This window comes from Gorilla gorilla, chromosome 14 (genome assembly GCF_029281585.2).
Source record: "Gorilla gorilla gorilla isolate KB3781 chromosome 14, NHGRI_mGorGor1-v2.1_pri, whole genome shotgun sequence".
In the NCBI taxonomy this organism is placed as follows: domain Eukaryota; kingdom Metazoa; phylum Chordata; class Mammalia; order Primates; family Hominidae; genus Gorilla; species Gorilla gorilla.
Genome location: NC_073238.2, coordinates 111,939,506 through 112,227,863, shown reverse-complemented (window position 1 = coordinate 112,227,863; position 288,358 = coordinate 111,939,506). Strand labels below are relative to the sequence as shown.

General features: G+C 39.5%; 2 protein-coding genes and 1 pseudogene across 9 annotated transcripts; all 3 read right to left on the bottom strand.

Moving 5' to 3' along the window:
• Positions 1-26,543: 26,543 nt before the first annotated feature.
• Positions 26,544-28,526, bottom strand: LOC101144789 (proteasome subunit alpha type-6-like; annotated as a pseudogene).
• A 6,442-nt stretch (positions 28,527-34,968) lies between these two features.
• RAP2A (RAP2A, member of RAS oncogene family) lies at positions 34,969-68,418 on the bottom strand. The gene is made up of 2 exons (XM_004054669.5): positions 68,105-68,418; positions 34,969-38,742 (listed from the first exon to the last, which is right to left on the bottom strand). Exons 1-2 carry the CDS (start codon positions 68,416-68,418, stop codon positions 38,505-38,507), a joined length of 552 nt encoding a protein of 183 aa, XP_004054717.2. The 3' UTR covers positions 34,969-38,504.
• Positions 68,419-108,429: 40,011 nt separating this feature from the next.
• Positions 108,430-282,180, bottom strand: MBNL2 (muscleblind like splicing regulator 2). Of its 8 annotated transcripts, XM_031001266.3 has the most exons (10): positions 281,699-282,176; positions 228,167-228,944; positions 169,918-170,082; positions 159,273-159,473; positions 155,458-155,721; positions 145,732-145,785; positions 144,946-145,099; positions 137,436-137,471; positions 136,055-136,149; positions 108,430-111,223 (listed from the first exon to the last, which is right to left on the bottom strand). In XM_031001266.3, exons 2-10 carry the CDS (start codon positions 228,338-228,340, stop codon positions 111,209-111,211), a joined length of 1,158 nt encoding a protein of 385 aa, XP_030857126.1. In that variant the 5' UTR covers positions 228,341-228,944; positions 281,699-282,176; the 3' UTR covers positions 108,430-111,208. The 8 variants fall into 8 exon arrangements, with proteins under 8 accessions (XP_030857126.1, XP_030857125.1, XP_030857129.1 ...); XM_031001265.3 differs by lacking the exon at positions 136,055-136,149; XM_031001269.3 differs by lacking the exon at positions 137,436-137,471.
• Positions 282,181-288,358: the final 6,178 nt, after the last annotated feature.

Below are 288,358 nucleotides of genomic sequence, written 5' to 3'. Positions count from 1 at the left end.
TAAAACTGGGAAACAAAATCTGTCAAGCAGTTGTTGGATTTGAGAGCGTGGTGGGGCTTGCATCACATGGCTAGCCCCACAGAGGGCCCATTGAGTTGTCATCAAGAGGAAAAGATGAGCCTGAACTTAGGAGAGATTAAAAAATAATGGAGTCCGATTAGCTTTTGGAGATGCTTCCTATGTGTGAAGAAGAGTCCTAAGCAAGGCAATAGCTAAGATTTACTGAGCAAATGAGAAAACTAACTGCCATTGATCAAATCATACAATGCAAAGGAGAATGTCTCCCATTGCTATGAGCAGTCAAACTAAGAGAATCGTCCACAGTGAGCTGCCCAAGGATTTGCTGGAGAGGGAAGTACTGGGGGGAGTGGGCAGAGAAGGGGAGGAAACCAACAAGGATTGATTTAGGAATGCACATTTAACTGTAAAGTTTCCTGTGGGAAAAAATAAGCAAATATTTAAAACATTAGAAAGAAAATGCCATGAGGAATTTCAGTGCTGCTTAAATGCATCATGTCTTGGCATAAGTACAAGAAGAGGGCTGGAGTTATTACTGCTGTCAAACAGGGCAAATATTGCCCAAATGATAAACTCAGGCAGAAGGTCACATCCAAACTGTTTAATTGGGAGACTGACAGAGTGATTCTGTTGATACATACCTTTAAAAATCTTAAGAACAATTTTAGGTATCTTGTATTCAAATTTGGAGGGAGAATGAAGAGAAATGAGGAAGGAGAGAAGCTAAGGATACAGATTTTTTTTTCTTCTCTGCTTCTAGTGTGGGAAAGGGCAACAAATCCATAGGAAAACAGGAGGGACATGATGCATATTTGAATGGCTCTGAAGGCTGCTCTGTGGGACCAGCTGAGCTGGAAGAACACCGAGTGCAGAGGCTCGGGAAATTCTGAACTTACTCTTCTTGATTTCTGGACTGCGTCCCAGGCCGGGGAAATCCTAGCTCCATTCCACACTATGGAAACTCGTTGGCTCCCAGGCGAAAATGAGGGAAGTGGAGAAGAGGCCAATCCACTCCAGGGAAGAGGCTGTAGGAATCAAATCTGCAACCAGCTCCCTAGAGAGCTGTGGAAGCCAGATATCCTCAATTTCACTGAAATTGTCCCCAGGAGCGTCCATGGAAGTTTTCCTAGCTCTTCCACAATTTCCCCTCCATTCCCGTTCAGCATATCACCTGAGGTTCTGGAGTACAGTGTAGGTCATGTGGCTCCCTTCCCACCTTCTGAGAGACGGAATTTGGTTTTGTTTCATCAGACACTGAAGACTCATGTCACTACTTAGGAGAAGACTGGGGGGTGTTTAGATCTTTATGCTGTATCCTCAGTCTCTGGACAGTGCTTCATAAAAGTGGTTTTGCAAATGATTCAATCTCATTGGCCAAGCCAATTAAGTTGAGAAGATTTTTTTCATGGTTTTCAATGCATTCGCAGTATGTTTCAAACTCAAGCCCTCTCCCCAAGCCCCTGCTTTCTTGCAAGGTTTGGCACTGCTGAGTGGGCATTGGCAGGCACGAAGGAACACTTTCATATGTGACCACCCAAATATTCCGATCAGAATTTCTGAAACATGGGTCCTTCCTTCTGTTTGGAAAATGCCTAATGAAGTAAAGGGAGCATGAAGGATAGTTCCCTGGCTTGCAGAGATTTCTGACCCTGATAAGAAAACTACTATATGAGTTTGGCTAGTCCATATTCAAATGGCCGACTTTAGCCAACTTCTGTGTTCTTGTTTTCTTGGTGGACCAAGTTATGACTTTCTACTTGGGCAAGTGTGTTATGTCAAAAATACACACAAGAGGTTCAGGGTAGGGGAATGAATTGTTACTGTAACCGCGCTAACAATTTCAAACTCCCAGAAAGCTGAGATTTCAATACTTTCCTCCCTAAAGTGAAGATCAAATAGCCAAATACTTTTCTAGTGCAATGATGATATTTCTTCTTGTAATGCCAAATGCTAAAGTAGGAATGAGCTCATTTACCCACCACCATGAGAGTTAACGGAAATGTCCCATATTCCCAATCTGGCACCCTCTAGGGTCCTTCCTTGCTTTATTTTTCTCCATAGAACTTACACCCTCTAATGTACTACATTTTACTTATTTTAAGGAAAAATTTTGCCTCTATTCCTCTCTCTATTACACATACGTGAGAATATAAGTTCATGAGGGCAGGAATTTTATTTTTGTCTTTTTGTTTACTATTGTATCTCCTACACCTAAAAGATTCCTTGACACAGAATAAGCACCTAATAAATATTTTTTGAATGAATGAATGCCTCAGAAGATGGTGTTTTCTCAGGTGAATATTTGACTTTCTCTCCCAATCCACCCACCTAGAAGCTAGATCTCTTGAATGGCTTTGAGGTCTCACTCCTTTTATAGCAAAGGCTGAGAAAGACTTGACAAATAGTATGGTCACTTCTGAGGGTTTAGAACCACTGTGAAATAGAAATAGAGTCTTAAAACCCCCAGGGCAGAATGAAACAGAGTCTTTGTGGCACAAAGAAATCCCAGAAAACTTTAAACCAGATTCTCTGGCTTGGGCAAGGCAGGAGGTCAGTCAGAAGTCAATATTCTCCTACCTTGCTAACCGCTAGAAGACTTGCTTTCCTATGATTAAACAGAAACCAGTTCCTGAAAAACAATGTCTGGAAGATTTCTCCACAAATCTTAACAGACCACCTTAATGTTGTGGCCAAAAACTCCCTTGCCCCCATTATGGTTTTGCTGGGACAGCTAACCAGTCTTTGAAAACATTGCTTCTTAATGAGTGACTGCCCACCACAGACTGGTGCTGGCCAGTCCACTCAGACTGCACGCAAGATGGGTTTGTGCCCTGTGTTTCACCTTTTGACATAAAGAGACAAATTTCACTGCATTTTAATGTTAAACTTCCACTCCGAAGTGAACATGGGATGTATGTAACATATATGTTTATTCACATGTGTTTGGTTTCTCTCATAAATATTTATGGATTCTCCTATAACCCACTGAATATGTAGCTGTAGCTAACCTGTCAGGCATAAATGCTAGCCTCCCCTTGTTTTTCTCTGAAGTGAGTGCTTTTGGTTTAGGCCAGAGGCTTCATTTCCCAACCTGTAATCCTTTATAGGAAATAAAGCTGTCCTTTTCTTCCTCCGCAGATCACATGGTCTTTTGTTAACACTACTGAGAAACCTTCTGGGCAATGCTAGGCTCAGTCCTCGTTTACCAAATCAGCGGTCCAGACACAACATTGGAAACATAATCAGAGAACAGAGACAGATGAAAAATCTCATTTACTCCATGTACTATTGACAATTGCCACTTTCCTTCTCTTCCTCAAACAGCTCACATTAAATTTTCAAGTAAACTAAAGGAGGAAGATAAAGATAAAAGCCCAAACAAAGCCAGTTATGGAAAAATGCTATAAAGTTCTGTGGTTTATTTCACATCTCTTTAAAGGGAAGTTCCTCTCTAAATGCCTATATCCTCCGCACTCAGGAACATTCAAGCCTTTACAGAACATACATTCACTCTGCTCCCATTCTGTGCCAAGCCTGTGCTATGCACCAGGGATTGAGCTATGAATAAGACAGACATAGTTGTTGCCTTTTCCAAGTTTGGACCTAGCGGTAGATATTGACTCACAGTCATCTGAAACCCACTCATGATGTTACTGTAGGTCATATTGCATCTATAAAAACTGACCCGAATTCAAGAGCTGGTAAACTCTATTCGTAAAGTGCCAGATAGTAAACAAATCTTCTGGGTTCTGCGGACCACTCAGTCTCTGTCTACTGAACTCTGCCACTGTAGCAGGAAAGCTGCCATAGACCATATTAGTGAATGACCATGGTGCTGTTCCAATAAAACTTTACTTACACAAACAGACGCAAGATGAATTGGCACTTAGATGCTATTTGCTGACTGTTATTTTAACCGCTTTGTTGTTTAATATTCAGATGCTAGAGGTGTGGCTCAGATACAATTTTTCTTTAGGTCTCAAATTTTCCTATAGTTGGTATATAATGATGTATGAAAGTGCACGTTGTTCATCTACCAGTCTTCAGCAAGCACTTCTGCCAGGTTGAAGGATACAGGTTATACTGACATTACCTCTGGGATCATAACTGCCAAGTCTGCATGGTTGTTCCTTTGTCCCAACACAGATTTTTTTTTCTACCTCCAGATATTTTCTACACATCCTTTAGTGCAATACCCAGAGAACAAAATGGCCCACTGACCCCAGCTGTAGGCTAGCTTAGTACTCTCAGCTTGCAGTTCTTACAGAGTGGAGACAAGGCTGCCATTCTGTCATGATGTTTGTTCTGTTGCCTTGGACCTCTTTATTACCTTCTCTTGTTGGCATAGGCCTCAGCCTGTTAACAGTCTGGCTGATCCTGCTTCCAGATACTGTTCATTTCTCTTTCCAGATCCACGTTTTCCCTTTTCCTTATTGCTCTCTGCCCCTGAAGCTGACTTGTATGAACTATAACAAAGGAATCTCAATCTCCCTTGCTTCCTTTTGGGTCCAGCCAGGGAGGACTCCTGTCAAGAGATCTGAAATAGAAAGGAGAAGGAGGATGGATACTTACTCCCCTGATTTTCCTGGGGCTGGCTGCATCCCTGATTGAAGGCCAGTGCTCCTCTCAAAGCAACCAACAGGCCTGAGCTGCCTTCTAGATGCCACGGCCACTTGTTCTCTTTGTTCCCTCAGCTCTGGGAATGGGGATAGCAGAAGAGTTTCTGTACTGTCCCCGTGCTTCCCCTACACCTCACCAGTATTATTGTAACTTAGTCACCTTATAAATTAGCCCTTCCTGGATTCTACTTGGATTGTGCCATCTATTCCTATGAGGACCCTGACAGATTTGGGCCCTTGGCTACACCATTACTGTGCCCTCTGGCAGAGGACAGAAAGGCAGTGGAGAGACTTCTAGAAGGTTCTTCCAAAAACTCCCTCCAATACAGCATCTGTAGTTGTTAAGCCACCCAAACATTGAATCCCTCTGAATGCAGTGCTCTACCAGCAAGAGAAGTTAAGCATGAGCCTCAAAACTGGATGTCAGGTAGGTTTGGAGGGTTTGGCTCACAGTAGCAGTCTATAGGGTATGTGTGACCGAACCAAACAGGCCCAGTGCTCTTACTCATGAGGTGGAATTCCTGAGCTTCAGCAACTCAATGCTGCTGAATCTTAGAGCCAAGTGCAATTCTTAGCTCTTTGTGGACCCCAGTCAAAGGAGAAATAAACTCTAGGACAGTTCCTGGAAACAACTTGCAGAATGTAGTTTAGCTGGAAGATCTTAGTATTAAGCACACTTTTAAGAGGAGGTTTGCGCAGCGATGGACAGATTCTGGAGCCAGCTGTGCATTCCATCCCAGCTGTGTGTGATGTGACCGGGAGTAAAGTGACTTAGTCATTGTGGGTCTTGGTTTCCTCATTTCTTAAATAGGGATGAGATAATAGGGGCAGCTATGAGAACTAAATTGGTAAATATTTGTAAAATATTTAGAACAGTGCCTTGTATACCATAAGTACTGTAAGCATTAGCTATTACTGCTATTATTGATGGAGACACTCTTTTGACCATCTTTTGTGTTGAAATCTGCTTGCTGATGCTTAGACGACTCTCCCATCCCAAGATACACCTACCTTCCTTTGTTTCTTTCTATCTTTCTCTGTCTCTCTTTCTCTCTTTCACCAAGTTTGGCTCTGTTGCCCAGGCTGGAGTGCAGTGGCATGATCTCGGCTCGCTGCAACCTCCGCCTCCTGGGTTCAAGCGATTCTCATGCCCCAGCCTTCCAGGTAGCTGGATTGCAGGTGTGCACCACCACATCTAACTAATTTTTTTTTTTAAGTGGAGACAAGGTTTTGCCATGTTGGCCAGGCTGGCCTTGAACTCGTGGCCTCAAGTGATTCATCCATCTTGTCCTCCCAGAGTTCTGGGATTATAGGCATGAGCCACTGGGCCCAGCTCCAGACATACTTTTCTTACCCCCAAATAAAAGAACCCATTACAAAGCACAATGACTTGGTGTGATCTGCAGAGATTTTTATACTGGGCTATAATTTCCAAGGAGAGTTTAATTCAACTCTTAGTAAGTGTAGAATGCACCCATCTTCACTGCATCTTCCATCATGCTAGGTGCAGAGGATGCAGCAGTAAATGAGAAAGCCCAATCCTCACCTCCATGGAAGTGCTACAGAAAGATACTGCTCAGGCTGGGAGTCAGATGTCTTCACAACCCCGTTTAATTTAAAGTCAAGCCATTTGAGAAAAATCAGCTGTGAGCTTGGCCTCCTTGCATCTCCCTGAGCACAGGGCAGCTAGCTGCAATCAAGCTGTGACTCACTCAGACTTTTCCCATCAAGACCCTTATGTTCTTTCTGTAGATTCCCTTGATGTGAGGGTAAATAGAATATCAAAGGTCATTAGCACCTCTGCTCTGAAAGAATCTTGTAGCAGCACAAATGGATTTTGAATTTAAAGGACTTGAAATAAAGAGAAAGTCTTCTGACTACTTTTTCTACAATGAACATGCACTGCTTTTGTGGTGAGAATGAAAAGATTTTTCGATTAAGAAAAGTTTACAGTTAAAGAAAGTATCTTTATTAAAGTCTCGGCACTGCTTTTGTGGTGAGAATGAAAAGATTTTTCTATTAAGAAAAGTTTACAGTTAAAGAAAGTATTAAAGTCTCATCAGGCACATAAATAAGACACATCATAAGTTAACACTAACCATGTTCAAGAATGTGTTAAAAACCATTTGAAAATTCTCAAGCATTCATGTTTCTTTTTTGACTTTGAGAATTGGAGTCCCAGGATGAAGGACGGGACCATCAAAGGCCTGGCAAGTGCACGGGAAGCAACCCAGAGTAATAATATTTCCAAGAAAGCCAAAGGTTGCAGCATGCTTTTGTTCTTAAACAGTAAACATTGCAGAAAATGCAGTTAACATCGCATGACACTATTCCTTCTCGCTTGTAGAAAGCTGAAGTCGACACTTGTAATCTAACTACGTTTGGTCCATGTAAGGTACATGGATGTGCTTTGGTCAAGAATTTTAGGCTGAGGCAGACATCCAGGCTTGCATGACTCAGCGAGTTTAGGGTGCAGGTACATACTCCACTTGCTACATAACCTGTTTTTGTAAGCTCATACTGGGCTCAGAGCCACTATTGTTTAAAGAAGGTATAACTGCCCTGCAGATGCTATATAGGCGCTCCTGTGCTGGCTTGCTCACGCTCAGAGAAAGAGAGAAAATCAAAGCTGTCTTGCAGATGGATGGTCGGGGGGAGCCAGAAACTGGCTTATGCTCAGGGAGAGAAAGAGTTAAGCTGCTGACCCTAAAGGGAGAGCCGGCCACGCAGCTGTGCCTGGGAACGTCTGAAGAAAGCAGCCGGAACAGCGCAGACAGTGTAAGAGAGCTGCTGAATAAAACCATATTCACCTGCCTACGCACCCCGCCACCCCAAGTGTTCTTTCAGCTATCTGCCCATCCACCCACTCCCCTTGGACCTCAGCCAGGGCTCGAACCTGATCCCGGGCATGACATTTGGCATAGTCATGGACTTGACAGTCCATTCCCCTTCCACTCTGGTTTTCTAGCAGAAGAGGAAGTTTGGTAGAAGCAGGCTCATACTTCATTTACCTGGATCTCCTAGACCATCTTTTTCCCTCTTGTCCAAAGTTCCTAAAGACCCTGCTGCATCAGTTAGGAATGGGTTTAGTTGTAAAAACAAAACAAAATGAAAACCAGGAAACCTGAAGTCATTTTAACAATTAGAGGTTTAATTTTGTTGTAAGAAACCCAGAAAGGCCTAAAGTTGCTGTCGCTGCCCGACAAAGTCATCAAGGACCCAGCTTCTTCATATCTTTGGGTTTCTTCTTTCTTTTCTTTCCTTAGTAGGAGACCTTTTGTCTTCATGCTGTGGTCTTAGGGTTGCAATATGGTTGCTGTATCTCCACAGCTTAAATCTGAACCGTAGACAAAGACAGATGGAGGGAGAGGAGGCTTCTGCCAAATCTCTCTTTTCATCAGGGAAGCATAATTCCCACTCATAAGACTTTAACTTATATCTGGTTGGCCATAATTATCTAACATGTTCACCCCTAGCCACAGGGGAGGCTGGGAAAAAGAAAGTTGATGATATTTGAGTCAGCTTGGCAATCATGTTTGTCAAGGAACTCCCGTAGGATTTTCTTGTGGGCAGATTCTAAAGCAGGACTTACTCATTCTAGAAATAGTAGTCAGAAGCCCTTTCCTCCCTACTTCAAGTACTTTAAATTGAAAATCCATTTGTGCTGCCAGAATACTTGGAGAAGAGGTGATTAGGACTGTTGATGTTCTATTTACTCTGTCATCGAAAGGCACAATTTTAGATTTTCAATGCTATGGATAAAATGGATTTAAGGAATAGTCATCTTTCAATGGCTTCCCATTGATCTTTGGATAGAGAATAAAATCCTTAACTTTGCCTCTATGATTCTACATGATCCAACTCCCATCTGCCTCTCCACATATATACCTTTCTACCCCTAGCTTCCTGATATCCAGCCACATTGGCCTCCTGTCATTCCTAAGATATCTTATTATTGTTCCCATCTCAAGGCCTTTGCACTTGCTATTCTCTCTCTCTGGAATTCCCTGCCCTCATTGTATCTATTTGTTCCTACTTATCTCACTTCAGACTTCTCCTCGGGGAAGATTTCCTCACCTTCCAGACCAGATAGGGTCACTCTGATTTTATAACATCCTGTGCTTTTCTTTTTTTGCACTTCTAACAATTTTGGGATGTGTAATTGTGCAACTGTGTTAGTTCCTGTCTATCACCTCTATGATAGGAGGTCTGAGAGTGAGGGCATTACCTGATTAGTGTGAATGCAACCCCAGATCTGAGGATGGTACTAGGCACATTAGAAGAATTAATGAATATTAGAATGTAGAGTAAACAATATATATAAATGGCTATTTTATAATTTGCCCATACTTATCATAGAACATTTGAGCTGTTTGTAGCTTCTTCAGTGCTACTAGCTGTGATTGTATGTATGTGTGGTGTGTGTGTGTGTGTGTGTGTGTATTTAATATGCAATGGATAAAGTTATTGGCAATTAGAAAGGTGTCCCCCTTTTTTAACAGTAACTAGACAATCCAAGAAATTATGGATAATGCAATATAAATTATAGATAGTTCCACAATTGAGCAATTAATTTAGTTTCAGTAGAATTTATGAGGTAAGGAGAGAAATAATATGTTGTGTTAGAAAGAATCCTAGAACTGGGCTTAAATCCAAGTGTGGCAAACAGTTTGTTTATTCATTCAACAAGCAATGTTGTTCATTCATTATGTGCCAGCAGCTGTGTTTTGTACTGGCACAAAAAATTTAGCAAGACCTATTTCGTGTAGAAGAGATGGCAATTGCCGTGGAGGAAAGTGAGGATACTGTGAGGACACAGAGGAAAGTGTGAGCTCCTTTCCTTGTGAAGACTTCACAGAAGAAATCATCTTTGAGCTGAATCTTGAAAGATGTGAAAAAGCTGCAAGAGAGACAAGAGGAGAGGGAGATGGACAAGCACATGCAGAGGTAGGTAGACAGAAAAAAAGATTCTACATTTCCTGAAGCCTTGTATTCAGGTATGACTAGAGACCAGGTACACAGGAAAAATGGTAGGATATAAGGCCAAAAAAAAAGGAACTAAGAAATTTCTTCCCAATGCTGGAACATTTGTTGATGATAGAGCAGCACTGAAGACCACTGAGCAATGAAGCAACACCATTTGGTCTGAATCATAGAGCTTCTAGCAATGGTACGAAGGGCACAGAGGAAGCAAGGAATAGGGCGGAGGAGAAAGGAGATGATTTATCGAGTTGGTCAAGAGTTTCAGGGTGAGATGGGGCAGTCTCAATCCTTGGCAATACAGGAAATGCAGATTTGAGAAATACCAGGTGAGTAAAATTGACTAGGCTTGATTGTCTGTAGCTGACCTCCCTGCCTCTCTGGTGGCCCTCTTTAAGCCAGAGTTCTGTTTCTGTAACATAATTCTGATCATGCCCCATCTCATTTTAAGTCCTCTGAGACTTTACTCATGCAGGAAGCCTGCTTTTCAGGTGTAGTGAGTAGTAACCAATCTAGTTCCTCAGGTAACTAAAAGCTTACAAAATAATAAAGTATGTACTTGAGGCTGAGCTTCTAGGAATGACACCCAAAACATAGCAAAACTGGCTCACCAAAGGTGCTGCTATTTTTGCAATAGTCAGGAAACTGGGGAATCAGGACATCACAGCCACAGCAGCAACTAGGAACTGAAGTTCAGGAAGCCACCACCATGACTGAGCTCCATGCCCCCATGTAATGCCAACAAATGGATAATCCACACAAACCACTCAATAGCCACAAAGCCAGGATTAGACAATGGAACTCCCGATGATGCTACTACAGGAAATAGGCCTTCAGAAACAAAAGCACAGGTTATGCCTCACTTCCCTTTCCAAATATTGTATGGGTGTGGTTATTTGGTTAAGTACTAACCCCAAGATGTGAAGGGAGTTGGGGAAATATAATCTTTAGTTTTCTATCTTTTTGCATGCAATAAGGTAGACCACAAGGATGTTTGAAGAAGCCGACTGAGTCATTCAATGACATCTGTTTCAGCATATTAACCAGGATCTCAATTATCTGTAGCTCTTCTTAAAACTGCATATGCACAGGCTTCACCTGTGAGGTCAAGGGCAGATCACTCCAGAGAAGGCCAGTAGTTTGCCCTTCAAATTAATATTTTAAAATGTTTATTTAGTAAAGAAGTAGAGATAAAGTCTAATTTTCAATGAATAAAAAGCGTTTTTATACTTTTGGTTGAATAGAAACAATTTATGTTATCAAAGCGTATTATAATTTTTATAGTTTTTGTTTCCCCAAAATATTTCTTTGGCAATTTTTAAACCAGACAGTAGATTAGGAAAAATCATGAGTTTGAAATGTTGATAATATTCTTACAAATCAAATGAAAAATGCGTATGATTTTTAAAGAAAAAATGCTTAACCTCATTCGTGAGAAAAAAAGGAAATTAAATTTTTTAAAATTACCTAAATTCAGACCAATTATTTTACTGAAGACAATTAGAAAGTCAGCAAGGGGTGAAGTGGGCTGTATTCTTGAAGGCACTGGTGGATTTATAAGTTAGAGCAGATTTATTGGGGCACAATCCAAGGGAAGATAAAAATTCAGAGGGAAAATGTCATTTGATACTTCTTTTTCCCCTGAGGGTGTTTGCTAATGTCAGTGAGACTGCTGACATTCTGGCTGGTACCAGACAGCCTTGAACTGTTGGGAAGTAAACACTGCAGTTCAGAGCCTGTCAAAGGTAGAGGTCATAGTAAGTGCTTTACTTTGCATTGTGACCTTAAAGAAAAAATAAACCAGAAGTAAATAATCTCCCACAAGGGCAGTAATCCATTTTCAAGTGGTCTGGCTGATTTAAAAAAAAAAACTCAATTCTGAAATTGAATAATAAAATTATGGATTGCTAGTATATCAGTTGCCTGACTAATTATTTTTCAAATACAATAACTGGCACACAATGAAAGATAACCAGTCACATGAAGGGACAATAAAATTTGAAGAAAGACAAATAGAAACAAGCAACAACAGAAACAGACCCTCAAGAGCTCCCAATATTGGAATTATCAGGCACAGATGTTTAAAAACTATGCTTTTGATGTTCAAGGAAATTAAAGAGTGAAAATGTTGACAGATAACTTAAAACCATTAAAGCAATAGGCAGCAGATTAGAAAAAGAACCAAACAGAAGTTTAGAATTAAGGCATACAATAACTGAAATTAACAACTCAGTTGACATGGTTAGTAACAGATTAGACACATCTGAAAAGAGAATTTGTGAACTGGAAGATAGATGAAAGCAAAATACTCAGAAGGAAGCAAGAGGGACAAGATTAAAAAAAATGCGAAATTAAAAAAAAGGGGTAATGATGAGAATAACCAAACATGTTTTTGCAAATTTAAAATAAGAAAGGGGAGAAAATAAGAATGAAACCAAAGCAATATTTGAAGCGATAAAGGCTGAAATTTTCTTAAGTTAATTAAAGACATGCATCTACATATTCAAAAATTCAAACTGGATAAATAAAAAGAAATGCACAACCCAAATCCATCATACTGGAATTGCAGAAAACCAAAGAACAGAGAAAAAATTTGAAATCTTCCAGAAAAAAAGAGATTGCTTTTAAAGGAGCAATAACTAGATTTCAGCTGACTTCTGAAAAACAATAATGAGTATTAGAAGACATAAAATACTATCTCCTGTCTGCTGAAAGAAAATAAATGCTATTGTATAACTCATGCCCAGTGAAAATATACAGAGTAAAGATAATATAAGAAACATTTTAATGCAGAAATAAAACATCATGAGAATTTTCCACCTGCAGACCTAAATTACTCTTCAAGGAGAAGGAAAATGATACCAGTAGAAAGTCAAATATTCATGAAGAAATTAAGAAGCAATAAAAATGTCAAGTATGTGGATGTACTTAAATGAGGAATATCAAAAGTAATATCTTGGGAGTCAATAAATATATAGAATTAAAATAAAGGAAAATAAGGGTATGTAAGTTGAGAAGAGCTTAAATAATGATAAAGTATGCTTGATTTATTGCATTGCTAAGGAAAAGCATAACCATTTCACATAAAAATAGTATTTAAAACCATGGCTGCTTGGATAGTTGCTGAGGTAACCACTAAAATAATAGTAAAGGAAGGCAGAACTTTCAAACTAGTAGAAGGAAAAAATAGAGTAGTCAAAAATAATCAAAATGAAAGCAAGATGTTCTCTCCTTGCTTTGAGAGACAAAAAAGAAACTAAAAAAAAAAAAGAACAAGTAAAAAGCAAATGATAAGATGGTAGGCTTGTCTAAATGTATTAGGAGTTATACCAAGGATAAATGACCCAAAAAGTTTTGTTTCTAGCAAAGATGGAATAACAGGAACCAGATTTATTCTCCCATCTTAATCCCAAAATGGGCAAAAATCATGAAGGTGACTATAACAAGGTCCATAATAAAAATATTGCTTTAAATCAGTAATAAGAATAAAAATCTTTAATAAAGTCACAGTAAAAAAGGATATTAGGTATAGTAGAACAAATACAAGGTTTATAGCACATTTCTCATCAGAAATAAAGTAAGTGAGAAGACAGCGGGACATCTTTAAAGTACCGAGTGGGGGAAAAAATCCTGTCAATCCATAATTCTATATGCAGAAAAAATATCATTATTTATAAAGATTTATTTTTAACACATAAAAGCTGCAAAAATTTATACTTTGCAGTCCTGCACTACAAGAATGTTAAAGGGCGAACTTTAGGCAAAAGAAAAATGATAAGAGAGGGAAATATGTTTCTATAGAAAGGAATCTGTAGCACCAGTGGTAACTATAGAGGTAAATATATAAATCTCCTTAAAAGACAATTGCCAGTATAAATAAAAATAATGATAGCATAGTATGAATTTATAATTATGTAAAAAATAACTAAATAAATAAAATGAATGACAACATTACCACAAAGGCTGGGAGTGGAGAAGTGGAAATGTACTACTGTAAATTCTTACGCTACACTTGAATAGGACCAGGGCTAGGGTAAGGCAAGGGAGGCACTTGCTTCAGCACAAAATTTAAGGGTACTTCAAAACTTCATTGCTCAAGATAAATATTAATTTAATGTAATATTTTAAAATATAAAATTTAATGCAAAATCCATAATTAACAAAATATCAAAATTTAAAGAAATGTTATACCAAGTCATGTTGGAACTTAATGGGAAATATCAGTAACTACAATTCTGTCTTTATTAAAAATTTGGTATTTTGTTTATTATGGAATTTTTTGCATTAATTTTGATTTTTTTAAATGTTGCTTCCAAACATTTATCTTGATTGCTGAGTTTTGGGGAGTATCCTTAAATTTTTTGCCTCAGGCCTAGTCCTGTATCTGGGGATGGGACCCAGATGTTTACATTTTTCCTTTCTTTTCTTTTTTTTTTTTTTTTTTTTGAGACAGAGTCTCACTCTGTCGCCCAGGCTGGAGTGCAGTGGTGCGATCTCAGCTCACTGCAACCTCCGCCTCCCGGGTTCAAGCAATTCTCCTGCCTCAGCCTCCTGAGTAGCTGGGACTACAGGTGCGTGTCACCACACCCAGCTAATTTTTTTTTTTTTTTTTGTATTTTTAGTAGAGACAAGGTTTCACCATGTTGGCCAGGATGGTCTCTATCCCCTGACCTTGTGATCCACCCACCTTGGCCTCCCAAAGTGCTGGGATTACAGGTGTGAGCCACCGCGCCTGGCCTTACATTTTTCTTAAGGACCAAAGGTCTTCCTCCTGATTGAGAACCGCTAGCAGAGAAATAATTTCAATCTTTACCTTGGCATACAAAGTTCTGTATGAATTCAAATGAACTAGCTCTTTTTTTTTGTTTGTTTCTTTGTTTCTTTTTTTTTTTTTTCAAAAAATACACAGAGGCATCATATCTAACCCAGACTTATGATTCCAGAGAAAGTTTTTTGGAAGAAGTGACAATTGAGCTGAGATCAAAGGATAGAAGGGCGGACAAAAGAGTTTGAGTCAGAGGTAACAAACAGTATTCTCAAGAGTTTGGAGGTTCCAAAGAGAGTGGGGTATTCAAGGAGCTAAAAGAAGTTTTGGGCCAGGCAGGGTGGTTTACACCTGTAATCCCAGTACTTTGGGAGGCCGAGGTGGGTGGATCACTTGAGGTCAGGGGTTTGAGACCAGCCTGGCCAATATGACAAAACCCCGTCTTTACTAAAAATACAAAAATTAGCTGTGCGTTGTGGCAGGCACCTGTAATCCCAGCTAGTCGGGAGGCTGAGGCACGAGGATCGCTTGAACCCAGGAGGCAGAGGTTACAGTGACCCGAGATTGCACCACTACACTCCAGCCTGGGTGACAGACTGAGACTCCATCTCAAAAAAAAAAAAGTTTGGAGCAGAGAGAGTAAGGTGGAAAGTAATTGGGAGTAGAATGACATGGAGCAGAGAGGAAGAACAGAACACATTCTGCAGTAACATATGTCAGCAGTTCCAAACTGCTGACTTGATCTGGCCTGCAAATATATTACATTTGACCTGCATGGTGTTTTAACATTACTTAGAGTTAGTTGATAATATTTAAAAAATTAGAAGATTTTGGCATAAATATCTGTGTTTCCAGGGCACCCTTTAAAATAAAAGTACAAGACTCAGCTCTGCTGGACATAAATTTTTCAGGTCAATTGGAGATAAGCAGGAGAAGGTTCTTCAAGATAGGGCAATGGTTCCCAATTTTGTCACAGTCCCCAACACTCCATATTGTCTCGATCATATTTTCTTTTGCATAGGATTTTTATAGACATATGAATTTGCAAACCCTATGATAAGCTATATGTATATGGGCTATTTTAGTGACAATATTTTAGTGAAACAAGCCAACTTTAAAAGATGGAATTGGCTGGGCACAGTGACTCACACTTGTAATCCTAGCACTTTGGGAGGCTGAGGTTGGTGGACTCCCTGAGCTCAGGAGTTTGAGACCAGCCTGGGCAACACGGTGAAACTCTGGGCATGGCAGCGTGCGCCTGTAATCCCAGCTACTCTGGAGGCGGAGACAGGAGAATTGCTTGAACCTGGGAGGTGGAGGTTGCAGTGAGCCGAGATCACGCCATTGCAGTTCCATCCTGGGCGACAGAACAAGACTCCGTCTAAAAAAAAAAAAAAAAAAAAAGAGATGGAATCCATTGTCTTACATAACTAGACAGCCTACAGCCAGACAAGGCCTCAGACTTAGCTGGATATAGATAAAAGCTCAGGCAGTAGTATCAGCACTTTCTCTCTCTCTCTCCCTCTCTCTCTGTGCGTATGTCTTTCTATGCATTTCTTTTATTTACATTATAGCCTCTTCCCACATGGTGAAAAAATGGCTACAACAGGTAAAATATACAGTTTCCCAGGTTAATATCCCCAGGGGGGAAGGTCTTCTTTGTCCTCACATCTATTTATCAGTCTTGAAAAACTCTGACGCTGCTTGGTCGCCTACCTACTCCTGAGTTGATCACTGTACCTAGAACGAATCAGTCTCTGCTTGCAGTCCAGATCATTTGTCCACGGTTTGTGCACTGCACAAAGGCATCTGGTCACGGGGAGTGAATGGGGGCCAAAAGCCAGGCCCATTTGCTCACCAGGCTATGTATCCTGGCATGGAGCTGCATTTTCTTGGAGGGAAAGGCAGCTTTTCATTTGCACAAGATGGTGTCTGCTTGCCTGCCTGTGTATGCATAGGGCTGTTTCCCCATGGACGGGGTGACTTTTATAATTTATCTGTGTAGGGATGGCGTCTTATTCTGGTTTAAAAACAGGAGTTGCATTGGGTAGTGGTGGCCCTGTATGTGTTGCCTATGCCTGACCAACTCATGACTTTTACAATTTATCTGTGTAGGGATGGTCTTATTCTGGTTCAAAAATAGGAGTTGCATTGGGAAGTGGTGGCCCTGTATGTGTTGCCTATGCCTGGCCAACTCCTCATTAGTTGAGGGCATGCAGTTTCCCCAAAGGAATTTGAGCAGTCAATAGGTACTTACCATCTGTGTTAAGAATTTGGCTTTTAGGCCAGGTGCAGTGGCTCACGTCTGTAATACCAGCACTATGGCAAGCCAAGGCAGGAAGATTGCTTGAGCTCAGAAGTTCAAGATCAGCCTCGGCAACATAGTGAGTCCCTATCTCTACAAAAAATGTTTAAAAATTTTAGCCGGGTGTCGTGGCATACACTTGTAGTCCCATCTACTAGAGAGGTTGAGGTGGGAATGAGGGGATCACTTCAGCCCAGGAGGTCAAGGCTGCAGTAAGCTGTGAATGTGCCACTGCACTCCAGCCTGGCAACAGAGTAAGACCCTATCTCAAAGAAAAAAATAGAATTTATTCTATGTAAGATAAGAGAACCATGGAAGAGTTGTAAGCATTACTTAATTTGCATTTTTGAATGAACAACCTGCTTTCTTATTCTGTCTACATGCATTTTTTAAGAGTCAAACATTTCATTCTTCTATTTTCACTCTAACAAAAGTATTAACTATGGTTATGTTTTGATTAACAAAAAACAAAGTGACAAGAGCAGAAAGAATTAAGGAAGGGAGAGGAAAAGGGAAGTAGAGTTAGAAAGTCTGCCCAGGCAATCTGGCTATAGTAGGGAGAATAGGTTTAAGGGGAACAAGACTGAAGGTGTGATAGGAGGTTGCTGGCATAACCCAGGTGGAATGATGTCTGCCTTTCCTCCTCCTCCGATCTACCTGGGGACATCCTATGGAACTTTCAAAGCTTAATGGAAAAGGCACTTTTTTAAAGTATTCTTGACTCTACCCCAAGCTGAATTCAGATCTTTATTCTCTGTTATACCACAGCATTCCTTTAGAGCACTTCACTCACTGTTTATTTGCATACACTTTCTCCATCCAGACACTGAAACTCTGGACAGCAGAAACTGTATTCTACTTAATTACTAAGTATGAAGAGTCCAGCAGAGTGTCTTTATGGAGTCAATGACAAGTCAATGCTTGATGGATAAATGGATGGATAAATAGATGAACAAATGAATAAATAGAAATGATATAATTTGGGATTAAGAAAAGAGTTTAAAACTTTCCTAAATTTTTAGGTAATTGGAATATACTTCCACTATTATCTGACATAAACGTTGTAAGAAAAGGAACAAATTTGGTGCATCACAATGAGCTCAGTTTGGGACTGAAGCATTTGTGGCTCTGTGGAACACCTGTGAGTCCTGGGCAGTTGTAAACTTCTGGGCTTTGGGGATAAAACTGAGGGCTTGAATAAGCTGATCCCCGGGTTACCTTCAAGTTCTATGATGCTAAGTATAGTACTTAAGGATAAATAAGAGTAGAATTTATGAAGATTTCACATTAGTTTTTAAATGTGGAAATGCTCTGTGGTCAGCAAAAAGGCAAAATTGGGTGTTTGCTTTTTAAAATATTTGCTTTGCTGATACCTTCTTCCACTCTTCAAATTGATACATACAATTCATATTTAAATGAAAGTGAATTCAAATGGCTTTATCTTTGGTAGATATCTCTTGAGATACTTGTCCAACATGTTGCAAAATCCGGGCTGGAAGTTATTCTTTTAATCCTTGTAGCTGGATTCTAAGAGGGATTGGGAATGGCTTCCGAGAGGTCCTGAGACCAGGACAGGCCACAGAGGCCACAGGCCACAGAGTTGATTAATTGGCATCCATTTACTAACAAGGATACACAAGATGGTCTCTTTAACCTCCTTTAATCCTTAGATTCCTTAGTGTTGGTTTCCACCTTCTTCCACGGAGCCAATATTTTTATTGTCCAGACCTATCATTTAGCTAACTCTATAACTCTTACTGCCAAAACCCAATGCTATCATTTTCCCCTTTGGTGATTAACTCACACAGCCTTGGACCAAAATGTACATATGCATGCCAGCAGTCAATGTTTTAGCTTCTCTTCTATCAAGACTGTCCCTCTGCCCAGGGCTAAAAAAGTCAAAAAGACGAGAGCCAAACAGTACTGTGCTTTTCATATTGATTCTCCTTCTTACAGTAATCACCTTACAGACTTCTGAATATTTTATTTATAGTATTTCTTTTTTTCCACCTCTTAGGTCCCCACTTAAGCTACTTTTCATCTTTTTAAATACTGTAAAGAAAATGGGTGTATATATAAAGTATGTTCTGTTATGTTCTACTTATTTGCCCAGGCCCTAGAGATTTCTGATTTTCAAACAGTTGATGTGTACATTTACAAACACAAATACCCACAAATAAAAATGCCACAGTCCCTGATTTGTATTCACGTTTCAAGGCAACTGTTTAAAGCCAAGTCGTTTTAAATCTTTAAGTCATCTGTGTATATCCACACAATCACTGGGCTCTGCAACATCTGACTCCATTTGTTTCTGATCCAATACAGGAGATTCCCAGTGTATTGTAATTCACCTTTCTTTTTTCCAATAGCTATGATTATCACATTGTTGTCACAAACTCCTATTTTAAAAGTACAAAGAAAGCCATAAAGTTAAAATTAAAACACAAGGATTTTATGTATCACGTTATACAAATAATGCTTAAATTGACAATCCTGCAAAATCTTGAGTTAATGTTTTAATCTACAGAGATTCAGATACAATCTGTGGTTCACAGTTTGTGAATGTATTCAGAGTAGTTTCAGATGAAGTTCATTTTATTAGGTTTTAGTTATTTGGGAGTGTGTAGGCTGTTTCAGCATTTATGGTAATACCAGTGAATCAGAATTTTTTTTTTTTTGTAATGGAGCAACACATTCTATTAGTCAGCTTGGGCTTCTATAACAAAATACTACAGGCTGGATAGCTTAAACAACATCAATTTATTTTCTCACAGTTCTGAAGGCTGGAAGTTCAAGATCAAGGTGCTGGCAGAGTTGATTTCTGCTGAGGCCTTGCAGATAGCTGCTTTCTCACTGTGTCTTCATATAGCCTTTTTCGCTGTGTGTGAGCGGAGAGAGAAAGAGGTCTGGCATCTCCTCCTCCTCTTATAAGGACACCAGTCCTATTAGATTAGAGCTCCATCCTCATGAGTCATTTGTGCCTATTTACCTTTCTACTGGCCCTATTTCCAAATGTAATCACATTGTGGGTTAGAGCTTCAACCTATGAATTGAGGACATAATTCATTTTATAACACATATCTAGTAAACAAAAAGAAGAAAAATGTTTCTAAAATTAGGGAAGTTGAAGGGTGGACCATTCCCACCAAGAATTAGCTAGTTATTGGGAGAAAGAAACCTTCTGCTCTTCAGGTGGTCACTGGATACTGCGCACGTTTTTTTACCCACCTTCCCTCCTGCTGTCTGCTTCCCACCAACCACGTAGAATGTCCTTGTCTTTACCAGATTATACGTCAACATTGGCCTCTTGAATCAGAGTATTTAATAAACCAGATAACTCAATTTATAAGATCCTGGAAGGAAGAAAGGGGCGGACCAAGACGGGGGTGAGGGCTGGGGAATGTATTAAGCATTTCTACTACAAACGCAAGGAGGCCAAATAGTAAATACAGCTCCAAACACACCCTCTGGTCTGTAATTCCAATTTTAACAATTTGTTTTTGCTAACCCTGTTCTAAAATCAGTGTTTTTCTGTACTGCTGAAAGAATATGTTGATTTGCTCTCGTCTTCTAAATACAACACGTTTTAAAATTACACATTGTTTTCTATTTAAAATGTCCCCTAAATTTAGTTGCCTGGGGAAAAGCCTGGGTTTTCCAATCCTAGCCACAGGTGCATCAGGAATAACTTCAAAACAACTCAGGATTGTCCCCATGTTTTAGTTGAGGTAACCAAGGTTGGTAGAGGTGAAGTTTTTGGTCAAAGTCATGTAGTTAGTGAGTAAATTGGAATTCCCACCAAATTTTCACACATCCCAAGGGCTATGCTCATTTCTTTAATGAGAAAGGGAATTATTACATATAGGTACTCTGTAATTTTCATTAAAGAGGAGAATCTCCATTAACAAGAATCCAAATACCTGTGACCCTCAATTTCTTTTCATTAACTTTCTTTTTTAAGAGAAAAAGAAAAATTATAACAGTAATGCTGTTAATAGCAATTAAGATATAAGTATTTATATATATGATTCCAGTGACTATTCTGTCATTCCCCTAAACACACATTAGGCCTAATAGTCCAATTTTGTAAATGCTATAGAAAGATTAGTATTTTCAGAGATAATCCCAAGCCTTTTAAAATAACCCAAATCAATGCCAAAAATATCCATTAAGCTAATTGAACCAAGCTAATAGTAAGGCAGGAAGTAGACATATTTTATTTCATTTAAAGAATACTTAGATCTTATACTTTTTTTCTTTTTTCTTGGTCTACAGTGGCTTGTCTATTCTGACATTAAGTAACATATTTTCTACTATAAGTAATTGCTTATTGTGGCAATTGGAAAATATAGAAAAGCATAAAGAAATTTAATAATTCAGAGATAACATATGTTATATTTTATTTTTGCCATACATAGATATCTGTATGGCTTTAACTTGCAAATTTGGCATTATACAGTATATCATTCTTTATTCTGCTCTAACATTTTACGATGTCATTTATAATTCTTTATTTGCATAAATATACATAGCCTAAAATATTCTCCTGTGGCTATATCATGTTTTACTTAATAGTTTCACTGGTGAATATTTAAATACTTACATATAATATAGCAACTAATATATAGGTCCTTATATCACTTGTTATTAGGTTAGATTTTTAAAATTAAATTACTTCATTAAAGGGTAGAAACATGTTTGAAGCTCTTGGTAAGTATTACTAAGCTACTCTCCAGGACTTTTGCAACACTCTTGGGTCTACCTTACCATACCACTCCCAGCAATAGGTATTATTGCAGCATGAATAGATTCATAATATTATGTCATTGTAAATTATTTCCTTTATCAGGTTTAAAAAGTGACCTTTTGGTTCATAGGACATATTTTCCTAAATATTTTGTTATCACATAAAACAACAGTAGAATTGTAGTGGGAATTGTGCTAAGTGATTATCTCTTTTGGTTCAAATCACAATCTTATAATACATGTAATATACTCATTTTCTTAGAAAGGTTCAACCACTTGCTCAAGATAACCTAGCTAGGAGTTGGCACAGAACCAACCAGGTCTGACTCCAAAACATATGTAAAATTCTATTTATTTTTCATTTTAACTAATGTAGTTTTATCAAACACATTAGGCTCAGACACCCAAGATTCCCTCACATTTTTATACATTATTGAAATGTTCCAATCTCTTTCAACTTATTTTCTGAATGAATTATATACAATAATCATTTTATCAATTTCTTCAAAATTGGCATTTTAATTGATGTTGCATTAAGGGCATACATTAAATCCTTGAAAAGTAACATCTTAACAGCATCAGGTCTTCCAGCAACATGATGTCAAGATGCTCTTAGAAACCTTATTTAGTTTTGTGGTTTCTTCACCATACCTTGTTCACCTTTCTTAGTGAGGTGTTTTCTGTTTCTTTTTTTCTAACATTAATGAGTGGGATTTTTAAAAATTATCTTGTAGCTGACTATGGTTAGCCTTGATTTGAAATCAGGCCTTAGTATCTATGGGGAATTGGTTCCAGTACCCCTCTCAGATACCAAAATTTGAGGGCACTCAAGTCTCTGATATAGAATATGTTAAATATTGATCATGGCAATCATATGGGAAATTCTTTTTTGTCCTTTGCCATACTAGGATTATCTCTAGAATTTTACCTTCGTGTGTGTGTGTGTGTGTGTGTGTGTGTGTGTGTTTATTTACTGTGGACCCGGGGATAATGCAGTCAGTGGAAATTCCACCTTGACTTTGGTGCTTTTTCAGTCTTTAGTTTTCAGTATTGTCACCCAATTTAATGGGGAATTGGGAACTGGTATATGACCCCAAAACTTGCTGCTATTGTGACTCTGAAATGAACATATAAATTTTAGAAAGATTTTCAACAAATGGTGTAATATATTATTGCCTAATTAACTTTAAAATTTAATCCATTTCCCTAAGCATCTCAGTCTTCTGAGGTAAGATTATAATTGGCTTTTCCTAATTAGATTTATCCCACACTCCATTATTCCCCATTACACATGCTATTTCCACCGCCCTCCAGAATTTATAGTTTTCCAGAGCAGGACTAGAGAAAGTAAAGCTTGGAGTTCATAAAAAAACAAACTCCTGAGCTGAAAGTCTACCACTCACTCCACTCTCTTGGCCTAGACCTGTTGATTTCTACCACGGACCAGGAACATTTCCACCGCATGGTTCTGCTGTTCTCATATCCTGCACTCTTGTTCCCGCAACTCAAAATTCATGGTAAAAAACACCTGTTACTAACAGAACCTAAACTTTTTCTTAACCTCATGCTTATGTCTAGCCTCAGGACTACAAGCAACTGGAATTTCTTGAGGATAAACATATATGGGCCTATAATGGTGAAGATATGTCATTACGCATTGTCAAAATCCATAGAATGTACACCACCAAGAGTGAACACTAATCTAAACTATGGACTTCGGGCGAACATGATGTGCCAGTGCAGGTTTAGTGACCGTAACACATGCACCACTCTGGTGCAGGATGTTGATAGTGGGTTAGGCTGTGGGTGTGGGGGAAGGGAGTGTATGAGAACTCTCTGTACTTCTGCTCAGTTTTTCTGTGAACCTAAAACTGTTCTAAAAAATAAAGTGTATTTAAAAATATATATGTTTAAATAGCCCTCAAATACTATCTGGATGTCATGCCCAGAGACTCTCTGGACTCCATCTCTGCCTCTGTTAAATGCCTCGCATCTTCCCACGGGACATTCTTAGGTCATTGCTTAGGAATCTAAATCCAACAGGGCTAATTTCTCAGGACTGCTCTCTGCTCCCTAATCAGTCTTCCTGCCCACCTCTCCTTTTGTTTCTTCTTTTATTCCTGTGTTCTTCCTGGAATGCTATAAATAAATATTTTAAAATCTATCCCTTTATGGAAAAGCCACAAAATTATTCTATAAACATTAAGCATTGACAAGAATAAATGTTAACGAATAAACAAATGATAGAGGTCACAAGACTTAAATAGTCCCCACCTTGTGGCTGATGGCGTCATTTACTACAATCATACAGTGTGCTCTTTTGGGGATCCACGGAAACATTGGTGTCGATCTCTAGAGTTGGTTGTTTTTATCTCAAGAACACTTAGGCCAGGTGCAGTGGCTCACGCCTGTAATCCCAGCACTTTGGGAGGCCAAGGGGGATGGATGACTTGAGGTTAGGAGTTCAAGACCAGCCTGGCCAACATCATGAACTCCGTCTCTACTAAAAATACAAAAATTAGCCAGGCGTTGTGGTGGGTGCCTGTGATCCCAGTTACTCAGGAGGCTGAGTAAGGAGAATCACTTGAACAAGGAAGGCAGAGGTTGCAGTGAGCCAAGATTGCACCACTGCACTCCAGCCTGGGCAACAGAGCAAGACTCTGTCTCAAAAAAAAAAAAAAAAAAAAAGGAAAAATAAAACACTGTAAAAAAAAAAAGCACTATAAATAGTGTAATTTTGTTTTCCTCTTGGTTTTGACTACCAGGGAACTCAGAATTAAGTATGAAGAACTCAGCTTTCAAAAGTACAGGCCAGCCTGGGCAACAAGCAATATTCCATTCCTTTTTTTTTTTTTTTTAAATACAGGACCATTTGTCATGCGCTGTGAAAAATAACTTTACCTGTGACGGGGGTTTTTTTTTCCTTATTTTTCTACTATATTCTCTTTGCCCTTATTTCCTATTCAGTTTATGTAGTATGCATTTCTAAAAGCCTCCCAAGATACTGAAAGGCGAGAAGAAGTGTTTTTATATGACATTGCAATTCTCAGCATGAGTGTCTCTGGCTTTGCAAATTTTCATTGGCCTGTGTAGTCACATGCTGTCTTTCCTTTGACATTCGATACGTACCTGAACCATATGAGCCCAGGAAGGCAGCACCAATGCAAATGTTAGTTTAATTCAAACATAATTGGGAATCAGATTTTTCAGAAAGGTACATCATGCAATGAGTTCCTAATACAAGTGAAAGTGACTTTAGTATTAATTGCAAAATTATCACTAGTATTATTATTATCTGTGCTATTTTTTCTTCATCTGGTTGGTATATTAAAAAAAAAACTAACAAAAATTTGGTTGGGAAATTTTCCTCTTTATAACATAGTACATGAATCAGTAGGAATTGTTCATTCTTTCTGTTTTGTTGTTTTAATGTGACCATGGAAACATGGAGAGTAGCTAATAAATCCTTGATGATACTCAGGCTGCCTTTGATTTTACTGTCCTCCTGTTTTTGTTATTAATGTTGGGTTAATTGCAGCACATAATTTACCAGATAGCAACAGTAGGTATGTGCCACATAATTTTTTATTCAGACCTGTAACAGTGTCTCATACATAACAGATGCTTCATATTTGTTGAATGAAGGATTATAAGAATAAAGGAATGAGTGGATGAAGAATAAAACAAGTCAGGCTAAATCTTAAAAATGAGCTCTGGCAGGCCAGGCACGGTGGCTCATGCCTGTAATCCCAGCACTTTGGGAGGCCGAGGCAGTCGGATTACAAGGTCAGGAGATCGAGACCATCCTGGCCAACGTGGTGAAACCCCATCTCTACTAAAATACAAAAAATTAGCCAGGTGTGGTGGTGCGCGCCTGTAGTCCCAGCTACTCGGAGGCTGAGGCAGGGGAATTGCTTGAACCCGGGAGGCGGAGATTGCAGTGAGTCGAGATTGTGCCACTGCACTCCAGTCTGGCGACAGAGCGAGACTCTGTCTGAAAGAAAAAAAAAAAAAAAACTCTGGCAAGGCTGTATAAGAGAAAGGGATTCCATTGTGGGCAACTCAGATTTCATGGTAGAAAACACCTGTTACTAAGAGAAGCTAAACTTTTTCTTAGTATTGGAATTGCCAAAACATTGTTTTAGGCTTTTATCATTCCTAAGAGGTGTTATTTAAAGCTGGATCCCTGATAAGACTGTTGAGGTGGTCTAAAGGATTCCAGGCACCTGAATTTTATCTCGTGTGTCAACTGTTCTTCCTTGCTCTAAAAAAAAAAGGCAGCTGGAAAAGAACCAATTGCAGGGGAAGTGAAAACTAAGAATTCAACAGCCAAGCTTCATCTTATATTGTGCAAGACTGGCTGCTTAATTTGAAGAGCCTTGTGCATGAACTCAGAGCCTTGTTCAAAATTACTAAAAATTTCAGGACTACAACAGAGCACTGAACCGAGCTTTGATTTCTTCTAAGTGTAGGGTTGTTTACACATAAAGCTAGCTCTGCATATGTGTTTCTAGTCCCTTATTGTTTTTGAACAAATAAAATTGAGTAGTTCTGATACAAGCAAACTTTTATTTGTAATATTGTTTAATAGAATGTTCTGCAATGATGGAAATGCTGTATATCACACTAATGTGTAGCCACTACCTACCTATGGCTATTGAACTCTTAGAATGTGGCTAATGTGACTTGAAATGTGGCTAGTGCTACTTGAATAACTGTATTTTAATTTTATTTAAGTTTAATAATATACATTTAAATAGCCATACATGGATGTGGCCAATGGCTACCATATTGAAAAGAGCCATTTAATGAATCAACTGAACCAAAGACAATAAAGGAAGTAGTTTCATATAGAAAGAATCTGTAACAATAGAAAGCAAACGATCGTTTTTTAGTTTTTACATTTTTCCCAAAAAGCATTGTTTTTACTAATACAGAGTCCTAACCTCTTCAGTGGTAGGAGGAGCAGGAGAGCCTCCTTTTTCAATCCAGAGACCTCCATAAAGTTGGTTTGTTGTTACCAAACACAGAGGAATTGACATCACGGATTTGGTAAACTAAGGACAATGTTTAGTCTCTGCTGGAACAACAAGGTGCAGTCAGTCTCTGCTCATGTAAGAATCCTGAATTCAGGAATTTCAACTGTAACTACTCGAATTTCTGTCTCTGAAGATTTTAGATCATTGATAGCACAGTAGAAAGGCATGTAATTGCGGTTGCCACTGTGTTCAAATGTCCAGGCAAATTTCTTCTTCACTTCAAGGAAGCTGGTTGACTTGGCTTGTTTAACTCCTGCTGCAGTGGCTTTAAACCCACAGTAGTAACCCGCATCATCACACTTGTACACCCGAGGGCCTAGTTCTTCAAATATACTAATTAAAATCATACAACAACCAAGAGGCCTCATTTCAGCATTCTGTGTATAGACCCGAGTAATATCAGCAATTCCTTTTACACAGCATGTCCACAGGAATCTAATAGCCATACTTGTATTTGCAATTAGCTGCCTTATATTGTGCCCTCTGTTCCCGGGATTTGCTGTCAGCTGTCACTCCTGTGATCACACGGCCAGTGTTTTTGGTCATCTTGAATAAGTGAGTCCTGGAATCCAATAATTTGTCAGGTACTATCTTCTGTGTGACAATTACTGCACAGTCTTTCTTTCTGACAGCTACTGATGTAAGGCCACCCTGGTTAATAGCCTTAAAAGCATATTGTACTTGGTAGAGCTGGACCTTGGGTGAAAAAATTATAAGGTGGCGGTCAAAACCAGTGCTGGAATCATGGAATGTGTTGGTACACCCACTACTTCACTCACAATCTCTGGTGCAATATCTTTTATATTAACTGTCTTGAGCAACTGACAGCAGCTACAGTTGCATGCTATCCCAATGGGAAATTGCCGCATAGCTTCTAAACTCATAAATAGAACAAGAAATGTCTTTAAGACACAGAACTGTGAAACTTGGAGGAGATCCTTGCCTAAAAATTTTGGTAAGGGTAGAGAGTTTCCATGGCAACGAATAATCCATCCAAATGTAATTAAAAGTGAGTGACTAGGGGATCTGTATTGTTCAGCTCTAGTACATTTTACCTTTATATTTTTCTAAGCCACTGGTATGCTAATATATCAGACAATATTTGTTCAGGACTGACGTGACAAGTCATTGTAAGAAGAAAAAGAGGACACAGTCGTCTTAAAGAAACATTAGCAACTCTTCAGATAAGATGAAAAGGAAAGATGTATTCTGTTGCTACTATTTGGAATTCCTTTGAGTCGTGAGCAGAGGAGTCATTATTTATGGTTTTCCATTTAGGATCACATTTCCTCCCTGAGGACGCTGTCAGGTTACCCTTTAAGGACTCTCCCTTGGTCCTTCCCAAGAAGTACCTGCCCTGGTTCTCCAGCCGGGTTCCAGTCTGCAGCCATTTCTGCCAGCTCTTCTCCACTCCAACCCCAGGCCCAAGGCTATGGCCATGGGCAGCTTTGAGAGGCTCCACAAAGGAGTTGACAGATCTAATGGCAAACAGTGACAACCACTGTCCTCGCAGTTTTAATGCTGACCAGTTTTGTTGTGTATATTTGGAAAGAAGTCGGTCATTTGAAAAAATTACACAGCGAATACTATTGGTATGAGTGAATGAGAAGAGTCTGTGCATTTTTATTTTGTTTTAGTTACAAATCACATGTCCCTGGGTGCTGAAGGAAAATGCAGGGAGTTGTTGAAACCAGCTGCTCAAGTGAGCTAATTCCTCTTCCAGAAAGATGTTTATTGCTAGAAAAACAATCAACAGGCCAAAATCATTCTCAAAAGGAAATAATGTGAATGACTTAATTAGCAATTGTCTATGTTTAGGATGTGGAGAAAATCCATTGACACGGGGCTACGGAAAGGTCCTCGTGGCACATGAGGCAAAAGAAGGAATGAAAAGAGGGAAGGAGCAGGGAAGGAAGAGTAGACACAGCTGAATTGGTTTAAGGGGCCCATACATGTCTAGCCCACCTCTTCCATTCAGCTTTCATGGCATAAACTCTGCAATTACTGGTTTGCTCTTGCTGTTGCCCCAGGACAGCAGTGCCTTGGTCAACCATAAAGGCAGCAAAAGATCAGAAGTCGGGCTCTCTGGGCAGTGAGTATTGAGAGTCTCACTTATGTTACAAGGAACACCTAGCTTAATCCAGAGATTCTCAGTGGGAAAGGAGTAGAGCTCAATCTGCAATGGAAGGAGGTTCCCAGATTTCCAGGGCAGGGGAAAGGCTGGCTTTTTCTACAGTGAGCCACATGTGTTTTTTGTTTGTTTGTTTTTTTGAGACGGAGTCTCACTCTGTCACCCGTACTGGAGTGTAGTGGTGCGATCTTGGCTCACTGCAGGCTCCGCCTTCTGGGTTCACGCCATTCTCCTGCCTCAGCCTCCTGAGTAGCTGAGACTATAGGCGCCCACCACCACACCCGGCTAATTTTTAGTATTTTTAGTAGAGACAGGATTTCACCATGTTGTTAGCCAGGATGGCCTCGATCTCCTGACCTCGTGATCCACCCGCCTCAGCCTCCCAAAGTGCTGGGATTTACAGGCGTGAGCCACGACGCCTGGCCGCCACATGGATTCTGATGCATCCTGTTAAGGGGAGGGCCACATTTTCCTTCTTTTGAGAGTCTCTATACACAGTAAAATTTGATGGAACTATGTTGCACATTTGAAAGATGGAGGTTGGAAAAATGTTAGGATGCATTATTTTCTTTAAAAAAAATCTCTTTAGTCTCCTTATATCTAGCACAGCCCCTTAACCCCCCATCCCATTATTTTTGTCTTTCAAGACATTGACAGTTTGGAAGCATCCAAACCTATTTTTGTGGCGTGTCTCATGATGTGGATTTGTCTGATTGTTTCTCCATGATTCGATCCAGGTGAAGATACCACATAGGTGACACTGGGTGCTTCCTTTTGTGTCACAGAGGGGCCCATGATAGACTTTTGTCCCTTTGTTGGTAGTGTTTGGTTTGATCACCTGGTTCATATGGTGTCCGCCAGTTCTTATCACTGAAAGGCTACCTCTTTCCCTTGGCAAGTAAGAAGTAATTTGTGAATATATGTTTCCCTCTAACCCTTCCACCCAATGGCCTCAGCATTGCTGATTGCTGATCCTTCCCTGAATCTACTTTGATGTGGAGGATTGGAAGGGATGACTTCTTGGTTCTGTTTTCCATATCTATTAGCTAGTATCCTATAAATAGCTCATCCTTATTATTATTTTTTAATTTCACTATGAACTCTCAGATTCAGTTTTTTATTAAGCTGTTTTTTGTTGGACATCATACCCTTTGCCTTGCGAAGTATTTACCAAACTATGAAATACTAGTCCTGTGAAATGTTCTAAGAAAAGCTAGCATCCTATGGTTAAATAGTTTGCAGAACATAATGTATTTATATCTCACAATGTTACATAATCCACATTAGGATATTGAAAACCACAAGAGCCTATTTAACTTTGTTTAAGCAGGTGTTTCTCAAACTTATTCGACCATGGAAATCTTTTTCCTATTCAACATTAGTACTTGATGGAACACATTTGCAGAAACACTGGCCAAGAGCCAACTCTATTAATGTTTAAATATTTCATCAATAATATGAAACAGAGACTGATGATGATGGTTGGTGCATCACTGTTCAGTAAACTCTGTATGATTACAATGGTTATTTTCCTATTATCATATTCATAAGGTCAACTCAGCATACCCCTGAGGGGCTGGAGGTCAAGAACAACCCAAAAGTAGGCAAAGATTTCTTTAAAAGAACACAAAAACAGTTAACCATCAAATAAAAGATTGGTGCATTGACTTCATTAAAAGTGAGGACTTCTGTTTATCAGGAGATATCAACAAGAGTGTGAAAAGGCAAGCTTCAGACTGGGATAGTACACTGTACTTATAAACACGTGTCCAGAAAATGTAAAGAACTCCTACAAATATGTAAGTAAAAGATTAAATAAATCTTTTTTGAGTCACTTGATAAAACAGTAAACAAAACATTTACTCAATGGGCAAAAAACATAAATAGCCATTTCACAAAAGAGGGTAACCAATGACCAATAAGCATATAAATATACTGGCCTTAGAGAAACATGAAGTGAAATCCACAATGACATACCACCACGCTCCCACCAGAATAGTGAAATGAAAAATGACAAAGCCTGACAGTGCCAGGTATGTGTGTGGAAGGTGGAGTTGGTAGATGCCGTGAGGCACCACCTGGACCTCCTTTCAGTCAAGTAACTGCTGCCCTGCTGCTGAGAATGCTGACAACCTTCACTCTCTGATCCTTCAGGGATTGCCTCTGCATCTTGTTCAAGGTCACAATGACTGACAGGCAGAGGGTACAGAGGACTAAACCATCTGAGCCCAACTCAGGACAATTCTAAGGGCCCCATTCTAACTCCCCCTGTCTGGGGGTTGTTGGCCCTGCATCACACAACTTCTCCCTCTGGCCAATCTTACTTCCTCTACTCCCTTCCACAGGAGTTAATCCCAAGGACATTTGGTAATAAGCATCCTGCACACTAAGCTCTGTATCACAGCCCTCTTCCCAGGCAATCCATCCTGTGACATGGTGCAACTGGAGTACTCACACGTTGCTTGTTTATGTAAACTGGTACAACCACTTGATAAAACTATCAATGTTTACCAAAGTTGACAATCAAATCTTGTAGTTCAGCAATTCCCCTCCTAGATAGTGACCTAGGAGTGAGTATTGTGTCTATCCACCAAAAGTCATGTACACAAATGTTCATAGCAGCTTTATTCATAATAGACTCAAACTGGGAATGACTCCAATGTCCATCAACTGTAGATTGCCTCCTCTCCTCTTCTCCCTCTCTCTTTTCTTTTCTTTTTTTTTTTTAGGATGGGGTCTCCCTCTGCCACCCAGGCTGGAAGGCAGTGGCCTGATCTCGGCTCACTACAACCTCTGCCTCCCAGGTTCAAGCAATTCTTCTGCCTCACCCTCTAGAGTAGCTGGGACTACAGGCATGTACCACCACGCTTGGCTAATTTTTGTACTTTAAGTAGAGACAGGGTTTCACCATGTTGGCCAGGCTGGTCTTGAACTCCTGACCTCAAATGATCCACTCACCTTGGCCTCCCACAGTGCTGGGATTACAGGCATGAGCTATTGCACCCAACCCTCTCCCTTTCTCTGCCATCCCTCTAGAGACTACAGGGGTCAGAGGAATTCTCACGCTCACAACCGATCCAGGTCCCCTCACCTGGACAGAGTTCCCACATCAGCATTTGGAGGCCAAATATCTAATAGCAGCATTTTCCAAATTGCGCTCCAGAGAGTGCTACTATGTATAATCGAAAGAAAGTGTCCTGGGGTCTGGTTATTTTTGAGACGTGAGTGGAATTTGAGTTTTTTTCCAAGATGTGAGATGTGTTATGTGGGGTTTCCCAAACGCTTGACTCTATCATCGTTTTCAGCAAACCCTCTCATGGTATAAGACCTCTTCAGAACACACTACAGAGCTGTGCTGTGAACAAACCAACATTTTAAACTAAAAAAACTCACTAAAACCTAAAAACACCTGGTATTTAACTATAGCCATGGACCCAGCATTTATTCTTCAGTGTAGTATCTGATACATGGAACCCTTTGCCCTGCTGTCCCCAACCTGCCTCTGTATCCCCACTGCCCCTCACGAATCCTATTTTTACTCTGAATTCTTCCTTAGAAGTAGACCCAGCCTGTAACAGCAGAGCCTTGAAGCCCTGCTGTATTGCCATCCCCGTCTACTGTGTCCCACAGACACCTCAAGTTCCCAGGAGGGACTAGCTCAGGCTGATGCACAGATCTTGAAAAGTGAACAGAGCCAGCAGCAGTCTCTGGGGCTGTGTCTGGAATTTCGGCTCAGCCTGGGTTTACTGGGATGCTGACATGTGAAAGTAGGGAAGGTACAAATTATTTCTTGCTAGTAAACTAAACTGTATCTGCCTTAAGAGAAAAGGGAATGGCAAGAAGACAGGACTAGGATGTCTTTGACATCAGGGTTTATGTGTAGATGACCATCTCTGTATTGTGGCAGTGCCAGATGCAGGTGTAACCTCTCAATAAATAATAGCTGAATGAGCATGGAATGAGTGGACTCAATTTAAGTGAAAGGATTAACAGTGGGGAAAAGGTCATTTAGAGTTAGAAGCTTGTTAGAAGAATTAGAAATTAAGTGGCAGAGTTAGAAATTCAACTCTGCCACTTTATTAGCTGTGCGACTTTCAGTGATTCATTTTTAGTACTTAGAGCCAGTTTCTCAAAAGTAACATCGAGTTATTTATCCTTCTACCTATGTTCACGTACTTGCATATGTATATGTGCATAGGAAGATGCTGGGAATGATTTACATCCATTGTTAACATGGCTATTTTGGGGAACTGAAAGTTGGGGTGCCTTTTTTTGTTTTTTTTTTTAAGAAGGAGTCTCCCTCTGTCACCCACGCTGGAGTGCAGTGGTGCGATCTCGGCTCATGGCAACCTCTGCCTCCCAGGTTCAGGTGATTCTCCTCCCTCAGCCTCCCGAGTAGCTGGGATTACAGGTATGTGCCACCACGCCTGGCTAATTTTTTGTATTTTTAGTAGAGACAGGGTTTCACCGTGTTAGCCAGGATGGTCTCAATCTCCTGACCTCGTGATCCTCTTGGGGTGACCTTTTCTTCCCTTCACTAATCCTGATGTTTTTAAAGGTATAAAAGCACATCACACTCAAAATAGTGTAAAACTGTAAATATGAATCATTGATACTGAAGTTTTTAAAATGGGAGGATCTTATACTAAAAAATCCCCATAAGCTAAACCAAGAATCTTTCCTTCAGTTTCTTTATTCCCAACTCATACATACTAAATAGGTCTTCGTATTTACTCTTTCAAGCAGCTAGTCCTCTACCTTTTTCTCTGCTGAGAAAGCTTGGAGGAATCCTTAGAGGCTAACATGAAGACTACTAAGAAAATATAGAAAGAAATAACACAGCGTCTTACCTAGAATAGCAGCAAATCTTTTAAAACTCAATACTTCGATGTTGGGGATGTTGAATATTATCTAAAAACTATTTATAGGCTGGGCATGGTGGCTCACGCCTGTGATCCCAGCACTTTGGGAGGCCAAGGTGGGAGGATCACAGGGTCAGGAGATCGAGACCATCCTGGCTAACATGGTGAAACCCCGTCTCTACTAAAAAATACAAAAAATTAGCCAGGCGTGGTGATGGGCACCTGTGGTCCCAGCTACTTGGGAGGCTGAGGCAGGAGAGTGGTGTGAACCCGGGAGGGAGCTTGCAGTGAGCAAAGATCGCACCACTGCCCTCCAGCCTGGGTGACAGAGCGGGACTCTGTCTCAAAAACAAACAAAAAACCCACAAAAACTATTTATGAAAATATTTATTAAAAATACTAGATAATATTCAACGATGTAAAACCAGTTGGAATGATCCATTTAACAGATGAAGAGCCACTGTGTTTTATTAGTATTTATGTGGCAACATATTTTAAATTAAGAAACAAGAGGTCAACAGCTTCTTTCGGAAGTTTGTGATAATATTCTCTGCTTCATAGATCCTAGAGGTCAGTTGGGTTCCAAATTGGACAGCACCTTACTCCTTTAGCTACATATATTTTCATTCGTGGACCTCTAACAAATAATATAACTTGAGGGAATTTCAGAGTACTACTTTTTAGCCTCAAAGACATTCTTCCAACTATCAACTATTGATACATTCAAATAATTTATTAAAAACTTTACAAACACTTCAAATAAAATTATGAAGTTCTTCAGAAGATATTCCTAAAATATAGGCATGTTTTCCTTTAAATATCTGGGATTCTATCTACAGTGCCTCTGTTATATTCATGCAAATTATTCTTATAATCTAAAACAATGAAGCTTCTCAACTGGTGGAATGCTGCCAGAGGATTTCAACAGAGTTTGAAGGCAACATAACCAAAAGGCATAGTTTAAATTGGCTTAGGAAATGAATGGGCTCCTTATCAGAGCAGCTGAAGGCTGTATACAATTAACAGCATCTGTCAACATTCACAGGGCCCCATATAGAACAAGCAGGCCCTACAGCCTGGCGGCAACCTTCAGCTTCTGGCACCTTCGGATCCACATGACCTGAAAACAGAAAGATGGCTTCAAGCCATCACTAGAAGGCCTCTGAATCATTTTAGTGATATTGCTAATTAATGTTAATTATTTGAACAATTCTGTTAACCTTAGCATCAGGCTTTAAATTAACCAGCTATCATTCAAAATATAAAATCATTTGTAGAGATAAGTTTATATTTATAATAACTGATTTTACAGTCTCTTACATGTTATTTTTATTTTTAAAGACTATGAAAATTACCTACCTGCCTTTTTATATGATGAACTCTCAAATCAGCTAAAATATTTTTGTATGAAGAGTACTAAATTCATTATATGGCAATTTTTAATTGTTTTTGTATATAATACATTTCTCTTATGAGCATGTACAAAACAAAGCAAATCCAGAGTTTCATTAAATAAATTTATTTGTTAAAATAATTTAACTCCAAATACAACTGTTGAATTTGCATTGAGTTATAACTACAATTCATGTTGTAATTGAAATGTCAAGGTTTAACAACTGACATTGTTACAAAACAATAAACTGTTGTTCAATTTTAAATGGTCAGTTGTATTAGAGCGCAACAATTAACTGTGAACTATATCTCTGGGAAACCTCAAATCAATAATGATAAGTCTGTTTCCAAAACCCACTGCAGTCATTCTTGAAACCCTGATCAAGATTTAATAGATGCACAATGACATGTTAAATAAAAAAAAAAAGACCCCCATAGTCCTTAACGTTTGATTGGCTAAGGGACAATTAAAGCTTACCCAGTGCTAACACAAGACTGCTGATAAGAACAAAAAATTAAAAACACACACAGAAACAAAAAACAGCAACAAACAAAACAAAGCACTTTCATATTCATACACTGACAACATTAATATTCATACTGGAAAACCCTTGAAAACAAATACCAGACAGCCTTAGGCAACATTTCTTTATATAGAAAAGCAAATATCAGTAGTATTACCACAGAAAGGTGATGGCAACTGTAGCAATTTGAGTCAAAAGTTCAGTCCTAATTCTACAAACCAAAGGAGAAAATCATCAAAGCACCTTTCAATAGTTTAAGAAAATATTTTATGTAATACTTTTGATCAGATGCTGGCTTGTTTTGTATAAGTTGAACAAAATGAAAGGCATCAGTTACCATCACTATCACAGTTTAAAAGAACCCAAAAGTTGCAACATCAAAAGAAAAAAAAATTCAAAGATGCTGCCTTTGTATAAAAGTAAAAAAAAGAAAATCTTATCACAAGAGCTAAAGAAAAACTGGGTCTTTGGATCAAACCATAATATTTTTAAGGCATGTTAGAAAAACTTTCACTTATCTAAGTTGCTAGTCTGATCAGGGCATAAAATAAATAGTGACACAAGGTCAACTTTCTTCTGCAGCCACTAAGGTTTCGTATGCCAACAAATGTAATCTTCCTGTTCTTAAGTGTTTTATTACTGTAATATCTCAACAAACACATTCATTTGCCAGCTGAGTTATATATTCACACCAGATGGATACGAATTTCCAGTTTCGGGATGTCCTTGATGCCTTGGTCGCTAAATATGCAGGGCTGCGTGGAAACACTCATCAGGCAGCCAGATCAGTTGTTATTCATGTCTTGACAGTAAAAGCCCACCCTGTCATCTGACACAAATGTTTTTAACTATTAATACAACTCAAAATTTTAGGTCATCTTTTCCACTTTACATTCTGCCATATCTTTCATATTATTTAACCTATTTTCACATCTGCATAGCAAGCCATAATGTCAAACTGGAATCTTTATAGATATTTCTATTTTGCAATCTTACTTGTCAAAAATTGCTTGAATTATAGAATTCTAAAGAATCATTCTGAGAAGTTAGAGGAATCAAAACTCAACCAATTCACTAACAAGTATTTTTATTTCCGTAGAGAAATCATATATCTTGAATCTACAACTTCTCTACATGTTTGAATCAAACCAACTTTTACACAGTGAAATTCGTTTCAATAAAACTGGTTAAATTTTTTTGTCCTATAAACAAGGTGCTTCATAATTGAGGATTATAAAAAATTATACTGAAGAATGTAAATATTCAAAAGTCAAAGATTTTTGACAGCTATGGCCTGGTTTCATTCACGTATCTCTTCAGTTTTTTCATTATGAAAAATACTATCAATCTTTTTTTTTTCATCCTCTAAGCTTAATGCCAGTTATTAAACACTTGGGGGCTACCAATGATTTCATAAAAGTATAAAAGACACTTTAAAATTGAAAAGAAAAAGGTTTTTGATACACTATATTCTGCAGTATAGATTCTTAGTATAGGCAATTCTCTCTGACTTGTGCCAAATTCTTAGGAACAATAAACACACATGCACACACAAACACACACTCTTCTCTCAGTTACACACGTAAGACCAGAGGTTACTTGCACAAGACTGTGAAACCAACAAAATGTGGGGTGGTGTACAGATCGCAGGCTCAGTGATATTGCAGTTCTGAAGGCCAAATTCTTCTCCCAAGGCCCAGCTCAAGATAATCTTTTCAGCATTTACGTATAACTAAGTTAGCTGAAGACCCCTCTATACTTGATTGTAAAACTGATGAATAGGTTTTTCCTGTGCCATTAGTCATGCAAATGATAAATACTTCACGACTATGAAAACCAAAAATGTCAGAGCTTGAGCACCTTTTCAAAACAAAATTTTCACTCCAGCTTTATTTGACGCTTCAGTAATCAGGGCAAAATTGTTCTAAGAAAACCTTTGTATAATTCTCCAGGAAAATTAAAGGTAAAAGGCTTTTGTCCCTTACCTTCCACTCTATAATTTATGTTCACTTTTAAGCCCAAATTATTTCACATGGTTATTCAATTTTTAAAATGCCTGCAATAAAGCTCTGCTACAGCAAATACTTGATTTTGAAAGCAGGTTAGCCACGGGTCACACTACAACCATAGCCCTTAAAGGCGAGAAGGAATTTGTTGCTTTAATGAACTTAAAAATGCCAGATATTCGTACTGTCCTGTGAGGTTTCTGCAAACGGGAACATGTGGATGCAACATGGCTTCATTTTCCTTACATGATGGTACTAGTTTATCTATTAGAATGCTTCTTGTTAGTAAGGCTAGGTAATCTCTTCCCATCACAGTTGCTTCCCTCTTGTTCAGTAAAGTTATAAAGACCACCCCTAACAGAGGGCGGGTTTGGGGTTTTCATTCTGATCAAACCCTTGTGAAAGCCTCCATTTTCTGTGGCAAAGCAGGTGAATTAACAAATTCTAAAGCCAGACTATATTTTTACATAACCTGTTCTGAGTTTTGCTCTATCAAGGATTGAAGCATGAGTTAGTTCCAGGTCACAAATTAGAACAACAGCTACAATTAAGCATCAATTTTGAAAAACAGAAATGTGTTAGCTGAGCAAAGAATCTCCCTGTAATGCTGTTGGCAGGTCAGCTGTTATTATCTTACTTGACGGAATACATTGGTTAGAAGCTCTATCCCATTTCCTGAAATTCAGTACTCTTGTAGGAAAATATTTCTCCTTTACTTATTTTTTTAAAGAAGACAAAATATTTTAATTGTAAGTGGTCAGAGGAATTCTTCTGGTTTCTCCCTTATGGTTATTTTTAATTTATACAATAGTTGCTTCTGTCAACTCAGCGACAATGCCATCATAGCTTTCAAATGAGATCACCCTGTAGATCGATGGACTATGCCTTAAAGTTGCAGATGCATAAAGGAGACTGAGGACAAATGGTGAAAACTGTAGTTACTGAACCCAAATGTTACTCAGAGATATCAACTGACAATCACTGCTCAATTCTGAATAAGGGCTGCAGTTCTCTGTAGATTAACACCACGCATCCTGCAAGTTCTGCAGTGGAGTAGGCGAGTTTTCTATCACCTACGTCATTGGGCAAATCCCATCCAGGACAGCCAATTTGGATGCTATTGTATGTTACATGCAGAACAGCATGGGTCATCTTTGTCAGGCTGAGCAGCATAGTTCATCTGCCTCACAATTTCTGCAAAGAGTTCGTCCACCATTGTTTTACTCTTAGCGGAAGTTTCCATAAAAGGGCAGCCCCACTCTTCAGCAAGGGCTCTGCCTTCGTTGGACGATACTTCTCTCTCACTTTCCAGGTCCACTTTGTTCCCAACCAAGATGACTGGCACTTTCTCATACCTATGAGAGAATAAACAAAACACACATACATTGTAACAGTTAGCACAAAGTTAAACAGGTCACGTGTATTTTCGTTTTTGGGGGCTATTCCAACATAAATGGTATCTTCAGTTGCATGAAAATGATTTGTACCACTTGGCTTGATACTTATCTGAGGGCATTTGAAGCTGCTCTCACAGTGGATCATAAAATGAGTTTTATGAAATGATGTTTTAATTAATCAATTATATATCCTTTAAAATCAATTTACCTTTCCAGATATACTTGGAAAATTATTCTCAGAAACTCAGACTAAATCCTCTTAATTTTTTTTCCATTCTGAGAGAGGGTTGCACAAAATTTCACAGTTGATCACACAGTAAATAGCTACAATGAGTAAATAAACAGCTTATAATTATCAGCATTTTACTATGTTCTATGTGTATAAAATTGATCATGTTCATACAAAAATCAGCTGGGTGTGGTGGCAGGTGCCTGTAGTTCCAGCTACTCGGAGGCTGAGACAGGAGAATCACTTGAACCTGGGAGGCAGAGGTTGCAGTGAGCTGAGATCGTGCCACTGCACTCCAGCCTGAAAAAATGATCATGTTCGTTCTAATAGTTCTCAAACAAGAAAAAAGGTAGTAGAAATCATCCAAATGGAAGCCATCAAATACAACCACACCCCATCCCTTCAGAAAACTTTTATGGATTAGTCAGTTCAAAGAGAAACAATTAGGATTCTTTTAAGACTGACAAGAATTCAGCCTCAATTAGCTTTAATTGGTGTTATTTCTCTTTTTCTTCCTAACTAAAATAGGTATCTCTGAGTAAACATGTTTGGAAAAAGCTAAACTAATAAAAATAGTAAGTGATAAGAAAGAACAAAGAAAAAAGCTCCTAAGTCATTTTGGTGCCTAAGATGATTGTCTCTACAATGGTTACTCCACGTAGCACATTTCACAACAGATGTAAACACTGGTGCTGGACTGCACATTTATTTACTATTCTTCTTTATGTTTGTTCTAAGAAAGATAGCTAATATATTTTCACAAGACATTTTAAAAGGTTTTTGTGATTTTAGTATAAATCTGTGTGTGTGTGTGTGTGTCCTCCCATAAGCAGAATGTATTTCTGATTTAAAGGAGGTAAACAGCAAGATCGCACAAAAGTGATAACAAATGTGACTGGAAACAGCTAATCTGTCAGAAGAGAAAACCACCGCATGGTCAAGCCTTTGAGGCAGGATGCATAGACAATTTTTATCATTCAGGAAACTGGATAATAGGCAGGTGGTTATTGTTTGCTATGATACTTCCACAAATTTCTTCATCCTGTCAAGAGGGTTCTCTCCACTCACCCTAACTTGTAAAGCAAACCAAATTCCCAACAGTCTCACTTTTTTTCTTTGACACTATATCAAACTAAGAATGGTCTCAACAAGAGGGCATACTCCAGGTAGTGTGCCATTTGGCAATGTGAAACATGAAAACAACTTAAAAATGAGTGGAAGTAACAACATCAAAGGCAAACCTAGAATTTGGATATTATCATTTTATAGGAAATGAATTTGGACAACTTCAATTTATATCAAAGGACTTTATATAAATTTACTGTACACTACTGTACCTTACGATTTCGGGCCTTAGATCATGCTGACAGCTCTGAACATAAGACACAAGGGTTTTTAACATCTTCTAGGACTCTTACATACAAACAATTTGTGCATCCCATGGCCTCTAGGAGGGCAAGTGGCAGTGAGAATAAAGCTGCATTACAAAACACCATGTATTTGCTACTTTGCATATAAACTCTCTTGATTGGCTATACAGAGAAGCTTGGCAGGGAGCAGACACTGCCAGCCATGTCAGGACAATGTCAGCTTCCAATTTGTGTTACTTGCAAAATGTAATTACATTTCGTTTTTCTTATGAAAGTATATACATCACAGTGTGCTTTAAAATGCTTTGCTTGGCAGTGCAGTAACTTAAAAACGTTAATAAAATTAAGTAAAACTTATTGGTTGAATTTAAGTTAAAACAAATTTCAGTCTGTCTATGAATAATAAAAAGTGATAAGATCACTTTCTATTAGTTGAGATAAATGATAAATATTTTAAAGAATGTTTAAATACAATATATATAATATACAAATATATAAATATATATATATATATATATTTTTTGAGATGGAGTCTCGCTCTGTCACCCAGGCTGGAGTGCAGTGGCGTGATCTTTGCTCACTGCAAGCTCCGCCTCCCGGGTTCATGCCATTCTCCTGCCTCAGTCTCCTGAGTACCTGGGACTACAGGCACCCACCACCACGCCCGACTGATTTTTTGTATATTTAGTAGAGACAGGGTTTCACCGTGTTAGCTAGGATGGTCTCGATCTCCTGACCTCGTGATCCGCCCGCCTCAGCCTCCCAAAGTGCTGGGATTACAGGCGTGAGCCACCGCACCCAGCCTATATCATGTTTTATATGTGAAATATTTCTTACACTTTTAGTTAAGTTCAGGATCTACTAGAATATGTGGACTTTCAAAACTTGCAAAGAAATCAAATTATTAAGTTGTATTGATACACTATTAAAATCAAGAATTTGAATAAATCTTACCATCAACCTAATTCTCAAAACAGTAAATAAAATATTGCAAACACAGTTCCACATATAACAGCATTTAATAACTGGTAAATGTAGATGAAAATGCAGTCAGTATCAGAGGACCTGTTTATTATATCACTAACTTAATTGTCAGTGGCCTTTTCTAAAATCAAGTTTCTAAAGACACTAGAGAAATCCACATTAATATCCTCAGAAGATTTTTAAACTGAGTACGATGTTGAGAAAAAAAAATTATGTACATTTCAGAATACCAGACGGTGATAAATTTTGTCTCTCTTTCTGTTAAAATTTGGGACAGTAGAAAAGATTCTACACTCAGATTTGGAGGCTCTGCTTCCAGTTCTGCCAATGAGATCATTTCCTTTACATATCTGTATTTCATTTCTTTGATAGTAAAAAGGGAGTAAGAATATCTGTTCCCACTTAACACAGGGTTGCTGTAAAGGGCAAATGAGATAATGCTGAAAAAAATGAAGTACTAGATAAAAGGAGGGTGCTTGCTTCTTTCCCCTCCTAACTCTACTGATGTGGCCTTGAGAAGCCACAAAGGGTGAAGAAGGAGCCGGAGATACTGATCAAAGGAGGTAAAGAACTCCTGAGGGCAAACCGAGTTGAGGGTGAAGCTGGAGGAAGAGACAGGCAAAAAACAGATGGGAGTCAAAAACAACAAAGCAGCCACCAGACACTAACCAGGTGCTTCTCCGGAGTCCCTGTGCTGAACATCATGGTGATGGGGGCCTAGGAAAGCAGAAAAGCAAGCATTCCCGAACAGCGGGCACTCGAGAGAATATACTGGCCCCTGTGGGAAAGGCATTCTAAGAAGGCTCTGGATTGGGGTGACAGAATAGGGTCCCATATGAAGGTAACATTTGGAGAAATCTGGATCCTCCTTAAGAAAGACGGGTGAGACGCTGAAGGGAAAGAAGCCAAGACCCGTGTTGACAGTAGATGACTGCACTGCACGAGGAAGCTGGTGTTGCTATCTGTTTTAGCAATATGGTGGGTTTAAAAAAAAAAAAAGAAACCAAACAGACTAGGACTCCTGTCCCAGAAGGGGCTGCCTCTAGCTAGTACTGTGAATTTAGAAGATTAACCTAATCTTGGTTTCCTGAGTTTCTTGAAGTATAAAATGAGCTGGACTGGATAATTCCTAAGATACTCTGAAGTTAAAAATCACAACAGACATGGTGGGTCACACCCACAATCAACACATATCATTGACTAGGTTAATTGCTGAGTGCTTAGCACTGTTCTAAGAATAACGTCCAACAGGCTGATCTTTAAGAGAGATGAAAGTGTGCATCACGAGTAAAGCCAAAAATGTTGGGGGAAATCTTACGAGATCTCATGGGGCCAAAACATAAGCAGGAGGTTTCACTTCTACAAGTGGAGCCACTACTGCCAGCATGCTCTGACTCAACAGCAGAACTCCAAAATGCACTCATGACCTAGGCAGTTCCATTTCACAGACAACATTGTTCAAACACAAATATTTGGGATGGTTTTAACTACGTGAATACTGAAGGCTATACTGAAAACTGCCTGATGTGGCATAAATAGCTAGTAATGAACAATCGAACAATCAATACATCATGTACTTATCCATCCACTCAACACATATTTATATACTAAGTGCTAGCCACTATTCTAGACACTTACATCAATGGACAAAGCAAATAAAGCTCTGTAATTAGCAGAGGGCGCAGACATCAACAATAAACATAATAAGTCAATTCTGGGTTTACAACAAAAGTGTTAAGTGCAATGGAAAAAAAGAAGATGTGGATCAGGTGGTGGGTGGGGAGCACAGGTGCCACAATTTTAAATAAGATGATCCCAGGCCTTGTTGGGAAAGTGGCTGTGAACAAAGATGGGAAGGGTTTCTGGGAATCTGCTCCCTACTACCGTGCAGGTTCTAGGGGAAGAACATTCTAAGCAGGACATGCCCTAGACAATGCCTGAGCCGGCGAGAGCATGCCTGTCAGTGCAGGGACCAGCTGTGGGATCCATCTCTACAGCCTCCTGCAGGACTCTGGCAGTGGAGGAAATGCTCATTTGAAGCTAGACCTCAGGAATTTGGGTGCCAAAAGTGGCCTCAGAAGACAAATCTGGCACTTATGACAGACTGACTTAGAGGGCTGACTCTGTTATTTAGGAAGATGAGGCGCTTTGTTAGTGGGTGATGACAGTTACTTTCATGTTCTATTTTCATTATCAGTTTTGCAGGTTGCCTTCATTTTCCCCCTTTTCATCATTTCCCCCTTTTCATCATTTCTTCCTTACCCCCTTTTCATCATTTGGACATAAAGCTAAAGATGCAAAATTCTCAAACTGTTCAATGTATGTGTTATTGTTAACCTGATCATGAGTAAGATATCACCTTGCTTACATCTTAAACATCAGCAGATATCTCACCAACTTCAGCCCATCTTCCTTGAAATTCCCTTTAAGGGCATGACCAGCTCAGACGGTGACTGATGCAGGTCTAATAATTTTATTTCTGTGTGTAGTCTGTGGACAAACACTTTTTTATTGACAAGAATTTCCATATTGTTGACTGTATTCATGAACATGATTATAAATGTATAAATAAATAAAACTAGTTCTTTTAAGCAGCTCTGCTTAATGGACTGAATGAAACATCAGAAATACTGGCTGTAGCATCACTTAGCTGTAGAATGTTAATGAGCTTCTCACCGAGACAGCTTTTTAAAATATCAGTAACTCTAAAGAACTTGATGTGTTTATCAAAATACTTTATTTTGCTTTCTCCTTTCTTGTAACTGTCCTGATATGTAGGTATGTATACATATATATATTTTATTCTGGTTGTGTCTGAACTTGGCTGATCATCAACACAACTTGAGAATTGTTTTAAAGATAGTGATTTCTGGGCCCTATTCCAGAGGTAGTTAATCTAAATCTGTGGGATCAGGACCCAAGAGTCTATTAAAATATGTAATATGGCTATATCTATAAGCTCTGAAGATGGATTCTGAAGTTCAGCAGGGTTTAGGAATCACTGGCCTAATCTACTATTTTGTGACCCCAAACAATATTCTATGTGTATAGTTCACGGTTCCATATGTGGCAAGTCCAGACTCAATTCCTTCTTCCCTTCATTTATTCACCAATGATAAACTGTAGACAGATACCACTACTGTCAGTTTCTGTACTTTACTTTTGAGGGTGCTGCACCGTAGCGTATTAAAAGAAGGTCATACTTCATGTGAATTTTAACATGCTGTTATCTTCTTAGTGATAAGCAGGTTGAAATATAATTCTCTTTGAATTTGGAAATGAGAATCAGAAAGGCTTTTCTAAGTCCCCTCATTCATCTTTTCACACAGTTAAAATCATCTACCAAGAGAGTCCCAAGGCAAAACGTCAAAAAAACTGATGCTTCAATTACTTCCATGATAAACTTACCAAATGGCTTTGGAGCTTACGTCTGAACATTTTTAGTGACGTGGAACTCATACCTACAGGCAACCCATTTTGTACTGTCTGTCAGGTCTGTTAAATGTTAGTGTTAAAAAGTCAGAGTTCAAAAGTTTACTTGTATATAAGGGACTGTGATCTGTAATACCCTGCCCCTTCTTCTCATAGATTCTAGTTCTTTTACCCTTTAGAATGTAGAAATCTTTTCTCCAACATGAATATAGGTCCCTCCTACTCTTGCTCAAATTAAATAAGTCATGATTTTAAAAAAATACCTGGCAATACTTAATAGGAAACAAAAAAACATTTTTTTAATTCTTAATCTTGGCTCTGTGAGAATGATCACTATAACTATTTTGATATCTATCCTTCCAAATTATTTTCCTCTATATATCAATATAAGTATACCTATAGCTTTTATAAAAAGAGATTATACCAATTATATTTGGTAGCTTCAATTTCCACTATTACAGAGCTTTCCATTTTAATAAATAATATGTATCATATTAATGGCTAGGTAGTATTCCACTTTATAGAATCTGTAACTGTGCCATAATTTAATTATCTGTCCTCCATTAGCGTATATGAAGATTTATTATATTTAGTAGCCTCAATTTCCAATTAATATTATAGAGCTTTCCATTTTAATAATATGTATCATATTAATGGCTAGGTAGCATTCCATTTTATAGAATCTATAACTGTACCATAATTTAATTATCTGTACTCCATTAATGCATATGAAGGCCCCCACCCCCATTTTTTGGCTAAAATAAGCAGCCAATCTGATGAACTACACCTAGAAGTGTGATTTCTGCCTCAAAGGGTATGCATTTTATATATATATATATCTCACATGTGTTTATACCTATAATCTTTTGCATACCTTTTGAGCCAGAAAAATCATATTCCTAGGTTAGTTCATCAAATTGCCATGTAAACACAGACACACACAAAGTTTCAGTGAACATCTAGAAATTTATACTAAAACCAATAGTGCTTAAGAGTGCTTGTTTCCCTATCCTTGGGATTTACATTTTTAATCTTTTAATAAAGTGTTATGGGAGTTTTGATAAAGTGTTATGGGAGTTTTGAAGAAAGAATTGTTTTTGGTTAGGACTCGAAGGCTTCTACCACAGTTTGCTAGCATGAAACATCAATACTGCTTGTAAGGATGAAAAACATGAGCTAAGTAAACCTGCCCTCTTCCTCCAACCTGACTTGTTTTGAAGCGACTAAATATTTCATCTTAAAAGGGCATTTCTGGTAATTTAGCTTGAATAATTAAAGAAAACCACAGTCCAGCTCTGATGTCCTGTTGGTTTCAGAATGCATACTGAAGATGAACAGAGAGAAATGTGTAAATGTAATGTAAAAAGTAAGGAGAGTAATGATACCCAGAAGATATTCAAAGCTATTAGGAATATCTCAACCAATAAAATAATCTGCTTTCATAGAAACTGAGTGTTGACATTATATCAGAACAGATTTCTAATGCTTTGATTGTGATGGACCAACTGATGATGGAAATGCAACTCACAGCCATTTTAAATGTTTTATTTAAAAACCACTTGAGAACTTCTATTGTGGCCAGGATAGCATAAGCCCATTAAAGTGCCTATCTCCTGCTGATTACAAATAAAAACTCAGGACAAAACACAAAAAACAATTACCAAAGAACTCTGAAAAGTAAAGAGAAAAAAGCAGTTTGGGGAAGAGAACCAACGCCTGAAGAAGAAAGAGACCTACATGCAAGTCAGTTTCCTGGTTTTCCCGTTTTTTTTTTTTCTTGTGGCCTTGAGCTGAGGGTGGGCACTTCCTGGTTCACACAGACAATTAGAACTCTGGGAGACTGTCTTTAACCAGAAGATCAGGGTAAAGGGGGCCCTTTGAGCGTGAGTATGTGTGTGGGCTGAAAACCCTCACTTTTTTCCTTCTGATTTCACAGTTCACCTAGAGTGAGTGATAGCAGAGCTGGGGCAGTAGACAGTGCCAGTAGCTAAAACTTCATTAGAAATCTGTCTTTCTGGCTAGAGAACTGGGAAATGGGCCCTCAGTCCCGAAGAGGGTGGGAGAAATCCCCAGTATACTTCCTTCTCTTTTTCTCTTCCCATTTTACCAGAAGGATGACCCCAATTGCAAGAACTGTGTGGCAGTGCAGAAAGCTAAAACTCTGAAACACCATGTTTCTGGCCAGAAATGGGCTCTTGTGGTCTAAAGAGAACAGGAGGAATCCCAGAGATCCCTCCAGAGAGGAGAATAGTAGAGAAAAAGATTCCCTAATTCTGTGTATGAATGAACATAAGCTAATATGAGCTGTGTATGAGTGGGAAGACTCAAAGCAGTATAACAAAGGTTAAAGAACTGAACTACAATTTAAACCACTACCTACGTCTCAGACTAGCCACTGAGTGGTGTATACACAAGACAGCATAGTAAAGGCTTTGAAAATTGAACTGACATCGGAATCATCTTCCAAACAAGGAGAAAGTTTGCAGTTTGAACCTCAGTGGGTTGGTTATTGGCTAAAAGGAAAAAAGAAATCTACATTCTACAGAGGACTGTAACAGGGCCCCAGAGACTAAGCAACATAATACTAAAAGTGTCCAACACAATCTAAAATAACCAAACATGCAAAGAACCAGAAAAACTAATTCTCAAGGGTAAAAACTATCAATAGATGTCATATGACCTAGATGCTGAAATTATCAGACTTTAAAGAAGCAATTATAACCATGCTCTATGAGGTAAACACTCTAGAAATAAACAGAAAAATAAAATGCTCTCATAAAATACAATAAACCACATGAAAAGTTTAGAACTGAAAATTATAATATCCAAGATAAAACATTCACGGATGAGAAGACTGTACATGACAAAAGATTCAGTAAACTTAACAGATCAACAAAAATGATTTAATTTGAAGAAAAGAGAGAAAAAAGATTGAAAAAATAAATGAGCAGAACTATGTCAAAGCACAGTATAATCAAATCATTTGAAACTACAGACAAAGATAAAATCTTGAAAGCAGCCAAAGAAACAAATGCATTACATATAGGAGAACAAACAAAAGGACTGAAAATTTCTCATCAGAAACCACAGATGCCAGAAGACAGTAGAACAATCTTTACAATACTAAATGAAAAAACAAAAAACCCTGTCAACCCAGAATACTGTATCAGCAAAAATATCCTTCAGAACTAAAGGAAAATAATATTCTCAAGTGAAGGAAATCTAAGAAAATTTATCACTAGCAAATCTGTTGTAAAAGAAATACTAAAGAAAATTCCTCGGGCTGAAGGAAAATAGTACCAAAGCAATCTTGCAATTTTAAAAATGAGGAAAGAAAAATAGTAAATACTATGTAAATATAACATTATTTTTTCCTCAAGTTCTTTACAATATGTATAAACGTACAAAAAATTATAACATAGTCCTTTTTGAGGATTTTGATATAGGTGGATGTAACACATACAAAAACTCTGGAAAGCAGAGACCTACATGGTTGTAAGCTCTTTACATTTTACTCTAAGTGGTACAATACAAACTCTAAGTAGACTGTGAAAGGTTAGGTATTTATAATGTAATACCTACAACAACCATTTAAAAAATATAAAAGACAACAGATAAAATACAAAAAATTATACATAATCAGAAAGAAGGCAGAAGAGGGAGAAGAAAAAAATAAGCAGGTGAAAAAATAGAAAACAAGCAGTAAAATGGTGGGCCTAATTGAAGCATATTAGCAATTACATTAAACGCAGGTTTAAACACATGAATAAAAAGATTTCCAGACTTAATTTTTTTTAAAAAGACCTACATCCATGCTATCAAGAAGAAATCCACTTTAAATATAATAGATAAGTTAAAGATAAAAGGATAGAAAAAGATACATCATGTAAACACTAACCAAATTAGAATTCATCAAAATTAAAATTTTTGCTCTGTGAAGACCTGAGAGGTTAAAAGGACAAACCACAGACTTGGAGAAACTTTTCAAAACATCGATCCGACAAGACTAATATCTAGAACATAGAAAGATCTCTCAAAACTCAATAGTAAAAACAAATTATCCAATTAGAAAATGGGCAAAAGCCATGAATAGACATTTCACTGAAGAGGATGTAGATGGCAAATAAGCACTTGAAAAGATGTGTAACATCATTTGCCATTTATCATAATGGCTAAAATAAAAAATAGTGACAACACTAAAATGCTGGCAAGGACGCAAACTAGATACACATTGCTGATGGAATGTAAAATTAGACAACTACTTTAGAGAAGAGTATGGCAGCATAAAATTAACCATGATAATCATCACGAGTGAAAAATTGCACCCTTGGGCATTTAACCCAGAAAAATAAAGACTTATGATCACATAAAAACCTGTACACAAATGTTTATAGGTAAAAATCAGAAACAACCAAGATGTCCTTCTTCAAGTGAATGGGTAAACAAACGGCAGTAAATCTATATCAGATACACTACTCAGCAATAATAAGGAATGACCTATGGATACACACAACACCTTGGATGAATCTCCAGGGAATTTAGCTGAGTAAAAAGGGCCAATCCGAACAGGTTACATTCTGTATGACTTCACTTACATAACTTTCTTGAAATGGCAAAATTATAGAAAAGGAGAACAGACCAATGGTTGGCAGAGACTAAGGATGGGGAAGGGGAATGGAAGGAAAGAGGGGAGTAAGTGTGACTATAAGGGCAACCTGAGAGATCCTGTGGTGATGGAAATGTTCTGTATCAAGGCCAATATTCTGTTTGTGATATTGTACTACAGTTTTGCAAGATGTTACCTCACTGGGAAAAACTGGGTAAAGAGTACATGGAATTGATTATTTCATAAAACTGCATGTGAATCTGTAATTATAAACACTTAATTTAAAAAGGTAATTACATATGTAATTTATGCTTTATAATCAAAATGATTAAAAGAATATTTAAGTATAAAAAAGGAAATGTTATGTACAATTAAGTTCCCAGACAGTGCAAAAAGGCAAAGAAAAAAAAGACACAAACAAAAACTATAAACATAACTTATAAAGTGTTTTAAAAAGTAAGGATTGTGGATACCAGGTTAATCTACACTTAGAATTCAAACATATTAGAATTAGAAAACAATTAGAAAATCCATTTAAAATGAACCATTTACAGTAGCACCAAAGAACAGCAAATACTGAAAATAATCTAGTTAAAGATGTAAAAGACCTTCACAACAAGAATTACAAACCAATGCTTACAGAAATGTAAAAATATCGAAATAAAATGAAAGATATATGACATTTACTTACTGGAAGATGCAATATTATTAACACATAATTTCTCTACTAATTGACTTATGGATTCTATGCAATCCCAATCAAAATGCCAGAAGGTTCGGTTGGTTGTGTGTGTGTGTGTGTGTGTGTGTGTGTGTGTGTGTGTGTGTGTTGGATTCTTGAAAATGCAAAGGATTCTACAGAAATGCAAAATACCTAGAAGAGCCAAAGCAAATCTGAAAAACAAAGCTGGAGGATTAGACACCAGATATCAACACTTACTATAAAGTTACAAAAATTAAGATTGTGGTTTAGGCATAAGAAGGGAGAAATGCAAAAGAGAAAATAGCCTAGAAACAGACTCACACAGATATATTTGCCGGATTTATGACAAAGGTACGGCTACAATTTACTGGGGAGATGGTCCTTTATATAAATGATGTTGGGTCAACTGAATAGCCATATGCAAAACAAAACAAACAAATCCCCTGACCCCCTATCTCACACCACCCGTACAAATTAGAGATGGATCGCAGAAACTAAAGTTAGGTTATAATACTTCTAGAAGTAAATATGCAGAATGGATCCTCAGAACCTTGAGGTAGAAAAAGATACATTAAACAGGACACGAAAGGGAACTAACCATAAAAAGAATTTAAAATTTAACTTCATTAAAATTAAGAATTTATGCTCACTCAAACTATTAAGTGAGTGAAAAGGTAAGCCAAAGACTGGGGAAAGGTATGTGCAATACATACATCTAATAAAGAACTTGTGTCCAGAATGTATAAAGAATTTCTACAAATTATAAAAAAAGATAATCCAATTTTTAAAATGGACAAAAGACCTGAATGGGTATTTCTCCAAAGAAAATACCCAAATGGTCATAAAGCATATGAAAAGGTACTCCACATCATTATACACCAAGAAAACAAAGACAAAAATCACACTGAGATTCCTAGAATCCTATTGGATTGATTAAAATTAAAAAGACTGACTTGATCAAATGTTGGTTAGGATGTGGAATAATTGTTACTCTTGCTGTTTACAACTACTTTGAAAAATCACTTGGCAGTATACATTAGTACTGAACACATGTACTTATGATCCAATAATGCTACACCAAGAGAAAGTATACACATATTCATTCACCAAAAGATATGTACTAGAATGTTCTTAGTAGCATCATTCATAACCCCCACCTAGAAACTATCCAGATGCCCCATTGACAGAACAATTAATGAAATCCTGGTATATTCATGCAAGGGGCATCCTGCACCTCCATTAAAAAGAATTAACTACTGGTCCATGCAACAACACGGATGAATCCCATAGAGGCTGCTGAATGATGGAAGCCAGAAGTTCATTACTAGGCATGACTCATTTATGGTGGTCTCTGAGTATGGAAGTGGCTGAAATGGAACATGAGGCAGCCTGCTTTGTTGCCTGAAATGTCTGTCCATCTTCATTTGGGATTTGGTTACATGGTGTACACATCCCAGCTGTAAACCTACAATTTGTGCACTTTACTGCATAAAATTTCTACCTCAATAAAAAAAAAAACAAAAAAAATCAGTAAGATAATAAACAATTTCTTCATTAAAACAGGAAAAGTAATATAACCTTCAAGACAAATTGCATGCACATGCCTGTTGGCTGTGTTTACATCACGGAAGGCACATGATTAAGCTGATCACAGTCAGTTTCTTACTCAGCAGAATATCACTAACCAATTTTAAACTTCTGTACGATGCAATACTGTTTAATTTATATCCAAAACTGGCTAAAGACTGAAAGCATAATGAATATTAACACTGAAGTACAACATGTTATTGGAAATAAAAACAATAATTCTAAACATTTCCTTCACTATTAGATCTATATATTGCATCCAACTGACCACAGTGCTCTTCAGGCATATCAAGATGTCACAGTACCTCAAAAATCCATGTTAAGAAAAAGGAATATAATAAAACTACATTTAATCTGTTTTTTTTATTAGAAATGGAGATTTTCCATTGTAAAGTGCCAGTAACGTGTTATTCGTGAGGAAGTGTTTGCAAATAGAAGCCCCAAACCTTATCATTTAGAAACCAAATGTAAAAAACCTATCTGAATAAACTAATTGATTCTTTTTTTTTTTTTAAGCGTAATATCTAAGTCATTCAAAATAAGGTGGACGAAAGTAGTCGTTGATCTGTATTTGATACTTGAATGTGTAGCTAGAGTGTACATTTTAATAAAAAATGTCATTTAAAAATCTGTCAAAGCATGCTTTTTTACATAATTTAAATAGTAAGGAAAACTGAAGCTCGGGCACATATATGGAGAACACACAGCTTTCATCTCTCGAAGGGGAAGAGGTATTCGGACATACAACATCCATTTTATCTTTGTGAGAACTGAAATCTGAAACTGTGCATTAAAAAACAGGCCTGACTATTGTACTTGAAAAGATTAAATTGAGTCAGTTACTCAGGAATAGGCAAGTTATTTGAAACTGCTACCTAAATTTACATCTGGATTAAATTATAGTATATATCTTTTCAACACCTCTTCATTTTCAGCATCTTTGGCAAAATGTTTTGAATGAAAATTCAGTACACAAAGTTCAATTACAACTACTTTTTTAAAGCTACCTCTGAATGAAGAAGATTTAAATAAAGATGCTTCAAAGCTATGAAAAGCTAAGATTTTTAGGAACTTTTAAATTATGAACAGAAGAGTATTTATCCTGCAAGATTTTTCTATTGTTGTAGTAAGATCTTAGAATATTTACCATTTCTAAATCACTCAGTACACATAACACTAAATAAAACTTAAAAAAAAAAAAAACCTAAACACTGAATCTCTGTAATACAGCTTTCTAGAAAACTCAGGTTATGAGGCCAACAGAATTAGCATTTCTTCTGCCCAGCAATAAACAACTCAGAAGAGGAAGAGGAGTACCTTCATTATTCATGGCTTGTTGTAACTGGTTGGTTCAACTGGCATGAGATTTATTGGCGATGTCTATTAAAAAGGTCTTTTCACTTGAACCAGGAGAAGTAACAGATGACATGGAAAAAAACAAATAAAACAAATGCACAATGAAGAAAGGAGCTGAAAACTATCATTGTTGGCAGAGGTTATGGCCCTCAACAGCAGCCAATGGAGAATGAAGAGTTACATTTTGACAGGGTTCAAGCCAACACTGAAATGAAAAAAGTCAGAAAGATAGTTTTAAGAATTCACTGTGGGGCAAGGGAGAGTGGATGGTAAGCAACAGAGTGTCCAATAGTCTCTAAGCATGATCAGGTGTAATGAGAGGCTGCAACAACAGGTCTAGTCCAGTAGTGATTACAGGGATGGACAGAACAGGAATTACTGGATGTGAGGAAATCTGTCCCATCATTTTCACTCCCACTACAAAAACGCTTTCATTTCCAAAGTAACTCATACCTAAGACACTGCAACAGTCTCCTAACTGGTCTTGCCTCCAGTTTCTCACTCTTCTACTCTATCCTATGCTACTTCCATAATAATTACCTTAAAACATTGCTTTTTCAGTGATTCCCCCAACCAACTATCCCATAAAAATATGTAGCAGATCTACAATGACTAGCTAAAAGCCTATCTGTAAGCAGACAAGGAGGTTTCCAGGGTTTATAGGAATTTCATCAACTTGGGCAATCAGCCTGTTTTACAGCCTCCTGCCCTACAGCCTGTGTGGAATGCGGTCACTTTTTGGCTTAAACTAGCTCCTGACAGACCCCTGCAACTTACTATGCTAAAGTCTCCACCGTGGGAGAGGCAACAGCTTCATTACCATAACATGCGACCTATGTGCTGGCATGATGGCTCACTGCATCTGTGCACCTGGGATCCCTCCTCCATATTCAAGGCTGCACCCTTCTCTCCTCTCCATTGCCCCATAAAGCCCTCCTGTTGCTTTTCCTTAGGGAGGCAGTGCCTTGAAGAATCCTTACAGTGTCCTACTTCCTAGCACCAAGTAATAAAACTCCTATTGATCAAAACCCACATTCTCATGGGGAGTTCTTTGTTACTCATCAAGTGAGCGAACCTGAGTTTTTTTCTGGGTAAATTATTTCTAGATTAACAGTCCAGGCCAACCACAATTTGGTCACTGGGGAAAATTAAGATGAAGTGTACCACAAGAGAGAGAGAGCTGGATCTAGAGTTAGAGGACCTAGAAATAAGTCCCAGCTCTGCCTCCTTGGCTATGTCATGAGCTTTCTGAGCCTCAGGTTCCTTATTTGTGAAACAAATATTAACTGATACTTAGGTGTAATGTTAAGGAAGATGATGATGATGACTTTACTAACAGCTTAGTATGGTGTTACACACCACACTTGGACAATCAGCCTGTTTTACAGCCTCCCGCCCTACAGCCATACGTGAATTAATAAGTACTGTGGATACTGTAAAATACTACAGAAATGAGAATTATCCTTCTCTAAGTTCTCTCAAATCATCTGTTAGTAAGGCAGTTCTAGAATCTTAATGGTGATATAGCTGTAAAAATGTACCGAAACTGTTATTTATGTTTTATCTCCTATCTCTGGCTTCCATTCCTCTGGCCAAGGATGGCCAAAACTAACCATCTAGTCTGAAAACCATTATTCTTGTGGAAAAGATTTGAGAAAAACAGGATATATACCTTTCCCTCTAATATCTAATACCATCTTTTCCAAACAGAAGTAGCTTTCCTTATTCTGTTCATCTTCCTGCAGTAAATACTGCTAAGTCAAGTCACTAGCTGTGAACCATGGCTCTGAAGGCCTAGCTAAGACAAGGTGGGTTAATAAAAAAAGAAAAAAGAAAAAAAAAAAAAACCCAAGAACTCTGAGTAGTATAAGGAGTTTTGAGCTAAAGTCTTGTTTCTGCCTGAAGCCAGGTGTGCTACCTTTAAAGTTACATCTGGGACCTGAGGAAGGCAAGGGCAATGAATGTTTTATATGCAGCTGTATCCCCAGCGCTGGAATCAGTTCTTGACACTTACAGACACACAAAGTAGAATGAGATAATGAAGTGATGGTCTTCAAATCTGACACTTTTCTCAAGTAGTCCATGGTGTCTGGAGTAACAAAAATGTCACAAAATCAATGCAAACATGTCCATGGCCACCAGGCTAAAAACACATTTTTGGATGTACACTATCTAAAATGCTTTATTATTTTTCTTTATCATGCCTTGTGTTAGACACTGAAATGCTTAAATTGATTTGATGCATAAGGGGTCTCCAGAGATCTGGGATCTGGAGGGAAACTGTCAAAATACAGAATGCAGGGATCTTTACTTATAAATTCAACAAATATTTACTAGATATTTTCTATGTGTCAGGTGCTAGATATCAAAATGGAGGCAGAGCACCACCAAATAATAGACTCTTTCTTCATCAACAGAAATTAGATGATTTACATCAATTACTTTTATAAACAGTACACCCTGTGGGTAGAGTGAAGGGGGAGGCGGCAGTTCAGACTATGAGTATAAACAGTTGCATAGGGCACATACATACATTTGAATTTTCTGCTGAAATTAAGCCATAATACACTATATTCTTAATACGATTAAATGTGATCTTCAAAGTACAGTTAGTCATGCATGGGTTAGAGTGGTCAAATGACATCGGGTAGATCAATTGCAAGGGCAGTTGGTAGGTGCTCCATAAATTTGCTGTATTTTAAGAATTAAAATTTATTCAATCATCTTCAATAAATTTTTTTTAAAGATCTTCCCAAAGAAACCAAAAGGATCAATAGTACTCTTACCAAAATAATTTCTAAAATAACATGTTTATCTAAAAATGTGTTATTGTTCCAGATAACTACTGCTGCATAAAACTATCCCAAAACTTAGGGGCTTAAAATAGCCATTTTACTATATTGCATGATGCTGTGGGTCAACAATTTGGGCAGAACTCAGTTGGGCAGTTCTTCTGTTCTACATCATATTGACTGGGGTCACTCAGAGGTCTTTAGTTATAGTGAGCAGGGCTGGGCTGGCGAGTCAAAGATCGCCTCACTTGAGGCCTGGCACGTTGGTAGGAATGGCTGGAAGGGAGCTCCCTCCTCCTCTCTATCTAGCCTCCGGGCCTCTCCGTGAATTTTCCAGCAGCATAGCTGGACTTCCTATGTGGTAGCTCAGGGCTTCAAGAAAGTAAGGCGGAAGCTGTTAGTCTTCTCAGAGATTAGGCCCCAAACTGGCTTGGTATCACTTCCACCATACTCTATGGATCAACACAGTCTTAACAGGCAGCACAGACTCAAAGGGAGAGGAAACAGATCCTACTTCTCAATGGAAGTAGTGTCAAAGAATCTGCAGCCATCTTTAATCAAGAGCATTTAGTAAAAAAGATGTCATCTTTCAAAACTGAGCAACATTTCCAGTTCATGAGGATTTGTTTACCCAAATTAACAAAAGCTTTAAAAAAGGAAGCTGGCCAGGTCAAAGAAAGATACTGTTTATTTAAACAAGGTATCTCAAAAATATATGCACAAATGGGATTTGAATTGTCATGATTTTAAAAAAAAAAGAGAATTTGAGGTAACAGTCTATAGTGACCATAAAATTTATTGCCCACACTGAGATACTTTCAAGATGGAAAGGGGTACTGTAAATAAATGTAGAGAACAACAAGCATAGACCTGAACTGTCCCAGATAAAAGAGACATACAGTCACCTTTGGAGAAAAGGGAATAGATTGAAGCAATGGTACTTATTCAAAGGAAAATAGATATGTGATTGTTAAGAAGCCACTCACTGTGGCCTATAAAGAAAAGCTTCAGGACTCATTACTTAGTAGGATATGCTGATGCAAGCAATAAAATAAATTTCCTTCCCTCCATAAATGTACAAGTATTTCCTTCAATAAAACCAGATGATGTGCTCAGGGTGGCCTTAGGAATAAACATTTTCTGTCATCAAGAGTAGCCTTTTAAAATGTATATACCTCTGGGAGGCATCCTACCATAATTAAGATACTGATTTGTTCAGCAGGGATGGTAAACATACAACATCCTGGCTGCCTCTCTCAGGACAAATGCTGCTGGTGGATCACACTATTCCCATGACTGAGCTCACACACAGCTGGAGGACTCTCCCTGCACAGAGCTCCACACAGCAGCTGCACCTATTGAGATAATGCTCTGTTTACATCCTTCTTCAATAAAGGTAACAGCACTCCAAAACTAGTTGACCATCCAGCAAGAACAGACATAGGGTTTATGCAAACATTATAGTTCCTTAATGCTAGACCATTGTAAAAAAGTTTTATATCATTGGTATTATGCATAAACTGGATTAACCATTAGAAATTATTTTCTCATCATTTGCTCATAAAAAATAAACTAAAAATAATTAAGTTTAGTTCATTTTCTGGTTAGCTTTCATGTATGTATGTATGTATGTATGTATGTATGCATGTATGTATGTATGTGGCTACTTAACAATAGGATTTCAGTGCTTCACTTTACCAGTCAACATTACTGATTGTCAAAGTTTGTTGGGACTGTTGGTTCACGAAGTAGAAAAAGAAAGCAATGGAGTGTAAGTGGATCATTGAGGGAAGGAGAAATTATATTTTAGATAGGGAGGATAAAAATGTACTAAATACACTGCTGTGGTCTGAATGCTTGTCTCCCTAAAATTCATATGTTGAAATTTAATCCCCAATGTGATAGAATGAAGAGGTGGGGACTTTAGGAAGTGATTCGGTCATGATGGCTCCACCCTCATGAATGGGATTAGTGCCCTTATAAAGGAGGTTTGTGGGAGCCATTTTGCCCCTTACACCATATGAAGATGCAGCAAGAGGCACCATTTGTGACACGAATTTTGCTGGTGTCTTGACTTTGGATTTGCTGGCATCTAGAACTGTCAGCAATACATTTCTATTGTTTATAAATTACACAGTCGAAGGAATTTTGTTATAGCAGCCTGAAGAGACTAAGACATATACAAAAAGGCAATTATATATAAATATACAATTGTTGTCATTAGTCTTGTAGACAAAATTCTGAATTTCCATAAAATGAATAAAAAATTCCTTAGAAAAGGTGGCCTAATAAGAGCAATGTTTTTGGTGCAAAAATATTTTGAAACTTAGAAATGAAAGTGTCTTTAAAAATATATTTCTGTATAACTCAATACTGCAAAATATATACCCATTTATAGGACATTTTGGCACACCAGAAGGACAAAGATAGTATCTTGTTCTTATTCTGTATAATGCCCAAGGCAATGCTATGCAAATGAGGTGGCTTAAATGATATTACTTGATGTTGATAGTGATGACTTTTATACAAAGACAAAACTTTTCTCAATTTGATTTATTAAAAAGCTATGCCAGCATGTTACTATATATAACTAGCCATAAAGACTGTTAAAATTATCTTCACCCCATGCATATTTGGTATTCATAAAGAGGTCTACTATCATTATTAACTTTTTTAAAAAGAGAAGTGTTAACAAATACTAATATTATATGCTGATTGCTTTTTATGTCACATTTTAATATTTAAAATATGTGTACTAAAAATCATCACAATTCCTCATGAGTCAAAAAATTTACTGCCACCATTTATAGCCAATATATTTAGGTCTCTAGGGGAAGGCAAAAACACAAAGCACTCAAGGTCTATGCTATAAGTTCTATAACGTAGTGTTAGAGCACTTAAAACACAGAGGAGAAAGCAATGGGAAAAACAGAAATGTTATACTATACTAGGTATATAATTCATCTCAAAATAGTAAGACAATTGAGCCTAATTCCTAAGAAATCACGTGGCAGTATACAGATAAAAGGCTGGGTTTCATTCCTATTTCTGTGATTCTTGGTGAAACTTTATTATTGATATTTTAGGTTCACTATGTAAAGAAACACTTTACGTTCATCATCTCATGAGTTACTACATCATACTCATATTATAAATGAGGAAATTAAAATGCAAGGAATGTCAACTTGCTCCTAATTACATAACTAATAAGTGCTGGAGCTCAGCTTTAATGAGATTAACATTCGCTGTCTTCATGGATGAGAAGATAAGTATATACAATAAAATACTCCATTCGAGAATTATAATACATACAGCATTCATAATGTTCACTGGAAACCTAAAGATGAATTAATTTAGGACCGGGGCAGTGGCTCAGGCCTGTAATCCCAGTGCTTTGGGCAGTTGAGGTAGTCGGAACACTTGAGGCCAGGAGTTTGAGACCAGCCTGGGCAAAATAACAAGATCCCATCTCTAGAAAAAATTTTTAAAGAATTACTTGGATGCGGTGGTGCCTGCTCTGTAGTCCTAGCTATTCAGATGGCTGAGGCAGAAGGGTTGCTTGAGCCCAGGAGTTAGAGGCTGCAGTAAGCTCTGATGGTGCCGCTGCACTCCAGCCTGGGCAACAGAACAAGACCCTGTCTCTTAAAATACTCTAAGATTTCATTTACAGAGAGAGCTGTAAAGATACTTAGTAAAGAAAATACTAATATGCATTGAATTATTAATATAGTATTTCCACATTTGAATTATTAATTTCTAAAGGTCAGGAAAGCATGAGAACACTCCTAAATGTTTTAAATAAAGGTTTTTCAGTGTTTCTCTTGGGTAACTTTACTAAGTGATTTTAAGATATTTATAGTTTTACTGTCTTACAGGGAGAGGTGAATCAGTGTTATCCTGGATAGATGCAGCAGACCTCTATTTTGAGTTTTCTGAACCTCCTCAGCAACTGTTCTTGAAATGGATAATCCCGCACTCATGTATTCAAGTCTGAATACTACCACAACCTCCCTTTCTCTAAGTTTTCACAAGGCAAAAGTTATCTTGAATTACTAGAATGAACAAAATTACATGAGAAATACATTCTCATATTTCTAATATGCACAACAGAGATAAATGCTTTCTCAAAAGATATGCTATATCTTTTTGTTCAGTGACTAAATGCTATCTTTCTCTGAATTACAGCTAGTATTTACTAACTCACATTGGGAAGTACTTCATTTTCGTAATCTTACACAGCATTGTTGGGAACCAGAAAAGCAGGAGAGAGAAGATGAAATATTAAACAGATAGTTACATTTAGTTTTCTTAGAGTAAAAATGTCCTAGGATAGCAGTTTCCAAGCTATGTGTGATAAAATCAATTTGGTGGGTCATGAAAAGCACTTAAAAACAACGAAATAAAATAGAAAAAAATAAATAGAAAAAGGAATACAAGCAACATAGCAAGTTTACTGTCTCATGAAATGTTGATTTTTGGCTAGATGTATTTATTCCTATGTGTGCACTAAGTCACAATATAAAATGTACTTCTTACTGAGGGCCCTGGTTAAGAAAATGTGAAATCCCCTGCTGAGTGGATCTATAGAAATAGAGATAGTTATTAATTTTTTCCAATATTTGGCTTTTTGACAGATAACAATTTAAAAATAAAAATTATAAGTCACCTTATTTCTCCCTAAATATAAATTTTGGTATGTTTTAAAATCTTAAATGTATTAGAGAAATAAAAAACAAAAACAAATCCCCATCTATCCAATTATGCCAGAGAAAGAATTTAATACATACCATGACAAAATCTTAGCTAGATTATGTATTAGAATCTTCAAATATTGTTTTTAGTTATTTTGATTACTTTAAATTTTACTAATATATTTATGCTTTATTTAACATACTTGACTGAAATGCAGATGTCCACAATTACAGCATTACTATTATTGATATTACTCTACTAAAAGGCTGAGTTTGATCTGGTAAAGCAGAAAGGCATGTTTAAGAAATTAAACTTTTCTCTGTCAGGCTGAGAATAATTTTTAATGATATGAACCACAAGTGTCAAAGTAACAAATGAAATGGCAATATATAATATATGGCATATTTCTGCACACCATTAAAATTTCAAGATAAATTTCCTACATAAACACAATATCTATACATTTCCTTTAGTAACTATTCAGTCACCATCAGTTTTACCTTGTTTGAAAGTCTGCTCGTATTCAAACTCTTATTACTCCAAAAAAATTTAGAGTACTTAAAACACTTTTTACAACATAGGCCTGAAAAATATAAGTATGTAAAAAAAACAGTAGGTAAGAATAGATGGAGAGAAACAGAAAACAGGGAAAAATCAAAACAGACACAAAGAAAACCCCAGAGTAAGGCATACATGCTTCCCTAGGCGGTAAGGTTCTAAAGACAATGATAAAAGAGAACTGAAAAGAAAAAATACCCCTGAAAAAAAATTCCCTTAAGTACAGTGTACTTGGTTTTATGTAAAGATCCTTGCTTAAAAATATGTACATATACATGCATAATATATGCACCTTATTGTGCCATATGTAATTTCCCAGAACTTCACACACACAAATTAAATCACTCAAGTGTATTGCTACTCAAACTTTAGCAAATAGATTCCAACTTTGTTGGCTCTTCCTGTTGGTTGTGAAATCCAGTGATTTTTTACTTAGTTCCTCTACCTCTTCCTTAATGTTTAATAATTTAAATTATTTTTGCCCTCCATTAAAAAATAAGTATTAGTATAATTATTCCTTATTGTAGATTTTATTAATACAATTATCAAATCTTAACTAGACAGAATTGTGGGTCACAGGCTGCTGATTCTTTAAGGTTCATATTAAACTTGACCCCTTCCCTCATCACCCCGGCCAGACAAAAGTGCTGTCACAGAATGTTAGGAAGAGACATCATCTCCTCCAACTCCAAATTGAGCTTTAAAAATTACAATCCTGGAGTGGCAAAAAGAAAACTATATACTGTAACCTGTAATTTTACAATGCAGCCAAAACAAAAGTTTCCTTTTCAGGAAAAACTTCTGGGCCACATAAAGTGATTCACTGTATGAAGTTCAGTTATGCAAGATAAGTAAGTCCCAGACATCTGTACGGTAATAGTACTTCTAGTTAACAATACTGTATTGTATAAACATTTGCTAAGAAGATAGAACTTATGTTGTGTTCTTACTACAAAAAAATGAATGAATGAATGAATGAATGAGTGAATGGATAGATAAATAAAGCAGGGGGAAACTTTTGGAGGTGATGGATAGTTTTACAGCATTGACTGTGGTGATTTCACAAGTGTATGCTTATCTCTAAACTCACTGAGTTGTACACATTAAATATGTCTGGCTTTTTGTACATCAGTCATACCTCAATAAAGTGGTTTTTAAAGAAAAAAAGATCATGAAAAACATTGAGCTCTTCGAGTCATTTTCAAAACAAATTTCAATTTTTTGACCATTTAAATCCCTCTCATGAAAGATGAAGTGAGCACTCATAACTATTTCCCTCCTCTCATCCTGACTTACTAGTTATATTGTTTGTTTCATATTGTCAATGTTTTTAACTTTAATATTCTGTTTGGCAGCCATAATTCTCACAATTCTTTTATCTTAGTTTTGTATTTAAGTGGATACAGGTTTCACCATCAGTCCTTATCTTCATACCCAAATTCTTTGTTTGGATTTATGTCTGACTTTCAGGATTTAGTCATCAATTCTTCATGACATATATATTTATTATTAAAAATTTTTCCTAATTCACCAGTACCAAAACAAAACAAAAAAAAAGTGACCCATAGCTATTAGGCTCTGTATCTGGGAGGTCCAGCTTTGAATTAAGTTTTGGTACTGGGGAAGCAGGTATTTGTAGAGGGAAAAACGGTAGCAGAGCTCCAGAAGTTTCACTTACTTGGGACAGACATCTTTTGATGTATACTCTTGTTTCGACTCTCCAGCACCAAACTGTCATGGGCCAAAGATCTATGTGTAACAATTGGTAATATGCTTCTGTTTTAGAGTAGGCTTTAATAGCTACTTATGGTAAGGGGGAAAGTGTAAACAATCAGCCAGCTCACTTGAAAGTGACCACTTAAGTGATATAGAAAATTAATAATAATCTTAAAAAAACAACAACTTACTCACCTTGGGTAGTGCTAGTCAACTATCTTTTTCCCAATCTTAAAACACCCCACGCCTTCTCGCCTACTGCAATATAGGAAGTCTCCACTGTGTATCTTACAACTCTCGAGTTCTATCCTTGGCTATATTCATTCATTCCTCATTTCTATTGTTAGCCATATCCATTCATTTCTGTCTCTATACTCTACCCAGTAGGTTTCATCTACTCTCCCAATCTGAACTACGCAGATGATCCTGAGTCTTCATATTCATACATAACCTGACCTTTCAGGCTTTATTCTAATGTTCTAATTACTTATTAGGCTGGCTATCTGGATAATTACCATCTCCAAAACTGAAAATAATCTCCCCCAGCTATTCCTCCATAATCCTATTTGTTCATTTCAAAATGTCAAGGTTACTTCTGACCTTTTCCTCTTCCTCTACCACTGAGTTTGATTAATTCATTCTTTACAACATTCCTCGCATCCTTTCTCTCCTGTTACTACAGACACCATGCTAATTCAGGATCTTCACACGTCATGTAAAAACTGGATTATCACAACATTTATGACTATTCTTCCTGTTATGAAACAGAGTAGTCTATTACCACTAAGACATCTACCATATCACTACATATTGCTATACCTATGACAATTGTGATTATGGTCCTTGACTACACGATCAACTCCAAAGTCTTTAACCTTCAGTAATTTAGCTTTAAAAATTTTCACCTTACCTCCCCTCACATTTCTACGTACATTCCCCATTTGGCCAATCTGCTCTATTTAACATCCAAAAAACACATTCTATGCATTTCCTGTGCCATTTCCTCCATCTGGAATACATCATGTTTCTGATTCTTTGAGGTTCATATTAAACACTGCCCCAACTGGAAGTGTTCTGACAGAAAGTTCGAGCTGAAGGAAGATCATCTCCATCTGCAAAATGAACTTTAAAAGATCATCTCCTCCATCTATGAAATCAAAATGTTTAGGGAAACTGAGGCAAAACAACAATACAAATACTTTTCTTTCTGAACATTCATTTTTTCAACATTTTTTCTTGTTTCCTATGTGCTAGTAGGAGCTGTGTTACCTACATGGGCTTAGAGTTTTGTGAGAAAGGCTGGCTACCCATAAATTATCACACAAATAATTAAATTTGGATGAGTGCTTCAAAGAAAAGGGAAAGGACAGGGTATGTGTGATTGAGCGAAGAGGTGAGGCATAAAGTTTAGTAAGGGAAGACAGGAAAGGGGTTACTTTGGTTTGAGAGGACATCTTCCCTCAGTGGGGAAAAATCTTTTAACTCATCTATGCCTAGTGTTCCATTATTGGAACGCTAAGCTTGTGGGACTTATTTATATCCTACTGTTCAAGGTCATTGCTAAGGTCTGATATTTCACAAAAAACATTTGCAACCTCTGGTATAAATGGGTTAACCAGGGGTGAGGGTGAAAGACGGAGTAGGAATTAACTCTGCAAAAAGGTAGATTTCCACAGGCCAAAGGAGAGCCCAGAGAAAGGTACTTTCAAGGACTTAAGGTCTGGGTGTTAGAATAAAAGGATGGGGTGCAAGAGGTGAGGCTGCACAGGCAGGGAGGGATAAGAGCAAGCTGGACTGTGAAAGGTCATGTTGAAGATTTCTGGACTTTTTCCTAACAGCAAAGAGGCCTTGTATATCACGTTCCAAGAACTTCACGTCAGGACCATGGCTGATCCTGGCATGGGTAACAATGAGAAAAGCAATTACAAAATCAGAAAAAAATTCTAGTTTTATTTCAACTGAAAAACATTTCCTGTATCCCTGTTACTCTTCTTTGTGTGTGTCATCTCACCCAAAATCAAGTTAAGAAAAGAAAGCATATGAATTTACAAATATAGCCATTTTCAGTTGGTCCACTTGGCTTTGACAAGAGGTCATGTATGTATACGGAGGTATGTACACTTACAGACACTTAAGGGAGTATGGGTCAGTTTCACATTTCTTAAAAGTGAAACATTTCAAGTAATAGCAATCCTTGAAAATGACTGCTATTATTTGAAATGAAAATGAAAAATGAAAAGCTCCATTCGTTGTTTGGCTATGCATTAGTGCTATGCATTATTGCTATACTGTACTTGAAGTTAAATGTTCATTCTCATGCCCTTTTCCATCAGATCCTCCATAAGGGAAAATAATTTCACGAGAATACCAACACAATTCTTCCAAGGATTATTTTAACCTCATTGCTTTTTAGTCTCATCTTGAATATACTAAGTAATGAATTCCAAAATGCAATTACAAATTTATTTCTTCTAAAATTACATTTATATCAAGGGTAACATTTAAGGGAGATAAATGACAAAGTTATTAAAGTAAGAATGACAGCTAGAATTTTTTGAGCAATTTCTGTGTACTGGTATTGTTTTGGGAATGTTAAAATACATTATCTCATTTAATTCTAACAAGGACTCTGGAAGGTGCATGCTAATCTCTATTTCACAGATAAGGAAACTGAAGCTTAGAGAAATAAGCAAGCATTTCCCCAAATCATATACACTTTAGACCTCTGTTGTCCAATATGGCAGCCTGTGGCCACATACAGCTACTGAGCACTTGAAATGTGACTTGTTTGAATTGAGATGTGGTAGGTCAAACACATACCAAACTTCGAAGACACAGTATAAAGAAGTAAAGTACCTTATTAATAATTTTTGAATACTGACATGTCAAAATGATTCTATTTTAAATATGGTGGGTTAAATAAAATACATTAAAATTAATTCCATATATTTATGTTATTTTTAAAAAATCAGCTACTAGGAATGTTAAAATTACATATGTGGCTCACCTTATATCTCTATTGAAAAGTGCTGACCTAGACCTAAAGCTGAATACTGAATTTGACAGTAGATATCAAATACTGAAAGACTGGTAAAGAAGAGGCCACCTGCATTCACACGTCCTCTCCATCAATGATGGGAAGCCAGACGCTGGGGTTAGGATGAGGTGTAAAATACCTTACTACTACCATATTACAAAGACACACAAGTGAGGGTCCAAGAGGTTCTTATGTATACAACAGTTGAATTCTGGTGAAGAGAATTTATGAACTCTACTTCAGCTGATCAATGATCTTTTTATATCAAGAACTGAGACTAGTGAGTAAAATGATACTGGGCATGCAGAATTTTACTCTATGTTTTTCCTCTGGGTCATAGTGAAGATAAACAAATTGCTCCAATATACTGAGTTTAGACTAACCTATTATTATAACTGAGAAAAGTAATCTGCACTAAATTACAAGAAACTACAAAATTATGTGGACTATATTATCCAGTAATATTTTGCTGTATTTGTTCCCTAGGCTTGTGTCAAGAAGTTAGCCATGGGTATGTGGCTTTATCAGTGTATATCTGCATCTTCATATCTTTAAGCATATATATCTAAATGTGAAGGGTGAGGCAGTTGGGGCATTTACTTGGATTATTTTTTGATGTATGCATTTGGCCTAACATTGACATGTGGCAATGTATCAGACTACCCTGCAGTTGGTTTGGTTTGTTTCTTTTTAATTGAGTGGTTGGGGGAGGGGGTAATAAGAATTTAAGTAACTTAAATGTAGCCCCTTAAATGCCATCCTCATACTAAGTTTAACACCAGAATTGTTCATCTCTTAACCATAAACATTTAACTTTAGGAAAATGATACTGGAGAAGTACAAAGCTATCAAATTTACAAATCTTAGCAGCAGAGACCACGAAAATATCTGCTTTATTCTAGTTTGGAATTTAACACAAGGATGAATAACATGCACGATTTTAGTTCAGCGATTAAAGTGCATACTCAATTAGTTAAAGGGGGGTGAAGCAATAGAGAGAGAGCCTTCTCTTTGATCTCACAGGTTGCATTAAAAACTCACTACTCGTAATGAATTTTTGAGCATCCCCTGGGTACACATAACTTGGTCCTTGCTCTTTCAAAATGAGTGGACTCAAACTGACTTACAATGTGTCTGTGTCTACGGTGCACTTACAACCGTCTTTCAGAAAAGGTCTTCAGATTTAGGCTCTAGGTAGAATAAGGCAAGAAAAAAAGGACACCAAAATTATCAGCAGGCATTAACTAACAAGAACTAGATGAAACAGTAATGTGTAATTAAATGATAATTAGAAAAATTTGCCAAAACTTTGAACTAAGATATTATCACATTTCTAATGCTTAAAATTACACGGAAAAATATATTCAGTGAATTTAAGAGAAAACAAACATTTTAAATCATTTATCAGCCATATTTCCAAAATGTATACTTTAGAAAAGAATTTATATATATATAAAAAGGCTTATTAACTTTAAATTAGCTAATACTTGTGTCACACTTTTGAAGAAGCTTCTGTTTTGTTTCCAGGAACTGGTGGAGGTGGTGTGGTGATGTTTTTTTTTTTTTTTTTTGGAAGGGGTTAAGGCGGCTATATTAAAAACAAAAACAAAAACAAAAAACAGTTAAGCTGCATTCTTTTCCTGTGAATGGCTTATTTGTATTCCTCTATGTTAATATTCTCGAAACCCCATTTAGCTTATGATGTCTTCAAATAATTTGATAATCTGTCTTTAAAGTTTTGCACTAAATTGGAGACTTCATTTTTGTAAAACGCCTTGGAACCATAAACCTTTAACGAGATGAGAAAGGTCTCCTTCCTCTGGACTTGACTTTACTGTATAGGTGTGTGAGCGATTTTTGCTGTCAAACATTGCCAAGGCAGATTGTTGTTGTTGTTCAGTCTGCAAATGTCTCGACTATACCTGCACAGTTCCTCTCTTCCCAAGACAAACCTATCCACCCCTTTCCCCCCTGCAAGTTTTAAACTTTGTTTCCTTGGGGGCTCTGTAACAAGCAATGCTAACAACGTCCAAGAGACAAAGAGCTGTTCTGTGGGTTAACACGATGCCAAATTTTAGTTGTGAAACAAAGCACTCAAATTTGAGATTGAGGAGGAGGAGCAGAATGACAATAGTAAAGCCTCCAGCTTGGAGCCACCCCCCAGACAGCCCCTTCCCCGGAGCCCCGCGCGGGGAGTTCCGGCCCCGGGACGGTAACTCCGGGGTGCAGCCGCCAAGCCCCCGTGCGCCCTCGCTCACCGCTTCACGCGGATGATCTGGTCCCGCATGGGCTTGATGTCCTGGAAGCTCTGCTGGTTGACGAGGCTGTAGACAAGGATGAAGCCCTGGCCGTTCTTGATGTACAGGTCCCGCATGGACGCGAACTGCTCGGTGCCCGCCGTGTCCAGGATCTCCAGCACCGACGGCGACGAATCCACCTCGATCTCCTTGCGGTAGAAGTCCTCGATGGTGGGGTCGTATTTCTCGATGAAGGTGCCGGTCACGAACTGCACGGTCAGGGCGGATTTGCCTACCCCGCCCGAGCCCAGCACCACCACTTTGTACTCGCGCATCGTCCCTCCGCGGCCGCCGCCGCCGCCGCCGCCCGCGACATAGACCTACGCCGGCCGCGCTACGCCCCCAGCCCCGGCCCCGGCGGCCCGCCCCGCCGCCTCCCGCTGCCGCCCCCACCTCACAGCCGCGGCGGCCCCCTGGGCGCCGGCGGCGGCGGCGGCAACTGAGGGAGCAGCGGCCCTGGGCATGGGCCGAGCCGGGCAGCGATGCGGCCCCGTGGGCACCGGGTGGGACTCAGGGCGAGCAGAGAGAGAAAGCGGGAGCCGCTGGAGCCGCCCGAGCCGCGGGCCCGCAGTGCCGCCCGCCCCGCCCCTCGCGCCTCCACGCCCAGATCCCCGCCCGCCGCCGCCGCCACCGCTACCCCCAGCAATGGAGCGCGCGCCCGCGCCCCAGCCGCAGCGCGGCCAGGGGCCGGGCCCGGCGGCCGGGGCGGAGCCCGCGGCGCAGCCCCGCCCCCGCCCCGTCTCCTAGGCGACGGGCCGCGAGCGCTCCCGAGAGGCTTTGCGCGGCTCGGAAGCTTCTGCCGGCGCGGAGATAAACAACCACCGCGACCGCCCAGCAGCGCCGAACCCTGCGCGCCCAGTCAGACCCCAGGGCTTATGTACGGAGCATGCGCAGTTCCCGCCCAAGCCAGAAGCACCGTCAACCTGAGACCTGAGATGTTCAGAATTCGGAAGGGATGAGCTGGTAGAGGGGTAGAGCTACCTCCAAGCTTTACCCTGAGGCGGGGAGTGAAGGAGAGAGATGCCCAAGGCCCAAGAGGGGCCGTGAGGGCCTTTGTCCGATGCCACCCAGTCTGTCAGCACTCCTAGAGCTTTGGTTTTATCTGGTATTAGCATGTGAAGCTTTAAGGGGGGGGCACCTACAGGCTTCTGCCTGAAGTTGTGTAAACGCAACAAAATGAAGCTTTGGAGCGTTAGGACATTGATGGGAGGGTGACGCCCCCCTCCAGCAGCACGCCAGAGGGGCGAGTCAGAGGCGGCCACACACCACGGAAGTCGGGTCCAAGCCCGCTGACGTCGCCGGGGTCCCGCCCACCAACCCTCTGGACCCGCCCACATTTCTTCTAGACCCGCCCCTTTCAGTGCCGAACTGAAGTCGAGCTCTTCTCACGCCCTGTCAGCCACGGGTGAGTTGAAAACCTGGAGAGCGGAATCCCGAACGGCAGCCGGAAGGCCCAGGACACCTCATAGCAACAGCCAGCTAGGAGTATCTAGTGGGAAACTAGGATTCATTCTAGCCAACCACATCACGTCTCTGCACCACAAGGTACCATTCAAGACCAATAAGAGAGCGTCTCCATACCACGTGACTTTCCTCCTTCAACCAATCGAGAAAAACGCTAGTCGCAGGATCCGCAAGCCCACCTCCCAGTGCCTTGCCAGGCGGGGCGCTTCGCGCACGCTCTGCCAACCAATCGTAGGTGAGCTGGCGAGTGACGGAAGCTTCGGCCAAGCCAACCAGAGCTCGCGAGCCGCTTGCCACCGAGGCCGGCGGGATGGAGACAGGGACCGGCTGCTGGGGTTTGGGAGGGGCAGAGATTGAGGAGCCAGTTGCTGCGCCCTGTTCTGGCAAAAGAACAAGATGCGTTGCAAGCCAGAATGATGAATTCCACTTTTAACGTCGTCTCCGTGGCATTCTGCCTAAATGATGGGCATGGAAATGGTGCTGAGGGATGTGGGCTGAATCGAGAACACAGGGACTTTTGTCTTCAGGGTGAGAAATGTTCCGGTCCTTAAGGAAACATCGTGCAGCAGTTGCATGGGTCTTCCAGGCGTTCCTCCCAAAACATTATTTTTTTTCTTTCACTATTAAGTTTTAAAACTTAGCGTTCTGTCGCTAGCATTGCATCTTAGTTACACACCCTCTCCCACCCATAACGTCAAATTTAGGAGACGATACATCCCCAAGCATTCCTGCATTATTTTTTGCAGTAACTGGTTATTCGGTTTACTTTCTTTAAACTATGTCCTTCTCAAACTAGTCTCACCTGTTCGTTACTGTCGCACATTTCCTGCGAATAACACATTTCTGTAGTTCTATTGTTAGAGCCTGGCATACCTCTCCCCGTTCCTCTTTCCCACAAGGTCATCATGCAGAGGGGATTTTGGTCTGAGTTAAAAGCCAGGTATTCTTTCACCATCTTTTCTGTCGATAGTCAAACTACTACAAAGACTACTCAAATTTAATAGTTTCTTATTTCCCTATAGCTTAGTTATATTAGAATGGATAACTTACATTTGCATTACCTTGCTGTAATGAACACACACCAAGTTTTCATTTAAAATTGTCAAGGACAAATGTCCTCTGAATTTAAAAATGTGTATGTAGTAAAATATAACTCAGCATTTCTTGATTACATATCATTAAAATATGAATGGTACTATCTGAGCCACCAGAATCAGCAGTGAAGGTATTATATTAATAAAAAGGACTAAGAATCAGGACTGCTTTAAGGGAATTGGAACCGAAGAGGATCTACTATTTCATCCTAGGCTAGTAACATGAAATAGTGAATTAAAATTGAAAGAGCTTACATGGATGCTTCATATCTGAGCTACTTTGGCAGGGATGTTTCAAGAGGATGTAGGTAAGTATGGTGTTCACCTAGCTTTCCAGAAGTCTCATATTTTGTGTAAAACTGGTATGCTTATTCATGGTTATTTTGGGTTAGTAGAAGCTATACTTCTTTTCCAAGGAAAGACAGACTGTCTCTTTTAAGATTCTAACTGTGCATCTTGGTGATAAGAAGTTCTTAGGGTTGTTAAATAGAGCCAGGAAGCGTGAAGCTTTCTCTCTAGATCATGACAACTCATCTAGTACCTTGCATTACAGAGGAGCTCTAAGTCCATTTACTTTGCAAGGAATAAAGTTCCAGTGATTTATGTTTTTGAGAAATTTGCATTGGGATTGTGGGTCCAGAAGGTTACCTTAAGTAACTTTTTTCATGACTCTTAGGTCCCTAGATGTTGAGAGGCTCTGGATTGAAGCTGTCACAAAAATAGTGAGTGGGCTCCGTAGTCACTCCATTTAGCATAATACAGAGTAGGACAGCTTTGTGACATTTCTCAGGCTATTTCTCCTGACTTCTCATCAATGCTGACGTTTTTGATAAGAAGGGATATAGAGACTGCAGCCCTTGGGGTGGTTACAGCTCATTTATTTACAGGCCTTATATTGACAGGCCTCAGATTTCATGCTCAGTACCATAAAGGTTGATTTTTAACCACCAAGAGGCAAAAGAAACATGACAGGTCAGAGCATATTTTCTCACCTATTCTGGCTTAAATGATGGTACTTACCTGATTTGTGGCTGTATGTGAAATGTTGGGTGAAAGATTAGCTGCTATAAAAAGGATGTCAGGACGTGTAAAGAATTTAGAGGACTTGGGTGGGAGATGGATGTCTATTTTCTAACCCCTTAGTCATGTTCATTCCGATGCCAGCATAAACTCTATTCTGAGATGATTATAGAAATAACATATCTTCATTTGTTTGTGGGAAATAAAAAATAAAAATGATATAAAAGAAATTTGAATTATTCCCAAGAGCTGTAAATCTGTAAGATAGTGAAAACTTAACGCAGTAACTGACACTGCAGGATCCCTTTAGTTTCCGAAGTGCATTGCCAGGAGAATAAAAAGAAAGAAAATCTTCATTTCTCCTCTCTCCACTAAATCTGAAAGGGAGTTATCTCACCTATAGCCAGATACCTTCAATTATCGCACTTGTGTTACCATGGAAACCCAAGTCCATCCTTTTTTTCTGTGAAAGATGTTGGAAAAGGTGGTATGAAGTGGGAAATACACTGTATTCTGGGCCTGACACCAGCAAGAAGCAAATATGCAGATAATTTAATAGAAACAAATTAGTAGAGGATGTTTGTAATGCGAGGGGTACTTTTCGACTGTAAAACCCTGATTCCTAATGCTTCTTATTAAAGCCTGCATGCCTCTGATTAACCATAAAGGGGAAGGGCATGTCAAGTACATTTAGCACCTGTGAAACGCTGCTGGCAAGTATAAGGAGAGCAGATGATGGTTTCTTGACCCGTGAGGCTCCTAATACAGTTGAGAATCTGCAGTATATATGTGGAGTGGAAAGGAAGGGGCAAAATAAACTTTGTTATTCCTTTAAAAAATTTGATATGTCTCAGTGCTTTTGAAAAGAAAAGGAATTAGAATGCAGAAATTAAGAGTATGGAAACAACTCAATAAAAGGAACGTATGGGTGGAGAGAGTAGATGTTTCAAAAGGCCATTTTAATCAGAAAAAAATCTGAAAGAAAAGACGTAATGATTAAAATGTAGGCAGAGAAAAGAAAAAGCCTGAAGAATCTTAAGAGCTAGAGGATTCTGCGGAAAACAGAGCTTCAGTGTGGTTCATTTAACAAAGCAGAAGAGCAGGCACAGTGTTGCTTGCGCACCCAGCAGTTTCCCTTTATTTTTGCCAAAGAAGCTGGGATGAATCAGGATTGGACTTTAATAGCATTGCTCTCCCTCTGCCCACGGTTAGTCCAAAAGTAGGCACGTGACTCAGTTCTTGTCATTGGAATGGGGAGAAGGCTGCTAGGGCTGGAGGGATTTCTAGGATATTGACAAGAGTGAGGAAATATCCCCATTTTCTGATGTCACTCTCTTTGCTTCCTGCTTTACACATTGAAATATGAGAATGTGGCCACCATTTGGGGGCTATGATGCATTATGACATTATGGTGCAATACTGTAGAAAGCCAGCAACTTCGGATGGCCAAGGAGGAGGATGGGAAGAACCTAGGTCCTGCATGACAACATTGGACAGTCAAACCAACATTAGAACTGCCCACCTTTGGACTTATGGCTAGGTAAACAGCTGATGTCTTTCAATTTAAGTGTGTGTTGGTAAGGTTTTCTGCATCTTACAGCAAAATACATCCCACCTGTTAACAAAAAGTGTGAGGGATTCCAGCCAAAATCGGGCTTTAAAAAATCAGCAAGCATTTGTGAGCACTTTCATTTCACTAATATCCGAACGATAGTTCAAAGATACTATAATATTAATTGAGTAATTACTGTGTATATTTTGTAGGCTCTGGGGATAAAACAATAAGCAATTAGCCAAAAGAGCTTGTATTCTAGCAGGAGAGACAGATATTAAGCAACCAATTACATGTTTATATTATAAAATAATGGTTATGCTTAAAACTAATAAGGAAAAATCAGGAATTAGAAAGGGTATATAGTAATTATATAAATAATAAAATATTACAAAATATATAACTAAATAACTGAATGAAATTACAAAAACAAACACTTTCCAAGTAAATGAGAATGAAATGTATAGTTTTTACTGACATTCCCAGAGGTCGAGAGAAACAGTAAATTGGAGTAGGTTAGTCCAGGAGAGTTGTCTGCAGCAAATTAATATTGTATCAGGTTTTGAAGGAAGTGGCGAAAGGACAGGCTAGATGGGGCAGAAGAGAGCACTCTAGATGTAAGGAACCGGAAGAGCAAAGGAAGAAAGCAGGAATGAAGTAAGAGTGAATGAGGGAAATACCAGAATCACTTGATTTTTAAATTCCCTGTAGCAACAGCATTCTAGGGGCATCTCTCAGGGAAAAAGACAGAAAGATGCCAGAAATCTCAAAGCAAGATTATTTAAAGGTATAAAAATAATATAGGAGAAAAATACAGAAGACAAAGTAGGAGTACAAGAGTGCATTTGAAATTAAGGCGTCATTCAAAATAATGAATAATTTATAATGTGGGCGTCAAAAGAGTTGTCATAAGAAGTAATTATGGATTTAAGGGCATCAAGAAGGAGGGATTCAAACTTTCACAAATAGAAATAGAAGGAAACATGAGGAGTGGCAAAAAATGAAGACAGGTAGAAAAACAGTTTTTGCTTGTTATTTTTCCATGATAGCTGTTATTGACATGCATTATGTAGAAATGAATGGAATTTGTTTGAAAAGAAAAATTTCAATAGAACAGTAATACATAAAGGTAGGCTTTTTGGTAAATAGTGTAATTTAAAATGTTTTCACTAGAATGCCTTTTTGTACCTTGCTGTAGGAAAATCTTTTCAACAAAAAAAGCTGTAAGTCATAATAAGTTACAGATTAGCAAAGCATTTTGGAAATAAAAAAAAACCCATAGATGTGCCAAATGTAATAGTAGAGCAACAATAATAAATATTTGTGATAAAAATCAGAACTTGTTAGGCATTATGTGATTTCTGGTCAAATATGGTTGTACTGATTTTTCTAATGCTATTTTCTGTACAAATATAAGAATTTTTTAAATTAAGCTATGGTAGGTATATGAACACATCTTGATATTACTGGAGGTAGGATTTACCACTCACTTTTTGTGACCCCAAGTGTAACCCTGAACAGACTTCTGTCTTAACACCAATAACACATGATTGCACTGTCTTCTCCAGTGACTGGGGAAAGGGATAGTGCTTTGTTCATTTTTGTTTTACCAGCATTCAGCACATCGCCTAAAAACAATTGTGGGAATTCATAAAATGTTTGTAAATAAATGAGCAATTGAGTGGACTATAATGTTGCTTCTAAAAACCCTGGGTTTTGAACACAGAGAAGATGAGAATAAAAGGAAAGGAATAAGGATTTTCCCCAAATCAAGGTGAGGTTGATGTAAGTGTCTTCCAAAGTTGGTCTAATCTCCAAAGAAGCTTGTATCTCAAAAACAGTAAGTCTGCAACAGGCAAGGTCAATGGCAGTTTGTAGACCTGGAATTTAGGAGTGCCAGGAAAGATCTGAAAAAATCATGTCTTCTATCAACTGACTGTTGTCTGAAATTCTGCACTTAGGTTTTAGTTTTTTGATGTAAAAGTTATTTTTTTCCAATTAAAATGTAAGTAGGAGATATACAGTTAAATTGCACCATCAGTCTGTCAACTTTGGGGCATGCAACTATGCTTACCTGGATGAAAAAGAAAATGAAGAAAGTAAAATAGAAGAAAATAGTTTAAATTGGGGGATAAGTCATGGCATGAGTATGTGCCCAGAGCGAGTATAAGAAGGCCATGGAAATCCACTGTATTTTTGTCATACACTTATTAATTTGTTTCAATAAGGTTAATCACTCCACATGGTGTAACATGAAAAATAACAGCCTTTACAATTACTAGATTCTTAAACTTATTTCAAATACTTTTTAATTTTTATGAGATTATAAGAATTTTTTAAACTTTGAAGCTGCATCCCTTGTCTGATTCCCTACATTTCTCTTCTGCTTCTCACATTATTGTGTTCAGCAATGGTTTGGAGGAATCTTGGGGAAGACAGAGCAGAGTTATGATGTAAGGACCATCCAACTCTTCTCAGCAGCCATCCAGTTATCTTGTCAAGGGAAGTTACTCATCCTGCTCTCTAGAATTATCTCCTCAAAAATCGGTTTCCTGCTTTTCACAGAACAGTACACCATCTTTTACTATTATCCTAATTAATGCTTCTCACTCAGCCTTACAAAATATTAGTCACTTAATTATTAACCACATTCATTGGGCTGCACTAGTTGAAAAAGATGTCTTGTTTACTTAGTCAAAGCGCTGTCTCTGTGCAATGGCATTGATGGTGAAATTGATCAGAGTCTACATTTGAATGAGAGAAGCTGAGGGAGACATTTCAGAAATAGTAAGCCTTTTTATTTCCTTGGTGTACCAGGTAGTCAAGGAAAGTTAAAGTATTTTAGTATACATTGTCTTGATTACATTCTTTTGGGGACTGGTCTCTGGTGTTTATTAGGTTTTTAATAAAGATTTTGGCCATTTTCCATGCAAACTAATGTTTCCAATGAAAAGATACAACATTGCATGTAAATTACATAAGAAATATTAATCTGTCAATGTAATTAAATTATATAAGCAACAATTAGTTTCAAAGCTGGAATGGATTAAGTCAGTTCTATAGTGCACACTGACAAAGTGAAAGGAAATAAAATGGACAAATTGTGGTGCTGTAAGGTTATGATTCTTAAGATTTTTATATTAAAGTTGCAAAGTTTCAAAGTGCTCAGTGCTGCTCTTTGCATTAGGGCTGTAGACTCTCTTAAGCCTGAGGGTTCTATCTGGATATGTGATTGATAGGGTGGAGGCTGGGCTGCGGCTTAATAAGACATTTAACCATGCTTTGTATAATACTCCTTAAATGTTGGCTCTCACAAACATAGAAATAGTGAACATTAACTAGCTCTCTGTTTCAATATCTACCATCTACTTGTCAACTTAAAATCATGAAATCTATAAATTTGGAGAGGAGAGCTTTATTTCTTACCAAGAGTTGCAGCCAGCAGGGTGGCCATCCTAACTGGCTGGGAAGTGTAACCTCAGGCAGAGACCAAAAGCAAGTTATTCAAGGGAGGATGAGATAGGAATTTATGCTGAATGGATTGGCCAAGTATATTTATTTAACAGATTGTAGGAGGAGCTATACATATCCATGAAGAGGGGGCATGTGCATGAATAGTAAGCAAACATGGATGTTACATGCATCCCTTGTTCACTTTGGGGTGCAGACTTCACATTTAAATGCATTCCAATTAAGCCCTATATGTCAAAAGGTGAAGCAGGGACAGGAAGGCACTCAGTGCTCAGCCTCTGTAAACCAGACAGAACCAGAAGATGGTCAGTGGTCTCTTATCAGGAGAAAGTTACTGAAATCAGTCTTTTATCCAATCAAAGCTGTAGCTGTGGCTTGTGGAACAGAGGGGTCAGTTAGTCAGCATCTGGTGCTCAGTGAGCTACGATTGTTTCAATACTGCTTATCTTGAGGCCAGTGCTTGTTTAGCTGCTAGAGAATAAGAAAAACCTGTGGCAATTAGAGCATAGTTTATTCTATAAGGGTAGGGGTACGTGACTTTAGTTTTTTCTGGCATGGCGTTAGGTCTCATTTATTATTTGGTACTTTATTGCCACAAGGAGTCTGTTCCATTAGTCTTATGATCTCTATTTTAACATATCTATTTTGTTTTTTTCCTCCACTTGATTCCAGAAGGACTAAAGTACATTTCATAAATACATACAAGATAAACTTAAATAAAAATAAGAAAACCTTCAATAAAAATGATCTATATTAATACATTTCCAGTTTTAAGGGTCAAATAGATTGTTTCAAGAAACCTTAACATTATCTATTCAAAATAAGTTTTTTCAGAAACTGTGTTGCACATTGGTGTACATCTCTTTAAATAGATTTCACCATGGCATTCACACTTTGTCTGGCTCTATGTGTGTTAGGGTTGGGGTAGGGGGAGCATTGTTAATGCCCAAATCCTTCCCAAGTCTCATCAATGAATAGTCTGGGGGAAGGAGGGTTGGGAATGTATATATTGAACAAAATCCTCTAAATGATTCTGACTTGCCTCTGGGTTGAAAATCAATTTAACAATACTGTGTGTTTTCTGAAGCGAAAGTCACACTTAAAGTAACTGGTGATCTTGGAAATTTTTACCAAGGATACTGACTAATGAGATGGCCTACCCCAAATCCAGAATTTAACTTAAATGCCACCTCCCCTTGTTTTCCTTAAACTAATCTCTCACCGTATTTTCCAAAAACGTTATACTTTTCTTCTCATATGTACTGCAATTTGTCTTGCATTGTATTTATCTTTGTCATTTCAGCTAGTATATGGACTCATGGATGTCTGATGGGGAGGAGGGTGGAGAATCTATAAGTTTTTTCATCTTTCTAATATTTATTATGCTTTAGTCAATAGTATATATTCAATAAATGCTGAATGAATTGGATTAAATATAAAACATTAAATGTTATGAAAAGTATGCTTAATTTCAAATTATCAAATTATTCTCTCTATTGAAGGGAAATCAATGGTGTTTTTCAACTTTGAACTGAAACTCTAAACTATATGAAATCATAACAATGTGAAATTTTAAACAGTATTATTCTTCATAAAACAGTAATATAGGCTTTAATTCACAAGAACTGCAACGGGGTCTCATCCTTTAAGCAGTCATTTTTAATGTTCTAACCAAATCCTTATACTAAAACACAAACAACTGATGAATGTGATAAAGTAATGGAAAATATAGAAAAACTCCCATTTTCTCTATCTCATTGTGTGTGAAATCATTCTTAAAAAGAACCACTTCCACTTCTATTTGAATCAAAAATAGCCAATAAGGCAATTCTAACTGGTTTAAAAAAAAAAACCAACAAGAATAAAACAAATCACCAAGGCAAACGAGTTTTAAAAGATATGAGTCATCAAGGTTAAAAAAAATTAGAAAAATATATAAAAACTTACACATGTCCTTGATATAGTTTTGTCTTGTGTCCCCTTAAAATTTCAGTAGCTTTTCTTGTTGCTTAGAAATCAAGGACATCTGATTGGCAGGACTTTGACAAGCTGCCTAAGGAAACTATGATGTTTTCAGTCCCCATATTAAAGACCCCCTTTTACATTCCAGCTGAGGGCCGGTATAGGCAGGATAGGAAAGCTTACAGATGGTGGGAGGCACAGAACCTTCATAGGGGCTGAGGCAAGAATATCCAGATGACAGAAGACAGGAGAGAGAATAAAAGATGCCAGCCTCCTCGTTGTGAGTTCACAGTGGCTGCCTTGGTCGGGAGCTTTTGGCATGGTTCTCATGAATTACACAATCTAATCTACTTCTGTACAGAAGATTTTAGAGGCGCAGTTGAGTGTGCTAAAATGGCATTACTACCTACTCAGAACATGATGCTTCTGTGTGCCCATATGCCCAACTTATTTTCAAATGTATTTGAGAAAAATAGAAAATAGGCATTCTTAGTACTAGAGACATACAATAAAAATGCGCATGACTCTATCCATTTGTAGGTTTCTTGGGAGTTCTATCAGGCTCCAGGGGACCCATGTTTGTAGCACATGAGTTCTCTGGTCATAGATCGTTGATGTGGTCATTGGCACATGGTGCCTAGCTCATGAGCCAGTAAGATTTGTTTCCTCCTAGGAATTTAGAACTGGAGTCCAGAGGGTGGGGCTGGGCATTTGAACTAGGAAGTAAGGAAAGCCACACTGGGAAAGCCTTTGATGGGCTCTGTGTACAACTCAGCGGAAATGCCAATCTACAGAGAAATGTCAAAGAATAAAGTCGATTCTTAGAGAAGTAGTGATGGCTCACTTAGTTCCTGAGAGCTTTCCTACTCATGAGGAGATCCAATTGCATTTTCTACCATTGGCATTGAGATCCCCGCCTCTACCCCAACATTACACTAAATTTTCCTTTAAGTTAGTATCAGTGGTTTTCTGGTTTTCTATTACAACCAGAAGGTTCCTGAAAAAGACAAAATTATCCTGTTAGAACATGTTCTCTTATATCTCTGTTAGAAGTACATTGGAAATGAACAGCATTCTATTGTCAGTTTGTCAGCATTAATTATAAATTATGGCCCAATAATTTTTCAGAACCTAATTGCATATAGCTGATGACAGTGGCTTCTGGAGCTGCTTTATGACAGTGTTAGTTAGAAGGTCCTGCCAGATTCCCTGGAGGAGATAGTTTGTCCTTTCTGTAGTGTTGGAAATAATGTCTCTCGTGCAGATTTAATAACAAGATGCAGTGCAAAAGCTCCAGGCACTAGCCAGGTCATGTGACTTGAGGCCTGGGATCAGCTTATCTCACAAACCCAGACATAGAACCCCGTGCCAGCCCCACAACAAGTGGACAATCCAGGAGGATTCGAGTATTTCCTGCAGCTATTCAACAAATACAGAGAGGTGGTTTGCTTCAACTTAACTATTTATTGTTGTCCTTATGCAACAACAATTCTCCAGTTGTCATCTGGAGAAACTGAAAAGTAATATGAAATCATCTAATTCCTCTTTAAGACAGTACTTGGGATCCTGTGAATGCAAGGATTTCCTTATTGTCCTACCTGCAGGGAGGGGCATTCAGGGCTTCTGGATCATAGCCTCGGTCACATTTTAAAACTTGACATAATGTCTAAAATAGCTGTATTTATATTTTAAATTAACTTGAAAATGAAACTGCTAGACCATATAATTTACCTACTAAATTTGGACACTTTTGAGAGTAAAACGGGATGCTATTAATAATAAAATGAAAGCAGGCCTTGGAACTGACCCAGGCAAACTGGATGATAATATTACCCTATTCTTAGGTTTTGCATTCTTGGTTTGTGAGTAACTCACATATTGGGAAGCCCAACAATTTTTGACACGGTTTTTGACCAAATCAAATTTTAGCCGCCATTTTGGAGTATGGCCCACGATCCCACCACGAGTCACTAGCTATATAAATGAGCTTCTCTAGGGCTTCAGCTTCTTCACCTTTACAATTGAATGGGTAACTCCAAATCCCTTTCAGCACTGAATAGTCTGTAATCAATGACACATCTATGCAAGATTTTTACTTTTTGGAGAAATTTGTATTATTTTGATTCATATTCAATATAAGATAGAGAATATGAATATCCATAAAAGAATATTATGAATAAGGTTTGTACACATTATAAAATCATACTGGGCAGCATGGCGTAGCAACAAACACCTGGACTGGAATCTAGCCACTTATTTCCTCTGTGAATTTGCCGAGGTTTCCAAACCATCCTGGATGCCTAAACTGGAATACTTTCAACTGTAAAATGGGCGTAAGAATAACTACTTTTTAGTAATGTTATGAGAATTAAGTGATATGTAGTGTGTGAAGGTATCAAATATATACCACATAAATAGATGTATATGATCATTAAATACTAGTTCCTCTTCCTATTAGAAGGTTAGTGTCATTATTGAATATTTAGGTCATAAATGTGCACTGCACCTTCTTATAACTAAAGTAAGAATATTGCCAATGAGTTTCTCTATTCCCAATATTGGCTTTTATTGACACAGAGCAGTTACGTCAGATGGAAGCACACCCATGATTACAGGCATCATCAAAGTCAAACACCCTGGACCCAAAAGCCCTCTTTCTTCTTTTAGATATATGACATTGGGAGGTTACTTAGGCTTAGAGAGTCTCTCTTCCCTCATCTGCAACAATGAATGAGATAATGTGTATAGATCACGTGGCACAAGTCCTAGTGTATATTCAATAATATGCATTATTGTTACTCATTATTGTTAAGATAATATGGGAGAAGAGAAATTAAAAGTCTCCGTTTAACAGGAGATGAGAGAGGTGTTTCCATAAGAAGAGCTTATAGTGCATGTGGACTTCAGAAGTGACTGTAAGTGAAAAATAATAGTTGAGAAAACAAACCCATGAGCATGTTGTGGGTTTAGCATTATGCTAAACGGCAGCATTGTGCTATTCCCACTGAGAATAATGTCTTTCATGGACATTGTGGAACGATTATGGACTGGTCATGATACTATGACTCCTGAGAATTCTAACAGCTTCAGATTCACAGTAGGGCTGCAGTTGTGTTTTACCCATCCAGGGCTCCTGACAGTGAAATCAAAGGCTTGGATTGATAAACTCTGCAAACAATGTGTATTAGTCCGTTTTCACACTGGTGATAAAGACATACCTGAAACTGGGCAATTTACAAAGGAGAGAAGTTTAATGGACCCACTGTTCCACTTGGCTGGGGAGGCCTCACAATCATGGTGGAAGGTGAAAGGCACATCTCACAGGTGGCAGACGAGAAAAGTGACAGCCAAGTAAAAGGGGTTTCCCCTTATAAAACCATTAGGTCTCATGAGACTTATTCACTACCACGAGAACAGTATGGGGGAAACCACCCCCATGATTCAATTATCTCTCACTGTGTCCCTCCCACAACATGAGGGAATTATGGGAACTATAATTCGAGATGAGATTTGGGCGGGGACACAGCCAAATCATATCACAATGTTAAGTTGCTCTTAACCGTTTTATTGATGAAGTACAACAGGTTGATTAGTAATACAACAGTTTTATCTGAGCCTCACTTACCTGTTTTGTAAATGTTATTTTGGAGAAAGCCACTCCTACAATTTGTTTATAAGAAGTCTAGCATGGAGTATCGGTGATCACATTTAGAGAATTATAACTGTGATATTTTAATGAAGACTGACAATGTGGATGATGATGATCCAATTCATGTGCATCAGAAAAAAAATGACAACTTGATTTTTCTACCTGCTTTGTTTCAATTAATCCTAATTTTTAGAAAACAGACAAATGCAAGACCCAGAGAAGGGTCTTTGCTTAGTAAAGATTTGGAATTTTCTCAGGCCAAGAGATCCTTTTCTGAGGCCTTTTCCAATTGAATCCAAAGTTTGCCATCCAATTCTTCCAGAGGAGAGGGGTCTAGATTTAGTAGAGTATTATTATTATTATTATTATTTTGCCAACTTCTAGTTTCTCATTCATGTATTTGACAGCTCCTTAAAGTTTCTGGCTATAGCCCAGCCCTCCATCTCCGACTGAGATGGGACCTATCGGAAGCATGTGGGTGTTAAAATCCCAACTTGCTTCCATTCCTCAAGCCCTGGACTTAAATTGGGGTCCTCTGGCCCTGTGGATAGCCTTAACCTCACTACCTAATTTCCACTCCAGGTTTGAATTTCTTCTCTGTTTCTGTATCTAGTGATTTCCCATTCTATCTTCCAATCCCGGCTTTAATGTAATTATATTTGTTCAATAATTACAAGTGTTTGGAATGGGGCCAAGGGCCCTTTCTCAGCAGTTTAATCTCCAGATTTTGGTATAAATGAAGATTAGACTTCTTCTGATCTTCACATCTTTCAGAATGCCATTTCTAATTTTTTTCATGAACAGAATTAACACAGAAAACCAGAGCCAGTATCTAAAATCTCAAAGTCCATCACTATATAGCAGCGCCAGGATCTAAAAATCTCAGAGTCCATTATATATTGTGATATAGTCCATCACAATATTTTGGGAAAACAAAATAAAACAGTCTCCTACCCTAAAATACTTAGTATCTTGAATTAAAACCACCAACCTTAAACCCTGATGGCAGTGAAACTGCAAATTTTAAACTTTGCCAAGTAGCTGGGGTTATTTGTTTTACTGGGAACAATCACAACGGGTCAGGTAGTATTTGTGGAGGGTTCACTTTTGAGTAGGAGTACGGGGGTCACCACAAGAAGTTCTGTCCACATCAACTCAACCCTTGAAGGACATGGAGCATGCATCAGGATGCAGATGTATGCTTGCCTTTACAGTGTCCAAGTTCCTATCAATGAGCCACACTGTTCTCAGATCCTCAGTGTGCACAGTGTTTTAGCACATTTTTTATTTGGTACCCTGAACTATAAGACTGGGTACCTTCACGGTAGCTTCAGTCAAGATGTGATTGGTGTAGAGGCATTCACTGACGTGTGTAGGGTTTTCCTGGATTTGTTTTCCCTTGCAGTTTTGGATGGCTGGTTCTCTTGGGATCAGTGATGACACCAGGCAGTCAGAGTAAGGCTGTGCTCTGGCAGGGACTGATGAGGCCTGGAGGAGCAGGGATGTGCACAACTCACAATATCTTTTTTCTTTTTCCTTTTTGGCATTTAAAAAGCATCAGATTATATTGTGAATAAATCCATATTGGAAGGTTATTTAAGTCATTAAGCACCAGTCTGCCAACCACATAAGCTGTACAGTAGCCTCTATCAGGCTGATTAAAGGAAAGCGGCCTGAAGATTGATCCAGGATGCCAGGACTTGCATCCTAAAAGTCAGGCTCTTTGTGTTCTTCTGCCTTTACTACTGAGGGAAAGGAGTAGGGGAAACCAAGGTAAAGAGTTTCACGAACCTCCACTCTCCCCCTCACATCAGCTCTCAGCACCAAAGAGGCAAGTTAGGAAACAACACAAGTGTCCATCAACAGACTAAATGGATGAACAGAATGTACTATATCCACATAGCCGAGTATCAGCCCTAGAGAGGAAGGCAATTCTGACACATGCTACAACATGGATGAACCTTGAGGACATTATGCTATGGTGAAATAAACTCATCACAAACAAACAAATACTGTATGATTCCACTTATATAAAATATCTAGAACAGGCAAATTCATAAATACAGAAAGTAGAAGACACCAGGGGCTAGGGGGAGAAGGGAATGGGAATTGTTGTTGAATGGGTATAAGGATTCTGCTTGAGTTGATGAAAAAGATCAGGAGAGGGACGATGGTGATGGTTGCATAGCATTGTGAACGTATTTAATGCTGCTGAACTTAAAGCCACTTAAAGTGGCTTCTGTCTGTAAAACCACAGTTCTTAAAAAGGCAAATTGAGGGGATTACCACTTCTGGAAAGATGGAGTGGATTCACTTTTCTCTATTTCTCACTGAGCACAGCTAAAACCCCTGGACATGCATGATATGTAGAACAAACAGAAGAGTCTAAAAGGTGGGGAAAAGAAAGCAAAGCCTCCAGGGACCTTGAGACCCAATAAATGACACAAATGTGAGTTTCCTCGGTTTTCTTTTTGCTTCATGTAACCCATACTGGGTGTTGCAGAAGTCGCCCACTTGGAAACACACCAATAATTGCAGGCAAAAAAAAAAAAAAAAAAAAAAAAAGCCCTGAGTAAAGGGCTTGACATTGAAGGTGCTGGTTTCGTATTTGATGAGGGAGGGGAGGAGGTGGAGCTACAATAGGGTGACTCGATCTCTAGGCCTAGGGAGTAGCCCCCAGATCACTGTGGATGCAAGCTTGCTGGAAGGATCTCAAAGACACCCATTGACTCCCCTAAATTTTTCCTTTATTCAGATGATGTAAAACTTTTGTTTTACTCTATTTAGGTTAAATAGTACATTTGTACACAAAACGTTGCCTCATTTCCAATCTTCACAAAAAATTTCAAAGACTGGTTTGATACAGTATGTAGCGAGGGACTCCTTGGTTATTGCAGCTTAATACAGTGTCTGCAGAAACCGAGCCAGCTCAGGTGATTCTATCCCAAGTAAGTATGGTTACTCAGGAGAAATTATACCCAGAACTGACATTATTCCAGCACTTTTAAACAAATACCTGAGAATTTCTAAAATTCAAACCTGGTAAAGTTTAGCTAACCTTTAATCCTATGAGAAGAACAACATTTAGCCCCAAAGAAATCCTCAGCTTCAGGTCTCTTTACAGCTCTGTAAACAGCAGAGTGGAGAATGAGGTGAAGGCTGCACCTGACAAATCACCAAACTCTTGTTTCTGTTCCTTTGTTTTCTCATCTGTAAAATGAGGATGATAATAAAAATTCTTCTAAAGATTCAAAAACATCATGTTAGCTACTCACAGTTCTCATCACAAACTGTAAATCTTGGAAAGCAGGGACTCCTTTTGCCTTTAGAACATTTCAGAAAAACCTAGTCTGCTGCCTTGTAGACACTCAGGGAGGAAGTACTTAACTGACCAAAGAATCGTGTCCACAGCTGAGCACTTAGTACCAGTACTCTGAGCTACGGAAGACTTGGAAGTTCTCCTCTTTGTATCCCTGGGGCCAGAAGACTACGCCACCTGGTCACAGGTCCCATTCTTGATGGCTTAGAAATCTTACCACTCTCTGATCCCAGGCAGGAATATCCCAGTGGCAGAGGAGATGAGCACAGTTCTTCATTAAATGCTCTGAAAAACAACCATATCATTTCTTATACATCCTCCTTGGAGGATCTCAGGATTATCTTGGCTTCTTCAAATCTAATTAAACCATGAAGCCACCCTATGAATTAGTGGACCTTTTCATCCCTATCTTGCAAGTTGAAAAACTTGTTTGGTTAAATTATTATGTCAGGCATACTAATTTAGGCATATAAGAAGTGCAAGCAACATTCAACATTTACTCCATATTTTATCCACTGGGTTCTACTTGGCAGGTACCAAAGAAGAAAAATTTAGCACCTTATCATTTATGCCTCCTGTTTTTTGTTTTTGTTTTTTAACCTCCCCCAGTTATCTGAGGGACTTTAATTTTCTAAATCTCAAGGTGGTAGGCTGACTTTAGCGTAAGTAAGATGTAAATGTAGTGACCACTTTTTGAGGGGTCTAGATATTGAATTTAAAATGTCTCTAGTTAAGGGCAGATAACAGAATTTCTTTATACAGCAGTCTCAATTAGGCAGTGGTTAGTAAAAATGTATTTAAAAGGCCTAAGTCAAAAGGTGACGAAATTTGTTGTTTATTTCACCTGCTGTAAAAGAATAACCACAGACTTCATTCTTGGGTGTCCTCACTTGCTTATTTACATGAATTATTTATCTTATGTCTCAAAATGTAATACATGTCATAGAGCTGCAAATTACACAATTCATCTTGGGTTTTGTAGTTTGCTGTCTATATGGGTAATCAATCTCAGCTATTAGTTTTATTTATTAAACCCAGCTCAAGAAGTAGAGGTTTGACCCCATCTTATATTATGCTAAAAAAATAGATATGGTTAGTCCAAGATGTTGGATGGAGTGCAGCTAAAAAGAAAACCAATTTAAGTGAAAGGTGAATTAATAAATGCTGTGCCAATCCTGCATGTCAGGATTATGGGGGGAGATTAATGTTTTGTTACTGCCAAGACAGAAATTAGAACATGCTGGACAGCAGTTAAAAAAAATTAATTAAATAATGGTTTCAAAAGTCATTCTGAATCAGTGAAACAAACTTTGGAAATTTTAAGAAAGGAACACTCAGGTGTAAGAACCCACCAACCCACCAGCCTCTGCTTAGCTGATTTATTTATTTATTTTATTTATTTATTTTTGAGACAGAGTTTTGCTCTTGTCGCCCAGGCTGGAGTGCAGTGGCATGATCTCGGCTCACTGCAACCTCCACCTCTCAAGTCCAAGTGATTCTCCTGCCTCAGCCTCCCAAGTAGCTGGGATTACAGGGATGTGCCACCACACTCAGCTAATTTTTTGTATTTTTAGTAGAGATGGGGTTTTACCATATTAGCGAGGCTGGTCTCGAACTCCTGACCTCAGGTGATCCACCTGCCTCAGCCTCCCAAAGTGCTTGGGTTACAGGTGTGAGCCACCACGCCTGGCTTTAGCTGATCATTTAAAAAAATAATATTGGTTTCTATCCTAAGATCCCCAAGCAAAATGTTCAATAAGCTTAATCAGTAAGTCCAGTGACAAAATGCTCAGGAAACTGCTAATGAAATCCTTTTTGAGTGGTGTTTTGTCTGCTGCCTTCACTTGAAAGTGCATAGTAAAGGAAGGTTTAGGCCCTGTGACTATGCATCTGGACTTGGGGAGGACAAAGGAGGGAGAAAGATGGATTACAAATTAAGAACCTGAGCTCAAAAATTTCAGGCCACACTCAGCTATTCATATCATTTTTTTGCCTCGCCTCATATTAAGACTTATGTTTGTCACCCAATTTCATAAAACTGTCTTCATTTTTAAGCTTTCCAAACAGCTAAATATGAACTTTTATTAAATAGAATACTATTGTAGAATCCCAGGGACTTGGCCACAAAATAGCATTGCAGATAGAGAGCTCAGTATGCTGAGGTCATAATGATTGGTTTTTCCTCAGTGTTCATAAACATCTTTTCTCAGGCAGCAAAGTCTTTATGTGTGCTGTTTCCCTCCTGCCTGGAACATTCGCTTTCCTCATTCCCTATTTAACTCACACTCAACCTTCTAATCTCAGTATACAAGATTTTCTAGGGAAGCCTTCTAACGTTCCAGATGAACAAAGATCCCTTTGTTATAGATTCTCATATCCTTTCCACAAAACTTCTTTTGATTTCCGTAAAATTTTCACTTATCCATGGTATTATTTTATTGGTGTCTGTCTCTCCAAAGGGAAAGTAAGTTCTGTGAAGTCAGGTGTCTCATTATTTTACCTCTAGTTCTTAGTGCCGTGATTGCAGTGGAGTAAGAACTCCATTACCATTTGTTGAATCAGTGACTAAAAGGAAGAGCAATTATGCATTTGAGTTTGGTGGAAAAAGGCATGCAAAACACAACTTCTGTGCCTTTTATAACCATTATGGAATCAGTATCCTTGAGGCCAATAAGAAGGGACAAGTTTTCCTTAGTATTTTAAGCACAGGGATGACTATACAAATGAACAGCAACCTTCACATAGAGTGTCAGCTCATTAGGAAATAACTGTGAAAGATGTTTGAATGGATGATTCGTTATCGTGCCACAAATACATAAGTGGCTTTGGAATTGACATCAATTTTCTATCATTTGGTTGGAAGAATGAAAGAGGAGAAAATTGAGATGGACCCACTGAGTGCCTTGATCATTGATAATTATATCCTGCTTTTCCCACTGCTGTAATATCTGCTGACCTTCCAGGACATGTTTTATTGCTCTATTGCAGCAGGAGAGATCAGCAACGTGACCATCTTGTAGAGATTAGAAAATGGGATTTCCTTTTGTTCTATGACCTCAATGCCCCCTCCTCCCCACCCCTTGTGGCCTTTAGTTCCTCTTTCCTTTGTCAGGGAAGGTGTCACCTATGGATTTCCTCTTCAAAATTGCAAAGGAAATTCAAGGTTTCATTCCTTTTCAGCCTGCTGCTTGGCCTAGTGACAAAACCCAGCGTTTGTTTTAAATGTAAATATAAAATGAAACAGTAAAAATTGAGACCTGAGCAAGAAATTTTCTGTAGTTCATTTTCATCTCATCTCCAATTGATACAACACATGTCCATTGCATATCTTTGATACAGAAGGCACTATAGTATGTGTTAGCTAATAAAATGAAAACATTCACCGTCTAGTGGGAGGAGCAAAGTTGCAGTTATCAATCTAAGACAGAGAATGATAAGTATTAAAATAGAAGTACAAATAAAATGTTATAGAAGCACAGGGGAAGGGGAGACTAATTCCAATTTAGGGATTTTGGAAGATTTGAGGAAGGATTTGGACCTTGAAATGTGGATCCTTAATAATGGAGAAGCTGCACTTTGGGAGGCTGAGGTGGACAGATCACCTGAGGTCAGGAGTTCAAGACCAGCCTGGCCAACATGGGGAAACCCCATCTCTACTAAAAATACAAAAATTAGCTAGGTGTTCTGTCATGCACCTGTAATCCCAGCTACTCAGGAGGCTGAGGCAAGAGAATTACTTGAACCCAGGAGGCAGAGGTTACAGTGATCTGAGATCGTGCCACAGCATTTCAGCCTAGGCAACAGAGCGAGACTGCATCTCAAATAATAATAATAGAGAAGATTTCAGGGAGCTTAGAGAGGAAGAAGAGGGTCTTCTAGGCAGAAGGAACATGGGAAACCTAGACAAGAAGGTAGGAAAGCATGAAGGATGCTTTAAAAAACGTTGAATAATACTGTGTGGCTGGACTTTGCAATGTTTGGAGATAATGAGAAGTAGATGATAAAGGTAGTTGGAGCCTATGTATAGAGTAAGCCTCAAATGCTATATAAGGCAATTTGGGCTTTATTCTGTAATAGGATATATTAGGGAAGGTTACCTTGATCTGAGTTTTAGTAAGTTTTTGTTTAGTGTGGTTTAGTAAGACAGCTAGAATTCTTCTCTGATGAGGTGGTGAGAGATTAACAAGGAGGCCAGCTCAGTTCTTAGTGTTCTTTTTAGTCTGGTCCTCTTGTTCTCTAGAGGTTTTTGGCTTGGATCTATTTGAGGTGGGGACAAGGGTTTTGTTGGCTGGAAGCAGGGCAAATCCTGCTCAGGTTTTATTAAAACTTACTATCTGCAGAAGAGGCTGGTTACCTGGTGGCCTGGTTCATAATGACGCTGGGCCCTTGAGCCCCAAGGAAGGTGATGGAGGACAAACAATGCTTTTCTCTGCTACATTGCAGTCCTGCGTGTGCTCTTCTTCAGGACTCAAAGTGTGACTCAGTGTCATCATGGATTTCGATGTTCATTTCGGCTTCGTAAATTTCGTTTGTGAAATTTCCTCCCATAGCCTGGCGGTAGTAGGATGCCTGACAGTTCTGACAGTCTTTGTTTTCATTCTTTTTTTGTCATTTCATTCTTTTTTGTGTGTGTCATGTACTTTTCAGTGTAAAGTTGAGAAAGGCTGAATCTTGAACTGTTATCCAGATGTCATCTTGGACCACAAGTGAGCACATGATATTTTGAAGTTCCTTTTGGTGATTTCCTGTTACAATGGAAATAAGAAAATTGCACGATATATTTCTTGCCTGTGATTATTTACAAAAGTCAGGTGAGACTGAAGGGAAGTTGGAAGATCATCTGGGCCACTGTAACAGCAGCCCAAGAGAGAGGGACTCAGGACCAGGACTCAGGCCATCATGTGGAAATGGAGAAGAGAGGATAGACATGAGAGTTGCCAAGTGGGTAGAATATGTAGAAGTTTATTGTTGACTGGATATAGCTACTGAGAGGAAGGGTACATTTGCTGTATTACCCAGGTTTCTGGCTTTGGTGACTGAGCAGATAGATGAAAGTGTCACTCAAAGGGAAGGGAAATGTAAGAGTAAATATAGGCCAGGCACGGTGGCTCACGCCTATAATCCTAGCATTTTGGGAGGCCGAGGTGGGTGGATCACAATGTCAGGAGATCGAGACCATCCTGGCTAACATGGTGAAACCCCGTCTCTACTAAAAAAAAAAAAAAAGAGTAAATATAAAGATTTTCACAAGGCTAATCACGACTTTGTTTTGGGTATGTTGGGATGGGAGTGCCTGGGAGGTTTGCAGTGCCTATATATGCAGTAGGAAGTAAATGCATGGCATTAGAGCTCAGTGGGTCTATCTGTCCTGGATTTGTTGGTCATTAGGATGTTACTCTGCCAAAGAATTGAATGAATTTATGCCAAGGAACTGAACAAATTTCTCAAGAGTGTACCTGTAGAAAATGAAGATAAGAGGGCCAAGGTCAGAAGCTTAGAGACCATGTGTTGTGTTGTGAACAGAGAAAAAAGATAGCACCAAAAAAGGAGAAGGAAAGGCCATGAGAATGAGACAGAGATAGAAGATGGTGACTGGTGGAAGGAGGAAGGGAGGGAGGGAGGAAGTGGCGGGAAAGAAGGAAGGAAGGAGGGAGAGTTCCCATTTAGGAATGGTTGAATGAGCTGGATTGACAAATGTTCACTCTCCATGTAGACATATGGAAATCGTGGCTGAACTACAAATTTTACCAAATACTTAGCAGAATTCTAAGGTATTCTCTCTGGTTTCCAGAATTGAGGAAGGAATTCAGCTAAAGTAGTGAACAGAAGTTGACACAGTTGCATATTACTATTTATCCCAAAGAAGTGAATGGATTTTCCAAGAATGAGCATATCAGATGTGAATATAAGGGAGTCAAGAATGTATACTCAGCTTCCAGGACAGGAAACATATCTTAGTAAGTGGGATTATGAAACCCACTTAGGGCCAGAGTCAAGTCTATAATTTCCCTGTTTAGTGGGGAGCCAGGACCAACAAATGGGCTATCTAGTCAGTGGCCCAGAAAAACTTCACTGACTGGCCTGAAAAAGATGCGAGATTTGCTCCATCTGCCCTGGACGCTGGGCAGGAATCGAATCTCCTGAATGCAGAACCCAGAGATGCCACAGTAGACAGTGGTGCTGAGACAAGCTTAGAGGAAAAAACTCAAAGGACTGAGGAGACTTACTTGTATGGGAAAGACACTTTAAAACAGAATAGTGCAGTATCTCAGAGACTTTAAAATAAACATTTAAATTGTTCAAAGGGAGAAAATAAGGAGTAAGATTCCTAATTCAATAGTGGGACTTATTTTTGGGGAAAAGGAGCACACAGACTTATAAAAATGAAGCATACAGACATTTTAAACAATGAAAGACATAGTAATTAAAATAAAGATCAAGATAGATTAAACAAGAGTGGATGCAGATGAAGAGAAAATTAGTGAAATGTAAAGTATAGCTGATGAAACTATACAGAATGCATCACAGAGAGACAAAGAGGGGGAAAATATGAAAAGCAGAAAGAAGAGACATGGGAACTACTTGAGAAGAGTCAATATACAGCTAATAGAATGTTTGGAAGGAGAAAATAAAGAGCCTGGTGGGAAGCAATAATAAAAAGAAAGATTACAACTCTTTAAGAGTTCAAAAAAGAATCCTTAGTTGGAAAAGTCATGCAGAACCCCAAGCAAAAGAAATTTTAAAAATCTGATTTTAGAAACCTTATATTAAAATTGCAGAACACCTAAGATAAAGAGGAAAAAGAACAAAGCTAGAGGAGAGATCATGTATAAAGGAACAAGCCAAATCAAGGGTTGACTTCTCATGTACCATCTCTGTGATCATAGATATCAGAAGACAATGCAATATCATCAAGATGCTGGGGGAAACTAGATTGTATATCCACTTATATGTCATTTAAGAAAAGGCAAACATTTCCATACATTTCTAAGAAAGATTACTACCCACTGACCCTTCTAGCAACAACTGCTAAGGGATTCACTTCAATTAAAAAAAAAATGAGAAATTTCCTTCCAGAAGGAAGGAGTAGGAAGTCCACACATATATGGAAAACTGATTTATGTCTGAAAGGGTATTGCAGAGCAGTGGACAAAAGATACATTATTCAATAAATGGTGCTAGGGCATTTCACTGTCCTCCAGGGAAAAACAAAATGATATTGGATCCCTGCTGCACTTTATATACAAAAATCAATCCTTAGTGGAATAATTTGAAAGGCAAAATTGCTATAGAAGAAAAATATAAGAAGATATCTTTATGACCTTAGGATAAAGAAGAATTTATTAAACTATAAATAAAAGGCTTGATAAATTTGACAATGTTAAAAGTAAAAAACAAAACAAAACAGAAAACCTCTCCCCCAAAAAGACTGACATGTAGAACAATTTTCAGGAGAGAAAACTTAAATAACCAAAAACTTATTACAAAAAAAAGAGGCTTAATTATACCAGTAATCAGAGATATGTAAATTAAATGACCTGGCAAAAAGGTAAGTAGACTATATCAAACATTGGAGAGAATGTGGCATAAAAATCTGGAAATAGTAAGCGGGATTATGAAACCCACTTAGGGTTTCATAATCTGCAGATAACTAGTGTCCATTCACAGAAGTGAGTTAGTATTTACAGTAGTCACTAATCTAGACCATGTTATGGCATCTTCATGCAGTGGAATGCTATACAGCAGTGAAAATGAATGAACATTAACTCTCGGGATGTGCATGGATGATTCTCACACACATAATGCTGAGTGAGTCAAGTAAGTTGCAGAAGAATACATAATCTATGACATCATTCATATCAAATTTGAAATTCAAGCAGTATTTCATGTGGTTTAGGATACATAAGTAATAAGATTATGAAGAGAGGCTTGGGAATTGTATAGACCAAATTCAAGAGGGAGAGTTATCTGATCTGGAAGCATTCACAGAAAGTTTCAACTGTGTTGTAAATAGGTTGCTTATTAAGCTTGGAGGTAGGTAGATGGGCATTTGTTGCTGTATTCTCTATATCTTTTTATTTTTATTTTATATTTTTAGGTTTTTTTTTTTTTTTTGAGATGGAGTCTCATTCTCTCACCCAGGTTGCAGTGGCATGATCTCGGCTCACTGCAACCTCCACCTCCTGGGTTCAAGTGATTCTCCTGCCTCAGCCTCCCAAGTAGCTGGGATTACAGACTCCGCCACCGGTCCTGGCTAATTTTTGAAGTTTTAGTAGAGACAGGGTTTCACCATGTTGGCCAGGCTGTTCTCGAACTCCTGACCTCAAGTGATCCACCTGCCTCAGCCTCCCAAACTGCTGGGATTACAGGCGTGAGCTACCACACCTGGCCTTTATACCTTTTTAGATCTTAAGCATTGCATAATGCTTTTCCAAAATGAAAAGAGTAAACTAGAGATGAGGAAATGGAGAGGACTATTCTTTCCACCTTTTTTTCAGTGGAAGGGAAGAAAAGAAGAGAATGATTTTTAAAATATTTCTTGACACCAAATGATTTGGAAGAATTTAACAGTCTGTACAATTTTGTAGGGAAACCAACATTTGAAGCTGTAGAATTATGTGCTTAAACTCAATATATTCAACTTAGTGAAATAATGTTTATTATTTGGTCTGTACAAGCTGGAGGTGATTTTTTTCTTCATATTCCTTATTATTCTCTAACTAATCTAGCTTTGTGAGAAGGATCAATAGTATACATATAGAAAAAGTATCAATGTTAAAAATATTCAGTCATTGAACCTATTTATAAGGAGTATTTTTCTAAAGAATCTGAAATTTGATGATATGAAGGTCTCCTACAATTTGTAGTCCAAAGGTAGATTGTTTGGAAAATGATAAAGAAGTCAAATACTTCATTATTATTTTCAATTTCAGACACTAAGCTGGATATCTTCACATATTTTATTTCATGTCTTCGCCATAAAACTTACAAAAACAAAAGAGCTCACCAACATCTATGTCTCTCTGGTGATGTGGCACATATATTTTTAAATGTGTGTTAACAGTTATATGGTTTCATTGTCTCCCCTTTAAAATTAAATAAATCTTTTTCTGACTAGGGAACAGTGTGTTCTGTACTAAAGGAAAACCCCTGCTTGGAACAAAGGTGTTGCTGAGTAGTTCTGCCAGAGACTTTCATTTCATAAGGCAGAATTTTATTTCACAGGAAATGTGAATCTGAAAGTATTTTACTAGTAATTAGCTTTTAAAATAGCAAGTGACTTCATGTTCTTCATTTATGCTTGGAAGCTGGACATGGAATTTGTGGGGAATTTTTCTGACTTTTGTGAAATTGTTAGGGACACACCATATTCTAGCTAAGAAATAAAGATGTACCAAACTTGGCTTTCACCTGAGACATCACCCACTGCCTACAGAACAGTCCTGAGGCGATGGTGAGCCCAGATATTAAGGGATATCAACTAAGTGTCCTGAGTTGGTGATGTTCTAGCGGGGCCCCCAGCTCCTTATACTTTCATCCTCATCTCCAGTGAAATTTTCACAGGATTCATCATCATGATAGCACTCGCTAAGTGTTCAGTCTTCTTGTCCTCATTTATAGATGGTAAAACTGAGACACAGAGAGGTTAAAGGTCTGGCCAAAGGCTCACAGTTAGTAACTAGTGGGAGACAAGATTGGTGCCTAGGCAATCTGACCTCAAAGCCACTTCTCTTCCCATATTTGAAGACATTAAACTGGGACATTGGCGTGAGTGACTGATATAGACAGATTCTGTCACAGCCCTGGCTGCTGTTATCACTGGTAAGTTGGGGCTTAGATCTCTACCTCAGCCTTTCACTGATGCACATTCTCAGTTTTACTAGGTAACACATAATAGTTTTCTAAAGTGATACCAATTTAAACTCCAAACACTACATAAGAGTACCTTTTGTTCAATGTTTAAATTTTTTGCTGACCTGATATATATGAAATGGTACCTCGTTATGGTTTTAATTGCATTTCCCCGATTTTTAATGGAGAATTTTTCATGTTTTGGGGCCATTTATGTTTCCTCTTCTATGAAATGCCTGTTCATGTCTTTTGCTTATTTTTATATTGGGTTGTTTATCCCTTTTTGTATTGTTTTGTAGGAGTCCTTAACATATTCAAATACTAATTTTTATCTCCTGTGTGTGTATCAAGTATCTTCTTTTAGTTCATTTTCTTGTCTTCCTTTAGAACCCTTAGACAAGTAGAATTTCTTAATTTCAAAGAAGTTGAATTTATTAATTTTTCCCCGAAGATTCTAAACTTTATAAAAACATTTCATGTATCTTCCCCTCCCCCCAAGATGGGATATGCACTGTCTTCTCAAAAATGTATAATTTTTCCCTTCACAATGAAACCTTCTATCTAATTTGAATAGATGATTTTTATGAATGGTGGGAGGTAAGGGTTCAACCTAAATTTTTTTTTAATCCATTGCATAACCAAATTCCTTAGTAGCATTTATTGCATAATTCCCCTGTCCCTACTGATCTTCAATGCCTGTCACTCTGTCATGAGCCAAGGTTTTTTTTTTTTTTTTTTTTTTTTTAAATGTGGGCTGTTTCTGGCTTTTCTGTTTTGTTCCATTGGTCTTCCTTGTCTAACACTGTATCAGTTCCACACTGCCTTAGTTACTATAGTTTTTGAATTAGCCCTGGTAGGGGTTGGGAGAGCTGTTTACCTTATTCTCCTTCAAGAGTGTTTTGGCTGTTCCTAGTTCTTTGCTTTTCTGTATACATTTTAGAATCAGTTTTCCAGGTACCATAAATAATGCTGTTACTATTTTGATTCAATTGCATTAAAGCTATAGATTAATATGGGAAGATGTGATATCTTAATGATATTGTTTTATTTCCCATTTGTGCACATGGAATATCTCTCTGCTTATTAAGATCTTACAAAAAAGCTGAAAATTTTCTCAAAAAGCACTTGCACATATTTTGTCATATTAATTCCTAGGTATGTCATCTGGCTCATAAAAACCTCATTTACAGCTCCCCAGTCTTTCTTTCCCTGTATGTTGTTGGATGCTCACAATAACTTTGGAAGTCACAAGTTGAACAGGATGGCATCTCCATCAGTGGGCCCACAAGTGACTTGGTGGAGTAGAGCCCCATCTCTCACCTATTTCCCTTTAAATTAGCTTTACCTGCTAAGAAACAAATTCTTCTTTTGTTAAGCCACTGAGATGTATCTATTACAACAAATAAGATTGTCTTAATTAATACACATTAATTTTAATCTTGGAAATCTGATAAACATATTAATCTTAATATTTACCTGTTGATTCATTTTCTGCACACAAATGATATTATCTGGTAATAATGAGCTTTGCTTATATTCTTTTCTATATTTTACACATTTTATTTCTTTTCCTTATACTACAGTACTAGCTGATGTCTCCTGTGCAATGTTGAATAAAACCAGCTATGGTGTACCATTTGCCTTGGTCTTGATAAGGAAGGGAGTTATTTAACATTTTACCATTAGCTGCTGTTCTTGGTGTAGGTATTTTGTATATATTCTTTACAATATTATGAAAGTTCCCTTATTACTAGTTTGTAAAGAGATTTTATCATAAATGGATGTTATCTTATTTAATGATGTGTTTGCATCTTTGGAAAGATGTTTTTTCTCCATGAAATTGATAATGTGTGGATATATTTGTTTCATGAATTACATTGAATCATAACTTTACTGTCCTTGGCTGGGTTGCAAATCAAATAAACAGCAACAGTTTATCTTTGTTTACAGTTTTGCTATTTTGTTCATCATGGAATTTTTTTGTATTAGTTTTGATTTTTAAAAATATTACATTAAAATATTCTTTATCTCAAGTTCTGGGTTTGTTGGTGCTCCCTTAATTACTATACCTGAGACAGGTGAGTAAGTGCTGATCCAGCCCTGGAGACAGCTTGGTCCAGGCCAAGTCTTTTTCTTGGTCTCCTGTGCCTGTGGAGGCTCTGATGTACTGGAGCTGGGCAGATGCCACCAGGCAGAGGACAGATTTTGTCCTAGCTCCTGTTAAAGTGTTCTCGTTTTTTATTAAGCCTCTGAGCATTTCTTCCTTTCTTGATAGCTCCAAAGTGCTTTTAAAGAGACAGTTTTAATATTTTATCCAGCTGTCTTTGTTATTCTCCTCCAGAGGCTCATTCAATGTATTTATCCCATTGTGCCTCCAGAAATGATACTCTGGAATGTTTATTACTGTAAGATATAAAAACCTGAGTTGTCTGCTGAGCCAAGCCAGTGCCTGATGGCTGGCTCCTTGGGTTACTTGATTCCACTGTGAGGCAACCAGACTGTCCCAGTTAACTTTACCAGGAATAATGCTGAGAGGTCATCCTGCTTGGGAAATGACACAAACACAGAAATTCATTTCAAATGGCAAACTTTTAAAAATTGGATTTGTTTTTCAAGGACAGCTAATGCCTTTATAATCCAGGCACAGTTCCAAGAGTTTTTATATGGTAACTCATTAAATTCTCACAACCATCCTATGTGATAGATAGCATTATGATCGGCTCCCTTTTGCAGAGAAGGAAGACAGGACTGGAAGTTCACTCACTTGCCTGTGGTCACATGGGCAGAAAGTGGACAGCCAGGATTTGAGCTAGCTTTGCTTCCAGTTCTATGGTTGTAAACACTATACCTATTGCCTTTTAGGGTTGCAGAATGAAGTGTGGTTAGTGAGTGGTAGCACAGACCAATGATCAACAAAGGGTTCTCATATTAACCCAGTTTCCTGTCTCCTGCAGTGGCTCCTGTGAGTAGAACATGTAAAAGTTATAGTCCCTGTGTCCACAGCTAGCAATCAGCTCATGCCCTAAATATGTTAATTGACCTCTGTAAGGATTTTTACCGGAGTAAAACCGCCTCATATATCGTTTGCATTCAAAACATATTGATGACTCTTGAAGGAGTTGGGATTATCTGAACACTGATTATGTATATGTGTTTCTTTAATTACTCCTTGCTTTCTTAAGGGATGCTTTTATCAATAGTACCCATCAACTGTATTAATTCCCAAGTGTGCCCCACTTAAGCTTGCAGACAATATGTAACAACATAGACAAATCACTTCAGTTAGCTGTGAAATGGCTTTGATGGGTTGGGTAGACCAGATTCTAGAGTTTTATATCCCTTGTGTTCTACAATTGAATTTAGTTCCAGAATTGTATTGAACAAATACAAACTTTCATCTTATATGATGATACCTGGCTTACATAGAATTAATTTGGTTATTTTTTCTGGTTTCTTTTGAAAGAAGTATTGGCACAGGGCTCAGGAATGTAAAAGACTAAAAAAAAAAATTGGACCAAGTGAAACATGACTTTTACTAGTGCCTTTTTTTTTTTTAAAGGCTATGTTTCTCCTTAAAATGTGTGAAAATTTGCTACTTTTTGAAATCATAATAAAAAATATTTCAGCTTTGAGTTCTTTCTTCTCATCGTTCTCCTTTTTCTTCTTTGTGATTAATTTAGTACTATCTTAGGCAAGATACATTTACAGGCAAATTATTTTCTTTGTCGAAAAAGAATCGAATTATGAATTTAAAATCTATTTCTTGCATCAGTTGAAAGAAAATCAAGTGCTTCAATAATGGAATTGACAAATGATGGATCTACCTATTGATAGCAGTTTGGATTCCGTGGGAAGTTATCTCTGAGGTGGGGACCAGTGGGCATGAAGATTTTTAGGGAAGACACCTGGGACCAACCCATGTGGAAGGGAGCGCAGGAAGCACAGTGAGGCAGAAGGAGAAGCTGGGCTCTGTTGCAGTCTCAAAAAGGCCTCAGCTGGCCCCACGGACACCTGAGGATGACTCTTCAGAGTTACTCTGATTTGGGGCAAGGTTGTGGGCCTTCATCCTCTTCCTTCAACCAACTGGACAAGGGGCACGCGAGGAGAGGGAGTGAGGCTTTGGATCAGGCATTTCTCTTTAGTTAATGCAATTCCAGAAGAACCGACTGCTGCAGCACTCCTGGACCCTGCAGAGTAAGTACTTCAGTCTGCAGGAGGATCTGACAGCACACTGCAGCTCCACTCTGCTATTCACTTTTTCGGTTCTGGCTGTCTTGCAAAAGCCAATGTCCCCCCCCCCCCCCCGTTTTTTGTGTGCCACTCCCTCCTTTGAGCATAGAACCCCCATCCATTCTAATCACCCACCTGTGCATTTTTATTCCTATTGCTTCTCAGGCTTCTCGCTTTGCCAATTTCTGTATTTACCACTTCTCCAGGTCCATTTCAAGAGACTTCTCTAGGGAGACTTCCATCACATCTCCATCTCTCACCAATCGCCCATGACATTCACTATTTAATAATTTGGAACTCGTCATGAGATATCTCAATATATATCATGTATTTTGTTTCCATTTGTTTGTTTTTTTCTTTCTGTAAATTATAGAAAGACTATGATGGTTTCAGATTGTTTACAATCTAGTAAGGAAATAAGCCCTTTATTTTTCATGTTTTCTAGCATTTTGTAATACACGCATTAGAGGCTCAAAAATACTTGTTAAATAAATGGATCTCTGCTTAGCTTCTTAGCCAAGAATGTAGAGGGGGTGTAGCAAATGTATTGAATCACTATTTTAATTTCATAGTTTTAGATTTTTTATTTATGCCTATCTCTTCTGACATCCCAGATTTACTAATGATTCACTCAACAAATACGAATTGAAGTCTGCTGTGTTTTGACACCATTGTGAGCAAAGGGGATATGGTGGTGATGTAGCTTGACTGTGTCACCACCCAAATCTCATCTTGAATTGTAGCTCCCGTAATTTCCACATGTTATGGGAGGGAACCAGTAGGAGATAATTGAATCATGGAGGCAGTTTCCCCCATACTGTTCTCATGGTAGTGAATAAGTCTCACGAGATCTGATGATTTTATAATGGGTTTCCCCTTTCGCTTGGCTCTCATTCTTTCTTGCCTGCCACCATGTAAGATGTGCCTTTCACCTTCCACCACGATTGTAAGGCCTCTCCAGCCAAGTGGAACTGTGAGTCCATTAAACCTCTTCTTCTTTATAAATTACCTAGTCTCAGGTACATCTTTATCAGCAGCATGAAAACTGACTAATAAAGGTGGTGAACAAAGCAAGGGACCTGCCATCACAGAGATTAAGTTCCAATGAGAGGCAGATAATGCAACTGATACAGAGATGAGCAAGATGGTTACACAATGTGATAGCTGCTATGGCAGCAATAAACATAGTGCAGAGATGAAATATGCCACCTGAGGTCTGGGATGAGGTGATATCGCCTTCAGAAGAAAATGATTTTGCTATGACCCGAGAGAGAAGACAAGCATTTCAGGCAGAAGGAAGGGAATTCAGGAGGCAGAAAGAACTGTGTGTCCTTTGAGAAATAGAAGCATTCAGAGGGGTTAGATGGTAGTTTGCTCAGGGGAACATGGTAATGGATGAGGTTGGAGAAGGTGTCGGTCAGGACAAAGTGGTTGAATTTTATCCTAAGAGCAGTGGGAAGTCAGAGAAGAGTGAAAGTTTATTGTCATTGTTACTTGTTTGTTTAAAATAGAGGATAGAGGCAGATTTGCCATGAAACTAATGAAGCTTAAGCTTCAGGACCTACCACTTGTGTGAGTCCTTTTAAGAACCTGGGAGGTGGCTCACATCTGTAATCTCAGCACTTTGGGAGGCTGAGGTGGGCAGATCATGAGGTCAGGAGTTTGAGACCACCCTGATCAACATGGTAAAGTCCAGTCTGTATTACAAATACAAAAATTAGCCAGGTGTGGTGGCACGCTCTTGTAATCCCGGATACTCAGGAGGCTGAGGCAGGAGAATCGCTTGAACCCTGGAGGCGTAGGTTGCAGTAAGCTGAGATCATGCCACTGCACTCCAGCCTGGGCGGCAGAGCAAGACCGCGTCTCAAAAAAAAAAAAAAAAAAAAAAAGAAAGAAAGAAAAAGAAAAGAAAACCAAACTTGGGAGGAACTGTAGCTTTTGTAGCTTTGTATGTGTTCAAGGTCATGCAAGGTCATGGTTTTATAAAATTGGCAATTGTTTAGGACCACTCTCTTTTTCCATACTGACATCTGTTCCATCACATTCCCTTTTGTGGAGTGACATTGGGGTGGCCATGGCCATTTTTGATATTTGGCTCCAAAGAAATTGACTGGTATACATCTAGCTTGGGCTTGGTGAAATACAGTTACATGGCTCATAGCCATTTCTGTGTTTGGCTAATGTTGTTAGCCATCTCAGCATAGGTGCTGCTTACCCAGTATTATGACATGAAGTACAGTGTACGACCATTGGTTTTCATCGCAATGTGAGTGTGTCTTACAGCACTCAGCCCTGGGAGTAAGCAGGTAGTGGAAAGGAAACGATTTGAGGTATATGTGGTGAATGCTAGTCCATGGGACATTCTAGTCATCAGATGCCTACAATTCTAAGCAGAGGATTTATTCTTTATTTATACTTATCTTTTAGGATAACAAAGCACAATTATAAATGACAATTTTTTTTCCTTTTCAAATAAGAATTGTGTAAAATAGAACTTAGAATTCTTGTGTTTGTATGATAAGCAGTGAGGATATGTGTGCGTATGTATATGTGTGAAGTTGCATGTTAAATTATCAATACAAAAACATCTACATTAAAAAGCAAATTTCTTCCAACCACACTACAAGTAAGATTGAATTACCTTTTTGTTATCTGTATAGGAAATGATATTACAAAAAAGTGTTATATGAGGATGTAATCAAAGGCGATGCAGTGAGAAATTTAAACTAAATGTATCATAGTAGTGTGTCCAATGGATAATTTATAAAAATGGCTTTTCTATATACTTAGTTTTGTATTTAACTTTATATTTATTTTGGGGTTCTTTTTCTTTAAGAACTCCCTTCCCCAATTTTATAAGTTTCCAGCCTCACAAAGCCTGGATCCATCTCTGATGGGAATGATGCCATGATCTGATTTCTATTTTATGAAGGTGCTGGCTGCCATGTGGAGGGAGAGCAGATCAAGAAGGAACAAGAGTAAAATTAGAGACATATGATGTCTTTGGATGTCTTGGCATCCAATGACAATTCTTTTGAATTGTTACTAACAAGGAACATCAAAATGGTCCAGTGTTGTCATTGGTCTTCATTCATTGCTTTGCAGAGTCAACAGAGTATCTGAAGGGGGATTGGTCCTGAGTACCACAGCACCACTTCTCAGACTTTAATGTGCATATGTGTCCCTTGGGAGTAGGTCTGGGGTGCAGCCTGGGATTCTGCATTTCTAGCAAGTCTTCAGGTAGTCCTGTGGCTGGCTCAAGGATCACATTTGGAGTAATAAGGTAGCAAAACACTAGGGATCTAGAGGCAGACTGGCTGTGTTTGAATCTTCACTTCACTACAAACTTTGTGACTTGTTATCTAAAGTTTCTAGTCCTCAGTTTTCTCATCTATAAATAGGGATGCTCATAATAGAATCAATCATTCAATTTATTGTAAAGATTAAATGAGACACTTCATGTTAAGAGGTTATCACAATATAAGGGTACAAAAAAATGCTAGATATATTTGTTCTTGCTGCAGACAGCCCACTTGGCCTTTTGGGCCAAACTTGACTATGACGTCTTAGGAAGGGTTACTGAAGTTTCTTATGTGTATTGAAAGAAAGCAAGGGCCTACCCCTACAACACAGGCTAAGTAAAATTAGTCTGGTCAATGCAAACTTATAAACAATGAAATATATTTGCAAATCAAAATTACCAAGTACAATAAATGTTGAGTTCAGTCAGAAATGTGCTAGATGTTGATAAATCACAGATTGTTGTATCCAGAATGGAAGTTAAAAGATCTTGTATTCCAATTGCTTCATTCTGCAGACAAAACAGAAACAAACAAACAAACATAAGGCTCTCCCTGAGGCATTGTGGCTTTGGCCATCACATTCCCTGTGGGTCATGTCTCCTAACTGAAAAGCAACAGAAACCATGATCGAAGTATTTTATTAATTCTTTGCAATCTATAGAAAGCAATCTTTATTCAACCCCACTTATTATAGCTATGGGTTAAATTGTGTCCTCCCAAAAACATACGTTTTAAGTCCTAACTCCATACCTGTGAATGTGGTTTTTTTTGGAAATAGGGTCTTTGCAGATGTAATCGAGCTAAGATGAAGACATTAGGGTGGGCTCTAATCTAATATGACAAGTGTGTTCATAAGATGATGTGAAGGTAGAGACATGAAGGTAGAGACATACAAGGGGAAGGCCATGTAATGACAGAGACAGAGTGGAGCCATGCAGCTGCAAACCAAAAAATGCCAAGGACTGACAGCCACCAGCAGAAGCTAGAAGAGTCGAGAAAGGATTCTACTGGAATCTCAGGAGGAACACAGCCCTGCTGACACATTGATTTCCAACTTCCAGCCTCCAGAGTTGTAAGAGAATAAATTTCTATTGTTTTTGTTGTTGTTATTGTTCTTGTTGCCTAGGCTGGAGTGCAGTGGCTCGGTCTCAGCTCACTGCAACCTCCACCTCCTGGGTTCAAGTGATTCTCCTTCCTCAGCCTCCCAAGTAGTTGGGATTACAGATGCGCACCACCATGCCCAGCTAATTTTTGTATTTTTAGTAGAGACAGGGTTTCACCAAGCTGGTCTTGAACTCCTGACCTCAGGTGATATGCCCACTCAGTCCCCCAAAAGGCTGGGATTACAGGTGTGAGCCACTGCACATAGCCTAAAATTTCTATTGTTTTAAGTCACCCTTTTTGTGGTTTGTTATGGGAGCCCTAGGAAACTGATACAATCCTCTTCCTCCTTTCTCTATTTTTAACAGGTTCTGTTCTGCCACATGATAAGCCTCTTGAGGGCAGAGCATTGGACTTTGGCCATGTTCACATCCCTTTAATGGCTTAGCAGGGCTTAGACGGTGCTCAGTGAACAGTTGTTGAATTGAAGTAATTATAGGTTTCCACAAAAATAATCTGGCTCATTATTTGTTATTATGAATTTTCTATAATTTGCCCATCAGTTTTTGGCATTAATTGTCATTGAGGAAATAGAAGAGGCGCCTCTTAGTTGCCAAGAGATGTTTGGACAGAAAAAGGAAATAAATACTTACAGGGAAACACAAGAGCTCATTTTAATATTATTTTAAGAATAATAATTGATATTCACTGAAATCTTGCTAAGTGTCGGGTCCCGCTCTATCTGGTTAGCATATATTATCTCACTTAATCCTCATTATGTCCCAGCAAGGTACATTCGATTGTGAGACTCGGCTTATTGGCGAAAAAACCTCGATGCTTAGGAGCTGTTAAAAAGTACAGTTGAGAGTTAAACTTGGGCAGCATGACCAGAAACTTAGCTCTTAACCAGCTCTTAAACTACTGTGGAATGCAGACACTGATCTTTCCATTCTGTAGCTCTGAAAAACATTCGACTTTGTGTTTATGAATGCTAATGCGTTTAGATTGCTCTCTATATAAATATATGCGTGTGAGAGTGTTGAAAATATATTTATTCTGTAGTACGTTTGTTACTTCCGTATATATCTGATCAATTTGCTCAGACATATTTAGAGCTTAAGAGGCAGCTTTTCTAAGCTGTCACGCTACTTTGAATACATTTCTCTCCCTCTGTAAAGCCACACATTTTACATTAAATGCATGGGTTTCCATCTCTGGACTGCAGAGCTTATTCACGGATCTCAGGAAAGAGACCTCCTTGCAACAGGAGCACTTTGCTACGATTTGGCTTGTGGACTTTTGTAGGGTGACCTTTTGTTGGAAGGAAATGTTCTCTAGCAAAAGAAAAGTTAGACTGCTCTGATTTAGATCATTTTAGTTTACACACAAGGACAAATATAAATCTCTTCCTTCATTTATATAAAACAAAGAATTGGAAAAACCCACAGAAAAGTTATGAGAGAAAGGGATCAACAATAGTAACATTCAATTTCTCAGCCTCTCTGGATGCAATTGGATTTTAGGGGTACACATTCATGTGTGGCCTTTATGCAGAAATTTATTCTCTCTGGCTCTTTTCCCCAGACTTTCAAGTTCTATCTTTTCACGTGCTGCTTCCACGTGACTAACTGCATCATGACTTGATGCCACATTATTATTAGGAGAAATTCAATGACCATCATTATATATTTTATTTCAGGAGAACCACATAGAAGCTAGATAAACAAGCAAGCAAACAAACAAACAAAAAAACTGTGGATAACACTGGAGTAATGGTACAATGTAACATTTCTTCTATTGCCTCCGGTCCGAATAAAGAATTGGGCCATGTCCTAAATCTGGCAGAGTACTTTGTAGCCCATAGTTTCAAAATATTTCCTAAATCATATTCTTGGGATAGGGAAGAATATCTTTGTCTTAAGTAACCAAGTAAAGGATTCTTATAACTTCAACTTAAACCTGGATAAATGCTTCACTCTAAATTTTTTAGGGAAATTTTGACCGGAAGGCTACCACAAATAAAGCTCATTTCAACTTGGCTATAGAGTTGGGGCAAGCCAGGGTTTGCTCTATGTAATCTCGAGAGTTATTTAATTTTTATGAGTCTTGATTTTTTTCATCTACATTATAGGTATAATAGATTCTTTGTAACCCTAAGGATTATGTAAAATGTATGTGAACAAAACCAGTTACTCTCTATTTATGCCTTATTTCATGTGAACAACTATATGGGTTTTCACCAGATTTGATGGGATATCTGAAATTGTTTCATTATAATTTAGGCCAAGTAGCATTTATACAATTTACATGGTGGGTGCCACAGGGACACCTCAAATGGGTGGACATTTTTCAAAGTAGCTGACAGTGGAGGAAACTGAAGTCACAAGCCAGTTGGTGAAAGCTTTGACACGTACTGGACAGAGGGTTTCAGCTGAGCCGGGCAGCTAGTCACCCTAAGGGCAGACACTAGTAGTGTTGATCTAGAAGGAAGATGCTTCTCACAGCAGAATCTCTATGTACCTTGAAGAGGAATCTCTGTAGCAGTCAGAATTCACTTATCAGTTGTTAGTAATTCTCTCCAACACAGGGTGGGCTTGTTAGAAACATATATAGAATATTTAGCATAGAACTTGGCACATAAGTAGGTCCCTGGTGAACATTCTCAATTCCACCCATTCCCATCCTTGCCATCTATCTCCCCAACTAAGAACATAGAGGGAATCATTACTATGTTTCATTCTGTGTGAATCATACTTATTCACAGTGACTCAGTCATTTCTATGGAGATAAATCAGTCCAGCAACAATTGCCTAATATTTCAGAGACACCCTAGGATATTTTGGAGGTGGGGAGAGGGGGTGGGGATTGCCCCTGCAGAAATCATACTGCAGGGAACCACTACCGTCTTTTTGTAAATATCAGAACATTGAACTTTATTTTGGTTTTCCTAGCTGCCCGTAAAATCTGTGGCATTGCAACAGAACTTTAATCATAAAGAGTATATTTCTGATTTGAAACATCATTTTAAATTTGGAGAGCCCAAAACTGAAATGACACTTCTCTTTTGTCAGATAATTATAAGATAATTGATATTTTATACCCAAATATTTTCTATGCTGAAGAGATAGATAGTTTTTTTATCCTGAGAGGTTTAATTTTTGTTTTTGATTTTGATGTAGTAGCATAAATAGCCAGTCTACTGATAGAAATTATACTTCATGAATTACAGTTTTAGATTTTTCACTTAAAATAATAACTTGCTCTCTGAAGTTGACATCTTGAACTTACTATTAACAGAATGATTTTTGCAGGGAGTGACTGATGAGATAGGTTTTCTTTTGCATTACAGTACAAAAATCACTCATCCAAATATATAGCCATTTTTTCAAATATCCACAGAGGTGTTAAAAGTATTTTTACCCTTGGAAATCCTGATGGGATAGTTAAAAAATACAAGCAGCTTTATTTGTATCTGCTGAATATGGGTGTTTTCTATGCTATATCATAACCACTCAGGAGGCCTGAAGCTTTAAATCTGCCATGGAGAAAACTCATGTTTCTGCCTTGGCCCACAGAGAAGGCAATTTCTGCCAATCTCAGTGTGACAAGGAGTGTTCCCACCCAAAAGGCCAATAGCACCTTCCTTGACAAATATGGTGGGTCTCAAAAGGCTGAAGAAGGAGCTTCTGTTGCTCCTTCTGCCCACACACCACCTCTTAGGAGGAGACTGCTTACTGACAGAATAGCAGGGACCCTCATCACCCTCTCTTTGCTGAATTCCTGTTCTATTCTTGAGCCACCTAGCTAGGACCTCTGCATAGAATAGAACTCACCATTCTATCTCTTTCTGCAGCCTCAGGTCTGATTCATGTTATCCCATCAAGCTCTTACAGAAGCCTCTATTATACCTTAATGGGTCCTTTTTAAAATCTATTCATGAAACTGACATTTTGTTTCCCATTTAGTTACTGATGCCATTGATCCCATATCTTTTCATTATCAGTCTGAGATGTGAAGAAGAGGGTTGAGTGGTGGGCTTTATTTTCACTTCTAATTTTAAAGAATACTAAAAATACTTCTCAAATTACCATTTTTAATTGTTTTTCTTGCTACTAAAAAGCCAAAGCCAAAAGCAAAAACTATCAATTTTCCATTCAAAGACCCGAGTTTGGTCTTCTTTGAAGTTAACAAATACTGTGTGAAGGTGAAAACTATTTTGTTTGGTGAATTATCAATCTGTCTCAACACAAAAAGAAGGAAGACTATACAATCCTTTTAAATGCTTCTTTTATTTCATTGGTTGTACATTGGGTGAGTGAACTGAATATTACAACCAAAACATAGTATTGATACAAATTAGACTCCTGTTTACACTGTAAGGTAATGAATGAGGGAATTCTTTAAGTGTTACAGAAAGATTTAGTAGAAATGTTACCAGTGGTATGGCTGAAAGAATATTTCGGTGAAGTGCTGTTATATCCTGAAAACCAAGAGTGAAATGTAGTTCCCATACAAGTGGAGAGTTAGTCTCTTAACTACAGTATTTGTTGAACTGATATCTTCATGTCTTGGATATTGGTGATTTTTGTTTTTTAATTAAACAAAGCATTCAAGATTTATTCATCATAGTCAGACTTCTGAATATAAACAAACTTTTGGCAAATAATATTTATACAGAAAAATAGTTTTAGATCCTCTCAAATCCCAGAATTATTCTATAAAATTACATTATAAATAAATAAAAAGCAAAATCTGTTGTACATATATTTGTACATCTATGCATTTGCCTTGCCTCCTCCTTATTGTAAATGGCATATTTATGACTCTTTGCATATTGTAATCACAATTCTGGAAAATGGATATCATAGTAAAAAATACAGTCTTCTATATTTGCTTGGGGTTACAGGTGATGTTTTTGATGCTCCATTATTAAAGGGCTGAAAATAGTTGTGTGCTAATAATTTTAAAAATCAAAATCATGAAACAAAAGAAAAAAAAGACAATGTTACAACAATTAATCTACAAAAATATTTCAGTGATTCCCATAATTTACCTTTTAGTAATGTATACTATGTTTTCAATGAGTTTAAATGAATTAACAAAGAAAAAACAGAAAAAAAGAAAACAAGTTTGAATGTTTTAGGCAAGTTGTAGCGTAACTACATTGTTATAGTTGAGAAAATTACAAATATCAATAATACATAAAGATGAAACTACCAAAGTAATACAAGTTAGATACAATACTTTTCCACAAATTAAAACAAATGCAACGATACAAGCACTATGTAAGAATACACTTAGCGTGTGACTTTCTTTTAGATAGGGTTATCAGATCTACGATATAAGATAAATAGATAGTAATTCGACTTTGACCAACATGAATTAAAATGCAGATTTCTTTTTTTCCTCAAACAAATAATGATACGGTTGGTGCATCTAGTTTTCAGAACAGGCGATGATCCCAAATTTAAAATATTTTACATTCAATCTCAAAAGTCAAAATACTTCAATCACTATTATGTTCACAAAGAAAATGGATGTTTGAAACAATTACACATAATATTCATTTATAACAGCTGTTTTGTTTTTTAAACAATAATTTAAAAACTATGTAGGTACTGTATAGGCTATGTGCAACATATAAAATGTGAAATATGAAATATTTGGTACGATAGTGCTTAAAATAAACTTTAAAACAAACTTTCTGAACAAAATTTAATTGTATCGCTATTACCTTGAAGATCAACCAAGTATTTAAAAAAGTAAACAACATTAAAATATGTTTCATCCATATATAGTATATATATGTATGTGTATATATAATATGTATGTACTTGTATTAAAGTTTTTTATACTTTTGAGACATAAAATATGCTTTAAGGTGAAAGAATTAAAAGAACTATTTTTTTCCATGCTGTAGTCAGTTACAACCCTTTAATCCAACTTTTGAAATGCAAAACAGTAATGGATTTTTTAAAAAGTGAAACTATCTACTTTTTGTTTACATAGTAATTTAGATTAAAGTCACGGTCAAATTTGCAGTGACTAAACTCAAACTTACTTAAATTAGAATATTATACAGATCTCCTCACCTACAGCTTCCTTGTTTGACTAGGTTTTTAGTTAAGAAGAGTTATTCTGTAACAGGCAACCGGATGGTGAGTTTGAAAGACTAATCTCTTAGATTAGACTGTTGGCATGGGCCTCTCATTCTTGTCAAGCTGGATGAAGTCTGGCAAAATCTAGGCACTTCTACAAAGTCTCTCTTATAAAACAACTTTAAAAATATACTTGTAAAATAATACCTTCAAGACTTTGTTTGGTGGGGTATGAAGCTCATACCGTGCAAAGTTTCTTTTTCAATCTATTTAATGTTAATCTAGAATCACATGATTCAACGTGGCATCTCCAGGCAAACCAAACACCACACTTTGATGTGTCCCCAGTACTTGTGCTTGAATTTCCATTCAAATTTTAGACCTGCAGGACAGGTATCGGTTTTACTTCACCTCTCATCTTTGCTGCAGCATTTATATTGTCAAGAAGTGAAACATACCCTTTGATCCAGTGGGTAAATGACATGACAGTAATTAGAGCTAGAATCGAACCTGCCCTTGGAATATGTTTCTTTTTTAACTAATCTAATTGTTTATTGCTAAATTTGAAATATTCTGAATCGAAATGAGTAAACTGGCTGGACTTTCTGCATCAGCTATAGTTATGGAGATAAGACAATATTCCTAGGACAGAAACTATGTTTAGAAACCCTTTAAAAGTAAACTTTATCCTTTATGTCTTTAAACATCACAGCTGGTCTCAGGTAGTTAACTATCTTAGGTTGGAATATACTAAGCATACCATATTTAATACTCATATATGAGATAGCAGCACTAGCTTCTTAGAGTTGTGGTCTGTCCAGAAGAACTACATCTTTATTTAGCATGCAGTTTGTGGCAATTCTATTGAGGAGGAAACAGGATAGTATGTACAGTAACAATGTTTAGTTATTCTCAATGCAGATTCTTGGCATTCCATTCCGTTTCTGCTGATTATTTCAGAATTATCTGTTAAAGAGAAAGACAAGCATGATTTAGGTATCCTTCTGGGAGGAAAAATAATGAGTTTAAGTTTTACTCTTCAAAAATAGACATTTGAAAATCAGAGTTTTCTTCAATCTCTCATTATTTTGATCCAATTATAAATTTGCACAATACCCGCCCTTCATGCTGAAAAACTTTACACTTAACCACTTCTGCTATGTGGCCACTATAAAGAAAGATGATTCAAATGCACAGTACTTTCTGGAAAACTGTGGCAGCATATAGAGAGGCATGCATGTTTAGACCACAATTTCTTTTTAAAATTTTTGCTTTATAGCTCTTTATTATACATTCACATTATTGTCCAATGAATCTTTGCTATGGTGATCAGAAAGTCTAATCAGAGAATTTGTTTGTACTGAAAAGTCATTTGTAAGGCTTAAATATAAATATTTCAAAATCTATAATAATCAGATACTATTTATCTATTAACTTGCATTTTTAATTCAAAAATGTATTCCCATCAAAAGTAATTTTGTTCCCAACACATAACGACAACCAGTTTCAAATTCAAGGTATATTTAAATGTCACATATCAAAGAGTAAAAGGGATAACAGTCTATTAAGGCAGTTAAAAAGTTCTTAATACATCCAAAAGCACAGCTAAAGCACAGATAAAGGTAAACTATTAAGTGCAAGCTGTGGTCCCTTGAGTCTGATCTCTAAGTTCATTTCCAGCTCCATACCTTTGCAAAGGAGAAGGAATTTGGCCCGTGTGGTCCAATCCATTAAATGTCAAGGTTAAAAGCCAAGTTTTTAACACACCCTAACAAAACTATTTAATCTTTTATAATGCTTTGACCAAATTTTGCGTAATTAATAAGCAAAGCGTTTATTCATTAAACAAGAGTCTGTTAGGAAATAACTGGTAAAATTTGTTTATAATGAGAGTCAGCTAATACTTCTGCACACTAGGATTCAATTCCCAACAAAAGCCTTATTTTCCCAAGCATACTGTATTATCCTGTTATGTTATAATTTCTCCACGTGGATATTTTTTCCCTTTAAGTGAGTGCTCCTGTACTTTATATGCAACAATTTTAGTATATGTTCCTCCCATGAAATAAACATGAGTATTCTTTATTTTATTGAAACAGACAGATGTGTAGAGAATTCATAAAAATAGAGAAAGAACTAATTTACATTAAATATTTATAGTAAATGGAAACTTAAAACTTCAGATAAGGTCATTCTTTGATTCTTAAATATTCCTAGGAATGTAAAATTAACTGGGAAAAATAGCATTCCTTGTCTTGTGTACTAACAGACATGAATAAAATTAATAAGATATTATTTTATATGTAAACACAGCATCTAGTATTTGAATACTATTATCTTTGAATATTATCATTGCCAATAGGTAATATTCAAATTTTCTAGATTTAGATATTAAATAGAAATTTTTTGATTTCATCCCTTAGTTTCAAGCCTATCTGTAAGTTTTCCAAATAAGAACGCACCCTAGTCCATCAAATCATGTCTGATTTTTCTTTTTCTTTTACTTTAAAAAAAAAACTTTCTAAAATAACTCTGGAAAAAAAATTCCAGTTTCTTTATTTCCTTTCTTTCTTTCTTTTTTTTTTTTTTTTTGAGACAGGGTCTCCCTCTGTTGCCCAGTTAGGAATGCAGTGGTGTAATCACAGCTCACCGCAGCCTTGAATTCCTGGCCTCAAGCGATCCTCCCACTTTAGCCTCCTGAGTAGCTGGGACTACAACCACGCACCACCATGCCTGCCTAATTTCCATTTTTATTTTTGTAGAGATGGGGTCTTCCTGTGTTGCCCTGGCTTGTCTCAAACTCCTAGGCTCAAGAAATCCTTCCACCTCAGACTCCCAAAGTGCTGGATTATAGGCGTGAGCCACTGTACCCAGCCAGTTTCTTAAATTGATATATAATAATATGTATTTTAGAATGCATTTAGATTCTTGCTTATTTGATGAAATTGAAATGCTATAAAGAATGAAATTCCTAACCATCTGGAAAAGAAGTATTCTATGAAAAGCATAGAAATGGCAAATCAGAATGGGCAAACGTGGGTTATGGAAGTTACCTACGGCAAGGCTTTGAACTTGTATTTGACGAACAGACATAAATGACCACTGAAATTTAATTGGACTCTAAATCAGTCTTGCAGCTAACTAAAGCATAAACTAGTCTCACCCAGACTGCCCTTCCCCTCTGCCCCAGTCTACCAATGAGCTATTATATGAATAAAGACATCAATAAAAATGAGCCCTGGGACTATTGAACTCTCAGCTGTGACTGCTGCCTGGCATCTAGGCCAGAAAACTCTGGCCATCCCCTGTCATTTGGTATAAAAAACGAATCACACTCTTGGCATCTGTGAACTTCAAGAGGTTCAACAGATTTAATCTCAGAAGGTGGGAAAGCTTTGGGTGTTTTTCCTTATAGGTTCCATTTTTGGGTGGCAGCATTTTTCTTGGAAATATCTTCTGATTATTAAATTTTTTTTCCTGAGAAATACAGCTTGCTGATACAGGCTGTATTATCTGTACTCTGGGGTGAAATATGCCCTGGAGATATAGACAGAACAGGGATACAGATCAAGAACAGTTATCAACTGAGGGCCTGTCATATCACTAGCACCCATCTGATTACACTTCTGTTGTTAGGAGGCACAGGACCTTACAGGCCTGAGAGTCCCAGGGGAGTGTGGGACAGACCTAGCCGGAAGACCACCCACAGGACAAGAGGAAAGTGGAAAGCCAAGTGTGTGTGCTTGTGGGGACTGGCGGGAGGGAGAGGAGAAGCTGCTTTGAGGGAAAGAGGAACCTTTTGTCTAGTTTTTAACGTGGCTTTTCTTTCTTCAGATTATATGTTGATTTAGCACTAAACAAACATAATTTAATGTTTGATGAATAGATACATTTTGTGTGCTTTCCTGTTACCTCTTTTCAGAGATTTTCTCCCATACCAATGATATATATATATATATATATATAAACTTTTTCCATCTTTATTGTAGTTTTGTGGCCAGGAGGATCAAAACCTTCATGGGGTGCCTGAATATTTCATTACAGATAAGAAACATACCTTCTTAAAATACCAGGCTTATATGTGGCCCTGGCACATGGGCTACACATCTGATGTGGATCAACCTTAATTTTGAACTTCTCCATTTCTTAAAATGCTAATTAAAATACAGTTCACCAAAGTGAGCTCAACAGACCAACTGTCCATCACTTCTTTCCTGTCCTGCATTTGGTCAAAGCTGAAGCTGGTGCCCAAAGTTCCCTACTCAACCTCCAAGGCACAGCACCCCATGCTGTCTTGAAAGGGAAGTGGAAAACTCATAGGGTCTGCCAGGGTATGCGTAAGTCAGAGAAACAGCCACCACATTGGGTCTCCTGCCAGTCTCCTCTCCGAAGCACCCTTGTTTTTGTTTGAATTTTAAGATATATCCCCTTGATTTTCAGGATGCTCTGAGAATTTACAAGCTAGAGTCTTACAAGCTAGGTCAGTATTGTGATCATATTTTGCAGACATGGAAAAGCTGACGTGCATAATTTTAACTGGCTCGCACAATGTACAAAGTGCCTGCACAAACCAGCTTGAGTTTGGAGATGTCACTCTGCTCATTGGTGAAGGCATCCCGTCCAGGGCATGGGGACGGTCTGAGACAGGGTGACGGGACACAGAGGTTCCAAAGAGCGTGGCTGTGCCTCATGGAGCCTGCTTCAGAGGGTGCTTAGAAGAACCCCTGTGAGCTTGGGAATCAGGGGAAGGCGAGGCCCTGGGGTGGAACCTACAGCAAATGCACTTGGAGCTTTAGAGGGGAGACAGTGAGACTGTCTGGAGGGGCTAGATGGGTGGAAATTGCTGGGGGACTGTGAGGCTGCTGGGCCTCTCATTCAGGGCATCGTTGCCTGGGTGGTCAACCACATCCTGCCCCAGGGCTCCTCCAGATGGATGTTGCAAACGTGTCTGCTTATAGCATCAGAACACCCTACCGCACCACAGTGCCGCTGCCTCAGCTGCTGAGAAATCTTGGCAAACTATGACGGTAGGAAAGAAGTCAAAGATATTCAACAAGCTATATTTCTATTTGTCTCCCTGGGAGACTATTGCCTCAAGTAAGTAGTGTTTTATATAACAAAGCACCATGACAGGAGAAGGAAGTTAAATTATTAAATAAGATTCTAGCTAATCTAGTATGGTAAATCAAAATTCTGAACTGCAAGCATTATTTTCAATTCCTTTTTCCACTAAAAGGAGAACAGACAAAAATAAGAATAGCTGATGCCCACAGTATCTGTGATTCTGTTTTTAAGACAAAGATACACTTGATCTCAAATCATGAGTACTTTTCTAAATCTTCAGTGGCCCCTCTGGTTGGAACAAGAGTATCTCCGGTGCAAAAATATCAGCTGGCTACAATAGAGTCTGCTTATCAATAAGGAAAGGAAATCACATTAAGTGAATTAAACTGTCTCCCCTAGGTGGTTGGATTTAAGAATCTGATGATTCTGCTCAATATACATTCTCAAGTTACCCCAATGTGAATCCAGTACCTGATTAGTTTCATATCTACTTGTTGAAGACAAAGCATGAATGGCTTCAAAAGCATCAAATGGGTTATTTTTCTATCAAATATGTTATGAGCAGCCATTTAATAATTATAGTGTCCTCAGTGAATTGCCTGCCATTGACTCACAGTGCAGTGGTAGCCAAGCTTACTAAAAAGTGGACCAGATTAGGTACTGTCGAATACTAAGCCTCCTGGGGCCAGGCAGGAAAGATATATAAATGAATAGGCCAGGTCGAGGGTGTGGCAACAGCTACTCAGCCTCAGCCAGGTGCTACCTGCGGAAACATGGGCTCCATATTACTTGACCTTTTCATTTGCCAAAAGAAGCTGGAAATTCAGCAATGAATTCACATCACAGAAAACAACCCTGTGTGGATCATATATATCTTTGGGCTAAATTCAGCTAAGAGCTGCTGGTTTGTGTCCTCATCAGCTTTACTTTCTTGAAGGCAATATCCACTATATTCACTAAGTCTGGATGGCTTCCTGAGCTGGCATCAGCCAAGGCTACAGGCAACATCATGGCAGGCAGCAGTGGTAAGAGTGAGACCAGGAGAGCAGGTCTACAGGAGAGTTAGTCCTACAACTTTCAGACATTTGGCTTTCGCCCAAAGAAAGAGAGTATGTGACCAACAAGGCACCCTCTACCTAAAAAGAAAATACCAACCCTCCCTTGACTGAGTCATCAGTTATGAAACATGCATGTTTTCTTGTCTCTGCCATGTGATGATGGATTTAGGCTGAGCCATCCATACCTGTCACTCATGATGTGTGCTCAAAAAAGAGCTGAACAGGGTGAGAAACACACTTGGTTCAAAGCAAAATAGTCTCTGCAGAGACTGAAACACTGAACTTGAACTAATCAGCACCATGAACTTAACAGCTGAACTAACCAGTCCTCATGCAGAATGGTGCAAGAGAAGACAAATCAACATAGAATTTCCTTAGTATTTCAGAGGTACCAAGTATTAATACATTCTGGGTTTTCTACCTTGAGGTTGATCTCCAGGAATTGTATGTATGTATAACTTTGGAAACTGTGGGCTTCTAGGTGACTTCTAGAAGTGTTTATACTTCTTATGTAAAAGTGCTCATTTCAAAGATTCAAGGATGTCAGATGAGTTATTTTTTAAAATGATAGCTCAATATTAAATTTGGTAAGAACTGTTCCTGCTCTGCTTAATTGATAGGAAAACATTCCAGTGAAAATGCCAAGAATTTCCATATATACAAGTCATCAAGCAATTAGAAAAGAGAAATAATGGATGTTTTGGTTCAGTCTTCCTGTGAATAGCCATTAGGACTGTCTTTGTAATGTTGAGTTTGGATGGCATAGATAAAAAACACCTTATAACATATTTGTGCAGCCTTGCTAAACTACTAAGGAATCTCAATGCGTCTTGATGTCACTAACATGGAATCTCAAGTGGGTACTTCCAAGCAGGGCTGGTGCACTAACTGGGTCCACAGCCAAACCAAGCTCTTTAAGGACAGGGGGACTGTCTCATTCATCTTTATAGCCCCAGTATCTAGGATAGGGCTGGGAATTTATTAATTGTTGCTTGCATGGATGGCTAAATAAATTGAAGTCATTGAAGACACAGTGCCACAATGCTGGCATCAACAGACCACCAGACCATTCATGGGAGAAACAGGAATGGGGCAGAAAAAGAACCCTTTGCACAAGATGTGTCATCTGTGCACCTTTTTAGGGTAGTTAAGGACTCAGAAATATCTAAGAGAAATAAACATTCCCTCCCCATTCTCCCTACTCCCCATTATAGATAAAGGGGAAAATATTCCAGGCTGGGGGCAGAATCACTCACAGAGAAGGGAAATACGGCAGATAAAAATTCACCTCAAGTAACCTTCTAGACTTGGTAGGTTTCTTAGAAATCTTTTGCCATGGTTACAAGGCCCTGTTTCCCCAGAAGGCAGTTAAAGATATTAATAATATTTCACTGCCTCTTTAAACAAAATTTATTATTAATTTAAAAATAGGCAATTAAGTGGCATTTCCTAAAAATAGGGCTAAGCTAAGGAGGCTTGCACGTTGCTCACCCTCCCAGTCTGTGTTTCTTCATCCAGTGTTTTCTTCTGATTCTGTCCCACAAGTTCCTTCTTCCCACTCTCTGTTAGCATTGCTTCCTCCTTCAGTCTGTGCACCATTTAATATTCTCTCCACCTTTTCCCCACTGCCCCACACCTCTTCTCCACAGCAGCCATGACTGTCTGAAATGCCCTGATCTTGCCTGAGAGGCTACACTTGTGAGATCTTTCAGCTGAAGCAAACTGCACAGAGGCAAAGGGACATGTGTACATTTTGACTCCAGTATAATTCAGTACTTAATCACAGTATGGATTACTGAAGTCAAAAGAAGTGTCTTAGTCTCTTAGTGAATATATGGTATCAGATAAAAAAGTAATTAAAGCAATTATAATTATACATGTTAACAAATGTACACTTTCAAGAACTTTCTTTGGCCTATTTCATGACTATAAAATTTTAAATATAGGCCGGATGCAGTGGCTCATGCTTGTAATCCCAGCACTTTGGGAGGCCTAGGTGGACAGATCACTTGAGGTCAGGAGTTCGAGACCAGCCTGGCCAACGTGGTGAAACCCTGTCTCTACTAAAAATAGAAAAATTAGTTGGGTGTGGTGGCACACGCCTGTAATCCCAGCTACTTGGGAGGTTGAGGCAGGAGAATCACTTGAACCTGGGAGGTGGAGGTTGCAGTGAGCCGAGATTGCACCACCACACTCCAGCCTGGGTAACAGGACGAGACTCCCACTCAAAAAAAAAAAAAATTATATAAAAAGCTCAGAGATCATCAGTAGTCTATGAAAAGACACTTGAAAATAGTCTGATTCATTATTCTGGGGGAATATTGTTCGGAGGTTGGGCAGTGTCATGCCATATTTGACTTATTTTCAAAATGTAGTTTTATTTGCACAGAAAAGGCATACACTGAGGTCCTGGGGAAAAATTATCAAATATGACAATCAGCTTTACTCTGGAGAAGAGCACACTGAGGTTGTAATGTCCGTAATATTTCATAGCACCTTCAAGAGGAGTTTTGCCAGAATTATTGTTTTGTCCTCTGCTGTTTAGTAGAAAGTTTATATTCAAAGCTCTAATTCCCCTAGTTTCAATGATACTTTTTGTGGATGACTCATTTCTGTCCAATATTTTCCACTTGATTATATTTGAACAAAATATTTTTAGATATACTAAAGAAAAATTGTCATTTAAAACTATTAATAATTGAGGTTTTACATGAAAAGCAATAATACTGTCCTCGCTGAAGATTACTGACCAGGGTTCACATTGACAACTCAGAGTATCTGGATAAAATTCATAAATGGGAATGCTCAACTTTGAATAAGATTCTGCTCTTTGCATGAGTCCATGTCACATGTAGAAACATCTAGGTTCTTATGAGTATTGCAGTTAGGCTTTGATTATAATCCCCTCCCTGACTCCAGACAGTCTCCTTCAATCCTAGCTCCCCTGGGGGAATTCTGAGGATCATTTCTGTGGCTCTCATGCTGAGATGGGAATCTTGTCCTCAGACCATCTAACAACCCATGTCATCCAAGGGTGAACACTTTTCTTCTCCTATATGATATAAATGAGGATGAAGGTAAAGAGGCATGAGAAGGAGACTTTTCTTTCCTGGCCCTTTCCGCTGGTGTTCTAGAAGTGTTTTAAGCAAAGACATATTCAAGAGCACTGTGTATTTATTCAGAAGGAGGGGAGTTATGCGACTGTGTTTCCTCAGCAGGTGCCAGAAAAGGCAAAATCAAAACAAAACCCTAGATTGGAAGGACTGCATGATAGCCAGGAAAAAAAAAGTGAAACCCTGTCTCTACAAAAAATACAAAAAAATTAGCTGGGCATGGCCCAAGTGAGGCTAAGGCAGGAGAATCACTTGAACCCGGGAGGTGGAGGTTGGAGGTTGTGTGAGCCAAGATCGCGCCACTGCACTCCAGCCTCGGTGACAGAGTGAGACACCCTTTTCAAAAAAAAAAAAAAAGTAGTTGGCAGACGAAACCATGGCATCAAGAGAAATGGGGAAGAAGGTGGCATGAATGGGTCTGGTGGCTACCAAGAAGCAGGCCTGAGATTTTATCTTCCTATTCCTTACCCAACATTTGTGATTCCGCACCATACTTCCCATTTCTACTCCACAGGCTTTCCCCGGATGACATTCTAGTCATGGAATTCACCAGGGATTATGGCTCCTCCACAGCTCCAGCAGGTGGAGGAGGTGACGGAATTTTCTATTTTCTGTTGCATGGACATCTGGGAGTTTGGTGATATCTTTCTTGAATCCCAAAGATATAGCAACATCATAGACATGAGTGGCATTTGGCCTGGGCCATGCTTTAGCACTGTGTTACTTATAAAAAATGCCACAAACTAAATAAAATGGTTGTAGGCCAGCCCAGAGATCTAACCACCAAGGCCATGGCTGTCTCTGTAGGAGAACTGAATTCCAAACCAAATGACAAAGGTAATTTTGAATATGTTTAAAATTAGGGACTGTATATGTACTAAAGCAGGATAAATTCCTCTACTAAATCAAGAAAAAATATATAATATGTGGGACACACTAAGAAAATATTTGAAAGTGTTTAAAATATTTACAGTAAGTTGTGTAGGAAGTGAGGCTCTCTGAGATTAAATAGGCTGCTTCATTGAAGATGACTCCTGGACATAAAGTAGAATCTGAGAAAACATTTTTATACCTTTAAAAATCAGCACCGTATTCACTGCTGTATTCCCAAGGTAGATCTTAATATTATGTAACATAATATGTAATATATGTAATATGCAGACAATATGTTACATAATATTAATTAATATAATATGTAACATAATATTAAGACCTACCTTGTTGTATACATTGAAAATATTTTCCTAATGTATCTATTTTTGTTCATGGTTATTGTTGATATAAGTATATCTGGAATATTTTAAAGAACAGGAACTGGCAACTCAGGAGTGAAAAATAAAAATTTAATAAACGTGAAAGTTAAAAAAAATTAAAGCAACAGGGGAATTCCAAAAAAATTCATTTATGCAGCAACAGAAAAGAAATTTCAAAAGCATTCATATATGATATGGGATTTTTTCAAAATGAGATTTTGCTCCCAGTAATAAATTGAAGATTCAGGTCAAGAAAAATCACAGAAACAAGATCTTGTTGGATTTAACATAAAATGTCCAATCCTGCCCAATGCCCTGCTTTTGTATCCGTTACCATTATGTTGGACTTAGAATCCTGGGCACATTTTGGCCACAGTACCCATTTTAACAGTGGAGTAGAATGTGTAATTTAGCCTGCTAAGAACTGGCTTTTAAGGCATCAAAGGGAGAAAAGCAACCAAATGCTAAAATGCAGTAAAAGGAACAGTAAGATTAATGTAATGTACCAGACTTGGACATGTGTCTTTGTGTATCGTCATCATCTTACACATTTCTTAAACTGGTGGGATGCTGCTGCCATATAACAAATTTTCCAGCAGAAAAATTAGTGTTTTTTTCTTTTTAGTTCTTTGCCTGTGTGGGGTGTGTGTGTGTGTGTGTGTGTGTGTGTGTGTGTGTGTGTGTCAGAGAGAGGGAGAGAGAAAGAGAGGGACAGAGAGGGAGAGAGAGAGAGGTTAACAAAAACCACTCAATTGTGTGTAAAATCTAGGTGCAAAGGAAAAATCAAAAAGAGTACTGGAGGGGAATTTCAGGAGGCTTGTCTGTGCCACCAGTCAGATTTGTGCCCTTTCGAGCCTTAGTTCCTCACTTGGCTCGTATCACGCTGGCACCTCTGCAGTGCGGTAAGTAGTTAAGCCAGGTCACCATCTGCCCTCCCCAGTAAGCCCTCAGGAAGTGCCAAAATAGCCAATCGTCGGCAAAATGGAAACCAAAGAAGGAAAATGTTTAAAGAAGGAGGAGAGCTCCCACATTCTCTTGTATTTCTTTATTACTAACCATCCCCCATTAAAGCTCGGTGGTGAGGCCCATTCTTTCAGCATCACCATTTACTTTCTGAGATGACCCTTCTCATATGATAAGGACTCTGACTGTAATTATTTGTACATTTGTGTATCGCCTGTCCCCCTCACCATGTAAGACCCATGAGAGCAGGAACTACTGTTTTCGTTGCTGTATTCCCACAATTCTGAACTGTACATGGCTCAGGGTGGGTGTGGGTTTTTTTTTTGTTTGTTTGTTTTTGCCAGAGTCTTGCTCTGTTGCCCAGGCTGGAGTGCAAAGGTGCAGTCTTGGCTCACTGCAACCTCTGCCTCCCAGGTCCAAGTGATTGTCCTGTCTCAGCCTCCTGAGTAGCTGGGATTACAGGTGCCCACCAACACACCTGGCTAATTTTTGTGTTTTTAGTAGAGATGGGGTTTCACCATGTTGGCCAGGCTGGTCTCAAATTCCTGATCTCATGTGATCCGCCCACCTCAGCCTCCCAAAGTGCTGGAATTATAGGCATGAGCCACTGCGCCCAGCTCAAGGTGGGTTCTTAGCGTACATTTGTTGAGAGAAGATATAAAGATATGTTGCCACAGACATGGTTTCATTTAGAGAGAATACGTCTTTGCACACAGTTCCTTGCCTTATGAAAACAGAATTCTTAAAGGGAAACGTGGCAGCCATAAAGAATTTTTAATGCAAGAAGAACCATTTTATACTATAAGATTTTATTAAATGAAAACCTAGGTCCAATCAGACATTGTCCTTGTCACTCCTTAATCCTTTCTTTGGAGAAATGACCACTCAGATCTTTTGTCTATTTTTTAAAATTGTGGCAAAATAGACATAGCATAAAACACAATTTTCACCATTTTGAAGCGTACAGTTCAGTGGCATTAACTCCATTCACCTGGTTGTGCCACCATCACCACCCTCCATCTCCAGAATGTCTCCTCATTCCAAATGAAACCTGCCCCCATTAGAGAATAACTCCACATCCCCCTTTCCTGCCAATCCCGAATCCCTTTCTCCTTCCATTCCTTCTTTCCCACCCTCCCACCCTTTTTGTTCTCCTTCCCATTTGGGGCTTCGCAGTGAGACCTCTGGCTCTTTCTGCTTGTATATCTGAATCATCATTAAGATCCCTGTTTGCTTCCTCATTTAGCTCTGTGGTTTCACTTACAACTGAATTAAACTTCTAGTTGTTCCCTTTACAGTCGCTCCTGCAGGCTGCCTAAAATATTCATCCTCAACTAGTGTTGTTACGTTTACCTGAGATCAATTTGAAAGTGAGGTTCTGTGGGGATGGTGAAGAAAAATAGTATCTTTATTTTTAAATTATTATTGTTTAAAATTAAAAAGTGAGTCTCGATTGAGAGGACTCTTTTTGATAGACTCTTTTCAGGCAGAAGTTGTGTGCCCGTTTTCCCACCCTGGGAAGAGTGAATGGTGCCTTTTCTCAGTGCTTTCTAGCTCTGGTTCACTGGACTGAAATTTGGATTCTCTTGCTATTCTCACCAAGCAACAATATTTTCACACCATTTCTGATATTGAGCTTGGACTTTAAAAAGTTTTCGCTTCTACCAAACTTTCTTCTCAACTAGTCAAAATTTTTCAAAGCAATAAACTCAGTAGTTTGGAGTTTTTAAGGGGAGTCATATGAAGAGGTTCATCCCAAGCCTACACTGACCATAGATTCCAATCTAATTCAAACAAGGTGGGTTCACAAAAGAACAGGATTTGCAGGCACGCAAGCCTGAGGTCTACACAGATCCAGTCACTTCCTACCTGCTTGAATCTTAAGCAAATTATTCTCTAAGATGTGCTCACTTATATAAAATGGATAAGAAACTTCACAGAGTTATGTTGAGTAGTAAGAGAAATAATGTATATACACATCTGATATGTAATAGTGGTTTTTGATAAATGTTGCTTCTCTTTCCTTATGCTATTATTTTAGGATTCATAATCCTAAATAATTTTTTTTCAGTTTCTATTTAAATAGACATTCAAATAATACTATAGTTAACTTAAATATTATACGATCTGTATGGCACCCTGTATGTTGGAAATAAACTTGGTTTTGAAGAGATTAAGATTCTTAAAAATGAGCACTTAATTCCTTTTCTGTATATGTATCTCCTGAACTGTCACTGATGATAAAGTATAAACCGAATTTCTCTGATTTTTCCTGGAAGTATTGACTGTCAATTCAAGTTAATCATTTTTCAAACTAAAATATTTTATTACGAAAGCATCAACAGCCACCAGCTCATGATAATCAGTGTCCACTGCAGTAGGAAGTTGACATCCCATGAAGGGCAGGATTTCCCACTCTTTAAAGTTAAACTTGGTTCAAACCCGGCTTCTAGGCTTAACAGATATGTTACCATACATAAGTTAGTAAACATATTTTATTCTTAGTATTACTCATCTCTAGAGTGGGAATTAAAAATTGTTTCTAACTTATAGGGTTGGTGTGAGGATCAGATAATGTATTTAACAAGTGCTTGGTGATAGTAAGCATATGATAAATGCCAGTGTTATTATATAGTAACATTTCAATTATTTTCAAGTAATGTTTCAATTAAGTAATAGTATGTAGTAATATTTCAATTATTTTCATTTCCTGGTCTAAGCCACAAAATGTGAATATGTTGAAAAGGCATAGTGTTTATTAATAATTCTTAGATCAGTGTGCTTAGAGTAAATGACTCTCTTTGGACACCTCTGTGCATCCAGTCTTGTCTAATAAACATCTGTCTTTCAAGCTCCAAGCCTTCGCCTCTTCCCACGTAAGTTCCACATAAGCAGCGGAAAGATGGAGGGGACTTTCTAGTTCACGTTAAACCAATCAACCAGCTGATCAAAAACTCCAACCCAACAACTCTTAAATACCTTTGTCCAAGGCAAAGGAATACAATGGAATTTTTCTTCTCATTCTTTACTTTCCTCTACTTACTTTTCACTTCTTCGCTTTCCCTATTTTAACTTTTTTCCTTGTGCAAAGCCATTCTTCATGTTACGAGGTTCAGAGAAAAGCAAAGAAAAGAATATGAACAATAGGAATCGATTTAAGCAATTCCTTCTGTCCTAAATCCTCTAAACTAAAGTGGTTCTCTGGACCTTTTGCATATTTCAGTATAACAATGACAAATATTGAAAGAATGATTAATGGAACTGTTATGAAATTATGACTAGGAAAAAATACTTGGAGAAAAGGAGGGAATTAGGTTTAACTTCTTCAAGCATCTTTTTGATTCCTCAAAAACTGTTCTAAATTGTAGGGAGGAAGCAAATTTATGTTATTGAACAAAGTTCAAATAAATGTAGAACCTGCATATTCAAGCTGAATTGCGGCTTGATGGAGGGGAAAGAGGACTAAGCATATTAGGAGACTGAGTTTTATCCTAATCCCTTATGTAACCTTGACTAAGGTCAGTTAACCACTCTAGGTCCTTTTCCTCATTGGAAATATGAAATATTAGGAGCTTCTGGAAAGTTCTAAGTCTGGCTTTGCCACTTAATGTTATAGTATGATCTTGAGCAATTTCTTCAGCTTCTCTAAACTGGAGTTTCCTCATCGCTAGAGAGGGGATCATAATGGTCCCTTACAGGACGTGTTGGGTTTCAATGACATAATTCATACAAAAGGCTTAACCCAGTGTCTGGCACGTGGTGGGTTCTTTGTGAGGGTAGCTGAGTTATATTGTCGCTGTCTGCATGCCCTGGAGCAGTTCAAGGCCCCTTACATATCCATTAAAGCACTTTCTCAGGAAGGCAGTGTTGGGAAGGGAAATAACATTGTTCTAGGCAGGACATGGGTGATCAGGTCCTGGGCCTGGCTCTCTTGCTATGTGTGTGAATTGGGTAAGCCACTTTGCCCATCTGGGCTCCTATTCCAATTTATAATGTAATTTGCATCATAATTTTTCTTTTTTATGTTTTGTAGAGGTATGGTATGATGGTGGAGAATCTGCTCTTATGACTTACTGCCTTTCATATCTATGATGTAATTGATGCTGCTCTCAAGTCAGACCTACAATGCCTGATGTGCCTGTGATTAGGGGAAATTGGGCAACATTTTACAATGATCGCCTTAAAGATGCTGCTTCCAGAAATGCATTGCAGCAAGCAGTAAAGATTATAGGAAGTTCATTGACATGTGCTCTGAGATCTTTGAATACTCCAGAACAAGGGGAGCAATGATAGGAATAATATAATTTGATTATCGAAAGTAAAGCAAAGAGACCAAAAGCTCTAACATTTTGTTCTTGATGCTAAAGCATGATAAATTCTAACTGCTAGATTAGCTATAGTTTGTCATAAACTGGTGTTAGAAAATGCCAGTCAACAAATTTGTCCTTTATAGTACAAATCAAAATGAAGGGGTATAGATGAGAACCATCCTTTTTATGGTCAATGGGAGGGAGGTCTCATAGGAGCGTTATGTGACAGAGAGGAGAAAGGCAGTGCAATCCACAGACACCACAGAAGTCAGAGAACAGCCTCTGGGTGAGCAAAGGCAAGCCAGGGATCATGGAGCCTCTCTGAACTTCCCTGCTTCATAATGATTCACCCTTTTCCCCTCAAATGTTCTCTTTTCTCTCTATCCCAGTTTCATCACTTTGTCGATGAAGCAGCCTTCTCACCAGTTAGCTTGACTTGGGCTGGCTGTCCCTGCACACCTCTACCCATTCACTTCCAGTTGGTTTGAGTTTCCAAGCCTCTCATGGAACCTGTCCTGTCCTGTTCTCATCCTGCGCTTTAAGGCCCTCCATAACCCGACCTTCTGATCCACTCAGCTGCAATTTCTAGGACTGCCCCACCATATCCTCCTCTTCACGCTCCCTGGTGTCTCCCACTCACCCCACTCGCTGGCTCACATAAGCCATAGTGTCCCCTCTTCTTTAGATCTGACACAATCACAGCTGTTCTATCTGCTTCTATCATGAGATAAAGTCTGAGATGGATTCTGAAGTTCCTTTCTAAACCACACATGCTATCGAGGAAGAATGTTAAACAAGGGGAAAAGCATTGACCTCAAAGTCAGACAGATGTGAGGCCAAAGGCAGGCTCTGCTACCTACTGGAGCTGTGACCAAACATGGGACGTCTTCACATGTAAAACAGGGAAACAGAGTCCCGGTGGGTTTAACGTAATGGCGTGTGGAAAGCAGATGGCTGGTGCATGGGTAAGCATGGGTTCCCTTTTCTCTTTGCCCTACCTCATCTCCACCTCTTCAATTTCCAGCTGGTCATGGTGTCAGGAATAACCTCACCTGTCCCTTCTCTGTCTCATTCCTACACACCCCTCAGACCTATGACACTTCAGGGATGAGGCCACGCCATGGCGCTTACTTTCCAGGCAGCAACGTTTGCCAGCTGGACTTGGTGTTTTATGACATTCTCTGCTTGTTTCAGATCTCTTTGACTAGGCAGTGAGCTCTTAAGTATCATTAGCATTTCCCCAACCTGGTGGCCTCTAGAGTGGTCAGCAGACCCAGTCCAGTCTGACCTTGGGAGTCACTGCCTCCAGCAATGTCACCCCAGAGGAATGCCAGAAGGGGCTGAGAGGCCCGAGCAAATGCCAGTGTGTCTTTGACGTGTGGCAGCATCTTATGTGTTTGTTAAGTGGAGCCTCAGTCTCGGGTTTGTCCATCCTCCACATCCACCTGCACAGAAAAGCTGTCAGCTTCCCCAAATGCGCAGGCAGACGTGTGAGAAGGTAGGCATCGGGGGCAGAGCTTGGGTAGATAAGTGCCCATGAGTAGGAATTCCATTCCGTCCACAGCAACTCTTATAGAGAAGAAAACCCTGCCCGTTGTTCATCTCTTGAAAATGGACCTGAATTCCTTCACTGTAGCTAGTCTCTCTTTCCTTACAAATCTAGAGCTGGAAATAAACACCCATATAGAATGAACTATATATTCATTTTGCTCTAATGAGAAAACCTAAAATTGGAGAAATGGAACATGATTTTACTACCATCAACAAAAGCCAAAATACGACTGGGAATATGACTTTTCAACCTATAAAAGACCCCTCCAGTCCCATCAAACTGCAAAGGAGGTCAGGCACAGGGGCTCATGTCTATAATCCCAGCACTTTGGGAGGCCGAGGTGGGTGGATCATGAGGTCAGGAGTTTGAGACCAGCCTGGCCAACATGGTAAACCCCGTCTCTACTAAAAATACAAAAATGAGCTGGGCGTGGTGGCGGGCGACTATAATCCCAGCTACTCAGGAGGCTGAGGCAGGAGAATCGTTTGAACCTGGGAGGCGCAGGTTGCAGTGAGCCAAGATTGCACCACTGCGGCTGGGCGCGGTGGCTCACGTCTGTAATCCCAGCACTTTGGGAGGCTGAGGCGGGCAGATCATGAGGTCAGGAGATCGAGACTATCCTGGCTAACATGGTGAAACCCCGTCTCTACTAAAAATACAAAAAATTAGCTGGGCATGGTGGCGAGCGTCTGTAGTCCCAGCTACTCGGGAGGCTGAGGCAGGAGAATGGCGTGAACCCGGGAGGCGGAGCTTGCAGTGAGCCGAGATCGCGCCACTGCACTCCAGCCTGGGCGACAGAGCGAGACTCCGTTTCAAAAAAATAAAAAAAAATAAAAAGATTGCACCATTGCACTCCAGCGTAGGTGACAGGGCGAGGCTCCATCTCAAAAAAAAAAAAAAAAAAAATGCAAAGGAGGATGGGATTTGAGGTGTTATGCAAAGGACCGTCCACAGGCAGGAATGTGCCGCATAAGGACTCTTGACATTTTCTCTTCAGCTGCACAGAATTGGAGCTGATATGATGTCTTCATGTGCTATATACAAAAGAATTCTACCCAAGTTTCTCACCAAGAGGTGTAAATTATTCATGAAAAATGAAAATGTACTAGATTACAACACTTACATAACTGAGCCTTTTCTTAGAGAATCTGCAGATGCATTTATTAATTAAACTTCAGGGTAGGCCTGCAAAGCAGCTGCTGCTGAGGCAGGAAAATAAAAAGTCTATTGTCTACTTATTTTCTAATTTCTTGAAGAGAAAAATTAATGTGCATCTATATTGTTCTCATAGATCCAAGACCACCTAAGATAGACAGAGTATCCTCCAACCTCCTCCTACCCTTAATATATATATATATATATATATATATATATTTTAGCATACTAAGTAAGTCTGGATTGTGCTATCCTTAGCCATGCACACAGTGGAATTCAGCCTCAAACTGCCAAGGAGCTTTAACGAATAGTGTTAACTGAATGCAAATGCTGCAATTTTTATAGTTTTTTTTTTTTACACAAATAAATTGTGCAGGTTTCAGTCTCAATCCTTCCACTCTCTCTCTCTACTCTCTCTCTCTCCTGCCTTCTCTACAAAATGTTTGATATGGCAATTCTGCCTCATCTGAAGTAACCACATGCATTCTCCAACCTGAATCCCCCCTCTACAGTTAGAATATAAGCAAAAAGTTAGAGGTGGCTAAATGACTTAGGCAGCATAAGGCAGAGAGAGATGTCTCGGCCCCGATTACTGTTTACAAGGGCTGGATTCTGACAGTTGCTGTCTCTGCTTTTTTGGAGAACAACATACGTGGGGCCCAGCTGCTTTCTGTAATCTGTTCCCAGGCACAAGCAAACTGCGAGAAAGGAGTATTTCACAGTTTGATCAGCCATCCATAGAGGCTGGCCACTTTACCATGTATTTCAGGAGAGAGAGAGGACAGGATCCTACTCCTCCCACACTGGGGCCTTGCTGAACCAAGATTTTTCTTGTGAAACAAAATGCAGGCCCCAAAATGGGTCAAGTGGTGAATAGTGGGGAATGTTTAATGCCTCCTACATTTGTCTGAATATAGTCCAGACAGATGGCATTGAATAATAGATGTTTTATAAAACTCTGAGATGAGAGATGAAATAAAACACGATCTTACCTTTCTAGACTTCTTGGTTAGTATAGGTTAATTTATATATCCAAGAACCCATATACAAATAACTTTAAAGTTATGTTCATGTTTATAGGTGAGAAACAAGCTTTTCTCTTCCCTCTTCAATACTTTATAGCTGGCCAGATAAAACATAATATATGTCTGGTTGCATGTTATCTTTCTGATAAGATATCATTGAAATTGATGATCATATATAATAAAACTATGTCAGGTAAGTCTAGAAAATGAGATTTTCTAATTTATCAAATATAAATAGAGGGCTATATGTATATGACATATTATCAACTAATTTCCAATAAATTCTTCCTAAGGCCAACTTCCTAAGGCCTTCCTAAGGCCAATTAAGTACATTAAGTTTAATGTACTTAATCTTTGGAGGAGAGTTCAGAAGATGCGGTAAGACCTTTATGACATATTATCAACTAATTTCCAATAAATTCTTCCTAAGGCCGACTCTCTGTTGAATGTACTTAATCTTTGGAGGAGAGTTCAGAAGATGTGGTAAGACTTTGAGGTCATAATATTAAACATGAATGATCATTTTTGGAGATGTGATGAAGTGTTGGTTAACATATTGCCCAGAATATAATCTGATTTCGTTAGCTTCTAAGGCACTTCTTGTGATGCTCCGTAAAAAGATTCCCAATATTAATATGTAAGAATCTCTTTCCCTAGCAGGGACTCACGGGCCAGAATGAACTAGATGGATAATCTGTTCACTGGCCATAGAGCTCTGATTTGGAGACATGGACAATATGCATTGACTCTACACCTGAGGGGACTCTTTCCTTCAAGCAGAAGCCTGTGGTTGGAGGTAGGGTGAGCTTTTGTGGCTCTGAGTCTTATTTAGGTAGGAAATGGGAAGGCCCATGTGAAAGGTGAGCACATTGCAGGTGTCCAAACAGCGAGGCCACCCAACTGCTGTGCTGGCAGGGACTGAGTTTCACATCAGCCTCAATCTCTCTTTCTACCATGTGACATTTATTTAGACAGGTTTTGCCATAGTACGAAATCATTTTTATGTTTCTCTTTTGCTAAAAGTAACACTCCCTTTGTAATGGGCAAAGGCAAGACAAAGTAGGCCACTTGCCAGCTGCCATTGTCCCAGTTTAGGCTCTTGTTAAAACCTCTTAATGGCCTCTACAGACTCTCCCGCCTCGAATCCATCTGCTCACTCTTCCTAGAGTACTGTTTCCATCACTATTCTGCTTGCAAATCCTTCAGTGGCCAAGTCAGGGCCGAACCCTTTAACTTGGCATCAAGGTACCACACAATCAGAATCAAACCTACGCTGCAGCCGCTCCCACAAACGGATGCTCTGATCAATCTGAATGGGAGTTATTCTCCAGCTGAACTTGATACTTCCCCAGCTTTCTTTGCAGACTTGTATTTGTCTTTCTTTCTATTTAATGATGGTGCCTTAAGGAATGTGCAAAGTCCTTGTAGAATTCAGAGGACAGGGAAAGTACTTCTTGCTGGGGGAGGAGGAGAGAGATGTTCAGGGAAAGATTCAGAGTATAAATTGTATTTTAATTGTGCCTTTAAGAATGTGATTAAGTAAATTAAATGATCTGTTTGTTTATAAATGAAGAAACTTAAAGTATATTTATTTGAAAATTATTTTCTCTCCCTTTGAAATAGAATGTAACTTTGAAATAAAAAATACTAAACAAATTACAACTTAGAATATTGTAATAATTCAAGTTCAGGAATTTTACTCTGCACTCTCATTTTATTAAAATTTATTTTCATATGAAAAAGCAGGTAATCCATTACTAAGCTTTACCTCTTCTAATGTACACTCTAAGATTAAATCTGTTTCAATATAGGCATCTTTGACAGATTTACATATTCTGGTCCTTGGTCAATGGACTCAAATTGACTAATTTACATGCTACCTATCATTTCCCCCCCAACCAATTTTTTTTGTTAACAAGCTATTTGTGAGATGATTAGTAGAGGTTAGGAACAAAGTCTATGACAAAAGAAACCCAAGAACCTGTTTCCGTAAGACAAAGGACTAACTTTTTCTTAGGTTATCTTACTTCTATAAAAATTATTGATAATTTTCACTGGTTATTTTATCACACTGAAATAATAAGGTCCATTATATGGTTTCTTTCTTTCTTTCTTTTTTTTTTTTGACGGAGTTTCCCTCTTGTTGGCCAGGCTGGAGTACAATTGCGCGATCTCAGCTCACTGCAACTTCTGCCTCCTGGGTTCAAGCAATTCTCCTGCCTCACCCTCTCGAGTAGCTGGGATTACAGGCATGCGCCACCATGCCTGGCTAATTTTGTATTTTTAGTAGAGACAGGGTTTCTCCACATTGGTCAGGCTGGTCTCGAACTCCCAACCCAACCTCAGGTGATCTGCCCACCTCGGCCTTCCAAAGTGCTGGGATTACAGACATGAGCCACTGCGCCTGGCCCATTATATGGTTTCTAAAGATGACCTGGCTACTTTACATAACTAGCTCAAGGCTCTGTTCAAATCCAGCTCATCTCTCCAGTGTAAGATTCATCTTAGCTTGAGCTGCTAAGGCAGTATACCATCATGGTTAAAGCAAGTCTCCTGGAGCCAAGTTTCAACTCCAGCAAGACCATTTAGAAGCTGTCTGACTTTGGCTGAGGTAGCTAACTTTTGTTTCAGTTTTACCATCTATAAATCAAATGGGATGATGATCATTGTACCCATCTCATAAAACTATTGTTAAGAATTGAGTGTCTACATCTATACGTAACTATCCTGTCTTACATAGTATATAATAGAATATATGATATGATATGTAATATTTTACATGAGAGAGACCATTTAGAATCATACCTGGCATGTAATAAGAGGTTTATAATAATAATATTATTACTATTAGGTATAATTTGTCTATTAAGGCCCAAATACCTTAATTGAAACAGAAAATAGTGCTTAGTAAATCTGTTTATTGTATTTTTGTTTCCTTATCTGCTCCCAAAGCTAAATAATCAAAAAACATTTTATATTTCCCAAACATATTTGGATTCTGTCTTTATTTAATCTCAAACCACCAGTCTAAATTCAGTGAAAACTTTTATTGGTGGCACCTTGATTCAGCCTGAGGATAGAGTGGCTTGTTCAGCTTGGCTCCCCGTGGGGTAACATGTAAATAGCACTGGACCTAAGAAGCTGTCATGGGATGTTTTAATCTATCCTCTTTCTTCAATCAATGACTTGTATCTAATTACAAATGCCTATGAGATTGTAAATATTTGAACTGACAGTCTGAATTGATCAAATTAACAAAAAATCTGTCAAAATCCAACTATATTTTGTGTTAAAGACAGAAAAGAAGGCAGGGTGCTTATCGGTCATCGAACTCTGGAATCATTAGTTTCACTTTCATTCTGTTTGTGTTTATCTTTGTAATCTCATGCTTTGGGCCTAAAATAATAGTCACTGAACCTTTGGTTCACTGAATCTCAGAGCTGAGAGGGACTCCAGGGGCATCTAGTTCTACTCCTCCTTTCACAAATGAGGAAACTGAGATTCATTATGTTTAAATGACTTACATAATCCACGTGGGTATGATTCTATTTGAGTTTAAAGAGTGAAATCTTAACAAGATGATAACTTGTTATTTCAGTCATTAACAAGCTCTGGGTTTCCTATGACTGGATGCTAAAATAATTGCCAAGGTCTTTTGTTGATGCTTTGCTCTTTGAAACTTATTGAAAATACATAAAGAATATCATATCTGGAAATTTGTGTTCACTATTATTTATTTTTCCATGGTTTTCATCTGCAAGCAGACCTGCATCAAGAGCTGCTAAAGGATTTCTCTTCTTCATCATTTAAGTGCAATCCAGCAGCAACTATTACATCTGATAAACTGCAAAACACTGAATATAGGATTCTTGAAGCTACTGTCAGGTACTCCTTTAATTACATTTCTTTGGATTAAATTGAAATCAAAGTTCAGCTATGCTTGCAATTAAAGAAGTTGAAACCTCAACTTATTTCCTTTTCCACTCACACCCTGCCTGAAAGTGATATATTTTAGCTTCTGAATATTCCATGCTTCCAACCTCTGCCTCCCTACACACACACATACACAGACACGCACACACACACACACACACACAAACTTGAATATACCTATGGAATCTCTCAAAGTTTTTTTTCTACTAAATGGAGCCAAAGAATCACTAGGCTTGAACAATATATATGACACATGGTCAAATATTTATTATGCTAAAATAATTTACCCTACAACTCCAAACTATTTCTTTATCTTGGCTTCTTTTCCTTTCTTAAAAAAGATCTCTAAGTGCCCAAAAGGCTAAACTTACCATATAGAATTTCACTGTAACAAATACTGCTATATTCAGTATTTGTTACTTCAAACTTGTATTTACTTCAAACTTGTATATACTTCAAACTTGTATTTTATTTTATTTTATTTTATTTTATTTTATTTTATTTTATTTTAAGACAGGGTGTCACTCTGTCACCCAGGCTAGAGTGCAGTGGCATGATCATGGTTCACTGCAGCCTCGACCTCCCCAGGCTCAGGCGATCCTCCCACCTCAGCCTCCCAAGTAGCTGGGACTACAGGTGTATGGCACCCCGTGCCTGGCTAATTTTTTTCATATTTTTGTAGAGACCAGATTTTACCATGTTGCTCAGGCTGGTCTCCAACTCCTGGGCTCAAGTGATGCTCCTCCCTCGGCTTCCCAAAATGCTGGGATTACAAGCATGAGGCACTGCACTCAGTCCAAACTTGTTTTCTTATAAAAGGACTTTGTAATAAAAATTGGGTCAAAAATCACATAAACATAGTTCAAGAAGGCAGGACTTCAGACTTGAAAGAAACAGGTATCCAGCTTCCCTATTAAGAATGAGTGATTGAGAAGAGCTTTGGACCTAATAATGGAAAGATGCAAACAGTCTCGCTCCCTTCTCCCATCCCACATTAAATAATAATCATCATCATCATCTTCCTAGCTAAGGAACTAATCCTTGCCTGTTGTTTGTTCTGTTTGTTTCGAAGCTGGGTTGGCTTTCCTTAGAGGACCGGTTGGCATTTTAGAGGTGGGAGTGAATTGCTGAAGAATCGTCCACAGTTGATTGACACCTGCCTCTGCACTGCTGTTCGGCCTCTCCTCCCTCCCCCACTCTCTGCTCTCTCCTGCTCTGTCACAATGCTGAGGCCACAGTCAGCACTGTTACGGGGTTTAACTTTTATTCCTACATTCCTGTCCACTCACGCCTCTCTTTGTAGGGATGAAACCTGCAGAGCTGGAATCGTGGATTCACTTGAATGTGGAAAGCAGCATGACTCAGCCCTCCCAGCCTGCAGAATGCGGGTTGGGACTGCCGTGATCCCCCAGCACGATTTCCCCTAGTTTCTTTTATCCCTTGTCATCTTTTATTAGCAGAGCTGATTTTATTTTTAAAAACCCATGAAACTAAAAACCAAACCAAAATTGTTCTTCTGTGAAGGGAGGGCATGCGCAATGAAGTATTCTTCCAGGCGAGGTGAGAGTTTCTGCTCACTCACCCTCACGCTGTCTCCTTGTGGCTAGGAGCACATGTTTGCAAGTTGGGAGGCTAGGGTCACGGATACAGTCAGCTTGTGACCACAGAGTAGGAAATAGCAGCTGGCTGTCACTACGAAATAGTACATCCATGGTCTCACTGGCACATGCATTAAACCAACAGAGTTAAATGCTCCTCATCAGTTATATCCAGCCTTTGTGAGTTCAGCGGCACCCATGACTCTTCATTCCGGATGGTTTGGCTCTTAGGCCAGTATTGGAGCAGATTGTAAGGTGGGAACCAAGTGAGTTTGGCAGAACCTAAGACTGAGGTCAAATGATCATAAGAATTATTCAGACCTCAAATATGACACTTAGGCCTCAAATATGACTCTTTCTAAGAGGAGATTTTTTTCCTCCACACAGATGATAGGGGCTGAATGAACCGAATTAAAATACAGCCAGTTTTGAAGCACCCATGGGTGCGCATCTACAATTTTTATGTGGCCATTCACAAACCACTGGATAGGTAATGCTGTACTAAAAGGAATTTAAGCCTGTCAGGTTAATTACACAATATTAGGTACGAAAACAAACAGTGCAACACAAAACATAGCTACATCATTATTTGCAGTAAATGTTAACTCTAAATAAGTGCAACCTGTCTGTAAATGCTTGCTATAAACTAATTAAAAAAATAAAATTTGATGGATAAACATGAAAAAAAAATTCTCACCGAGAATTTTTTTTTTAAATATCAGCACTCATTTAGAGTTTGGGATTTGTGAAAGAAAGCTTTAAAAGGAGCAAACCTGATTGGCTGTGGCTGTTGCTGCGAAGGGGACACTTGTTGCAGGAGTTGTTGCTGCAGAGACAGTGGCGGACGTAGCGCTGTGCATCATGGGTACTTTCAGGAGGGGAACCATGGGAGCAATGAACAGGAGGGTGTAGCATTATGGTAATAGAAGTGGTATTTTGGCATGGTGAATATCAGAGCAGCAAGCCATCATGGGTTAAACCAGCAGATGGCATGCAATCACAATGCAAAGCAAGGAAGCATGGGAGAGAAATAAAAAAGGGAAAATAGCTTATTACAAGTACAATTAAAGGAAGTTTTAAAACATAATCAGTGATTCCCAGAAAGGCCAAAGCAGATTACTTTGGTTGATGTATTTATAAACATTTTATTTCTAACAATAGATCCATTCCCAATTCAGTGTATACAGTGTATGCAATAATGGTTGTTTCTAAAATTGTGAAAGGTGATGTCCAATGAAGTAAGAATATGTGATCATCACTTTTAATCATAAACTCTGAGACATCCAAGTCTCCATATGGAGACCTAATTTGGGATAGGATGTTCTTTGGAATTATGGTTAAATTGAATTTTTTTTTCAATTTGGGACTGCTTATATGAAATGCAACTGCTGTGGGTTGTGGTTTATTTGAATCAATAAATGATGGAGCAAACATCATAGCCTTGATGCAAATTCTAATACAGTTACTCTGAAATAGCCAGGCAAAATTTGCAATGTTTCTTTTTCTTGACTCTAAATAGATCTAATCCATATGTCCTAAAGACAGACGTTTGTACCAAGGCATTCATGTGTGTGAGGACAACTATCTGCTATTAAAATTGAACGGCTAAGGGAATGCTGAGGTGCAGAAAAATCATCCCAAGTAAATCAACACTTAAAATTAGAAAAGATAATTAAGTTAGGAAGCTCAGACATGCGGTTTCAAAATACATCCATTTATAGTTTGTAAAAAATGAATACTTCTGGGAAACTCTGATCGCTCTAACACACAGCAAAGAGGAGATAAAGGCACACCACTATGAAACTTTCAAACATTGATGAAATTAGCCTGCCTCGCTGATAGAGTAAGCTCTGTTCCTTACGCTATACCATATAAACTATAAAGAGAAACAAAACACAAATCATTAAAAAGCAGACTCGTACTTGTGGCTTTATGTTTTTGTAGTGATTGTTCTAGCACAAGAGGTCACATTAAAACCATCATTTTCTTAAATATACAAGTACATTTTTAAAAACCTATATGTTAACTCTAAAGCCAAATAAGCCTTCAAATCTACTATTTCCTATAGCATTTCTACCATCTCTGAAATAAATTTCAAGCAAGTGAAGGTATTGTACATCATATAAAAGACAAATAAAAAAGGTTGAAACCTACCAATACTGGTAGCGGGTGTCATGCACAAAACTGACCCTGATGTCATGCAATGGTGGGTGGAAAAAGTGAATAAAGGGAAAGAAACAGGTTAGCGGTTTAGAGTTAACATTCAAAGTGAGATTGAAGCACAACCAGAAATAAGTAGGGTTAGTTAACACAGTCTTTTAGGGCCATTCACATTGTCAGTACAGACACAAATATATCTGACTTATTTTAAGCCAATATTATTCCAAGCTCACTCCTTAGACCACTGTTCACACTTTCTATTCATATGCATCGACATGATTCTAATAAGAATGACATGTGATAATGCCGTGGTGTCCTTCCTCTAAGACCTCAAAGTATTTTACAGACATTATCAAGTTAATCCTCCAAGGTAGGAAGTAGGTATTTTACAGATGAAAAATCTGAGGCATAGTAACTCCTCCAAGGCCATGCATGGTGTGGGTCAAGGGGAAGGCTAGAAATAGAATTCTCTTCCTAAATCCAGGTCAACTTTTATATTCACTAGAATACACTGAACTTACCGCATTAAAAGTTTACTTGTTTGTTTGACTGTAAATGTTTTGTGTCAACAACGGTATGAAAATAACAGTATTTAAGATTTAAGATATTCTCCAAATCAGAAGCTTGCAGGGCAGGATGGGTGAATTTTAGATTGCTGCTTGAAAGCCCAATAACCTAAGAAGACTGAGGTTCTTACAGGGAATGACCTGTATGAGTACGTGGTCTTCTCTCTGTTGTAAGATTCATTATGATAAAGGAGTAGTGCCTGGCAATAAAGCTTAAACACTGTAGAGCAAAATAGTGCAGAGTTGGGGCTGAGTTAGGACCAGGGCTAAGGAATTTGGTCATGACTACTACAAGGTGATCCCTGAGGGGGATTTCTGGCAAAACTCCTAGGAAATCTCAAGTTGGCGTCTGAGTGGGGAGGTAGGAGGTGGGAGGGGCAATTTCAACCCTTTCTTAGAAATAGCTGTCTTACTTGTGGTGGTCATAATAACATACATGCATCATGACTCTGACCATGAATATTATATTCAGGCATGTTGTGGAGAACTGAAAGAAAGCTGTATTGAAAGCTTTGAGGAATTATCTGCTACTGGTTCAGTTCCATGAAAAACAAGGTAATACATGGATTTAGATCACTGAAGACTGGGTGTCATGTAGGTGCCTGAGAAGTAGTTTCTCGTAAATGTAGGAGTGCCCTCTTAGAGTTTCAGAACTGACTTCTGAGATATTAGTTGGAGAATTTGAGATGTGTAGATCTTTATTCTCTCTGTGGAGCTGTTCACGCTGGAGGGCGACTTTTTGCCTGAACTACATTTCGATCAAGCTAACACGACCTAGTCAGGAGGGGGCTGTTTAACTGGGCTACTGCCAGATTCTTCAACAAATGTGTGCCAATACATCCAACTTAAACCTTTCTCCAGCCCTATTCTCTCATCTTCACAATCAAACTTCTGGAAATCTACCTACACATAAATGTTTACTTCCCTATCCCTACTGAGTCTTCATTCCTCTTCAATTTGGCTTTCATTTGACCTTTGCACTTAAATTGTGAATGCCAATCAACAGAAAAATCCCATATTGCTGCAGCCAGCAGGAACTCTCCTGTCCTCATCTCACTGTTCCTAATTCTCAGCAGCATTCAGCACTCCGCCCTTCCCTCCATCGGAAGCCACTTTCTTCCCTTAGATTTTTTATCACACACACACACACACACACACACACACGTTTTTCTTTCTGGCAACTCCCTTTGTCTACTTTGCTGAACGATCTTCCTTCCCTCCCCCTCTCTATGCTGGAATTCCTCAGGACTCAGTCTTGGGTCCTTTTCATCTACGCTACATTTCCTGTGGTGTATCATTCACTTCATGGGTTTGGATTCCAGGAGCTTCCACGTTTGAGTATCCCACGCAGATCTCTTCTCAGAGTTCCAGGTCCTTTCCTCTAACTGCCCTCCTCACCTCTCTGCTTGGATGTCTCATAAGTGTCTCAAATGTAACAGGGCCAAACTTTGATCTTTCTCACAGAAACTTTCTACACCTCGGTCTATGGCCATACTACCCTGAACGCGCCGGATCTTGTTTGATCTCGGAAGCTAAGCAGGGTTGGGCCTGGTTAGTACTTGGATGGGAGAAACTTTCTACACCTCAGAAGATGCCTGATGGGCATCACCATCTAACTAGAACTCTAGACCGAACTGAAAGTTATGCCTCACACCCCTTCCCCTTGTGAACTTCCTGGGTCCAGCTGACCAATCAGCCAAAGCAATCCTGCTTCTAGCATGCAGCTTGCATTCATCTGTTCATCCATCACTACTGCCACATCTGAAGTCCTGGTCACTATTATCTCTAGGCTGGCTATGTGATAACATCCTAAGTGGTCTTCCTGCTTCCATTCTCGTCCCTCCTTAGTTCATTCTCCAGCTTCTGGCAGAGTAGATCTTTCCAAATGCAGGCCTGGCCACTCCTCTGCTGGAAACCATTCAGTGGTTTCTCATTGCTTTTAGGATAAAGGTCCCGTGTGGTCTAGTCTCTGACTACCTCCCCAGGCCATCTTACACCTCTCTTCCCTGGCACCATGCTCCAGACAGATTAATTTTTCTTTTCTTTGAACTGAACACATTACACATTTGCCCTATTTTTGAACTTCCCACAAGCTGTCCCCTTGGCCTAATCTTCACCCCACTCTTTTCATCTTCCAGATCTCAGGGTATATGTCACTTCTTTAGAAAATGCTCAATTGTTATTTTACCTACCTCCCCATGCCATCAAGTCAGTTTCTATTTTTAATCTCACTGAACTCTACTTTTTCATTCATAGTACAGGTTGAGCATTCCAGGTCTGAAAATCCAAATCCAAAATGCTCTAAAATCCAAAACTTTTTGAGTGCTGACATGCCCCTCAAAGAAAATCCTTCTTGGAGCATTTCAGATTTCAGATTTTCAAATATGGGATGCTCAACTGTTAATGTAATCCAAATATTCCAAAATCTGAAAAAAAAATCCAAAATCTGAAATATTTCTGGTCCCAAGCATTTTGGATCAAGGGGCACTCAACTTGTACTCATAAAAAAATGGCCAGGCACAGTGGCTCACGCCTGTAATCCCAGCACTTTGGGAGGCTGAGGTGGGTGGATCACAAGGTCAAGGAGATCAAGACCAGTCTGGCCAAGATGGTAAAATCCTGTCTCTACGAAAAATACAAAAAACATTAGCCAGGTGCGATGGCAGACGCTTGTAACCCCAGCTACTTGGAAGGCTGAGGCAAGAGAACCTCTTGAACCCGGGAGGCGGAGGTTGCAGTGAGCCAAGATCATGCCACTGCACTCCAGCCTGGGTGACAGAGCGAGACTCTGTCTCAAAAAAAAAATTACGCCTATAAAAATCCGCTCTTATTTTTCTTTCATTCCAGTGTGGAGGGGGGTGTCTTGGAGAGCTTTGCTGTGCCATGCATGTGAATATCATTGGGATTGCAAATAATCCACAGCTCCTGCAGACACACTGGGCTAGGATCAGTCATGTTACTTTGGCTTCAGTCCTGGATGTGGCTGAAATCCTTAACCAAATTAATTCCATGAGCCTCTCTCTCTAAGTGGCCTAATAGTGATGTGATATTGGAAATGCATAACTTATGCATATGTGGCTCCCTTAATGCCAGATTCTGGTCCTGATCTTCTTAGCAAGCCCCATCTCTGCCTTTGTACAACACTCCCATCCTCTACTCTCTGCATATACCCTGTATGTACTTCATGTTATAGCTACAATGGACAATTTTCTATTCTTCAAGTACACTCTTCCCATGTCCCAGCTGGGATGCTTTTCCCCCACTGATAAAATCTTGCTTCCCTTCAAACTCCTAGGCAAATTTCTCCTACTTCAGAAAGTCTTGTTTCTCCATATCCTTCGTAACCACCACCTGGTGCACATGCTGAAGGCAGAATTCATTGTCTCCTCTCCTTCACTCTCGAATAGCTTTGCCCAGACCCTCAGGTACTCCTTCATCCTCTGTATAATATTTGGTTTTCACCTCTTTATGAACTCTTTTGTATTCTCATTACTGGCTCTGGAACCCAGAACATATCACGGGTTCAAGGTATGTTTTACTGAATTGAATGGAATAAATTTTGTTGTGCTTATGCAGATACAGATGCCACTAAACACTGATCAATCTTTCACCAAGTCATGTGATAATCTGATGTAACATTTACACGTTTCTCATAATTAGGCTGTATCTGGGCACTGTCCCCTGTTCTACTTATTCTGTACGTCCAATATAATGAATAAATCAAGGAAGGATTCTGTGGGTTGCCCTTGTTCTGATCAGCTGAAGCATTTCACTAGGCACCAATTCTATGAACAAAGACTTCTCAAATGTTTTCTGCTTCAGTTGCACAAATATTTCAGCTGTCGTATCTGTGAGCCAGAATTATCTGGGTAGTTCCACTTTGCGGTGTAGACACAGCCTCAGTTTTTCCATCTGCAAAATGCAAATAACCGTGCCTGCCACTAACAGAACTGCAACATCTTGAAGAATAATGAGATAATGTCTATAAGAACACTTACAGTAACTTAGAATAAACCTGTCAGAGAAATGCCAAGAATTATTATGCTGCTATTTTTGTAAGTGTGTGTGGTTTTGCCACTTTCCTAACATAGAAAAGAAAAAGTCTAACTACTTGGTTAAAATAATCCCAATGGAAAAAGAAAAAAAAAAGAAAACTCCCACCCATGGCAAATGTGCTAGGGCATCAAGCAGGGCAATAATTATCTTAGCATAGTTTGGGAGAAGACTCTCATATTTTGCATAAAATTTTATATTAATATCTTTGCAACCTGGAGGCAGAATTCCTAAAATCCAAATTCACATTGTGTCAATGGGAGAATTTTAGTATCATATCAAAAGCTTTAATTATGAATGGTTTTTGATCAAGGGCAACCTTCAGGAAAACATAAAATGCTTTTTTTGTTTCATATTTATGTTTACGTAAAACATTTATAGAAAAATCAAAATCTGTTCATTTAAAAGTAATGGGTCCTCTATGTACCAAGTTATAATAATTATTTTTGAACATCTTCACTTGATTTGCAGAGGTTTCAAACCAACAATGATGAACAATGAGTGATTATTACCATTATCATTTTAGAAATAAAGTTGAAAATGGGTTTATAAGAAAGAAAATCAGAAGCAAAAACTTAAGCTAAAATGAACAATAAAATTCCTGGTATGGGTTTAAGCAGGAGAAAGATTATTTTAATTTCCTTTTAATAAAATTATTTTCTCTTTCCTCATTTAAGAGAAATGTGAAAATTCTTAGCAGTTGAAATACCATTTCAGAACACTAGATCCACATGCTTGTTCACTCTGATATTCACGTCATGTAAGAAATGGAAACCCTTCTAGTCACTGTATTGGTGCGCTAGGATCCACTTTTTGGCTTCCAAAGCCCACTGTGTTGAGGGTTGCCAGACACACTTAAGCTGTTCTTAAAGAATCCACCAGAGGGCGGAAGTACACAACCACAGCAGCCAATGTAGCCGTATGGGTCCTTCATGAAATACATTTCATCAACAAAAATCAGGTCGTTGCGTAAGGGATGTTGTTTATCCTTGCTTTGGAAATGTTTAAAAGGCTTCCAGGTGGAACATTTTAAAGTGATGATTCTTTCAGTGATTTAACAAATCAGTCATTGTTGGGTTTGAGAGTTAAACATGTGCTGGAGGGCTTCAGAGTCTTTTGGCAGGCTTAGCACCAGAGCTTCATAGGTATTCCCAGGACATGGTAATGGCAGTGACATCCATTCTTCAGAAACAGGCTTCTCCTTTTACGTTTTTCCCCTCAGTATATTCTTCCTTAATTTTTTTTTATCTTAAAATATCTAGTGGCCAAGAGGTCTACAATGACACACTTTGTAGAAACCACACAGGACATTAATGTAAGTTTACCTTCTAGTAATTATTTTACAAATGTGTTATTTCAATTAGATTACATATTAAGGCACTGCTATGCTGTAACAGCACTGGGATGTCACTAATTAAGGCTGTAATAGGGCAAAAGTGAACTCCTAATAAATGCTGCATTAGAGATTTCTTCTACAAGTCTGTGAGTTTAAGATAGGTTCAAAACTAAAATAAGAAAAGTAAACATTGAAAACCACTTTGCTCACATCATTTATATCTTAACTAAAATATGTATTGTTCACAGGTTACTAATCCATTTCAAAGTGTAGATTTCATACAAAGAATATCACAGAAATATTTTACCTCCCTCTGATGTTAACTCTGATAAGCTATGGGATTTAAGGAAATGGATAATAAGCTCAAAAAGTTCAAACTAATGGATTTGAATCAAAAAACTCTTTTTGTTAGAATTGTTATTCATTTATATTTACTTTCATTTCACTATCGTGGGCTGAAGAATGTTGACTTTCAAAGAACTCAATGGATGGTCTTCCCACCAGGACTTAAGTTACCCCCTGCTTCTAACATTGACTAAATGGCGAAAAACATGGTCAATTAAGGTGACTATCTTTGCGTATGGTGTGCGTGTGTGTGTCTGTGGTTAGAGATGTCGGTGCAAATGGGGGAGGGATGACATGCTTTATACTTTTGTTTTTTTACTTTTATCTGACTTTTTGGGGTCACTTATTTAAAAATTCACTTTTATCTGCTTTTTTCTTTTTTCAGGAGAACTCTGTGGAATGTGTATATATAGGTGGGCCCAGGTGGTAGAATGTGATGTAAATGGATTTGGTCACAGGGAAACTCAGTTCTTTTTCTCATTAGTTGTGGCACCTTGGAAAGTCACTTCTCATTTAGGGGGCCTCAGTTTTCTCATCTGTAAAACAATCAGCTGGATGAGGAGATCACTAAGAGTCCTTTAAACTCTAAGATTCTATGACTATTACAATGGATCTTTTAGTGGAATCATAGTTAATGCACATGGTACGTAATAGTATCAGGCATTGGCTTAGACACTGAGGATAAGAGCTCTATATACTTGTGAACTTGGTGAAAGTTGAGAAGGATGGAGAAAGAGATAGAATGAATATAAAAATATGAGTAGAGAATTGCTTTAATTTGAATAGCCTCATTGTTTTAGTGCTCTGAATAGAAATAGAAAAAAATGGTTAGTATTTACTGGAATTGTTGTTTTTAGGTCATTCAGAGTTAAGGACAAATTTCAATTGTCACACATAAAAGGTCTTATTTACATAAACAATTTTACAGGGCTTGTGCAAATACGAGAAACCAAAAGCCCTAACTGCTGTTTCTCATGGGTTAAATCTGTCTCTTCAATCTATCAAATATTTGGCTTTAGAATCCTAACAGTCTTTAGCTATCATTCAAAGTAAGGTAAATACATTTAGATAGCTAGGACAACGATGAATTTCAAACTGTATTATACCTTCAAAAGCAAACTAGATGCCACCAAACAGCTTAAAGAAATGAGAAGAAAGCACATGACCAGAAGGGCACAGGACGTAGGGCAGTAAGGGCACATACCTGTTGGAATGAACGCGGCGTGTTGCTGCAACTGTGCGCTGGTGAGAGCCTGCTGGTAGTGCAAGACGCTGGGGTTAAAGACCGCGCTGGTACCATTGCTTTTTTCAAGTGCTTGTCTCTTTGGTAAAGGATGAAGAGCACCAGGGGGAAAGGCCTAGAAATGAAGAATTCGATAAGATATGTCTAACTTAAAGCAAACACACCTTCCATGTTCACAGAGATCATCAATTGCAACATTCTTTTTAAAAGTGACAGCTAAGGAGATGCCTCTGCCATGCACCTTAATTTAAACAGCGGCAATGTCGAATGAGTGAGAATTTGTTATTGAGAGCGAAAGCATGATTTCTGTAACCCAAAACGGTAGCATCTCAACTAAGGAAAAGAAAAACTATCAAGCAACAACAACAAAAAAAATGGCTTCAGCTTTTAAAATGAGTTAAACTATTCTAAGGGGGGACGAAGCATTGGTGTTATTATTAATACCTATTCTTTTCTTTAACTAAATGGCAATTTCTTGAATTTAAAGGTTAATACAAATTATAATGAACATTTTCTGAGTCAAATAATTTAAATTTGCTTCACTCTTTTGGAAAAGGTATTAAAATTTGTTAGGATTAATTTATTTCACAGATTACATATGAGAATGAGATGGCTAAACACCTTATTGGATTTTTTCCGTAAATTAATAATAATGATTGTTTGCAACCAATATTTTACAAGTAATACAAATCTCAGATGGTTCTCTGAAAAGCTACATGCAAAGCGAAAGGTGAAAGGTCAAAGTACCAGGTCTACAGTTGCTTCGAGAGGTCGCTTCATTGCTTTGGCAGTCGACTGAGTCTTTTAATAACAGGCAGCGAGCACATGATGGCAGTGGGCCAATGGGATTCAAGCGAATTAACATACAGGTAAACAGCAAGCAGAGGTGCATCATGGGAACGGCATTGCATTGTGGATAGGTGAGAAGGAAAAAAATATTCTGAATGCAATATACAACGTACAAAACACTAGGCATGCACAACAACAAAAATGTTCTCTAAAGAAATGAATATTACACCTTAAATTAGTATTGAAGCAAAAATGCATCTACTATACCTTAGTTAAAAGCATATAAGAGAGTAAAATATAGATGTTTGAAATTCAGGAAAGTTAATTAAAACAGCAGCTTGCATACACACCATAAGCATTTTTTATATTGCTTCAGAAAAAAAATGCAAAATTTGTAAGGGCCATAGGATCGAAGAACTTCTGATAAGTTAGTTTTCAAATATGAAATAATGAGTCCATCGAGTAAGGATATGACCCAAGTTGAAATTTTTCATAAAAATAATTTAAAATTCATAGCTGGCCTAACAAAATGAAGTGGCGAACTGAGACAAAAAATTCAGGCAAAAAAATATTCAAACACAAGATTATTTAGGTGAAACTGTTGGGTTTGGATCTTTATTTTTTGTCTGAATCATGTGGATAATTGTCTCAATTCTTGTCTTCACTCTGCTAGTGTGAGTCTTGTAATGTGGACTAAAGTTCCAAATTTAGTGCCTTGAATTTAAATAGTGAGTTTCCAGAATTCCCCACTTGTATTCCATCATCTTGTTTCTAACAACCAACTTATCATCCATTCTGTTTTCTACTACATTTGAAATGTTCATTTCATTTATCTCAAAAAACTTACCGGATTCTACTAAGAAAATAACCTTTAAAAGGTATGTAGTGTCCCCAGGTATCAAAATAATTTCTATTTAGTAATTCTATTTGTACTTTTAGCTACAATCAGTGAGCAACCCCATTAATGAAAAGTGGAACTCTTGGAAAGAACAAATACAACAGCTAAAAATAGCAAACAGCTAAAAATAATAGCAAAGAACTGCTTGAAAGATTAGAAGTAAAATAATATCTTTAAGTTAGAACCATAATTTTGGGAAGACAGTTTCATTTAAACAACTGAAATAAAAACAAATATGGATTGATTTAGACCACAATGAAAAATTTTCCTATTCTTTGTTAATTGTTGTAAAAAAAGAAAAAAACTAAAAATTCTATGATGGAATTCTTTGCAAATCAAATAATTCAAAGGAATTGCTCCAATGCAAATAAAAAATGAAATACCCTTTTCTATGCTTAGCACAATAGGTAAGTCCCTAAGGTTTGTCTAATAAATACAAATATTATATTCTAAAGTTCTGAAATAGAACTTTGTCATTTGACATGAGATAGTACTAAACCTTTAAAATGGGAAACAGTTAATGACATTTTCCTGGATAAATAAGGGATGTTTATTATTGTTTTATAATTCAGGATAAAAAGTATGGAGATAATAGGGGATAAGGGGAGAGCTATGGAGGGGAAGAGACTAGAAATCAAGTAGAAAGGACTACAGGCAGAGAAGAGATTTAGAATGGCCAATGGAGAAGAAAATGTTTGGGAAGGTAGTTTTGATCGGACTCATCGAACAACATGAAATCAATGTTGTGAAAGTACAATTGTGAACGTTAAAAACAATGAGCTGACAAAACTTCTGTGTACTGGATATTCTTTCCTTGCATGTAACTTTGACATCATGTAACTTCCATAATGCCATTTTTGTTTCGAATCTTCCATCCTTGCACAGCTTTGCATTGTTAAGTAGTGCAGGGTTTTCTTTTGTTTTTTGAGCTTCAATTAATCTGCATCAGCTAAAGAAGGTTACAAAGCCTATTCTCATAGAGCACATTGAGAACATGAACTGGATCGTTAAACTCAAAATCATTTTGGCCTTAACTTTCTGGACTCAATTTTTCCCCTGCCCATTTGCAGTCCTAAGTATTTACAGAATGAATCCACTAATGGGTTGATCTTTTCTGACATGTTAACTAGATGAGCGATTATGTCTCCAAAGGCTGATATTCATGAACAAAATTTTGACTTAACAAAGAATCATTTAATGAAATCTCCAAGTACAATGAAAAATAATAAATATTTCCCTTTAGGATTGTCACCTGGAAGGTTAATGTTCTTCTTCTTCCTGTCTTAGTGTGATGAAACTTAATTTCCATAGAATTTAGAATAATCTAGGAATGTAAAAAAACTGAGAACTCTAGAGTGAGCAGGACAGTGACATGTATCTCTTTCTACCACTCTGTGGTGGGAGTTCTCTTTATTAGAGGCAGATCTCTCCTTTTAAAGTAAACACTGAGGTCTTGGAGGGTGGGGTGTGCATATTAACATGTTGTTCATCTCGCATTGTGAAGCAGGTATGTGTAGAATGTATTTTAAAAATCCATGTGGATGAATAATCATGTTATAATGCAGCATTTTCATATACAGATGCTCAGTTTTTGGTGATTTTGACTGCTGCATATGTTTACCTACATTGAAAGATCTTCAGGCTTAGAACAGATCTTATAGGTCACCAAGCCCAGTGTATCCTAAGATCCTCCTTAAGCACCAAGACAGGTAATTGAGCCCTCACTATGTATCAGCCACTTGGAATCCATCTGACTGGCCTCACCAACATTCTGAGCCTTTGCTTCTCTGGGCCTCTCCAGCTTGGTGTGCATGAGTGATGAGTCAGAAGAGGTCCTATGGGCAGCTAGGCTTTTTTTTTTTGGATTGAGGACCAATTCACCTGCAAATCAAGGTAATCGAACCAAGTGCCTACATCAGACATGATAGGCAAAGACCAGATCTGAGGGGTCAGAAAACACTGACAACAATGATCAGAGCTACCACTTTAAAGTAGGAAAGAAGGTAGACAAGCAGGATGCCAATCAAAGTTCGTGTACAGACTTTACTGAACAATTGAAACGTATCTAGCTGATGGCAGCTTGTCTTGTTTCCTTTTGCAAAATGGTTCTTTCCTTGTGTCATTCCGTTTTGATGTATGTGAGCAAAGATTGCTTGTATGAAGATCAGACACCTTTTGTGTTAACACTACCAAAGAAAAGTTCTGTCTGGCTTATTCTCATGTTTAAAAAATTCTGGTGATGGTGATGGTTATGTTTTAAGAAGTACTTAAAAGAATAAGACTCCAAAGCTTTCCATTCCTTTTAAGGATCTAATTAATCAAAATAAGCAGGAAATCTCCAGACAATAATAAAAATTTCACCCTGGAAATGCTTGGGGTTTCTATATGGAAGTCAGGTGAATGGAATATTAATATCTTCTAACTGTATTCATCACTCCTGTTTGTCCTTTTAAATAAGGAAATAAAGTAATAGTCTTTCTTCTGTGTACTGAGTAATTTTGCTATTAGAGTAGCAATACTTTGACTTTATCCAACAGCACCTAGGCTGGTTTCAAATGAGCCTCTCACTTCAACTAAAAACACATGACAGATTCAGTAATTTTCATGTCATTGTCAGAAAGAACCTGGCTTATGTTCTGAAACTACATTCCTTTGGGTTGTCTTTGACGATGCTGCAAGATCCTCTGACTTATCAGAACTCCAAATTTGGGCACAGTGTAACAATCCAAGAAACTATGGTAACTAACACTGTTGGCATCCGCTGCAATAATCTTTATGCAGCTTGATGAATGTAACCATGAATGTAATGTGAAAATGTGTAGAAGGGTACACAGAAGAGTACAGCTTTGACTTGAAGAAATGCAGCAGGGAAATGACCTGTTTGTGTAAATGGCCATTTTCCCTCTTATCCCCATCACCCCAGGTCATCTACCACTGACATATACTAGGTGTATTGTTCCTTTAATGACTGAAGTATATATTGGTTGCAGATGTTAAAACTGGTCCATTGAGGAAACAGGCAGATGAAATCAGGGCTCAGCCCTAAGGTCACTATTAGTACCTTGATATGTTGTGTTAATAAGTACAGGCATAGGTTGTTTTATTGCACTTTGTTGTATGCTACTTTGCAGATACTTCAGTTTTTTAAAATTGAAGGTTTGTGGCAACCCTATGTTGAGTCTATCAGAGTCATTTTTCCAACAGCATGTGCTAACTTTGTGTCTTTGTCACATTTTGGTAATTCTCACAATATTTTAAAATTTATTGTTATTATATCTCTCATGATGATTTGTGATCAGTGATGTTTGATGTACTATTTTAATTGTTTTGGGGCACCATGAACCATGCCACAAACTTAATCGATAAACGTCATGCATGGTCTGACTGCTGCACTCACTGGCTATCACCCCTCTCTCTCCTTCCTCAGGCCTCCCTATTCCCTGAGACAAAATTATATTGAAATTAGGCCAATTAATAACTTTAAATGACCTCTAAGTGTTCAAGTGAAAGAAAGAGTCACAGATTATTACTTAAAATCAAAAGCTAGAAATGATTAAGCTTAGTGAGGAAGGCATGTCGAAAGCCAAGATAGGCTAAAAGCTAGGCTTCCTGTGCCAAGGTTATCCATGTTGTGACTGCAAAGGGAAGGTTCTTGAAGGAAATTAAAAGTGCTACTCCAGTGAACATACAAATGATAAGAAAGCAAAACAGCCTTATTGCCAATGTGGGAAAAATTTTATTGGGCTGGACAGATCTAACCAGCCACAGCATTCCCTTAAGACAATGCCTACCTTATTTATTTATTTATCTATTTATTATTTATTTATTTATATTTTTATTTTTCTGAGACAGAGTCTCACTCTGTGACCCAGGCTAGAGTGCAGTGGCATGACCTCAGTTTACTGCAACCTCTGCCTTCCAAGGTTCAAGCGATTCTCATGCCTCAGCTCTTCAAGTAGCTGGAATTATAGCCGTGCGCCACCATGCCCAGCTAATGTTTGCATTTTTAGTAGAGACGGGGTTTCACCATGTTGGCCAGGCTGGTCTCAAACTCCTGGCTTCCAGTGATCCACCCACCTCTGCCCCGCAAAGTGCTGGGATTATAGGCATGAGCTACCACGCTGGCCGAAAACCTAATTTAGAGCAAGGTCCTGACTCTCCTCAATTCTATGAAGGCTGAAAGGAGAGAGGAAGCTACAAAAGAAAAGTTGGAAGCTAGCAGAGATTGGTTCACAAGGTTGAAGAAAAGAAGCCATCTCCATAACATAAAAGAGCATGGTGAGCAGCAAGGGCTGATGGAGAAGCTGCAGCAAGTTATTCAGAAGATCTAGCTAAGATCACTGATGAAGGTGGCCACAGTAAACAACAGATGTCAACGTAGACAAGCCAGATATTGGAAGATGTCAACTAGGACTTTCAGAGCTACAGAGAAGGACTAGCTTCAAACCTTCAAAGTACAGCAGCTGACTCTTGCTAGAAGCTAATGCAGCTGGTGAATTTAAATTGAAGCCAATGCTCATTTACCATTCTGAAAATTCTAGGGCCCTTATGAATTATGCTAAATCTACTCTGCCTATGCTCTAGAAATGAAACAACAAAGCCTGGATGACAGTATATGTATTTACAACATGGTTTACTGAATGTTTTAAGCCCACAGTTGAGACCTACTGCTCAGAAAAAAAGATTTGTTTCAAAATATTACTGCTCATTGACAATGCACCTGATCACCCAAGGGCTCCAGTGGAGATGTACAAGGAGTTTAATGTTGTTTTTATGCCTGCTAACACAACAGCTGTTCTGCAGCCCATGAATCAAGGAGTTATTTCAACTATCAAGTCTTATTAATCGAGAAATACATTTTGTAAGGCTGTAGCTGCCACAGATAGTGATTCCTCTGATGAAGCTGGGCAAAGTAAATTGAAAACCTGTAAAGGATTCACCATTCTAGATGCCATTAAGAATATTCATGATTCATGGAAGATCAAAATATCAACATGAACAGGAGTTTGGAAGAAGTTAATTCCAGTCCTCATGGAAGACTTTGAGGGGTTCAAGACTTAAATGGAAAAAGTAAGTAACTCCAGATGTAATGGAAATAGCAAGAGAACTAGAATTCTTAATAGAAGTAGAGCCTGAAGATGTGACTGAATTGCTGCAATTTCATGATAAAACTTTAATGGTTGAGGAGTTGCTTTATGGAGCAGCAAAGAAAGTAGTTTCTTGAGATGGGTTCTACTCTTGGCTAAGATGCTGTGAACATTGTTGAAATGATACCAAAGGATTTAGCAAACTATATAAACTTAGTTGATAAAGTAGCAGCAGGGTTTTAGAGGACTGTCTCCCATTTTGAAAGAAGTTCTACTCTGAGCAAAATGCTATCAAATAACATTGCAGGCTACAGAGAAATCTTTCATAAAAGGAAGAGTCAATCAATGTGGCAATGTTCATTGTGTTTTAAGAAATTGTATTTTTAAGAAATTACCACAGCCATCACAACTTTCACCAGTCACCACCCTAATCAGTCACCAGCCATCAACATCAAGGCAAGACCTTCCACCAGCAAAAAGATACGACTCACTAAAAGCTCTGACTATTGGTTAGCATCTTTTAAGCAATATTTTAAAATTAAGGTATGTATATATTCTTCAGACATAATGTTCTTGCACATTTAATAGACCACAGTGTAGTGTAAACATAACTTTTATATGCACTGGGAAACCAAAAAATTCATGTGATTTGTTCTATTGTGATACTCGCTTCATTGCAGTGGTCTGGAACTGAACTTTTACTTGAGGGACTGATATTTCCATATTATCAGGGCCTCATTCCATATCTCAGTGACCAAGGATAGCCACTGGGACCCAGGCTGAGTCAATCACAGCATTCTGTCACTGACCACAGGGACAGCCACCAAAATGACCTTTAACTTCTTCCCCTGCCCCAATACCTAATTAGAGCTGGTATAAAACACACCATTCTCTCTCATCAAAAGATGTAAGAATACATCCCTATAGAGGTCCAAAGCCTTGGTTCTGGGTCTTGTAGAGAAGCTGACCTTAGAGAATGGTGTGGCCATAGTAAGAGAAGCAGGCAGGGGAAAGAACAGAGTGACCTGTTGGTTCTGAAGTTTCTGAACCCAGGCGTTCCTGAGTCCATCTCTACTAAAAATATAAAATTAGCTAGACATGGTGGCATGCACCTGTGATCCCAGCTCCTCGGGAGGCTGGTGCATAAGAATCACTTGAACCTGGGAGGCGGAGGCTCCAGTGAGCCAAGATCACACCACTGCACTCCAACCTGGGTGATAGAGCAAGACTCTGTCTCCAAAAACAAATAAATAAACAAATTTTGTGGAAAAATGTGTTCTTAGTGCCCATCAATCAACACACCAATTAGGATAAGTTGGAACTGGCCTAAAATAATGATTACAATGAAAAAAAAATTTGCTTCCTATGGGATGAGATCCTCACCAGGTGGATAGATAGTAGAATGGATGTCGCATTGGCAAAATGTGTAAAAGATCTCATTTGTGCTCTGAAAGAATTCCTTTTTTATCAGCCTTAAGTGATCAGTTTACTGTCCTCCTCCCATTCCCAATTATAATGAGTTTTGGAAACTACTCTTTTACTAGAAGAAAAAAAGGGAGAATTTCTCTATTTTATTGACCCTCTTGTGTGGATACATACATCTCCACATATATAGGAATTCACACTCAGCAAAATAAAAAAAATTAGGTCCAATAACATATGAATGAGAAGGACGAGAGGAAAGGACACTAAAGGGACAAAAAAAGGACTCAGAGATTAAACAAAAACAAAAACAAAAACAGTGATTTAGATGACGAGGCCAGTGCTCAAGGTGTATGGAAATAAATAGCTCAGATTGGAAAGGTCTCTAGAACCACACACTCCGCACCTGGTGGTGATTACCTCAGGGCAGATGGTGCCTTTCTCGCTGTATCCCTATCACTGATCACAGGTCCATGCCTTAATAAACATTTGCGCAAACAATGTTGAGTAATTGTGAACTTGTTTGTGTGACAGCTACCCTTCCATTTTAATCAGTAATCAGTGTATGAGGTGATGGCTGCTAACTAGAACAAAGTGTTTTCAAACTGTACTTTTCATCTCTGCAGTCATAGCTCTCCTTCTTGAGGGAGGACTGGCCACTGAGTCCTTCATGCCCTCTGGACCCGATTAAGTATTTCTATCATGTCATTGAGGAGCATTTTATTGCTCTCAGTTACTAACTCCAAACTCCTTGAGGGCAAGGAAACCCCACTGATTTATTTATTCTACCCAGCAAGTGCCTGATGCATGGTCTCATAAAATTTTTTGAAAGAATGAATGCATAGTGCCTATCACATATTAACATAGACTTCTGATAAGCCAGAGAGCTCACATGAAAACAAATTAATTAGAAACTTCTGCAACCTAATGCAGAAGTTCTCAAGCTGTGCGATGCATTGGAATCACCTGGGAGCTTTTAAAAACTGCCACTGTCGCCAGGTATGGTAGCTCGCACCTGTAATCCCAACACATTGGGAGGTAAAGGTGTGAGAATTGCTTGATCCCAGGAGTTTTGAGACTAGCCTGGACAACATGGCGAGACCCTGTCTCTACAAAAAAAATTAGAACTTAGATGGGCATGTTCCCAGCTACTCAAGAGGCTGAGGCGGGAGGATCACTTGAGCCCAGGAGTTTAAAGCTACAGTGACCCATGATCATTCCACTGCACTCCAGCCTGGGTGACAGAGACCTTGTCTTAAAGAAAAAAAAAAAATCCCACTGCCCAGACCACACCAGGCCAACTAAATAAGAAAATAAGAAACTTCAGGGAAAGGGACAGATGTCAGGTCAGACCCTTCAGGTTGTTCCAAAATGTAGCCAAGTTTGATAAGCAATGTCTAGGCAGGTGCTTCTCAAATGTTAATGTGCATACAAAACACCTGGGAGATGTTTTACAACTTAAATTCTGATTCCCTGAGGTCTAGGGTGAGGCTGAGGATTCTGGAGGCTCCACAGGCTTCCAGGTGATCCTAATAATGGTGCATCTGGTCTCTAAGGGACAGTTAGGCTCTCCGAGATTCTGAGCAGGCTCCCAGGCGATGATAATGATGTACTGCTGGTCTCTAATCACAGTAGGGTGACTCAGGGAAGCAAGCCTAGGTCACAGGTCTTTTTTTTTTTTTCTGCACCAGCCAGGATGGCTCCACTTTCATCTGTTTCATGTATTGCTATTCTGCATAAAACCTCATTGAGATGGGGAATCTGACCAGCATTGCCCTTGTGATAAGTGAAAGAAGAGGAGAAAATGGGAGTAGCGAAAAGCCAAATCACTCTCTGGGCTTCTCTTAGGCCACAGATGTCCTCCACGGCTGCTCCAAGGAGCTGGGTGCCTCCTCGTGCTCAGGTTCAGAAATGCACCTTTCTTTCCCCTCTGAAGCGGTGCCCACCTTCATGTTCATTACAAGGCCCCTGAGCCTCTCTTAAAAAGACCCTAAGTGAGCACACTCAATCTCCGCCGCCCTAGGAGGGTGAACGGAGCTCAGGGACCCCAGGTCTTTCCCTGCACCTGAGGGATTTACTTATTGTGCTGAAGGGGGGCAGGAGGGGAAAACAAAACAAAACAAAAAGGGGGAAAACAACAGCAAAACTTAGGCAGCGGAGCAGCAGGAATAGCAGCCTTCCATGTTTCCCGAGTGTTTGGAAGAACATCCAAGTCCCAGCCCGGAGCGGCCTCCGCAGAGGCGCCGGGGTGCAGGGGCGGCGGGCGGCCGCACTTACCATGACTGTGGCCGCGGCCGCGGCTGCCTGGGCGGCCACCGCAGCTTGGTTGGCTTGGTGCTGCGCAGCTTTGATTTTGGCCTGCAAGTGTGCAGGAGGGTGAAAATATTTGCATTTCTCCCTCATGCAACGCCCCTTTATGTAATCCATACAAACGGTTACGGTGTTGTCACTTGTGTCGATCATGGTGCTGTCTGCGGGGTGTGCAAAGCGGCAGTCGGTCTCTCCCCGGGCACAGTTTCCTCGCTGGAACTCCCTGCATACCTAAGACAGGGAAGAAGAGCCGCGCTGCAGAGGCAAGCCTGAGCCCAGGCGCCCCTGCGGCCCCGGCCACCGCGGGAGGAGCGGAGGCTGCCTCGCTTTCAATGGTGGCTCGTGTACCACTGACAAGAAAAGATTGATTATCTGGAACCCAGGTAACCACAATCTCTGACACAGCCATTTGAGTTTTGTTTTACCCCCTTTTCTAGGGTGAAAATCTATATTGATAAAATAATCCGAAATCTGCAGTTCAGCTAAAATAACAAAGGAAAAGCAACAAGGCCTCCATTGTCCCTGGGTAGCATATTATGCAGCTGTCTATCGATCTATCTGTCTGTCTATCCATCCATCCATATATCTATCATCTATCTATTTATCCATGCATCCATTCCTTCATCTATCATCTACCATCAATCAATCTATCCAATCATCTATCCACCTGTTCATTCGTCCATCTATCATCTATCAATCTATCCCTCTATTATCTATTATCTATCCATCCACCCATCCATCTATCCATCCATCCATCCATCCATTATCTGTTAATCTATCATTATTTTTAATGGTAAAAACTGCAATTACTTTTGCACCAACCTAATATTATCTATCATCTATCTACCTACCTACCATCTATCTATCCGTCCATCCAGCCAGCCATTCATTCATCCATCTATCATCTATCCATCCAGCCATCCATCATCTATCATCTACTGATCTATCTAAAATCAATCAATTAATTAATCATCTATCTAATCTAGTTACCTACCTATCTATATACCTGCTTACCTACCTATAATCTATCTATTTAATCTGTCAATCACCTATAATCTATCTACCTCTCTATATATCTTCAATCACCTACTTGTATGACAATTCTGACAATGCTATAGGTTTTGTGTGTGTGGAGGGATAATTTCACCATATATCAAGCTACCAGGTCATAGCTGTACAAAAAGAATCAGGGAAAATGACGACAAACTTGTTCCTCCTCTCTCTAAGGGGGTGGGGTGGGGTGGGGTGGGGTGGGGGGAATCTGAACACTCCTGTTTCCCACTCCTTCTCTCCTGCTCTACAAAGATAACATAATCATAAATCAGAAGAACAATATCTAAGACACCAAAATTTTCATTTTTAAGGTCACTATACTATTTTTGATAGCACAGAAAAGAAAAAAAAGACAAAAGGAGAGAAATATGGCAAGAGATATAGAGAAAGAAAAAAAGGAGGGAAATAGTTTATTTTAAAAATTCTTTAATGCTAAATTATCTTGAAATCTCAAGTAACTAGGATTCTCTATCCCCTGGGAATTCTGGTGGATCAAGATTTTACTGTATGAAAAAATATTTCTTTAGAATTTGAAGAGTATTCTTAATTATGCCCTGCATATAGATAACATGAAATAGCATAAATAACATATGCATATTGCTTATATAATTCTTCTCTGCTCATAAATATTAGCAGGAAATAATTATGAGTAGAATCGTAAGTTATTTATTTTTAGGCTCCAATTCCAAAGTGGATATGTAAATGATCATCACGCTGATCATTAGTGATGTTATATGAAGGGCCCCTGACATGAAATTCAAGTATTGTGTAAGTCAGACATACTTAGGAAATACTGTTTCACTGACCAGTGACCAGGCCAGGTTGAAGGTAAATAGCATGAATCACCAGATTGTTAATTGTTTCCTCCTACTTTGGATATTAGCCAACATTCTAACTTTAGTTCATAAAATGCACAAAATAAAAAATCACTAAGATGTTCCCACGAATTCTGAGCAAGCCTTCCTCCATCAATGGAATGACTTCTGTCTGATAGCATCATAGGTGTGGACCAGCCATCAAGCTCCTACCAAGGTGCTCTGTGTGCAGCTGACTTCATTCCTGGTTTGAAATGAACCAAAAGCCGCTCTGCTAAAATCACTGTGATTCATTTTAACATGTCTTTGTCTACCAGCCCTGTTGGGAAGGACAATTTGTTCCCAATTCCACTGATTTAATTTGTTTTCTAAAATACAGTCACATACTGAACACAAAAGCTCCGTGGGTCCAGCAGGTGGAGCCCAAAACACTTTTCCAGTCCTGTGAAAGGTCTATTCAGTAATTGACAAGGGTAGGCTGGATCTTTTCAAAATAGTAACAATTAGAGTTTACATTCTCTTCATCTGGGCATCCAGATTGAAACTAAGTGAAAAAATAAATATCTTCTAAAATATTTGCAGTTTGAAATTCTGAGTTTTAAAACTTGCACAGGTTATTAGGCAGCCACATTTTATTGCCTTCAAGGTTTATTGGGTTAATATTTAAACAAATGCACATTGAAAGAACATTCTCTAATAATCCCACTAACAGAAAGCACTGTGTACGTCCTAACCAGATGCATCACCTAACACCTTTGATCAGTAATGGAATTAAAGGAGCTCTCTGAAAAATCTATAAGAATCTTTATACACCCTTATGAAATGCTGTAGTGAATATCACAGGGATATAACAGTAAGATACATAGATGAGTTCTACAGCTCTGATTAAAGAGAAATTTTACCCAACAAAGTACAGGAGGTTTGGTTTGATTCATAACTTAAGAATGATGTTTTTTATATATAGGAACTTGTTTTCTTGAATGTTATAGAACAATTGAGGTTAAAGAAAATATCTCAATTAATAACTAAATTTACGGCAGTGGCTCACGCCTGTAATCTCAGCACTTTGGGAGGCCGAGGCTGGCGGATCACCTGAGGTTGGGAGTTCGAGACCAGCCTGACCAACATGGAGAAACCCTGTCTCTACTAAAAATACAAAATTGCCCAGGCGTGGTGGCGCATGCCTATAATCCCAGCTACTTGGGAGGCTGAGGCAGGAGAATCACTTGAACCCAGGCAGAGGAGGTTGTGGTGAGCCAAGATTGCACCATTGCACTCCAGCCTGGGCAACAAGAGCGAAACTACGTCTCAAAACAAAACAAAACAAAAAACTAAATTTACTCATCCTCCAATTTCCCCTGTTTAGCAACAACACAATCAGAACTAATATGCCAGAACACACTAGAGCAGCCATGCTTGTTCTTGAGACATTGAAATATGATCATACCAATTGGTAAATAGTTGTAGTCCCACTTACCCCCACCAGTGTCCCTGAGTGTCCTCGGCTGCCCTGGTTGCTGGGCTCCTGACCCACCAGTTTCCAGAACTTTCCAGGGTCTTGCAAGGATTAGACCTTGACATGAGGAGGCCTTCAGGACCTGGAGCCATCTCTATGGGCTGCATCATGATTGAGTCACTGTTCCATTGATTGTTTAATATTTTTCCCTTAAACGCATATTCCATGCAGCTGATTTTTGTGTTAAAACTAGTCTTTTCCATAGACTAATTTCCTTTATACTTGGCCTTAACTTCAAACCATAGAGTTATGAATACATGGGTTTTAGGTGAGAGTTTGTGTGTGTGTGTTTACATGGCTGTTTTGCAAGACTGAATTAATATCTTACAAGCAATCGCTTATACAGAAGTATATTTCTACCACAAATGCATCTCAAAACACAAGTAGAATTGAAGTACCTCCAGTTTGTCAGTCCTGAGAAGTTTCTGAGTTGCAGTTGAGCCCGGGACAGTGACCGGTGGACTTCCGGGAACAATAACAGGTGTGGTGGGCAGAATTTCCGTTGGGACTAACCCAACTCCAGGGGTTACAGGTGCTAGGTAAGGAGCAAAGCTAATAGCCGTATTTGTCCCTATCGCGGGACCTACAGGGAAAGTGGGCTGTTAAAGGAAGACAACACAGGAGAAAGAGTTATTTAGAATAAAACTTTAAAAAATTACCAGCAAATGTCATTTGAGCAAAATGTATTCATCATATACTCTGTGTTAATTGTATAGCTCAATGCTGACCTATAATAAAAATGACATCCATGTAGACCCTCTCTTCCCCAAACCATACAGAAATATGAGAGAACATCATAAAAAACCTCTAGTTACAGGAACTAGATTAAGCTTTTGTCCCTATGAAAGTGTTCTCAACAAAAGAAAATAATTTCAACTCTAATTACTCAACATTCCAAACTATTAAATGTTATAACACTAAGGTAGTAAAAGCTATACAATATTGACTAATAATCTTTGATTTATTCTACATGTTTCTCAAAGGGAGAGGAGTCACAAAACCCTTTGATTACAGCCTGATTTTCAAGTTGGCCAAGTCTATGCATTCTCAAACAGTGGGGTTACTTGGAATTTTATTTTGCCCAGACTTACCAGTATGTTTCCGTATTCCATCACTAGCATGTATATTCCCAAAATTCAAATGTAGTTTTCAAATAAACCTACGATTTTTTGCTCTAGTTCAACTACATCTAGATCCAGTCAGTCTTCCCTTCCTGAAAGGTTTTCTGGAAGAGCTTTTTAATCAAACAATATTGTGATTGGCCATTAAAAGTTGGTTTGGTTTCCTAGGTCACAAAATCAACACAGCAGTGACAAGAGCATACAGAACCTTATTAAATTTGTTCTCTGTCCCTATATTCCTCACCTAGGAATAAGAAGAAATATGCTAGTGGGTTGAGGTGATGATTATTTTTAAAAGCTCCACCTAATAATATGTAAATAATTCTGCCTTTTAGAAAGGAAATAATGTACATTTAAGAGAACAAACCTTGTTAAGTAATTTAAAATGCTAACGATTTTTCTTAGAATAAATTGTACACCAAATTGGACCTGAATGCTTCTTTTCGTTTGTTTGGTTGGTTGTTAATTATAGATGATTTTTAACCTACTTGATTTCAATTTGCAATGTATTTGCAATTACATATTAATGCAATTTTTTAACACTGAACTTTACTGTTGCTTGTCACACTTTTAACATTGAACTATGCTGTGTCATGCTTGTTCTCTGTTTCTACATTGTGGGTGACATTCTTCTTGTCTATTTATGACCCTGGATGGATTGTTTAACATATGGGAAAAATGATAACCTATGTTTAATAAACATACTTTTTCTTTATAGCAGTAACAGAAAAATATCTCTTATGAAAAGTCATTATAGAAAAGAGTAAATTATTGATAGTTTGTGCAGGCAGTTATCAGACAGGCAGGAAAGCCTATTTTCAAAGTGGCTAGAAGGGGTGGTTCTAATGATCTTAGAGGGGTCCTGGCTCAGTACTCCCACAAGGAGCTGTTAGATCTCTATGGCTCAGACGTAAAATCCACTTTGGGAGAAAGTTGCAACATGAGGTCTGAATGTGGGAAATAGATGGCAGTTAGAATTTTTTTCTTCCTCTACTGTCAACAAATGTTTATATGTGTATGTTACTCACTGAGTCATAATTATAGAAAGTTATGATTTTCAGTAACTGTAGCTTTTATAATTTAGTACTACTGGAGAAAAAGCCAAGCGATTTAAATGGTCTAAGGACTATGTAATGTTAGGATTTTTAAAAAGAATCAATTCTGAAAGGTCATAAATCACAGCACATCAGTGATTCAGTGGACTAGCTCTGTCAGAAATGCCTGGGGGAGATTTTACAAATAGAGATTAAATTCTGACCCAGTAGATCTAGGCTGAGACCTTGATACTTGAATTTTAGAAATTCAAATTTGGGGAGCATTGTCATATGTGAGGAGTGAAAATAGTATTAAAAAACTTGCACTAAATGTGTAATTTAACCCAGAGACTATCAACGTAAACATTTAGATAAAAGAGCCCTCCCCCATACTTCCATTTTTATTTTCTCTGGAAGCAAATTCTCAACCCTGCCAGCCCACAGATCATTTGAAGCTAGATCATTTGAAGCTAGGGTTAGTGTGGTACCATAAATACGGGTTGTACTTTGCTTTGTCGATAGGATTGAGAACCTCAAAACTCATTTCCCAAAACCATTTTGGATATCGACAAATCTATTCCAATTAGGTAACTTTTGTCTTCAAAAATATATGTTACTTGTTCATCTGATTTCATAGTCTAAAATGAATGTTCCAGTATGTTTTATTGATGATGGCAATAACACAGTTCACAGAGAAATAGTAATATTTTAAAGTAAAACCATAGATTTTAGACTCAGAGAGACCTGAATTCAAATCTAGCACTCTGACACTTACTACTCATTAACCTGGGGAGGAAATTAACCTCCCTGGGCTTTAATTTTCTTATCTGCAATGAGTAAGTGAAACTACTTAGCTGAAAGGGTTGGGCAGAACAAGGTGCTATTGCACTCCCATTTCCCATGGTCAGAACTCAGTAAAAAGCAGCTCTCATTAATACTGTAAAAATCAATGTTGATCAAGGTTTTTGGCCTCAAATTATCTAACAGTTCTGCAACAGGGATGTAATGAGCATAGCAGTATAGTAAGGGTATAAAAGTGAGTAAAAATATAGCAGCAAATTTCCCTTTCCTTTTGAAATGTGGACTAAAAAAATATTTTCTGTCACGTGAAACTGAAAGTTGCAAGTTCATAGGCCTTACGAAGACAGACGCAGTTGGATATGTTCCTTTTTGATGTAGCATGTTTTTCATTAAAGTTGATTAGTTAAAAAATACAGTTACGGTGATTTGCAGAGAGGCTCACTCCGTGTTAATATTATTGTGGATAATAATGCTTTACATCTGTGAAAGGTTCTGGTAGTTCTCAAGGCATTCTCACACTTGTCTTCTTTAATCTTCTCAAATCCATGAGAAGCAAGTGCGGCAGCAAGAATTGCTCAGCCTTCCAGGTGAAAACAATTTAGAGGAGAGACACTAAATGGATAACCCAAGGTCAATGCTGCAAGGCAAAGTCAAGGCAGAACACCCGGGACTCCTGGCTCCTAGTCTGAGGCCATGTCCACTCTTCTGCGATTACTAGATTTTGTTGGTTATTTCTTAAAACAAAAGAGGAAAAACAACCTCCCCCCCCACAAATCAGTTGCCCGTATGTTTCTGGAGAGAATGCAGAGAGCGTTTGGTGGAGAGTTGCACAGGAACACGACCCACAGCCAGCCTGGGCCTTCTACAGACAGGAGGTGTGAGGTGTGGGGCCTGCTGCCTTGGAAAAGTAGTTCTCAGATCCTGAATTCAAATTAAACTCCCGAGGTAGAATCTCGGCCAACAACGGATCCCGGTGTCTGAGTTTGGTTCTCAGCTGGCGGCTGAGAAAAGAGAAGGGCAGCACCTTCCAATGATTCTGTTCCTGGAAGCGCACCAACTACAGCTTGGGAGAATTAGCCCTGCCGTTTCTGCAGAAGTGCTGTTGCCAGGCTGTCTGAGACAGGATCCATTTGGTCCACGTCATCTCTCAGCTCAAAGCCACAGCTAAAAAGGCCAGAGGACAAGATTCGCGGGAAGCCTTCTTGAAGAAAATCGCTTCTGAAATGCTGGTCTTGCGATTTCCTGCCCCTGTTCTCTACTCCACCTTCCCGTGTTCCTCTCCGCGGTCTTCCATGCCCTGCTTTCCCTCCCAGGACATCAGGTCCAGGTTCAAAGATGACAAACACACCCACACACACTCACACACACAACACACTCATATACACAACACATACACACTCGTACACATTCACAACACACTCCCATACACTCACAACACACGTACACTCACACACAACACACTCATATACACAACACATACTCATACACATTCACAACACACTCCCATACACTCAACACACGTATTCACACACACAACACACTCATATACACAACGCATACTCATATACTTTCACAACACACTCCCATACACTCACACATGAGACACTCATATACACAACACATACACACAACACACACTCATACACAACACACAACACGCTTTCATACATACACATACACTCACAACACACATACACAACACACTCATGTATACTCACACACAAAACACCCACACCCACCACACACACAACACACTCATGTACACTCAGTACACACTCACAAAACTCATGTACTCGAAACACACAACACACTCAGGTACACTCACATATACACATATACACTCAGATACACATATACTCAGTACACACTCACAAAACTCATGTACTCGAAACACACAACACACTCAGGTACACTCACATATACACATATACACTCAGATACACATATACTCAACACACTCATGTATACTCACATACTCAAAACACAACACACACACACAAACACTTGTACTCTCACACAACGTTCATACACTCAACACACTCATGTACACTCACACTCACAACACACCCACATACACCACACTCATATACACTCACACACTCAAAACACACCCACACCACACACAACACACTCATGTACATTCACTATACACAACACTTGCATGCTTGAAACACATACCACACTCATGTATAGTCACATATACACACTATACACTCAGATACACATATACTCACACACACCCATGTATACTCACATACTCAAAACATAGACACACAACACACACAAACACTTCTACTCACACAACACTAACACAACACACCCACATACACACACACACACAAACGCTCGTACACAAACACATACAACACTCGTGTACTCATACACTCACAACACACACATCACATACACTCACAACACACCTACGCCTCCCACACACTCACAAAACACTCATGTACACTCACAACACAAAACACACTCATGTACACTCACACCCACATACACTCTCACAACACACATACACACTTATGTACACTCACATATACTCATTACACACAATACATGTACACTCAAACACACTCATGTAAACAGTCCCATACACAACACAGTCGTACATGCACATACACTATACACACAGCAGTCACATACACTTGCATACACTCACACAACACACACATACACTCACATACATACACTCACAACACACACATTCACACCCAACACTCGTACACTCAACACACACACTTGTACACTCACACACTGTACACTCACATAAAATAACACACTCATGTACACACACAACACATGTACACACAAAACTAATGTACACTCACAATACACACACCACACATGTACACACATACACTACACACATACACAATACACTCGTACACTCACAGTATATACACTGACAACACACTAATATACACTCACAATACACTCACGTACACACACACATGCAGTACACCAACGCACTGATGTAAACTCACACTATACACAAACAACACATGTACACTCACAACACCAACACACATTCGTGTACTCATACACACCAACACAACACTCATGTACACTCACACAACACACTCATATGATCATACACTCACACAAAACACACTCATGTACACTCATACACTCACATTCACATATGTTCATATACAATATCCTCATGTACACTTACACTCACACTATAACACACTATACACACACAGCACTCAACACACACTACACACAACACACTCGTACTCTCACACACTCATAACACACTACACACACAGGACACTCATGCACACAAAAAACACGTACACTCACATATACTCACAACACAGTCATACACCACACATAATACATTCACTACACACAACACACGTACACTCACAATACACATGCAACACAAATACACTACAGACAACACATATGCACTCACAGCACACTAGCACACATATATACACTCACTACACACCTGCATGCACACATATACACACTTGCACATATACACTAACTACACATTCATACGTACTCAACACACTCTCACGCAAACATGCACATTCTTTGCTATTTTGTAGCAGCAAGGGGGCTTAGCCAAGGGTAATGGCCAAGTGGCCCGAGGTATTTCATGGCTCAAAAGTGCAGTCAGTAGGCGAGAATGCCGTCGTCCCACTCGTTTAGAACGTGTCTGCTTTAAAGGGTAGGTGCCTGGCACTCACGCTAAAAGGCTGACACACGGCGTCTCCTAAGCCTCCTCCCTCTACTGCCAGAAGCAGCTCCGGAGGGCACAAGACTCATGCAAGTCTTGTCCCTCGTGGTTCTTCCATCTCCATCCTCCTAAAGGTCGCTCACACTTGCTTCTTTATCTTGAGTGCACATATGAAGGCTGTGAGCGCTCTGGGAAGGGAAGGAAGGAAGAATTCCTGTCCTATCCTATCAGGAATTGGGGAGAGAAAAGCTGCTAGGAGGAATAAATGAAGGGGACTTTTCAAACACTGTGAATTTGAGACAGAAGGGTTGTAAGGGGAGAGAAAGGCTTGAATTTTCATTCCCTTAATAAATATTTATTGGTGCAGACATGGTGCCAGAACACTGTGTACATTGATTGAACTGAAGCCCTAATGAGAAAGAAGAAAACAAACAAAATTACAGTTCATTTGTATGGATAAGCAAAGAAGGAGGAGGGCTCGCTGGTAGAGAATGCTGGGGGTTGCATGTGGGTTACAGGGGTGGACCTGGAGTCCTTATGAATGAGGTGAGTTAATGTGTGAAAAGCACTAAGACATGGACAGGCCAGCAGAGGCAGAGGCTGGGACACGCACGAGCTGTGTGTGTTCACCCAGCAATGTAGGCAGGGTCGTGACCAGATCACAGAAGCCATAGGTCATGATCAAGGTTAGAGTTTCGGCTTTGTCCCAGTAAGATGGAAAAGCATGGAGGGGCACATAAGGGAGTGACAGGATGCTATTTATGTTTTAAAAAGATTCCTCTGGTTGTTGTCTGTGGGATATAATGGAGTAAAGCAGGAGTGGATATTGATAGATTAGGAAGTAAATGCTTTTATGATATTTTGATAAAAGGTTGATGGTGGCTCAGATGAGGGAGCTGAGAAACAGGGGAGTGGATGGGGTTCAGGGCAGATATGACAGGACTTGCTGATGAACTGGATGTCAGTGAGCCACCTATACTCTACTAGGTCACTGATTCATTTCTGAGACTGAATTAATTGGTTTCTAGAGTTGATAATTTTTAAACATGTCACAGTTTTTATTCTAATACTTCCAGTGATTTCAGGAAAGAGTCTGCTAGGTTTTGGTTTTCGATTGCCAGTTGATAGTACCATTTATTAAAATGGGAAGAATTTGATTTTGAACGGGTCAAGTTCCTTTAAGAAATTTAAAGGTGAGGCCAGTAGAAAGGTGGATATGTGAGCCTGGGGCTCAGAGGAGAGGTTGGGCTGGATGCATACTTTTGGGGGTCCTCAGTCTATAGATGATTGACAGACACAGGAATGGATGAGACCACAAGGGAGAGGGCAGATGGAAAGAAATATCAAGCTCTTGGAACCTCAACATACGGAAGAGGAACATGGTGGGCAAAGGAGACGGAGGAAGGAGTGTTTAACAAAGGAGAGATTCATCACATGACGTGAGCACCACTGAGAGGAAGAAGAAATTGTCTTAGTCCATTCTGGCTGCTTATAATAAAACATCATAAGCTGGGTGGCTTACAAACAACAGAATTGAATTTCTCACAGTTTTGGAAGCTGGAACACCCCAAATCAAGGTGCCCGCAGATTTGATGTCTGATGAGGACCAGCTCCCTGGTTCATAGACAGTGCCTTCTTGCTGTGTCCGCACATGGCAGGAGGGTGAGGGGTCTCTCCCATGTCTTTTCTTATAAGGGCACTGATTCCATTCATGAGGGCTCCACCCTCAGGATCTAGTCGCCTCCCATAGGCCCTTAGAGGTTAGGACTCAACGTGAATTTTGGTGGGACACAAACATTCAGACCACAGCAACAATAAAGGCAAAAAGTGACCGTTGGTTTGGTAATATGGAGGACACTGGTGAGAGACTGCAGGGGAATGGGTTCAGGAGTGGACAGAAGAAGGAGGGAATGAAGAAATATCCACAGTACTGTAAAGAAGTTTAGTTTATGAGACCTAAAATGGAATGATACTTGACTCTTTCTATCAATTGACTTGTCTTATGCAGTTTTTGCATCTATTAGTTTCCGGTAACTGCTGTAAACAGCTATAAATTACTATAAACCCGTTGGCTTAGAATAACACACATTTATCCCTTTATAGTCCTGGAGGCCAGAAGTTCCAAATCGGTTTCACTGGGCCAAAATCAAGGTGTTGGTAGGACTGCTCTCCCTCCAGAGGCTCTAGGGGAGAATCCATTTCTTGACTCTTCCATCTTCTGGTGGTTGCTGGCATTCCTCTGCTGTGGCCACATCAATCCAATCTGCCTCTGTGGTCATATTGCCTTGCTCCTCTTCTGTCGGTGCTAACTCTCCCTCTCTCTTATATGAGCGTCTCTTATAAGGACGCTTGCAACTGCATTCAATCCAGGAGGGTCTCCCCATCTCAAGATTCTTAATTTAATCCCATCTGTCAAGCCCCTGATTCCTTATAAGGTGACATTTATAGGTTCCAGGTACCTCTGAGAGCCATTATTCAGCCACGTATACTCTACTAGGTCACTAATTCATTCCTGAGACTGAATTAATTTGTTTGTAGAGTTGGTAATTTTTAAACATGTCACAGTTTTTATTCTAATACTTCCAGTGATTTAAAAACCTCTATTAAAATATTTAAGTGTAATATTCATTTTTCATAGAGAAATGGTGATTATGAGCTTCTAATTGATATTTGAGACAATAATAAACATAACTTTCAAAAAAAGTTCAACTAATAGTTAACAGCAGGGATGGGATTCTCTTGTTAACACTGCCACCAGTGAGTACCAGGGTCAGTCTTTATTAATTCTAAATAGATAGGATGTGTATGAGTCAAATAAGTGAGACACATAATGTGGTGGTATTATGTTGACTTTGCTGGCTCTAAATTTATTGCTATAGACATTATTTAATATGTATAACTAAATTATTTTAGCATTTAGGTAATTTAATAAAATAGTTTATATGTGAGCATCAATAAAGAGAGAACCATAAATTATACATGTGTGTAGTTTAAACAGAACCACTTAAATGCCTATTTTGGGGATTAAATATATTCAGAACTCTATCTGCGTCTAGTCCTTAATCTGGGTGAATTCTTACTCACCCTTTACAAGAGGCTTATTTGAGACTTCCTCCAGGCAGGCTTTCCTTGTCCAGTCTCGTCATTTCCTGTGCTTGAATCTTACTTTGCCCTTTTCTTGTGTCTGTCTATCCCCAAAACACTGTATCTTATTTATCTTGGAGCCCTCTGCACCTGGCATTTCTTTTACTCTGGGCAGAGCTGGTTCCTGGCTACTCTGTACAGAAGCCTGGAGACAAGCAGAATGGCTGACGACCTGCCGGAATTCTCTACTCTCCTTTGGGCAGGCCCTGCCCTCCACACCCCATCTCACAGGGAACACAACAAGAAAATCAAATTTGCTGGTAGCCATCCCTCCTAATTTAGCAGGTTTCAGTCATGCAGACTTTTCCTACAATAAAGGGATTTTTATACAAAAGCCTTTTGTGCACATACTTTTTAGAAACAAACACATTTCACTCACTGCCTTTCTTTAAAAAAAAAAAAAAGAGCTTGTTTCTGACAAATAATTCACAAATGTAAATGAAACCTACTAAAATTAAATGCACTCCTTTTCCCCAAGGACATCATTCCTAAAACAATTTCCAGACCTTTAAGGAAGTACTTTCAGACAGGGTGAAATCAGGGAAAAAAATCTTGTGCAATACATATTCATATGCTAAGTCCCTCTGGCATTTGGTCTTGTGACAATGGTCAGAACTGTCACAGCTTTTGCAGGCCTCTGAAAGGCAGGTTGAGACCTAAGTGACTCAGGTAGGGTCTCCCTTGGTGTTGCTGCATTTGACATCCTTCTTTGGGGGCTGTTACTAGGATCTTCCTGGAACACACTGCAGAAAGCGCTCTGCTAACATGTCTGAGTTAAGTCCAAGCTCCAAGATTTATTAGCTGCATGACATTGGGGAAAATCATTGAACTTCTCTGGTTTCTCAATTTCCTCATCCTTTAAATGGTGCCATAGAACTACATGGCTCAAAATATTTTTAGGCATCACAAACTCATTGATACATAGATTATTAATTCACACTGTAAATGAACATGTTAAAACTATTTCCGTTCTAAGATGGCTGAGATAGAGAGTTACTGGTGAAAAGAGTTGGAGTGATACAGATTTCCCAGATATTGATTAGAAATTGTCTTTGCCTCCTATTTCCACAAATATTTTTCTATTAATTTTTTTAAAAGCCTATTTTCCTTCATCTATTGAGCTTTAAAGCTATTTGCTTTAATTGTAACCAAAGTGACAAAGTGGAGAGAGGCCACCCTAGGTCAACGTGGCATCATCCATACCAACACTGTAACCATCCAACTCATCACCGAATAAAGATGTACTCACCACTGGATGAAGTGGTGTTCCTGGAAACATAAATTGCATCTGCTGGGCAAGCATTGCTGCTGCAGTTTTTTGCTGAATCAAATTGTTCCTTCCATTAATTTCTAGTTGAGTTTTTAAGTGTGTCGGAGGGTGAAGATACTTGCAGTTCTCTCTCGAACAACGGCCCTGTAAAAACAAGTGTTGGTTTTAGGACTATTTTAAGTAGCTTGCAACTCCAAAGTCAACCACTGAACAATCACTTCTTATACACAAAAGCAAGGATCCTGTGTGTGTGTGTGTGTGGGTGTGCGCGCGCATGCTCATGTGTTTGTTGGGGAAAAGTGAATCAAACATTACATGATTATCAAGGTTGCTAATCTTAAGAACATGTTAAGTAGAGAAGCTTCCTGAGGATTTTTCCCTCCCTCCCTCCCTCCCTCTCTCTCTCTCTTTCTTTCCCTCCCTCCCTTCCTTCCTTCCTTCCTTCCTTCCTTCCTTCCTTCTTTCTTTCTTTCCTTTCTTCCTTTCAGATTCTAAACCCTGACAAAAGATTCTAAAGAAGTGTGGCTGCTGAGAGAAAGGAAAGGTCCTTCCCCTACACAGTACAGAAGGTAATCAGAAGGGCATATCTATTGTGGGCTATCAGAAGGAGTCTTTGAACTTGCTATACGCTTGTTTGTACATGCTAGAGTGATGTCCAAATATGAATAATTATGTAATAAATTTGTGGAGTAGAGAGTAATAAGAATTTTAAATGTGTGTTCCAGATTAGCTGAAGACATTCTTTCTTTCAGCTTGTGGATGAAGAGGCAATAGTGTGCAGGGGTGGACATTTCTTGGTGATATACACATAGATGAAATTCTCAGGCTTGAGCTCAGATAATCATCTGCAAGTGATTACTTTGCTACACAAAAGCTGTCACTCTATATACCTGCCTTGCCCTCATGACAGGAGTTCCTCCCATGACAGGAGTATCAAATCTGATGTCATGATGTGACATAGTGAAGAGTGTTTATGGCTAAAGTAATATTTGGATGCCAAAGCTGGTAAAACAAAGGAAAATAATAATTAGGTGACAGGGTACATAAAACCAGTCTGGAAGGGTAATTGCATATGGCGGTGTTTATACTTAATCCCCAAGTTTTCAAAACTACCAATTGAAAGAATTACATTGATGTGTGAGTTATACAATTTCTGGAGAAAGAAGAGCAAACTGTGAACCAGTTTGAGTATCATACTTCCCTAAAGAATTAGTCCATTTGCAGCCAAGAAAAGAGAGTATTGATTTGTTTACCAGATATAAAAATAATTTTAAAAAGCAAGCTTGGGGGATCTGGGGAAATGAATTTGTTTATAGTCATCCTAATTCTAAACATCTGGAGTTCTCACTCTGCTTCCCACTAATTTCATCCGCACTTTTGGCAGCTCAGACTTCCTCTCTGGAGTTTGAATCTTCCCCCACCACCATGGAGAAGGGCAGACATGGGCCCTGTGTTCAGTCCCGGGCATCTGTGCTAATCAACAAATGCTGTCCTGAGGATCTACTGTTAGCAGCGTTAATAGTTGCATCACCCTCTTTGGGGAGGATAACCAGGCAGGTGCCAAGGACACCAAAGGGAATAGGTGCTTGCTTGCTGTTAATAAGAGTCTATAACAATGGGTAATGCCAACATGTCTCCTTAGTCTCAAGTTCATATTGTTGATGTTTCATTCAGCTTCCTATGTATACATGGACATTCCAGGGAAAATATTGGAAAGTCTATTGTAAAGACAGAGGTGAAGTGGACACTAATCTAAATCAAAGTAGTATAGGAATCTCTCTTTTCTCTCTTCATCTGCTTCTCTTGCAAACTGAATCTTTTTAAAATTTTTAATCCTAAATCTCTTTGCTTTATGACTTGCCAGGGTACCTCCAGCCCTGTCAACTTGCTTCAGGCATCTCTTACTTTATTTCCTTTTCTTCCTTGACAATTGCTTGTCTCTTTGTTTGTTAAAATCAAATCTCCAAGAGAGCATTCAGATTGAGCCAGCTCCTACAAAGTTCATGTGTGCAAAGTCTTTGAATTGGCTGCCTTTATATCAGGTGGCCAAATACAATTCTATCATTTGTGACGTGAAGTATCCATGAGGATCAAAACATAGCCACAGCCCATCAGCTGGGGTGGAGGAGGGTTATACAGAATGCATTTCTTGTTTAGAGGATAAGCCACCCCAGGTTTCTCTAACCTCATTCCAAACTCTCTTTAGCCACAAACACTGCTCTTGGAAGCTGACACCCAGAAAGGCTCATGTATTCAAGGTGCACAGATGGGTCTAATGGAGAGACTTGGGAAAGCAGAATTCCACAAAATGAGGATGGAATTAATGAAATGTCCACATTTCTACCAGTATGGCTATTATACTGTATTCACTCATATAATTGTCAATTTGATCACTAGTTTTTTAATGTAATGCTTTGTGGCTGCACACACACATTTCAATTTGGCTGGAAAAATACAATTTTCTTATAAATGCTCTTATCTCTTGATAAAACTGGGACTTGTAGGGAACCATATAAGCTATTTCAGCTAATAGAAAGTATTTTACAACATTCAATTAGTAGTTTATCAATTAAACCTTCTTTTTTGTGAGAATTGCTGTAATTTCCTAGTGTCCTTACTTACATACTTGGAGTAAAGAATGTTATTGATCACCTACATGCCAAGCAATTTATATATGGTCATCTCATTTTCTCCCTATAACAGCAATAATGATCCCTATTTTTACAAAATAGCAGATGGGCTGAGAAGATAAAGAAACTTTCCCAAGGCCATATATAACTGGTAAGTGGTAGAACTAGATTTTAAATCCAGACCTACCTGACTCAATTACATCACACTGCCAAGCTATTCATTAGCAATAGTTAAAATCCAGGGAGGATAAAAATCTACGATGATCTTTCGTATAATAATAGGATGCATAACAAAATTTTAAATATAATAAGATATGTATATATAGGGATTTGGGAATGGGAAACAATTATTTGCACGGACCTATCCGTTGGTAGGAGGATGGAGGAGTAATCAAGCTCACAGATTCTGGTCTCATAACTTGGCTCGACCTTTTCTTAGCTGCATGACTTTGAGCAATTACTTGACTTTTTTCTTCATCCGTTCAATGAAATAATTATTGTATCTTCTTCTCAGGACTGTTGTGTGATTAAATGAGTTAACACATGCATAAGGCTTAGAAAAATGCCTAGCACATAGTAAGCACTGAGTAAATGTTATTATCAAAAGAAAGATAAATGTTTCTATATGATATTTCATTTTCGGTAAGTACAGAATCATACATTTAGTAGTATTTTGACTGGCTCTTTGATTCTTCCACAGAATAAACTTTCACACCAAACATGTTAAAAGCTACTTAATTGTACTTATTCAAATATTTTATGTTTAAAATTATTTTCAACTCTATAGGGTATTTGTGTAAGTGTCCACATTTTAAGAGACAGCCCTGAACCCTAGTACAATCTAGTATTAATATTTTGAAGAATTATGCACCATGGATGTCTGAGGCACACTAATTCAAACCCTCGGAGACTCTAGGTAACAGAATTTTAGTAATGGATCCTATAGGATTGTAAAATCCTAATGGATAAGCTATTGTCAAAATAAAACAAGCTATTTGACACAGTGAACAATTTGTAAGGAAGTTTTTGTTAAGGCATAAGATTTGCCAGGATATACATCAGTGTACAAAAGCTGTTGGTTATCAAAGCAACTTATCATAGCCAAATGGTACAGGGCAGTGTGCAGAAGCGTAAAGCGTCTTTGTGTATCATTGTGAAACAAAACAGAGGTGTCAAAAATAGTGTCTTCTGATTTTATTCCAAGAAATAAAGACAAAAATGTCTGGGAAAAATCTTCCTTGTGGCAGCTAGGATTTGTTTTTTGCTTTGTTTTGTTTTAACTCTTCCTCTCTTTTAGTTCTTGGTAACACACTATTTCTGGAGAGATAAGGGAGGGAGGGTCCAGTGCCTAGTGGCAGGGACTGGTGCAGCTTCTGTGGGGTGGAGACAGATGGGGATGGAGAGCGCCATTGCAGAGTGCTTGTGAAGAGCCTCCCAGGAACTGGGAGCTAGGAGCCTCAGCTAGGGCCAGTAAGGTGGGCTCACACCAGGGACCAGCTCATGGGTCACATAAGCCCTCAGGGCCTTTGCTCATCCCACGTGGGACATGCCAGGTATGGAACCAGCAGGTGGTCATATACTTCCAGGCTACGATCTCATTCATTCTTTCATTCAACAAATATTTCTTGAGATTCTACTATGTGCCAGGCATTGTGCTTAGTGCTAGTTAAACAAAGGTGAGGAAAATCAAGACATGGTGTCTCCCTTCATGAAGCTTGCAGTCTTGTGGGGAAGACAGATGTTAACAAAATATGTCTTGTTACAAGTTGTGATACATATTCTAGAGAAGAATGCTGAGAAGGAATGGTGGGAGAGGGTCAGAATTGAGACCAGGGGTCAGAGGAGATCTCTGGAGAAGTGACATTTAAACTGAGACCTGAAAAATGAGTAGGAACTTGGCAAGGGAGTGAGTGGTGGTCAAAGTGTGTGTGTGTGTGTTGCATGTATATGCATGTATGTTGTATGTATTGTATGTATTGTGTGTTTCTGTTGTGTGTGTGCTGTGTGTGTAGTATGTATGGTGTATGTGTTGTATGTGTGTATGGGGTATGTGTTCATGCTACATGTGTGTTGTGTGTGGATGTGTGTTCTGTGTGTGTGTATAGGGTAGGTATATTGTGTGTAAACAAGGTGTGTGGTGCGTATGCATGTGTGTATTGTGTGTGTTGTGTATGTTGTTTGTGTGCTGCATATGTGTGTATTGTGTGTTGTGTGTGTTTGTGTTGTGTGTGCTGTATGTGTATGTGTGTGTTATGTATATGGTATGTGTGTTGTAAGCCTGCATGGGGTAGGTGTGTATGTTGTATGTGTATTGTGTGTGTATTATGTGTGTGTATATTGTGTGTGTGTATTGGCTGTTGTGTGTTTGTGTTGTGTGTGTGCTGTGTGTGTTTGTGTTGTGTGTGTGCTATATGTGTATGTGTGTGTTATGTATATGGTATGTGTGTTGTATATGTGTATGGGGTGTGTGTGCATGTTGTATGTGTATTGTGTGTGTGTTGTGTGCCTAGTGTGTGTGTGTGTTGTGGGTGTTGAATGTTCTTTAGAGGAGCAGCGTGTGCCAGGAGAATGTCCCATCTAGGGGCAGGCACGCAGCTCTCTAAGGCCAGTGCAGAGAAGGGGTGTGGGGAGGAGTATGAGGAGTGAGAAGAGGTGAAGCAGGAAGTAGGAGGCAGAAGCCAGACAATGGGAGACCCGCTAAGGAGTATGAAGTTCCTGCTGTTGAAAGTTTTTAAGCAGGAGAATAACAAGATCAGATTTATGCTTTATGCTACATTTAAATCGCACCCTGATTATTATATTTCATATTTCTAATTTTATTATAGTTTATATTGTTTGGAGACCACCTCTTTAAAAACAATAACAGAATTCTGATGGAGTCGACATTGGATTTGTGCAGTTTCTACTTCCAAGAATAATCTGTACTCCAGGAATATTTAGATTAGGGATGATGGCTAGAATCAAGTTCGAACCTCAAGCTGAATTAATTTTATTAAAATCAGCAACCATGAAAGATTCTAATACAGAATACTCATGTTGATTCTCGACAGGAGGAAGGAAGATGCTAAATAACTGTAATATGTACTTGACAGAACAACAGATTGGTGCTATTGGAATTACATAGCCATTAAATTACATGGCATGGGATAGAATAAATGCAACTTCGGCTAAGAAAAGACTTCAGAATCAGGTTGCTGTGAGAAAGAAAAAGCATAATTGAAGGATGAGATTTCCTAATGGCTTATTTTAAAACAAGTAATTTTTGGAATCTTTTTCTAGTATGCTCCTAATTGAAAAAAAATCAATTAAAATATGGGCACAAAAAAGAAAACATTAATTAGAAGACTATTAAAGACTCTCCCATTAACAATAGTTTTTGCCCATAGGAATAGCTGTCAGACAACTGCATCCCATTAGTTTTTCATGGGAAAAGCAATGGATTTCTATGATCTACAATTCAGTTAACAGGCCCCAGCCATTTGTATTCCGTTGGAATAATTTGAACTGTGTCTTTACATGGGCTGAGTCATTGACCGACAGACTCCAGCAAAACTTTTCTTCGGGAAAACGATTCTAGCGAAGGGCTGGAATCCCAACCTGATTTTCTGAATTTTGCCTCTTTCAGTGCCACCTTGGCAGCACTTGCTGCTGTAGGTGCATGATGATATTTTCAGGCAAGCAGGCCAGGCCACGGAACGGCAAGTGCTGGCCCTAAGGTTTAAGGGCAGATGGCATGTGCTTTAGACGCAGCCTTCAGGGACACTTTGAGTCCGGGAGCCTGCTTTAGACCCCAAAGGTGGCCAGGGAAAATCACGGAAGAGCCTCTGAAATTCCTCGCATTCCACATGGCTGAGGCCAGCTTGGTGAAATCCCGAGGTCAAGACAAAGGCTCTTGCTCTGGAGTTACATTTCAGAAGCCTGTTTTGTCTTGCAACCTCTCCTGGAGAAGCAGTGTAAAAAAAAAAAAAAAAAAAGGGTTAAGGAAACCGTCTCAGAACTGGACTAACTAGATTTAAAATGCAGCGTTGCTGTTCTTGGGCATCTTGGGCAAGTGGGACCTTGTGGCTTCCAGTTGCCATATCTGTGAAATGGGGCTAAGAATAGTTTCTACCTCATAGACTTTCAATAAGGATTAAGAGTTAACGCATACAAAGTGTTTTAACAGTTCCTGGCACATAGTAGGCATTCCCTAAGCTTCATCATCATCATAATCATCATCATCATCACTATTACTATTGACACTTTCTTTTCATAGTAGGTAAAAATATATGGTTTTGAAAACAACTTCTCTAATACCTGCTCCATTTCCTTATCACTGTGCTCCTCTCTGGCCTGTCTACCAAGCTCTTTAAACCTTTGCTATTCTCATTCTGTCAGTGCCAACTTTGGTCATTTATCTCTTCAAACAGCCTCAGATCTGTTTTTCTTTGATATCTCCCCTGCTGAAACTTGCCAGGGCTAATCAACATGGCATGACTTATCTAGAGTGTAAAGCAGCTATGTATTGTGGTTGGAAAATCCCAAAATTCCGGCTGTGGCTTCATTCCAAAATGGTTATATGAACCTTTTTTTTTTTTTTATACAAATAACGTATAATAGTCTGTGCCTCAATTTTCTCATCTGTCAAATAGGGGTGATCCTGTTCCTATATCTCAACTCCTTCTGACAGTTGTTAGAGCAGGAGTTGCTCAGGAAGAAATGTAAATTGTTATCTATATTTTTTCCAGATCTATTTTCTCCTTGAATGCTCCTAATCTAGTAAAAGGGGAAAGCCACATGAAACAACAGTTACAGTAAAAAAGTGACACCAGGGATGCATGTTGGCAATGGTCCAGGTATGTTCTGAGAATTATGAGACGTCTACGTGATGAGGTTTGAGGAGATTCAGCAGAAGTGGTGAATTAAGTCAAAATCAATTAAGTCTAGGAGGATTTATTAAGTACCCACAGTGTACACAGCTTGGAAGTGAAAAATTCGATCAAACAGACCTCTGTTTTCGTCCTTGTGCCACGTAAGTTGTTCAACAGATATTTACTAGGTGACTAAGCTGACTGGGTGTATCAGATGTTCCCAGCCTCAGTTTCCCCATAGTTTCAAAACCTCTCAAGGTCTTTGAAAGTGGGGAAGCAATAAAGGCTGTGGTTAGAGTGGGTGAGCTGAGTCTTATTATTCCATTTATACAGGTCTCAGTCACATAGGCCAAGGCTGAGTCTAACATTTGGCCTGAACCTCCTCTTCTTCCTCCCAGTACATTTCCAGAAGGATATGGGCAAGTAAAAGTGCAGGGGAATAAAATGGTTATTTACATCAAGGCTTAATTTATGACATTAACTATGAGACTGAAATAGCTCTACTCTAAGGCAAGTGACAGATTAGGCTTTTGGGCTTCTTTTGAATTTAAATAAACTAATTGAACCACATGAGCTCCTTGTATTATTAGTTCCAACTACCTAATATAGCAAATAAAATGCAACCACATAACGGCTTCAGAATTAGAAAGTAACTTTAGATTCAGGGGATCATTATAAATAAATGATAACCAGAATGTCTATCAACATGAATAATTACCAGTATCATCAACATTATGCATAAGCCTCTAATAAGCTCTTTCTGTTTATTATTTGGTTCAACATATATTACAATTTATCCTTAACAGTCTAGATATGCAAATAATTTTTGGTGAATAGCACAACATTTTGTACTTATTAATGACAGATAAAAATGGTGCATTTACATTTCTTCTCTGGTGTGTTCTTTTTCTCTGTTGCTTCCATTATATGGAAGAAATGCCTAGAATGATATAAGGAATATTTGGCAGTGTAGCCTGGTGGATAAATGAGGGAAAAACACAAATAGTGGTAGACAGTCACTACTACCTCCAATTTTACCCACCACCACCAATTGCTATGGGTTTAGGAGAGGATAAAGAAAAGTGGGAATGAAGTTACATAGGTAAGTGGACCAAATCAGTTTGCATTTTCTTTCCAAAAACCCATACAAATAGGTGTAGAGCATCATTCCACTGCATCACCTGGACTATGGGGCAGAGCTCTTCTCTAATGATAGTGCTTTTACCTTTCTTCAAGGGAGTTGCAAATCTGAGTGTTCTCATCTCTAGATTTGCATTTAGGATAGCTTGTTATCACCTGAGGGCTGGGAAAAACCTTCAGGCCATCACAGGTGCTTTGGGAATAGATTTGTGACTCATTCCTTATTAGGCCAATGCAACTGCCCTCTTCTTTCAAGCACCACTGGCACTGGCCCCTGACATTAATTTTGTGACTATTTTAAATAAACAAAGCATAAAAACTAGTAAATGAGGAAGAAAGGCAAAGTAGGTGAATTGTTTGTAGTTTGCCATTTCATAGCATGTTTAAGCCTTTTAAAAATTTTTTATTTTTATTTTTGAAACAGGGTCTCACTCTGTCACCCAGGCTGGAGTGCAGTGGCACAATCATAGCTCACTGCAGTCTCGACCTCCTGGGCTCAAGCAATTCTCCTACGTCAGCCTCCCAAGTAGCTGGGACTACAGGTGCATACCACCATGCCAGGCTAATTTTTTTATTTTTGTAGAGTCTGGTTCGCACTGTGTTGCCCAGGCTGGTCTCAAACTCCTTGGTTCAAGCAATCCTCCCACTTTGCCCTCCCAAAGTGCGGGGATTACAGGCGTAAGCCACTGCACCCAGTCTTTAAAAAAATTTTAAATGCATTTTGGTTGGCTGGGCAGTTTCAATTTCTCATGCTACTTGTGTCTTGTGATGGGGAGAGCTGTTTGTTGGCTTGATGAAGGGAGAAACCCCTCTTACCGATAAGGATTGTTAATTCTCTTAATTTTATTCATTAACTGAAAATGTGCCAGTTAAGAGAAATCAGTGAGACTAAAAACAGCCCATCAGTTCTTTAGAGATTCAGGGAAACAAATTTCCAGGCACCAGATGCTTCATTTGGAAATTATTTTATTTAATGAGAATATCAATGTCTTCTGAGTCACGGGGGTAGTTTGGTTAGTGTGGACCATAATCATATATCAACCTTACATGAAACCAGTTGTGATGTTAATATTGAGTGTCAACTTGATTGGATTGAAGGATGCAAAGTATTGTTCCTAGGTGTGTCTGAGAGAGTGTTGCCAAACATTAACATTTGAGTCAGTGGACTGGGAGAGGCAGACCCACCCTCAATCTGGGTGGGCACCATCTAATCGGCTGCCAGCAAGGCTAGAAAAAAGCAGGCAGAAGGATGTGGAATGAACAACTTGCTGAGTCTTCTGGCCTTCATGTTTCTCCCATGCAGGATGCTTCCTTCCCTCGAACATCGGACTCCAAGTTCTTTGGTTTTTGGACTCTTGGACTTACACCAGTGGTTTGCCAGGGGCTCTCGGACCTTTGGCCACAGACTGAAGGCTGCACTGTTGGTTTCCCTACTTCTGAGGTTTTGGGACTTGGACTGGCTTCCTAGCTCCTCAGCTGGTAGACAGCTTAGTGCAGGACTTCACCTTGTGATCGTGTGAGTCGATTCTCCCAATAAACTCACCTTCATATATACATCTATCCTATTAGTTCTGTTTTTTACAGAACCCTGACAAATATACCAGTCTAGTGGCTGTTTGACTTCATAGAGTCTAGATTTTTTGATACCACATTCATTAATGTCTGCAGCTCCATGGGTGAATAGAAATCCCATGAAACATTTATATCTCAGCCTTGGAATTTCTCCTGCCAGGGAGGGCAGGCCTTTTCTGTCTACTTCCTGAACTTCTCCTCAAACCCCAACCGTACAGGAAACCTCATACGATGGGTGCATGTTATCCAGTGATCTTCCTTCCTTCCTTCAACAAATATGTATTGAACCCCCTCCATGTGCCAAGCCCTGTGATATTAAAATGACAATTAAAATAGAGTGATCAATGCCATGATAGACAGTGTGAATGCATTGCAGGGAGCTCTCCCTAGTTTAGAGGTCAGGGATGACTCCAAAGGATGGGACATTTAACATTTAAGCTAAGATATTTATCAGATTATCTAGTTGAGAGTGGGGAGGAAGGTGGGAGTTAGAGTTGGCCATTTGGAGCGAGGAGGTGGGGATGGTTAATGGGTACAAGAAAAATAGAAAGAATGAATAAGACCTACTATTTGACAGCATAATAGGGTGACTATAGTCAACAACAACTTAATTGTATATTTTTAAATAACTTAAAGAATATAATTGGATTGTTTGTAACTCAAAGGATAAATGCTTGAGAGGAGGGGTACCCCATTCTCCATGATGTGCTTATTTCACATTGCATGTCTGTATCAAAACATCTCATGCACCCCATAAGTATATACACCTACTATGTACCCACAAAAATTTTTTTTTAATTAGAGCTAGCCATTTAGAGAATTAAAAGAAGCCAGAGTAATTGACAACCACTCTATGGGGGTTTACTTCCTGAAGCCTTATAAACACCATCACATGACATCTGTATCCCACAGTTTCCATGGGGAACTGGTTCCAGGACCTCCCACAGATACCAAAATTCAGGATGCTCAAGTCCCTGATATACAACGGCCTAGTATTTGCATATAACCTATACACATCTTCCTATATACTTTAAATCATCTCTAGATTACTTATAACACCTAATACAAAGTGAATGCTAATGTAAATAGCTGTTATACTTCACTGTTTAGGGAATAATGCCAAGACAAAAGTCTGACCATGTTCAGTACAGACGCAATTTTTAACAAGTATTTTCAATCCATAGTTGGTTGAATCCACGATACTGAGGGCCAACTGAATGTTTAGTAAATGTTGGGTTCTATTTTTATTATCATCAGTCCTTAGCAATTCCAGAAGCTAGTCAATTTTTAAAATAAGTGAAATCTGTCCAAAGATACAAAACCTTATTACACATCTTCTGTTACAGCCTTTTTCAAACTGATTGCAATACTATATGGTGAATCACCTACCCCTACAGAGGGCTGCCTGGAATTTGGACACATGTATTAAAGGCCAACATTTTGTGGGTGTGTTCCTGCACAGCTGTGCCATTTTACTTAAACACTGGAAATGACTTCCATCTCAGGTAGAAAACAGACACTGTCCCAAGCCTGTTTAGTGTCAAGTGTTTTCCCTGCTTCTCTGGCCACTCCAGTGCCTCCTCCAGAGTCCCAGCATCTTCCCCTCCTGGACCCCAGCAATCAAAGGGTTAAGCCCACACAGCAGGGGGTTTCTGAGACTAGCTGTGGTGCACGATGATTGGCTGCTGCCCACCTGGGAGGTACTTATGGTAAAATATTTTGAATATCACATCTTATTATAAATATACTACGACAAGGCCAGAGTGCCTTGGTTGCTGGTGTCGGAGTTGGGAATGCTTCCGGGAAGAAGTGGGAGAAGGGTTGTGTGCCTATGGAGACAGGAATAGGGAAGGGGTGGGCTGGAGGGGAAGGAAGACTAGGTTAAGAAACACTGGAAGAAGATGGGAAAAATAGAGCATCCTATTAAGAGTTCCTTCATTTTCAGCAACACAGGAAAAGAACATTCCTCTTAGGCGGTTTTGGATTTCAGATGCTTCTTGCCTTACCATAGACTCAAGTTCTGATAAACCCATGGTTAATGGAAAATAGTATATGTTGAAAATGCATTTTCAACTTATGACATATTCAATTTACAATGGGTTTTTCTGATGTAACCCCATCATGAGTCCAGGAGTGTGCTGAATGTATATTGCTTTTGAACTGTTCTAAAGTCAAAAATCGTAAATTGAACCATTATAAGCCAGGGACTTTCTGTACTTGATGTCTCAGGAAAGACCTGCATTGCAGTCCTGGACTGCAGCAGGGGGAAGCTGCACTTTTTTCAGAAAAAACAGCCTGGGAAGATGGAGGGCATGGCAGCTTGCACCATGGCGTAGGCATTTATGCACTGGCTGGGGAAGGCTATGCAGAGCAGAGGTACAGGGAAGAGGTGTGGGCTTTATCCTGCACCTCCTGAGGGTGGAAGCAGTGTGCCTCCTCCTTTACTCATCTGACAGTTTTGGAGCATCTGCTCTATGCCAGAAACTGGGAAGGAATTGCACACAGGACTGTAAGCTGTGGCCCTGCCCTCGATAAAAATAGCAGAGACTTATATAACGTTGTACATATCATCTACCAGGCAGTTTCTAAGTGCTTCTTAGAGATCATACCCATTTAGTCTTCACTACAAGCTCTTAGCAGAGGTAATGTTAATAATCCCATTTTATGGGATGAAACAGAGGCACAGAGAGGGGGAGATAACTTTCCATGGGCATACAGCTAGTAAGTAAGTGGCAGATCTGTGCAGTCAGTCAAGCTGGCTGGCCTGGGACTCTGTGCCGTCAGCACTACCCAGAGCTGCTTTTAAGAAACTCACGATGGAACTTCTATATCACACCTTAAAAAGCATTCTTCACACGCTGTCTTATTAGACCTTCACAATATTCTTGTTTTCTGTTACCCCAATTTAAAGGTAAGGAAATGAGGCTCAGAGAGATTTAAGGTACTTTCCAGGTCATGTTGTTAAAGTCAACCCGGGCTAAATACTGCTCTTCCCTCACCAAAACACGTGCCTTCTCCATCGCCTGCTGTGGTCCATGGGAGACACTATGGGGTTACAGATTTTTGGCTCAATATGTGAGATTTGTTTAAAACAGAATGAGTGACCTTGCATGATAATGTACTCGATGGAGGTGACAGTGGATAGTAGAAAACAGACACTGTCCCAAGCCTGTTTAATGTCAAGTGTTTTCCCTGCTTCTCTGGCCACTCCAGTGCCTCTTCCACAGTCCCAGCATCTTCCCCTCCTGGACCCCAGCAATCAAAGAGTTAAACCCACACAGCAGGGGGTTTCCAGGACTAGCTGTGGTGCACTCTGATTGGCTGCTGCCCATCTGGGAGGTACTTATGGTAAAATATTTTGAATATCACATCTTATTATAAATATACTGTGACAAGGCCAGAGTGCCCTGGTTGACCATGTTGAATTGTGTCTCCCTGCATGTGGAAGTCCTAACCCACAGAATCTCAGCATGGGATCCTACTTGGAAGTAGGGTCTTGACAGATGTAATCAAGTTACAGGGAGGACATTAGGGTGGACTCTAATCCAGTATGACTGGTGTCCTTATAAAAAGAGAAAATTTAGCCACAGAGATCCATGCATAGAGGGAAGACGATGTGAAAGAGACACAGGGAAAAGATGGCTATCTTTTTGTTTTTCTTTTAGTTTTTAAGACAGAGTCTTATCCTGTCGCCCAGGCTGGAGTGCAGTGGTGCGATCTCAGCTCACTGCAACCTCCGCCTCCCGGGTTCAAGCGATTCTCCTGCCTCAGTCTCCCAAGTAACTGGGATTATAGGCACCCACCACCATGCCCGGCTAATTTTTTGTATTTTTAATAGAGGTGGGGTTTTACCATGTTGGCCAGGCTGGTCTCGAACTCTTAATCTCAGGTGATCCACCCACCTCGGCCTCCCAAAGTGCTGGGATTATAGGCATGAGCCACCCCGCGCGGCCGAAGATGGCCATCTTTAAGCCAAGGAATGGCTGAGGCTATCAGAGCTGTGAGAGAGGTCTAAAATAGACCCTTCCAGGCTGGGAGCGGTGGCTCATGCCTGTAATTCCAGCACTTTGGGAGCCTGAGGTGGGTGGATCATGAGGTCAGGAGATCAAGACCATCCTGGCTAACATGGTGAAACCCCGGCTCTACTAAAAATACAAAAAATTAGCCAGGCGTGGTGACACACACCTGTAGTCCCAGCTACTCGGGAGGCTGAGGCAGGAGAATCTCTTGAACCCGGGAGGCGGAGGTTGCAGTGAGCCAAGATCGCACCATTGCACTGCAGCCTGGGTGACAGAGTGAGAGACTGTCTCAGAAAAAAAAAAAAAAAAAAAAAAAAAAAAGACCCTTCCAGAGAACCTTCTGAGGGAGCATAGCCTTTGCCCCTTGGATTTTGGACCTCTGGCCTCCACAACTGTAAGAATATCAATTTCTGTTGCTCTAAGCCATCCAGTTTATGATACTGGTCATAGCAGCCTTGGGAAGCGAGCACAGCCACCTCTAACAAATGTTAGATAATGTATTTTGTCTTGAGATTGGCGGTTACACCAGCAAAACACTACAGTCTCCTCCAACGCTAAGAGTTGTTTCTGTGAATGTGTTTTCAGTTTTTTTCACGATCTTAGGTAATGAGATCTCCCTATTTGCTCAAAAATAAACTATAACAACCCCCAAATCCCTAACAAGTACGATGATTTTCTACCAGTGAAACTAGTCAGCTTAAATGCCATCCGATTTTTCCCACGGAAGATTTAATAGAAGAGATTTATTTTAGTAAAAGACAAAATGTTTCACTAAAGAACTCATTAGTAATGCATAAAGGGCTACTGGGTCTCTGAAGATCCATTTTCAAAGAGAAATGTTGGGATAATTTTTGTATTCTGATTACAGAGAATGACTTGATAAAAATCATCCTTGATATTAAAATTGCATGGAGGGGAAAGAAAATCATTCAGTCTAGCAGGAGGGAAGTCAAAGAAAATGGGTGAATGTGGCCAGCAATTAATTTGGAGTTGCTTTTACAAAGCTAGATAGATGTGCATTGGCAGAGTCTCACCCGTGACATGGGTGGGGTCATCTTCACTGGCACTTTGACATACAGAAGGACAGTGGTAGGGAGGAAGACAGGGGAGAGGCCTGCTCTATTCAGCTAGAGTCTTCTATCACCCTCACGACCACCCTGCCTATTCATTCCTTCTCATCAGGCCCAGCCTTTAGTGCCCTTGGTCATTGCCAGAGCTCCCGCCTGGCCAGCACTCCCCCAGTGAGACCCAAGTCCCCAGAATCAATCCTCAAGTGACACTGAATCTTTGCACCAGCTGATGCTGACTCATGGCCCTAGCTTTGATTAGACAGCTGCTCTGTTTCAAGCCCTAACACCCGCCGGGTGTCCCACGTCTTATGCTACAGGGTCCCGCAGGCTTCTCTTTTTGCCTCCAAGTTCAAGGTCTGAGAACCTGCCTCCCTCCAGGCTCCTTACCGGAGTGAAGCTCTGCCTTTTGCCTTTGCCTCCAGAAAACCCTGCCTGTAGGCTGGGGTCCTGTGTCCCCTGCTGCGCAGCTGTTGCTCTTTCACCCTTTCTGAGGGTCCCCATCCAGGGTTTTTCTTCACTGTGGTCCACCCTCAGTAGATACCTGCTAATTTTTCTCAGAATTCCTGCTGCTGCATGTTTCTCCAGTACGTACCTAGAGAGGGCGGAGACCTTGAGACAACACACCCAGGCTCACAGCATCGAAATCTCCATCTCTGTGGCCCAGTGGGCAGAACTAACTTCAGACCCTGGGGTCTCTTCTGGTCAAATTCAGCCCAACTTAGTGAGCTATGACATTACTTCCTCTTTCTCTTAGGACCTGCCTGTAAACTGTGGAAGAAGTCTTTTCCCTCAGCAAACCCCAGCTGTTCTTCATCTGTCACTGCTGGCTGGATACTTAAGCTCTGGGTAGTCCAGAAACTGCTAGTCAAATGTATTTACAAACTGAATTGATGATTATGAAGTCCAATTTTTTATTTTTTAAAAAGGAATTACATAGATGGTAATAATACTTGGTAACAGCTTTTGAATGCAGTCAAATACCATTATTATTATTTTTACTCATTAGATGCATGCTAGACACCATGCTGTTTCACATGCAAAATCTCAGACAAACATTTGAGAAGGGGAGGTGCTCTTAATATCCCTATTTGACAGACAGAGAACTGAGGCCTGAGGAGATGAATGATCTTGTCCTAGGGCGTGCAAGTAGCAAGACACAGAACCAGGATTTGAACCCAGGCAGTGTGACTCCAAAGCCACTGCTCTTAATCACTATACTTCTTCCACACATTCATATGGTTATAAAAACTAATTATGTTTGCCAAATTCTCACAATGTGCCAAGCATGCCTCTAAGTGCTTTACAGGAATGATCTCCTTAGTGTTCACAATATGCCTTTCAGGTAGGTCTTATTTTTATGCCCATTTTGCAGATGTGGAAACCAAGGCACAGAGAGGTTAGATAAGTTGTCTAAAGTGACACAGCTAGTAAGAGGAAGATCCAGACTTGAACCTACTCAGCCTGGCTCCAGAACCACCGCACTCTCTGAATACAAATTATTGATTCCTACTTTATGTCTGGTATTGTGCTAGGCCCAAGTGGCTACAAAGATGAAAAGCAAACTGTTCTTATCTTTGAGAAACTCTACATACATAAATCTGCAATGCATATACACATGAATGGAAGGGAAGAAAGCATGGTAATAAGTAATATTTAAGTATAATATTAGCCAGAAGGATCCATGTAATGTTTCATAAATCATACAGTTTTCAAAATCCCATTAAAATGATCGAGTATATTTTATAAATATGGTTGGCTTTTAATACTTCAAACTAATAATTGAAGTGAATAACCAAAGTAGGCCACTGCCATCATATCTCCGTCTATTAGGGCAAGACAAGGCACCACTAACAGCCTCTGGGACTGCCCTGTTACAGGGAGATCACAAGCTTTCAGAATCTGCAAATGAGGCACCTGGATTTCAGACAGCCAAAAGGATTATGCATACATAAAACTATCATTTAAGAGTTCTGCATGCATACTTTAGGCACATATCAATGCTTTGCTTATGGCAAAAGACTAAAGCCCCAGATGAGGGAATTTTCCCTAGGAACAGTAGGGTGGGAGAACTGTCCACCTCCTTCAGATGACCCCAATATGAAACATGTGCCTGTCCTGAGCATGTCATACTTTGACACTCTGTGGGGTCCACTGGGAGGGTACGCAGTTGAGCTATTTTTACAGGATTGATATTTTGTTCATTTTATCCACCCAGTTTTACCTGGTTGCCTCTGTGATCCACAAAGACAGTTCAGCAGCGAAAAGCATATTATCCCCGGCCCTGGAACAGAGTGGCACTTATAGGACCACATGGGACTGAAGTCCAATTGAAGCATCATCCATCACAAAGCTTGGCATCTCCCACATTGAGTTACCCAGCCCTAGATACATACCCACCCTGTCTCCTGCATCCCCCGCCACCTTCCGTTCCCACTGGCATTGTCAGGCTGGTCCAGGCCATCAGATGTGTGACAGTGCTGCCAACAGATGCCTTCTCTACTTCCTATACCCTCTGCTGCACTATCCCCTTCATTCACTCCACAGGCATATGTTGCAAGTCTACCTTGGGCCAGGCAGTGTTCCAGGGACATGGGATATCAACAACAAAACTCACAAATGGCCCTGTCTACACAGAACTTAGCTTCTAGTTAGGGGAGACAGACAATAAGCAATAAAGATGATACACAAGTTACACAGCAGAACGTGCTGAGGGCTTTGGGGAAGAACAAGCGGGTAAGTAGGATGGGGAGTGCTGGTGGGTTGGGTGGCCCTTTTTAGTTACATAGGCAGGGCCATTACCACTAAGAAAGTAATTCAGCAGCAAAGACTTTGTGGAGGTGGGGAGTTGTCCTGCCTGTATCCAGATGAAGCATATCCCAGGCAGAGAGAACAGCCAGCACTGAGGGCTCGGGAGGACGCATGCCTGGTGCATCTGAGGGTCAGCCAAGAGGCTGGAGAATCTGGACTCCATGAGCCAGGGCCAAGCTGGAAAGGAGTTCTGAGAAACAACCATGGCTTGACCAGGTAGGGTCTTGCAGGCCATTGTAAGAACTTGTTTTCTTCTTTGAAGGAAATGGGAATTTTGAGTGGAGGAGTGATGTGATCTCACTGGTGTTTTAGAAGGATGGCTCTGGCTACTGTGTGAGAATGGACTGAAGGGGCCAGAGGTGGCATCAGGAGACCAGTTAGGCTGTGGTGGTCACCCAGGGGAAGAAGACGGTGGCTCAGACCAGGCTGCTGGCAGTGGAGGAGGGTGGAGCCAATAGGATTTCCTGACACACTGAATGTGAAGTGGAAAAGGGACCAGTCAGGATGATTCTAAGTTTATGGGCCTGAGCCCCTGGAAGGGGATTTTTGTCATCAGCCGAGATGCAGAAAGCATGGCTCAAGCAAATGTGGGGGAAATAGCAGGAGTGGCGTTTGAGATGCCTATACGACATTGAAAGAGAGGTGCCAAGCAGGCTGTTGGGTCCAGGAATCTAGAGTCCAGGAGAGAGGTGTGGTCTGGAAGTCATTGGCGTATGAAAGAAATTGAGAACAAACCCTTGGTTATGGCCATGAGTGTATCTCTCTCCTCCACTGAACCCTCAGAGAACCCCCCATTCTTTCCTGAATCACATCCAACTGCCTCACCCACGAGCAAGGCCTTCCACATCCTCACCCACGAGCAAGGCCTTCCACATCCTCACCCACGAGCAAGGCCTTCCACATCCTCACCCACGAGCAAGGCCTTCCACATCCTCACCCACGAGCAAGGCCTTCCACATCCTCACCCACGAGCAAGGCCTTCCACATCCTCACCCACGAGCAAGGCCTTCCACATCCTCACCCACGAGCAAGGCCTTCCACATCCTCACCCACGAGCAAGGCCTTCCACATCCTCACCCACGAGCAAGGCCTTCCACATCCTCACCCACGAGCAAGGCCTTCCACATCCTCACCCACGAGCAAGGCCTTCCACATCCTCACCCACGAGCAAGGCCTTCCACATCCTCACCCACGAGCAAGGCCTTCCACATCCTCACCCACGAGCAAGGCCTTCCACATCCTCACCCACGAGCAAGGCCTTCCACATCCTCACCCACGAGCAAGGCCTTCCACATCCTCACCCACGAGCAAGGCCTTCCACATCCTCACCCACGAGCAAGGCCTTCCACATCCTCACCCACGAGCAAGGCCTTCCACATCCTCACCCACGAGCAAGGCCTTCCACATCCTCACCCACGAGCAAGGCCTTCCACATTGCCAGAGAGTGAGCTTCCTTTCCAGTCCAAGCCCTGGTTTCTTTTCATGCTGAGGTCAGTTGGAGTTGGGAAAATCCAAAGACTTATGCCTTCCTTCCTCGTCTATGAGTTTGCTCAAGCTGTTTCCATTCCTCTATTTTGGTCCCCTGACCTTCCCTCACATGAATGACTCTCTGACCACTTCCAAGCTTCCTTGAGAAAGCATCTTTCCCCTTCTCTGCATGTCTGTAACAATCTGCACCTCTGGGGCAGCACTTAACCCCTAATGCCTGCTATTAACCATTATCAATATCAGTATTGATGTCAGATCCCATCTTGGGCCTATCTTGTAAGTTTCTCATGAGCAGAAGCTCTTTCCTGCCATTGGGAATAGCCAGTAATGTAGAGCCCGGTGCCTGGAAGAGAGCAAGTGCTCAGTGCTTGCTTAACAAATGAATTTTTGGAAGACACAGATTTCAAAAGCCAAGACTCTTGTAAACCTTGTGGGATGAGATCTGGAGTGAACAAATATACCTTGATAATTATTTTAACTGCTTTAGAAGCCATTTGTTTTCATTTTAGGATCCTTAAATAACAGAAATACATGTGATAATTTAATCAAAGTATACGTAGGAGGCTTTTTTTCCTGTAAGACAAAAAATACTATTTTAAATATAGATATGGTTTGTCCCCTAAAATGAAAATGTCAATAAATATATGACTGTCTACTTTATCAATAAGCAAACTTCTACAAATTAATACAAATTATTTATATATATGAAAATACATTTCATTTTAATAAGAGTATATTACTATATGCCCAATGTTTTCAACCCTGATTCTTATAAATCCCTGAATTTCATATCATTCTATTTTACATATTGAGTGAGCTAAGGCCCAGAGTTGAACAGCTTGACCTAAGTTGAATAGTTTATCAGTGGTCACAGAGCTAGGAGGTGGGAAAGCCAGGATTCTCACTTAGCTCTCTCAAAAGCCAAGGGCAAATTTACTCAAACTCTGTTTATCCAACCTCCTCCCTCCTACTTGGAAGATCTAGAACATTAGAGTTGTTGACCTCAGTGCCTGAGCTGCGGATTATCTCAAAGAAGAAAAAATAGCATGGCAAGAGTCTCCCAAGAGTCATGTTCTTGGACAGCATTGACTACCAATTTTCAATCATTCATCCATTCATTGCATGATTAAGTGATAAATAAGTGTTCATTTATTTGGTGCATATTTAATGTATGCTACTCTGTGTAGCACTGATCTCAGCACTAGAGACAAGACAGTGAGCACAATAGGCAAAAGTCCCTACCTTCATGGAGCTTACATTTTAATGGGTGAATGCAGACACTCAACAAGATCAATAAATACAACATGTAGTGAATATGATGATGGTGATAAGTGCTAGAGAGAAAAACAGAACTGAGAGAGACAGGAAGTGTGTGTGCAGAAAACTTTACAAGTTTTCATAGGATGAACAAAGAAGATCTCAAAGGGAGGATGCCATTTGAGGTGTTAAGGGGGCAGGCAGCAGGTCTGATAGCTTCTGGGCAGAGGAGTGAGGAAATGCAATGGTCCTGAGGCAGGAGCATGCCTAGAATATTCTGGGAATAGCAACCAGGTCAGTGTGGCTAGAGCAGAGTGAGTGAGGGTAAGAGCAGTAACTTAAGATTGGAGAGGTGGGGAGAGTGAGGTGACCAGATGGTGACCCTTACTGGTCATCATAAGGTCTTTGGCTTTTACTCTGATTGAGATGCAAAATCAATGGAGGGTTAATGCACTAGACCATATTACTGAGAGGTTTCCATGTTCTTCACATATTTTTTAAATGTATTAGCAACTTTAATAAATTATGAGAAAGTGCATTATGTCAAACTCCCAATTGCTAAATACTGCTGATCTCATACAGATCTCCATTTAGGACTGCCCTTGTGATCACAGAGCAGGTCAGAGCCTGGGAGAGCATAAAGGGCTTACATGTAAGAAGCCCAGGTGTAGTGGGCCACACTATTTCCAGTGTGCCTGCCTCAGACCTTGAAAGAATGTGTGTGGCTATCCCTGAAGCCTACAGCTCAGCCTTAAAATCCAGACAGCTGGGAATAGATCAGCCATCTCTGCTACCAGCTTTTGGAGCAGTGCTGCAGGGAGAAAGCTATCCATCAACAGCTGTTTAGGCAGCAGGCTGAAAATGCTCCTCCAAGAAGGGCACCAAGAGGAGAGACAGTCTGTCCAGCAGAGCAGGGAAAAGTCCTGGTCAAACTTCTGCCAACCCCATTTAATCTCACAATGTCAAGTCATCCTCAAATTCCATTTCCCTCTTCTGTTCAATAAGATCTTTTTTAAAAAATTTGATGGGATGTCCCACAAATAAAACATTGGCTGATTAGAATTCAAGTTCCTTCTGTGCAGCAGTGGGTCCTATGTGTTGTGAGAAGGCAAGAGTGCAGTTAGATGCATGGAAAAGAAAAGCAGGGAAAACCATTGAAAATTGCTTCAGAATAAGCAAATTGATAGCTTAGATTCTATTTTGAGGATTTAGAGTTAACACCTTGGACCTGCCTTTATCCTGACAAAGGCAAAGATTCAAAGAGCCGTTGGACCTTTAGAATTTAGGGAGCACCACTAGGAGCCTCCACTTTCCAATTCGTGGTCCTGAGGTATAGAGGAATTGACTCCTTTTTGGCCTATCTATTTGCAATTTCTCCCAAGAATTTCTAGAATTTATTTTCCTCTGTGCTTCTCAGTGTTTCCCTCTGTAGACGATTGCTACCCCAATGGATGCAAGTTGTCACCAGGGGAACATGGTTGCATGTAGCACCAAACACTGCTTGTAGACTGAATAAATACTGTCTTACAAGTAAGTACATGTATGATAGTTTCCAAAGTTATAAACTCTACTGTGAGGAATAAAGTGCAGATTCAGACATATAATTTTTAATTGAATTCACAGTAATTTTTGTAAAGTGTGTTCCCAATGAACAGGTAGTGAAAACATACTTAGTAATATAGGTGCACAGAGAAAATTTTTCAATGCCAAAAGAGGAATTTTAATTCTTTGAAAACATATGAGTAGTAAATGATAAGTAATAAAATGAATCTAAGTTGTGGGCTACTTAGAATTCTAACTCAATGGCTGTGGTTAGAGCAAACTATGGGTTATGAAGACCAATGAGGAGAAGAGACATTCTAGGGTTTCCTGGTCTTTGAGAGCTACCATTATAGACTCATTTCTTGGAGATATTTCCTATTCTTCATGATCCAGGAATTTTGCAATGATAATAATCCTGAAATCATTAAAACTTCAGTGTGAAGTAATTTGTTAATTACCTACCTCCAGTAAAAGAGGATGTTAGAATAGAAGGAAAATAACAGACTTCATGAGAAACAAGTGCAAAAACATGAAATAAGGAAAAGTACTCAAAAAGGAAGGTGAAATGGGAGAAATGCTGCAAGTAGAAGAGAAACTTCTCTGTTTTAATCATGAGAGGATATTGGATTTTATCAAATACTTTTTATGTAACAACTGAGATGATATTTTCCATCCCCTTATTCCATTAACAGAATGTATTCCATTGATTGATTTTCATGCACTCGGAAGAACTTTGCCAAAGGCTGGAGCAACTGTTGACATGTGCACCTATACTTTTCTTATATGAATCTGTTTTTCAAGTTATTGTCTATGCTGGATTGTTTCCAGAATGTTCTCACATGCCATGGGGATTTGAAGTTTTAAAACTTTACAATGTTTGAACTCAACACTAAGAGCTAGGTCTTAGTCATCAGTTGGTTTCATTCAAGTTAACACCAAGAGTAGAAGCTCTTTTCCTTCATTCAAAGAAAAAATAAGATCAAGAATAACACAAAAAAGGACTATCTGTAATGGAATGTGGGGCAGGTTATACAAAAGGAGGAATATTGGTGTTTGGACATTCACTTGAAGAGATTTAACCGAAGAGGAGGCTTAGGAGGGTGCTAAGGAGAGAGGACTGTTAAACGTTAACCCACCTGTAGCCCCTTAAGTATTTCCTCACATGTTTAATTCAGGCAGCTTCCATGACCCCAAAGCAAACAAGGAGAACTTCTGCATGAGCACCACACATCTACACATGGTTTTTTTTTTTTTTAAAAAAAAGAAAAAATCCCCTCTAAAAATCCAACGCTATCTCAAGAAATTGATTTTTCTAAGGAATACAATTTCAGTTTGCTATTTTTGCATTTACGAAATCTCTTTTCTTTTAATTAAAAAATGTAATCCCATAAAGCATAGCTAGAACGAAAAGCTTAAGTGTGTGAGCTGGCTTGTTTGCTTAAATTTAATTGTAAACATCATTAAACATTGGGAGACATGGTGAGAGGGGATTCACGCTTAAAAGCATCACTCTACCATAATTACCACCATGTTTGAAGACTCATTTTTGACAGTTTCATATTTTTATATAGTTAGAACCTTGGTGAACAAATAATTTTATCTCCTGATTGTTCTTATGGAGCCGATCACGCACCTTGCTTCTCTGTGCTGCTGGAGAACCTCACTGTTTACAATGCCGGCATTGTGTTTGCTTGAATGAGTGCACCACAATTAACTCTACCTCCCATTCTGGCTCTTTACAGTTCTGCACTTTCATAAATAATTTTGTGAAAAGCATTTTCACACACATAGTCATTCCTCCCCCTCTTTTTTATTTCCTCAGTGTAACTGGAATTATTGGATTAAGGAGTATGGATTTTTGCATGGCTTTTAATGTGTCTTGAATCTGCCTATTCTCAAATGTAATCTTATCTGAGCACTCAGCATATCTACATGTTTCTCTCAAGACCTAATCATATTACATTGATTTTTATCAGACAATGAGCACATGTTTTTCTTTTTACCTTAACTGCCAGGAAACTCAGAGCTAAAGTTCTATCTAATAAAGAGTTCATCTCAGGTGACCGGTAATATGTTTCTCTTTTCCTTTGGGTTGATTTTCTACTTAGTTGTTCTTTTAAAAAAAAAAAAAAGATGCTGAATTTCAAAAGTTCTTTCAAATTCCTTTTAGAAACAGGAGGGCTATAGGCCGGGCTCAGTGGTTCACTCCTGTAATCCCAGCACTTTGGGAGGCTGAGGCAGGTGGATCACAAGGTCAGGAGATGGAGGCCATCCTGGCTAACATGCTGAAACCCTGTCTCTACTAAACATACAAAAAATTAGCCAGGCATGGTGGCGGGTGCCTGTAGTCCCAGCTACTCAGGAGGCTGAGGCAGGAGAATGGCGTGAACCTGGGATGGGGAGCTTGCAGTGAGCCGAGATCGCGCCACTGCACTCCAGCCTGGGCGACAGAGTGAGACTCCGTCTCAAGAAAAAGAAAAAAAGAAAAAAAAAAAAAGAAATAGGAGGGCTACAAATCTTACTCACATACACACAGACATATATACAAACATGTATTTATTATATCTAACATAAAACTTCACATAATTAGCATTGTATCATGAAAATGTTCTTGGCACTGGAATCTCTAAGATGATCCAGGACAATCCCCTCTTTTTATGGTACAGACCCTGAAGCTAGAGAGAGAACGTGACTTGTCTGGGATCACAGGACTCTTTGGAGTCAGAGCCAGAACTAACCCTAACCCAGGCCTTTGCATGCCCAATGAGAACCCTGAAGGCAGCATGAGAAGCTGGTTATTTGCTGAGCCTTACACCTTGACATTTCTGCCAGGGGCTAAGTCCTCTGCCCGACAGTCCTCTGTCCTTACCACCCTCCTAGGCCTCCACTTTGGTTAAATCTCTTCAAATGAATGTTCAAACACCAATATTCCGCCTTTTGCATAGCCTGCCCCATACTCCATTACAGATAGTCCTTCTCTGTGCTATTCTCGATCTTATTTTTTCTTTGAATGAAAGGAAAGAACTTCTACTCTTGGTGTTAACTTGAATGAAACCAACTAATGAACAAGAGCTAGCTCTTATTGTTGGGTTGAAACACTGTACAATTTTAAAATTTCAAATCCCCATGGCATGAGCCATGCTCAAGCATCTCTCACTATGATATTTTTCATCTCTCTTTCTTCCCTGAATTTCCCATTGCTACCATCCTCTGAGAGGCCCACATTATTTCATTCCCAGCTGTTGGTTTGCTTGGGCTGCCATAACCAAGTACTACAAGCTGGGTGGCTCAAACAACAGAACCTTATTCCCTCACAGTTCTGGGGGCAGAAGTCCAAGATCAAGGTGTGTGCTGGGTTGGTTCCTTCTGAGGGCCATGAGGAAAAGATCCATCCCAGCACCCTCTTGTTGACTGTGGATGGCCATCTTCTTTCTGTCTCTTCACACTGCCTTCCACCTATGCTTATCTCCGTGTCCAAATTTCTACTTGCAATAAGGACACCAATCATATTGGATTAAGACACCCTGATGACCTCACTTTAAATTGACCACCCCTGTAAAGGGCCTGTCTCCAAGTAAGTTACAGTCAACAACAGTGGTTTGAACTTCAGCGTATGAATTTTGGGGGAGATGTGATGCAACTGCCCTTGAATGCAAAGGTCATTTTGACATTTTTCATTTCCGTGCTCAAAGTCTTCCATTGTCCCCACTTACCAAATAAAGTCCAAATTCCTCACTTCGGCGTGCAAGCTCCCCACAGCCCTGTTCCTGTGTGTTGTTGTTATTTATCTCCCTACATACCCCATGGTTTTTTATGCTGCAGTCCAACCATGCTACTCTCAGATTCCAAACACACCCACACTTTTCTGCCTCTGCGCCTATGCTCATGGGCTCTTTCTGCACAGACTGCCCTCTTACTTCACCCCCACAGGCCCATCTCTGATGCCCTTTCTCCATGATGACTCCTCAGTCCTGCTCAGAAACATCTCCTCCTTCCCAGGGCTTCTTTTGCTTATCTTGCTAGAAATGAAGGGTTATGACCATTGTCATAGTCACAGTCACTTGTGTGTTCCCTGATGCTAGACTGTACCTTCCTTAAGAGCAGGAACTTACTCATCCTTGCATGCCTCTCAGTGCCTTTTCTTTCTCAACTCCCCCAAAGTGACGGCTTGTATCTTTTGTGAACAAATCAGAGGAAAAAGAAATATTCTGTTATACAGATCGATCATCATAAAACTTCAGGGGCCTCTAAAGCAGCTCTTGTCATAATAGTGGGCAGGCCACACATGATGTAGGTTAGTAGATAGTGGAATAAATAAAATAAGCATTAGGTGTAAGATTTAAGATTGTTGGTGTGTGGGTATGAGCAGTGTTAAATGGGCCATCATCATTTTTACTAGGAAATTCCCTTTGTCCTCATCATTTTCCCCTTCCAACAGAAAATTCCATGAAGCTCATTTCTAAAGAAAAGTAAATACCCAGATGGCCAGAGGGATGACCTTTCTCTAACAGAGGGGATGGATTTGTTATCCAGCCAAATGTTTGAAATTCTTCCACCAGCATGCATAATTGAGAGAGATGTGTTAATTACCCTTACATGACAGCTGGTAGGACTTCCTAGACAAACTCTGAGAGGAGTATTGATCTGGAATCATTGTAAGTCACTGTACTGTGGTGATATAAAGGTAAAGCCCTCGCAACAGTTTTGAATGAGCAGGTCAATGTGTGGGGCCTCTGTGAACTGGAGCCTGCAGGCATGTGGCAGCCAGCCAGTGTTCGTCCAGCAACAAAAGGACCAGTGTGGTTCTTTGCATGACATTTTAATGAGTGATACAAGGAAAATCCCAAAGATGTAATCCCTTTTATTATAATAGCTCTATGGCTCAAAATGGGTTGTTATCAAAGAGAAACACAATTCCAGAAAGTGAGGATAAGTTTTTTGTTTTTATCCCCTGTATCTGTGAACAGCATTCTCATCATTGACTGTTATTTAAGGGAACTGAGTGCACAGCGTTTGACTCAGCACTGTGGACATTTTGAAGAGGGAGCAGAAAATACAATCCGTGCCCTCGAGGAGTCACTATCTTGGCACTTGGGTGGAAAATAATTTAATTCTCTAAAGTCTTTTCCAGGTCCAAGATTTTATGATTCAATGAAGAAGAAAGAGATCATTTTATCTTTAAACAGCAAAAATGTCATGAATATCCTTTTGTCTAAAAAGCAATTCATATTTACTAATATAATTTGTTATACTGCTGCTACATTAAACTTTTCAGTGTTTATATCACAAATCTGCACAAGGGAGCTTTTGAATTTATTTTTCCCTTCCTGTTGTGGACTAAATATTTTTTCTTTTACCTGGAATCACATGAAATATGGGATTACTTGACTATTCTGAAATCCAATATAACGGTATGTCGGCTTCCAAAGTAACCACTTTGTTGTTCATTCATACATTTCTGGAAAAACTGTCTGGTTTTGGTGGAGTCTAGGGAAAATACGCTCCAGGTTTTTTTTTCCATAAAATGTGTAGAAGAAAAATATACATCTCTTTTAAGCAACTGGAACCAATTTAAGGCTTTGGCACACACAGTGGAAAAATCAATGGAAGTTCAAAGTTGAAAGGCAAAGTTGGCCTCTACAAGTATCACTAAACTTGTGTCCACCAAGAAAAATAAGGAGAGGATTTCTGACAACCAACTAGGATGGTAGGTCAAATAATCAATCATCAACCAATCAATCAACATGGTTTTATGGAAGACGGTTTTATTTATGTTGGATGCTGGGAGAAGGAACCCACGAGATTTAGACTTTCTTTCTCTCCTTCAGAAAAGTTTTCAATTTAACCAGGGAGATAACAGGAACATGCCTTGAACAATAAGGAATAAGATGCTATATTGATAAAAATCAAGAGTCTACAGGGCTGGGCATGCAGGGAGACTTCATGAACACTGAGTGATCCAACCAAGGCAGAGCCTCCACACATTCCTGAAATCCTTTTGAGAATCCATCCAAATTTTCTTCCCAACTAGACAAGAACTTATAGTCCTTTAGCCTTGTTCTTGTTGCCTGGCAACAACACCAGACTCTACTGAGCCCCAGGAGACCAATGTCCAAAGGCTGTCTACTTCCCATGCAGGTTTCCTCCACATGAAAAATGAGCTCATAAGTAGGACACCTATTCTCCTCATCTCTTTCTGGTGCTGGGAAGCCCTTCAAGTTTTTCTGGAAGTATTTGCTTCTTTGTTCCTTGCTCAGATGGAGAAAGTGAAATGAGGACCACCAAGGGGTAAGTTTCCCATTTATGTCCCAGGCAGTCACACTGGTGGTCCAGTCCCAGCCTCTCCATCATGTCTACAAATCACTGCAATATAATGTAAGAGGTGTCATTTATGTCACAGTCATGGCAAGGAGTGACCACCATGAGTTTGCTCTCAGAGGGTAATGGAAGGCTCTAGAAATATGCGCCTTGAAGAAGAGGAAAGAAGATGGGAAGGTTTGAAGAAAGTGAGAAAAAGTGAGAGTGCTCAACCGTGTCAAATACCGCTGAGAGGTCAAATAAAATGAAGGGCTGCAAAAATGATCAATGAATGTGGCAATTAAACAGTTAATGGTGGTTTCATCCAGGGCAGTTGGTGGAGTATTGAGAGCAACAACCAGGTTGCCCTGCAGTGAGCAAGGGTTAAGAGGTGGTGGCGAGGAAGACTGGACAATTCTGTCATCTGAAATATCCTATTAAGTTAGGTTCTTCTGGTTAGGGACACTGGGGAAAGAGGAGAGGAAGTGATTTTTAATGTCATAGAAAATGTTTTCATTTTTCCACCTTTCCCCTGTGTGAAGAGAGAAAGGGAACATGTGCAGACTAGCAGTGGAAGCTGCTCAGTGAGGGCACAAAAAATGCCAGGACACCTCCGGGCTCGGGGCAGAGAAAGGCCCACCGGAATCTGTTGGAATTAACACATTTGTTCCATTCCCTTTTTTATCCCTTCTCTTCCCCTTCCTCCCTGTTCCACTCCTCTTAGAAATAATTATTGCTTGGGTAGCTCTCTGTCAAATGTCTTGAACTTTTCATGAAGAAACTCATCATGAGACTCTGACAAAAAATATAAAAATCCTGGGATTTTTGGTTTGTTTGTTTGTTTGTTTTGAGACAGGGTCTCCCTCTGTTGCCCAGGCTGGAGTGCAGTGGTGTGAGCACGGCTTACTGCAGCCTCAACCTCCCAAGCTCAAGTAATGGATCCTCCTACCTCAGCTTCCCGAGTAACTGGAACTACAAGTGCGTGCCACCACATCCAGCTAATTTTTTGTATTTTTTGTACAGGTGGAGTTTCACCATGTTGCCCAGGCTGGTCTCAAACTCCTGGGCTCAAGTGATCACCCTGCCTTAGCCTCCCAAAGTGCTGTGATTACCAGCATGAACCACCATACCCAGCTGATTTGGGATTTTGAAGTCATGATTTAGGCTTTTAAACAGTTAATCTAAAATTACATCAATCTAATATTGGCTGACTATTGGGGATAGATATGTTTTCTGATTTGCTCATATCATCTGATACATGTGTACCTCTTAGATTTCACTATTATTTCCAAGTAGTAGATTGTAAATAGAAATTCTCCTGTTATAGCAATTTCTTAATTATGCATAGGGGTAGTAGAAAGAAAATTTGAAAATAAGAGTAATTCATCTAAAAATATATGTTAGCCATTGTTTTTCAACTAAACCTAAGAATTTAACCAGAACTCCTGATAAGAAGTCAAGTCAAGATGCTAACTGGAATTTTACCTTTTTACTATATCTGTGAAGGTGGTAATTAGCACTTACTTGATCCAGGGTGGGCTGGTAATTAAAAGAAGGAAGAATATGGGCAGAAAGCCCAACAGAACACAGAAGACTGATTTTCAACTTTTTTTTTTTTTTAAGCAGCAGATTTCCAATGAAGCCTCATGTAGAAGGTCAATTTAAAAATCAGATCTTAAGGTATAAAGGTTAAACAGAGCTTCTCTAAATTAAGCAGAGCTGGTATCCCTCCAACTTTCTCCCCTCAGGGACTGTTGTGGAAGTAACACTATAGAACTTATTATTTTAATTCTATGCAATAATGCATTTTGTTTATGTAATAATGTATTTGTAACAATGCATTTATATATGTAATAATATATAATAATGCATTTAATAGTTTGCAAAGCTCTGTCATTTCATCACATCACTTGATTTTTATAACAATTCTATGAGCTAAGCAGACTAGATATTACTAGTATTATTGCTACTTTGCAAATGACTTGCATAAGATCATCTGGCTTATAAATGATAGATCTGGGATCCAAAACCAAGTCTTTAAAGATCTTATACTATGATCCACTATGAAATCCTTCACTTGTCAGATCATTGTATTCTTGTTCAGAGTTAGAGTATATGAGATATTCTGGATAGCATGCCAAAGGATAATAGCAATTATCATTAAATTAAAAATAAAAAAGCAAATAAATGAGTTTTTACATTTGATCCCTTATGTAAGAAGGTAAGTAAATATTTTTGATATAAAATTAAACTCATCTGAATAGTCAGTGTAGGCAATAATCAAATAAACACCTTCCCTGCTAAGCCTCACCAAGTCAATCCCTACAAAGTTTAGGTAAATAAAATACGTGACAAAGACTTTTCTCCTTGAATAACATAAAACAGTGTTTTCTAATACGGCTTTCCAACTGAATTAATCAGAGAATTTTTTAAAATGCAAATTCGTGTCCCCTCTATTGAAAATATAAACCAATAGCCATGGGTTGGAGCCTTTCTTCAGGTGTGGGATTAGGTTTGGAAAACACTGGTATCAAGTCATACTATGGACTCTGCCTCCCAAGTTACTTCCTGAAAGTGGGCTAGAAGTTTTGGGAGAGGGCTTGTCAGGCCACAACAGTGTCACTTATTCAATTATAGCCCTAAATTATATCCAGTGACCAAAAGAGTTGGTGCATATCCAGTTATGCCTAATTTATACCCTGGGACATGCTGGTTCTGGCTCAATGTAAAATCCTGGTAGAATTTCAATTTAACAAGCTTGACAGGACATCAAAAATTGCTATGTTGTCTCCAAAGCTCATTAAATGAAAGCCTACACTTTCTTCTAAGGTTCAGAGATAGTCTACATTATTATTATTTTTCTATTTGTTTATGTGAGGCATATATTCAGCAAATACTTTATTGGAAAACAATAACCCGTCAGACGGAGCCCCTGAGAAAATGGGGCATTCTGCCACCGGAGCAGGAAGGCCTGAGAGAGGAAACGCTTCAGTGTCCTTCATGGCTGCAGCATTTAATGGAATGTAATATATTCTTAATAAATTTGAAACGATCCAAAATATCACTGGTGCAGCCTGCATGGTTGAGAGAGCCGGCAGCTAGCTGGCTGGGGTGTGCCTGGATTCCGACCTCTATGCCTTCTCCATTTTGATTGTCTCTGACCCTGGCACCTTCTTATTTACTTCTATGGTGCTAACGGTCCCTTCTCCATGTTTTTGCTGGTCCTGTGGTTAATCCTCGCTTCTGCTTGTGGGCACCCCCACCCATTGCCCAGCCCTGAGGACCCTCCTGACTCCACCTGAATTCCTTTGGGGGCTGGCATTTGCCTTGTGACTTCTGCCATCCAAATCTGCATTGCCAGCTCCTGTCCCCAGATACTTAAGAAATTTCTACCCCAAAAGACTTCTGCCACCTCCCCGAGGAACTCATGATCCCAAAGCCTGCCCACATGTCCTTCACTGGGACACGATTTCCCTGTTTCTGGGAAAGGTTTCGTGATTCCTCCTCATGTCCAAGGTTGAAGCTTGAAGCCACATATGAAGAGTGCAGAGAGGTACAAAATGCTCCGAATTGGAAATCACATAGGGCCCAGTTCGAATCCCTGCTCTGCCACTTGGGCACTGTAGAGTCATTTCACATCTCTGAACCTATCTCCTCAACCACAAAATGGAGAAAATAAGAACTTTTTCATGACATGATTGTAGGGATTGGTGGCACAGCCGCTGGAACACGCTTGGCTGCAGGGCACTCAGTCAGTGCCCCTCCCTCCCTTCTTCACTGTCCTTTTCACTCTCTGCCTGCCAGCCTTTCCTGTCAACAGCCTCACCCTTCCTTTCTATTCTATTCGCAGAGCCAACAGAGTCTGGGCCCCAGCTGAAGTACAGACTCCACTACAGCCTCCTAGAAGTTTCTCTGTCCTCACTAATAACGTATTTACACCCATTGTGTTTGGATTGAAATTATCAGGATCAAACCCAACTCTGCCACACACCAGTCACAGGAAAAATAAAATTCTCTAAGGTTCATCTGTCACATCCACAAAATGGGCCCAATATCATAGGGTTAGTTGTGAGGATTAAGGGAAAGAACACTTTTAAAGAACTTGGCATTGTGCTGGGCACATATTGCCACTCTAGATTACCAGATTACATCCATTCTCTCCTATCATTTTCCTACTCAGAGAGCTCCAAGGCTTTCCCCTCCCAACCACACCCCACAGCTAAAATACCTTTAGAAAAAAGGACAAACTACTTTTGACATTCAGGTCCCCCATAATACAGAGGTAACGCTCTGTAAAAAGCATTACCCACCATGCCTTTCTAATTGAAAGGGATTCTCTTCCTCTCATCTGACTGATCAAAATAATGAGCCACTTCTAGAGAAAAGGTCTTTAGAAAGCATTTGAGAATTGTTTATGGCTTGGGTCAGAGAGTAAAAGAAGGGGAAAAAGCTTAGGAAGATAGTTTTGTTTCAGCTTTCCAGAGGAGAGGGCCTTCACAGGGCAGAAGCAAGTGGAGATAGTTGCAGGACCAGGGAGAAACACACCTCCGAGGATGTGCTGAGAAATTGCTGCAGAAATCTCAAGGACTTTTAAAGAACACGATCTCTGAGAAAACACTGGAATATGGTCACCTCATGAAGAGCTGAGCAAGTATCCAACCAGAAGAAATCTGAGAGGAGTAGAGCTTACTGCTCTGAGACTATGTAGGTCAAGGACCAGGAAGACATGTCTGCCCTATGTCCTAGTGACCACAAGTCACCCAGAGCAACTGATGCTCACGAAACAGGAAGGTTGTAGGACTCTCAGTCAGCGTTTGCTGTTGACGAACTAATATAGGCTGGTGGTGTTTTCTGTTAACTAAACCCCGCATCTAAACTGGTTTGTTAAATTGGGCCAGTGGAGCTGGACTGACTTGTGGGGTTTCTTTCCCCCAGGGCTGGTGGAGAACTCAATGCCAAGTGAAGCATGATACAGCACTTCCTGCAAGTAACTCAATTCTCTTGGACCACAGCACCTCAGACACCAGGGTGACCTCAACCTAAAAGCATATGGAATGACATCCTGCCACCAACCCGCTGTCCTCCCTTCCTCCTTGTCCCTTGATGGACCACACTTAGCTCCCTTCCATCACGTTGCTCCTGCTTCTCCTCCTGCCTGAAATGCTCCAAGACGCGGTGAGGTCATTAGAAACCAGGCAGATCTAGATCTATCTAGAAAATAATTCTGAACATACATCCCACCTCTTCTGCTTCCCAGCCTGGGGATCCTGAGGCATTAATATAAGCTCTCTGCTTCATTTTCTCTCTCTGTAATATCAGGGTACCTATTTTAATAATGTGTTGTAGGGATAAATGGAGTAACGCAGGCAAAATGCCTGGCACAGTGCACAGCCTGTAGCAGGCAGTCAATAAGTGTTCACTCCATTCCCACCGTACATGTTAATGTCTTTATGTCTAGACAAATATCACATATGCCTGGAGGTACAATTCCAGTCTCATCTCATTAAGGAACCTCCAGTTATCATCTCCCATTCTGAAGTCCTACTTAGCTTAATAGCTTTACCACTAACTCAGGCACATCAACTGCCCTTGTTATTCATCTATTCTGACACAGATGTCTTGTTTGGCTAATTCAACAGATGTTTCCAAAGGGGACAGCTGGTGTCAATGACAATTCTGTCTCATCACTCCAACTTCCTACTGTATCTATCTATCATTGTTATAGATGCCCAATATATTTGTGTGAGTAAAGGAGTGAGTGAAAAAAATCCCAGTGCAAGGGTAAAAGGCCAGTTATAGGTATAATCCCTACCAGATTATAATTTTGTTGACTTCTTTACAAATTTATAATCCAGTAGGGATTGAGCACCCACATTTTTGAAGCAGATCAATGGTGGTTAGCATGGAAGAGAGTATAGTGGAGTAAAGATGTTGAAGGTGAAAAAGAAGATGAAGAGAAAGGCAATGTTGCAAGAGAGGTCAGTTAGGAGGTTAAGTGGGCTTCATGGAGGTATTACGGATTCTGAGTTAGACAGAAGGTTGACAAGCATTACCGCCTGAGCTCCGCCTCCTGTCAGATCAGCAGAGCCATTAGATTCTCATAGGAGTGGGAACCCTATTGTGTACTGCGCATGTGTGGAGTCTAGGTTACATAATCCTTATGAGAATCTAATGCCTGATGATCTGAGGTGGAACAATTTCATCCCCAAACTATCCCCCACCGACCTTCTATGAAATCAGTCTCTGATGCCAAAAACGTTGGGGATGCTGCTGCCCTGTATGGTGAAGAAGATAGTTAGCTGTCCACCAAAACTTATTCTCTGTTACTTTCACTGTCATTGAGCTATGGTTGGGTACATGGTCATCTTGCCAGGGCCTGCATTTCCAACCCTCCTTGCTATAAGAGATGGCTGTTGGACAAAGTTTTCACCAGTAGGTTGTGAGTGGAAGTGATGTGTACAGTCCCTAAGGTGGGACCCTTAAGGTAGTGAATAGTCCTCTCCCGCATTTTCTCCTTTCCTTTACGGCTGGTTGGGACCTGGCTGTATCAGTGACCCAGCCTTGACTATGCAATTCTAAGGCCCTAGAGCCTGAAAAATAGCAGAACCACCACACTATGGAAGGAATATGGGCCTTGAATGATGGAAGAACACCCCCAACATCCTGTGATGAGACAAGAGTAAGCTTTTTGCTCACTGGTTTAGGCCATATGGTTAAAAGCCATATGATTGTTGGGTCTCTTATTACAGCTTAGCTGCTACAACCTGATTAACACATTACATATGTACCTATGGAATATATCTCTTAGAATGTTTTTTAAATAAAAAAGATAATGGCATAAAAATAGTACAGCAAGCTTTTTGTTCCTACTAAGTAATACGTTTTGAAGATTTTTTTAAAGTCATGTGTTTGTAATCTTGGATATAGATGGTAGATAGATAGATAGATAGATAGATAGATAGATAGATATAGTAATTCTACCTTATTTCTAAATATACAGTATTTCACAGTATCAATGAATCATAGTTCATGTAACCAAGTGTTAATACTACTGACATGAACATCCATGTACATGCCTCTGTTCAAATGCACAAGTATTTCTCTAGAATAAATATCTAGAAATGGAATGGTTGAGTTGAACCATTGTGAATCTTTAAGAATTTAATATATATTTACAAATTGTGCTCCAAAAAGCCTAAATCAATCTATTCCATAAATTTATTTATTTGCTTGGTGTCTGTCTCTTCTCTCTCTCCCTGGAATATAAGCTCCCTGATGGCAGGAACCTTGTGTTGCCCTTACACGCTATCATGCACTATGATAGTGCATAGTTCCCTAAAACACTGTCAATATTAGAAAACTTTAAATTTCATTCAGCTAATAGGAAAAACAGAGAAGAAATTAATACAGAAAGAATGTTAAAAAAACTAGAAAAATGAAAGTAGCTGGAATCTAGTACTAACAAAAACCATCAATGCCCATGCTTTGTGAAATTCTGAGTCATGTGGATTCTTCAGACCAGCACAATAATTTTCAGTCCTAATCCTGCAATTCCTAACATCCCATTGCTTTCTTTCTGACTTCCTCCCAAACCAGCCAGGTACACTATAAGCTATTCTCTTCACTATGATCATTATACTATGAGATTACAGCTTGCCTACACTTATCAGGTGACCATGTGACCTCAGGTGATCCTGAGAATGAGCTGTAATGCATCAGTGAGTTTGACTGCACTGTCTTCATAGCAGAAGGCCCACTGCAGCTGCAAGGGACAAGCAATCCTTAACGCCGTGTATTCCTCTAGTACTTTTCCGGCACAAACAGAAGAATAAAACTTCCCCATCATTCCCTACTTTAATAGGTACGTGTGAAATATTCATTCACCAGTGCATGCTTTTGCGCTAAGTCCTTAAACAGAAACTTATTGGTGATTTATTGACAGAAAAGGATATCTGGAATATAAACAGGCCTGAGATAACTAGAGAATGATTGTGGGAGGAGAAAGAAAAGGTGAGATAGACATTATGTAAAGGGAAAAACAGCATGGGTTAACTTGGGTCCAGTCCCAGATATTCCCAACTATTGTGTGATTTTGCAAAAGATACTGAATCTTGTTAAGTCTCAGGTTTTCTATCTTTTAGAGAAGACATACTCATTCGTGCCTCCCATGTTCCAGCCTGCGTTCTAGGTGCTTGGGATACAGCAGAAGGCAAAACAAGGTTCCTGCCATGAGGGAGCTTATATTCCAGGGAGAGAAGGAAGACAGACACCAAGCAAATAGACAGATTTATTCATGTATTCAAGAAATAGTTACTGCCTTCCTACTTTGTGCCAAAGATGGCTCCAGAAGTTTTATTTTGTTTTTAACAAATTGCCTTCCAGGACTGTTTTAAGAATTTTTTTTAAATTTATTTTTATTTTTTAATTTTTATTATTATTTTATTATACTTCAAGTTTTAGGGTACATGTGCACAATGTGCAGGTTAGTTACATATGTATACATGTGCCATGCTGGTGTGCTGCACCCATTAACTATATCTAATATACTGAAGAGGTCCGAGAAAGTTCACAATGTGTAGTATACACTCAGTAAATGGCAGCTATTATTATCATTTTCTTCTATGTGTCTGTTTTCCCTCTCCTTTCGAGAAATATTTTGTTTATTTTCTATATGTGCTTGCTTATGTGTTTATTGACCTATTTATTTATTCATTGCTACTCTAACTATAGTTTAGCATTTTGTCTTTTCGTCTTCTTTCTGGCAGCCTTTGCTTGTTTAGAATGACAGGCAGAGCCACAGTTAAAACTTCGTCTGCAGCTGCATTCAGACCTCTTGAAACTGGGAGGCAAACCATAGAAAAAGAATGGATATCCAGACTCCTTCATCAACTCTTCCTCAACATGCAGCAAGGCCTTTAAGCAGGGTCTTAGTCTCTATTGTTGCAGAGTGGTTTGATGGGTGGTCTTGGCTTGGGATACTTTTTTGGCAGATAATGATCTAGCAGGGAAACATGGAAGCTGGAGACATGAAGGGACAGGGAGGGGATGGCTGAGAGAATAGGCAGCTTCATGGAGTTAGAGAAAGCAGAGTCAGAGATGGCCATGGTACCCACTCTTACCCATTCCCACCCCAATTCTCCCAGTCAAGTCTGATGAGATGTTTTTTCTGACCTCCGCAACCCCTGGTCTGGGGTTAAGCCCACAAGGTGTTTCCAGAGCTCATGCCATAGATTTTTACCATACTCCAGGACACATGGAGACCCTCCCTGGTACTTATCATACTGTACAGCAGTTGCCTGATACTCATCTTGATGCCTCTCCTGACTATCAGCAATTTGAAGGCAGTAGCGTTGTCTTCACTGCTGAACCCTCTATGTCAAAGACAGAACCTCATGTATGTTAGGCCCTCAATAAATGCCCATGACATAAATGAATGAAGGCAGAGATGGAGGAAGAAAGCAGAAAAGTTAACAGAACAAAGGCATTGAGGTAAGGCATAAGTAGAAAATGAATGTGCAGAAGGAGTGGAAAAGCAACTTTGACCTTCAAATAGTAACTCTCTTTCAATGGTATCACATGGACAAAAAGGCCAGACAGAAACTCAGATCAGGACAGGGCCACAGACAAGAACCTTGACTGGGATGCCCTTTCCTATCTGAGAAAATGAAATTGGACTTTTGTCCTCTAAAATCCACATCTGTCTCTTCATCTAGTTGATGTTCAACCATTTAGATAGGACTATTATTTAAATGGCAATGAGTCAGGTTGATCACACCTTGTCTATAGAACTTTCTTCAGCTCCATGAAGTCAGACTTCATGTTTGGAGCCAAAGATCTAGAAATCTTCTGTTGGTCTAGTCTCCCTCATTTTCTAGTATGTATGTCAAAATCTTCAAATAGACTATCTCAACTGGTAATAGTATTTTTCTCTTTTAAGCACATTTTTGCAACTAGCTCAAATTTAAATGGTAAAGAAAAATCGACGGCATCCTCTTTACTATCTATTAAACCATACTTCTATTAATGATGATTCACTGAAGGGCCATGAATAGCTACACTGAAAAATTCTGTAGCATATTAATGTGCTGAGCATCATACCACACTTAGCTCCTGATATAATTTTAAGTTCCCTCTGGGGGAAAAAACAGTTTCTCTGGATTCTTTTTATAAAAAAAGCACCTTGAAAAAGCTTTCAGATACTCAAAGACATGAATCTTGTTCTGTTCCCTTGTGTATATCTGATTTAAAGGTTAATAAGTAATTAGGAAGAACACTCATCCAAAAATTACCAATTAATATGCCATCATTTTCATTAAAAATGCTATTAATTATATTGTTGTACAAATGTCTTGGACTGGCTAATAAAAAGTTACCTAAAGCAGTTCTAAATCTTTCAGAGAGAAAGAGAAATGAATCAAAATCAATCACTTTGTAACATTATGATTTGGGTTGGAGAAATCAAACAAAGGAGAGGAAATGAGTGTCTCAATTATTTAGCATGGATAGAATCTGACAGAGTTCCATGGTTTATTTTGTGTACTGAGTCATTATTACTAAGAAAACCTAATAAGATATCTTGGCAGATATTTAATGTGGAAGTTTGACAAATAACAGTTCTTTGGTTCTTATGATATAAAGCAGCTCTTTATAGATGAGATCATACTTTTAAACTATCCAGATATATTTTGTTGGTTTCCTAGGAGACTGTAAATGCAAAGTTATGACCTAAGTATGTTATGTGTTTAAACTTTGTTCTATACCTTAAATGCTGGTATTAGTCACTTATTCAAAATTCACAGGATTTCAATATTGAAGAGTTCATGATTAAACTTCTACCATCACTCCAAGAACTCTACTAGATTTAAATGTATGTTAACAGTTTTATGAGTCCCCAAACTGTTACTGTGCTCTCTTCGTCCTATCCTGTCATCTCCTGCATGGATCAAACATCTATTTCTATTGTGATCATTATGGCTAAGCTTGCCAGCTGGGTAGGGTTTGATAAAGATTACTACTGTGCATGTTGCAGCTCAACACCCTTTTGATATGTAACAAACTATAATGGGGATACTTGTCATGAATGAAATGAACCAAGTATGGTGTTAAGAACTACAGCATCAACCCAGGCACAAACAAATGATTTTCCAACACATCACAGATACGTAATGGTTGCTAGGCAACCAAATATTTCAACACTGGCACGGGAAAACTTCTATTGCTAAGCTGGGATTGGCCACTTTAGCAATTAGTTCTGCTTGGGACTGTCTGTTAGTATCTTTGGTATAGAAAAAAAAAAAAACTTTAAAAGACAGTCTGAAGACTAATCCCAGGCGTGCACCTATTTGAGCAGCTCTTGAGATGGAAACTTTTATCCCTCAAGGCATGTTTGTATCTTCTTCCTCATATTGAACAAAGATGTGTCTTCCCACAGATCTCATTCATTGGCCCTGTTCTTTACACAGAGCAAGTTACTTCCTCTTCAATGTGCTAACTCTGAACATTTGTAGAGGGCTATCGTGTCTTCTCCGAATCTTTCTTTCTCCAGGGTGAACACATCCAGTTCATTCATTTCCATTTTTTCACATACTGCTTACTTTTCCCTCACAATGATACCATAACATTTCAAACTGGCAATAACTGGGTGGTTAATAACTGGGCGGTTGTTGTTTTGTTTATAGTTATAGTTAATGACTTATAGGCTTCTGTGTAGTTGGACACTGCAATTAGAATTGTCACAAGAATAAAAAGTCAAAGGGTGTAGGGCAGGTGCTTGATCTTTTTTTATCCTGACTTGGGAAATGTAATCTATGAGTTAACATAGTCTTTGTGCCTTATTTGAACATTGTATGACAAATGGAAACTTTAAGTAAGACCTTCAGGGATAGTTACTAGATTTATACAGTGTAATAACTGTTTCAGAGTAGGTGATATAACTATTTCAAGTAATGTTTTCTAAATTTGGCCATGCAGCTACAGCATTGGAGAGCTTCTAAAGATACAGAATACTGGGATCCATACCCAGACCTACTGACCAGGTGCCTCCATAAGTCCCCGAAGGAATAGCATTTGGCAGCCACTGATATAGGGTAACTAACATGAAGGTCTGTCTTCCCAGTTAGCTAAATTCTACCTAGCCTGTAATGCTCTCTGCTATGACATTTTTTGGTTGTTTTTGCAGCTAACACTTCCATATTCTGAAAAAGTCTCTTCTGCTAATAACCGGTACACATGGTTTAGTATTTAATTGTCAATTCTGCATGGCTATCTGTCTCCTGGTTAGTTTATAAAATCCCTAAGAACAAGAACTGAGTGTTACATTTCCATGTGTCTTGCAGGGAGTATGGCACAATATTGAACAGAGTCATTCATTAATTGGTGAGGGGTTTTGGAAACAGTAGGAGAAAAAAGAAAATAAAGGAAGGTAGATACAGAAGCGTAAGCTAGAAATAATATCAATATCAGAGAAATACAAGATTTCAAGATTAATTCAAATTAAAAATGAAATTCAATGAAATGAAGCTTACATGAGATGAAAAAGATATAATAAAGTTGAAAATAAAAGAATGAAACAAGATATATCAGGAAAGCATGAAGAAAAAAAAGCAGGAGTGGTACATTCATGTTAAAGAATAAATTGAAGAAAATTGGGGACTCGGGGGAAAGGATGGGAAGGGGGTGAGGGATACAACACTACAAATTGGGTTCTGTGTATACTGCTCGGGTGATGGGTGTACCAAAATCTCACAAATCACCAGTAAAGAACTTACTCATGTAACCAAATACCACCCGTTCCCCAAAAACCTATGGAAAGAAAAAATTTTAAACAAAAACAAAAATAAAGAATATATTGAAAAAAAGTTTAATTGCATATTGATACACAAGAGCCATAAAAAAGGTACGAGACTCAGGAAATACTAAGCTCAGAACAACACAGTATCATTCTATGAAATGCAAAAATTGTTAGAAATACAAGGAAACATGTGAGGAGTATTAAAATTTCTTGCATCACCATAACTCTCTGGCAGGTCAAGGGGACAAAAATAAATAATTACAGGCACAAAGCACTTGAATTATTTAATGTTTGGATAAATATCTGCACGCTGATATAACCTTGTACCTTAAGAACAGGAAATGCATCTTCTCAAGTGTCATGTACCAGGTACAAACATTGATCATCATCTGCACCAAAAAATACTTTAGTGCATTTCTAAGGTAAAAACTGTATCTTTTTATTTTAATAATAAAATACTACCACAAACTATTACTAGAATTTCAAAGGAAAAAGAAAAACCAAAGTACTTGGATATTTTAGAAGTGGTTGCATAAATAATGACTGAGGCAGTCAAGCAAACTAGAAAATAACAAAAGTGAGAATATTATTTAACAAAAATCTATAAGATACAGCCAAAACTATTTTTTTGTAGTAGATTTGCAGTCCTAAATACTTCAGCGAAAAAAGAATTATGAGAACAGAACTAAATATTCTACTCAGAATTTATGGGCAAAAAGACAAAACAATTAAAAAGAAAGCCGGAGAAAGGAAATAATAAACACAGAAGTAAAAATAATAATAATGATGATGAGATCAAATACTTTGTCCTTTGTAGAACTGGTAGCTAAGATCAATAACAGGTCCTTCAAATAAAACAGACACACCTCTGGCAAATTTAATTAAAAAAATAAAAGGAAAACAAATAATTTATAAATTATCTATGTAGTCATATTTAGGGAGAAGATTGATAGAGTAAAATAATTTTAAGTGATAAAATTGAAAATCTTAGTGAAATAAATAATTCCCTGAGAAAAATGTAAATCAAGATGAACTTAATGGAAGAAATCCTACAGGAAAATAAAGAAGAAATTGTACTATGTATCAAGAAGTACAGTTACTTCAAGTGAAGATTTTAGAAGTTTTGGAAGGACATGGGGCTCACTGAGAGAGGAATTTGGATATTGACAACACTTTCTACAATTTAATTAAAGAAGTGGGCTTAAACTTCATGTAAAAATGAGCTAGATTTTTATTTAGAATTGAAATTGGAAATAAAAAATAATTCTAAAAAACAAATGATCAAATAGAACTTTCTGTTTAAAATGGCAAAGAAAAAGTTGAGACTGGAGCCAATCTCAAGACGAACCAAGATAAATCTATTAGTGACGGGAGCTTCAATTACACAGGATATGTTTAGTAGGATTTTCTACAGAAGCAGTCCAAGGGAAGTCTGCTCAGATGATAAACCGAGTTCTCCCCAAGCTTTGGGTTTACACCCAGCTCCTGAGTGACTATGGCAAGAATGGCCTTAGAGAACATGAAGGGTAAAATGACCAGCAGTGCAAATGGGGCCAGGGGAGATATCTTCGTAAGAGGAAAGGGTCGTTCCCTCTTCGAGCAATCACTTTTTTTTTTTTTTTTTTTTGAGATGGAGTCTGGCTCTGTTGCCCAGGCTGGAGTGCAGTGGCGCGATCTCGGCTCACTTCAAGCTCCGCGTCCCGGGTTCACGCCGTTCTCCTGCCTCAGCCTCCCAAGTAGCTGGGACTACAGGCGCTCGCCACCACGCCCTGCTAGTTTTTTTGTATTTTTTAGTAGAGATGGGGTTTCACCGTGTCCAGGATGGTCTCGATTTCCTGACCTCCTTATCCACCCACCTCGGCCTCCCAAAGTGCTGGGATTATATAGGCGTGAGCCACCGCGCCCGACCCAAGCAATCACTCTTGATGCCACAAAGGTAAAGAGCAAATGGAGATGGGATGTGTATTACTTGATCTTTTTAATAACCTGTCGTGACGCATCAGCTTTTCTAATATTAATAATTCTACCTGAGGTGGGCGGATCACAAGGTCAGGGGATTGAGACCATCCTGGCTAACACAGTGAAACCCGGTCTCTACTAAAAATACAAAAAATTAGCTGAGTGTGGTGGCACATGCCTGTAGTCCCAACTACTCGGGAGGCTGAGGCAGGAGAATCGCTTGAACCCGGGAGGTGGAGGGTGCAGTGAGCCAAGACTGCACCACTGCACTCCAGCCTGGGCAACAGAGTGAGACTCTGTCTCAAAATAATAATAATAATTCTACCTCAAAACATATTGTAAATCCACACATCTACCTACCTCTGCCCCCTCCACCCCAGCCGGGTGGCATTGCTAGTAATGTGAGTGATGCAGAGGCTTTTTTTAACCAACCACCTGGCCCTTCCTCCTCCTACCATCCCTCCTCCAGGCTGACTGGCCTTCCCATAAGACAGATCAGAGCCTGTCATCCCTGTACTCAAATCTTAGTGCTGAGCATAACATTCAAACACCTACACAGTTTCTGTCTTACTCATGATGTCAGGCCTCTTGTTTCCAGGAATTGGCAAAACGCATTCATCTCCAGGCTTAGAGCTTTTTCCCCTGCATCTGGGAAGCCTTCCTCTCTTCTCCTTCAGGCCTCAGCTCAGAAAGCAACTCCTTGGAGAACACATCACAAGCCACCCTTTCTGCAAAAGTCTTCCCCCATCACAATGTTTTCTATCAGAGTACCTTGCTCCATTTCCTTTCTAGTAATTCTCATAGTCGGTAAATAAATAATTGTTGGGTGGGAAAGGAGGGCTGTTTCTGCTGATTTTTTTTTTTGTCACTTCCCACTAGAATGAAAATCCCACGAGGTCAAGAAATTTGTCTGCTTTTATAGCATGCTGTATTTCCAGTGGTGTGCCCACTGCCTGTCATACTGGGTCATTCCAAATTTCATAAATAAATCACACTTTTCAGAAATTGTGATTATTTTATTAGTTTGTTTACTTTTGCTAAAGAGTAAACCGAGGTACAATAAAAATTTAATGGGCTTATTTGAGCAAATAGGGATTCAAGAATTGGGTGGCTCCAAACCAGAACTGGTTTGGGATCTCCACGAGGGATTGCAATGGGGAGACTTTTATAGGATAAACATGGAAGTAATGCAGAGAAAATATTTGACTGATTGCAGTTATACAGTTACCTTATTTCATCTATCCTGTTGGAAATTCCCTAGTTACATAATTACACATTTGTTTGTTACTTCTGATTAGTTGGAGTTTAAGTTGTACTCTTCTTTAATATAGGCATTTACAAGAAATTGCTCAAGTTAAGTTTTGCTTATGTTTGCAAATCAAGCTAGGTTCAGGTCACATCTGAGGTCTTGCTGGCTATGTCTGCTTATAGTTTCTTCAGGCCTGGTCTCCATTTTAATTTACTTTACCACTGTGTTGGAATACTGTTGATTACCCCACTGGGCTGCAAGGTCCACGAAAGCAAGGTCCTCACCTCTCCTTTGGTCACCAAACATAGTGCTTGGCACTTAATAGTGGCTCAATGATTATTTGTAAAATAAATAAATGAATAAAGAGATTTAAAGTTCCCTAGAAAGTGAAATGTCTTTCTCCTTGACTTTACACACCACTCAGAAGATTCTGGACCTACTAGAATTCTTCATTAAGAATTTTGTTTTCCTGGTATTTTCCAGCTATCCCAACTTCTGTTAACAACCGAAAGTTAGCAGGAATGGGGGAAAGGCCATATGATTTAAATGCCTCCAATGAGGGCTGCTACTGATTAATTTTAGATCCCAAGCATCTGGGTCAATGCCTAGTTTCATGGCAGGTATGCAAATGATTATTTTAGTGTCATTATTAATGATTTTACTAAGAGCTGGGAGCACTTGAAATGTTCCTCCAAATGAGATTTGAGATGTAGACCAGATGGTCATTTTTTAAGAGCCTCTATATATTCTATTCTACTTTTCAACACATAAGTTTTTATATTAAGATTGATTACTAATGTACCTAAGCACCCACATCAGTATTCAGTAAAAAATTAGACGCATTATATATTTCTTAAGAATAAGAAATGCTCCATTGAGATGATAATAATCTAAATGAAATATAAACATCCCTGAAGTTGAATCTAGCCATTCTGTTTTGCTTTAACTAGGTTAAGGCCTCTAAGTCATTTTCTTTTTCTCCTTCCCCTGGCAATATATCATGTTCTACAGAGCTTAATGTTGTGTGGGTACAACCTCAGGCATAAGAAAATGGTTTCATCAGTCTTAGCCCCAAAATGCTGTTTGGTCAGGCAGGATGGCTTAGGTAAGTTTGATCACAAATAAATATGTCAATATCTACTCATTCCCTGAATCCCAAAGGTCAGTGCTCAGGGGAGGATTTGTCCTAGGAGTATCAGTTTTATTCTTCTTGGTCATGATGGTGCTGAGAAAGACTAATATACACTGGACTATAATCTTTGAGCCAGAGGAAATTGAATCAAACCAAGTGGAAAGAATGTGCTATTTAGTATTAGCAGGGTCAGTTAATGGAAAAATTGTGAAATGGGTGAAGTTCATCATTGATCTAACTCCTGCAGAACAAACCTGGTCTCCCCAGTCCCAGGGGCATGCCCGCTGGCCTTTGTTTAGACCTTGGCATTTTCCGCTGGCTTCTCTTGGTTTCTCGGGGACTTGATTATGTGCACTGAAACAAAGCCATTCTAGGTTTCGAGGTTTCTGGTTGGGCTCTTTCCTTCCCCACCCTCAAATGGATATTAGCTTATTTGATGGATCAAGCTGTCCTCATTTGCTAACAGAAAACGGCTTAAGGAATTTCTTGGGTCCTCTCAGGTAACATGTGGATTTCACAGTGACTTTCTTAGGACAAAACTCTTCCAGTGTGTATGACTCAAATGAGTGAGTTTGCTGGTGTGGATTTCAGTCCAAGTAGTATGGACAGATAGATCCCTGCCTTTGAATTTTATGAAGCAGTAATATATAATAAAAAAGAGAGAAAAACTGACATAGAGTTGCCCGTTTATTTTTTCTTTTTGCCAAGTAAAGGCATTATGGAAAAAGAACAAGACTCACCTACTAAGACAATCATTTTATAAAAGAAATAAACATAGGCCGGGCACGGTGGCTCATGGCTGTAATCCCAGCACTTTGGGAGGCCGAGGCGGGTGGATTGTTTGAGGTCAGGAGTTCGAGACCAACCTGGCCAACATCATGAAACCCCATCTCTACTAAAAAAAAAAAAAAAAAACACACACAGAAAATTAGCCAGGCCTGGTGGCAGGCACCTGTAATCCCAGCTACTCAGGAGGCTGAGGCAGGAGAATCGCTTGAACGCAGGAGAATCGCTTGAACCCAGGAGGCGGAGGTTGCAGTGAGCCGAGATCATGCCACTGCACTCCAGCCTGGGCAACAAGAGTGAAATTCTGTCTCAAAAAAAAAAAAAAAAAAGAAAGAAAAGAAAAAATAGAAAGAAATAAACATAATAATCAGAAGAATAAGAAGAAAACAATCTTGGAATAAAAAACAACGTTTTGTAGAAAATTACAGCTAGATCGGGGGAATAAGTTCTAGTGTTCTATACCACCATAGGATGACTGTAGTTAACAATAATATATAAATTATAGTTTCAAATGGCTGGAATATTGAATGTCCCAACACAAAGAAATGATAAATGTTTGATGGATATGCTAATTGCCCTGATCTGATCACTATATATTATATGCATCAAAACATCACTATGTACCCCACAATATATGTCAGTTTAAACAAACAGCCTTTAAATTGAATGAATTTACCTTAATGAGAAAAACGTATTTCAGTGTCTTTATTTCACAGCATACTAGTGAAAATTTTATCAAACACCAGCATCAGTCTAGGGCCAAGTTTTTGGGAACGATGAAGTTTCCCAACAAGCCAATCCATGAATTTTAATAGCTCTAGCTGACACCTGTGAGCAAGTCTCCATGTGACCTGCTTTTAGGACAGCTATACACATGAGTGAGACTGCAACACCTTTTGAGTTGTAAACCAAAGAGCCTTCCTTGTACAAAGCCTTTAGCATTGATGTTTGTCTGTTTGTACATTAATGGGAAAAACTGAGTAATAGGCAGCCAGAAAAGCGATTTGAATTTTATTGGAACAGTTAGAATCTAAAAATTTAGGATATAAGGATACATTTCTTCACTAGCAAGTATGGGTGTACAGCCAGTAGCTGCCAGGCACAGGGATACAACAACGCGGTCCCTGCCTCCCAGCCTTACATTCAGTGGAGGAAACAGAAAGTGGAGAGACACAGTAGATAGACAGCGTCACGTAAAGATAATTCCAGGGGTGCTTTTGTGAGCAAACGTGGCATTTAAGCAAAGACCAGACTAACATGAAGAACTGAGGCTTGCAGTTCCCTGGAAGAAGAACATTCCAGGTGGAGGGAACAGCCAGTGCCCAGGCCCTGAAGAATAAACAGGCCAGTGTGGCTGGAGCACAGTGCGGGCGGCTGGGGGGCAGGTGGCTGATCTGTGGGGCCAGAAATGCAACAGGTGCCACATCACATAGGGCCTTAAGGGACTTTGAATTTCATAAATGAAATGGAAACTACTGGAAGATTTTGAGCAAGAGACTGACATGCTGTGACTTATGTTTTAAAAGGATCGCTGAGTGCTAGAGTACAGAAATGAGAGCTAGTAGGCTACTATAATAGTCCATATGAGACACGATGGTGGTTTGGACTGGGGTGGTCATGATAGAAGTGATGAAAAGTGCTCTAGTTTAGGATCTGTTTTGAAGACTGAGAGAACAGGACTTATAATGGATTGGATATGGCAGCAACGACAAGAGGAGAATGAAGGCAGGTTTCAAGGTGCTTGATCTGATCCACCCAAGGAATTGTACCATCTACTGAGAATGGGTCCAATGAGAACAGTAGGTTGAATGGGGAATTAAAAAGTTGTTAGTGGACACATTAAATGTGAGATGTCATTAAATAAATATCCAAGTAGATATGTCAGGTAAGCAGTTGAATACATAAGACTAGAGTTAAGGAGATAAATCAGGGCTGAGATAGAAATTAAGAAATATTTAGCATCTAGAAATGTTTATGGTCGTTGGATTGGATAAAGACATGTGGCAGGCCAAGTGTTCTGGTGGCTGCTCCAGCAAGCACAAAGGCTTTAAGGCAAGAACGTGTTTGGTGAGTTCTAAGAAGAGTTAGGTGCCACGATGGATGTGTAGAGAAGATGTTCAAGGACTAAGTCTGGAGAGAGTCCAGTATTTAGAGATCAGAAGGAAAAAGATTCAGGAAGGGAGACAGAAGAGTGGCCAATGAGGTGAGGGGAAAACCAGATGAGAGTGAATCACCAAATCAGTGTGAATACAGTCTTTCAAGGATGATTAAGAGCAGTTGATAAATTCACTGTGCCCTCAATGATCTCTAATGATGGAAGAAGCAATGTATGCTGTTATATTCCCAGTGTTTAGGAGCACGTGATCAATATGTATTTGTTTATTTCAGAGGTTAAATATGGCAGTCTACTGGCTGAATCCATCCTGAAGATGTGTTTTATTTGGACTCCAAGGCTTAAAAAGATTTGAATTGATCGCCAAGATTCAGAAATTGGGAAACATCACATCAAAATTTGAATTTCTGTTTCTGTTGAACAATTAATTATTCAGATTATCACAAGGCAGGCAACAGCTGTCTATTGCTGAGTGGCAGCTGCTGTCGTTAAAGGGGTCATGAGCTCCTCAGTTAATTTTCTGCTGTCTCCAGCAATTCCTACGTCTCTCCAACACAGAGAGCTGAGTCATTTGTTCATATCACCTTCCTGGTTCCTTTTTATTTGCCCCCTTTTGTTTAGTTAAGAGAGAACGAATGAATGAATGAGTGAGCTAAAGAACATTTGCTTGTGAGACACTGGGATCCCAGAGAGGTGAAATGATATAAAGTTACATGTGACAAAGCCAGGGCTCAGATGCAGATTCCCAGGCCAGGGCTTTTTATTTTAAATCTTTGCTTCCTATTGTGTCATTTTTTAAAATCCTAAAATATAAACAAAAGTTTGACTGAAAGAAGGGTACTGACAAAATGCTGACTATTTTCATTTTTAGAAAGAATAGAATATTACACAAATCCTGTAACATGATAAATATTTCTTTCTCCTTAAACCTTAATAATAAATGGTTTCATAAGAACTGATACACCGACTAACAAAAGTTAGCATCACTGCCCAAAGCAAAATGAGTAAAAACAAACCTAACTATTAAAAACTACAATTAAAATAAACATTGATATTGTACTCCATTCATTTATAGGTGAAAATAAGTGTTGCTATTTTTCTCCATGAATTATTTTTACATGTTTTAACCAAAGAATGTTGTAATCATGGAACGCCAGTTTGTCATCATTCCTTCTTCGATTCAGTACCAAAGACTTTCTGGAGTTTTGCAAGCCTCCTCTCTCGCCAAATCCGATCATTAGAATTGACTTAGACTACAGTGTTGAATTTCTGATGTTTTCTAGGTGTATATATTATATTAATGGGTTGAATTGTGTTCCCCCAAAATATATGTTGAAGTCCTAACCCCCAGTTCCTCAGAATGTGACTTTATTTAGAAATAGGGTAGTTGCAGATGTAATTTAAGATGAGGTCATACCAAAGAAGGGCAGGGCCTTAACCCAAAATAACTGATGTCCTTATAAGAAGGAGAAATTTGACCACAGACTCAAACACCAGGAAGATGATGTGAAGGGAGACACACAGGAAGATGGCCATCTGAAGAGGCAGGTAGAGATTGGAGTGATGCTGCCATGAGCCAAGGAACACACAGCGCTACCAAAAGCCAAAAGAGGCAAGAACTGGTTTCCACCCCTCTCCCCCAACTTCCCCAACCCCAGGGGCTTCAGAGGGAGCGTGGCCCTTAAAGGTATTATACTTCCCTACAATCTGAAAAACAACAACAAAAAAGAAAGGACCAAGAGCACTTTGATTTTGGACTTCTGACCTCCAGATCTGAGAAAGAACACATTTCAGGTGTTTTAAACCACACGGTTTGTGGTACTTTGTTGTGACAGCCCTAGGAAACTGAAACAGAGATGATCCTGTCTAACTCTAAATTGTAAACTGGGCTAGAATGTAGGCATCTTGCTGGAGGATGCTGTCTCCAGGAAAGGGGCTTTCTCTCTCCAGATAAAGGGCTTTCTCTGTGGTGCATATGTGCCATCCCTAAGCGAGACATTTGGAGGTGCCTGATGCCCTGAAAATCCTCACTCCTTTGCTCACTCAAGGCACTGAAACTGATTCCACCTGCTCTTAGGGAGTCATGGTTCTGCTTTTATCCTGAAAGCTTCATGTTTCTCCTTCCTTAGCACAGAATATCTTGGGTATTGGGAGGAATTTGGTGCTACTCTTGACTCTGGGAAAATTTGTAAAGTAAACCAAAGATTTTTTTAGTGATCCTCAGGCCTTCTTAAATGTTTCAGACTTCTCTTAAGATGAAGATTTCTTAACTTGCAATGTATAGATAACTTTTAGAAGCAAACATGAAACCCTGCAGATTGTCTGAAATAGTCTGTGAGTATGGATACTTTCCTGGGTAAAGATTTCTTAGTTTTGATTAATTCTTAAAGGTATTATACTTCCCTACAACCTGAAAAACAACAACAAAAAAGAAAGGACCAAGAGTTTGGGCCATAGTGGTCAGGTTTTGTGCCCAGGGAACAAGGCACCCAGGGGTGGGGGTGGATTGTAGTAGGAAGGCAAGAGTTTGGATTTAGAGATGTGGCACTGGAGGTGACAATGGGCCATTCAGATGAGGATGTTCAGTAGGTAGTTGCAGCCATGGTGGTGGCAAGCAAGGGCACACACCCAGATTTGGAATTCATTAGTGCAGAGGTGGGAAATGAATGCATGAAAGCAGATAAGCTTTCAGAGCTGATGACTGAACCTGAACTAGGAAAGGCTGATCCTAAGTCTTGGGGAGCATCCACACTGAGGGAGCAAGGGGAGGAAGAGGTGGCATTAGAGGGAAAGTAGGAAGGGCGGTGAGCGTGGTGAAAGAACTAGGAAAACAACTCAGGCAAAAAGTAGCAGGAGAGAATCCTCCTCGAATGACCAAATCTGCAAAATGAAATGGAGATGTTAAAGGAAATGGTGAAGGACATAAAAGGAAGGTTTTGGTCTGGAGATCACCGATGGAGCAGCACTAGGTTCATCTGGAAAAGTTGTAAGGGTTTCTTTGTTCATGTCTGCATTCTCTGGGGATGACTGCACTTCTGCTCTGTGCCAGATGCCACGCTAGGTGCTGGGGCACAATAAGTAAGACACAATCCCATCTTTCAGATGGGATTTCTGGGCTCTCACTGGGCATGGATTTCCAGGAGTAAACTATGACATGAAGTCTGAATAGTGTCCAGAGAGGGTGCACAGGGTAAGTGGTTGATATACCCAGAACAGCTGAAGCCAAATGAACGAGAGATGGGCTTGCTTTCAGGAAGTACAACTGGTGGGACCAAGAATCTTTAAGCATGAACCTGCCTGTACTCCGTTGCATTATAAAACCGACTTAAGCATTTCAAAATCACATGGGCACACACACACACCAACAATGCCTTGGACAAAAACCATTTTTGTTACAGAGATTTAGTAGGTGATGGTATAGTATTTATATACAGACAAAAACAGAAACAAATACAACATATGCCTTACTTTCTCTTGTAGTGTCTCTGTCTTTTAAAGATTGAAATTTCTGCTATCTAAACAGGTTTACTCCTGGGAGCTTCTATTTTATAATGGTTTTTTATTTATTTATTTTTTTTTCTTGAGATGAAGTCTTGCTGTGTCCCCCAGGCTGGAGTACAGTGGTGCAATCATGGCTCACTACAACCTCAACCTCCTGGGCTAAATCAATCCTCCTGCCTCAGCCTCCCAAGTAGCTGGAATCAAAAGTGCATGCCACCAGAACTGGCTAATTTTTAAAATTTGTCTGTAGAGATGGGGTCTCACTATATTGCCCAGGCTGGTCTTGATCTCCCAGGCTCGAGGAATCATCTTGCCTTTGCCTCCCAAAGTGCTGGGACTACAGGTGTGAGCCACCACACTTGGCCTAGAATGTTCTTTTTTTTTGGACCTCAACATGCTAATCTTGTTACACATGAATATTATTAAGCTATTAAGAATTTTGAAATTAACCACATCAGTGATTTATTCAGTAACAGCAGTTACGAGAAGGGAATGGATAGTGCTGGCTGGGAGCCACACTTACGTGGAGTGAGGCCCCTTCTCTACCATTCATGAGTTTGGTAGTCACAAGTGAGTTACTTAAATTTTTGAACCTGTATCCACATCTATAAGGGTGATTTAATCATGTTTACCTGACAGAGTTATTGGAATACATAATGCATGAAAAGTACCTGGCATATAGTAGGCGCTATGTTACTACAATGATTACTATTGATAATAAACAATTTGTCTGAGATTATATTTGCAAATCAGGCCAAAATTAATAACTTAGAAAATACTCAAACAATTTCTGCAAAGAATTCACTGCTATTAAGGAGCCCAGCAGCAATTTAAGAACATGAACTTAAGGTCTTGGCAAATTATATACTGCCATCAGCTACATTACAGACAGCATCCCATAGGTAAATGAGCAACTTACAGTTGACATCTTTGAAATTTAGACAGACAAGGAGGGTAGAAAAAAAGTAGTTTCTGCATCATATGCCGCTTGAATTACCCTGAAGAGGAAATCAAATTATTTACTTGAAAATTTGTCAATGTTGTATTATACTTCCAGAGTCTTGAAATTCCTACACAGAACTCCGATTTTGAAATCTACTAAGATACTGACACCAGGGCAACAGCACATGGCTGTACAGGTTGTCCACTGCATAACTCCAGGGGGTGTCAATCACATGGACTGTGATGAGAAAGGCACCCCTAGAGTGCAGTGCACCCCTGTACAATCAAATCCAGCAGCCCTATCTGAGAGGCTTGAAAACTTTCCTGATGAACATGGAGAACATGCAATTCAACAAATATTTATTGAGCATCTGTTATGTATGAGACACTGTTCTAGGTTCTAGGAATACAAGAGTGATCACAACAGACATAGTCCCTATCCACATACAGCTTATGTTCTAGCAGAGTGGAGGAGGGAGACAGATAATCAACCAATAAACAAGTAAGCATCTCTCATATCAAATGCTGGTGTTAGGGGGAGCAGTAAAGCCAGGTGAGAAGGAAATGGGATCCCAGCAATGGCAGCATTACTATTTGAAATAAGTTGGCAGAAAGGGTTCATTCACAAGTTGACATTTTTAATCAGAAACCTTAAGGAAACCAGGAAACGTGCTCTTTGTGTGGCTGAGGCAAGAGTATTCCAAACAGAGGAAAGAGCAAGTGCAGACGCCCTAAGGCAAAGCCTGCTTGGCATATTCAGGGGAGAGCAAAGATGCGTGGCTGGAGTGGGTTGGAGGGAGTGGTGGCGATAGAAATGAAGTCAGGTGGCGGGAGGGGGAAGCAGATCTCGTAGGGCCTAGGCAGCCTTTGCAGTGTTGCTCTTTACTCTGAGTGTGGTGAGAAGCCACTGGAAGATCCTGAACAGAGCAGTGACATCATCTGATGCAGGTGTTAAAAAGGATCTCACTGTACTTGAAATGAATTTTTATTACAAAAGATTATGTCTAAATTTCTAAAAATTGTCTAAACAATTTTCCCCCATACTCTGAGTGTTTTCAACCAAAATTAGCAATCCTATTTTTAAAATTGTGTCCCTTTTTAAAGCTGAGTGTGAATTCAAATGTTTAAGCAAATAAATACTTCCTGAAAGTGGTAAATACTGACACTTTTAGTCTTAATAAGCATTAAAGTTAATTTATGCACTCCCTTCTTGATGTTCAATTTGCCAAATGGTTCAGATTAATTCCTATCAATCACAGGAAAAAGAATCTGGAAACAAAAATCTCAAACATTTTAGCTGTGAGGGAAAGCGTTTCATGGATCGTAAAAGCATCAGAAACACGGTTAACGTGGTCAAGGCCCCTGCTCCAAGGGAAATGATTGCTCATAAAACAGTTTGCATTTTGTCAAGTTAACCTAACTTGTGGAACACAGCATTCTGGAATGTGACCTGGCCTTCCAGAAAAATCATTAAACAATGTCTACTGTTCATAATAATACTGAACTTCCAAAAAAATCACAGCCACTTGTATGCTCAGTGTTTTACATAAAATGCAACGAGGTATGTGAATAATGCACAAATTTCACAGTAAGAACTGTACTATATTTTCCAAAATGTCTTCTACAAATGCATTTATATATGTATAATTCTCATGCCAAAGAACTTAGCAAATCACTTTCCACCAATAAATTTAGTACATACTTACGGAAAAGTTTACTCGTATTTGTAAATAACATATAACAACAATAAAAAAAGATTCAGATTGACTTGTCCCCATACTGATGGGCCAACATAGATTCCTTTCGCAGTTACAAAGAAATTGTCCACAGTGTTTGCACAAAATATCTTGTAATAAATAACAAAAATATTGTGTCCCCCAAATCTTTTTTCTTGTCATGACTAATTTGTATAATTGAGGTACTATCATTCACACAGTTAATTCTTAAAAGTTTGGACTTGTTAAGAATTGGGCACAAGATCTTGCCTTTAAAGCTGGTCATCAAAATCAGTGACTATCCTGGGCTACTTTATTATGAAGGGAAAGAAACTAATATTGCCAGGTCCTAACTTGTTCGGTCCTGGACTAACCATGTGGGATGACACAGGTCAGGCAGTTTTTGAAGTAACCATATGAAGTGGGAATTATATCAATTTTATATAAGAGAAAACTGAAGCCAACAAGGTAAAATAACTCGTCCCAAGTAATGAAGCTTGCCTAGGTCCCAGCCAGGCTTAGTCAAGCCCTGGTCCTTCTGATTTCAAAGCCCTTGCTGCTTCTCTGTATTGCACACTGGTTCTCTCTGTTGCACACTGAGCAACATTGTCTTTTTTAAATCTATTATGAAACAAATTTAAACAGCTTCATAATTATCATTGTCATTATTTTTCTTTTTAGCTACTATTTTTTGGTCTGTCCTGTGGAAACAGCTTGCAATCCTCACAAGAACCTCGTAAGGTGAATATGCCAGCGTGTTGCTACAGACCGTGCTTACTTCAGCCAATTTCTCTGCTGAATATCCTCCTTTTACTGATGAGGAAACCAAGTCAAGAAGTCATAAATGACACACCCAAGGCTGGGAAGTGGTTGAGCAGGTATTTAGACTCAGGTCTATTTTACTCCTGTGCCTGTGGGCCGTTTTCACATTCTTTTCAGTTGGACAGTTTTAAAAATGTGTAATGTTGCACTCAAATTAAATAACCTGAAATTTTACAATTCTGAAAGGGAACTGATAACTTGAGGCACTATGTAACTATGCTTCAACACCTCAAAAAGGCTCCACCAGGCACTTCTGAAAATGATTTTTAAAGCCCTTTTTTACTTGAATGCTGTTCAACATTCTCACAACTTGGCTCATGTTTTTATGCTGAACAAATGATTCATGACCCTTTATTCTGGGGGCTGGATTCCTTGAATCCAAAGTGATGTGATGAATAACAAGGATCTAGGCGTTGTTGCCCAGTTGATAGTCACAAAATACTTGGCCTTAATAAGTCAGGAATTATTTTCCCCATATTTCTCGAATTACATTAAAGAATATAAGGTTTTTAAAAATCTGGCAAAAATTGTGATGTTTAATATTAAATACCCAATTGGAGAAGGTTTGGATTAATAAGATGGAAAAATTGGGGATGACCTGAAAAATTAATTTATCATCACTGACCTGTTTTCATATCTTGAAGCTTTTATGATCTAGTTTTAAATCTACACTGCCCTTTTTTTTTTTTTTTTTTTTTTGAGACAGTCTCGCTCTATCACCCAGGCTGGAGTGCAGTGGGGTAATCTTGGCTCACTGCAACCTCTGCCTCCTGGGTTCAAGCGATTCTCCTGCCTCAGCCTCTCAAGTAGCTGGATTACAGGCATGCACCACCATGCCCTGCTAATTTTTTGTATTTTTAATAGAGATAGGGTTTCACCATGCTGGCCAGGCTGGTCTCAAACCCCTGATCTCGTGATCCGCCCACTTCAGCCTCCCAGAGTGCTGGGATTAAAGGTGTGAGCCACCATGCCCGGCCTACACTACTTTTTCATAGTGAATGTTTCTATTGCTGATAATCGTAGAGGCAAATACAGACTCGTTTTACTTTTTTGACTAAGGCAAAATAAATAGTAACATATAACCATGCTTGTACTGTTATAGTTTATATGAATTGTGATTTATCCATCTATTCATTTCCATTTTAGGCAAAACAATTCATCATTTTAAAGTCTAGTCTAATAAACCTTTTATGATAAAAAGGAATAAAATAGGAGTAGGTATTGATGTAGATTACAGCTCTAATTTGTCAAAATTTTACCCTTAAAAGACTTTTGTTGGGTCAGAAATACATTTTCCTGCTTTGAGTGTATTGACAAAATTTCCCTTTAAGATATATTAAAACTTAAACATAAGTTTGAAGTCTTACAAAATTATAAATTTTGACTTATGTCATATGAGACATAATTTTTTACTTAAGACAAAATTATCCCAAAGGACAACTCAGTCTCTTTAACACCCAAGAATAGGCTAGGGTCACTATTTTGTAAACTAACAGCTCTATAATTTCTCAAGTCATATGTCAAGAGCATTGATAAACAATTTTCTTAAATGTTTGGTAACCTTGCTGAAGTCTTGCAGAGATGTAAACACTGAGCTCTTTTAACCTATGCGCCTTATTTATTGCTCCTGAAAACAATATTATTATGCCTGTAGGACCACCCTAGACAATCTCAGATTCATAATGTTAGGGCTGAATACACCCCCCAGCATTAGGGGTTAACTCATGCCACTTCTAGATCTTTCATTAAATTCTCTCCATCCTCCTAACTCCACCCAACTCAGTATATGACTCAGATGCCTTGAATCTCCAAAAACATTTCTTGAAACAGTCTGTTGGAAACCAGCTTTCTTCTATGGACTCCATAGAAATGTTTTTGCTGTCTGTTCCTCCCACAAGGCATGTGTCCCCTTCTTGCATTGTAGATACTTGCTGATATGCTGAATTGTCCCTGCCAGACAGTAAGCTCATCAAGGGTGCCATCTGAATCACTTTAGTTTCTTTTGTCATATAACTCACATGAAGTAGATTCTCAAGTATTGAGTATTGAGTGTGTACTTAATAATTTCTGTTAGCCATGACACATTTTCAAAGAAGCGTTTTAGGAAGTACTCGGTCAAAGGAAAAAAAAAAAAAAAGAGCCATAAGAATAGAAAACTCTTCAAGAGCTAAGCCAGAATAACTGGCACTTAAAAGTGACACATTCAATTTCTTCACCTTTATATAACCTCCAGAAGATCAAATGTTGATAAAATATTTATCTTCAGTTGTCACAAGCCAGACTTTGATTTAAAACTCTTGGGTACATGAATGTCATGCCAGACCAGAAATACATCATCATGTATTTTTAATTTAAACATGGGTATGTAAAAAATTTATATATGCCTGATATGAAAAAATTTGAGTGAAAAATCTCCCAACAGTCACCACAAACAAGAAAATAGAATCTAAAAGCAATTTTTAAACTTCTGTAAAAGTGCAATGAAAAGCCTTCTGTTTGCAATTCCAATGTGGTATTGAAATGACACATAAAACGCATTCTCTTACCTTTAGGGAATCAAAGCAGGCAATTACTCTTCCATTTTCAACCTGACAACTTTTGGGGGGATGAGCAAATTTGCATTCTTCATCAGAGCGTGAGCATGTTCCTCTTTGAAACTGTCTGCAGACTTCTAATGTCAGCCATTTTGTATCTCTGACTGGGGCAACGTTCAAAGCCATGGTGATAAAGTAATTTGGGCTGTTTGTTTCTGTTAAATGATGAAATCAATCCAAGTTCTAATGATTCCAAAACTACTGTTGTGAAAACTCCCGCATGTAAGTCTGAAGGTGAGTGATAAATTGCTTAGTGAAGTCCAATCCAGGGAACAGGATGATGAGAGAGTGTATGGACAGGCAATCACTCATCAATCAATATTTCCCACTTGAAGATGGTGGGCCGCAATAAAAGCATGCTCAGTGTCATCTCTGGCTTTCAACGTCCGAGTCTCTTGACTGTTTTGCAGATACAGCTGTTATTAATAAAGTGACTTCAATATCATGGCACTCCTTGGGAGAATATTTAATGCTGACGCTCACAGCTATTGACGATGTTGGAAAATAAGACACTCAGATGTTCATATTTTAGCAGGATGTTTTTCTTTCCCCTTTTTAAATTCTGAAATTAAGCAATTGGCAAAGTCAGACAACTGAGGTATCTTCATCCACTCATAAGGTCAGGGTAAAGTGTACTTGACAGAAGAACAGGATGTGAATACAAAGAAAGCTCCCAAGCTGCAGTTTTCCAGCAAAAGTGACTTCACACAGGCACTTTTAAATGATAAACCTGCAAAACAGAAATGAAATATTAACCTTTACACAAACTCAATGGAATCACCACTTCAACGAACTATTGAACTCTTATCTAGAATTTGCAAAAGCCCAGTTTAGAGCTTTGAGCTTTGAGTATAGTGAGAAAAGTTATGCATTAAAGAAAAAAAAGAATATGCAACAGAAACCGTATTGCAGAATTGTCTAGGCAGCAGTCCAAAAGTTAGGAATGACTCAAACAGATGAGTGTGGCAGACACAATAATTAGGCCTTCTGAAACAATCCCATCTAATGTGCTTAATCGCCAAAACAGTGTATTAGGACTGTGGCTTCCAATTAATTTCACATTTAGGCCACTGATTTTATTGTTGGGAATGCTATAAACAATTATTTGGGATGTGTCCCTCCTATGTAATAAAGATATTGTCATTTTGGATGAAGTGTGGGCTCTTTCTTCTTTATGTTCTTCCTAGTTTACAGAGATGTGGACTTGGAGATGGGTAGGTAGGATCCTCTTGATATTTTTTCTCAGGTATCTTAATACTTCCTCTCCACCATGACTTACCTAATGTTTATCTTCCTATTTACACTGCAAGCATTCACAGGGCAAAGACTATTCTTTGTAGTTTTCATTTCTGTATTCCCAGTGCCTTAGTCTATGGCATATATTAGACCCTCAAGAAATATTTATTGACCAATTTAACTGATGACTAAATGGAGGAATGTAAATTAGTTTTAGTTGAGTTCAGTTTAGTTTTTAACTGAGTCATAATCTAAAAACGCTCTGTAGTATGGAATGCTGGAGTTAAAACACATGGCTACAACAAAAATATAGTCAGTAAGTTCAGATGTCTAAAATAAGCACCTTCAGTTTCTTTTAACTTTTTCAAGGGTTATGAAATCATTAAACATTAAATTCCAGTTACTGGGACAAGCATGAATAAAGGACTAAAGTCCAGAAGTTGATTATTTTCATAAATAGGATATGCCACAAATGACCTTACATACCTGCTGAGCCTTGATGTCTTTCTAAAAAATTTATACCTAAGAAGAACTTAATGAAGACTGGAAGTAGATTATTTTAAATTGGCAGGTACCAAATAAGTTCAGAGAGCAATAATTTTTTTTTTTTTTTGAAATGGAGTCTTTCTCTGTCACCCACACTGGACCCTGTCACCCAGGCTAGAGTGCAGTAGCATGAACTTGGCTCACTGCAACCTCTGCCTCCTGGGTTCAAGCAGTTCTTGTGCCTCAGCCTCCTGAGTAGCTGAGACTACAGGTGTCTGACACCACGCCTGGCTAATTTTTGTATTTTTAGTAGAGACAGGGTTTCATGGTTTCACCATGTTGACCAGGCTGGTTTCGAACTCTTGACCTCAGGTGATCCGCCCACCTCAACCTTCCAAAGTGCTGGGATTACAGGCGTGAGCCACCGTGCCCAGCCCAATAATTTTTAAGTGGTTCACAAGTGTTCCCTTAAAAAGTATGTCCCCAAATCAATTAAGTTTATTTAACTCTGGGTAAACCAAGCCAGACGAGCTTCCTTGCATTAGGGCTTTTTAAATTTTTTAATTTTTTTTCTTTTTTTTGAGACGGAGTTTCACTCTTGTTGCCCAGGCTGGAGTGCAGTGGTGTGATCTTGGGTCACTGCAACCTCTGCCTCCTGAGTTCAAGTGATTCTCCTGCCTCAGCTTCCCGAGTAGCTGGGATTACTGGTGCCCACCACCATGCCCAGATAATTTTTGTATTTTTAGTAGAGGTGGGGTTTCACCATGTTGGCCAGGCTGTTTTCAAACTCCTCACCTCAGGTGATCCACCCACCTTGGCCTCCCAAAATGTTGAGACAACAGACGTGAGCCACCGCGTCCGGCCTGCAATAGGGCTTTTCTTGGCTGCTGTGTCTGATGGGTCCCTTATAAGGGAGAAGCCTCAATGGTGTCTCAAGCTTATCTGATGATGGAACATTTATTTAAGCAGGACATCTCTTGGGACTGGTGGGAATTGCTACTTCATCCCAATAATTCTTTTACATTTTAATAAAAGTGTTTGCATGAGTTATAATTGCATGCGCATTTAAGGAAGTTGGCAATCTTGAAAGCTATGACACATAGCAAACTTCAATTATAAAATATTTGAGGGATCCAGGCAGGCTCCTGCATGTCTGTTTGGCAACGTTGCGTTCACAGAAGCTAATATCAGCTAGCTTAAGCTAGGGAGCTTAAGAAGATGAGTTTAATAACCAAATTTAATATGGGTTGGGTTTCATAGACCAGCCTGGACTTGTATCTTTATTACCTCAACCTGCACCTCTGGCTCCCATGGAGAACAAACGATGAGGAAAGCAAAGGACAAGGACATATTTCTGCCTGCATCAAGGGAGATGAGGCACCAATGACAAGGATATTTCAAATGATGGGCTGAACACACTTAGTGTTTGAAAAATATTATGTAGAGTCCCCAAGTCCTCAGTACCAGGCCCCAAGGTAGACACTCAACCTCAAAGGCAGCAGAGTCTCTCCCAAGGGCTCCCATGGAGGAAAAGAAAGAGGTAAACATAGGTACTGTTGCATAGATGGCAAGAATAATTACTCAGATGTTCCTAAAAGTTCTCCAGGAGCTATGCTTCCAATGCAGTTCAGTGAATGCTGTACATTTTTATTCATACTTATAGGTAAGAAGCCTTTTTCATTCCCCCTGGAAGAAATATATATTTTTTCCCCCTGGGAGAATTTCCATTTCAACTTACTATAAAAATCCCACCAGAATTCAGATGATCAGACTCTACCAAGATACACTTGCTTAAAATTAAGTATTTATTTGAATTGACAAAAATTGTATAGGATTATTATGTACAAATGATATTTTGAAATATGTAAGCATTGTGGAATAGCTAAATTGAGCTAATTAGCATATGCATACTTAGCATTTTTTAGTTGTGAGAACACTTAGAACCTCTAAGTGAGATCACACCCTATTTGTCTTTAAGATAAACTTGCTTTTAAAAGCAGGGATGGCTTGCCTTACACCTTATACAAAAATTAACTCAAGATGGATTAAAGACTTAAATTTAAAACCCAAACCATAAAAAACCCTAGAAGAAAACCTAGGCAATACCATTCAGGACATAGGCATACACAAAGACTTCATGACCAAAAGCAATTGCAACAAAAGCCAAAATTGATAAATGGGATCTAATTAAACTAAAGAGCTTCTGCACAGTGAAAGAAACTATCATCAGAGTGAACGGGCAACCTACAGAATGGGAGAAAATTTTTGCAACCCACCCATTTGACAAAGGTCTAATATCCAGAATTTACAAGGAACTTAAACAAATTTACAAGAAAAACACAAACAATCCCATCAAAAAGTGATATGAACATACAAAGGATATGAAAAGGGCAATGGATATGAACAGACACTTCTCAAAAGAAGACATTTAAACAACCAACAAACATGAAAAAAAGCTCAACATCACTGATCATCAGAGAAATGCAAATCAAAACCACAATGAGATACCATCTCATGCCAGTCAGAATGGTGATTATTAAAAAGTCAGGAAACAATAGATGCTGGCAAGGCTGTGGAGAAATAGGAATGCTTTTACACTGTTGGTGGGAATGTAAATTAGTTCAACCATTGTGGAAGACAGTATGGTGATTCCTCAAGGATCTAGAACCAGAAACACCATTTGACCCAACAATCTCATTACTGGGTATATATACCCAAAGGAATATAAATCATTCTACTGTAAAGACACATGCACACCTATGTTTATTGCAGCACTATTTACAATAGCAAAGACATGAAATCAACCCAAATGCCCATCAATAATAGGCTGGATAAAGAAAATGTGGTACATATACAACATGGAATACTATGCAGCGGAATGAGATCATGTCCTTTGCAGGGACATGGATAAAGCTGGAAGCTATCATCCTCATTAAATTAACACAGGAACAGAAAACCAAATACTGCATGTTCTCACTCATAAGTAGAAGTTAAACACTGAGGACACATGGACACAGAGAGGGGAACATCACATACGAGAGCCTGCTGGGGGTTTAGGGGTTGAGGGGAGGGAACTTAGAGGACGGGTCAATAGGTGCAGCAAACCACCATGGCACACGTATACCTATGTGACACACCTGCACATTCTGCACATGTATCCTGTTTTTTTTTTTTTTAGAAATAAATAAATAAATCTTAAAAAGTGGAGTAGGCTGGGTGCAGTGGCTCACGCCTGTCATCCCAGCACTTTGGGAGGCCAAGATGGGCAGATCACTTGAGGCCAGGAGTTTGATACCAGACTGGCCAACATGGCAAAACCTGTCTCTACTAAAAATACAAAAATTAGCCTGGCACACGCCTGTAATCCCAGCTACTTGGGAAGCTGAGGCATGAGAATTGCTTGAACCTAGGAGGTGGAGATTGCAGTGAGCTCGCGCCACTGCACTCCAGCCTGGGCAACACAGAGAGCCTCTGTCTCAAAAAAAAAAACAACAAAAAAACAAAAAAGAGCAGGTGTACCCAAGCTTTCTGATGGCCAGAGTCACTTGTACAGCAAAGATGTTTCAGAAGGAAAGAGATGTGCATTATATCACAGGTACAACATACTGTTATCATAGCCTCTCATGAATCCACTCTTTCTCCCAGCTTGTTCTCTGTTCCTTTCCAAAAAGCTATACGGCTACTGTTAGCATAGGCACCTGTACCAAGGAGTGGGTACAGGCAGGCAGATGTGGGGAAAAGAGAGAGAGCCACTTGAGCTAGGTTAGATGGTTCTACCAAAGAGAAGAGCAATGGAGGGTAAGGATGGGCTAGACCACGTTTCAGCATGGCCATCAAGGGATCGGACTGAGAGATATGCCAACATATAGATGTAATAGAATATTGGACTTACTAGCCTGCCAGTTGCTGAGAGGAAGGGGCATGTGTTAGACTGTGCTGTTCAAGGCAGAAATCACCAGCAACGTATCAATCAAGCACCTGAAATGTAGCTAGTGAAACTGAGAAACTAAATTTTAAATTTTTATTTATTCTTAATGAATTTAAATTTTAAAAACTCACCCTTGATTCAGTCATTGGAAAACTTTTTAGTGTGATTAGACCAAGTTGAGTATATAAATTTACTTTTTTAATTTTAAATTTTATGAAACCTACATACAGATGGAGTACTGCCAATGAAAATTTAGCATCCAAATTCAGATGTGCTCCAAGTAGAAAATACACACTGAATTCAAAAATACATGCCTTGTAAGAAAAAAAAGACTGTGAAAATATCTTATTAAGATTGTTTCATAGTTATTACATACTGAATTAATATTTTTAATATATTGGGTTAAATATTAAAATTGATCTCACCTGCTTCCTTTTCCCGCTCAAAAATTCATAATTATCTAAGTGGCTCACATTCTATTGCTACTGACGGTGCTGTCTCAAGGGCTTTTGCATTTCTTCTATTAGTCAACAGAACTTCCAGGAGTGATAGAAAGTCCTAAGAACTAGCTTCCAGCCTTCACTTTGCCAAGGTATCTTGTCACATAACCTTGGGCAAGTCAATTTCTTTGAGACCCACCTTCTTCATCTAAATGTTGATAATAGTTCCTGCCTGTATGTACATGGTTGCTGCCATGAAAGACAGATTATAGTGGAAATATAAAAGTATTCTATGATTTTTAAAAGTTACTATACCAATCTGTATTAACAAAATCTACTTTCAGGCTTCCTCTCTCTCTACGATAGTTCCATATGATGACCAGGATTAGACCTGGTGTAGATCTGCTCCAGCCACAGTCTGAGAGCAGGGAGGTGCCTAGAGATCAATGGTCTAACTGCATAGCGGTACCTGGACCTCTTATTTGGAGAAGGCTTCACTTCTCACACCGCCTTTATTTTGCAACCAAAGGGAGCCTCAGAGAGGTTTTTCCAAGTGTCACTACAAAAACCTTAAGCCCGCTTTCTTCCTCCAGCTGCTGTTCACCCAAAAGTGAAGGGAACACCTCTGGGGCCAACAGTCACCCTGGGTGGGAAGCAGGGTTGGAATACTCTGGTAGCACCAATGGGAGCCTGCTTCCCTGAGGGCAGGGTGGAAATGCAGCTGCTTTTCCATTCACAGTGCCCTGGATGAGCAGGGAAGAAGGGGTGGCATTTCAAGTTCATCTGTCCAGAGGGGCCCCTGTTAATAATGTCTGGAGAGGGCACCTCCAGACGTTTCACAATTTTGGAAATTAGGAAAATTTCCATCAAGATTCCATGTATAATGGCATTGCCCCATTATATGCAGGGCACCCTTAGCCTTTCCCAGAAGTTTCTAGGCTGCACTGGGAACAGGGTCTCTGCCCACATTATTTTCCAGTTTTGTGTAAGTCTCTCTCACTGGTGTGTTTTAGCTTCCATTTCTTTCACTTCTTTTGACTTTTTTGGTTTTATTTCCAATGTCCCAGACAATCCTACCCTAATTAGCTCCTTCCAGTGCAGAACCTAGGCAATGTTTGGGAGTAGTTGACCCCGATTATTTCTCTGGCAGGCCCTCTCCTTTTTCTCCTCAGGCATTTAGAAACTTCCTGCCTTTCTAAGCCACCTCCTGGAAAACGATATGAGCTTGCCAGGAAGGTTCAGCTGAGCCACCCTCTGGCAGGCCCTCCTCACCAGCCTGCATCCGGAACAGCGCCCCCTCCTTCGTCCTTTCCCTTTTGACACCCTCTCCTACAGCCCATCTTTAATACTGCCTGGTCATTATTTTTAAATAGGTATCATTATTCCTTAATTCACAAGAACTGTAAATACTGATTTCTCCATCTTCCTCCCCACAGTGTAAACTCCTACAGGGTTTGCCTCAGGTATCTGATAGACTTTGCCTATTATTTTTGAATCCCCAGAGTTCAGTTCAGTGCCTGGTATGCAGAATATACTGGACAAATGTTTGTTGAATGAGCTCCTGATCCTCCTCCAAGGAATATTTGCATTTTAATAAGAACCAAAGTCTAAGCTAAAGGAATAATGCTCTGAATGGGGAATTCCAGTATTATCTGTAGGAAAATTCCAGCAGATGCCACTGGCTTACCCTGCGGCTGCCAGGTAGGTTGAGGCTGGGAGCTGCCCCAGGGATGCACACCGTGAGCCTCAATGCCCAGATCTTTAGTCCAGTGGTTTTTAAAGTGTTGTGCCTGGGCCAGCAGCAGCAGCATCCACTGGGATCTTGTTAGGAATGCACACTCTCGGCCCGGCGCAGTGGCTCACACCTGTAATCCCAGCGCCTGGGAGGCCGAGGCAGATGGATCATTTGAAGTCAGGAGTTCCAGACCAGCCTGGAAAGCATGGTGAAACCCCATGTCTACAAAAAATAGAAAAAAATTTAGCTGGGTGTGCATGGTGGCACACGCCTGTAATCCCAGCTATTCAGGAGGCTGAGACATGAGAATCACTTGAACCCAGGAGGCAGAGGTTGCAGTGAGCCAAGATCGTGCCACTGCACTCCAGCCTGGATGACAAGAGCAACACTGTCTCAAAAAGAAGGAAGGAAGGAAGGAAGGAAGGAAGGAAGGAAGGAAGGAAGGAAGGAAGGAAGGAAGGAAGGAAGGAAGGAAAAAAGAAAAGCACACTCTTAGGCCCCACCACCAAGGTCCTGGATCAGATACCCTGACAACGAGGACCAGCAATCTGTGTTTTAACAAGCCATCCAGGGGGCGGCTGATGCAGGCTCAAGCTTGAAAACCCCTGTCGGAAGCATTCCTTGCCTTCTGTGTGCCAGGCATCCTGCTGCTTGCTGAAAAGAACAAAGATGTCCGCCTGGAGTTACCTGCAGGCTTTTGAGTTCACTGATTTCCCTAGAAACAATTGTAAGAGTGCTGGCCGGGCTGCCCCCAGCGGCTGTTTCTGATCAATAAAAACAAAACAACAAAACAGAGCCAGACTCACAGAAAACACCTGAGAGATTTGTTTCAGCTAAGACTTCCTTCTGTGAGAATTAGGAAAGACAATGACCCATCGCCTTCTGGAGGGGGTGGGTGCGGCCTTGTTTTATGGACACTTGTCTGAGAGAGGACCACTTTAAAGGGACTAGTGGCCTGATGACCAGCAGCTCAGCCATCAGAAGGAACTGCTTTGTAGTGCCCCATCCTCTCCAGACGGCGTGTGATTTAAGGAATATCCAGGTTCACTGCTTGACTCATCTTTAAAGAAAAGGCAAGACTGAAGTTCGAGAATAAAGAAACGAGGTTCTGTAGTATTTCCTGAAATGCCAAAGGATGTGCCGTTCAACTCTACAAAATAATCCCAAGCTATTTTTAGGGTCTTTACTTACATGACACTTCATTTTTCAAAATGTATTTAAGAACTCTTCTAAGTGTTAGATTTTCAGAAAGCAGTCACTTTTGACTGTATAAAAGAACTTGCCGCTCACATTCTTTTGCAGCTGCTAAGTTATGCAGGGTGAGTTTGGAAAGCCTGGCTTTTCACTCTGCAAGGAGGCGACCTCCCTCCATTCCACGCCTCTCAGACAAGCTGGGGCTGTGGACCCCAGGTGTCTCCTCCGTGCCATTGCTTTCTAGATAGTTTGTACATTTTTTAAGGGAAAAACATCAGTCATGTCCAATGTTGAGACTGAGATTGATCAAAATTTCAGACCACCTTAAGGGAAATAATTCTGCAGCACACAGTTCCTCCAGTTTACTTTCGGGTCATCTATGATATTTTAGCTGCCTGCCAGACATCGGCCTCCTAGGGAGCTGATTAAAGGATCTTTGCAAAACAAGCCTATTTCTGAGTCAGTCAAGAACTCATTATCCATTAAGTAATTTATAGGATGCCTTTAATTCTTTTTATATAAATCTAATTACAAGAAAGAAACCTTGTCTCCTTGACTCTCCTATTTCTAATTTTCGGAATCTCTGAGTTTCCTATTTTTAATTTTTAAATTCTTAAAATATATATTTTTAAAAAATAATGTTTCCTTCCTGTGAGTGGCTCAATGTTGGAGCGTCCCCACTCTATTTCTGGAGCCTAATTTAAAATAGCTCTCAATGTGCTCTCTCTGTTGATCGATGACTTGGCCGCATCCTGAGCCTATCAGATGCAGACGCCTGGGCAGAGAGGGCCCTGGAGGAGCCGCCAGCTGAAGGACTGGGGCTAAGAGCCACTTGATCTCCAGAAGGAGGGTGTAAGACTGCCCTGTAATCACAGCCTTGGAGAAGAGGCTCCTAACTGGGGCCTGCTCATAGGAAGCTCAGTGAACCAAGGGAAACACAGATGTGAATGAGATGCAAATGTAAGTGAATAGAGAACTCGATTGACTTCTCAAAGAAAAACATTGAGGCAGGTAGCAAAAGAGATTTCTTTTAATGGTTTTTCTTCTCGATACCTTTAAATTGGTTTTGTTTTAATTAATTAATTTATTTATTTATTTATTTTTCTTGAGATGAAGTCTTGCTCTGTTGCCTAGGCTGGAGTGCGGTGGCACAATCTCGGCTCACTGCAACCTCCGCCTCCCAGGTTCAAGTGATTCTCCTGCCTTGGCCCCCCAAGTAGCTGGGATTACAGGCACCTGCCACCAAGCCTGGCTAATTTTCATATTTTTAGTAGAGAGAGGGCTTCACCATGTTGGCCAGGCTGGTCTCAAACTTCTGACCTCAAGTCATCCACCCACCTCGGCCTCCCAAAGTGCTGGGATTACAGGGGTGAGCCACCGTGCCTGGCCTAATTTATTGAAAATATAAATAAAATGGTGCCTTGAATGTTCTGCTTGGTTGAAGGACAAGACCAACTTTTCTAACCTGGACTCTAGTCACTCTGCCTCTGAATAGCTGTGTGATGTCACCTGCTCTATCTGAGCTTCAGTTTCCTTGTTTTTCATCAAAGGGATAGTAACACTTAAGCCATAAATACATGCGCTGCAACCAAAATATATTTAGTAGTATACTATCAATAATCTCTATGTGGTACCTAATCTGTATCAACATTAGTTCTTGAGACATCCACATGCATGTACACACACACACACACAAAAATGACAGGTGGAAATAACTTTTTTACTAAAAGTTATTTTCTCCAAAGTCAACGAAGTATAAGTAAAAGAAAGTAGAAAGGCTCTTTCTCTGAAGGTAGGTACAAGCTATGAAGTCCTGCCTAGCATGTGAGTTGGACACGCCCTTGATAGACTGTCTTCTAAAACTAACTCCAAACTTTCATTCTTTCTAACTAGAGAAAGAACCGTGTCTGACAATGATATCTTCATTTTACATGGTATTTTGTCCTCTGGAACATACTTTCAGATATATTAATATAAGGGAAATAAAACATAGGGTTACCCAAGGCCATTCAATGAGTCAGATAAGCCAACCTTTGTTTCATGATAAAAATAACAAAAGGAGAAATTTCCAACTTTTTTTCATGTATCTTATGTCTTAAAGTACAAGCGAAAAATTCATAAAATCCAGGGCTCATTTTAACATGCAAAAATTTCCAATCTCTTTTCATTGCCATTTCCAGGAATGGGTAGAGAAAGAAATCACATCTTCAATTCAAAGAGTGAAAATTTCTAAATATATTCTTGAAACTACAGCCAGATGTAATCTATTCAACACGTATTTGTATTCAAATTATGTTTTTCACTGCATCTGTGTTTTCTATCCAAATATTTATAATTCAGTTAGGAGATGCTCTTATTAGAAATAAAAGCAATTGTATTAGAGACCATTGAAAACTGCATTGCACTTACCAGTTTCCTGGATGTCCAGGAACCAATGGCTGTAGCCAGACAGAACAATGATCGATCTGTCAGCTGAAATCTAGCCCTGAATTCCCAGAGAACTCTTTGTTAGAACTTCCATTTCCTTCCCCGGCCATAGCCTTGGGTGGACATAACCACTTTCAGCTGACCTTTGTCTTTTTCTCTCTCTCCAGTGACCAGCCTAATGGCCATTTCATTGGCCTGTACACCTACCTATAAATACTAATAACCCCTTTTTTGACAAAATGTTTGTAACACAACTTTTGTTATCACCAAATGAAAATCATAGTGTAACCAACAGACACACTTTTTAAAAACAAAATCAATATATTGCCATAACTATAAATATTGTAATTTACATATTAACAGAAAGCTACTTTATACAATAAATAATATGTATTTTAAAATTTTGATGCTAAGGCACAAGCATATTAGAAGACAGAATGAAGTGTCAGAAGCTGACACCTGTTTGTTTGCAGCACTGTAATGAATGTAACGGGTACAAATGTAGACTGACACAGGTTTGATAAAAGGCATGGCTTATCAAATTGCTGAATAATTTCTGATGAAGTTCCTAACAAGTTAAATAATAATCTTCTCTGCCGGGCATGGTGGCTCAAGCCTGTAATCCCAGCACTTTGGGAGGCCGAGGCAGGTGGATCACAAGGTTAGGAGATGGAGACCATCCTGGCTAACACGGTGAAACTCCATCTCTACTAAAAATACAAAAAATTAGCTGGGCGTGGTGGCGGGAACCTGTAGTCCCAGCTACTCGGGAGGCTGAGGCAGGAGAATGGCATGAGGTCCCAAGCCCCAGCTACTCGGGAGGCAGAGGTTGCAGTGAGTCGAGATTGCATCAGTGCACTCCAGCCTGGGTGACAGAGTGAGACTCCATCTCAAAAAAAAAAAAAAAAAAAGAAAAGAAAAGAAAAAGAATAATCTTCTCTCAGTTTACACAGTTGTTGCATTCTTGAAAAATTCGATTATACTACAACTGTCTAATAATTAAAAAAATAAAAGTAAGGCTGGGCACAGTGACTCACACCTGTAATCCGAGCACTTCGGGAGGCCGAGGCGGGCAGATCACCTGAGGTCAGGAGTTCGAGACCATCCTGGCCAACATGATGAAACCCCGTCTCTACTAAAAATACAAAAATTAACTGGGTGTGGTAGTGCACGCCTGTAATCCCAGCTACTTGGGAGGCTGAGGCAGAAGAATCACTTGAACCCAGGAGGCAGAGCTTGCAGTGAGCAGAGATAGCACCACCGCACTCCAGCCTGGGTGACAGAGTAAGACTCCGTCTCAATAAATAACAACAGAGGTACAGGCTGGTTCCTCGCTCCAAGGGAGTTACGTCTATTGCAAGACGTCAAAATCCTGTACTCCTGTCGATTAAATTCCAGAGATGCCCCCCAGGCATTTGGACAATTTTTTAAAAAATGGTCCTTTAAGTTTCCACCGTGTCCCTCAGGGTAGTGTGGTCCTCATTATGAATAGTGACATAGGGGCTTTGTCTGCCTAAGTATCATTAAGTAGGCCCAGGTGTAACACATCAGCATAGTTAGTATAGTAGACAGTGGGGAACACTGGCAGGATCTTGACAAGATTCCCAGCTGGAGGAAGCTCTTTCTGGAAGCACCACCTAGGATCCATTAGAATTGAAAAGGCTGGCAGGGGAGGGGAAATTGGTTAAAGGTTACAGCCATGGTAGAGCAGAAAGGTCAAAAATTACACTGCAGTGGTGAGAACAAAACGGAGGTGTTACTGCTGAGGTCAATTCATTAGAAGCAAATTCATCTTTGGGGATTGGGAATGAGGCATGTAGGAAATAGATGAATCAAAACGGACTTCAAGGTCGAGTGTGGCAGCTCAAGCCTGTAATCCCAGCACTTTGGGAGGCTGAGGCGAGTGGATCACCCGACCTCAGGAGTTCAAGACCAGCCTGGGCAATGTGGTGAAACTGTCTCTACCAAAAAAATAAAATAAATTTTAAAAGAAGCAAAAATTAGCTTGGCGTGGTGATGCGTGCTTGTAATCCCAGCTACTTGGGAGGTGGAAGCAGGAGAATTGCTTGCACCCAGGAGGCAGAGGTTGCAGTGAGCTGAGATCGCGCCACTGCACTCCAGTCTGGGGACAGAGCGAGATTCTGTCTCAAAAAAAAAAAAATTATTAAAAAAAAAAGCAAGGGAGGACTTCAAAATGTGGGTCCTGTGTGTGCAGAAGGACATCAAAGTTCTGCCCAGGAGAAAGCAGAAGGCAGCTAGAAACGGGTATAGAAGTGATGGGCATGGATCCAGAGTTGGAGTTCATGGCCATGGAAATGACTGCTAAAACCATGGAATGGCAAAAATAAGAGAGGGGGAAGGGATTTATCTGTATACATCTAGGAGAGAAAACAGGAAGGCTTGGGCTGGATCAAGGACAGTTTCTTTAGTGATTTGGAGGTGAAAGAAGGAAGAGGAGTAAGGCAAACCACAGAAAAAGAAAGCGACAAAAGATCCTTCCAATAATGCAACAGTGAGGGAGAAAGGTTCAGAGTTTCAAGAGGAAGGAGTAGCGAAAAGCGTCCACTGCCACGGAGAGATCAAGGCATGTGGACAATTTGTGGTGGCTAGGTGTCACGAAGGGGAAGTCCCTGCTGGCTTTCAAGGGGGTGGTTTCCATGGCATGACGCTGTTGGAGCTGGGGAAGGAGGCACTCAGTGCCTGGAGAATTTGGAGCACTCGCTGCTGCAAGAACAGTGTGGCGGCAAGGCAGGGATTGCACTCTCTGCTCTGAAGTCAGAAATGCTTTGGTGCCTGTGGGATCCTGAGCAGTTACCCTTTTGGAACCTCAGGTTTGTAGAGAGAGTTTTAAGGGCACACTCTCTGAAGCCCCTGGGAGGGTGGGAGACCACCTGCTTCTCCCCTGACCCTTCCCACGTTTCTTTCATTTTAATGGAAGGAGAAAAACAGGACAAGAGCTTGGGAGATGGCAAGGTAGAGGTATGGGCCAGCGTGTGGCCACTGGCCTCAAGAAGGGGGAAGGACAGGGTGGCTGGCTGTCATGGAGGCCCAGCCTCAGCGAGGAAACGAGACACTCATTTCACACTCACAGGACCCACAGAAGGTGGGAAGTGAGGGATGCAGCCTGGCTAGACAGCAGGAAATGAAACCAGGGCAGCTTCAGTCCTGCAGCCTTTATCGTCTCGGTCAAATCAGAGCTGTTCTACCTGCTGCAAAAGTGGTGCTGGGGCCTTCCATCCAGTGCCTGAAGTGTGGGAAATCCTTGGTGGGCAGTTACAGAAGATGGCGGGGAAAGAGAAAGGCAGAGAATCTCAAGTGGCCCAGGAGGCACAACTTCAGCGAAAGAGCGTTAATTTATTCTGAGATGAATGGTTATGCTGTCTCCATCTACCCTTGGCCAGTGGAAAGCAGAGGCGGAAAAAGGGTGCTGCCAATTTCAAAGGTCAAGGTCTTGGAGATGGGACAATTTAAAAGAACAAAAAGGCCTGAGGTATGAGGCTAGTACACATGGAGGTGACGGCAGTTGAGGAGGTGGATAAAAGGGCTGTTCTCTCCTGGGTGGAAATTTTATCTGTGATCTTGCAATTTGTTTCTGAGTGTATCGTTAAATTTCTTGATGTGTGTGCATGTGTGTGAGTGTGCACATGCCAAGTGGCAGCAGTGAATGATGTCAGAAGTGGGCATCGCTGATACTCCCCACCAAGAGGGTTTGTATCCATCATGGGCTCAGCACATCATAATCACATGTGCTGTGCACAGGAGGGAAGAGCCGGGGGCTTCCTTTCTATCGGAATGAATAGCTGCAGAGAAGGTTCAATAAGAATGCACACAGGTATCAAGGAGAAGAAAAAGGCAGGTGCTGGACAGTGTTGGAGGAAGCAGTGTGGGGAGCCAACTGATAGATTACTGGGATGGGGTTAGCATCTTCAATGGCAAGATAACCCTCGAAGAGCTCAGAACAAACACTTACTGAGAAGCATTTGAGATAATGTTTTTAAAGGGAAAAATAATAAAGATGAGAGTGATCCAAGGGTTTATGCCTGGTGGCCTGTGCTACTTTAAAAAAAAAAAAGGAGATTAGCATATCTGTGGATGGGGAAGGTGGAGAGGAGAAGGAATGGCTGGAACACAGGCAGTCTGGCTGCAAAATCCACTAGGCCTCTGTTTAACCACTCTCTTGTGTGGTTTTATGGCTCAAATGCACTCTTTTGTACAGTTTTATGGCTTTAAAACCCACTAGACAGTGACATTTGTGTTCTTTCTTTCTCCCCTCCTCCCTCTCTCCGATACCCTACATCTGATCCAATGGCAGATGCCTCTGGATCCACATTCCTAACGGCGCCAGAGTCTGACCACTTCTCACCAGCTGCACTTGGCCCCTGCCTTGGAGCCAGCATTCTCTCTCACAACATGAGTGCAAAGCCTCCTCACCAGTCTACTGATGCCTCTACCCTTGCCACACTGCATCCACATCTCAATAAATCATCCCGAGGGACTCTTTGAAAATGTAATTAGATCATGTCACATTTCTGCCCAGGAACATCCAGTGGCTCCCCACCTCACAGAGCGGGACTGTCAAGAGTCTTCTGACGGCCTACACTGACCTCGGTGACTGGCCCCATACTTTCTGACTCCCCCCAGCCATGCTGGCCTTTGACTGCTCCTTGAGTAGCCAGGGACATCCTGCCTTAGAGCTTTGACCTCGCTGTTCCCTCTGCTGGGAACACTTTTGTCCCAGATAGTCACATAGCTTGGAGGTCAGCCTATGGGGCAGTCTTTCCTGATGTAATATTGCATCAGTCTTACCTCCTTACTCTGACTCACTGTGCTTTATTTCCCTCCAAAGTCCTTATCATTATTTAACACTCACATACATACTTGTTTATCTGTGCATTTTCTCTCTCAACCAGACTGTAATGTCTGTAAGGGGATGGTCTGTCTGTATCCTTAACATCTAGGGCAACACCTAACTTTAGAACACAGTGAGCAGTGAATAGATATTTGCTGAGTGAGCAAGTGAATTAATGAGCAAATAAATGAATGAATATGCCACAGAGCTTACAGTCTGTGCCCGCCTTCATGGTTTGCTCTGTTCCATCTTCTCGATGGGATTTGAAATCTTTCTCAACCGCTGTTGTTGCTATTATTTCAGCACGCTAGGACTCCAGTTTCTTAGCTTTAAAACAGAGAGGCCCCAACAATTTCTAGAGCCACTTCTGTCCTTAAAGTTCTGTGATTGTACAGTGATTGGCAAGGCTGATTTAAGGAGAAGTGTATTTTTAGGAACTCTTCTGGAAATCTTACCAGCTCGGCTGAGTTTGGCCTAGATTTGTCAGCAGGCCTTTTGAGCCGTGGGATCTAAAAGGAGCATCTGAATAGGGGGAAGGGGGACATGCATGGAGCCCATTTTCTTCCTGCTCCCAAGTCCAGAACCAAGGAGGGAGCACAAAAGGGGATTCAGGGAGGGTGAAAAGGTGGCAGGTTCTGCCTGTAGCACTCAGCGCCTTGAGGAGTCGGTGCAGGGGTGAAGAGGACTGGGGAGGTAGATTTGGAATGCTTATGCCCCGGACTGTGAAAAGGACAAAAGTTGGGGGACTTGGTGCCCCAGAGGTTTCATTCTTCTTCTTTACATGTTCTCTTCTCCTAGCACAGAATATATAGAGAATGCCACTGTGCACCAAGACTTCACCAGCACACCCAAGCCCAGTCTTCATGATGTGGTGGTGGGAGCTACTGTGGTCCTGGACCTAGAAGAGGGTCTCTAACTTGAATGGGGGCAGTGCTGGGTCCTGAAGGCCATCAGCAGAAGAGATTGCTCAGAGTCTGAGAAGATGTGAACATGATTCTCATTAAGGCTAAGCTCCAAGAGGCCCCATTCCTTGGCTCTGGTATTCTCTCACAAGGAAAGACTGCATTTTTGAGTCACATGAACCTTCAGCATTGCATACTCTGGGGGTTAACATATCTCGAAGTCAGGCCAGAGAGAGCAGGCCTTCCTCTGGCCTGGGGGGTTAACATATCTCCGAACTCAGGTCACAGAGAGCAGGCCTTCCTCTGGCCTGAGCCCTTGAGGCAGTGGCCACAGGTCTCCTTCCTAAGATCTGTGATCTGGCTATTGAGCCTATGCCGGAGATAATCTACCAGAAAGAGCCATCCAGTTGTCCAAACTCTTTCCACATCCAGCCCCATCCTACTATTTTTGCAGAAACCAATTATTCTAGCACAGAACCTGATATGGGATATGTGGCTTGGAGGATCCAAGGGTTCAGAAGACCTCAGAAGGACACAGAATGCTAGTCACTTACTTGAACACTGTGGGAAAGATAGCAGCAGGATCTCACACACAGGTGATGGGGTTTTATTAATATTTAACAAAATATAATTTCCACTATTTGACTTCAGCAGAAAAAGCAGAACCCAGTAATCTAGGAACAGGAAGAGGGTAATTTATTAAAACAAGATTTTGTTTTGTTGTTATTTCTTTCATCCTAGAAGTAAAAAAGAAAGAAAGAAAGAAAGTACTGCCATACTTTTAAAAATCGCCATCGATGAGCAATGACTCAAACCACAAGTATGAAGTAGCCTACAGAAATGAATGAGTCAACAATTCCTCTTATCTTTCAGGAAATTAAGCTAACTGCTAGGTATTGAAATCAACAACAAATATTTACTGTGTTTAAAGCCTCCAGTTCAGAGGAATTAAAAAAAAAAAAACCTGGCAACAAAGCATATCTTCTGTAAAAATGTGACACCACGAGTTATTAGGTAATGTTATTGCTAAATGCATCAGGCAGGACTCATGAAATCCTGCATCCTACCGCCCCTTCCTTTACTTGGGAACAGATCCTTCTGTTTCCTCTCTTCCCAGTCGGGGGGCGCTCCTCAGAGGCTCGTCACTACTGGGCTCTGCTTCCCTGTCGTCAGCAGTTGTCATCATTTCTAAGCAAGGTCACCCTGTGCTGTGTCTCCATGGTAACAACGGGCCACCACTTTGAGGAGTGCAACAGAGAAATGGGGAGAAAGGCGAAATCACAGTCACTGATCTGCCCTTGGGCGCGAGCAACTTCTGAGATGCACACGTGGTTCTTCCCATTTTATGGAAGGGGAAGCCGAGGAATGGGCCAGTGCCCCCCTAAATCCTGTGAATGGAGGAGTGAAATGTAAAATCTGAGGAGCACACCCTGCACAGGCACCTGTGCTCATGATTTACACGGAGCTCCCTGGGCCATTCCAACAAGAACCCAGGGTGACTGAAACAAACGAGGTAGAGGGTGTGTGCTTTGGCATCATAAAGATGAACCAAGAAATCTTGAGACATCGACTTTGGTGTACTAAAACACTGTCCTGTTAGCTGTATCTTTTGGGTATTTTCTCAGTTATGCAATTCTTATTTACATGGAAGTAGTTTTGCTCTCCCAGGTCCACTGGCCTGTGGACTCCATGCAGTTCCGTCATTCCCTTCTGCCAATTGCATTTCTTTCAAAAACATATCCATTTCCCTGTAAGTGTTTTTTGAGAGGCATACTGCTGAGTAGGAAAATTAATAACCTGGCCTAACCTGCGATACCACCCTCAAGACGAGCTCTCAAGTTACTTGTTCATTATTTTCCAAAACGATTTTATCATCTGAGTTCCTACGTGCAGGCTTCAATTGCTCTTCTCCTGCTCCTTGTTCCTCAAACTGGTCTGACCTCCTTCTCTAAGAGAACCAATGACTTTGAATCAAACCCAACCTGACAAGATAAAATGAGGAAGAAAAAAAAAAAAGGTAGGGTCTGAATAATACCTTTTACTGGTATGCAGATTATCACAGGGTTACCTATTCATGCTCTCTGCATATTCCAATCACCAAAAGGCATGCATGAAAAAGCAAATTGGCCATGCAGTAATGCTTTCCGATTTAAAGTATTATTTTGCCAATACAGTCTGTTTTTAACTAACGATGAAATAAATGCAAAACAATTTTTATGATTACAATGAAACCCTCTGTATGTGCAGATGTGAATGATGTTCTGCTTACTGAAATGTGTCTTGTTGGTGGTAATCAAAATGACTTACATAGCATTTAACGAAAGTGTGCCTCTAAATGAGAAATGATTGCTTACTTGAATCCACACTGCTAAGAGTCAAAAGAAACAGCTTATACAACCCTATACCCTCGGGCAAGCCAATGAACTCAAAACTTCAGTTTCCTCCTCTCTACCAGGTTGTCCTGAGATTCTATCTGCATACTGTCTATGGAAGATTTGGAAGACTTAAAACAGAACACTCGTATAAGGCATTATCATTCCTGGAGGTCTTACCAAGCCATGGTAAGAAGATTGCAACATTACTCATGGAAATTTTGGTTAAGGCCACTCTGATAACCTGCAGCATTTGGCGGAGATATTCCTGTCTGCTTCACTTTTTCCAGTACGAATGACTCATCAGCAGCAAATATTTATTACGTCTGACTATGAGTTCTTCACTATGCTGGTTGCTATAACCAATTTCCCAGCAAGCCTACTAACAGGCATTCCAAGGTTCCACCCAGCTTCACAAATAGTAGTTCCAATATTTAAAAAAAAAAATTGATTAAAAAAAATCCATGTCCCCAAGCTGGCAGTTTTTTTTTTTTTTTTTTTACTTAAAGTTAAAAAATTTTTATTCAAGGAATTTCACGTCATGATTCTTTCCACTGCCCATCAAGGTCACCTTAGTTTCTCTAAAGAACTGGAGTCAAAATTTATCTTCAAAAGATTTATCTGTTAGTCCTTTTTAATTGAACTGATGTTTAATCCAACTGTTCTGTCCGCCTTGCAATAATTTTTTTATTTTGTCTTCTTTTATCTCCTTTTAAATATGGATATACTGATAAAAGTTCAAAATTCTCCACCAAGAATCTTTCAGATCTAATTTCTTCAACCAATTTGCTTCAGAGTCATTTGTAGAGTAGGTGAATCTGCCTAGTTCTCAATTTGACACTCTCTCTAAACATGAATAAGTTCAAACCATATCCATTCCTAAACAATCATGCTCACAGTTATCTATCTTAGCTGATGCTTTTGGCTTCCCCAGTGGTTTTCTTTAGAAAGGGAAGCACTTTAGTTACCAAGAGTGAGTGGATGTGCAAGTCAGTAGGTAGATTATGGATGCTTCATGGATAATTGGCTCAGCTCTCCCCTTCCACCAAAAACACAGCACATGAGGTCCTAAACAGTTTCCTGAATAAAAGATCAACCAGCATTCCTATTTGCAAAGTGGGAAAATGTAAAAAGTGAAGGCTCTCTGAAATACATTTTGCTGCCATCTGGGGGTAGCCTCATTGCCTAATTGTTTATTTGAAAATGGGTAAGTCTGGGAGTTAGAAGAATTGAGTGTTAGTTCCTGCACAGTCACATGCTAGCTGGGAGATTTAGAGTAAGTCACAATTCCTGTCCAGTCCTCAGTCTACCCAATCCTAAAAGACGACTCTGGACCAAGCTGCAGTCTTCAAACTCAGAAGTGAGTGGCTACGTGGCCCAAGGAAAACATAGTGCAGTCTAGGAAAGCATTCATTTTACTTAAAAACTTGATGAGGGTTAAACAGAAAAGTCAAATAACTGAAGTGGTATGCAATTTAAAATGTGTTTTTTATATTAGAGCAAAGATATATAATAGAGTAGAAGGAAAGATTCAGAAGACTTTTGTAGATAATTAAGCAGATTTCTTCTGTCAATTCTTCTAACTCTGCTCTGCTCTAAGGGTGCTTCAGTGGAAAAACTTGAGATAGTGAACAGCAGGGTCTCCAAGGTGCTTTCTACCTTGGACATGCCAATAATCATGTTTCCTGCCTTGCAGTGGGAGGGATCCTTAGGGAGTTGCTTGTGACTCATTGGGGTTTGGTTTGTTAACCCTGCAGCAGAAGCACAGGTTCATTAAGGTTGATGATTTCATCTGAATCACTCACCCTTCTTGGAGAATAAAATAATACTTCTCCACATCTAAATGCCTGAAATGGTCATGATGTATGCTCTGGCTTTAGTGTCACCTTTGCGGCTGGAAATACTGACTTATTTGCTTGAAATCAGGGCCACCCAAGAGTACCTGGGCTGTTCCTACTGCTGAAAAGTAGCATCTATTGGGTTTCAGTCGTGTTTGCTCATATTTGACAAGACTCAATCTTGCCTTGAGAAATCCATCACATTGACCGTTTTTGTTAAAAATTTATGCTACAGCTGAAAATACTACAGTAATTAAAAAGCAAATTTGGAAGTTTAGAGGGTCTCATATCCCTACGATCCCTATGATCCCATATAAAAGAGAGGAGGGGGGAACAGCGGAGGGGTGGGTAGGTTTAGGGTCAAAAGAAGTCAACGCGGAAGTTAAAATCAGATGTTTAGATTTTTAAAAATTTCTGAATAGAGGCAAATGCCTTTCAGTGGACATTTTAGAGACAGAGGAAGTTAATAACACTGGATTTTGTTTAAATTGAAACTTTCACAGTCAAAATTTTCATGAGCTATTTTCAGAATATTGATAAATACTTTTCAATCATAATGCATCAAAATCCTTTATCATGCTTCAAAAATTGAAAATAATTATATTTTAGATTTTTATGTGTAAGTTATAGTTTATTTTTCAAAGAGAAAGAAATATTAACATTTCACATTTGGAAACTATTCAGTGTTATAACATTTTAATCTAAATATCTAAATGCTTCTTACTCAGCAGTACTTAATAGTTAAAATTTTACATATTTAAAAAATTTGTATTGGGCTGGGCACGGTGGCTTATGCCTGTAATCCCAGCACTTTGGAAGGCCGAAGGAGGCGGATCACCTGAGGTCAGTTCAAGACAAGCCTGGCCACCATGGCGAAACCCTGTCTCTACTAAATATACAAAAATTAGTTGGGCATGGTGGTGCGTGACTGTAATCCCAGCTATTTGGAAGGCTGAGGCAGGAGAATCGCTTGAATCCAGGAGGCGGAGGTTGCAGTGAGCGAAGATCATGCCACTGTACTGGGCAACAGAGTGAGACTCTGTCTCAAAAACAAACAAATAAAAATTGTATTGAAAATTCCTAAAAAAAAAAAAAATTCAGCACATTTCTGGAATGTAAATGTCCAAAGAACATTACACAATATAATATTGTATTGTAATAAGTATTAATAAGAAGTTATTAATAAGTATTAATAAATTAATAAGTATTAATAAATACAGTGTTACTGTCTCAAATGAGAAGTTTTGTGTATTGCTATTTTACAAAGAGAATTAACTAAAGAATTTTTTATATGAGTGATAAAACTAGTAAATTTGAAACATGTTTAATTTTCCTGCATTCTTCCCAACTTTCCTCATCTGAGAAACCTTGATAAGAATACAAGAAACTGGAGAGGGCTTTGGTAATGAATGAACAGTATCCACAAGTGATATTTGTTTTTACTCACCTGTCACAGGTGTGTCTATCTCAAAGGATCAAATTTTAACTCAGGAGCGTATAATTAGAATATAATAAGAACTTAATAAGTATATACATTTTCACTTGATATCGTCTATTCAAGCCATGAACATTTGGGGCACAATTATATGAGCAGAACTATGCATCCCTAATAAGGCTAGGATGAGATTCTGTAGGGTTGGGACTATACTTTTTCATTTCTTAGCTTCAAGCACAGAGTTTAATAAATATTTGTTCAGTAGATAAATGGATATATGGATGGATAGATGAAACAAAGCAAACCAAGTTGGTTATCTTTATTTTAAATGTATATATCAATTTGTATTTTCTATGCAAGCAGGAAACTGATGTGCAATTAGTCTTAAATGTACTATCCTGAACTTTGTTTTTAATATCATCGAACTGATATTTATGAGATGCTTGAGTGTCTCCGATTTCAGTTAGCAAGATGAAAAATCTGCTGCTGGTTGCTATAATTAGTTTAAAATTCCCAGTGGGGAACTCATATTCACAACAAGATGTAAAATAGAGAGAGACCTCTGTCACTAACCATTTATTTTTGAGAATTTTTCAGAAAAGAAGCTGTTCGAAATTTTCAAAAAGTCAAGAAATGGTGCAGCCAATGCATTAATATGTAACAGTAATATATGGCATAGCTACTGGAAAAGAGGAGAAAATGTTATCATTATCTTCAGATGATATGATTATATAGCCAGAAAATTCAAGAGAATTAAATTTAGTTCTCACAAGGAAAAAGTGAGTTCAGTTAAGTTGCCAGAAATGAGATAACTAAATAAAATTAAATGGAACCAATACTTTTCTTGTTTTCTAGCAATAATCAAGTAGAATATATAATAGAGAAATATTTCATTTATAATAACTTTATAAAAATAAGACAGCTTGAAATAATGCTAACTGAAAATGTATCGGACAAGCAAAAAAATTAACAAAATTTACTTAGAGATGTAAAATAATATTTGAATATAATTGAAAGATATTTGTAGATTCTTGTCATCTAAAAATATTGGTTCTTACTAAATCAATTTGTAGATTGAATCCTATTTTAATAAAACCTCAAAGGGATTTTTTATTGTTGGGGAGGGTGTTATGGTTATGGGGAAGAACCTGAAAAATGATTGTGGCATTTCTCTGGAAGCAACAGCAGATGAGGACAGAACATAAATTCCTGAAAAGAATCACAATTTATGAGATTGGCCTTGGTATATCTGGATACATGTACCATTAATCTAAAACAATTAAAAAACAATTTGTTATTACAGAAAGAATAGACAGATAAATCAATGAAATTGACTAATAATTTCTTGAAAGAGATCCCAGTATATATAAGAATTGAGGATACAAGATAATAAATATCACACATGGAGAAAGGATGCCTTATTCAGTAAGTATTGTTTGAAAAGTTAAGGAAAATAGAGAATAAAGTTATTTATAAACTCAACTTGCTCTATTCACCAATCGATTCAACAATTGATCTAATTAAAAATATAATCCACAAAGGGAAAAAGAATCTTTCATGGATAATAGACATACAAGTCCTTCTAACAATACAAAACAATGCAAAGAAGAGTAACGACAACAAAAATAAATCTTTAAACACTTCAGTGCGTGTTTACTAATAGCTTCTGACTTTTTTGTGCAACGTCCGCTTGAGCACAAGTAGCTATCTGACTTTCCCTATTAATCTCCAGCAAAAAGAAAACTTAAAGCGGGGTTAAGAAAGTGTATCAGCTATGTCTTTTTCTTTAGTTTTTAATTTTTGTGGGTACATAGTAGGTGTATCTATTTATGGGGTACATGAGATACTTTGATACAGGCATGCAATGTGTAATAATCACATCGGGGTAAATTGGGAGCCATCACCTCAAGCATTTATCCTTTCTCCATGTTACAAACATTCGAATTATACCCTTTTAGTTATTTTTAACTCTATAATAAATTGTTGACTGTAGTAACCCTGTTGTGCTATCACATACTAGATCTCACTCGTTCTACATTACCATATTTTTGTACCTATTAACCATTCCCTCAGCCACATGCCTTGAAGTCTCCATGCTCCTAGTAGTTTTACAGAAAACTCCTAAGTTCTGCCCAGTAGCTGCACCAAATCCAAAACTGACCGTACAAGAGTTCTTCTTCCTGGGCAGTGGAAATAGCAATGGCAAGGAGGCTTGGCTGAGTTGTATATTTGGCATCCAGGGTAAGAAAAGAAAAAGTTGGCTGGAGAGAAGTAACCCCTTACAATAAGAAACTCAGCAAAGATGACATACCTGTGCTGTATATACCATGGCTAAAATTCCCTTCATACTATCTTGAAGCTGCTGTACCATTCAGCTAAATCAAATTTCCATCAAGGAGCCTTCTACTTAGTGTTGGAGGGGAGGATTGTAATGATATCAGGCAGGAAGTGAGGCTGTCTAAAATGATTTCTCAGCTCTGTCTTAAATAAAAACAAGCCAAGCCTGGACAGACTTCTTTTCTTTCAAGATCATTGAATGAATAAAAAGCAAACAAACGAATAGCTCAACATGCAACAAAAATCCAAAATGACTGATGGAAAGATTCTGCATACTAAAAGGAGGGTCAGAAAGGGAGCTCAAGGTTTATCAGTAAAAAAAAATTGAAGAGAGCATTTTGGTTTATGTTTTCAATGAAGTTCAAGAACTTCATTCTTGAGAAAGCTCAATGCCTGTTAAAGAACTTATACAACAGGACAGTAAAGATGCGGAAAAGGCAGACTGAGCTGAAAAGGGACCAAGAGACAGCCCGAAATAAAAGTGGCAGTTGGTTGACATAAGAAAGGAATTAGAGGAAACCAACATCTCAACAGCAGAATTAAAACCTGAATTTGATGCAGTAAAGTGCACTATCAGCAAATAAAGTAGAACCAATGAGCTGGAGAATATACCTGAAACTTTTTTTTACACAATATAGAGAAACATGGAAAAGAGATTAAACTGCTCAGAGAACTACTGGCAGATATGGAAGTCAGAAAACAAAGATTCAACCTAAGAATTATTGGTGTTCCTGGAGAGAAAAAAGAAATAAAGAACAAATGAAATAGAAGCAATAATTAAAAGCTGTAGCTTAGAGAATCTTGGAAAGTTCCAAAAAAAGCTGAGAAAGAAGAACCAACCAGACTTCCGTGTCCTGGGCTAAGCCAGCAAAAAGCTTTGCCAAGCTGGAACCTCGTAGCAATCACAAAGACAAAGGAAGATTTCTAAAGTTACTTAGCCTCCTGCCCAAAAAAGTTAACTACAAACAAATCAATTGGCTTCCAACTTCTCTTTTGCAGCATAAAACAGCAAAAGCCAATAGAAATATGTCTATAGAACTTTGAGGGGGGAAACCTAACACTCAAAACAATACACCCAATTGCATTTTATTTCCAACGTGAAAATGAAAAACCTTCTCAGATATGCAAAGGGTAAAGAAAATTCAGCGGCTCCTAAAGCTCCCACTTCTAGGGATATATCCTAAAGGAAAAAATTAGGCATGGGATTAAATGTTTATGTATCAGCATGTTAATCACAGCACAATTTATGAAAATAAGCAATTAGAACCAATGTAAATGTTAAGCAACAGGAAATGCTAAAATAAATAATGATATCTTCATTTCATCAGACATTAAGCAGCTCTTAAAAACCATGTGTTCTAGCAATGGAAAATGTCAGGCTCCAGTGTTTACCAGAGGATATTAAATGTTATACATTTTTCCTTGAGGAAGCAAGTATTTTATCACCAGAAAATAAAATAAAACTAAAAACATTCTAAGACAAAAATTCTAAAAATGCCCCCTGGGGTTTTATGCTTGCAAACATGTCATTTCCATCTTCAAAACTGAACAATAGGTCAAATGTCACCACCATATAGGGACAATCATTCACAAACAGTGGAAACACTTTCCAGACTGAACATCTTAAAATGCAAGCAAGTTGAGAAATAGGGAATTCACATTATCTCACTAAGTCTGGACACATTTTTGTTATAATGAACCTTGCCCATTACGACGATATAGTAGGCATATCATATATCACAGTCTGCTGTCCAAATTGTGTAGCAGAAATAATGTGTTTTTAAAAACTAAGTATCAAGGTAAAATATAGTTTAATATATAAACAACTTGACATTAATTTGAACAATTTCAACTCACAATGAGTGGGGTTGGGGGTGGCCACTTTTAAGAAAAGAGATTAAATAAAAGAATGGAGTGACAATGGCTTGCAAATTGTAGCTTTCTAATAATAGTAAAATTTGCATAACATTTTCCATAGACTTGGCATAAAAATGTTAAATTATAACTGCTTATTATTGCTTCTAATAATAAAACATAACTAATAGAAAATTAACCATTAAGGCACCACATATGACAGTTTGAACATTACATTTAGGATTTTGTTCCACCTTTTCTTTATCTGATTTTATAGGATTTTAGAAGAAAGAGAGGATTCTAAAAAAAAGTTATCTTGATTTTATTATTCTTTACATTAATCATAAACACAAGATTTCTTTCTTTTTGTGCTTTAAATGGTTAGAGATATTACGCTAGGGCTTTGTCCCTTTGGAGACCCATAGCACATGTTTTGGGAATGGTTGGCTCAGGTCTGGGGTGAAATATGAGACTGTGGTATCAGGGACTTATAATCACTGTCTCCTGCTTTAACCAACTAAGCTATTCACCCATGTACAAGAGCCTCAACCATGACTATGAAATATTATGGGGCCAGGTGCGGTGGCTCACACCAGTAATCCCAGCACTTTGGGGGGCTGAAGCAGCAGATACCTGAGGTCAAGAGTTCGAGACCAGCCTGGCCAACATGGTGAAACCCCATCTCTACTAAAAACACAAAATACAAAACTACAAAAATTAACTGGTTGTGGTGGCACATGCCTGTAGTCCCAGCTACTTGGGAGGCTGAGGCAGGAGAATCGCTTGAACCCGGGAGGTGGAGGCGAGATCGCACCACTGCACCCCAGCCTGGGTTACAGAGAAAGACTCCATCTTAAAATATATATATGTATGTGTGTATATGTGTGTGTATACACACATATACATATATATATATAATGAAAAGTGAATTGCTATGCAAAGAATAATTACATGCTAAATCCAGATAATAAATATGGAAAGGAGTATTTGCCAAGAAATATCATTTCTAATGTAGCATTAAAACACTAAACCAGAACAAGGTTTTCTGATGAAAAGTTTAGAACATGTGATGAAGGGTTTGTCATATACGCTTTGAGACTGAAAAGGTAATTGGGGAAAAAGTGTTGAGTAGTAAATGTTTTCTAGATTTGGGTAAACCTATATTTTGGGGTAAAATTCACAGGTAGAGCAATTAATTGGCTGCAGATTCAAATATTAACTGCTTATGAAGCTATTTGAAGTAAAATGATGAATGAACTAGAATGTGATTTAAAATATGGAATAAATGATATTGCTAATTAACCATTCTGCTTTCTTTTAGCTGTTTAATGAATGCACTAAAGAAAATATTAGAGTTCTAAACAATTTTATTATAAGTAACACCACTGCCTCAATAACCATGACACTTTACATTGGAATATTCTAATGCTCCAAGTTGTATCATTAACTTCAATCAATAAACAAGAGAAACAGGTATGAGAGAAATGAAGCCAACCCTAAGAGCACAAAGAAGACCTATGTCAGGGTTCATGTTTAGCCGTCTCCTGTCCTAGAACTTACAGCATATCTCTTCTCCTATCTCACTTTTAAGGGGAATCAAAGGGTAACTTGGAATTTTAAATATCAGGGTGGCATACCATTTTAAAGGAAAAAAACCCAGTGCCCTGTTGGTTTTTATATTATTACCATAAAGCCAGGCTTCAAGTGCTTTTTCTTCCAAATATTCTTGAAAATAAAGAAACAAATAAAACATATTGCAGTTTTTAATCGATCAACTTTGTAAAGAAACATGCTAGACAATCTCGAAGCTCTCTTCATGGGTTAGTTAAAATTTTTAATACAATTATTATCTTTAATATTATCAGCTGGCATTTACATAGAATTGTGTATGGTGAATAAAGTGTTTCTAGCATGCATTATCTCATTAAATTTCAGAGATAGACAATAGGTACTCAAAGAATTGGTTTCGAGACTGTCAGCCTGCACAATAAGAAAGAATTTCAATTACTAGTTTCATTATTTAGGCTACTCAACACTTTCTTCCCAAGATTACCTTTATCAATCTCACTGTGACCCCATAAGTGATTCAGATTCATGATTGCCTTTGTGCTATTTACAGAACAGCAATAAGTATATTAAGAAAATCTACTGGCTTGGGGATAAAGCTGACTGTAACCAGCTCATAAAGCCGATATCCATGTCCTTCAGCAGGAAGGAAAAAGCCTGTCTGGAGGAGCCTGTCTTGTAGTGTGGTTTGGTACAATGCATCTTTTTTTCTTTACAGGGTCAAAAATTCAGCAAGAGAAATTAATAAAATGCCTCTTCGGGGTGGGGTGGAAGGGGATCTCTCTGCCACAAATCCCACTGCCTCCTCCTACCCAAAGACAGAGACTGAGAATTTTAGAAACAGAAGTTTATTCGCAGTAGTTAACTAAAAGCAGACTTCCTCTGGATTAGAAGTTCAATTTACACACATATAAAATGTCAGGACGATATTCAGGTTTCTTACACGCACTGCTGACTTTATTGTATACGTTAACAGTCTTTATCCTCATGTAAAATTTTCACTTTTTTAGGTTTTAAATAATTTTCCAACATAAGGAGTAGTCATTCACATTTTCTTTTTGAAATAAAAAGGCAAAGTGGTTTGCAATAAATGTTTGAAGTTCAATAGGGATTCACCCACATAAATAGGTGTGTGTGTGTGTGTGTGTGTGTGTGTGAAATAACAGTAGCCAACAGTTATTAACGGCTTTCAAAAATGCTAAAGTTCTTAAATTTATATTAGTCAATCCAAAACACTTCACTACAAGAGTCCTGTTTATAAGCTGGGACAAGTGGTATGCATTCAAATTCTGAATTCCAAACAGAAATTTCAGCCAACTTTGGAGGCTAGTTCCAATTTAAGTTCCACAATGAACAAACAGTTCCTTTCTAAACCTCACATTTCTTATCTATAAAATGTAGTAATGCCATATATCTCTTAGGTAGCTGGGAGCATTAAATTAGGGAGAAAAACCTTCTGAAAGTAAATCAAAGTGCCTGAAACATAGTAGGTGATTTAAAGGCACTAGTTCCCTTCCTTTGTCCTACTCATCATCTGTTACTTAACTTCAAAATAATTGAAAATTGTGCTGCTGCGTGGACTTGGCTCTGAATTTCAGATTTGTTTCAGTGGAAGGAACTAAGTATTTTCTTTCAAAAAGTGCAATAATAATTACAAGCAAAATTAAAATGAAATATTAAAATACCATTTCGATGGACTCAATCCAATGTAACAGCCCTTCCTCCTGCCTAAATATCAAATTCAGGAGAAAGAAGAGTTGTTAAATAATTTTATTCCTCCAACTTAGTAGAAATAAAAATGCATTGTACATGGCTACCTTTAGTAAATTCAATTTCCTTACTTAGGGTCTAAATGAATTAAGATAGTGAAATGGCTACCACCCTTGCAGAAAGAACCTTCAACTTCAGGATTGTGGTGACATCTAGAAACATTGTTACCAGCAACATAAAAGTTATTATGCTTTCGTAGGGAGAAGACTGGGGATGACTTTTGTGAGAATCCTAGCTTTGTAACCATTTGGAATAGCCTATGATATGCCAAGGGTAGCAAATGAATAGTATCTGTTCCTCCCTTCCCCCTATCCTGTCCATGGCAGGTATCACTAAGTGATCCCAGCACTTTTTCCCTGGGAGCTTAGACTTGGCACCCAAAAACTTCTTCAAGCAAGTTTTGAGGCAGACAGCCACCACCAACTGATCAGAATTCCTTTGTGAGTTGAAACCATTTATAGACTAGGCTAAAGTTTACTTTTGAACTATTAACAAAAGGGCAGAGAGGGTGTGCTTGTTGAAGAAATTAAGTCTTAACCTAATCCTAATGGGACTATTTACCCTACTTCTGAGACCAAACTTCTCAGTTTTATTACTATTTATTTAGATAAAATACCTGTAATCTTACTTATAAATCATTCTTATCTGTTTATTAATAAGAACTTCTTAATGGTCATTATTAGATAAAATACTCTTGGCCAGCTCAAATTGCTGTGTGTCATTATAATGAATAAAACTGTACATCTTTATGAAGAGTCTATAATTCAAGCTCTTCAGTAATTAGATTAAAATGCAGTTTTATTATATTTCAATTTCATTTTCTATAGTAGTGGATAAATGTAAGCCCATCCCAGTGCAGACCTGGTGTATCTCTCACCCAGATAAGCCCCTGTTTTTATGGGCAGTGTAAAGATGTACCCAGAACTGATTTCTTCAAAACAAGCACCGTGAAACAAATGTCTGATTCTTTGACCAATGTGCACCAGCAGCAAAACAAACAGGCCATTATATTTGTGGCAAAGAATGAGATTACAAAGTCAATGAAGAACAAGGCACATTATCTAGTCGTTGGTCTACATTGTAAAACAAAGGCACAAAAGTGCTGTTCATACATGAAAAAAGTCAAAGTTTCATGGTTCTCAGTGAAGTTCAATGGTTAGGGGATTCATACTGACTATAAGTTGACTTGTCTCTATTTGTTTCGCGATTTCTCTTAGCAGATGACAGGCTTTCCTTGGCTTTTCTGATCTTGATCTATTCAGCAGTGTTAACGAGACACTGGCCTGGTTTCCTCTCTGCATCCGTCAATTTGTTGCTTTCAAAATTACAGCTTGTGTTTATTCAGGACAGCTACAAAAGTCATCATGTTTGAAATGCAAGAAAACTTAAATTCATTGAAAATATTTCACTAGCAGGTTTCTTAAAATTTTTATCGTTGGTGTGTGATAATATTTGAAATTAAATATGACTAAAGAATCACATTGGAATTTTACAAGCATGTCTATGACCTAATCCTGTAAATTAGCCTTTAAACTGTGAGGACTTTGAAACCACCATTATTCGTTGTTACATGAGATGAATCTGTTTTTTATTTGGTCATTTTTAGCCAAAAGAGAGGGTAAAATACTGTCCTTACTATGATCAAGAACCAGGGTGTGTTTTTTTTCCCCCTTGCCTTTCTGATACTGTGAAAGACAGAAGTGTAGGGAGAACATGTAGAAGCCCACAGAGAAGTTTCCGTCCACCTTTTTTCTCCTGCCACTTCTGATGAATGATAACAAAATAAGATCCATGCCGGAGGATAAAATTCTCAGTTACCCAGCCCTATCCAGGATGAGCAAAATAGTCCTCTTTCTCTGCATCCATATAATGCTATTTGCTGGCAAATTTAGCTCTTAATTCATTGTTGATATTTCCCCCTCCAAGGGTGGGGAGGAAAGAAGAAAAAGAGAAAAGAAAAAGAAACTGTTAAATGCTCAATTGCCTATTAGTTTTAGCTTATAGATGCAACTTGATAAGCCTTAGAAGCAACTAATTAGAAGGAACATGCTAATTAGAAGACTGACGTGCTTCTCCACTTTCGTTGATTTCTGGCATATGGGGCATCCTCCAAGACCCAGTTCAAATCCCTTGTTGGAAAATCATGACCAGCCCTGTTCCCTACCCCTACTACCCTAGCCAGCCAGTCCTGTCCTCCCTGATCCTTGTGCCCCCTTTCCATTTATCCTCACCTCCTTGAGGCTGACCTTGTTGCTGCTGTATCTGGCCAGAATAGCAGCCAGGCTAATGCATCTTTGTAGCACAACCCCTAGTACAGCATCCGACACATACTGGCTACTCACTTAGGGTTTGTTGACTGACTAAATAAATGAGCCGTCAGGAGCAGTCCATAAGGCAATCTAAGAACCTTGATTTTTCATCCTCCAGGGTAAATTGAAAATGCATCTACCTAAACTGCAGTGGAACTTGATATGTTCAAGGGACATTGTCTTTTGTTCAACTCTCTCTCCCACATCCACTGTCCGTGCCTGCCACTGGCCACCGCTGCAGATAGTCACTTGGGGAGTGGGGGATATATGGGAGGGGTTGGCTGGGTTGGTGACACTCTGAGCTCATGCCCAAGCTTTGGGGCTTCAGGCTGATAGAGGGCAAGAAGGAGACGCCTGCACAGGAGCGCATGCGCTCAGTGGAGGGGAGGGACTGCCGCGCGCGGAGCCCTGCTCAGTCGGCTTTCATTTTCCTTCCACCAGCACCAATTTCAGAGGATGATGTCATTGGACAACGACTCCATAATACATGCCAGTTATAGTAGCATCCCCACAGATCCAAGCTTAACTGTTCTCAAACTGTCAATCAAGCAACGTACAGGAGGGGAAAAAAAAAAAAGGAACAAGTAAGTCCTGCTTATTCCAAGCTCTTTTAATGTCTCTTAGGTACCCTCATCCCCAACCCCGGGGGGCTCCCGGGACCCAGGAAGTCCTCATTCTGCTATGTCAACTGCAATGTATGCTCCTCTTCTAGACCCTACATTTCTCGGGGACTGGGGATGTTTCTGTGTTCCACATGGGGCCGAGGACGAGTCTCAGACACCACTCTGTGCCCTGCAAAATCACAAGTTCAGGGTCAGGATTATATTTTGGGTAGAAGACGGCAGGTAACAGGATTGTTGATGCCTCTATTGTCTAGCTGAGGGGACTGAATGTAAAACCCCTCTGAGCAGATCCAGGGCCATCATCTCAGTTGGCCTGACCTGCACCAGAGAGTCAACAGGATCCTGGTAACAAGGTGACCCTGCAAGGCACAGGCTGTGTCTCAGTTGCCTGATGCAGCCCAAGAAATGCGGGAGCCTTGGCTATGAAGAGAGCAACATATTTGAGCCACGTGCCCGCTCCCTCCTCTTTCCTAGATCTAAACACCCTAAAGCACAAAGAAGAACATCGCCTTTTGGGTTCCAAAGACACATTTTGTAATTGAAGTTTCTGGAGGTCTAGGAGTGTGTTGGGGGTGGGCAGTGGTGTTGTCAAAATCCTACCCATTTCACTGCAGCTAGCCCAGGGTTGAGGGAGACACCTTCTCCGAGTTGTGGGAACATGGGCCTAGCCTTTCCTTGTTGCTTCAGAAGGCATCGGAAGTGTCCTCAATCAGGCAATTTCCTCTCGGAGGAACCCCATGTGTGCACACAATAAGAGCTCATTTCCTCCTATTGGCTTTTGTTTGAGCGGTTTCCTTTGATATGGGATGTATGCCACTCTCCTGCACAGTTATCTCAAACCAGGCATCCTTCTAAGCTCAACACAAGGCCCACTCCAATTGGAGTCAGACCCGACTCGCCTAACTCTGATGGCCCCTCCCTCCTTCCCACCTTAAATGAAGCAGCAAGTATCCAGGGCCCAAGTGAAATAGGGTTGGTCTCAGGGTTCTCCAATGGCTTTTGGGGTGCATGCCTGTGTTGCACACGTGTGTGTGTGTGCAATGTTTATGCATATGTGTGTCTTAACTGCTCAATTCCATTGCTACCAATCATGATTGTTTTACTTCATTACCTAGCATCAGGATACTAGGCACACAGTTGGATTTTAATCAGTGCTCTGAATGAAAGGACTAAGCCTTTTGAAAATGATTCACAATGGATTTGAAGATCTGTAGATATACTTTGATTTGGAAAATATTGAAAACCTTTCTCAACTGAAAGCTGAAATGGAGACTTAGATTTCAGAGTAGCATACATTTTTCTTTGCACTCCCTCCTCTGTTTTGAATTTTTTTTCACGTTTCTGTTCTTATTTCTCCCTGTGTGCTGATCAAATGGACTCTGTACCACACTTCTTTCCTCTTGGTTGTGTGTGACCCAAATTTTATGACCCAGAGCTCCAGCAAACACCTAACTTGTGAAAGTATCTCTGCTGCTAATGGGTTCTCAGTGGGGAAAAAAAAGGACATGTGATATTGAGTCTTCCAACACAGGCAACTGGGTCAGCACATCCAGGAAGGAAGGGGACTTCAGTTCCAGGAAACACCTTGAACCAATCCTTACATTTTCATGCTCTGAGCAACAAAGAGGCTAACCTTTCCTGAGGGACCAGAGGGCTAGAATGGAATGGCAGATATAATGGGAGTGTTTCCTGGACCCAGAGGAAGTTCATTCATTCATTCATTCAGTCAGTCATTCATTTCCAAAAGTTTTAAGCTCAGGAGTTTGGCCCCTGTGTAAGCCAGTTACCATCTGCTTGAACAACCTAAAAACAGCCCGAGTGAGGACAGAAGCAATTTTATCTGTGCCAAAACAGCTCAAGGCATGGCCTATCACGGAGCTCGTTCAAGTGCTTCATTTTCACACATGCACTACATGAAACTTTCCAAATGTAGCCCAGCCCTCCTGTTTTCAAAAGCAGCTACATTTCAATCATCCTAGAAATACTATGATTCCTTTAGTCTGGGTAACATGCTCCAGTGTTTTACCATCTCCTTCAAATGTAAACATTCCCAAATGTCTTTTGTAGAATAAAAAGCCTTCTTGCATTTTGCTAAAAGAACAATGGGATCTTTGTGAGGGATATCAAGCCTTTAAGAATTTGCAGAAATAGTCATGTCAAAGCCCCTGCTCTTTCTAGAATTGCTTAGAGGGTCTATAGCATTCATTGGTGGTTATTCTCTAATAGCTTTATGTCCACCCCAGAGAACTATATCTTATTTATTATGTATTTAATGTATATTTTGTGCAGTGTAGAAAGTACTTTCTCATGTAATTAAGTTACATGAGGTGATCTCATTTAATCCCAAGCATCGCCCAAAGAAGTGGGAATTATTACCCCCACTTTAAAGATAAGAAAACTGAGATTCAAATTGATGTCAAAATCTGCCTGAAGTTGCGCAGCTAGTCTGTGGCAGAGCCAGGATTTGGGTGCAGGATTTGAATGTTCTCCTAACCCCTGTGCCAGGAGGTCTGTGAATAATTTGTGTCAACATCACTGTGTAGTCTAGCAATAAATGTGGGTTCCTAGGCCCCACCTCAGACTCCCCGAGTCAGAATCATGGGAGGTGGGGCCTAGGATTCAGAAGTCTGGGGTGGGGCCCAGGAATCTGTCCTTCTAACAAGCTTCCCAAGAGTATGTGTATCTAACAAAATCAACCTTCGGAGTAACTTGGGAGAGCTTTTGAAATAGGTATGGAAAGAAAATACAACTTCTTCTCCTGGGGTTGGAGTTGGGTGGAGAGGTGAATATAGTCCAGAAATACAACCTTGTACCAGTGGCTACAAATCTTATTCTGGGTTTGTCTGTGGATGTGCTTGTCTTTTATTAAGTTTTCGAGTGGCCCTCAAGGGCAAAGAAATAGGTCAATCCATTTTGTCAGACGTGCTGTACATTTTGTGCAGCCACACATAACCAGAAGTGTCTATCCTACAGCACTCAAGCAACTAAAACTTATTTTACGAGTTAGGACGCTCCAGAGAACTCACAGTTCACGTATCTCACACTTAGTTTCTCTCTGTCCACAGCCTTCATCAGCCAAACTTCTTTGAAGTTTAAATGAAAAAAGATCCCTGGTTGAAGGGATTGGAGCATAGCTGGCCTCTCTTTAGCACTAAAGCACAACTTCATAGAGATGCATATGTTCCCAGGGGAAAAATGCATTCATTTTTCATCACCGTATAAACTTCTGGGTATATTTGTATAGATGATGGACTATGGATTTCTGTGAGTATGACTCATAGCTAATAATTTTCTAGAGAAATGCCTGCCTCAATACTAAAACACTTCAGTCATTCACAAGTATTCCACAAACATTATTTATTGAGCATCTACTACTTATCAGACATTGGCTCAAGTTTAAAATGCATGGAGATTACTATAAGGAGACATTAAAAATATTCCATATGAGATATCTATATTGGCAGGTTGTTATTTAGGAGAAGAGTTATCTAGGCACATGAATTAGCCTTTGCTGATACCCTGTAGTATGAAGGGAAAAGCTAAAGAAAATAATAAACTAACAATAGTACAAAAAACATTTGTATAGCACTTTAGAAAGAAGCAGCAGTCTCTGTATTGCAGTTATGCCTGTGGTAATACAGAGATCGTCTTTGATTAGCAGTGGGGCTGGATGTAGCATCTTGACCCCTCTCCGATACGGTTATTTTGAGTAGAGCAGAATTCATTTCAAGGCAAAGGCCTCTGGAAGCCCCCTTGGAGACGCCTTTAGACCTCACCTCACCACCTTCCTTCACATTTATCTGATGTTTTTCACCTTTCCTGGTAGAACAGAATCATACTTAAGCCTATCAATTTTCAAAAACCATTTTTTCCCAGTGGCCTCAGCTCATGAATCCCCAGCAGGCAGCCTCCATGAGCCAAAAGTTGCCCCAGGTGCCACCAGGCAGCCCAGCACACCTTGCCCTCCAACCTAAACTTGCTTACTTTATCCCTGCCTCTTCTCTGCTCACCGCCATCTCCCCCTTGGCTGCGCTACCTGTCTCCCACTCCCTACCTAATCATTTTCACTTTCCACTTCCCTGGTGCCTTGCAGTTCAGCAGCCCACGCAGCACTCTTCCAAAAAGGGACTTTCCCAAAGGTCAGAGGCGTTGTCTTGGCTTCTGCACCTCATAGGACTGGGCCCGGTCTTCATCTTTATTGAACTTTCTTTAGGATCTGCCACCATTTCCCATTCTCACCTGGTTTCAGGAAGCCTTAATCTATGACACAGTGAATAGCATGATCCTTTGTCACAGATCCAAAGGCACTGAGAGAGGTTATGAGGCCCATACACCTGTTCCAAGGTGCCCTCACCTTGGATGAAATGCTCTTCACTTTGGATTTTTGTGCCAGTGGAAGTGTGCCTAGGAAATTCCCTTCAATGTAAGGCTTTCCCAAGCCTGTGTCGTCTACCATTTTCTAGATTGCACTTGTTTTCTTTGCTATCTCAATTCCTCTATGATTTCAAACATCAGTCTTCTGTGGATGAATTCCAAATATACATTGGGCTCCGCGCGCTACAGAAGCCTAGATCCATACTTCTCAGAGGACATTCCGACTTCAAACTCTTAATGATCAGAGCCAATTTTATTGTCTTCCCCCATCCTCCTGTGTGTTTATGCCATTGGCATCACTGGTTTTTCTGTTTTCTAAGCTGATCGTGTCCAGGTCGGCTTTGACTCCCTCCCTTTCCCTTGGCCCCAGTCAATCCTGCCCATGCTCTTCGTAAGTTGCTCCTGGCCTCAGCACAGCACCTCATTCTCATTGCTGCTATCCCAGCCTATGCCTTCATGACCTGCCTGAGCGTCTGCAATTCTCAGGTCTAAACTCTGCTCATGGAATTATCTCTCTAAAGCATTGTCTGACCCCTCATTTACCTGCTTAAAAATATTTGGTGGCTCTCTGCTGCATTCTGAATAAAGTTTGAAATACATAGGGTGGCATTCAAAGTCATTCACAATTTAGTCCATGCCAAGTACACCCTAGACTGCACTTCATGCTCCAGAAAAACCTGCATGGGTGCTTTTCAGGTGCACACAATGTGATTTTATTTATCCTTCAAGGCCATGTCAGATGTTTTCTCCTCCAGGAAGCCTTCCCTGACTGCCTTACTTGGATGGCACTAATCTCACAGGCACCTTATACCTCCCTTGTGGCATAATACCTTCACCATGGTGATTTATTTACACATCTTACCTGTAATGGTAGAGTATAAATTCCATGAGGGGGAAAGGAAATGGGAAAGACTTAAGAAATAATTTTCTCCTCATCCACTATCTTTCATACATTTCTTTTTCCTGCAAACTTTTCTATAGCCAATGAAAGCTTCATTAAGGAGAACACATTTGCCCTGGCAGAGCAGGTCCTTAAATTAACAATGCCATCAGCTCCTTCCCACTGACAAAGGGTCCCTCACCATGCACAAGGCAATTCTGGTCCATTGTTTTACCAAATCTTCACAAAAATCCTGAGAGGTGGGCACAAGAAACCAGAGGTCCAATGAATTTGGTAACTCATGCTTCCTACGGGACCCCGGGATTCAAATCTGTGTTGATGACCCACAAACTTTGCATTCCTGCCATCCTTAGCCATCCTTATTTATTTTTTGAGATCTGCAATCCCTTGACTTAAACAGACTAACAGGCTAATCTAGGGATACACCGCCAGAAAAGGGCAAAGGGCTTTGTCATCTGCTGTCCCCACACTCTTCCTTCCTTCCATTTGTCTTGATTGCCAAATAGAAAAAAAAAAAAAAAAAAAGAGTCTCTTAAGCAAAGCTTTCATGCATTTGAATAAAATAAAAATAGGGAGAAACAAGGAGATGTTTTGTATATAATGACAAAGTAACTGTTATTATTACTGTCAGCATCATTATTAGTTAGCACTGATAATTTCCTTTCAAGTTTCTAATTTGGAGCATTAACTTCCGTCTGGTCCAGGGTAGAATGATAAGCTGGCTGTCATGAGCCTTCATGGTTCTGATTATAGGCGGGAACAGAGACCACTGCTGGAAGCCCAGAAGGTTCCAGAAGAGAGAAATGAATAAAAAGTGGAGGTCCAAGTGGGAACAGAATAAAAATATAGGACTATCTTCCCACGAACTTTATCTTATAATACAAAGTACAAGGTAGCCAGCTACATTTTAAAAACTTTATTAAAGACAAAAAAAAAAAAAGACCACATATCCTGTATCCAGCTCACTGGATTTTCACAAAGTGAACACATCTGTACATCTCACACCCAGATGAAGAAATAAAATATTAGCCGAGCCCCAGGAGCACCCCCTCCAACCTTTCAGATACCACCCCCAACCCCAAGGGAAAGCACGCCCCTAGGACTACCTAGCTGGCTGTATTTTAAATTAACCCCTTCGTTCTGGCCAGGACAGCCTGTGCTCTTCTGAGAGAAACCTTTTCTTGCAGCAACTGTCACTTCAAAGCAGGGGAAAAATAAAGTGTGTGTGAGGGAGTAATTTTGTGTGTAGGAGAAAAGTGTTTCTAATTTTCAGTCCTGAAAATGTGAGGGGAAGAAGGAATACGTGAAAAAAAAGAGGGAAATAAGTCGGTAAATGCAGTCCTTGCTATGCCTCCACCATTAGGAGCTGGAAGGCTTCCAGCGACATGCCATTTTGAGCAAGGAAGCAAACACAATCGCCCTTCTCCACCCTCCCCAGCCTCCGCCAGGGCAGGTCAGCTCCAACGCCCATCACCGTCAAATTTGCGGATAGGCTGACGGTTATTATTTAACGGCAACATGTTCACTAGAAGGCTGACAGCGTATTGAACATATGGTTTTGATTTTTTTGTTTGTTTGTTTGTTTGTAACCAGGGAGCAAGATGGGGAGCGTCAGAAACCTAACTCCAGGATTTGCTGGGTTCTCCAAACTGTAGCGGGAACCTCACTCCCAGGCCAATGCCCCTCTAGCGTCTGCAGCTCTGGGCCCCAGGGAGGGAGGAAGGAGCCACAGAGGGTTTGGACAACAGCACTGACTGATGCCAGAGCAGGACTCCATTCTGTTAACCTGACAAAGCGCACAGGCTGCGCCGGCATGTTTTTCTCCCACTTTCTACACTAATTTATCAAACTGGAAGGAAGAGATCAGAACATCAAATAAAAATCCACAGCCGCAGAGCAATTAACTCAAGACCTAACATGTACCTGGATAAGGGGACTCACAAGAATTCCGGTATCTACAAGGTTTTAAATGGCAATGTTTTCTAACTTTGTATCTTGGGTTATTGGTCGTCAATGTTTCCAAAAATAATCACTCCTCTCAGTTACATTTTCTGATCAATTATTGAATGAGGTCTGCGTTATACAACATAAATTTCACCCTGAGGGGGGAAAACTCATGCTCTTGAGTGGTCAGCTAGAAAGCTGGCAATTTTTGTTAAAAAGGCAAATTTTTAGCCTGGCAAATCATGCTTGCTGGGTTTATAGGGCATTAATAAAACTAATACTAGTACAGAGGAAAAAAAAAAAAGACAGAGTTTGTGATAGACTAGGGGCCTGGGGATCTCTATGTTAAATATCAACTCAAGTCTGAAAGCTTCAGATCAAGCTCTGGGCCTTCTCTACATGAAAATGTGGTCACCTCGTAGAGAAATGGTTCAACACCCCTCCTCACCCTTCCTTTGTTTGCTCTGCGTGTCCCTAAGAAGGCCTGGGCGGAACTGAGGGAGGAAATCCTTCCTGGTTTCTCCTTCTACGAGGAAGGAGGGCAGGTTAGTGCAGCCTGCTGTTGACTGGAGCTGGGATTAATTAGTTCCTCCAGTGACCTTGGCACCTACTGATGGCGAAGTGTGTCTCTAAGCTGCTGAGAGCCGCAGAGAAACTCGGGAGGACTGAGCGCTACTGCGAAAATGATCGTTGAACCAAAAAACATAGACGATGACGGAAGAAAACCAAAAACGTGTACCTTATCTCTAAACACTGCCCGAGTGTGTTATTCAAATGGTTGATGTGAAGAAATACCTCAATCTATCTCTGCATGTATGTTTATTTAAATCTCGATCGATCAGTCTATTGTCCTTGTGGATAATTTTGCAAGCCAGTGTCCCGTACATTGCCAGGGATTTCTGGAGGGGGCTGTTACCTGTGGTTGGGACTGAAAACAATTTTAAAGCATCCCATCAGGCAGTTGTGGAAGATCATCTGTCCCGCCACACTTTACCTTCATCTATTCACTACCCCCGCCCCCCCCCCCCCCCTCCACTGTGCTCAGGCCTGAACCGAGCTGAGAGAAGTTAAAGAGCCCCACCTCTTTCTCTTATCATAGCTGGTTCAAGGTTCAATTTGAGTCTACAATGGGTCAACACTGCCAGAGAAGCTCAGTGTCTTGGGTTGCATATATAAAGGTATTCTATCATGAATTAGGGAGGTGCCATACTGGTCCTGTCAGAGGAATTCTGACATCTTCAAATACGTGAAGGGGCTCGCCTCCTAAAGAGACACTTGATTTGCTTAGGGTTACTCCAAAGGCCTGAACAAGGATGAAGAGTGCAGGTTACAGAGTCCCATTTCATTTCAGCATGAAGAAGAATTTTCTAACAAAATGTTATGGCTTGTATGCGCCATAGGGTCATGATTGTCCGGTCAATAAAGAAAGATACACAATAGCTGGAAATAGCTTGTCAGGGCTGGGGAAGAGGGTAGACAGGAATTGTGCTAAGAATCCCTCAGATGCCTTCCCACTTGGGATTTCCTTCTAATTTCTACCTTATATTTGTGTTTTTTGTCAGTTGGGTGGATCTCCAAGGAGTGGTGTGGTGGGGCTGTCAGAATCCTGTGTAATGTGAAAAAGTTCTTCCATTGACTCTAATGTGTCTTCCCACAGCAAACCACCATTCTGGTACTTGAGTACCCAGGAGAACAAAGAAGCAGCTAGAGTAGCACGCATTGTGGGAAGTAAGTAGTTAAAAGGACCAAAGCTCTCTGCTGGTCCCAGCAGCCCCAGAGGCAGCCAGTCCCTTTGATCCTGCCTCTTAATTGCAGCCTACTTGCACCAGGGAACTTTAAAGAAAAAAAAAAAAACAGGGAAACTCTAGAGATAGAGCTTGTTTTGTTTCCTGAGGGGATGGTCTTTGTGGTGGCTGCCAGGAAGCTGATACTTGAGGCTTCAAATGATTGGTTTCCTAAGGGGGAAAATAAATAGTCCCTTCCACCAGCTAAGACCCAGGTGTGACTAGAACCCCAGAAATATGAGGTGTCTGTGTGTGCCATTTAGTAGGGGTGCCAGGTACAGACTTGGAAGAGAGAACAGGACATTAGAAAAGAGACCATGGGCTAGCGCAGGAGCATGCAGAGCACTAGAAAAAGAGAGCCTGCTCAACACTTGGACACAGGAAGGGGAACATCACACAGCGGGGCCTGTTGTGGGGTGGGGGGAGTGGGGAGGGATAGCATTAGGAGACATACCTAATGTAAATGACGAGTTAATAGGTGCAGCACACCAACATGGCGCATGTATACATATGTAACAAACCTGCACGTTGTGCACATGTACCCTAGAACTTAAAGTATAATAAAAAGATATATATATATATAAAAGAAAAAGAGAGCCTGAAGCGAGAGCATCAAAGAAAACGGCACTGCACAGGAAGGGAAGTCAAAGAAAAAAGGGATCTCTAAGAATTCTCATAGAGAGCAACAAAATCACAACAGCACAAACATTTCACTTTGGAATAGGTCTTACAGTTGATAACGAGCTTTTACCTATGGTATCTATTTAAGGTGTCTAAATGTTGAGATCCATCAAGTTGTTTAAGTTCATTCAATGTACATGCACGCACACACACACACACACATACACACATAGCGTCACAAGTAAGAAAAAGGTCGACAAATAATCACAGCAAATAGTGGAGATGATGCCCTAGCTATCCTTGGCAATATACCAAGTCCCTTTGTGAGGAGGGACTTCTGGCTAAAACTGAACTCATGCCTGCACAGTATGCCAGTAATTGCTTGTTTATGTCTATTTAACTATTTAGTGAGCTCCACTAACAGTACTTACAACTGTCAGGGAAGTTTTTCTAAAGCAAACCCTTTTTGCTGCAATCCCCAAGTAAGAACTGGTGGACAAGGGCTGCATGTTTCCATCCTGCCATCTTGAGTTTTGCCCCTTATTCTGTAACCTTGGCAAGTAACTTGGTCTTTCTAAGCTTCATTTTCCTCATGAAAAGGTTTAACTGAGTTGATATACATGAAGCTATCAGCAGAGGAGGACTTTCCATATAGTAAGTGCTCAATAAATTCAATAAATGTTAGTTCTGTTTCATTCCTAAAAGGTTATTGGTAAATTAAAAATGCATAAAAATACCGGCCATCTGTGTGTGGACTAAATGAGCATCTGGGTAGGGAAGACTTCCTCTAAATCAGTTTAGCTTGACTCCTGGTTCTAGGAAAGAGGGGGCCACATGTGGGACACACAGGGAAACGAGGCATCTGAAAGGAGGGAGGACAGACAGGGGCACGAGATGGATGACCTGTAACAAGGTATGAGACTCAACAATCAGGCCTGGGCATTTCACTTAAGCTACTTCATTAGACAGCTGTCTCTTCTCATAATGTCTTCATTTCTATTACAAGACTTTAAAACTAGCATTTTTAAAATAAATGCGATGTTAATGGCATATAACCCTTCCTCTCTATCCTTCACATTCTTTGGAGAGAAGGAGGAGAGAATGGCATTATCTACATCTTAGGGAATGAATGTGTCAGAGCTCCTGGACCTAATTCACCAAGGATGTGAGGACGCAAGTAGGCACATCAGACTTCTGGGCTCCAGTTCTGACCACCATCCAGAAGAAAAGGAATCTAAGGCCGGTTTATAATGCATATATTCCTTAGGATAAAAAAAAACAACAACTCTGGAGCGGACAGATAAACACAACAGCCTTCCCTGAGGGCAGTAACCAAATCTCCTGGGGAAGTTGTGAGAGTCTGTGTCCACTGAGAAGATAGACGTCTCAGGAATGGGGAGATAGCCAGAGACAGGCTGTGTGTAGCCACAGAACTGCTTGCAGCTGCTGAAGTCCCTGCCTTCATGCCTTCAGCCCCAGCCACGTTGGTGCAAGGCTGGTGGGATATATCAGTTCAACCTCAGCTTCACTCTGAGGCTGAACAGCCTGGAAAGACCTGCTGTGTGGAGGAGGTAGGTCCCAGTCTCCAGACTGCCAGAAGATCCTCCAAGGAGCCATCCCAGACCCAGTGATCTGCTGCCACTCACATTGTGGCAGTGACACTTCCAAAGCAGCCATTGTATTCTGGAGCCTCCTGGATGAACATCAGCTTTATCACCTGGAGCCTGTTACAAATGTAGAATCTTGACCTCAGCCCAGCCCTACTGAATCAGAGTCTACATTTTTAATGAGATCCCCAGGTGATTCGCAGGCACATGAGAGTTTGAGAAGTGCTGTCTTGTTACTTATGGTAGGTGTCTGGTGTGACGGCATCAATCTATTTGCATACTTCAAGTACTTTCTCATCATGAAAGGCTATTTTCTTCAGAGGAGTCCTTATGGCTGGGTTCAATTGAGAACTGCTAGAATCAGAAATAAATGAATCCCCAGGGTCTTTGAGAACAGGATGACCAGTGTCAAGTGATATCTCCAATCACTCTGGAATTACTGTTCTAACCAGTAACATCCCCAAAATATACACATTTTGAGAGATGGATGCAGAAGTATTGATAATTATTGGTTTTAAATACTCTCTCTGCTTATTAGTGAAGATCGACTTTTAAAAAGTCAACTGTATATACGAGAGATACAGCTACGAAGGTTCCCTTATCTAATATTCTGTGGCTCTAAACAAGATTCTGAACCAATATTTGCCTCCAAAAGGACCACAGCCAGAAACCCTTGCCAGAGATGAAAAGCTATGTGCAGGAGAGTAGTTCAACCCAGGAGACTACACTGTTTTCTTATGGAATCCTGGAGACTAGGCTATGGTGCTTAATAGTATTGGTTGTTCATTTTTTAAAAGCAGTTTTGCTCCTTTGTGGGTATTTATTTTTCTGATTCTTTGCTAGCTCTTATTCTCTTTTGGGCCCTTGCCATGTTCCCCAAGATTCATCCTTCGTCATTGCCTATCTCTGTTCATGCTGCCTTCTTTCACGAGGTGTGAGCATCAATGGCTTCAACTACGGCTTCAACACAGGTGTGTCTGAGCTTGTATTTGTAGCCTGTTGTCCAGGCTGTTCTTCATTCCCACATTGTCAAATGTTTATGAGACATCTCCACTTAGATGTTCCATCATTAGCTAAAAACACCATTCTCAAATCTAAAAACTCATCATTGCCCACCCTCCTTCAACCCTATTCCCATTTATTGGTCCCTTTTTCAGACCACTCCCATTTCTGTCAGGGTACCATTGATATCACTCCTCCTAGAATTTCTGCAATGGCGTGACCTCAGCTCACCGCAACCTCTGCCTCCTGGGTTCAAGGGATTACCTTGACTCAGCCTCCCGAGTAGTTGGGATCACAGGCATGTGCCACCACATCCGGCTAATTTTTCTATTTTTAGTACAGATGGGGTTTCACCATGTTGGTCAGGCTGGTCTCAAACTCCCAACCTCAGGTGATCCACCCACCTTGGCCTACCAAAGTGCTGGGATTACAGGCGTGAGCCACTGTGCCCGGCCCAGCTTCACTCTTCTAAGTTCTCACTGCCTTCTATTATTTTTCCTTCAAGATGCCTTTTGGATTTGCCCTTTCTCCTTCATTTTTCATGCTAATGCAAACCTTTTCCACTTTGTACCTGGAATATTGCGAAAGTTTTCTAGCCGGTGACATCACTAGTTACAAATGTTCTGACCTCTAACCCTATCTTACAAGTCCCAATTGAATCTTTATAAAGCATTAGATGTGATGTTATAGGTAAGGAAATTAAACTCTTCCACAGGGCCCTTCAGCTCATTCATATCCTGACTCCACCCCCTCCATCTAACTTTATTCCCCACTGCACCCTAACACTTCATCCCCATCTCCAAGGTCAAGGTTCCTTCCTGGCCACTACACCACATCATGCTATTCCTCCTTCCTGAGATTTTGACCACCGGCCTCTCCAAACATTTTTGATTATACATTCTTATCAGAATGTTTTTTTTTTAGATCAGAAACAACCATTAAGGATGGTTACTTTATAAATATTATTCTTGCATAACCCTGCGAATATGTTACACACATTATCAAACATCCATGAAAACTGACATTTTTAAAGGATGAGCTAAATAATATATAAGATGGAAGTTCACCTATTTCCTTGCCAAGTGAATAATCTTGCCCTTGGCCTGGGGTGTGGACATACCACATTAGAGACATGGATCCAGACCAAATACATCCACTCAGACCCAGAGGAGGCAGCTCTTCCTGTGGGAAGCCTTATCTCTTACTCCCACCCAAACTGAGCTCCACTTTCCTGAACTCTCAGAACACTGAAAATTATATGTAGTAAATCATTTAGACAATATATATTGCATCAATACTTTAAGTTTGATTAATTGAAGCTTGCATCTAGGATGCCAGAAATTTATAGATGTTTAGAATAATTCAATATCTTAATTAAAAATATTACTGTCTTCTCAAAATTGCTTGGGTTGGGCTCTACTCAATTACACAACATCCATTAAAAGAAAACTCCAAGTCAGACTGATGTTTAATTTCATTTATCTCATTAAATATCACATGTGTGGATTCCCAGAGGTTTGAGGACTACTATTTCTACTTTTGTGGCCAATGAGACTTTTAGCACATTGCTTAACCTTACTCAGTTTGAGTTTTCATTGAATCTGTAAAACAGAGGGCAAAATGTGACCATTAAAAGAGATAATAGGCCAGGAACAGTGGCTCACACCTGTAATCCCAGCACTCTGGGAGGCTGAGGCGGGTGGATTACCTGAGGTCAGGAGTTCGAGACTACCCTGGCCAATATGGTGAAACCCTGTCTCTACTAAAAATACAAAAATTAGCCAGGTGTGGTGACACACGCCTGTAATCCCAGCTATTTGGGAGGCTGAGGCAGGAGAATCGCTTGAACCCGGGAGGCAGAGGTTGGCAGTGAGCTGAGATAGTGCCACTGCACTCCAGCTTGGGCAACAGAGTGCGACTCTGTCTCAAAAAAAAAAAAGAGATAATAAATATAAAAACTGAAATGATATATACATGTAAGATATATATATGTTACTATCACTAGTACACTCAGTATTTGCATATTGTAATGTAAACTATATAAAGTACAGCTGAGAGTTTTAAAATAATTAATCCCCTACCTCCACCTTGAGGTTTTTTTCTGCAAATGAATTATTTTTATGTTCTCAATTTCATTCGTTCAGCTGAAAAACATAATGTCACCTACCTATACAGCTTGGGGGTCTTATGGGCCTGAGTTTAAATACTTGCTCAGCCAAGTATTAGCTGTGGGATCATGGCTGTCAGAGCTTTTCAGAGCTTCTCTTCTACTGGCCAGCTGGGGATAGTATTAACTTTGTGGGGCTCTCCTGCTCTTCTTAGGTTCAAATTTTAATGAGATATGTATGTGAAACAGCCAGTTTCTAACACATGCCCTTGAAATATTCATTCCCCCCCCCCCCCCCCCCACTCCCTGTAACCGGCTTAGGAGAACTCAATGAGATGCTCTCATGGGAAAATTGAATGCTTTGAATTTTGGTCTCCTTGTAGACTTTGGTTTTTCCCAGACCTGCAGACCATTCATAATTACGCATGGATTTTCTGTTCTAGAAGCACCTTACTGCTGTGTGACCATCTGGGGTGCAGAGCCAGCACAGGTTTTGTGCTTGAATGCCTAGCAGTCAGAGCTGAAAAAGCAAAGCGAATCAACCTGTCTTCTTGCTCTTCCTTGGCATCTAGGCTACCAATGGTCCCAAAGTCCAGTCTAAGTGCACACGCTGCCCATGAAGGCATTTGGGGACAAGCATGTGCACCCGCAGGGACAGTTCTAAGTTTTTCCTGTCCTTCAAAATTCAAGTCAATTAGCTGCTGGAAAAAAATCAATAACTCCAAGTTTTAAAAATCCAGTTTATAATGTATCTCCTCCAGCAGCTTTACCCAGCACATCCTTGCCAGAGTGCCCTAAGTTTAGACTCCCACTTTTTAACTTTCTATTTGAACTGCTAATTAAGATAATGCCTGTGAACGCCCTTTGTAAAGTGTAAGAAACTACACATATGTTAATTCTCCTTCTGAAGACATTTGAGTGCTTAACCATCCTTATCTCATTTGTAAATATCTTGTTTCCTTGCTATTGTGGATTGCAAACGGCTGCAGCATTTTCAGTGTTCTTGACTCCTCCCTTTTTCCTCTGAGGTCATGTACCACCCTGGAGCTCTTCTACAGCAACCAGCTTGCAGTCAATGCCCATAAACCTTGGATCTGCCCATCTGTCTGCCAAGACCCATGCCTGAAAAGAGTTCTATAAACATGGCTACATCCTCACCCTCCTCTCTCAGCTCTCCCCCAGGCTGCATCCCTGAACCTCGCAGCTTGTCTGTGCCCAGAGAATACACACTCACTGTGATGTTAGGGTAAAACCAACAAATAAACCCAAAACTTAGTGTTTCAAAAGGAAATAGGTTTTTTTTGTCGTTTTTTTTTTTGTTTTTTGTTTTTGTTTTTTTGTAACTCTGCTTTTAAGGAAAAAGGGGGAAAGCGAAATTCTGCAGAGTCAGGAAACAGGTTTCCTTGCTAGAGATAGAGACAGTGAGATAAAGGCATGGGGCTTCCCCCACACCCTGCAGCTCAGAAGTGTGGGACAGGAGTCTAAGACTTCCTGTTGTTGGCTGGTATTTACAGCTTTTTAGATGATATGTCCATTTTCCCCAGGCACTTTGGGGCCAAAACTCAGTGTGCTGAGACTCAGAAATTGCTCTCAGTAGCTTCATATTTTGAATTTTTTTTGCACCATTCTTATCTATCTATTGCTCATCTGACATCTTTATATGTTATTTAAACAGTACTTATCTGGAGAAATATAACAGAGGTCAAGAAAGTACATACATACAGATATCTAAAACTCAAAACTCCATCTCTTGTTCTCCCCCAATCACTAAAACTGCCCCAAGCCTAAAATTAATCTGATGGTTAACAACACTAAATTAATATTTGCCAATAAAGTTATTCAAGTCTTTGAAACTTACAATTTTGCATCATTTATTTTTGTACACACACACAAAGGCAGGTATTAGGTTACTGAGTTGGGTTTCTCACCAAATAGCAAAAGCCAGGGAAGCCCAGAGGTGTTTAATAAACACTTGTTGACTGATTGATGGAATATACTACCTAGGATAATTCAGACAATGCATTCTTTGTCAAAACACTAAGGTAAATTATTCAGTCCACTTTTATTACCAAGCGTTTCTGCTGTATTGAGGAGGGCAGGCCAGCCCAAAACTCGTCCATCAGCCTCAGAGCTCGGGTTTACAAAAGAAACCCTTAGGCCTTACCTTTCACACCTGTTTTTACTCTCAGCAGAGGAGGCCGGGACTGGTCTCCATAAACAACTGTGTAGTTGGAGCCGTGCAGTTGGAGGCCCAGGCCTGATGCAGACCCAGCCACGCAGCACCTTTGGCTCTTTACTACGAATATTATCACGGCTGCAACAAATAGTTTGTGCACATTTTTAAAAAGAAAAAAAAACTGAGAAGAGTATAAAACTGGAGGAAAAAAAATAGTATGTTAACTAATTTACAAAGCCCAGTTAAGTCTTCCTGCCTCATTCTTCTGAGAGAAACCAAAGCATTAAAATATCAAGCTCTTTGCTCTCCCCAGCAGTGGACATCCATGCTCATCCAGTTGAGTCGACCCTTCCGGAAAGGATGCCTGGGCCCATGACACCTTTACTTCTCTTTGCAGCTATTTCCTGCCTTTCTTTGCTAGGCCTTTACCTTGGGTCTTGAGCAGATTTTGTGAACAGGGCGAACTGTCCTCTCCTGTTCTGCCATGCCCCAGGGCAGGGTTCTGTGCTCGCCTGGCCTGACTCTTGACCTGCAGCTCTCTCTGGGCTTTCTTGCTTGTTGATTTTTATGCCCACACCTCCCTACCTTTTTATAACCCCCTTTATCTCCACTGCCCACCTGTCCCCTAGAGTTGCCAGGTTTCTCTGCTTGGCACAACCCAGCCAGCTCTGACATGTAGCTGTACCTGAAGATGGTAAAGGCCCCCAAAACTATGTTTTCAACAACCAACATGTATTGTAGTTATCCACCTTTTCCCGAATCAGAATCCTTCACCCCTTGCAATGTTGCCAAACTATTTCTATGTTGATAATCTGTTTTGTCATTTTGGAAATGTAAACAAATCAGTATACCTTCCTTTTCATCTTTTTCTTGTTATCGGTAGGAAAGTACAGGAAAAAAGGAAGAGAAAATGCATGCGAGATTGAACCTACTTATTCTACAATAAGGAATTCTCTTAAGCTCAGCATCTAAATCCTCTTTTCCCAATTCTTGCTTGGAATCTTGAGTACCTGATCTTGAATTTCTATGGCGCTCCCTGAGCGCGGGACTGGCTGGTAGCCATGTGATATTGATTTGTTTTCACCATAGCAACGGCAAATTGAAACAACTAGCAGAGAGAAGACAGGCTGTTAACCAGTAAAGCTACCTAACCAGTATATTTCACAAGCATATTTTTCTCCTTCCCTCTTGTTTTTTCTCTTATTTACTCCACTTTCACAAATTTAACACAAAAGTCAAAGGAAAAACAGCGTTAAATGTTTTGGGCACTACAAGGCCTATGGCCAGAATAGTGTGCTTTGCAGAGCTTCTAGTATATTAGACTAGATCGATGGAAAAAATGCAAACAACAACGCTTTGATTTCCTTGGAAATTTCATTTGTTGAACTAAGAATAAGTATCCCTAAAAAATTTACATGAGCACAAAGTAGAGTGAAGGGTTTTGTGTATATGACTATGTATCTTAATACTCTAAGGCGTTTGCCAACAGTTTCTTAATACCGAGGTTTTATCCCTTTGTACTTTCAATAGCTCAATGTGCCAAGAGACAAACAACTTTTTTTTTTTTTTGGTAAAAGGTCAAGGTCTCAAAATGCTAAATGATGAGGCAAAGTGTAGCAAGTATGATTCAATTCTATTAAAAGATAGAAAAATTAAGGTAGGCACTTGCTCAAAACTACGTGAGTAGTCAGAGAGGAGACACAAATTAGCTTTGGGAACTCCCGAGAACTCCAATGTGCTCCAGTCAAAATCTTTTTTAAAAGGTTCCTTTGTAAACATTACCCTTCCCCCGATCTCTGTGACCAAGGTTGCCACCTGTGACATGGATTTGCAGCCTGCAGTATTGTACTTCCCCTGCTTGGGGCCATCTGTGCTAGGACATGATGATTTTTCTATGAAAGCAGCTGTTCTCACCATCACAACCAGCCTTGAACTTGGTGGCACAACCTGGATCCTAAATAGTGGCTCTGGAGCAACTGGGAATAGGGCCCCGGGGACCATCCACCCAGGTGGCAGCGCTGGGCTGCACCAAGGGTGAGTCAGGCCAGAAAAAAAGCTTTGCCCTGCTCCCTGCTGCTTTTTGCCAGCCCAGCCAGAAGCCCTGCAGAAAACCTGTGCTGACCGGCCCGACATGTGGCAGGTACAAGAAGATGCCCTATTTATGAGGGGACAGGTTTACGATTTACAAAAGACAGGCAAAAATATAAAGACATAACTTAAGTCCTGCCAGTGGGGAGTTAGAATGTTCCTGGCCAGGACATAAAGAAATATTCCTCTCCACAAGCTCGAATAAAGGAACACACAGCAGAAATAGTTGGGGGATGACGTCAGAAGTTCTGGGCTAGTGTCCTGCACTTCTCCTTGAAAGTAAAAACAGTGGGTCTAGAAGAATCTACGTGGCATTGCCCTTATTTAAATGAGTAGTTCTACTGCTCCTTGCAAAACAAGTAGGATAGCTGAAGAAACTTCCTCTTATTTAAAGATTATAAGAATGCTCCCCCTGCCTTTTTTAAAAACCTTATTGTCCCCAAAACACACACATTACCCAATTAACAAATAGCTTTCCACTTAACCTTTGCCTTTTAAAGGGACAGTAATGTTTCTTGTAGAACATTCAAGGTGGTGGTGGTTAGGCAAGTCAGATTTTTTTCTTCGCTTCAGTGCTTGCTAACTATTCTAAAAATGTTACACATTTATTGTAAACACATGCTTCCGAGGCCTAACAAAAAAGCACAGTTTCCTCATGCCTGGCAGAAATTTAAAACGGAAAAGGGCAGAAAGAATTCTTTAGCAAATATATCCTTTCCTTCTCCTGGGCCAAGTGTGTTAAAAATAAATCTTCTCCATCATTTCTCACTGCTGCTTCTCAGCGAGAAAGTTGATATGGTTCGGCATAGTGAAAACACAGCTTTAAAAGCTAGCCTGCCCTCATTAAATTATTCTGCTGGCTGTGTGTTCTCATTAAAAATGCATAAAGATCAGATAATTGCAGTAAGCATTATTAACCCAGCTTTACTTTTGAATATAATGGTTCCACTTTTAAGCTGGAAACAAAGGCTCAGACATGCCAGGAAAAGAAATGTAAACATTGAACTACAGTATCGAAAACTTGCCAGAAAGCTACCTCTTGCTAGGTTGTTTAAAATGTGCTTTTGAAACTCAATTAAAGCTGTAGCATTGTAGAGCTAGGTAGGTCCCTAATTTTTAATAAATAGACACATACGTTTGGCCAAACATTCAACCGATGATTATTTACCATGAATTTTTTTTTTAATCCTTAATTGCAAGTCTGTTTTCAAATAATAGGATCCATGTAAACTTTATCTATTTGGGAACTAGCTATGGCAATATGACAATTTTTCACAGCAAGAAAATAAGATTGCTCCAAAGAATTCAAATGGTTTTTAAAAAATAATATAATAAATGAATCGATTCTTTGCATAAAAACTCGATTTCTTGCCTCACCCCAAACAGGCGGCATAGATTCAAGCTTTGCCATTTCTTTTTCTCAAATCAAAATGTTACGTAAAACTCCAGGGTCCCCCGCAAGTATTACAATTGAATTAGTGGAATCCAGTTTCCCTGGCTCCCGTAAGCAGCACACATGGAATGCAGCATACTGCAGCAAACTCTTTAAACATTCAAAAAAGGGGGGCGATTCTCCTACCTTGTTTAGCTCTGCCTGTCCTTCCCATTTACAGTAACCCCAGGAACATCTGGCAGAACCAAGTGGCCGAGGCTTCTCCACCGCATCATGAGGAAGAAACTTCCATGTAAATAGTTCTCATTCCCTGTTTATTGTACTCTGAAAGCCGTCTGCCGTATCTGGAAAATTTTACCTTCAGATGATGAAGCAAAGACAGTCTAAACTCTGTTGCTGTAAGCTGCAGCCCTTCCTTCCGACAAATCCCTCCCAGCCAGGGCCAGCCAATCCCCAGCCAGCTCGTCAGCCCTACTCGTCTGAAACTGGCCCTAATAGGATGACTGACACAGTAACACAGCACTTGCAGTGTGTAAAAACAGTGCATCCATACTGATGAAAGAGGAATTTCCCTCTCAGAAGAAAGCAATCATAGCACCAAGACAAAGTGGCACATAATTGGCAGAGCAGAGAGAGGGGTAGCTCAAGAAAACACCCTTGAAGACAGCCAGCTCGAAGCCAGGAGCTGCACCGTGAACACTTGGGAAAATGTCAAACTCCGCAGATTCCAAAGAAATCCAGGTTGTACATGAAACTGAAGTCCTTGGACTATCTGACAAAGCGTATGTATATGTTTTTTAAAGGAAAAATAATTCAACGTCAGCCATGGCAGTTAATACCTTACAAAACATTTAGATATTTCCATTATTGAGGAAGAATGTGCTAGCCCAAGTGCGTATTCAAAATCAAAACATGCTTATAGCTCTGGCACACACAGGTTTCCTGTATAACATCTGTTATTGCAGTCGTTAATTACTGCGGCCCATTTATCTTTCGTCTAAGTTTTCAGACCACTTGGGACTTCGATTAGGGAATGCTGGACAATAAAACTGATATCTATACACTACCCTTTTCTACTCTTGGCAGGCACCCACGAGAGGATTAGGTGTGCCTTAACCATCTTAGATGCCATTTGATAAATACTGTGCATTGGCTCACATTATCGTTAATGAAGCAATGATTATAGGAAGATGTTTACTGTTGAATACAAGGGGTACGTGATCCAAGGGCCCCCATGAGGTGCCATTCCACAAAAGATGTTCTAGGAGGTGCTGGAGTTTCCTGAGATAAAGCAGAAGAAGAGAAAGTTTAGGAAGGGTTATTTATTTATTTATTTATTTATTTCCCAGTCTACAGCATTTCTGTATGCCTTGAAAATAAAAACTCAAAAACATATGGCATTTAGCAAACACAACAAGCATACATTTTCCTCCCCTAAATACCACATTTTGAGAAAAAAAAAAGTATGATGATTACATGACGAGACCAAGACAGAACAAAGCCCCTATTCACCTGAAAGGTTGAACCCAATGCACGATTTTTATAAGCAACTGTTCAGCGCATCTGTAATGAAGCAACAGAATGCAATGGAATGCTTTCTTTTTATTTTGCCATTGCATCTTAAAAACATAATGTTTCATATAATTTCTAGGCTACTTTCTTCAATAACTACCATGCTTTATTCCCCTCAGTTTTTATACTTACATTCTTTGTCCTCCCCATGTAATTCTATCACATATCCTAACTTGCAGGCTTTCATCTACTGTAATGCTTCTGGAAATTTAAATTAGTTCTGTGGTCAAACAGATACAAACTACTTTTAATTATTAATATACTTAAACAGATTTGTGATTCTCCTCTTCCTCATCTCCCTCTGATTCTGTCTTTGAAACTATCATTCCATGAATCCCATTCCTGAAACTTTAGTTATCTTTGACACATTCCCCCATTCTCAACCAATGAAACTAAGCCTTGTTGATTTTCCCTCCCAGGTAGGCCAGAACTCTGACCTATTACCTGGAAAACACAAATGCTAACAAGACAGCCTCTGGAACTCAGGCCTCCTCATCTTCAAGCTCCCTTGTTGCCAGACGGGTTTTTTTAAATCATGTAAAGTCATGTTCCTTTCACATTCAAACCTTTCTCTCTATAAAATCGGAATTATAGACTTTCAAGGGCCTTCATAATCTGGGCTCTCCCTTTCAACTCAACTTTTTCTCCACTGTTTTCCCAAGTGAACTTCCTGATGGAGTCATGCTTATTTCTGCCTTACTCAATCTTTAGACCTCAGCTCACCTTTCCCTTTATTCTGTCTTGTCTTCTGTGGCCACATTACCCTCTCTGATGTTCTCCTGTGAAAGCATTCTGTATTGTTTATGGTACCAGACGCTTTGAAACCCTTAACAATGTAGTCTTCTGTAGTTAGCTTGCCTGAGTTGATTTTTCCATCTCAGAAATCAAGGCTTGTGTCGTATATTAATTAAGATAATGCACACAAAATGTCTATGCAGTGACTGGCACATAATAAATGCTCACTAATGATAGCCATTCTTACTGGTATTTCCAAATGCATTGTTCATTGCAGTTAGCAAAATGCCATGCACAAACTTGCTGACTTCATGATTCCTGTCTCAAGAATTGATATCATATTCATCCAACTGCATGAGCTAAAAACCTGGCAGTCATTCTTAACCCTCCTTCTTCAACCACCATTTGAAATCCATTATCAAAGTCTTTCAGGTTTAACACCTAAATATTTAGAAATGTTTCACTTTGCTTCATCTCTACCAGTGGCTTTGTCCAAGCTATCAGTCTTTTATCATGATGATTTAAATAGCCCCTTAACTGGTCTCCTGAATATATTCTTGACCCCTTCAAACATTTTTTCACACTTCAGTCAGAACAGGAATTAAAAAACAAAAGTCTAATTTTTCCACACTCCTTTGTGTAAAACCTTTGCTGTGGACTGAATTGTGTCCCCCTAACATTTATATGTGGAAGTCCTAGCCCTCAATAGGAAGGTATTTGGAGATGGGACTTCTGGGAGGTAATTTAGATGAGGTCGTGAGGGTGGAGTCTTCATGATGGGATTTGTGTTCTTCTGAGACACCAGAAAGAGGCCTGTTTCTCTCTCCCTTTGCCATGTGAAGACACAGCAAGAAAGCAGCTCTCTGCAAGCCAGGAACAGAGACCTCACCAGAACCTGACCATGCTGGCACTCTGACATTGGACTTTCAGCCTCCAGAACTATGAGAAAACAAACTTCTGTTGTATAAGCCACCCAGTCTATGGCAGCCTGAGTTGACTAAGACAACGTTTAACTCTCTTTAGATTGCTTTTAGGAAAAAGATAAAAGCCCTCAACATGGCCCATGAGGCTCTGTGCCATGTAGCCCCTGCCTGCTTCTCTAGCTTAGTCAGAGGCCGTCTGTTTGGGGAACCCTTCCCTGACCCACAGGATGAGTTCAGATCTACTTCTTGTTTTCTCTCATAGCCCTGTGAACTCCAGAGCAGTGCATCTCAAATGTTAATGTGCATGCAAATCTCCCAGGGGTCTTGTTAAAATGCAGATCCCATCTCCATAGTTCTTGGGTGGATACTGAAATTCTGCTTTTCTAACAAGCTCCCAGGTGACACTGATGGCTCTTGTCCACGGACTATTCTTTGAGCACCAAAATGTTTATAGATGTTGTTTGCTTCATAGCACTTATTACAGGGGATGGTTATACATTAATTTGGTTATTATTATTTATTTACTTAAGGTCTACCTTCTGAGCCAGACTGTTGGCCTCAGAAGTCACAATTGTCTCTCCAACATCTAATCTAGTATGTTCGTGGCACATGGTGGAGGCGCTCCGTAACGCATGTATGTTAAATGAATTAATTGGTGGGTACAATGTCCTACAGATCCAAGCTGGACTTAATCTTTTTTCTTTTTTCTCTTCTTCCTCTTCTTTCTCCTTTTCCTCCTCCTCCTTCTTCTTTCCTTCTTTTTATATATCTACATAAGTTCCTGGAAACTCTGGATAGAAGCTTAATTTTTCCTGAGGTCATGACATGCTAACTAGAAAGCAGAATGTTTGAGAAACTAGAGAACAAGTAGCAAGAAGATATCAACTATATTCAAGTAAAGGAGGTGGCCAGAGGAATGAAAATACAAAACAGTACCTTCGAATTTGCCCAGTAGAAATTGTCAGTTGTCTTGTACAGTTTGATAAATTCGAGATCTATCACTCCATCCTTTTCTTTTGACCTCTAGGCCCAGTTTTTTGTTTTTTGTTTTTTTTTGAGACAGAGTCTCGCTCTGTCGCCCAGGCTGGAGTGTAGTGGCGCGATCTTGGCTCACTGCAAACTCCGCCTCCTGGGTTCACGCCATTCTCCTGCTTCAGTCTCCCAAGTAGCTGGGACTACAGGCACCCGCCACCACGCCCAGCTAATTTTTTATATTTTTAGTAGAGATGGGATTTCACCGTGCTATCCAGGATGGTCTCGATCTCCTGACCTCATGATCCGACCTCCTCGGCCTCCCAAAGTGCTGGGATTACAGGCGTGAGCCACTGTGCTCAGCCGGCCCAATTCTTCACCTAAATGTACCAGAGATGACTCATTTTTACCTTGTCCCAAACTAAAATCATTTTTTATTTGATCATTTCCCATTTCAATAAGTGAAAGCATCATTTCTCTTACGTTTCCCACTTTGGTAAATGGAGCCACCATCTTTGATGCCTAACTCTTTATCATCACCAACAACCAAATGGTCCCACACCCTGTGAATTCCTGTCTCTGGAATCTATCCACTCCTCTCCATCTTTACCGTTGGGCCCCTAATTAAACCCCTCACCACCTTTTACCTGTTCCTTACCTCTCTGCCTCCAATTTTGCCCCTCACCTTTCACTCCATTTACCACACCTCAGCCAAAATCATCTTTTTAAAAATGTAAATGTTATAATGCCATTACATGCATAAACTCACTCCATGTCTCCTCATTATCTTCCAGAGAAGTCCCCTACCTAGTTCCCAACTATCTTCTTTCACCCTCCTCTTGAAGTCACTTCCTTCCTACCTTTACATCCAGTATTATTAAACTAACTTTAGTCCCTCAGGTGTGTCATGTCTTTTCTAATTTAGAGCCTGGATTCCTTCTTCATGAAAAATCTTCTATTCCTTTCACACCCATCTAACATCTTTCTATCCAGCAACACCCAATGTACACATCACCTCCTCCAGGAAGCCTTCTTTGACCACCGTGACTCTCACGGCACCTTGACATTTTATTCATCATAACAATTGTCACAGTACATAGTAAACATGTCTTGCTTGTTTATGTACCTCGCTAGAATCTATGAGGGAATGAACCATGTCTTTCCTATTCATCAGTTTATCCCCAGTGCCTAGAACATGCACTGCATAATAGCAGACACTTACTGAATAGTTGTTGAATGGATAAACTTGGAAATGGCACTGGTAATAAGGTGATAAAGACAGTTACAGGGCTTAAGTAAAAAAATTGGTAGAGAAGCCATAGAGACATATATACTATATATAATGTATAATTATTATATATTATATGTGTATTATATATTATATGCATACTGTATATTATATGTATATATCATATATTATATACAACACATATGTGTATATATGTATATATTACATATTATATGTATATTATATATGTATATATTACATATTATATGTATATTATATATTATATGTATATTCTATATTCTATAATATGTATTATGTATATATTATGTATTATGTATACATTTTATATTATGTATATAATATGCATATTATACATTATATGTGTATTATATATTATACTCTATGTATGTGTAAATATACTACGTATGTAATAATATATATCCATGCATGCACACACACACACAAGCACACATGCATGAATTTAAAGTTGGACCGGAGAAGGAAAAGAAGCAATGCATTAAAGCTGAAAGGCACAATGCAGTTATGAAGTAATCTCCTTTGCTGGGCATACCAAAGTTAGCAAGCTTATAGTCAAGGAGAAAATTAATGTTTGATGATGTTTAAAATCATGGTGATTTCCTGAGAAACAGAGTCTCCCTTTGAATAGAAAAGGATAGGTGTCTTAGGACAGATGGAAGTGTTTGGTTTACTGGAAGAGATGGCCTGGTCCCTAGAAAGGAAGAAAAAGTTGTTCATAGCGAGAGAGAGATGAGACAGAAAGGTAAGTTGCTGACGGGCCTGGTCTGTGATTATTCAATCTTAGGGCTTATTTCTCTCTCAACATTATGTTTCAAGCCTATCCCGCCTCTTTGTCCTTTAGTATGTACTGTTATTTTTTACTTTTTTTTCTAGTTATTTCATGTATAAACCAAATCATAAGCCCCTTGAGGGTACAGACCTTGCATTAAAGTACTTTTTGTCATCCACAATGCCGAACATGGAGTGGTGCTGAATTCATTTTGGTTGATTGATTTCTATTTAGGATTCTGGAGAAAATTTACATACTTTCGAAGAGATTAGTATTTTTTTAACATGTTGGTTGAAAATGCAGCAGGGAATAGAAAATTGGTTTTATAATTTTCAGAAAAAAAGTTATAGTGTTTTTTATTGAATTTATCGCAAGAAATGTCAACTGGTTTTTAATTTTTCTCCAGTAGGTCTAGAGGCAGAAGATGGGAAAATTAGGACTAACATTTTCTGGGTTAAGGAAAATAGGAGGAAGCAAATTGCATAAAGCCTGTAAATGAAATCATGTGTGAGACTCCCTTAGCATAGAACACGGTACATAGCAGTGCTCAATGTCTGTTAGCCACTATTTTTACTGCTACTATTATCATTATTAACATCATCATAACC

What these genes read in the sequence shown, in the direction of transcription:
- RAP2A (XM_004054669.5), bottom strand. Translation starts at nt 68,418, where the DNA reads ATGCGCGAGTACAAAGTGGTGGTGCTGGGCTCGGGCGGGGTAGGCAAA. An exon ending in CAGATCATCCGCGTGAAGCG is followed by an intron (nt 38,743 to 68,104) that starts GTGAGCGAGGGC and finishes ATTCTCTCATAG; the next exon opens with GTATGAGAAAGTGCCAGTCA.
- MBNL2 (XM_031001265.3), bottom strand. Translation starts at nt 228,340, where the DNA reads ATGGCTTTGAACGTTGCCCCAGTCAGAGATACAAAATGGCTGACATTA. An exon ending in CCTGCTTTGATTCCCTAAAG is followed by an intron (nt 170,083 to 228,166) that starts GTAAGAGAATGC and finishes TTGTTTTTACAG; the next exon opens with GGCCGTTGTTCGAGAGAGAA. An exon ending in GAACACCACTTCATCCAGTG is followed by an intron (nt 159,474 to 169,917) that starts GTGAGTACATCT and finishes TTCCTTTAACAG; the next exon opens with CCCACTTTCCCTGTAGGTCC.